Source organism: Ovis aries, chromosome 18, assembly GCF_016772045.2.
Source record: "Ovis aries strain OAR_USU_Benz2616 breed Rambouillet chromosome 18, ARS-UI_Ramb_v3.0, whole genome shotgun sequence".
NCBI lineage: Eukaryota > Metazoa > Chordata > Mammalia > Artiodactyla > Bovidae > Ovis > Ovis aries.
The window spans coordinates 22,923,126-23,210,062 of NC_056071.1; the positions used below are offsets into that span (position 1 = coordinate 22,923,126).

The following is a 286,937-nucleotide window of genomic DNA, read 5'->3' on the forward strand; positions in this document are numbered from 1 at the left end:
AAAAAATATGGAGACAGAGTTTGGGGGAAATAGAAAGTGGCTTTAATTCTCAGTTGGCAAAGAGGGGAACACAGTAGGCTCAAGCTTCAAGAACTGTGCCCCCCATGAGGAGTTTAGGGGCTCATATAAGCGGAGGGCTTGCAGTCAGGAGTCAGTGATGAGGAACAAAGGGGACAGGATCTCAATTTCTTCCTCTTGCATAGTTTCAGCGACAGTCATAAACTGGTGTCAGTAACTCACTGATTGAGTCTGGCAGTTTGGTGGTCTTCTTTCTGATGTAACTACAAGGGGAAGGGTGTTATAAGAATAAACCCCAGATAGGGGATGTATTTGGCATAGAGTCAGATGCTGTACAGACAAATGGGTCGGGGGAACAAAGCAAGATGATTGGCCTGAGGGAAGGCAAAGACCGTGAGAACTATGCCCTTATAAAGGATTTAAACTTCCAAAGGCATGCCTTTCTCTGAGCTCACCCGTGTACCTTTCTGTTGATAGTTTTCTTCTCAATAAACTTTTTACTTTACTTTTTACCTTCTGGCATAGAGCTGCTTAGGATGCAGATTAAAATCAGCTGAGGGCAGAGGTCAAGAGCAAGGTCAGGGGTCCCTCCAGTGTGGACATGCAGAAGCCCAAGCTTGCTTTGCTTCCTGCATGACACGAGGTGTGGAGGCAAGGAGTAGGACTGCATTCTGAGGGCTGGCTGCCAAAGAAGATGGCCAATTAATGTCTCCAAATAACCATTTTGTCAGGGTCTGGATGCCAGGTTCTTTCATGAATTAAAGATGGAGGAGATGAGGAAACAAACTAAAAAGGCCCATTAATCATATCTTACAGAACAACAGCAAGCCTCAGGCAGGGGATGTGTTAATTTCTCCTGAACAAAGGCACTTTATTTTAACAGTCAAGCAGAGGGGCAAGATTCTCTGAGGCGGGCCATTATGTGTGACTATAGTAACAAAATTAACATAGAGCAAGTCAAAGAAACAGTTCCAACATAGAGTCAGAACTGGCTTATTCCTGAACATCCTAAAATGCTGGGTTTATTGAGGCCCTCCCATTGCCCTTCTCCTCCCCCAGTGCCTAGCACCACTCACACACTTCTCTGGGTTTGCCTGTACTGGGTTTACTGAGGCCCTCCCATTGCCCTTCTCCTCCCCCCGTGCCTAGCACCACTCACACACTTCTCTGGGTTTGCCTGTACTGGGTTTATTGAGGCCCTCCCATTGCCCTTCTCCTCCCCCAGTGCCTAGCACCACTCACACACTTCTCTGGGTTTGCCTGTACTGTATGTTTCTTATAAATGGAATCATATAGTTTGTGGTTATTCTGGGCTGAATGTTGGTATCCCTCCAAAATTCACATGGTGAAACCTAACCTCCAAGGTGATGGTGGGAGGAAGGGGGTGCCTTGAGGAGGTGATGCGGTCATAAGAGTAGAGACCCCAGGAATGTGATTAACGTTCTTATAAAAGAGACTCCCAAGGAGCCCCCTCAACCCTTCCTCCATGTGAGGACACAGTGAAGACCCCAGCCCCCAAGAACAGAACTTCACCAGAACCTGACCATCCAGACACTCTCATCTCAGACGTCTGGCCTCCAGAGCTGTAGGAAACTCATTTCTGTTGCTGAAGCCCCAGCCTTCTATTTCACCATGGCTGCCCAATCAGACTAAGACATGCGTCCTTCTGTGTCTGCCTCTGTCTCGAAGCATTGTGTGTTCAAAGAGCATCCACGCTGTAGCCTGTGTCAGAGCCTCACTCCTTTTCATGGCTGTGTCATATTCCACTGTGAGCACGGACCACACATTCTGCTTATCCATTTTCCATCCCATCTCAGCCTCAGCCTCCCCTCTCTCACTCTTATCTCGTCTTTCCCCTCCACCTCATATTTTGTAGAAGAAACAGAGACCAGCACCATGGAGGTGACTACAATAGAGGCTAAAGTTCCAAAGGAACTTCCTCCAAAGATTACACATAGAATTGCCATGTGATCCAGCAATTCCGTTTCTGGACAGACTCCCAAAGGAATTGCAAGCAGGGATCGACTGGATATCTGTACACCACATTCAGAGCAGCAGGATTCACAGGAGTCAAAGGTGGAAGCTGGCAACTTCCCTGGTGGTCCAGTAGCTAAGACTACATTACTGCCAACACAGGGAGCCAGGGTTTGACCCCTGGTCAGAAACAGGCCAGAAACAGAGATGGAAGATCCTGTGTTCCTTGACTAACACCTGGAACAGCCAGGTAGGTGGTGGTGGTTTTACTTGCTCAGTCGTGCCCGACTCATTGGGATCCCATGGAATGTAGCCCACCAGACTTCTCTGTCCATGGGATTCTCCAGGCAAGAATCCTGGAGTGGGTTGCTATTTCCTTCTCCAGCAGATCTTCCTGATCCAGGGATCAAATCCGGTTTCCCACATTGCAGGCGGATTCTTTACCGCTGAGCCACCAGGGAAGCCCCTGGTGCAGCCAAATAAATAAATATTTAAAAAGTAGAATGGTGGTGGCCAGGGGCAGAGGGGGAATAAGGAGCTGTTTAATGGGTGATGGTGGTGGTGGTTTTAGTCGCTCAGTCCTGTCCAACTCTTTTTGACCCCATGGACTGTAGCCTCCTGGACTCCTCCGTCCATGGGATTCTCCAGGCAAGAATCCTGGAGTGAGTTGCCATTTCCTTCTCCAGGGGATCTTCCTGATCCAGGGATGGAACCTGGGTCTCCTCATTGCAGGCGGATTCTTTACTACTGAGCCACCAGGGGAGCCCTGTTTAATGGGTACAGAGTTCCAGTTTGGGAAGATGAAACAGTGCTGGAGCTGAGCTGGAAGGTGGTGATGGCTGCACAACAGGGTGAATATACTAATGCCCTGAACTATGCACTTAAAAATGGTTAAAATGGTAAATTTTATTTTATTTATTTTACCATAATTTAAACAAAGGAAACACATAGACAATACAGAACGGTATCTGATCCAAGATCACCTGTTGCATCTGATTACTATGGCCACTCTCTCTCTTTCAACTTAGAAGATAGTTTTAGAAAATACAGTACTTACTTGTTGAAGACACCTGGTTGGTTGTCCTACAGAATTTCCCACTTTCTGATTTTTGTGCTGTTGCTTCCTTGTGCTGTTGTTCATTTGGTTTCTCATCTCTCTTTATTTCCTGTAAACTGGAATTAATATCTAATGGTTGATGGAGCCACATAAAACATTTTTTGGCTAGCATAAATAATTACCATTGAGCTTGTGTACTTTGTTGTATCACCACTAAAGACACACAATCTCGTTGAAGATTAGCAAACCATTGGCAAAACTCTAATTCCTCAGTATGGTGGTGACAGCTTGATCTCTCCATTGTACAGTTAGAGTGACCCCTTGCATCTAGGATAGTGACCCCCAACCTTTTTGGCACCAGGGACTGGTTTTGTGGAAGATAATTTTTCCATGGTCAGGGGTCAGGAGGATGGTTTTGGGATGATTCAAGTGCATTAACGTTTACTATGCACTTTATTTCTATCCTCATCACATCAGCTCAGCTCAGATCGTCTGGCATAAGATCCTGGAGGTTGGGGACCCTGGTCTAGGAAGTGACCTATGCAGTGTTGCTTTGACCCTGCGTGATCCTTATCGACTAGTTACCAAAGGGTTTAACCTCAATGGATAATCCTGGGATTTGCCAATTTATGCTTTTTCTAATCCTACATTCCCTCCAACCCTATAAAGTAGAGCACTCCCTCATCAACTGGGTCTGTTTGATTACTGGAAACTACAGTTCCTACTGAAAAAGCAGAATAAATGTCTATTTTTTTTTTCATTTTAGTGGAGAGAGGTTTGGAATAACGGTCCCTTCCCGCACAGAGGTGTTCGCATACTATAGGATAAATGGCTTTACCTTTTATCAATAGCTCTATGTATGAGCAACCATCATAATTAATTCAATTTATTTCTGAGATTGCATTGGCTTTTTTTTTTTTTAATGTTTGGTACTTCTGTTTGTTTGCCCCTAAATACTAGATTATAGCAATGCCTTTTTAAAAAATTAATTTTTATTGGAGTACAGTTGCTATACAATGTTGTGTTAGTTTCTGCTGTACAGCAGAGTGAATCAGCTATACGTATGTACGAAGTGGTTTTAGTCACTAAGTCCTGTCCAACTCTTTGCGACCCCTTGGACTGTAGCTGTCAGGCTCCTCTGTCCATGGGATTTCCCAGGCAAGAATACTGGAATGGGTTGCCATTTCCTCTTCCAGGAGATCTTCCAACCCAGGAACCCACATTTCCTGAACTGGCAGGCAGGTTCCTCACCACTGAGCCACCAAGCAAGCCCCCATATGCATACATGTATCTTCTCTCTTTTAGAGTTCTCCTCTCTCCCATTTAAGTAACCACAGAGCATTGAATAGAGCTGTCTGTGCTGTGCAATAGTTGTGTATTTTATATATAGCAGTGTATACATGTCAATCACAGCCCCCAGTTTATCATTTTTAATAATCTTCTTGTATGGTAACAATGAGGCATGGCTTCATGAAACCACCCTCCTGCCACAGAAAAATGGCAGAAACCACAAAGCCACTCAGGGCCTAGAGAGGCCAGCCCGCTCTATAGCTGTGTTTTGTATTCTGATCTTTTCTAGAAAGTAGAAAAAATCGGTTCTCCTGGCAGTAGTTCAGAATTGCCTGCATCAGCCGGTTTCACTGCTGACCACTAGAGGACTGCTTCTATACTTTATTAAAAAATAAAAGTTTATGTGCACAGAATCAGAAATGAAACACAATTCTGAGAGTAGTAAAAACTTTACCAAAAAAAATTATGAGAAAAAAGTTAAATGGAAAATATAAGTCTTGGAACAAGTTAAACTGATCTTATTACTCAGAGAAGACAAAGAAAAAGGACCACTTTTAACTCCTTGGCTAGCTCAGTCAGAGTGTTGAACTCTTAATCCCAGGGTTGTGGCTTTGAGTCCCACTTTGGGTGGTTGTTCTCCCAAACTTTTCAAATTCACTATCAATTCTCATCCTTCATAATAATTGATCTCAATCCAGAGGATCTTATTTTCAAACAGTTCAGTTCAGTTCAGTCGCTCAGTCGTGTCCAACTCTTTGTGACCCCATGAATCGCAGCACGCCAGGCCTCCCTGTCCATCACCATCTCCGGAGTTCACTCAGACTCACGTCCATCGAGTCCATGATGCCATCCAGCCATCTCATCCTCTGTTGTCCCCTTCTCCTCCTGCCCCCAATCCCTCCCAGAGTCAGAGTCTTTTCCAATGAGTCAACTCTTCGCATGAGGTGGCCAAAGTACTGGAGCTTCAGCTTTAGCATCATTCCCTCCAAAGAAATCCCAGGGTTGATCTCCTTCAGAATGGACTGGTTGGACCTCCTTGCAGTCCAAGGGACTCTCAAGAGTCTTCTCCAACACCACAGTTCAAAAGCATCAATTCTTCAGCGCTCAGCCTTCTTCACAGTCCAACTCTCACATCCATACATGACCACAGGAAAAACCATAGCCTTGACTAGACGGACCTTAGTCGGCAAAGTAATGTCTCTGCTTTTGAATATACTATCTAGGTTGGTCATAACTTTTCTTCCAAGGAGTAAGCGTCTTTTAATTTCATGGCTGCAATCACCATCTGTAGTGATTTTGGAGCCCAAAAAATTAAAGTCTGACACTGTTTCCACTGTTTCCCCATCTGTTTCCCATGAAGTGACGGGACCGGATGCCATGATCTTCGTTTTCTGAATGTTGAGCTTTAAGCCAACTTTTTCGCTCTCCTCTTTCATTTTCATCAAGAGGCTTTCTAGCTCCTCTTCACTTTCTGCCATAAGGGTGGTGTCATCTGCATATCTGAGGTTCTTGATATTTCTCCCAGCAATCTTGATTCCAGCTTGTGTTTCTTCCAGTCCAGCATTTCTCATGATGTACTCTGCATGTAAGTTAAATAAGCAGGGTGACAATATACAATATTTTCAAAAAACTCAACATATAACTGACTTCAGTCCAGAGTTTTTTATTTTCACACAATTCAGTGCATTAAAAACTACTACAACTGAACAAGTTAAAAAAGGGAACAAAGAAGCTAGTAAACAATTTCATATGATAAATACACAGTTAAAGATTATCTGTGCAGGAAAATATTTGTTACGGAGTGGTCTATTCCAAGGAGAGCAGAATGCCAAAGACTAGGAGACAGAAGACACGAAAGATGAGTGAAATTGAAAGGGTTCATAAATATTTCTGAAGTGATTTTTGTCAAAATGTTTGAAATGCATAATTTTAACTTTATGCTCTCAATACTAGAAATTAGTTCAGAGATCAACTCTAATTCACAGGGTTTATACAATGCATATGTATTTCATACCCTTGAATTCCTCTAAGTAAATCAATTTACTTTATGCCTTTGGGAAGGGATAGTGACTATTATAGGCTGTTTAAATCACTGTGAGATTATTTCATTGTTTCAGTGATTAATCAGGGACCTATTAAGAGCAGACACAGGGCTTTCTTAATTCTTTTTTTTTCCCCTAAGTTTTTAACCCAAACTGAACATATTTCCAGCAGCAATACTAGAGTCTCAAAGCATATCTCATTCAATATCCTGTGATGAACCATAATGGAAAAAACATAAGAAAGAATATATATATATATATGTATAACTGGATTGCTGTAGAGCAGAAATCAATACATTATAATTCAACTAGGCATATAGATGGGGAAACAGTGGAAACAGTGAGAAACTTTATTTTGGGGGGCTCCAAAATTACTGCAGATGGTGACTGCAGCCATGAAATTAAAAGACGCTTACTCTTTGGAAGGAAAGTTATGACCAACCTAGACAGCATATCAAAAAGCAGAGACATTACTTTGCCGACTAAGGTCCGTCTAGTCAAGGCTATGGTTTTCCAGTAGTCATGTATGGATGTGAGAGTTGGACTATAAGGAAAGCTGAGCGCTGAAGAATTGATGCTTTTGAACTGTGGTGTTGGAGAAGACTCTTGAGAGTCCCTTGGACTGAAAGGAGATCCAATCAGTCCATCCTAAAGGAGATCAGTCCTGGGTGTTCATTGGAAGGACTGATGTTAAAGCTGAAACTCCAATACTTTGGCCACCTGATGTGAAGAGCTGACTCATTTGAAAAGACCCTGATGCTGGGAAAGATTGAGGGCAGAAGGAGAAGGGGATGACAGAGGATGAGATGGTTGGATGGCATCACCAACTCAATGGACATGAGTTTGGGTAGGCTCCAGGAGTTGGTGTTGAACAGGGAGGCCTTCTGCTGCTGCTAAGTTGCTTCAGTCGTGTTCAACTCTGTGCGACCCCACAGACGGCAGCCCACCAGGCTCCCCTGACCGTGGGATTCTCCAGGCAAGAACACTGGAGTGGGTTTCCATTTCCTTCTCCAATGCATGAAAGTGAAAAGTGAAAGTGAAGTTGCTCAGTCATGTCCAACTCTTAGCCACCCCACGGACTGCAGCCAACCAGGCTCCTCTGTCCATGGGATTTTCCAGGCAAGAGTCCTGGAGTAGGGTGCCATCGCCTTCTCCAGCCTGGTGTGCTGTGATTCATGGGATCGCAAAGACGTAACTGAGCAACTGAACTGAACTGAATTGAGACTTCAATTAAAAAAAAACCAAACATATCTCAAAGCATGCTTCCCAGGTGTCTCAGTGGTAAAGAATCTGTCTGCCAATGCAAGAGCCCCAAGAGACTTGGGTATTATTCCTGGTTTTATGTTCAGAACTATAAATCCTTTTCTTATCTGAAATATTTTCTGTCATTCCCAGTAATTATCAAACATTCTCCACAATTATCATGTTATTATCAGCAGTTCAAGATACAATTTTAGACTTTGAAAGAAACACATGGAAAAATTTGCAGTTGAAAATGATGATCCCTAAATACTTCTATTATTACAAAAGAATCCTTCATCTCTAGGTGATGGGAAGTAAGTACAATTTTTCAAAAGGCAAACTGTGTCAAAGAAAAAGCAAACTGGTAAACTGATGAGAAGTCAATGACTATAATATATTACTTTTAAATATACATCTATTTTAAATTGAAGATCAGTGATATGGGTTGAATTTGTGTTCTCCTGATATTCATTCATTGAAGTCCTAACCCCTAATATTTCAGAATGTGACCTCATTTGGCAATAGAGTTGTTGCAGATGTAATAAGATGAAGGCATATCAGAGTAGAATGTACACTTAATCCAATATGACTAGTGTCTTTATAAAAGAGCGGGATGACACAGGCATGCCCCTAGAAATGCACGCTTGGACACACAGGAGAGTGCCATATGAAATGAAGGCAGAGATCAGGGTGATGAGTTTACAAACCAAGACATGATAAAGATTGTTAGCGAAAAACCACAAAAGCTGGAACTTCCCTGGTGGCCCAGTAGCTAAGATTTCTAGTTCCCAACTCAGGGGGCCCAGGGTTCCATTCCTGGCTGGGGAACTAAATGCCAAATGCTGCAACTAAGGATTCTTCAAGCCACAACTAAGATCCAGCACAACAAAAATAACAAATAAATAAATATTTTTTATATTTTATATAAAATATAAAATATTTTATGTTATAAAATAACAAAAATAAATAATTTTTTTTTAAATTAAAAAGCTGAGGGAAAATGCTGGAACAGAGTCTTCCTCAGGGCCTCCTGAAAGAAGCAACCCTACCAACACCTGGCTCTTGAACTTCTATCCTCCAGAAATGTGAGACAATACATGTGTTGTTTAAGCCATCCAGCGTATGCTATTTTGTTACGGCAGCCCCAGGAAGCAAATGCAGTCAGTGTTCTACTGGGGAGGCGATTTTTATTTTAAATTCTTTTAGGCTACCTTACATTAAGTAGTTGTCATCAACTTCAGCTTCCCAGGCGGTTCAGTGATAAAGAATTTGCCTGCCAAGCAGGAGACTCTGGTTCCATCCCTGGGTCAGGAAGATCCCCTGGAAGAGGAAAAGGCAACCCACTCCAGTATTCTTGCCTGTGAAATTGCATGGATAGAGGAGCCTAGAGGGCTATAGGGGTTGAAAAGAGTTGAACAGGACTCAGTATGCACAGGCAAGATCTAATAACTTTAGTAATTTCAAAACAATGGTGATGGTAAATAATATCTCTGAGACATATGCAAGAACTAAAGTGATAATGAGAAAACCTTATTTTTATTGTGATAAAACCACAGGTGCTGCTGATTTTATCATGGTTTGTTACCTTTATTTATAATGAAAGGAAATGCTAAATTTCACCTTGAATTTGATGACAATAAAATGTAATTTTTTTTCCCGTCCAAGTTCATGGACCTTTTGATGGTATCCATGGATTCCTACATGAAGAACTTTCTGTCTAGATTAAAAGGTTTAAGAAATTTAACAGCCAAATTCAATACATTGTCATTTAATAGATCCTGTTTTGAAAAAAAAAAAAAAAAACAAGCAAAGAAACAAAACTTTTTAGGAACAGGTGAGGAAATGCAAAACAGGAATTACCTAATTTCAGGGAATTATGGTTAATTTGGTTGGGTGTGATAATGGTATTGTGGTATGCAGGAGAATGCCTTTCTATTTCAGAGGTACACACTGCAGAAATCAGGCATAATAGGTCCTGATGTCTTTTTACAAACACACAACACACACATACATATATAAAGCAAATATGGGAAGTATGCACAGTTGTTGAATTAAAATGATATGTAATATCTTGTTCTATTTTTCTGTATGTTTGACATTTTCATAATAAAATAAAAAATAAGGTGATTCTTTAAGGTATTTTTATGGTATAAGATAGATGTGGTTTTCCTCTATTTCTTTGCATTGATCGCTGAGGAAGGCTTTCTTATCTCTCCTTGCTATTCTTTGGAACTCTGCATTCAGATGCTTATATTTTTCCTTTTCTCCTTTGCTTTTCGCTTGTCTTTTTTTTCACAGCTATTTGTAAGGCCTCCCCAGACAGCCATTTTGCTTTTTTGCATTTTTTTTTCTTGGGGATAGTCTTGATTCCTGTCTCCTGTACATTGTCAAGAACCTCCGTCCATAGTTCATCAGGTGCTCTATCAGATCTAGTCCCTTAAATCTATTTCTCACTTCCACTGTACAGTCATAAGCAATTTGACTTAGGTCATACCTGAATGGTCTAGTGGTTTTCCCCATTTTCTTCAATTTAAGTCTGAATTTGGCAATAAGGAGTTCATGATCTGAGCCACAGTCAGCTCCTGGTCTTGTTTTTGTTGACTGTATAGAGCTTCTCCATCTTTGGCTGCAAAGAATATAATCAATCTGATTTTGGTGTTGACCATCTGGTGATGTCCATATGTAGAGTCTTCTCTTGTGTTGTTTGAAGAGGGTGTTTGCTATGACCAGTGCGTTCTCTTGGCAGAACTCTATTAGCCTTTGCCCTGCTTCATTCTGTACTCCAAGGCCAAATTTGCCTGTTACTCCAGGTGTTTCTTGAATTCCTACTTTTGCATTCCAATCCCTTATAATGAAAAGGACATCTTTTTGGGGTGTTAGTTCTAGAAGGTCTTGTAGGTCTTCATAGAACTGTTCAACTTCAGCTTCTTCAGCATTACTGGTTGGGGCATAGATTTGGATTACTGTGATATTGAATAGTTTGCCTTGGAAACAAACAGAGATCATTCTGTTGTTTTTGAGATTGCATCCAAGTACTGCATTTCGGACTCTTTTGTTGACTATGATGGCTACTCCATTTCTTCTGAGGGATTCCTGCCCACAGTAGTAGATAAAATGGTCATCTGAGTTAAATTCACCCATTCCAGTCCATTTTAGTTCACTGATGCCTAGAATGTCGACGTTCACTCTTGCCATCTCCTGTTTGACCACTTCCAATTTGCCTTGATTCATGGACCTAACATTCCAGGTTCCTATGCAAGGCAATATTGCTCTTTACAACACTGAACCTTACTTCTATCATCAGTCCCATCTACAACTGGCTTTGGCTCCATCCCTTCATTCTTTCTGGAGTTATTTCTCCATTGATCTCCAGCAGCATATTGGGCACCTACCGACCTGGGGAGTTCATCTTTCAGTGTCCTATCTTTTGCCTTTTCATATGGTTCATGGGGTTCTCAAGGCAAGAATACTGAAGTGGTTTGCCATTCCCTTCTCCAGTGGACAACATTATGTCACATACCAAGGAAACATTTCATGCAGAGATGGGCTCGATAAAGCACAGAAATGTTACGGATCTAATAGAAGGTCCATAAGATATTAAGAAGAGGTGGCAAGAATACACAGAAGAACTGTACAAAAAAGATCTTCATGACCCAGATCATCACAATGGTGTGATCACTCATACTGCCCTAGAGCCAGACATCCTGGGATGTGAAGTCAAGAGGGCCTTAGAAGCATCACTACAAACAAAGCTAGTGGAGGTGATGGAATTCCAGTTGAGCTATTTCAAATCCTGAAAGATGATGCTGTGAAAGTGCTGCACTCAATATGCCAGCACATTTGGAAAACTCAGCAGTAGCCACAGGACTGAAAAAGGTCAGTTTTCATTCCAATCCCAAAGAAAGGCAATGCCAAAGAATGCTCAAACTACCGCACAATTGCAGTCATTTCACATGCTAGTAAAGTAATGCTCAAAATTCTCCAAGTCAGGCTTCAGCAATATGTGAACCATGTACTTCCAGATGTTCAAGCTGGTTTTAGAAAAGGCAGAGGAACCAGAGATCAAACTGCCAATATCCACTGGATCATGGAAAAAGCAAGAGAGTTCCAGAAAGACATCTATTCCTGCTTTATTGACTATGCCAAAGCCTTTGACTGTGTGGATCACAACAAACTGTGGAAAATTCTGAAAGAGATGGGAATACCAGACCACCTGACCTGCCTCTTGAGAAACCTCTATGCAGGTCTGGGAGCAACAGTTAGAACTGGACATGGAACAACAGACTGGTTCCAAATAGGAAAAGGAGTACGTCAAGGCTGTCTATTGTCACCCTGCTTATTTAACTTCTATGCAGAGTACATCATGAGAAACGCTTGGCTGGAGGAAGCACAAGCTGGAATCAAGATTGCTGGGACAATATCAATAACCTCAGATATGCAGATGACACCATCCTTATGGCAGAAAGTGAAGACGAACTAAAGAGCCTCTTAATGAAAGTGAAAGAGGAAATAAAGAAAAAAAGAAAGTGAAAGAGGAGAGTAAAATAGTTGGCTTAAAGCTCAACATTCAGAAAATTAAGATCATGGCATCCAGTCCTATCACTTCATGGCAAATAGATGAGGAAACAGTGGAAACAGTGGCTGGCTTTATTTTGGGGGGCTCCAAAATCACTGTAGATGGTGATTGCAGCCATAAAATTAAAAGATGTTTACTCCTTGGAAGGAAAGTTATGACCAACCTAGAAAGCATATCAAAAAGCAGAGACATTACTTTGTCAACAAAGGTCCGTCTTGTCAAGGCTGTGGTTTTTCCAGTGGTCATGTATGGATGTGAGAGTTGGACCATAAAGAAAGCTGAGCGCCGATGAATTGATACTTTTGAACTGTGGTGTTGGAGAAGACTCTTGAGAGTCCCTTGGACTGAAAGGAGATCCAATCAGTCCATCCTAAAGGAGATCAGTCCTGGGTATACATTGGAAGGACTGATGTTGAAGCTGAAACTCCAATACTTTGGCCACCTGATGTGAAGAGCTGACTCATTTGAAAAGACCCTGATGCTGGGAAAGATTGAGGGCAGAAGAAGGGGATGACAGAGGATGAGATGGTTGGATGGCATCACTGACTCAATGGACATGGGTTTGGGTGAACTCTGGGAGTTGGTGATCAACATGGAGGCCTGGCGTACTGCGGTTCATGGGGTTGCAAAGAGACACGACTGAGCGACTGAAGTGAACTGATAGGTGTCGTATTAGTCAGTAGCACATACTAGTGAGTGTACAACTTGAAAAATTTTACATGTGTAAACACCCATGGAACCACACCAGATTAAGGTCATAGAACATTTCTAGCACCCTGAAGTTCCCTAATACTCCTTTCTAGTCAGTTCCACCTTCCAACCCAGCTAACCACTATCCAGACTTCTAACACCATCATTGAAGTATATTGTCTTTGATGTCTGGCTCCCTGTGCACATGACTTCCTCTTATATTAAAACAAGTTTTGAGAGACAGATAATACCATGTTTGGCAAGGATGTGGGGAATCAGGTCCTTTCTTAAATTGTTGTTTGAAATGTAAGTTGATGAAGACTTTGACAAGTTTAAATTATTTTTTATTATTTATTCATTAAATTTAAGTTTAGGACCCTACATCTAGGGTCCTGAAAGTGTAAAAATAATGGGCACAAAGATTTAGGTTGAAAGGCATACATTTCTAACAGTGAAAAAACTAAAAGCAACAGAACCAAGGTTGGATAAATATGGTCTACTTATACTACATCACAATTAAAAATGTGAGATGGACACATGCAATTTCACTAACTTCCTAGCCATATTATGAAGTTAAAAAAGAAGAAGACAGAGAACTATATATACAGTCCATTTATGGTAAAGAGAAAAAAAAAAAAAAACAGAGAGAAAAATGTCCTTGCAAAATGATGGGGAGGAAAATGAGGAAAAATAAAAGGTTTCTCAAATTTTGCCCTGTATTTTATGTCTCTGAATTGTTGCATTGTGAGAGACTCAAATGGTAAATATTATTTGTATAATTAAAACATAAACATAAAGGCAAAAAAATTAACTTTAAAAAATATGGAGAAAGAAGGCAATGAGGGTGCTAGGATATTAAAGAACTTTTAATAGCTGTACCTTTGTTGGAGGTAGGAACAGATGAGGGACTGAGGTGGGAAAGCGTCTTTTTTCTGTCTTCACTTTATTTTCTTTAAAGCTTCAAGCACAGTACCTGATTTTTAAGCCAACCAGGTATATTTTGCAGAAAAGTAAAGAACATAGGGCTTCCCTGATGGCTCAGATGGTAAAGAATCTACCTGTAATACAGGAAACTTCAGTTCAATCCCTGCAAGAGGTAGATCCCTTGGAGCACAGAAGGGCACCCCACTCCAGTATTCCTACCTGGAGAATTCCATGAACAGAAGAGCCTGGAGCCTAGAGCAATAGCTGACCAGTCCAAAGCCTTGTTTTGTTTTTCTGCTTTTTGTTTGTTTGTTTTTTGGTTACCTATGGTGGCTTGCAGAATCTTATTTCCTTGACTAGAGATGCAGCCTGGGTCCCTTGTACTGGAAGCAGAAACCCAGGACAAGTCTCACTGTCCTCATTTTTATATTAAACGTGTTTTAAATGTTTGAATAATTAAAAAATATTTTGTATTCAAAACGTTAAAACAAGACGTGTACTTCAGAGTTTTGGTGTGGTGGTGGGGTCGCCAGGAGGCCCATGCCCCTTTCTTCGATATTTTCAGGAGTAGTGCAGAGCAGATGCTATACAAACAAATGGAGTGAGGGTTCTTCGTGGGTTTCTGCGGTTAGAGAAGGGGCTGTATTAAGGGAAGGTTGAAGGAGAAACTGGAGTCAGATAAATGGAGAGGGATCTGGAACTCATGGGGTGCAAGTCTGTTCACGGGGCGGGGCAGAATTTAGAAAGGCATGGCGACAAGTATAAAGCCTGGAGGGACGGTTGGGGGCTGTTTGTGCAAGGACTTCAAACGCCAAGGTAAGGACTTTGGGTTGTATCCTCCTTAACTGTATGTTGAGCGCCAGTTCACCATTCAGCCTGTCTGTGCAATTCTCACAGGAAACCCATGGGAAGGTGGCCTTATTCTCCCCATTTTGCAGCTAAGCACACGACAGACTTTTTGAACAGGTGAACCACGGGAGAAAATTCCTTTAAATCCTGTGTATATTCAATAGTTAGTGCTCAGTCTCTGTCTTTGGGACCCCATGGTCTGGAGCCCATCAGGCTCCTCTGTCCGTGGAATTCTCCAGGCAAGAATACTGGGGTGGGTTGCTATTTCCTTCTCCAGGGGATCTTCCCGACTCAGGGATCGAACCTGCGCCTTCCGCGTCTCCTGCACTGCAGGCGGACTCGTGTATATTCAGTAACAGCAACTAACTGTGCCCTAACAACAACTAGGTGACAAAAAATTGCACAAGTAGGGCAGGTGCAGAACCCCGACGTCGGTACGGTGTAGGTGTAGTGTTATTCACGGTCGCCTCTTTCGGCGGCAAGCCGAGCTCCAGCATCTCTAAAAGCCAGAGGTCGACCCCTCAGCCTGCCCCGTGTCGCCCGCTTCGTGCCATTTCCGCAGGTCTCGGGTGGGGAAGGGGAGGCCCAGGACCCAGCTTGCTGAACGAGGAAACATCCAGACGCAGACTCCATGAACTACCCCGTTTCTAGCCAAGATTGCTGGCCCTGAAGCTTCCCTGTGCAGAAACTGCTCAACATGCTACTGAAAAGGGGTTTCAGAGGCCGCCATTTCTCTCTGGCCATTCCCAAGCCCATATCGTTGCGGCCCTATATTGCCCATGGACCTCCGCAACTCAGTCTTTCCCCTTCTTTTGTGCAGGTTAGGCAAAGCCTTGCTGTCCCTCACTCCGACAACAACTTAAAATCAAATCTAGGAAGTAAAAACGCCGCCGCCCCCGGGGATGGGGGTGGGGCAGGGGGTTAGGGGTGGGGGAGGGGAGGAGGCCACCGCCCCGCCCCCGCCCCTCGGCTCCTCCAACGCCTCGGAACTACCAATCCCAGCGTGCCCCGGGGCGGCGCGGGCGCAGGGGCGCGTGCGCGGCGGGCAGCCGTTGGCTGGAGCAGCAGTTGGGCCGGTCGCGGTGCTGGGCGGTCTGCGGGCGCTGGCAAATCGGGCCCAGGATGTAGAGTTGGCGGTGCCTGACGGCGCGTCTGACGCGGAGCTGGGTGGGGTAGAGAGTAGGGGGCGGTAGTCAGGGGTGGTGGGAGAAGGAGGAGGCGGCGGCGGTGAATCTTTTATAAATGGCGCCGAAGCAGGACCCGAAGCCTAAATTCCAGGAGGGTGAGTTTGATCCCCTGGGGACAAAGCATCTAACGGCCCGGAGAGGGAGGCGGTCTCGGGACGGTTGAGATTTGGGGACTGGGGATGGCGAGGGCCGTGTCCCCAGGCGGCGGCGGGCAGGGCTTTGTGCGGAGAAAGCGCATTGCGGCGAGGTTTTTCTGTGCTTCGTGAGGATAAAAACACTTTGGGAGGCGAAAGCGTTAGGCAGGCGTTAGAAGGCGAGAGGGAGCCGTTGCCTCGTGGCACAGCCTTGGTGCTGTGTTTGTTGTCGTTGAGAGGAAGAGGGCGCGGAGAAAGTAGCCTATTGTAGGGAGGCGGCGGGCGCGCCATGGCGGCCGTTAGGGGAAGTGATGTGGCGTGGGGGAGGGGAGGCGGCGGCGGCCGTTTCGGGCTCCCGTCCGCGTGGGCGTCCGAGGGTTGGCGCTCCGCGGCGACCTCCAGCCGCGAGCGGATAGCTCGCGGTGGAGCCGCGGAGCCGCGGCTGGAGGGGGTTGGCTTCGCTTCTCGGGGCGGGAGAACTGCGTTGTAAGATGGCCGCTGCAAGATGGCGGGCCCATCATGGCCGCCGGCGCCTGGATCCACGGCTCGCGGCCGCAGACGCCGCTTTAGGGCAGAGGAGCGCCCCCTTCTTCCCCCGCCGCAGATCGGGAACCGGTTTTTCGGCGCTGGCCCCGGGGATGTGGGTGGGGACAGGAGGGAAAAGCGCGAGCGTTCACTCGGCTTTGTGTCGCCCGAAGGCATCCCTTTGCTCTCGGAAAAGCGGAGTGTTGGTGTCCTATGGGAACGTGAACGCGCTCTGGCTGCGCGGTGGCTTGTAAAGCAGTAATGAAAAACTGCTTTAATGCGGTGTTACTACCTCATTTATGTGAAGTCCCGTTGTCTTGATGTCAGCCTTTTAAGTACGGCAGTGGTTTGGTTAATTGCAATAATTGATTAACAGTGATTTGAAAGTTGAGTTTTTATTGTCTCTGATCAACGTGAAGGCTGACTGTAGAGAGCCTGATTTCCAGAGGAAGACAGCTCTGTAATTTTCACTATTACTGCATCTGTTAATTTATATAGTGGAGGTTTAACAGTAAACTGAAGTGGATATAAAATTATGTAAGGCAAGCAAGAACACTTTAAAATGCTCATTCACATTATTGTGGTTGTACGTGTTAGATACCACGGATGTCGAGACGTCTGCAAAAAATTGTAGGGATGTTCAAACTTTGATATGCGTTAGAATTACTTTGAGTCATACACACAAAATCCAAGCGTATTGTAACAATGGAATATTTAAAAGATTGCCGCGGGTGTTTTCCCTGTAACTGGCTCTTAATACCTGCTTTCTCTCACTCTGAGAAGCTACGTGACGACTACTGTGAATTGCTTGCATTGCTTTTAAAAAATCAGATGTTTTAGAGCAAGGATTCTTGATCTAGGGTGTTTATAATTCAGAACACCCCTTGTACTTGGACAGGAAAGAGTTTTTTTTCGATTTTCTAACTAAAATTAAATCTACAGTTATGACTGTAGATTTCCTCCCCCACAGAAAAGCAAAACAAGACCCTCCCACAGTAGTAGTAGCTGTAATGTTTTCACATCCCAGCATTAAAGTTGCAGAAGATACATTCAGATGTATGCTTTTCGTTGTTTCAGAATTGTGGTAGTTTCCTGGATCAGCAGCTAAATGTTTATTGTATCAATTAAGGAGCTCATATAATACCATAACACATGATGTTTTAAGTGTTTTTATAACTGTCTCAATATAGTTCGTTTCTTTTGTAGTACGGTTTTACATGTTTGTAGAAACATTCTGAGAAAAGGCCCAAAGACTTAACCGGACTGAAGGGTCCACTGCACAAAAAAAATTTATCCTCACTGTAGGACATCAAAGGTAAACGACACAGACTTGGAACAGTTAAGGATGGCTTTCTGGAGGAAGTGCTTTAGTTCTAAACTGGAAAGGATGGTAGAGTGAGGGAGGATCCATATGCTGCTGTAGCAGTGAATTGGAGAAGAGGGCGGCAGAGGATGAGTTGGTTAGATAGCATCACAGAGGTAAGTGGACATGAATTTGCGCAAACTCTGGGAGATAGTGAGATAGTGAAGAACAGGGAAGCCTGACGGTGCTGCAGTCCATGGGGTCGCAAAGAGTCAGACACGACCGAGCGACTGAACAGCAAAAGGAGCCAATGTAGCGCTATGGTTTTGAAAGCTACCTGAGTCTTTGCACTTTGCAGACGTGTTTTCTACTCCTGTGTCAAAGTTGGGTTGTATAACCATCTTTTAAGAAATTATTATTTTGGGGATTCCCAGGTGACCCTAGTGATAGAGAATCCATCTGCCAGTGGAGGAGAAGGGGAGAGCTGAGGGTTCTCTGCGTGGGTAGAGATGCGCCCCTGGAGAAGGAAAGGCTCCACTCCAGTGTGTTTGTGGAAAATCTCCATGGACAGAGGAGCCTGGTGGGTTACAGTCCATGGGATTGCAAAGAGTTGGACAAGACTGAGTTATTTAGAAGAGAATATCTTGTAAGGAGAAAGGAATATTCTGTAGGAACTAGCAGAATTATATTAAAACACTGCAGAAGAATTGAGCTAATGTGACGGTAAAAATACGAATGATGGGAAAGTTTTTTTCCGATTCTCTTTTAAACTTGAAAATTTCTGTTGTTAAATAATGGTGCAGCATATGTTACAAGCATTTTTTCAGCACAGTGACTGTTCTGCACTGCACTTGGTTCTTCCACTTGAAGTGTTAAAGCAAAAAGTAAAGAAAACTATTGGGCATCTAACCCGTGTGGTGGGGGGTAGGGTGGGGAGGGGAAGACCTTTTGGCTTGTCAGGAGGGTGGGTGGCTGATGCTGGAATTTGAGTAGTGTTCCTAGTAAGAAAACCAATGAGAGGATGAGGAATTGGAATCTCATCACTGTTGAATTTGACAGCATTGAGCAAAATTAGCTTTACATTTTGAATACTATTAAGGATTAAGGATGGAAAAGTTCAGAAAAAGTGAGACAGTGGTTTGCTCCTTCCCCAATTAACAGTCTTTCCACTTCCAGGAGAAATTAGGCACTTGTTTTGCTGGGTCATATTCCTCAGCTTAATGTATATTTTTTTCAGCGAGATATTAGGGATAGGTAGCTAGAATGGAGGTCAAAGGGCCTTAGCCTCAGTGTGGTTGTCTTTGGTGGCAGCAACCGAAACGAGGGAGACAGTGGTAAGGCTGTTGTCAGGGAGCCTTTAAAGAAAGACTAAAATTAGGCGCACTGGTCTCCCATCTTTGGTGCTTCGGAGTAGGCTCTATACCTTCTTCCTCTGTCCCTGTGGTCTTATTCTTGTCCACAGTATTCAGCAGTGGCTTTCTCTTGAGCTCCAGATATGTGTACTCAACTGCTTACTAGATGGCTCCAGTTTGGGTGTTCTGTAGCTACTGTAACTTATTCCAGAATTGGTCTGAAACCCCCTGTCTATTTCCTTTTCTGGATAATACTTCCACCATGCTGGAAGTCAAGTTTAAACTGTTTATACTTTGGCTTAGTTGTCCTCACGGTCTTTGATTCATACCTATTTCTGTTCTTATTCCTGACTTTGAGAGAAGTCTCTGGTTTCCCTGTTTCTAGTCTCCGTTCTAGTCTCCGCTTAAGTTCGGCATAGACTTAGCATCAGGCAGTGGTTTGTCACAGTGGACCACTGCACAAGAATTTGTGTTTATCTGTGCTTTTGTATTAATCGTTTTCCTCAGTTGGGCCCTTTCTTTGCTGGGTTGGAAGCATAGAATAGGTAGAGCAGAAGGTTCTAAACTTAAAATTTCTTTAAATCTCAGATGTACATTGAAAAATAAATCAACCCTGCCAGTAGATAGCTATAATAGATTTTACTTGCTTAGCAGGTGATAGATGATTTGATGATTTAAATAGATATATTAATTGTTGTTTCCATCAAATGCTGAGGTGTTTTTTGTTTTGAGATTTGATCTGAAGCGTTGATGTATACATTCCCTTATCCACTTGCTTATTATTTTTTTGAGGAACACCATAGTACAAGGGTGAGGGCTCTCCTAGATGTGAATATTCTTATATATGAAGAGAAATCACAACTAACGCAGTGCTTTTCCCCCGTTTTTTCCTTTTACAGGTGAGAGAGTGCTGTGCTTTCATGGGCCTCTTCTTTATGAAGCAAAGGTACAAAACCTGTTTTATTTAAGAAGTTAGTTGAAACTACTGGTTTGATAGTTGAAACTACTGGTGTGATAATTAGATTTCAGTGATAGGTAGCTTTAGTGAGAGCTACCTTTTTCATAGATTTTCAGGTTCATAGTTTCTCATCTTATCGTTGTCTCACTGCTTGCTCAGTGGTTCACATAAAGCATCCTGCCATTCGTGTTACCCATCTGCTAAAGGCAAGTAGTTGGAAAATGAACGGAAATGTAGAGGTTTGACTATGGAAGCAAAATAGCATTGTTAGGTAATGACTTATGAGAAAATACTGCCAAAGTAAATTTTATTGGCAAATATAATATGCTGAGTAAGCACTGAGTAAAATTACGTTGAGGGTAAAGCTAACATTTCAAATGAGTACATTTAACTTTTATTTGTTAGATTGGCAAAGTTTGAATCCTGGGGCATTTTCTGTGTATCAGTGTTGGCGCGGAGGTTATAAAAACTGATCTTACATTTAACCAAAGATAAATTAGATAATGCATTAACGTTTTTAGTGTTTATTTCTGTTAACTTTTAGCACAAATATTTAAGCCATCTCAACTATTTTGACAATTGTTTTTAAGAAAACAAACGGTAAAGGCAATTTCTATGTATGTTCTTGGTGAATAGTTTTGGTCTGTGAAAAAGTCTTAACAGTTGTGAAGTGTCAGTGTTGCTAACCATTTTACTTATTTTGAATACATAATAGGTGTATGTTTTTAAAGTTCTAAAATGACTAAAATTGGATTTATGGGATGGTCAAGAACTTCATGTATGTGTACATATATCTTAATGGTATAATACCAATACAGTTTATGAATGCATTTTATGTCCCAGTGATCATTTCTGTTGTTGAATGTTGTTTCTGTTGTTACCTAGCTTCTAGCAGGCTCTTCTAAACTGGCAACTTTTTCTGCTCTGGCAGCAGAAACACTCTAGTGTACGATTTCAAATGGCAATTGGAGTAACTTAAACTATTGTGGTTCTCTTGGTTTGCCTCTGGTAAAAATTTTTAAAATCCAAAACCAGATAGTCATCACTTTTTCATGGTTAATGACTTCACTAATCAGTTTTAATGTGTTTGGCTGCTTTTAAGAAGAACACGGGGCTTCCCAGGTACGACTAGTAGTAAAGAAGCTGCCTCCCAATGCAGGAGACATAAGAGATACAGGTTTGATCCCTGGGTTGAGAAGACCCCCTGGAGAAGGGCATGACAACCCACTCCAGTATTCCTCCATGGAGAATCCCATAGACAGAGGAGTCTGGTGGGCTATGATCCCCAGGGTTTGTTTTTTATTTGTCACTTTGTTAGTTGCTGATAATCAGCAGAATAGCTTATTGCCTTATGTAAACTAGTGAGCTTTTAAAATAATGTGGTGTAAATATTTTTCTTGAGCTTAATTTGTGTCTCCAAATGTAGCTTTTGACTAGCTGGACTTGGAGAAAGCACAACTACAACGTTCATTAGTTGTTCTTGGATAGCTATCTAGCCCACTGATTTAAGGTTTAGGGTAACCTCCAGTGCTTATGGTTGTTTAGATTTGTTGGACTAACTCCCAACAAATGACTCTATGACTGTTTGGCAGTATAACTTTGAATACTAGTCTAAAGGCTTAAATAGTGTTCTTTTCAAGAGTTTCATTAGGTTTATTTTGGCCACCAAAGAGCTTCAGTGTTGGATAGTTCAAAATTACCCAGGTAGTCTTTTTCGTTTCCTTCATTATTTCTGAATAAATTTTTCTCTTTTTTATTTCAGTGTGTAAAAGTTGCCATAAAGGATAAACAAGTCAAATATTTCATCCATTACAGTGGTTGGAATAAAAAGTGAGTATTAGATTTTTTTTTTAAAGCAATTTTTATTTATAATTAACAAGTTGGCTTTGTGTCATAAACTGATAGAAGCCTATGCTTTTTAATTCTTGTACAGTTTTATTGTAAGTACATACTGGGGCAGAGGTGAACTTTGTATTATGTTGAAATATAGAAATTAGGGTTTACTGCCATTTTGTTTTACATTCTGTGGCCTATTTCTTGTGTTCTGATATAACGTCTAATAGTCATTAGCCTGATTATTTTCTAGTTTTGGTACATTTTAGTACAGCTTGAGGTTTTTTTCTTATTAACAGACTTAGCGACTACAAATGATATTTCAAGCAGTTACACTCTAAACTAATTGGGGTTTTTCTACTAAGGAAGGGGGAAAAGATTTAAAAATTGCTTTATTTGGTTGGATGTATTGACCAAATCACGTTTTGAACTTTGAAAGCATAATTAAATACTAACAGTGAATTCATGTGGTTCACTTTAAGCATATGGTTTGACACAGGTACAGAAATGTAATTACAGAATCTAGTTTCCCGCTCTGAAGAGCTTTTTTTTTTTTTTTTTTTGCAAAAAAGTGATATATTGATGTTGCTGGGAATGGACAGTGGTTGTAGACTGAAACACATTCTAGAATATTCAGCTTGTGGAGCTCTGTAAGAGATGGGTCTTTCTTCTTGGATCTCACAAATAGCACATCTGACAATTGACTCATTTTTGGTGCTTGTAATCGAATCAGTTCGGTTCAGTTGCTCAGTCGTGTCTGACTCTTTGTGACCCCATGCATCGCAGCATGCCAGGCTTCCCCGTCCACCACCAACTCCCAGAGTTCACTCAGGCTCATGTTTATCGAGTCAGTGATACGATCCAGCCATCTCATCCTCTGTCGTCCCCTTCTTCTCCTGCCCCCAATCCCTCCCAGCATCAGAGTCTTTTCCAGTGAGTCAGCTCTTTGCATGAGGTGGCCAAAATACTGGAGCTTCAGTTTTAGCATCATTCCTTCCAAAGAAATCCAAAGGCTGATCTTCAGAATGGACTGGTCAGATCTCCTTGCAGTCCAAGGGACTCTCAAGAGTCTTCTCCAACACCGCAGTTCAAAAGCATCAATTCTTCGGCATTCAGCCCTCTTCACAGTCCAACTCTTCGCATCCAGACGTGACCACTGGAAAAACCTTGACTAGACAGACTTTTGTTGGCAAAGTAATGTCTCTGCTTTTGAATATGCTATCTAGGTTGGTCATAACTTTTCTCCAAAGAGTAAGTGTCTTTTAATTTCGTGGCTGCAGTCAGCATCTGCAGTGATTTTGGAGCCCCTCAAATAAAGAAAGTGTGACACTGTTTCCACTGTTTTCCCATCTATTTCCCATGAAGTGTTGGGACCAGATGCCATGATCTTAATTTTCTGAATGTTGAGCTTTAAGCCAACATTACTCTTTCACTTTCAACAAGAGGCTCTTTAGTTCCTCTTCACTTTCTGCCATGAGGGCGGTGTCATCTGCATATCTGACTGAGGTTATTGATATTTCTCCCAGCAATCTTGATTCCAGGCTTGTGCTTCATCCAGCCTGGCATTTCACATGATGTACTCTGCATAGAAGTTAAATAAGCAGGGTGACAATAGACAGCCTTGACGTACTCCTTTTCCTATTTGGAACCAGTCTGTTGTTCAATGTCCAGTTCTAACTGTTGCTTCCTGACCTGCATACAGATTTCTCAAGAGGCAGGTCAGGTGGTCTGGTATTTCCATCTCTCTCAGAATTTTCCACAGTTTATTGTGATCCACACAGTCAAAGGCTTTGGCATAGTCAATAAAGCAGAAATAGATGTCTTTCTGGAACTCTCTTTTTCCATGATCCAGCGGATGTTGGCAGTTTGATCTCTGGTTCCTCTGCCTTTTCTAAATCCAGCTTGAACATCAGAAAGTTCACGGTTCATGTATTGCTGAAGCCTGGCTTGGAGGATTTTGAGCATTACTTTACTAGCATGTGAGATGAGTGCAATTGTGTGGTAGTTTGAGCATTCTTTGGCATTGCCTTTCTTTGGGATTGGAATGAAAACTGACCTTTTCCAGTCCTGTGGCCACTGCTGAGTTTTCCAAATGTGCTGGCATATTGAGTGCAGCACTTTCACAGCATCATCTTTCAGGATTTGAAATAGCTCAACTGGAATTCCATCACCTCCACTAGCTTTGTTTGTAGTGATGCTTTCTAAGGCCCACTTGACTTCACATTCCAGGATGTCTGGTTCTAGGTGAGTGATCACACCATCATGATTATCTGGGTCGTGAAGATCTTTTTTGTACAGTTCTTTTGTATATTCTTGCCATTGCTTCTTAATATCTTCTGCTTCTGTTAGGTCCATACCATTTCTGTTCTTTATCGAGCCCATCTTTGTATGAAATGTTCCCTTGGCAGCTCTAATTTTCTTGAAGAGATTTCTATTCTTTCTCATTCTGTTCTTTTCCTCTATTTTTTTGCATTGATCACTGAGGAAGGCTTTCTTATGTCTTCTTGCTGTTCTTCGGAACTCTACATTCAGATGCTTATATCTTTTCTTTTCTCCTTTGCTTTTCGCCTCTCTTCTCTTCCGTTATTTGTAAGGCCTCCCCAGACAGCCATTTTGCTTTTTTGCATTTCTTTTCCATGGGGGTGGTTTTGATCCCTGTCTCCTGTACAGTGTCACGAACCTCATTCCATAGTTCATCAGGCACTCTATCTATCAGATCTAGTCCCTTAAATCTATTTCTCACTTCCACTGTATAATCATAAGGGATTTGACTTAGGTCATACCTGAATGGTCTAGTGGTGTTCCCTACTTTCTTCAATTTAAGTCTGAATTTGGCAATAAGAAGTTCATGATCTGAGCCACAGTCAGCTCCTGGTCTTGTTTTTGTTGACTGTATGTATAGAGCTTCTTCATCTTTGGCTGCAAAGAATGTAATCAATTTGATTTCGGTATTGACCATCTGGTGATATCCATGTGTAGAGTCTTCTCTTGTGTTGTTGGAAGAGGGTGTTTGCTATGACCAGTGCATTTTCTTGGCAAAGCTCTGTTAGTCTTTGCCCTGCTTCATTCTGCATTCCAAGGCCAAATTTGCCAGTTACTCCAGGTGTTTCTTGACTTCCTACTTTTGCATTCCAGTCCCCTATAATGAAAAGGACATCTTTTTGGGGTGTTAGTTCTAAAAGGTCTTGTAGGTCTTCATAGAACCATTCAACTTCAGCTTCTTCAGCGTTACTGGTCGAGGCATAGACTTGGATTACTGTGGTATTGAATGGGTTTGCCTTGGAAATGAACAGAGATCATTCTGTTGTTTTTGAGATTGCATCCAAGTACTGCATTTCGGACTCTTTCGTTGACCATGATGGCTACTCCATTTCTTCTGAGGGATTCCTGCCTGCAGTGGTAGAAATGATGGTCATCTGAAATTGAATAGCTTGTAATATTTACTCTGAGAGCCTTTTAATTTTGCTAATGGTGTTTTGTCCTTCAAGGATAGCACTGCCAAGAAGAGTAGTTCTTGAGTTTTTTTTTTTAACTTTACGTCAGCTCAGCCATGCCATCTGATTTGATGTATACTCTTATTTTGGAAGGTTTTTTTTTTACATTTACTGACTCTGTTTCTGTGATCTTTCACACAGTCCCTTAGCTAGTGACCAACTCAGTTAATTTTATTAGTTAGAAGATTTTTTCACAAGATAGTTCTAGCTAAGAAATAGTATCAGATTTTTTTGTCTTTTCTTCCATTAATATAATTGTAGAAAAGTGAAAATCTAAAATGTATAGAAGCACATTCAATAAGTTGGTTTTTTTCCAGTTAATAATTAAAATATTCCTCATAATGACAGTAATATAGTAACTTAAAGTGACTCTGTGAGCTTTTAATCCCTTGGTCTTACAGAAGTAAACTTGTCTATGATTTTCAATGGAATTTTAGGATTAATACTAAATTGATTCAAATATCCAGGAACATTTATCTTCTGGAGCTCCATTATTTTACAGTTTGCTCTTCCCTTTTAAAAAAAATGTTGAAACTGTGTCTTTCATTGCACTTATGTTTTATATAAAAATACTCTGGTAAAATTGAGAGTGTATTAGATATCATGAAAATCTTAATTCTGTGTAGGAAAGCGAATATTTATGCACATCATGAATGGGAACTTTAAAGGAAATAAAAGAAAAACAAATAGCAGATTCATGGACTAGGTCTGTGCCCCATCCCCAGGTATTTTTAATCCTAAAAGTAATTTAGGATTACATCTTAATAACTGTGAACACAACTTTAGTGCTTAACTCTTTCACGTATAGTATTTTCTGTTAAATTCCATGTAGATGTGTACAACTTCAAGACTGGGTTTTAAGTGACATTTCCAACTTATATTGTGGAAGTACATAAAAAGCTTGTATTTTTTGATAGTATTGCCTGAAAATGTTTTTTCCTGTTATAGTATCTAGTAACACAAATAAATGATAGGCTGCATAGTTTTTTGTATCTTTGTAGAGGATGTGTTTTTTGTAGTTGTCTTGGTATGTAGATAAATTAATGGGATTTGTTATATTGATCCTTAATAACTATTTAGAAGTTGCCTTTAAATCTGTACAGAATGTTTTTTATTTAGTGCTGTGTAAGTTAATGCCATGGATCATTGTGACTTTGGGAATTAAAGACAAGCTACCTTTAGAAAGTTCTGAAATTCTTTTGTTTGAGCTGTATGGAAAAATTTGGATGTTTGGCCTTCAGTTACTACCCCAATAGTGATGTTCCTCAGAGCAAAAGACATCATTTTCCTGTCGGTCAGCAACTGTTTTCAGCGCCTGGCATTTAAAAGAAACTCTGAAATGGACTTTGGTTTTTAGATCAATGTCCTTATTTAGATGCATTTTTTATGAGAAGAAAGGAATTTTCAAGGTTCTTTTGTGGAACTTCCTAGTAAATAAAAGTTTGCTAACTCCCTTTAGAGAGAATTGGAACAGATATAAGTAGTAGTAGGAATAAGATCCTCATTTTGAAAATGGTTTATAAGATACCATACTTTTAGAAAAGACTACAATGGAAGCCCAGTCTTCAAATTGGAATTTTCTTAAACTTCAGTAAATATATCCTTCTTCAAAAGCACAGTAGACTCGATTTGTTGACACAGACATTTAAATATTCCATTTGTAAATAAATCTTAATAAAGCATAAGCAGAATTCTACACCTAGTTACTGAGATTACTTTGTACTATGCTGTCTGTATCAGAAGTGCTGTGAGGCCCAGGCGCTCTGAAAAAACTTTGAAGACACGTGAGGATATTGTAGCCCTTTTTCCTGTTCCTGAAGGAGCTCCCTCAGTACACCACCACCCCTTCCTGACCTCTAGGTAAATGCATGTTTTAAAGTTTTCTCTAGGAAATCATGTTGAGGGTTGCTTTTTATTATTTATTATTCTTTTGGCTACCTTACATAAGAGGTCAAAGGTGGGAAATCATTAAATAAAGACTTTGAGGATACAGCCTAATTGTGTCACTAAAGGAGCTCCATCAGCAGGAGGAAAAAAACTACTTTGCACAAAAAGTTCAGCACTGCCTAGGAAATACCCTGTCTTTTTCTCTTTGGGGAAAAAAGCCACATCAGAAGTATTGTTTTGAACAAGATCCTACTGTATAGCACAGGGAACTATATTCAATATCTCATGATAAACCATAATGGAAAAGATTATGAAAGGAGTGTGTGTGTATAATCTATTATAGAATCAGTTTGCTGTATAGTAATTAACACAATATAAGTCAGTTTAATATCAAAATAAAATTTTTTTTGAATCTTGTTTTGAAGCTTTTCTGACTGCCAGAATGCTTTAGCACCTAGATATTTTTTAAGAGAATGGTTGGTACTACTTTTTGATGTTTAGAAAGCCAAGAAGGTTTTGCCTTAGAAATTGGTAAATTATTTGTGAGTGAGTGATAACCATTGTAACACTTCAGTCTTAAGTGAGTTGATGTAGGTGGTATTGAGTTTTGTAGACCTCCCAGTATGTTTCTCATGGAGCTTGAGTGTTTATCTTCTATGCATCAAAACTCTCAAGTGTTTTATATCTATTATTTAATTCTCTTAACAGTCCTGTGAGATAGATAATGTTTATCCCCATTATACAGGTGAAACTAAGGCACAGTGAGTTGTGAAATTTTGTATCGGAGAGTACCAGCTGGTTTTAGTTCTTTAAGAAGTCATCTTATGGATCCCTGTGCTTTTTTAAAAAAAGTTTTTCAGGTGCCTTTATTCTGCAAGGATAATTACTTAGGGGCTCTTAGGTTATGTGCTATTTTAATATGCTGTACTCTTATGCCATTTTAAACAAACGATTTGGATAATCGTTTGGACTCTGGCACTTTGGATTTGGGGTATTGCTTCTGCAAATGTTTATATTACCATTTTATAAAACATTTTCTCTAGACTTTCAGTCTAGTTGAGAATGGATTTGTAATGCCAGTTCATCACCTTAGTTCAGAGAAGTCCAAACTCTTGCCTCTTGGATTTAAAAGAAAAAATTGTAGAACAGAGTCTGAATACTAATGAAATATTTTTGAATGATATTTTAACTTTTCTCTTTTTCAGTTGGGATGAATGGGTTCCAGAAAGCAGAGTACTCAAGTATGTGGATACCAATTTGCAGAAACAAAGAGAACTTCAGAAAGCCAATCAGTAAGTTTGTTTGCAACATGAATAGGAGACATGCCTGTAAGTTAGTTTATGGGAATGGAATCCACAATAGAAATCATGTTGGCTGCCTGCTTTTAAAATGATTCATAATATCTATCAGCTGCTGTTACGATTTTGATCTCAAGTGATCAGAGAGGCCTTTTGTAGCCTTTTTACTCTTCCTTTCTTAAGTTGATTTTTGTAAATGTGTTCTCTCTTTGTCCAGCTTGTTAATAAAAATTTTGTACCAGAATATGTGTAGCCTTGGAACTTCAATTTGAATATAAATTTCAAAATGGAATCAAGGTATAAATTTATTCTATATAAATATTTTATGATGATATATTTTTGAAATTATTTTTGAAGGGAGCAATATGCAGAGGGGAAGATGCGAGGGGCTGCCCCTGGAAAGAAGACTGCTGGGCTACAACAGAAAAATGTTGAAGTGTAAGAAGCTCTTTGTTTTAATTTTACACACTGTGAAATTCAAGCTTGATACACTTAGAATTTATTGAAAGTGGAAACTGGAACATTGTTGTGATTTGAAAAATGCCAATGAGAACCTCATTGGCGTTGGGTTATTGAAACTATATATTGATTACATATTGACTCCTTAATTTTCCTTAGAAATTTTTTTTTTGCCACTTAACTCATTTTTAAGTGTACAGTTGGGTGGCATTAAGTACATACACAACCCCTCCTTTGTTTAATCTTTACTTTTTTGGCCATACTGGGTGGCAAAACTCCTGCCTTGTGCAGTTGAAGTGCAGAGTCTTAACAAGTGAACCACCGGGGAATTCCCTTACACCCTTACAGTCATTCAAGTTAGAACAGACGTGTGCCTATAATGTGTTTTTCTTTTACAAGCATTAGCATTGGATTCTCAAGACACAAGTTTTGAGATTTGAGGGTTAGATTTGCTTTTTCAGTATCTTTTTCCTTGAGATTAGATTCTATTGCTTTTAGACCTTAACTAGTGTGACTTTACTACCTAAAGATTAAAGACAGTATTGAAGATAACTATGCATTTTGAAATGTTTGCAGTTTTATTTTGGGGGGGTAAGAAGATAATTAGGCAAGGATTAATGGATTTGGTAAGATAATTGATTTGGTTAAGATAATTGATTGATTTGGCAAGGATTACTATTTGAGATTAATTCATAGCTTTATTTGTTAATAAGTAGTAACATATTTCCATGATGTTGATCTTTGGAAAACTTAGAGTAAACACAGGTAGTTAACATTTATAAATATTAAAACTGTAGAAAAGCAAACACATTCAGGTGTAATGTGATGGTCCCTCTAGGCATAATCTATAATCATGGCTTTATAAACTTTTTTCTTTGTGTTCCAGAAATAATTAGATATTATGTCAGGATTAGTAATTCACTGTCGGTGCATACATAAATAGCCATGAGATAAATTACTGTTAGACATAATAGTCTAGACACAGGCTTTGTTCTGTGGATGAGCAGAGTGTTTAGTGTTGTAAAGAAAGGAATGTAGTTTCGAGAAGAAATAAAGTGAAACAGTTTGACCAGTGAGAGCATTGGTGTGAAACATAAGTCTAACGTCAAATTATGCTGGTTCTAAAGTAATTGGGGAAAATATTTTAATCTTTGGAGTTTTTTTGTGTTTGTTGAACTAATAGTCTTATGAAGCAGGTTCTTTTTAATATAATTTACATGCTATAAACTTACTAATAGACATAAATAATAAAACCCTGGGAGAAGATCTTATGATATGGTTTTGATTTTTCTGCTGTCTAGAGGGAGATGTGGATTGAGCCAGCTATCAGTAAAAAAAAGTCCTTGAGTCTTGAGTAATAAATAAGAATATGCAAGAAATAAGATCAGGCAAAGATAGCTGCCTGATCTTACCATTAAGGCAGTATTTCTCTATGGACTCAATCTGGTAGAAGGGAATTTAAACCAGAGACAATAGTGATAATTAGCTTTTTCCTTTTTTCCCTTCAGGAAGACAAAAAAGAACAAACAGAAGAGTAAGTATATTAACTGTCTGAATTAATTAATCTGCCTTTGTAACATTTGCATTTTGAATTCATTGTTAAATTTTAAGTCACGAAGTTTTAGAGTAAGCATATGTTGATGGTCTCATGAGTCACAGCAGTGTTACAGAGTTAGGTACATAGCCGTAGAGAACTGACATTCTACTGTGGAAAAACATAAGCATTTATTCTATTTGTGTTTTTTAATGACTGACCCTGAGATAAAAAATAGATGGTAATATTAAATATTGCTTTGTACTAGATGAGCTGTTCATAAGAGGTATATTTTTGGTAGGAATCTGATTCTTCAATGTAGATTTAAGTAACGTCTGTGTAATGGAAGGGTCAAGGAGTAAAGAGTTACTCATTAAGCCAACAATTTCCCTTCCATACCCCCAAAATTTTACAGCACCTGGAAATGGAGATGGTGGCAGCACTAGTGAGACACCTCAGCCTCCTCGCAAGAAAAGGGCTCGAGTAGACCCTACTGTTGAAAATGTGAGTCTTTCCTTACATTTATGTTAATAATTGCATGTTAGAATTTTTAGTCTGTCCTGTTACAATACGGATAAAATAGTCATGGAACTTTGACTCAGAAGCATTGCTTTCAGTTCAGTCGCTCAGTCGTGTCCGACTCTTTGCAACCCCATAAATCGCAGCACGCCAGGCCTCCGTGTCCATCACCAACTCCTGGAGTTCACTCAGACTCACGTCCATCGAGTCCGTGATGCCATCCAGCCATCTCATCCTCTGTTGTCCCCTTCTCCTCCTGCCCCCAATCCCTCCCAGCATCAGAGTCTTTTCCAATGAGTCAGCTCTTCGCATGAGGTGGCCAAAGTACTGGAGTTTCAGCTTTAGCATCATTCCTTCCAAAGAAATCCCAGGGCTGATCTCCTTCAGAGTGGACTGGTTGGATCTCCTTGCAATCCAAGGGACTCTCAAGAGTCTTCTCCAACACTACAGTTCAAAAGCATCAATTCTTCGGCGCACAGCCTTCTTCACAGTCCAACTCTCACATCCATACATGACCACAGGAAAAACCATAGCCTTGACTAGATGGACCTTAGTCGGCAAAGTAATCTCTGCTTTTGAATATACTATCTAGGTTGGTCATAACTTTCCTTCCAAGGAGTAAGTGTCTTTTAATTTCATGGCTGCAATCACCATCTGCAGTGATTTTGGAGCCCCCCAAAATAAAGTCTGACACTGTTTCCACTGTTTCCCCATCTATTTCCCATGAAGTGATGGGACCAGATGCCATGATCTTCATTTTCTCAATGTTGAGCTTTAAGCCAACTTTTTCACTGTCCTCTTTCACTTTCATCAAGAGGCTTTTTAGTTCCTCTTCACTTTCTGCCATAAGGGTGGTGTCATCTGCATATCTGAGGTTATTGATATTTCTCCCGGCAATCTTGATTCCAGCTTGTGCTTCTTCGAGTCCATTGTTTTTCATGATGTACTCTGCACAGAAGTTAAATAAGCAGGGTTACAATATACGGCCTTGACATACTCCTTTTCCTATTTGGAACCAGTCTGTTGTTCAATGTCCAGTTCTAACTGTTGCTTCCTGACCTGCATACAGATTTCTTTTAATTACTGAAGTGAAAATATTATTTTTTAGATAAAGGATATATTTGTATACATCTTTATTTCATGTGTTGCACTAGGTGTATTCTTTCCAGGTTTTATCCCTAACTCATCATATGTTTGTTTTAAGCCCTGTGTTCTTGTATAAGACTAAATAGTTCTTTGGTATTAAGATTGAATTGACTTAACTAGGTCACATTAAATTGATTTACTGATTTAATAAACCCACAGAAAAATGCTGAGAAAGCATATCAGTTACACGTGTATGTGTGTGGGTATAATAGTTTAGGATTTTTACATAAGTGAATTAAATGTCTAATTTACTATATTTATAACTCAAGTTATGAATTTGAAAAGAAGTTTTAAAAGTATAACTGACCGTTTACATTTCTGAAGCTGAGGTTAAAACACCGGCATGTTCTAAAAATTAGACATTTTTAGGCAGTTACTGACAAATTAGAAGATACATTTAATCTTATAAAGATGTAACTTTAAGAGGGTCGTGTTTGGGCTTCATTGAAGATGTGGCTATTCGAAATGAATAAGTTTTGAAAATACCGAGTTAAAATACATCAAGTTGGAGAGGTCATTTATAGAAGAAGGGAAATTTTGCTTTAAAAAAAAACCCTTCACATGAAAAAGCATCAAGTAGACTATCAAGATTCTTTTCTCCCAGGAGTTAGCTGTATGATCTTAATTCATTTTACTGTTTCCAAGTGACAGTTCCAGCTGTCCGTTTGAGTAAAGAATTTATTCCAAGTGCCTCTAAAGGTTCAGAAAAGCTTTTAGAAAACTCTTAGAGCGGCTCTTCAGCTAGAAAGAACGGTGTTTAGTACTATTCCTTTTTGTTTAGGAAGAAACATTTATGAGCAGAGTTGAAGTTAAAGTCAAGATTCCTGAAGAACTGAAGCCATGGCTTGTTGATGACTGGGACTTAATTACCCGGCAAAAACAGGTAACTTGGTGTTAGATAGATTGTAATCTATATGATAATGGTCTTGCTAGTGTAAAATTTTTTTTCTAAAGGAAAAGGCTGTAGACTTGGACATCGAAGGTATGACTGATGGGAATTTTAATTCAGGGACTAGGCTGAGCACTTTGATTATCAGAAAGGACTGGGAGAGGAATAAGCAAGGTACATGTACAAAAGACTATGCGTTTATAGTTACTTTTACAGAGGTTTAGATAACTGTTGGCAGTGGCTAGGACATGAATACATCATTCTGAAAATGGATTAAAAAAAGAACCATATTATTTCTTGTTTAATATCATTGAAAGTGGGACATCGTCACATATAGTGCTGCGTGGAAATAGGAAGCACACAACTGCTTCTGCAGGTATTTGTGATTTCCAAAAGAACCTGAATCTGATCAAGCTCCTAGGTTTTAATTACAAGTGTACAGGAAAGAGGGACGTTGTGAGGTATGTATGTAACATCACAACGGTACAGCCACCAAAGTCCAGAGTGAGGCACTCTGTAGGACAGAAGACTCAGTTTCTTAAAATAGCACAACCAGGGGTAGGGGAGAAATGAGGACTGTGTGGGATAGGCATCAGTCATAGGCTGTGCAATATGTGGACTTTGAGTCTTGATCTGACTCTGAAGCTAAAGGTTTAGCTCTGTCCTCCCACTTGGCAGCTTTTTGTGTTTTAGTTTTGATGTTTAATGTAACACTGGGACCCAACCTTGATGTGAAGATAAAGAGTGTGTTAAGCTAAGTGTTAGAGGCAGAATGATACATGGTGACTTGATAACACGTCAGAGGTGAATTTATGTGCAGGTGTACTCCACATATAGTGAGAGTATCTGTCCAGTGTGGCAGCCACTATCTACGTTTGGCTGTTGAATTAAATTAAATTTTTAGTTCCTCAGCCACATGATCCATGTTTTAAGTGCTGAACAGTATCCTTTTCTTTTTGGTAATACTATTAGGGGATCTTTCATTGCATTAAAACTTTGCCAGTGTACTTTTTCTTTGAAAAAGAATGTTAGTATTCAAGTGTTTTTTTGTTTTCGAAGCTCTTCTATCTTCCTGCCAAGAAGAATGTGGATTCCATTCTAGAGGATTATGCAAATTACAAGAAATCTCGAGGAAACACAGATAATAAGTAAGAAAATACACACATCTTTGAAGTATACCAAAGACACTTAAAACATTATTTCTGAATAAATTATCTGAAACATGTACTTTAAAACAATACCATCAGAAACTAGCAAAATAGAATTTCATTGCTTAGACATAAGGTTTAGCTGGTAGACATTTATTAAAGGGCCAAGTCAGTAAATGTTCCAGGTGACATTGAAGAAGCTAATCTATGTAACTGTGTGTATAACCATTTAAAACACAACTGTTTGAAAATGTGAAAACTAAAATCCATCCCTAACCTGTGTGTTGTAGTGTGCTCACCAGTGGTTTGTTTTTTCAAATTGATTTCTCACCTCTTATTAAATCTCTCTGTTTAGCAGAGGTTCATTGTCATTGGTTTAGCATTTAATTTCTTACCCTCATGTTTGTTGACTGAATGTTCATCTCTCAATTCATTCAGTGACCTGCTCTGAAGGTATATACTTTTGTTCCCTTGTCAGGGAGTATGCAGTCAATGAGGTTGTGGCCGGGATAAAGGAGTACTTCAATGTGATGCTGGGCACTCAACTGCTCTACAAATTTGAGAGGCCGCAGTACGCTGAGATCCTTGCGGACCACCCTGATGCACCCATGTCCCAGGTGTACGGGGCGCCACATCTCCTGAGACTGTTTGGTAATGATCCCTTTTAGAAAAAAGTTTTACTTTTTCGCCTGGAGCCTTTGATATTTTTGTCTTTCCTGATTTGTATTAAGGGGTATCATAAAATAACATTCTAAAAGACTGTTTAATTCCAATTTGAACTTCTGTTTCATATATATTAAAATCTAAAGTCAGTTTGTAAAATCATATGTCTTAAGGAAATTAGTGATGGTTGCATTTGCTCACATAATTAAGGTATATGCTCATAATGCTACCTTGGGTGTAACTTTGACTTCATTCTTTTTAAATAGTACGAATTGGAGCAATGTTGGCGTATACACCTCTGGATGAGAAGAGTCTTGCTTTATTACTGAATTATCTTCACGATTTCCTAAAGTAAGTCTAAAAATTAATGCTTGAAGTTAAAAACATGAATTTATTTTAGTATACTGCAAATTACTCTCGATAGATTGGCACTGTAGATACTATAATAGAAATAAAGTAAAACAATATATGTTTAGCATAGTTAAAATGTCTCTTGTTATTTTGGGAATGAACTAGGGATGGCTTATATTTTTGGGAAAATGGAAAGTGCAATCCTGATTTTTAGTTTTCTGGAGGGCACTTTGGTAATATATATCAACATTTTAAATGACCAGCAGTTAGGCTTCTGGGAACCTGTCCTATAGAAATACTTTATATGCACAAAGATCTCCAAGCATGTTTATTAAATTGCTATTCATGGATAAAGGTAGGTTTACATATACTGATCAAGAAAGATGTTCAAGGTATGTCAATTTTAAAAAATTAGATTGCAATAGAGTTTGGTATGATCCTCTTTTTTGTAGAGAAGCATTTTCAGTCTTTGGAAAAGATTTGGAAAAATAAGTATTATTCTTAACAGTGAGTTATTTCTTGGACATAGTATTGGGAGAAGTAAAGTTTTTAAATTTTCCTAAAATGGCGCCATGTATTGTATAATAATTTTAAAATCAGTGTGAACTTGGAAGTTACCTAGCTTTTATAGTCTTTACCAGTGATGAATATTCTCTCCCCACAATTTCTTTATGAAAAGAAATTGACATTTCTTGACATTTTGGGGCCCACTTGACATTTTAGGGCCCTTTGATTTTTATGGTGTTACTTTCTAGTTGAGATTTACTTGTCAACTTCTGAATCTGATATTATGGATTTCAAAGAGCTAAAGAAGACACCTTAGCTGTTAACTCTTTCAGGGTATTGGCACCTGTTAAGGGTGGTCCCAAGCACTCAGGTTGGTATTCTAGTGACTCCTGTTTTTTGCTTCTTTGAAATAAGGGGAGTAATTCTAGACTTCGATCTTTTTTATGCATTGTTGTCTGGTATGTAACCCTATTTATCTGAGTTGTAATTAAATGGTTGTGATATGTATTTTAAAGTGCTTTGTGTGGCTTCTGTATGTAATTGATAAGATCAAAATAAGATCAAAATACAATTCTTTTTCATACTTGTAATGAATAACATTTCATTTTTAGATACCTGGCAAAGAACTCTGCAACTTTGTTTAGTGCCAGTGATTATGAAGTGGCTCCCCCTGAGTACCATCGGAAAGCTGTGTGAGGCGCGTGCACCCACCCACGTTTGATCTCTGTAAACACCTTTTTGTTTCTTAGTCCTTCTCTTGTACAATGTACTTTGGAAATGTTCGTGTATAACAAAATTGATGTTTGTTTTCTGTTTGATTTTAAACAGAGAAAATAAAAGGAGTTACAGCTCCTTTTTTCTTTCCTTTTTTTCATTTCAAAGTTGCTACCAGTGTATTCAGTGATGGACAACAGAGAGACATACTGTAGAGCGTTTTATTGCTTAGTTGACAAAGCTGCTTTTGAACGCTGGTGGTTTCTATTCCTTTGACACTACGCACTTTTATAATATGTGTTAATGCTATATGACAGAATGCTCTGATTACTAGTGCCAAAGGTTCAATTCAGTGTATATAACTGAACACTCATACATTTGTGCTCCCCCCTTTTTTTTTATGGTGCTTAAAGTAAAGATCCCATCCTTTGCGAGTCATCCATCCATGTTGTTCCTTAGGCATTTTATCTTTGCTCAGATTGTTGAAGAACGGTGGCTTGTTTCATGGTTTTTGTATTTGTGTCTAATGCACGTTTTAACATGATAGACGCAATGCATTGTGTAGCTACAGTTTTCTGGAAAAGTTAATCTTTTAGAAATTGTTTTTCAGATCTTCAATAAATTTTTTCTTTAAATTTCAAGGAGCAGTGTACTTGTGTGGATGCATTACAGAACCTTTGTGTATTGTGTGTGTCTTCTCATGTTCAGACAGTGATTTTTCTTTGAGGTCAGTGTTTCTTGTTTTCTGTGGGATGAGAAGTTTGGCTTCCTGATCTGTCTTCAGTATCTACCTTCATCTGCCAGAGCAGCTTTGGTTGTCTGCTCTCTTGAGTTCTGGCTGAAAAGTTAGAAGTTTGTATGACTATTTTTCTACTTTTCATAGAATGTAAATTTTGAGCATTGAGGGAGTTTTAGCTGTTTGACAGCTGCTGCTGCTGCTGTTGCTAAGTCGCTTCAGTCGTGTCTGACTCTGCGACCCCAGAGACGGCAGCCCACCAGGCTCCCCTGTCCCTGGGATTCTCCAGGCAGGAACACTGGAGTGGGTTGCCATTTTCTTCTCCAATGCATGAAAGTGAAAAGTGAAAGTGAAGTCGCTCAGTTGTGTCCGATTCTTAGCGACCTCATGGACTGCAGCCTACAGGCTCCTCCGTCCATGGGATTTTCCAGGCAAGAGCACTGGAGTGGGGTGCCATTGCCTTCTCTGTGTGACTGCTAGCCTTTTGCTAATTGTTTGAGGTGTTTACTAACATTATTCAGTGCCTAAAATTTGAGCTCCTTCCCCCAACTTAAATACAGACCTCCTTGAGAGGGTTTGACTTGTGTTTCCTTGACCTCCCTCACCTTTGTTCTGTGGAAGTTCTTGAAATTAAAGTCGTCTCATCTCTGCTTCTAGGAGCATCCCATGATTTCCTTTCTGTTTCCCTGTACAGTCCTTCCTGCCTCAGTGCCCAGGTATTCCTGGGAATGGTTACAAACCATAGAATCTACTGGCCAGAAGCTGGGCTCATGCAGAGAGCTAAGCGCAGAGCTGTTTTTATTTTTCCCCAGCTGTGTGAACGTCACTCACTGTTTGAGGCTCAGTCTGTTTTTGTCTGAGAGATGAGGTTAAAACAACATACCAGACGGTGGTTATGTACTGTTGACAGGTGAGTTGTCATTGTGATGAAGGAGAATGCTGCACTTAGTTGATCACTCATGTTTGACTCTGTGACCTCATGGACTGTAGCCTGCCAAACTTCTCTGTCCATGGATTCTCCAGACAAGAACACTGGAAAGGGCTGCTATGCTCTGCTCGATGAAGAATAGCTCTCATTTTACCCTGGTTGTCCTGGGACAGAATCAGTCAGCTCTGGGATCTTTTTCCCTCTTTGTGGCTTGGCAAAGAGATGGCTCAGCAGATGTGACTTTGCTCAAAGGAAGAACAGGCTGAGACTGGAGGCTGAATTGCAGAGGTTCCCCCACTGCTGACAAGGCCACCTCGTCAGCCTGGAAGCACCACTGTCAACAGAGACGCCTCGAGGTTCCCAGCGCCACCCCATCTACATGGACCCTCTCGGTGCTCACCCTCAGTGTCCCCTAGTGAGTCAGGAAACCTTAGAAGGTTGGCACCTTTGCTTGTTCGAGGTTTTCCTGTCACCTAAGCAGATCAGAGGTGTGTGTGGGTGTCCAGAATGCCTCTGCTTGTGAGCTTTCAACAGTCACTTGCACAGTAACCTCATGCTTTCTTTTACTCATCGGAGACTTCATTGTCCAGGGGAGCGGTGAGATTCTCTGCCAGCAGGCTCAGCATGGGGTTCACAGATCTGTCTTCAAAGTTTTCGCAACTTCTGAAAATTCAATCCCACAAGAAAGTTGCCAGAGTAGTAGATGAGTGCTTCTTGTGTGCTCTCCACTTCTCAGATTTACCTCTTGTCTTTGTCACATTTTTGTGCACACATGCACTCTCCACAGAAAATCACTTTATTTCTCTGAATGATTTGAAAGTAAAAATAATTGCATTTTTAAGTCTCAGTGCAAGATCCTGTGTGAGAAAAGCTGGACTAGAGATTTCATTATACACTAATTTATTGGAGGGGGAGGAGATGGAGAGGGTTAACAATATTCTCTGTCCAGAAATAGGGCACTGTTAGCTTTTGAAAAAGGTAGGCCAGGTCAAGTTGACACTGATCTAGGAGCCACATACTAAACTAATTGGTTGAACTCGAGAGGGTTTTTTTTATTTTTCAGTTTTTTTTATTTTCAAGAGGGTTTTAAATGGCTCATGTGCAGTGAAGAGTATTGGGGAGCCTCCCTTCTCTATTTCTCTGGCAAACCCTCAGAATAAGGAGAGGGGAGCAGGACCTCTTCAGGTGGCTTACAGAAAGGGACAGATAATAGGTCATGTAGACTTCCTAAACAGCTTTGGGGAAAAAACACAAATACAATTCTAAGGGGAAGCTTTATCCATAGAATAGTAAGAGGTGTTGCCAACTGGTATGATCCACTTGGGCAGTTTTGGGAAGAACTGTGCCTCCCTCACCCCTCACTCCCCTGTGACACATGATCATGTCTTTCATATTTGTCTTGATTTGTCCAAAGTGGCAAGAAGGTCATTATTCCAGCTGGCTCTGGCCCTCTCCTAAACCCCTCCATCATGCTCAGGTAGCTCTGAAATCCACCATGTGCCCTGATCTCCTGCACCCCTGCGTTTGTAGTGCAGCCTGGGGGGAAGGCAGGTGGGTAAAGTGCCCCCTTCGCTGTGAGATCTAGCAATAAAGCAGATACTGTATCTTAGTCCCTACAATGCCTTTGCGTATTTCTTAGCTCAACACTGGAATTGGAGAGAGATATAATTAACAGCCCCAGGATTTTAGTTACAAAGATGTATGTGCCTTGTTGAAGGAAAGTTGACCCAGATTAATGGTTTTGATTCTTCTTCACAACCATTCCAAGTTAAATGCTGTTAGCCATGTGGTGCAGGTCCTCCTGTATCTTTTCCTGTGTACAGACAGACACGTTTTCACTGGGGCCAGGGCCAAGGGGACAAATGAGCCCCGAGGGGCCCTGCTGTCCTGTGGTCTCGATAAGCCAGTTGTCAGATGGCCATGCAGAGGGGCTTGCCAGGCTGGGCTGGTCCCAGCACCCTCAGGAGAATCTGGTTTGGGAAAGGTGCAAAAAAACCAAACTGAAATAGTCTTAAGTATTGCTTTATTCATGTTGCAATACTTAAATGTTGAGAATAAATAGAAAAGTAGGAATTGAAAATAAGGAAGAAGAAAGATGGGTGGATGGTCTCATAACAGATGGATGTGCTTTGTCACGCAGCCTTGGGGGAGACTGGAGGGCAGCCAAGCCTGGGGGCATGTCTCCTGCCCCTGGGAGGGGTTGGGGTGGAGGTGGGCCTCAGGGTGTTGGGTCTGGGAGTGATGGAGGTTAGACAAACCTGAGGGCTTGGTGTGTCCTTCATCTGATGTTCTCTAGCATGAAGTTATCCATGAGCAGAGCTGTGGCTCTGATCTGCACTTGTCCAGTGGGTCTGGCAGTGGTGGCATTATGGTGGCATTGATATCCCCACCCCGTCCCACCCCTTTGGTGAGCATACACAGGAAAGACCACATGCTTGCCACCATGTGCACGGGTAGGAGACGACTCTGTGCTTTTATTCAGGGACCAGATCATCCTACCTTTCCTGGTGCCAGAGCTGGAGACCCAAAGATGCCCCTAGGGGCAGGTTGTTCTGGTCCAATCAGAGGTTCCTGGTTGGACCTGTGTAACCAGCTTGGGACATGCTCTTTCATTTTTACTTTCCCAGTGATGCTCAGGCCTTTATGTCCATAAGTGATGAATCTTAACATCAGTGCCTTCCTCTTTGATCACCCATCCCCTAAATGTCAAGAGAATTCCAAAGGTCAGTTTTTCCCAAGCTGGACTGGGACACCACACTAATTGTGGTGATCACAGTGTTGCTGACGAAAGTCCGTTGGCCTGCCTGCGCTCTGGGGACACATGCATAGGGCTGCGGGGCACCCCGCTCTGGGCCCTGGAACTGCTCCCCTTGGCTGTCACTGTTCAGCCTTCCTTCCCTGGAGCAGGACATCTGCCAGGATCCTTGCAGGCTTCTGTCAGCTCTTCCCTTGAACCTCCTGATTCTAATCTGGGCCAGCCACCAGGGTCTCTGCCCTTCTGCGGGGGGCAGAGTGGTGTCCCCTTCATGGTCTTTCCTGCCATGTGCCTGCTTCAGGGCCATCCCAGACTACCCCCATGGCTGTCCCCAATTTCATCCTCTGGTTTCCTGTGCAGACTGGTCCACCCTGCCCCCTGGAATCCAGAGTGGCAGTCTTGGCTGAACCTCACGGTGTCTGCGGAACCTCACACAGTAAACCCCTTTCCCCACCTGGAATAGCTTGCTGCTCTTAATCTCACATAGTCACAGCCAAGGGATTCTCCTGTAATAGTGAACATCCGTTCTCTGTTTCTAGCTTAGACTCAAATTCTCTAAGAATCATAGAAAGTAAATGGTGCTACCCTTCAGATACCCCCTTGTATTAATACCAGCCAGCATCCCTGCACGAGAAAAGGGCCACTCGAGGGGTAGTTGGAGGAGAGTTTACGAAAGGCTTGTCTGCCAAGGAGGGAGGAACTGAGTGGAGTTGGGTGACTGAAGCCCCAGCATGGAGCCTGGCGTGCAGCAGGTGCTTAATAATTACGAGGCACTGATGTGCACAGGTGGAACCTTCACAGTAGTTGGATGTGAGACCTGGCGGGGTGGTTCTTGGCTATCTTCAGAGGCGAAAAGGTGACTTGGTTCTGAATGTAGCTCCCAGACCTGACTTGCACGCTTGAGCAGAGATAACCCTCTTCTGAGCACTAAGGGCCAGATGTGACACTGGCTCCTACAAATGCCACCTGAGTCATGTCACGTACCAACAGACCTGTTCTTAGAGGGAGAGGCCTTGGTTACTTAATGTTGATGGTGGCAAGCGTGGGCCCTGGTGTTCCACAGTTTACTTGTCTTGACGTTTCTAGGTCTTGAGTACACGCAGACATATTTGTCTGAACGTAGCCTACTGCATTCATCAGGGTGGTTTTAGTTGGAAATGATAGTTGTAACTCAGAACTAGCTCAGAGTTCATTGGCTTATGTAACTGACAACTCTGTGGAAAGGCTTCAGGCATTGATCCAGATGCTTAAACTGTGTTCTCTGGAATGCTTCATCTCTTGACCCTGCTTTCCTCTATTTTGGCTTCATTTTCAATTTTGGCATTTTCACATTTCAGCAGAGTGGCCAAACAGGAAGCTGTAAGTTATATCTTAGTAACTTGGTCACCCAGGGAAGAGGCCCCACTCTGCCCTGCCCTCCTTTTTTGGCTTAAAGCACCACACACACATTCATTATTGACAGTTTGGGAAATCACTCTCACTGAAACTAAAATCAGTTTTCAGCAGGCTGCATTCATTCTGGCGGCTCTAGGGAAGAATCCATTTCTAAACCCTCTTGTTTTTTAACTTGAAGTGTAATCGACCTGTATTAGACCAACACTGTGTTAGTTCCAGATGTACAGCAGGCTGCTGTAATATTTTTATATGTTACAAAGTGATCACCAGAAGAGCCTTTTTGATGCTTCCCACAAAATCCCACGTTCACTGCTTCTGACTCACCCATCTTGAGCCCTGTGCGGCTCCCTGGACCAGTCACCATGGCTGGGAGGGTGAAGCCTGTCATTCACAGGCCTAGGTCACATGGTCCTGGAGAGGGGCCGTGGGTGAAGGTAAGTATCCTTCCAGTAAAACCTCAGGGACTCGGGTACAGGAGGGCGTACAGGAGCCTGTCACTGTCCGGGTTTTCCAGATTCACTGGTGTGTTTCCCTCCTCTTATCTCCCAGACTCGACTCCCTGCCACATACAGGCCTCCACACAGCTGTGCCGCCATGCTCTCTGCCCCTACTGAGCCCTTGACATCTTCTGCCCTTTACGTGGAATGCCTTCACTGTTCCTCATTAAAAAAGCCCATTCAGCTCAGCGCAGAACTCTTATCTCTGAAGGGCCTGGTTTCTTGGGTGCAGAGCCAGTGCCTAGCTACATGGGTAGCCGCCTGTGGAAATCCCACACAACACACAACCCTAGACAGGCTTTTCTTAAGGAACAATTCAGGGACTTCCTTGGTGGTCCAGTGGTTAGAACTCTGCACTTCCACTGCAGGGGGCACTGGTTTAATCCCTGGTTGGGGAACTAAGATCCCACATTCCACTTAGTGCAGCAAAAAAAATAATAATAATAATTCACATACTGTAAAATTCACCCTGTAAAAGTATAAAACTCAGTGCATTTAAGTATATTCACTGGGTTGTGCAAGCCACCACCGTCGATAACTGCAGAATATTTTCAAGGCCCCCAAAAGCAAGCCCAGACCCATAAGCAGTGTCTCCGTCCTCCTCCCCAGCGGTCGGCAGTCACCAGTCTGCCTTCTGATTCTGTGGATTTACCAGCTTTGGACATCGTGGGTGGATGGAATCACACAGCCTGGGGTCTTTCACTGACACACTATAGTGTTTCTGAAGTTTATCCCTGTGGTAGCCTGTATCAGAACTTCCTTCCCTTTTATGTCTGAACATTCTGTCATACGCATAGACCACATTTTCTTCATTTCTGTCAGATGATGAATGTGGTTATTTTGACATTTGGGTAATTATGAATACAGCTGCTGTAAATGACACGAAAGCTTTTTTTTTTTTCGCTCTCCAGGCAGCATGTGGGATCTTTGTTCCCCCACCAGGGTTTGAACCCATGACCCTGCAGTGGGAGTGCAGTCTTAACCACTGAACTGGCAGGGAAGTCTAGAAAGCTTTTCTCGTTAGGAAAGTGTGACCTGTAGGAAAAACAGCACCAACTCATGCTGCAGACCCTGCTCCCCAGGGGCCAGAGGCTCCACAGCTACACATTGGGATGGTGGATGTGGCAGGAGGGTCAGGGGAAGGGGCTGGTAAGGGAGACATAGGGGCCATCCCAAGGGGTAGGGCAGGCGAGCTGGGAGCAGGAAGCTGAGCATGGGTAAGCCACGTGGAGAGTAAGGCTTCCTAACGGATGCTGTGGGTTGATGTCACTCTCTGCCAGAGCCTGGTGTATTTCCTCCTCCCTCCCCACATGCTCAAAACATCAAGCAAAATCTGCTCTTTTATCCAGGGTCCTCCACCTGGGAGACAAGCTGCACCAGCACCCTTGCATGCCATCCTTCCAGCCAGAGAGCCAGCCACCCCTGGGTGCCTCCCTCTTAGGAGACGGCCTGGAGACAGACCTAGACCCCAGCCCACAGCACAGACCTGGCTCAGGAGGTGCCCACTGCAGGTTTATTAAAGACCACAGAAGAGAGTGGAGCTTCTCCCCAATGTGAAATGCAGCCCTTCTGGGAAGAAAGAATATTCCTTGTCCACAAGGGGTTGATCAGTGAGAAACCATGTGTGAGGCACGCGGCTGGTGGTGACCTCTGCAGCAGAAGACGTGGGCAGGCTTGTTGCTCCATGGGATTCACCTCCCAGTTTTTTCTGGGTTTCCAGGCTTGGCATGGGGGTGAGGTACAAAGTGCAGGGCCACAGGTTAGGGGTGGTCTCCCAACATGTCCTCCAGGGCAGGATCTTGGGCCCCCGACTGCCTGGTCCTCGCTTTCTCCACTGACCCGTCATTGCCGCTGGGGCTCACACCAGGGGGATAGGGAAGGAGGCACAGGCCGCAAGGCCGCACATGTTCTTCCCGCGCTCGATGAGGAAGTACCTGGGCAGAGGGAGGGGCTGAGCCCTGGCCAAGATCTGACTCCAGGGGCTAGGCCCTCCCATTTATTCACAAAAGAGTAGCGTTGGGTTTACAGGTCTCCAGGAAACCTCTGACTTGGCCACCACATGAACTCTCTCCCATTATTCTGTCCCTGCTTCACTTCTCTCCAGAATCTCCTGAGGGCCCCCTTCTCAGTCTTGCCTAGTTGGCCTCATGCTGGGGACCCCTCCTCAGATGAGGACATCAAGTCTGAGACTTGGAGAGACACAAAGTCACATTGAGATATGTCCCCAGGCCACCTGACTGCAGCCCCTTCTAGAAGGAGGGGCTGTCCACCACCCGTAAACTTGTTCCTTTGGTTTCTCTCCCTCAGGGCCTCCCAGACATGGCCCAGAGCTGGGCCCTGTGTTGTGGACTGTCTCCTAGCGGTGGTCACAGAACCCACTGAACCAAACGGACTCCTGTGCCTGGATACACAGTCATTATAATCTGGGGTCTGAGATGAGAGAGGGGCTGCTGGAGGGTTCTTGAGGGGTGTGAAGGTTACATCCTCAAATTCCCCTCTTTCTGGCCTGGGCTCAGGCTCAGTTGAGCAGCCCCTTCTCGGAAGCCACATTGAGGCAGAGGAGACACACACCCTCCCTCCCACCGAGGGCCCCCCAGACCTGGGCAATCACGCCTCCCTCAGCATTCGGGACCTAGAAGCTGCTTACCCCTTCATTCCCCAGTGGGGGCCCCAAGAGTTCTTAACGATCCAGTAGGGTATCCCTTTCTCTTCTCCGTACCCAACAGCCAGCACTGCGTGGTTTACTTTATCCGGAGTCTTATGACAGGAAGTACTGGAAAAGGAAAATAAATAAAGGCTTGAAAATATGGAAAGGGTGGGATTTCTCTGGTAGTCCAGTAGTTGAGATGCTGTGCTTCCAACGCAAGGGGTGTGGGTTTGATTGCTGATCAGGAACCTAAGATCCCACATGCCACGTGGCCAAAAAAAGGATGAAAGGATAACATGATTCAGTGACACCCAGCAAGTGATTTAGAGCAATGTTTTCCAGAGCGGGGACTGGGAGGCACTGAAGGTGGTGAGTTAACGTTGGTGTAGTCACAGGGAAGGAGAAGTGTTCTCTTCAGCCCCTTGGGTTCTGTTGACCCAAAGGAGTGAGATGTAGCATGGAGCTGGCTGGGCCCTGACACCTGATGCTTTCCAATACTGCTCACATTACAAGGAAGGAGCAGCCCTCGACTGCGCCTTCTGAGGGCAGCACTGTCGGCTAGAGCTTCACATGACACTGCTTTGGTGCCACTGTATTTAGTTTTCACGATTACCCTGTATTTAGGGCAATTATACAGGCTTCTCATTTAAGACAGCGAACTAGTTCTCATGAGGAAATTCTGAGAATTTCAACCAGACGAGCTGCAGTGGCCGTGCGATCATTCAACCGATGTGTAACTGAGCTGTTGGCACGTGTCAGGCCTGGGGCAAGGTGTGGGATACCAGCAGCATGCCCAACTGTGCTCCTGGATTTAGGAAGCTCCGTTTGGCAGGGAGCAGGCAGGCAAAGAGGCTGGTTCTAGACAGTGACAACTAGGGGGCTGACAAGAGCCCAGGGAAGCGGACCCGACCAAGTGGAAACAGAATGGGCAGCGTGTGGGGGCAAGGGAGGCTTCCCTGGGAAGGTGGGTGCTCAGTGGAGTAGCAAATGGCACCTGCTCTGGCATTCTTCCCTGGGAAATTCCATGGGCAGAGGAGCAGGGTGGAACAAGGAGGATGTGGGTGGCTCTGATGGGATTTGAACTTGGAGAAAGAAGGACAGATGATAGAGGCTCCCCAAGCCAAGCTAAGACATGGGACAATGGGGTGTGCGTGGGTGTGTGCAGAAGTGGTGTGGTGAGAAGGGTGTTCAGAAGCTGACTGGCTCCAGGTGGAGGATGGACCATTAGTCGGGGCAAGGAACAAAGCAGTAAGGAGGTGATGGTGAGGAGAGGACATGTTTCTGAGCAGCAATCATGGGGCAGCATCTGATAAGGGGGAGGAGACAGGCAGGATCTGAGGTCCCTGCGGCCATCCAGCTTCATGTGGTGGGGAGGCCCTTGCCTCTCAGGGTCTACTGCTCAAGAGGCCCGCTGGCAGAAGCGGGCCTGGAGACTCAGCAAACAGTTGGCCGTGGAGTTCAAGACATATGTGAGAAGAGGGCAGAGGAGAAAGCCCTGGAACATGCTCGCATTTAGGGCTGGCCAGGCTGCAATCGAGGCCATTGAGGAGATGCTGGGCAGCGACCAGAAGTGGCTGCACTCACTCTCATTGTAAAACAGGCAAGAGGAATGGATGAGAGGAAGCCCACGCCAGAGAACTCAATGACCCTTCAGCACGGGATTCTGGCATCTGGGAGCAGCTGTTTTCCCTTCCCTGTTTCATATCTTCACAGCTTTGAACATGGGTGTTCACCACCAGAGGCAGCTCTTCTGCTGAGCGAGGGGGAGCTCTGGGCTCAAACAGGGGTCCCTGACCTGCTGTGTGACTCCTCTCCTCCTCCCCAACTCGGGGACTGGGGATCCTGACCCTCAGGGCTGCAGGGTGATGTAATAGGCCAGCAAACGTGGCATGGGTGGAGAAATCGTCAGACCCGGAGTGAGACCCGGGCCCGGCCACGGGAAGCCCACCTGCCCCTCCTCCCCTGAGGATGCTGGGGTCCTGCTCACCTGGAGTAGATGCCCTTTCTGTACATCATAAAGTCAGCAGTCACCTCGAAGGCGAAGCTCACGGGGTTGTATAGGGCCACGGCCTCTACCATCGCCTCCTCGTCGTTCTGTGGACAGAAGGGCGGACACGTGGACACGCTGGCCTCTGCCACTTCCCCACCCCATGCGAGAAATGTGGCCCTTTGTTCCAAAGTAGGTAACAGAGGCACAGAGGAGGGAAGAGAAAGGTGTTTTAGACCAAAAAGCTGCCACCAAAGGGGAACTTCCCTTCCTTGTAAGCAGAGCCTGCCCTGGACACTGGGGGCTGGTGTGGGGTCCCCTGCCAGGTGGTGCAGTGGTAAAAAACCTGCCTGCCAATGCAGGAGATGAAAGAGACATGGGTTTGATCTGAGTTGGGAAGATTCCCTGGAGGAGGAATTGGCAACCCACACCAGTACTCTTGTCTGGAAAATCCCATGGACAGAGGAGCCTGGTGGGCTATAGTCCATATGGTTGCAAAGAGTCAGACACGACAGTGATTAAGCACAGCACAGCCCTCTGGTGAGTGAATGGCCAGGATCCTTTGTGTTTTCTATTTGCTTATGGCCCCTTCCCCAAAACCCTGGCTCCCCTATGACCTCCCTGGACCTTGCTGGGCCTCCCTGCTTTGCTCCAAGAGAATCTGCACCCTTTGGTTTTGAGCCCAGGGTGCAGTGGAGACTCATTCACACTCTCACTCACAACCACATGCCACGGCCCTCCCGTGAGGCAGGGTCTCCCAGGGGTGCAGAGGTGAGTGGGACTCCCCTGTTCCCATCCCCAGGACCCCTGCACCCACAAATCTAGTCTAAGGAGCTTTCATTGTTTTTGGTAGAACACCGGGGTTAGAAGTCCGTGAGCAGACAAGGCTCAGATGGTGGTAGAAACAACACCTGGCAAAGGACTGTGTGCCTGAGAAGGACTCAGCCCCGTCAGCTTGGGGTTGGGGTGGGGCAGTGGGAGAAGTCCAGGGCTTCCTAGGGGCTGCAGCTTTGAAGCGGAGCTGCAGACAGCAGCGGCTGGAACCAGCTGTGCTTGTGCTGTCTCAGTCGCGTCGGACTCTGTGCGACCCCATGGACTGTAACCCATGCTGGTGTGGGTAACCATTTCCTCCTCCTCCAGGGGATCTTCCCAACCCAAGGATTGAAACCGAGTCTCCCCCACTGGCAGGGGAATTCTTCACCACTGCACTACCTGGGAAGCCCCTAGAATTACCTGGGGGGCTTTTAAAAAAATCCCAATGGCCAAGCTGCACCCCAGACAATAACGTTAGCATTTCTGGGGTGGGTCCAAGGCAGGAGGATTTCTTAAAGCATCTGTGCTGGGAACCACTGGGTTACCATGAGCTGAGGAGGCCATTCCCCTGGCTAGAGACCTTGGGGAGTTGAAGCAAGGAAGAGCTGAGGCCAGACCTCTGCTGAAGGAGGGGCAGGCTGAAGAGGTCAGGGCACCAGCCTTCCTCAGTCCTCTCTCCCTGGAGAAGGGGCAGAGACCTGGCTGCAAAGGGCAAATGACTGCCTGGAAAGCAAGCTGCTTCCTTCCCTGTGCTCAGCAAAGGCCTTGTCAGGGCCGGTGAGCCCAGGAAGGCCTGCCCACCAAGAGGTGGTGGGCGTCATGGGGCTGGCCATTCCCATGGCCAAGGAGGGCTGGATGCCCATGCTGGCCTGCTCGTCAGGGCCTGCACGTGTCACAGACAAGTTTCTCTCGGGCACCAGGCAAAAGGGATTGGATTGACCCCCAGTGCACCTCTTCAGTTCAGTCGCTCAGTCATGTCCGACTCTTTGCGACCCCATAAATTTCAGCACGCCAGGCCTCCCTGTCCCCAACTCCAGGAGTTCACTCAGACTCACGTCCATCGAGTCCGTGATGCCATCCAGCCATCTCATCCTCTGTCGTCCCCTTCTCCTCCTGCCCCCAATCCCTCCCAGCATCAGAGTCTTTTCCAATGAGTCAGCTCTTCGCATGAGGTGGCTAAAGTACTGGAGTTTCAGCTTTAGCATCATTCCTTCCAAAGAAATCCCTGCGCTGATCTCCTTGCAGTCCAAGGGACTCTCAAGAGTCTTCTCCAACACCACAGTTCAAAAGCATCAATTCTTCAGCGCTCAGCCTTCTTCACAGTCCAACTCTCACATCCATACATGACCACAGGAAAAACCATAGCCTTGACTAGATGGACCTTAGTCGGCAAAGTAATGTCTCTCCTTTTGAATATACTATCTAGGTTGATCATAACTTTTCTTCCAAGGAGTAAGCGTCTTTTAATTTCATGGCTGCAATCACCATCTGCAGTGATTTTGGAGCCCCCCAAAATAAAGTCTGACACTGTTTCCCCATCTATTTCCCATGAAGTGATAGGACCGGATGCCATGATCTTCGTTTTCTGAATGTTGAGCTTTAAGCCAACTTTTTCACTCTTTAGTTTCACTTTCATCAAGAGGCTTTTAGTTCCTCTTCACTTTCTGCCATAAGGGTGGTGTCATCTGCATATCTGAGGTTATTGATATTTCTCCCAGCAAATGGGCCAGAGTGGGTCAGCCCCTGGTGAGTGTGTCTAAGAGAAACCGGCTGTTTTCTCAAGATAAATGTATCATAGTCAGAAACATCCCAATTAAAGGTTCTGGAATGCCATGATCTCTGTTTCAATCCAGCTTACACTTCTAGTTCTGCAGCCCTGGTCAAGTTACTTAACCACTCTGAACCTTTCTTCATCCATAAAATGAAGGCAATAATGAAGGCAAAATCTCCTAAGATTGTCTTGAGTCTAAAGGAGATAACACAAGTTAAGTGGTTAGTACACTCCTTATGGCAGAAAGCAAAGAGGAACTAAAGAGCATCTTGATGAAAGTGAAAGAGGAGACTGAAAAAGCTGGCTTAAAACTCAACATTCAGAAAGTGAAGCTCATGGCATCTGGTCCCATCACTTCATGGCAAATAGATGGGGAAACAGTGGAAACAAGTGACAGGTTTTATTTTCTTGGACTCCAAAGTCACCGCAGATGGTGACTACAGCCATGAAATTAAAAGACACTTGCTCTTTGGAAAAAAAGCTATGACCAATTTGGACAGCATATTCAAAACCAGAGACATAATTTGTCAACAAAGGTCCATCTAGTCAAAGCTGTGGTTTTTCTAGTAGTCATGTAGGGATGTGAGAGTTGGACTATAAAGAAAACTGATTGCTGAAGAATTGATGCTTTTGAACTGTGGTGTTGGAGAAGACTCTTGAGAGTCCCTTGGACTGCAAGGAGATCAAACCAGTCAATACTAAAGGAAATCAACTCTAAATATCCACTGGAAGGACTGATGCTGAGGCCGAAACTCCAATACTTTGGCCACCTGATGTGAAGAATTGACTCATTGGCAAAGACCCTGATGCTGGGAAAGATTGAGGGCAGGAGGAGAAGGGGACAACAGGATGAGATGGCTGGATGGCATCATTGATTCGAAGGACATGAGTTTAAGCAAGCTCCAGGAGCTGGTGACGGACAGGGAAGCCTGGTGTGCTGTAGTCCATAGGGTCGCAGAGTCGTACATGACTGAGCGACTGAACTGAACTGTTGGGACTTCCCTAGTGGCCCAGTGGTTAATCTACCTGCCAATGCAGGGGACATGGGTTCAATCTCTGGTTCAGGAAGATACCACACGTGATGGAGCAATTAAGCCCAATGCACCACAACTAGTGAGTTTGTGTGCTGCAACTACTGAAGCTCATGCACCTGGAGCCTGTGCTCCACACCAAGAGAAGCCACTGCAATGAGAAGCCCGTGCACCACAACGAAGAGTAGCCCCCCTCGCTGAACCTGGAGAAAGCCCGCGCACAGCAATGAAGACGCAGCGCAGCCAAACAAACGAATTTGAAAAAAAAAAAGTGAACCAAACTCATAGCCACAGATTCATGTATATCACTTCACTGTTAAGTAAAGTAATCTTTGCGTGACTGTAATTTAAAGTGTTTAATATTGGGACTTCCTTGGTCATCCAGTAGTTAAGAATCCGCCTTCTAACACAGGGGATACAAGTTCAATCCATGGTCCCAGTGCCATGGAGCAACTAAAACTAAGCCCGAGCACCACAACTGCTGAGTCCACATGTTGCAACTGCTGAAGCCCATGCTCTGCAATAAGAGAAGCCACTGCAACGAGAATCCCACACACTGCAACTAGAGAAAGCCAGTGTGCAGCAATGAAGACCCAGTGCAGCCAAAAATTAAAAACAAGAAAGAATGAACACTTGTGCAGACTTGGGCCAGGACCAGAGCACCTGACCGCTGACCCCTGCTCTATCCCTTCCATCTTACACCCTGCTGCCATCGTGGTGACTGACATTCATTAATAATCAAAACCTTTTCAGTCAAAGGGATGTGCTGCCCAGAAAGGCTGCCATGCCATAACCCTTGGCCATCCGATGGCAGTGGAGGCTGCCTCCTGATCAAAACGTGTTCCCCATTGCAGAGAAGGGTTGGTACTCACCAGTGTGATGTTGGCTACATCCTTGACAAAAGCAATGGCCTTACTGGGCTGGTACTTGCAGTCACCATCCTGTTCAGGGGGCAAAGGTCATGGGATACAGGTTGGGGATGCTTACCCTGCCCTCGCCACCCCGAGCAATTTGATAACATTGATAAAGCAAAAGCTACAGGTACCAGGACTTGGGTGAGGGGGATCACTTAGGAGAGAATCAGAGGCATCCTTGTCCCTGAGGATGTTACAGTTCAGTGGGAGGAGACCATGCTGGCTTTGGCAGAGGTGGGCTCAAGTAGCCCCTGGTGGGAGCACGAGGACGGGGCCTGACCCAGTCCAAGGAGGCTTGCTGAGAAAAGGAACCCAGTAAGAGCCTGCATGGCAGGGGAGGGAGGGCCAGTCTCAGTCCAGGGAAGATGACCAACAAGAGGCAGGACACGTGCAGGGAAGAGCAAGCCCCTCTGAGATGGAGAGACAGTCAGGATGACAACACAGGACCTGAAGTTTAGGAAGCCGCAAGCGGTTGGGCGGGAGCGGAAGGTTTCCAAGGGGAGAGTTAAGTCAAAGACAAGACTGGGCAGACAGATTCGGGCAGAGGGACTTGGAAGGCAGGCCGGAGAGTCTGGAGTTTATCTTGCAAGCCCTGGGGAGCCTCTGAAGAATTCTGAACTGAGTGTACTCAGAGCTTGGTCTGAGAGGCCACTCTGGCAGCCCCTGGGGGAGGGTGGCCCAGGACAGACCACCCTCAGAGATCTAGGATGAAGGGGGACCAAGGGCTGAGTGGGGGAAGGGACACAGGACAGACCAAGGAGCAGAAGCAAGAAGGTCTCTGTAGGGGGAGGGTCTGGGCAGGGGGATTGCCCTGAGAAAGGGACACAAGTAGCCAAGAGGTTTTTGGGAAAGGTGGTGCCTCCCATGGCTGGGAGGGGCAACACCGGAGGAGAGTCCTGGGTTTGGGGGAAAGTCAGGGCGCCCAGCCGTGCACAGGCGGGGCTGAGGTGACAGCAAGGGAGGCCCTGGGCTCAGGAGCACTGTCTGCATGGACACGGAGTGTAGAAGCCACAGATGGCATTCTGGTGCACCCTCGGCAGGAGGTGCGGGCCAGGCCGTGAGCAGAGACGGTGCTGCCATGGACAGGGTGTAGAGGCCCCAGGACAGCTGAGCACTGGGGCTCAGACAAACAGAGGAGGCCAAAGAGTGAACATGAAGAGACAACACAGAATTCAGGAGGGAGTAGGAGTCCTCAAGAGGGTACAGGGGAGGGGTGCGTCCTGAGGCTGGGAGAAGAACAGAAATGGGGGCCCTGCAGACTAAGAAAATGGAGCCCAGGAGGGGAGAACAAAGATGGGAGGAGCCCAGGGGTGCCCTGCGACCAAGAAGATGGAGCCCAGGCGGGGAGAAAAGAGATAGGGGGCTCTGGGGGGCCCTGCAGACCAAGAAGACGGAGCCCAGGCTGGGAGCACAGAGATGGAGCACCCTGCAGACCAAGAAGACAGAGCCCAGGCTGCCCGAGTTACCTCGCCCCTGTAGGGGTAGGTGTCTTCACCCATGATGCCCTTGTTGTACCGGATGTACTCGAAGGCCTGGCTGGGGAGACCCCTGCAAGAAGCACACACAGCTGTGCCCACCTGGGACTGGCCCCGATAGAGGTAGGGCCTGCGGAGGCTGGGGCATGCCAGACGTCTGCCCTGGCGGGGCTGGGGGGCTGTGGTAGTGACTTCAGCCCTGAGTCCTAGGACAAGCTTGAGCGTGGTTCCCTGCAGGAGACTCCTGTGCTGGCTGCCGCTGAAGCAGGACTCGCCCGGGAGAGGGCTGGGCCGCTGGGAAGGGGCGGGAGGTAAGGCTGGGAGCCTGCTCTGGGGGAACACGAGGGGCCTGGCTTTATACCTATGTGCACAGGAAAGGTCTTAGAGCACTGCACGTGAGGAGGAGATGAGGGCTGGAGACACTGGGAACCATGAGTCAATCCCTAACAACCTGTTTGAAGAATAGGCCAGGAGGTAGGTAGACAGACTGGGAGTTTGGGGTTAGCAGATGCAAACTGGTATATCTAGGATGGATAAACAACAAGGTCCTACTGTATAACACAGGGAACTATATTCAATATCCTGTGATAAACCACAATGGAAAAGAATATGAAAAAGAATGTATGTATGTGTATATAACTGTCGCTGTTCAGTCGCTAAGTCATATTTGACTCTGACCCCATGGATTGCAGCACGCTAGGCTACCCTGTCCTTCACTATTTCTCGGAGTTAGTTCAAACTCATGTCCATTGAGTCAATGATGCTATCCAACCATCTCATCCTCTGCTGCCCTCTTCTCCTCCTGCCTTCCGTTTTTTCCAGCATCAGTGTTTTTTTCCAATGAATCAGCTCTTTGCATCAGGTGGCTAGAGTATTGGAGTTTCAGCTTTAGCATCAGTCCTTCCAATGAGTATTTTGGGTTGATTTCCTTTAGGATTGACTGCTTTGATTGCCTTGCTGTCCAAGGAACTCTCAAGAGTCTTCCCCAGCACCACAGTTCAAAGGCATCAATTCTTTGGTGCTAAGGCTTCTTTATGGTCCCACTCTCACACTGGTACATGACTACTGGAAAACTATAGCTTTGGCTATACGGACCTTTGTCAGCAAAGTGATGTCTCTGCTTTTTAATATGTGTATAACTATGGGGTTGCAAAGAGTCGGACACGACTCACCGACTGAACAACAATGACGTGTATAACTGAGTCACTTTGCTTTACGGCAGTAATTAACACAACACTGTAGTTCAACTAGACCTCAATAAACAAATAAATGGGCCAGGAGAGCAGGCCCGGCAAAATACAGTGTTTCCGCCTGAACGTGGCACCTCATCTATAGAAAAGCTCCTTCACACAGCCTGCCAAGCTGGGGCAGCCAAAGCTTCAGAGTAGGGGACCCCAGTCTCTCAGCCACAGACCAGTACCTCCCGTCATCATCAATATTAGATCAGAAATAAAAGCACAATAAATGTACTGTACTTGAATCATCCTGAAACCATCCCCACTCCATCTCTGCCCCCCCACACACCCCCCAGTCCATGGGAAAATTGTCTTCCATGAAACCAGCTCCTGGTGCCAAAAAGGCTGGGGACTGCTGCCCTAGAGAATTCGCAGACAGCCAACCGGACACCTGTGTGTGAACCTTGCTTCTGCAGGACGATGTGCTTCTCATTCTGTGAGTTCTTTTGGCCACTCACCCAGAGGCCCGGGTGGCGGATGAGGCCAAAAGCGCTGAGGGGTGACAGCCAGGTGACAACAGGGAAGGAGGACCGGTTCTGGGAGCAGACAGGCCTGGGCCTGGCTTACAGGTCCGCCCACTCCAGCCGATGGACCTCGGGTATGTGGGGTGACCATCCTCCTCTTTAAGCGGGGCCAATTTTGCTCCCACCCAGGACAGAGTCTCGGCCCATCCTAGACCCAACAGAAGTAACCCCGGGAAATGAGAAGGGGCTCCAGGCCTCCCTACCCCGGTCTGGGACGTACCCTTGGCAGCCATGGTTGTTGAAGTTCTGGGCGCAGTCCACCAGCTGCTGCTCAGCCTGGAGAAGGAACACATACCTGGTGAGCTAGGTGTTCACCAGGAGAGCCCCCAGCTCAGGGGCCCCTGAGCCGACCACACCTGTGGCCCCACCAGCTCTGGGTCAGGAGGATCAGGTTATACTCCCCCAGGGCAAGGTCCATCTCTGCGTCCGAGGGGCCAGCCCAGAGCCAGCGCCTTTTGGGGAAGAGCTCAGTGATGACCTGGCAGCCAAGCCGGCATGTGAGAGGGTGAGGAGGGGCCGGAAGGGTGCACGTAGGTGGGCCCCATGGTGGCATGTGGGAGGGAGGGGATAGGCCTTCCCTACTTCTGGGCCCTGGTGGCCCTTGCCAGTTTAGTCCTCTCTTCCCCCGCTTCCCTATGCAGGATGCCATGGTCCGACAGTCACCCCTTGCTCTGGGGGCTCTGGGGGTCCCTTCCCCCTGCAGGAAGACGACCAGCCTGGGAGGGGGTGCAGCTCCTACAAGACTGCCTCCCAGGCAGGCTCTGCTACCTGAAGGCCCTGGGTTCCCAGACCGAGGGACACCCAGACCCACTCAGGAATGAGCCTCAGTCCTTCCAAACCGTCAGGGAAGGTCTGCATGCCAAATATCCGTAAGGCTGGGACACAAAGCCCAGCTGACATGGCCAGTCTTCTAATGCCCTGAAGAAGCCTGAAGGCCTGGCCTGCCCCACCAAGTCAGGGCTCGGAGCCAAGCTGTGACCCCTGCAGGAGGAGACCCTGACCCCACGCTACCCCACATCCCACCCCGCCTCGTGGCTGGTCACTCACCAGGAAGGGCAACTTCCCTGTTGCTATAGCGACAGCAGACTCCAGGGCCCCGGTGGTGGAGAAGGTCCAGCAACTGCCGCAGCTGCCCTGGAGGCCAGAGTGGAGAAGCGGAGTCAGAACCTGGGCCCCTCAGGCTCCTGAGAACCTCAGTGGACCAAGCCCCAACTCACATCTGTCCGTGCTGATCCTCACAAGCCCCAAGTGGCTGGCATCCTTCTCCCCATGTTACAGATGAGAAGACTGAGGCTTGTAAAAAAGGGGCGGCAGCAGCTGTGCACTCCCCATCCGGCCCCTCGCTGACCAACCCCCACTGTGCTGCCAGGGCTGGAGGAACTCCCGACTCCATTCTGTGCTGTTCTACATGTCCTCCTACTTTTTTTCTTTCCTTGCTGCACCACGAGGCACAGGGGATCTTAATTCCCCAAGCAGGCATCGACCCACGCCCTCTGCAGTGGAAGTTGAGTCTTAACCACTGGACTGCCTGGGAAGTCCCTCTACTTCTGAATCTCCTGCTGGCTTCTCTTCTTCCCACTGCTCTCAACAGAAGGACTCACCAAAGTCCTATTTCCAGAACCTTCTCTCTCACCCTTCCCCCTCCAATATCACCCACAGTCCTGTCAAACTAACAACTTCCCAGACCCCACTTCAGCCCTGACCTCTGCCCAGACCCAGACTACCTGCCTCCCAGAGGACCCCACCTGTATACACCCCAGACACCATAGACCCTGGGTGTCCTGCCCCAGCCATCCATCTCCCCGTCCTCTACCATGATCACGGCCACTGACCAGTCTCCTGACACCTCACTGGGGCCAGGTGTCGGGTGCTGGAGCCTGCCTGCCCACTTCAGATCACAGTCCTGCCTCCACCCACCATGTGAGCTGGCCAAGGGGTGTCTCCTCATCCCCCAGTTTCATCACGTGTACAACAGGAACCACCATGCTTGCCCCACAGAACTGTCAGAAGCACAGATAAGATCCTGCCAGTCATGCAGTTACCCCACGGGTTCAGTAACACCAGCTGCTGTTAGCATCTTTCTCTCATCCCCATCTTTGTCTCTTTTCCACCCTTTGTTGGCTCAACCATCCATAGACTACTTCTGAAACGTCTCCTCAGATCCTTTCCTCACTGTTCTTGTCTACTCCTCACTTGTCTCCTGGAAAGAGCCTTCACTCTCCCCCCATCCCCAGTCTCTTCTCAAATCCTTCCCTTGGCAGCGGGAGGGGAGGGCCTGATCAGAGTATCTCTGGTCAAGGAGTGGGCTTGGCCACTGAGGAAAGAGACAGAGCAGGCCTTGAGCAGAGACCTGCTTGGTTTGCACCTTCAGCCCTTGAGGCTGCTGTGCTAATGTCAGATCCTGTCGTCAGACCTGTAACCATACGGTGGCTATAGTGAGAGCCCATATACACCCACAGGGGTGACCACCTTGTTCCAGCCCCTCTGCTCAGGGGTCTCTCTCCTGCCTGATAGCTAGCTAACAAGAGGACCCAGAACATCCTTGGCAGACCTCTGCTTTCTCCTTGCCCAGAGGGTGAGTGGGTTCAGGCTTCCACATTGAATACTTGTTGGGCTTTGAACTGTCCTTGGATTCTCAGATGGTTAAAAGCCACCTTGGGGTCTTAGGGGAGGGGACTGACTTCACCCTACCCCTCTGCTGGAGCGGAGGCTCGTTTTGGCTTCTGGGTTCTGGCTGAACCGTCTAGTTCACTAGGCAGGCTCTAGGAATCCAGTGAGCCTGGGGGCATCATGGCCGCGTCATGTGGATTTCAGGAAAAGGAGAAAATGTTTCTCATGGCAAGTTTCAGTGGAAAGCCAAGTGCTACCAGGAGGGGAACCTTCACCCTGTGTTTCCTGGGAGCAAGGGGTGGGGATGCTTCTGAAGATGGCCACTGCACTGTCGCTTTCGGGGACAGCAGGGCCCAGGCTCCCAGCAGTGTGTGGGGCCCTCCAGCCAGCCGCTCATCCTTAGCCCTCAGTGCAGGGACCGGCCACCACCTTCCTTGCCTGGCACGCAGTGTTCTGCAGGAGGTGCTCTTCAGAGTACGTCTGCAAAGCTGCGCTCCTTGACCACTTGCAGCTCCCTTGAGGGAGGCAGAGGGCCAGGGAGGGGCTGGGCCTGGTGCCTTGTGGAGTGGATGGAGGACAGGAAGAAAAGACGTGTAGGAATGGGGTCCTGTATCCAGTTACAGAAAGGCATAGATGTTTAGGGTGATTGTAGGAGAGACCTAGGGCCAGCGGGGAGCTTCAGACAGGGCAGTGTGGCAGGAGGGAAGGGGTACACTTCAGCCCAGAGAGGAACTACATCCATAAAAACAATGACCTCCTGGCCTTTTGGAGGAAGGCAGCTGGAAAGATAATGAATGGAGTTGGGCGTATTACTCTTTGTGTTTTGGGATTCTCTTGAGTTTTTCTTCCTAGCATACTGTCTGAGAATGTTGTTGTTTTGGAGGAAAAACTGGGGACCATCATGCATACCTGATTTTTCACTGGTGTGACAAAATTTCCTTTTTCTCGCCAGTCCATGGAGGGTGGGTAGGGACCAGTACCTCGAAGGTAGTTACTTTTGGTGGCTGAGCAATTCTGAAATGACAAATTACAAGTTTTTCAGGGGAAAAAACCCGCATTTCTGATGGAAAAGTATGTAATTAAAAGTCACCACAGGAGAATGTGAAAGATTATGGTTGTCTGAACCATCCTATTGTACTCTATTAGTTCCAAATGCTAAATGACAGGTCCTTTGGGGGGCTCAGGTTGGGGCAGTTAGGACAGGGAGGGCAGATTTAGCAAATAAAAATACAGTTCACCCAGTTAAAGTTGAATTTTAGATCAATGATGAAAAGGTTGTAGTGTACATCCCATGCAATACTTTGGATATTACTTATGCTAAAATATTATTTGCTGGGACTTCTCTGGTGATCCAGTGGTCAAGAATCTGCCTGCCAATGCAGGGAACCCAGGTTTGATCCCTGTTCCAGGAAGATCCCACATGCTCTGGAGCAACTAAGCCCAAGTGCCACAACTACTGAAGCCCGCGTACCTTAGAGCCTGCAACAAGAGAAGCCACTGCAAGGAGAAGGCTGTGAACCACAGCCAGAGAGTAGCACCCACTCAACCCACTCACTGCAACTTAAGACAGTCCTGTCAGCAAACAAAGACCCAGCGCAGCGGAAGAAAAAAAAAAAAGCCAAACAGAAAAGACTCAGATTTGGTCCCAGTGAATAATACCCACCTGAGGCTCTGACCAAAGATACTTGCGTTTTAATTCGGCAAAGCTCATGTCTGAAAATTGATTCAGTCCCACTGAAAAAAGAGAAGGCAGAAGAGGAAACAGTCAAACAAAAAACAAAACAAAACAGAGGTGTTCAGTAGATCACTAATAAAAAAAACAAAAAATAATGAAATCTCACATTCCCTCGTGTCCTATTTATAGGCCCTCAACTTCGCTTCTTTGAATTTTTAAACGGAATGGACACAGTTGAACTGTTTTAAAACAAAATTTTAAATTTATTTTTTACTGAGGTATAGTTGACCTTTGAACAACGTGGTTTGAACTGGGCAGATCCACTTATACGTGGATTTTTTTCCAATAGTGAATACTACAGTGCAACATGATCCCGGGTTGGTGTAATCACGGGATGCAGAACCGTGGATACAGAGAAAGTACACATATGGAGGAAATGCATATATGGAGGGCAGACAATCAGCTATACTCAGATTCTCAACTGTGCAGACAGTTGGTGCCTCTGACCCCACACTGTTCAAGGGTCAACTATAATTTACTACACCAAGGTCACCCTGACTGTGCTTCGAAATTCCCTGGGGAACTTTGCAACAGTACCCGTGTCTGGGCTGCACCCCAGAGATGCGGACGTAGTATGCCTGGGCACTCATGTTTTAGATGCCCCGTTAGTAGGTCTGGTGGACGTCCGGGTACAGGACCACCACACCTGCGCCAAGTGCCTGCCACCTGTTACCTCCTTCAGTCTTCATAGTCTGGCGGGGGGAGCCTTATGATCTCCACTTGACAGTCAAGTGAAACTTCAGAGCTGCCAATGCCCCCCAGGGTTGACACAGCCAATATTGGGCAGAAATGAGGGTCAAACTGAGGTTTCCTTCCACTTCACGCTTCTGCCCATGTTACTCACTCAGTCGACAGTGCCGTCACTTCTGAGTCCTCAGTGTATGTAGCGAGTGTTTCTAGTGAAACGAACCCAGACTGAAGGCAGATGTCCTAAGGAGCTGCTCGTGAGTCCAGAAGCACTGCTCCCCTCGGCAGCCCAGGGGCTCAGCATCTGGGCTGGACCCTCAGAAGGCAGGAACACCACAACCCTTCGGAGGGACACCCTAAAGTTACAACCCCTTGAATCTCAGAGAACAATAGCAGAGCTGGAACGTGAGGTTGGCCCAGCCTAGCTTCAGAGCCTTGGTGGCTGCTCTCCCCCTGCCCCGCTCCCAAGCCCAGTGGACCCTGTATTCATTCATTTCTTTCCAGATCTGAGCTGCTCCCTTCTCCCAGGGATGAGCGGCCTGGAGGCAAGGTGTCCCCACGTACTTTTAAATGTGTGGTTCCTGGCGTTGTGGGCGTTGATCTCCCTCAAGTTGCTGGCAAACACCTGCAGCCTGTGGTGGTACTCCTCTGAGCTGTATTTCTTTTGATGCTGAAACACGTTAGCAATAAGTCACGGAAACAGGACGCTGCTCACCAGAGGGTAACGGTTTTGTCTTCTAAGAGGAGGAATGGAGGTTTTCTTCCTGCCATGATTCTCAGGCCAAAACTGTATTAGAGGTGGGATACTGCCCTGGGTCTCTGCAGAGCATGGGGAAGTTTATATAGGAACCCCCCTGCCTCCAGGGGCCTGTGGCCAGAACAAAGGCTATGCAGCTGCCGTAGAGTCAGTCAAGAGACGGAGAAGGCCTGTCACGTTTAGGTCAGCCCTGGATGCTACAACTGGCACTAGGTCAAGTTCATGGCAGAAATCAACATTTTTCAAAAATATGCACACCAGTGTTTTTCAATTGACTTTGTAGCCAGTTACACAATGTGATTTGAATACAAAAAATGTAAATGAATCTGAAGGTTTCCAAGGCTGCTAGCCAACTTCACCACTGGGGACCAGACCACTGTTTGGAAGGAACTCACTTAACGAAATCTTTTTGCAGTGTTTGACTCATCCCCTTGTGGGAAAAACACAGGGGAGGGGAGCTGGAAATTCCTCATTCATCGTCTCAAATCTAGGACAGTTTGTTCTGATAACAGGAAACAGTGAAGTGAGAAACTTCAGAAAGAAGAAGTTGGAGACTGACCTGCACCATCCATGACTGAAAGTGAAACTTCTCTGCAAAGAGGAAAAAAAAAAAAAAATTAAGTCTGGGTGCCTTGTGGTCATGTCTATAGCCAAGCGGGGCACAAGAGAACTGATTTGCATTTTAATGAACTGGGTTAAACTTAAAGCACCAAAAATGGTGGTATACAATACAGAATTTGAAAAGGAACTAAATTCTTACTGCTTTTGTGCTCCAAATTAATTTTGAAAAAGTACATGCCATTAACCTACAGTATTAAAAATCAGGATAATGGTAATACTTAGTGAGGAGTCAAAGGGGGCTTCTGGGGTGCTGGTAATGTTCTGTGGCTTCATCTGTGTGCCAGTTTCAGGAGTATGCTTAGATGATGAAAGTTCACTGAAATGCATATTTAATGATTTGTGTTCTCTTCTGTGTCATATTTTAAGAAGTTAATTTAAAAACCTAAATGCCAGGACTTCCCTATTGATCCAGTGGTTAACACTGTAGTTCCAGTGCAGGGGGTTTGATCCCTGATTGGGGAACTAACCCCACATGCTGCATGGAGAGGCCAAAAATAAATACATAAAATTTTAAAAAAGTATTGAATTTAACAGAGAGCTTGTTATTCATGATAACACAAATAAATACTTTAAAAACCCTTATATACCGTGTCAGCAATTTTTAAAAAAGGGACAGATGATAAATATTCTAGACTTTGCAATCTCTACAGTCTGTTACAACTACTCAACTCTACCCTCACATGTGAAAATGAAGGGGTGTGACTGTTTCAATAAAACTTTATTTACAAAAACGGGCTGCCTAGTTGTTTGTAGACTCTTACTATATCCACCCTTGTACATTTTTAAATGTAAAACTGCATTTCAAATTTAAATAGCTGCAAAGGATGTACACCAGTTTATTGCAATTAATGACATTTAAAAATACGACTGTTCCATCATCTTCAAAGGATGCTAGCCAAAGAATTCCATATACCATCACGATGTGATACCCACCATCAATAACATGAACAAGCCCTTCTATAAGAGCTGAATAGTTCATATAGTTTCTTTTTCTCCTTGAACCCCCATCTCCATCCACATCTCACAGAATTTTATCCTAAGGGAGCATCTGTTTAATTTATTTTGGGGGGCCACACTGCAGGGCATGTAGGACCTAGTTCCTTGACCAGGGATCAAACCCATGCCCCCTGCATTGGAAGTGCAGAGTCTTAACCACTAGACCACAGTGGAAGTCCCAGGGAGTATCTGTTTATACTTCATTGCTCTAGTATCCTTTTATGCAATGACAAGCATGGAAAGTATAAATTTAAATTACTGTTACTCCTGGTGACCCATATACCTCTGGATATTATAAAAGTTCATTCTGGATTAAGTCATCATCATTATTAAGACTCCAACTGATTAAAAACATGTCAAATATATTATACCTAATGAAAAGCAATTGTTAAACATAAAAAGTAAACTTGCATTGGAGAGGCATCTCTTAATGAGGTAAATTAAACTTAATTAATGCTCTCCTCATGGATTTATATATTCATGAGTGATTATTACCTGTTTTTCTGAATGGGTTAGCATTAATTCTGATCTTTGTCTCAGCCCTTTGAAAGGGCTGAGAAATTCTGCTCAGATAAGCAGGATTGCTTATTGCTTCTGGGAACAGAAGGCTAGTTTTGGAGCAAAGTCACGCAATTCCTCATACTCCTTTGTACACCCCCACATCACATGGCACTCTATTGCTAAACATTGTCTCTAGGACCCTTGGAAGTAAAGGGTGTGGAAATGGATTTACTGTCTGTACTGGTATCACTTGGTACTTTCCTGTGTTCCTCCACTGGTCCACGGGCTTCCCAGGTAGTGCAGTGGTAAAGAATCCGTCTGCCAATGCAGGAGACACAGGCTTGATCCCTGGGTCAGAAAGATCCCTTGGAGGAGGAAATGGCAGCCCACTCCGGTATTCTTGCCTGGAGAATCCCATGGACAGAGGAGCCAGGCGGGCTATCATCCATGGGGTCACAAAGAATTGGACACAACTGACCACACACGTGTGCCACCAATCCACACCCTGCAGCTGGAAGATCACAGTTGTATGGAATTTAGCTCTCCCCTTGTGGGTCATAGATCTATTCCAGAAACCAAGTGACAGCCATTTTTCCTGAGAAAGAAATGCACATTTCTCCAGGATATCCCCTGCGTGCGGTTTGCTGCTGCTGCTGCTAAGTCGTTTTAGTCGTGTCCGACTCTGTGCAACCCAATAGACGGCAGCCCGCCAGGCTCCCCCATCCCTGGGATTCTCCAGGCAAGAATACTGGAGTGGGTTGCCATTTCCTTCTCCAATGCATGAAAGTGAAAAGTGAAGTCACTCAGTCGTGTCCGACTCTTAGCGACCCCATGGACTACAGCCCACTAGGCTCCTCCGTCCATGGGATTTTCCAGGCAAGAGTGCTGGAGTGGGTTGCCATTGGAGGACTGCAAATCTTGGTTAGCCATTATAGCTGATGGCTTCAGAAGTGAAAAAGTGAAGTGAAAGTTGCTCAGTTGTGTCTGACTCTTTGCGACCCCACGCACTGCAGCCTGCCAGGCTCCTGTGTCCATGGATTTCCCAGGCAAGAATACTGGAGTAGGTTGCCATTCCCTTCTCCAGGGGATCTTCCCAACCTAGGGATCAAATCCAGGTCTCTTGTATTAGCAAGCAGACTCTTTACCATCTGAGCCACCAGGGAAGCCTGATGGCTTTAGAGGAAGACAGATCTCAGCGTAGGACCAGGGCTTGAGGCAGATGGAGTTTAGGACAACTGACCAATGTTTGCCTGCAGAGGTTTCAAAAGCTACAAGCAGGCGTGAAAATCCAGCACTACTTCTCATTCGTTGGAGGTCAGAGGGAGAAAAAGCCAGAGGTGATCTTGGGGTGGGGCCAGAAGGACATCTGGTGACCCTTGCACAATAATCTCAGACCCATTTCAGTCCATTGTGACTTTTGGAAGGAAGCACACATCCTTTCTTTATGTGCTGTTTCGGGGAGCACATGGTACTATCTAGAACAGGGGTTAACAAACTCTGACTTGCCATTTGTTTTTGTATGGCCCACGAGCTAAGAATGTTCATGTTTAAAAATGTTTTTTTGAAAACCACATTGTGTAGCACTTTAAAATCATTTGAATTCAAACTTCAGTGTGTCTAAATAAAAGTTTCTGGGAGCACAACTGGCTCATTCATTTACATACCACCTTTGGCTGCTTTCAGCACAGAATTAAGTAGCTGATACGGAGACTGTGTGGTCCACAAACAGCCTAAAGTATTTACTATGTGGCCATTCACAGGAGAAGCATGCCAAACCGTACTCTGGAAGAACAGCTTCCAGCACCAGCCCTCCTCCCCCACGCAGGCCACACGGCCCTGGCTGGCGGGCAGCTGGGTTTCTTCAGGTTGGGACTGAGCTGAGCTGGGCGTAGTCCCAGGTCTGCAAGACTGGGGGGCTTCTTTGTATCATTGGGTCGGGAGGAATGAGGCAAGATTCTAGTGGAAAAGATTCCTCCTCAGGGATCTTTGTCCTATCCCCAGGCTACTCTTTGGCTACAATTCTTTGTCCTCAGGGTGAGGAGGCAGGTGGGCTTGGGAGGTCAGAGCCTGTGGGCGGTGGGTTGAGGCTGAGGGTGGTGGGCAGGGGGCAAGGCAGGAGGACCTTCGGGACAGCCTTTAGCTTGGGTAGGTGGCTGGATTTGCAGCAAGAGAACTAGGGTAAGAGCAGCAGGAAGCTGGACCACTCAGCTTCCTGAGTGGAAGACCTGGGGCGTACAGGGGAGCCCTGGGGCTTGACCTTATACCCTGGGTCCTTGGAACAAACAGCCTCAGTTTTCAGGGGCTAAATCTGCTGTGGCTCCGCACAGTCACTCCTTGAAAGGGCAGGTCCAACCCATTCACAGGCTCTCAAGGCACCCCTGGGGACGTCCCCTGTGCCCAGTTCCTGGCAGCTGCCAGAAAATGCTGGGAAGTCCCTGCTAGCCTCTGGCAGGGGGAGATCCGGGCCCTCTCAGTCTCCAGGTACGGGGTGGAGAGCAGAAGGGGCCTCTGGGGCGTTTCCTGTCAGCGCCCCTGAGCAAGGGGGACCCCCGGGCACCTATCCATCCGCTCCTCGGGTCCCGCAAGACCCTCACCCTCCAAACCTCCCCCTTCTCTAGCCCACACCCCACACCATCACACAGGCTACCCTTCCTGGACTCCGGTCCCGATCCGCAGAGCCCCAGGGCCTCGGGCCTGTGACGTGGGCTGCCCGGCTCCTCCCAAGCGCGGAGTCCGGACCAGCCCAAGTTCTCCAGAGTCTCCGACCTGCCGGCTCCTCTCCGGGAGCGCCCCGTCCCCGTCCCCGGAGTCCCCGTACCTAAAGAGTTCACGGCCAGTTCGGCGGCGCCGCAAGCGGGGGCGCCCAGGAGCCAGGCTCCCGCGCAGAGCAGCGGCAGGACGGCCCACATCGCGGCGGCTGTGACGGCTCGGCCGGCGCACTGGCTTGGAGGGCTGCGGGGCAGGCGGCCAAAATGTGCACGGGACAGCAGGAGGGGCGGGGCCGGGCGGCGGGCGGGGCGAGGGGAAGGGGAGGGAGGGGGATTGGAGGAGGAGACGAAGCGGGGGAGGAGGAGGGGGAAGAGGTGGAGGCAGCAAAACAACCCGGGGAGCCCTTGCGGCTGAAAGACGGTGGCCTTCGACTTCCCTCGGTCTCAGTCGCCTCCTTCTTACCCTCTTCTCATCTTTCACCTCTCCTCCGGGGACCACTCCCCTTCTCTGCAAGGAAAGGCGAGTTGGACCACTCAGTCTGCAGGAGTCCTGCCCATCTGCTTATCTGCCAGACCTGGCCGGATGGGCCAGGGTGGTGCCTGTCCTCAGCCCAGATTCCCCATATCCCGACCTCTCCTGACGCCAGGGCTCCCATCTCCCACCCTCATTATTCACCTTACCCTGATGGGCCCTTCAGACTTGGGATGAACTCAAACTAGAGCAGTTAGATCGCTGTTTTTATGACGTTGTTCCATCCTTGCAAGCACCTCCCCCAAGGAGTTTTAGTCTTTCTGTCGAGAGAGTCATATTAGCAGCTGTAGGGCCATTTTCTCTATTTTGCAAATCTGAAAGAAAAAAAAGAAAAAAAGAATAGGATGTGTAAGAGTCCGGGTGTGAGATAAATAGAACAGGGAACATTTTCAACTAAGGCAGTGTGCTCAGGGATTGCTTCAAGGGAGAGGAGAGGGCAGTTAGACCTGCCTGCAGTAACCTGTCAAGCACCCAGTGGGGCCGAGTTGTTCACTTACATCATCACCTTGCCAAGGGGCAGGTTGTTGCTCTTCCTTTTTACAGATGGGGAAACTGAGGCTCCAAGAATTAATGCTAACGTTCCCAGTAAGTGTGCTTCCCAGTACCACGATTGCTCACTCTGCTCTTCTGGAGTCCTAGGCATTTGGTGTGTCAGATCCTGCTGGCACTGGTCCATCAGACCTGAGCCCTCTCCCTCCCTCAGACAGGAGGAAACCTCCATCTCTGCCTGACTCTGCCTGTGCGGAGCCCCCCAGGGGAGCAGATTCCTGGATTTGACCTGTATGGGTACAGCTTGCGAATTTGCACTTACAGGGCCTCACGGTGGTCGCTCAGTGCCGCTGGGTGGACATTGAATCTGCATGAAGATTAGCAGTGCCATAGGACACTGTCTTTTCAGATAAAGCAGATCTTTATCAATTTATAAATCAGCCCTTGTCTGGATGCCCCTTGGGTACGCTTTGAGGCAACTGTCTGAGGAATGATCCTGCATGGTTGCTGCTACTTGGAAATTTAAGCCCCTGGCCTTGGGATAAACCTGGCCAGCCTCTGCAATGTTCTATCCGCTCCTCTTTCTGCCCATCCAAGCCACCCAGAGAGTGGCAGGACTGAGGGCCTTAACATTAGACCTCAGACCCCAAACTTGTTCTCTGTGCTGGGTCCCCAGTGACCCTCTTTGGTGGTTCATTCAGGAAGGCCCAAACCACGAACGGCACTGGCCTGATCAGTTTTAGAGTAATGTTTGGTTCTGGTCCTGTCACACATTCACTGTATGACCTAAGCTGGTAGTTCTCTCACATGGGGTTTCAGATTCCTCATCCGTGAAATGGGGGTAGGTGCGCTGCCTTCCACAGTGGTTAAATACAGGTTTACATTTTGTGTGTGTGTTAAGTCACTAAGTCATGTCTAATTCTTTGCAATCCCATGGACTGCAGCATACCAGGCTTCCCTGTCCTTCACTCCTCCTGGAGTTTGCTGAAACTCTTGTCCATTGAGTGGGTGATGCCATCTAACCATCTTATCCTCTGTCGCCCTCATCTCCTCCTGCCCTCAGTCTTTCCCAACATCAGGGTCTTTTCCAGTGAGTTTGCTCTTTGCATCAGGTAGCCAAAGTATTGGAGTTTCAGCTTCAGCATCAGTCCTTCCAGTGAATATCAGGGTTAATTTCCTTTAGAATTGACTGGTTTGATCTCCTTGCTGTCCAAGGGATTCTCAAGAGTCTTCTCTAGCACCACAGTTCAAAAGCATCAATTCTTCAGTGCTCAGCCTTTTTACGGACCAACTGTCACATCCGTACACTTTAGTTATAGGTGAAACACTGGCCCCAAGTGTGGCACTGTAATAGTGATTCACCGAGATGTGGGCTCAGTTTTGGGTTCTGTCTCTGTCCTTCGCTGACTGCACCCGCTTGCATGGTGAGTTCATCGGCTCCTCTGGCTCCAGCTGGGCATCACTTCTGCGAGGGCTTCTCTGCAGTCCTGGTCCTCTGTGCTCCTACAGAGGGTGGTTGAGGACTGGTGCTGGCAACAGAGCCCTGAGCCAGGGGTGGCAGGCAGAATTCTAGTTTCCATGCTTTGGTTATTTGATCAAACATGATCTACACAGAGCTGGGAAAGGACTTTGCAGGTGAAATGAAGGCTTCCAATAAGCTGACTTTGAAAGATTATCCTGGATTAGCTGAACAGCCCTGATGTAAGCACAGGGGTCCTTCCAAGCAGCAGAAAAATGCAGAAAGGTCAGAGGAAGGAGGCAGGGGGAGGTTAGAGAACTTTGAACCATGAAAAAAACTCTACTGTGACAAGCTAGAGGAGTGGGAAGGAAGGGGTGGGAGGTAGGAGAGAGGTTCAAGATGGAGGGGACATACACATACCTATGACTAATTCATGTGGATGTATGGCAGAAGCCAACACAATATTGTAAAGCAATTATCCTCTCATTAAAAATAAATAAATTTAAATTAAATTGTTAAAAAAAGAAAGAAAGAAAGACTGTCCCTGCCATTGCTGACTTTGATGGGGGCCATGAGCCAATGAAGGTGATTGGCCTCTAGGAGCTGAGAATGACCCCAATGCACAACCAGTAAGGAAATGGAGACCTTGGTCCAGCAATCACATGGAGCTGAATTCTGCCAATGACCTGAATAAACTTGGAAGCAGATTTATCTCCACCACCTCCACTGGAAAAGAAGGCAGCCGCACTGACCTGTTGCTTTCAACTGTGTGAGACCTGGAGAGGAACTGGCCAAAGTCACGTGGTTGACCTAAAAAAAAAAAAGCACAATATGAAAATTGTGAGTTAAGTTTAATTGGGGTCTGGGAGTCAGCACCTCAGATAGCTCCCAGAAACTGCTCCAAAGAGGCAGCGGGGGGAAGGTCAGTGTAGACATGATTTTGGGGAAGGGGGAGTATGTGCAATCAAGCATATGTTTTTTCGCAGAAGATTTCTGCTAGTCATGGGAAGCAGATATCACCATGAAGGAATTTACTGCTTTTCTAGATATGAGGAGACACATGAATTGAGCTTATCAAAATGGCTCCTGAAAATATTTAACTTTCTAAAGACCTGTCCTGCCAGTTTCCACCCTCCATGCCCAAGTACAGTGTGCCTCGTTTCTGCTCTCCACCCTGAATGCCTTTCCGAGGGTGTGGAAGGTCAGCAGCTGTAGAAACACATGATTTAATCCTTGTAGAGGTGGATGGCAAGTGCCAATTTGTAGCTGACAACGTGGACTTCTCTACATGTGAGGTCATACATTTGCGTTAAATGCCTACATTTGTGGTGATCTCGTGCACGGCAACCGGAAACTAGTACAGCAGGTGACATGCCCAGGCTGCCTGGTGCCTCTGGGGACAGAGGGCTGGGCGTGTGTGGTCTCAGGCTCCGGTGCCAACTTGCTGCATTTCTGGAGTCTGGGCAGGCTGAGAGGGGACAGCAGGTCTCATCCTCCACACCCAGGAGTCATTACCTTGAGAAAGGAAATATTTCCTGCCTTATCAGTAAACAAAGGATATCACAGTCTGGTGTAAGCTGGTGAGCCTTGGGAAGCTCAGGAAGGAAAGAACATGTGCCATCTCGAAGCCAACAGATGGCAGCCCTGGGAAACAGGATGTTCAAACACAGGATGCTGGCCCTAGACAGCTGGGGTGCACAGCAAAGGACGATTTCAGTGAGCCCCGACTCTTGCATCTGCCCATACATGGAAGCTGCTCAATCCCTTAACTTGGGATATCTGGCTTTTCTTTCCTTCTGACTTCTGATTATCTGCCCTTTGTGGAAAAACTTCTGGCTCCCTCCCTTCTTCCTTGGAGCAGTTTCTCGGAGCTCTGAGGTGCTCTCTCAGGCTGCAGTCCTCATTTTACCCAAATAAAGCTTAACTTCCAACTCTCATGTCACATACATTTTTTTCAACAACCTCCTCTAGGGATGTGTTAGACTCAGTGAGTGCACTCTACGTGAATAAACTTTCTTAATTCTCTCTGTTTCCCCTCCCAAGGTCGAGATGAGGTGACAGAGGCGCTTAAGTAGCTATGGCCCCACAGCTAATACCTAAGAGTGCTGCAGTTTGAACTCCTGGCCAGCTGAGTTCAGAGTTCTCCACAAAGTGGGCATCTGGGGCTTCCCAGGTGGCTCAGTGGTAAAGAATCTGCCTGCCGTGGCAGGGGACATGGGTTCAATCCCTAATCAGGGGACTAAGATCCCACATGTCGCATGGTGGGGCCAAAAAAAAAAAAAAAAATGTTGCCTTCTGTTTACTGTTCTAGGGATCACTGCTCAGCCCACCTTCATTTGTCCTTTTTCTTTAAACCAAATCTTCTGGTCACTCCTCTCATCCCCTCAGAATTTTATCCCTTCCACAATTGTTGCTTATGGCTTTAACTGGTTTTCCAGATCACTTGTCAGAGTGAACGTCTTGGCTGGAAAACTGGGCCCCTCACCAGATTTCTTTCTCTCTGTCTCTAGCATCTTACGATAATAATAATTGCCATAATAATATAATAACTACCATGTACATGGATCTTGTTCTTTCATGCTCATAACAACACTATGAAGTTTCTTTGAGAAGACACACACCCACTTTGTAGATGAAGAAATTAGATTTGAAGAGTTAAGTAGGTGTGTTGGTAAGTGATGAGGCTCTTTTCACACCCACATGCTGATTTTGCATAGTAGGTAAGCAGAGGGTTGATTAAGTGGTTTGGGTAGATGATGGTCTATAAGTGTTAGTCACTCAGTCATGCCCGACTCTTCGAGACCCCATGGACTGCAGGGCACCAGGCTCCTGTGTCCATGAGATTTTCCAGGCAAGGATACTGGAGTGGGTTGCCATCTCCTTCTACAGGTTGTCTATAGGGATGCATAAATGGATGAAAGGATAGATGGATGGATATATAGGGAAATGGCTTTATGGTTGAACGACTAAATGGATGCTTGGTTAGCAACAAGGATGAATGGACGGATGGGTGGATGAATGGATGGATGGGTAGATGAATGGATGGATGGGTGGATGGGTAGATGGATGGAGGAGTGGAAGGATGGATCAGCGGATATAGAGATGAGTGACCAGAGAATTTGTAGAGTGAGAAAGGTAATGAATGCAGGAAGTGTATAATTCTGCATCAAAGAGCAACTTCAATTGGATTGTAATATGAACTTGCACCTCTTGCTAGTTCCATTGGTTTTTTTAAAAAATTTTTATTGAATGTAGATGGTGTTATGCCCAAGTTGAGAAATCTCCCAATGACCACCAGGGAGCCAATATCCGATGCAAAAGCAAGAGAGTTTTTATTACCAAGCTCGAGCTGGGGCTCCCACCGTTACTGACGCAGTGGCTAAGGAGACGAGCCCTGAACTCTGGGTTACATTGCTTATATAGGGTATTCTTGAGCGAGAAATTAAAAAAACAGGAGTTTCTGGATTGGGAGACGTCTAATTGGTTACTTTTTGTGGAAGGGTTAGGTGTTGGGTTCTGATTGGTTTTCATTTCCACGGTAAATCATTACTTCCAAGGTAAATCACAAATGTAACTCTTTACTTCCAAGGTAAATCACAAATTCTTGAACTTAAAGTCAAGAGGTTTAACCTAAGGGCTGATTGGCTCGTGCACAGTGGGGCAAGTGTAGGCAATATCCAAAGTCTAAGTCTGTTTGCCTGGTATCTTTACAAAATGGAGTTCTTTTACAAGATGGAATAGCTTAGGCTCTTCAATAGTTGATTTACAATATGGTGTTAATTTCTGCAGTACAGCAAAGTGATTCACTTAATGAAAGTGAAAGTCATTCAGCTGTGTCTGACTCTTTGCGACCCCATGGACTATACAGTCCATGGAATTCTCCAGGTCAGAATACTAGAGTGGGTAGCCTTTCCCTTCTCTAGGGGATCTTCCGAACCCAGGGATCAAACCCAGGTCTCCTGCATTGCAGGCAGATTCTTTACCAGCTGAGCCACATGGGAAGCCCAAGAATACTGGAGTGGGTAGCCTATCCCTTCTCCAGTGGATCTTCCCGACTGGGGAATCAAACCAGGGTCTCCTGCACTGCAGGCGGACTCTTTACCAACTGAGCTATCAGGGAAGCCCGGGTGATTCACTTACACACACTTATACACATATACATTCTTTTTCATGTTTTTTTCCATTATGGCTTATCACAGTGTATTGAATATGATTCCCTGTGCTCTAGAGTAGGACCTTGTTGTTTATCCATCCTACATATAATAGTTTGCCTCTAAATTTTTATTTATTTTTTAAAATTAATCTTTATTGGAGTATAGTTGCTTTACAATGTTGTTAGTTTCTACTGCATAGCAAAGAGAATTAGCTACACACACACACACACACACACACATATATCCCTGGGCTTCCCTGGTAGCTCAGAGGGAAAAGAATCTGCCTGCAACGGCGGAGACCTGGGTTCAATCTCTGGAGAAGGGCATGGCAGCTCATTCCAGTATTCTTTTCTGGAGAAGCCCATGGGCAGAGGAGCCTGGCCAGCTACAGTCCATGGGGTCACAAAGAGTCAGACATGACTGAACAAGACTGAGCACTTTCACTTTCACACAAACATATATACCAAGTTCCATTGTTGACAAGGAGACATCCTGTTTAACCCTCTTGGTTATTTCCCTTGCCCTGAGTCAGAGAAGTGGGCCTGAAAATGTCCTTCAGCTGCTTGAGAAGGCATTGTTTGTCCCCTAAGAAGTCAGGGAACATGGGAACCACCACTGGCTTGGTGAAGTCCTAAAGATGCTGCATTCACATCCAAGAAAGTGCTGGTAGAGAAGCCCCAAAGCTGTAAGTCATCATGGCCAGGATTTGGGAGAATACAGTAAGGCTATGCTGAACGAGTACAGGGTTTGATCCTGTCATTGTTTTCTTTATTAACATGTGATGTTACTCATCAACGATTTTAGCATTAATTTCTGTTATTTTATAATATTGTATTAAAATATTATGTATCTTGATGACTGAGTTTTCTGACATTCCCTTAAAATTTGTGGGCTTCCCTGCTTGTTCAGTGGAAAAGAATCTGCCTGCCAATGCAAGAGATGCAGGTTCAATCCTTGGGTCGGGAAGATCCCCTGGAGGAGGAAATGGCTACCCACTCCAGTATTCTTGCCTGGAGAATCCCATGGACAGAGGAGCCTGGTAGGCTACAGTCCATGGGATTCTAAGAATCAGACAAGAGTTAATGACTGAGCACGCACATCCTAAATTTTGCATCTGGGGTGTATGTCTCACTTCTTTCACCCTTCTCCTGGCCCTGTGAGGGAGCATGTTTCTGGACTTTTCTGTAAGCCACTCCTGTGTGGTGGACACTTATCCTTGTTCAGTTGGCTTCAGTCCTGCCCCTGGAGTGCAGTGGAGCTGGACACTGCAAGTAGAATAGGGATATATCAAAGAAAGCACTTGGGGGCTGGAGCCCAGAGCATGTCAAATTGTCACGATCTGCACTCCTTTATTTTCCGTTAAGACTTTCTTTGATATATCCTTATTCTGCTTGCAGTGTCCAGCTCCACTGCACTCCTCACACCAGTCCATAGCTGAGCTTCTTGTCCTGCCTCAGCCTAACCTCCAACCCCTTCCTCTCGCCTGTGCATGAACTTCCTCTTCCCCAACTCCTGAATTCATCATCTGTATCCACAATGTGATGCGTTAGCCTGTACGACTTTGGAGGGTGCCCTGCAGAACTGGTTGATTTTCAGCCAGTTTGCACCCTCTTGGCCGTTAGTCTTGGTGGTCAGTACTCATGCCATAACTCATGGCAGTTAAATATTTTGAAAATCAGGTTTCCTGTGTCTTGTCCTCCTCGTGAAATGGAGGTTTAAAACACCCAGGAGTTCTTGCTCAGAAACAGAGCCAGACGCACTGCAGGCTGGACAGAGGTGGCAGCAACAGTAGTCATTGTTATTTATTCTGAGTCAGATGATAAAACGCTGGTGGTATTAATGGTGGTGTTTGAGGGGCTTCGGGTCCTGGCTGAGAGAGGCTTGGAGGTTCTATGCTCCTCTCCTGATGAGGCTTTCAGCGGCCGTGAGAGACGTTGTTCTTCAGTCTCTCAGTCGTGTCTGACTCCCTGTGACCCCATGGACTGTGCACGCCAGGCTTCCCAGTCCTTCACTATCTCCCGGAGTTTGCTCAAACTCATATCCATTGAGTCGGTAATGCCATCCAACCATTTGATCCTCTGTCGCCCCCTTCTCTTCCTGCCTTTAATCTTTCTCAGTATTGGGTCTTTTCCAATGAACCGGCTCTTTGAATCAGAAGGCCAAAGTAATCGAGCTTCAGCTTCAGCATCAGTCCTTCCAATGACTATTCAGGATTGATTTCCTTTAGGATTGTTGTGTCAGGCCCCTGGGGAATAACAAGAATGGGAGTAGGGAGTTTATGGGTGGGCATGAAGCTTGGAGGTGCCACTGGGAGGCTCTAGATGTGGAACAGGAGGAGCCGGTTTGCCTGGATTCTGTCCTGTGTGAGCAGGATTTACTTCCCCTCCCAGCAAAGAGAAGTGGACCCTGACTGTTCCTGGGCTGGGAGTCACTTGATCTGAGTTTGGGCAATAATTGCACAGTAAACATACGTTATGGCATATGTGTGATAAGTGCTGATAATGGGCTGATGGACTGAAAATAGAATCAGGCTGGGCCACTTCACCATCAGGCCCTGCATGACCCCCGGCCAGCTGCTCAGGGACGCCGGCAGGCCCCCCACCTGCCCCCTGCCCTCTCCCTGGACATCTCACCAGAACTGTTCAGCCATCACTCAGGCTGTCCCTCATCAGAGACACTCAGGACCCTCTCTTCTCTCAGCCAGAAAACTTGGGGTTTCTAGTTCTTCAAGGCCCAGTTTGGGACACTTGGGAGAAGTGAGAAGCTCTCTCTGACCAGCCCCATTCCCTGTTTTATTTCTTACTGTTTTTTTTTTTTTTCAAATGAAGTGAAATCTATGTAGTATCTATAATTCATCATTTTAAAGCATACAATTCAGAGTTCTCCCATTAACTGATATAACTTCTGATACAATAACTGATATAATTTCACATCAGGGGTACTTTTTAGTGAGCACTGAACTTGGGCAAATTCTGGGAGATGGTGAAGGGCAGGGGGGCCTGGTGTGCTGCAGTCCATGGAGTTGCAGAGTCGGACACGACTGAGAAACTACAGTCAGTGCTTGCTCTGTCTCTTTTTGAGGCACATTTCGCATAACATGAATTGATTGTTTTATTTATTTTTATTTTTTGGTTGCATTGCACAGCATGTGGGATCTTAGTTCTATGAACAGGGATCAAACCCATGCTCCATGCAGTAGAAGCATGGAGTCTTAATCACTGGATAGCCAGGGAAGTGCCATGAATTAACCATTTTAAAGTATAGAATTCAACGGCATTTAGTGCCCTCACAACACTGTGCAAGCACTACCTCTCTCTAGTTTAAGAACTTTTAAAAACCCTCTGTCAAAGAACAGCCCATGTCCTTTAAGTAACCACACTCCTTCCCTCCATCCCCAACTCCTTGGCAACCATTAATCACTTCCTGTCTTTATGAATTTGCCTGCTCTGAACTTAATATGAAACAAATCATGCACTTTGTGATCATTTGTGTCTGGATTCTATAATGTAACATAATGTTTTCAAGGTTCATCCAACGTATGGAATGCACCAGCATTTTGCTCCTTTTAAAAGTTGAATAATATTCCATGGTATGTGTACCATGTTTTGTTTATCCATTTAGTTGTTGATGGGTATTTGGGTTGTTTTTACCTTTTGGCTATTTTGAATAATGCTGCTGTAAACATTCACTTACAAATTTCTGAGTGAACATACATTTTTATTTCTCTTGGGTATACACTAGGAGTGAAATGAGTGGATTATATTGTAATTCTATGTTTTACTTTTTGAGGAAATGCCAGACTATTTCCCACAGTGACTGAGGGGCTGCACCATTTTACATCCCACCAACAATGTGAGAAGATTCCTATTTCTCTTTCGGAGAATTGTTATTTTCCGTTTTGTCTTTGCTTCGTCTTTTATCGTCACCATCTTCGTGGGTGTGAAATAGTATCTCACTGTGGTTTGGATTTGCATCTCTTGAATGGCCAATGTGGGCTTCCCTTGTGGCTCAGCTGGTAAAGAATCCACCTGCAATGTGGGAGACCTAGGTTTGATCCCTGGGTTGGGAATATCCCCTGGAGAAGGGAAAGGCTACCCACTCCAGTATTCTGGCCTGGTGAATTCCATGGACTATATAGTCCATGGGGTTGCAAAGAGTCGGACACAACTGAGCGACTTTCACTCACTCACTCACTCAATGACCAATGTATATCTTTCCTCTTCTCCTTTGCCTTTTGCATTGCTTCTTTTCTCAGCTATTTGTAAGGCCTCCTCAGACAACCATTTTGCCTTTTTGCATATCTTTTTCTTGGGGACGCTCTTGATAACTGCCTTCTGTACAATGTCATGAACTTCCATCCATAGTTCTTCAAGTACTCTGTGTATCAGATCTAATCCCGTGAATCTATCTGTCACTTCCACTGTATAATCATAAGGGATTTGATTTAGGTCATACCTGAATGGTCTAGTGGTTTTCCTACTTTTTTCAATTTAAGTCTGAATTTGGCAATAAGGAGTTCATAATCTGAGCCACAGTCAGCTCCCAGTCTTGTTTTTGCTGCCTGTATAGAGCTTCTCCATCTTTGGCTGCAAAGAATATAATCCATCTGATGTCGGTATTGACCATCTGGTGATGTCCATGTGTAGAGTCTTCTCATGTGTTGTTGGAAGAGGGTGTTTGCTATGACCAGTGCATTCTCTTGGCAAAACTCTGTTAGCCTTTGCCCTACTTCAATTTGTACTCTAAGGCCAAATTTGCTTGATACTTCAGGTATCTCTTGACTTCCTACTTTTACATTTCAGTCCCCTATAGTGAAAAGGACATATTTTTTGGTTGTTAGTTCTAGAAGGTCTTGTAGGTCTTCATAAAACTGTTCAACTTCAGCTTCTTCAGCATTACCGGTCAGGGCACAGACTTGGATTACTGTGATATTGAATGGTTTGCCTTGGAAACAAACAGAGACCATTCTGTTGTTTTTGAGATTGCATCCATATACTCATTTGAATGCAGAGTTTCGAAGAATAGCAAGGAGAGATAAGAAGGCCTTCCTAAGTGATCAATGCAAAGGAACAGAGGAAAATAATAGAATGGGAAAGACTAGAGATCTCTTCAGGAAAATTAGAGATACCAAGGGAATATTTCATGCAAAGATGGGCACAATAAAGGACAGAAATGGTATGGACCTAACAGAAGCAGAAGATATTAAGAAGAGGTGGCAAGAATACACAGAAGAACTGTACAAAGAAAGATCTTCATTACCCAGATAACCACGATGGTGTGATCACTCACCTAGAGCCAGACATCCTGGAATGTGAAGTCAAGTGGGCCTTAGAAAGCATCACTACAAACAAAGCTAGTGGAGGTGATGGAATTCCAGTTGAGTTATTTCAAATCCTAAAAGATGATTTGTTAAAGTGCTGCACTCAATATGCCTGTAAATTTGGAAAACTCAGCAGTGGCCACAGGACTGGAAAAGGTCAGTTTTCATTCCAATCCCAAAGAAGGGCAATGCCAAAGAATGTTCAAACTACCGCACAATTGCACTCATTTTACATGCTAGCAAAGTAATGCTCAAAATCCTCCAAGCCAGGTTTCAACAGTACATGAACCATGAACTTCCAGATGTTTAAGCTGGATTTAGAAAAGGCAGAGGAACCAGAGATCAAATTGCCAACATCTGCTGGATCATCAAAAAAGCAAGAGAGTTCCAGAAAAACATCTACTTCTGCTTTATTGACTACCCCTTCTGCTCTATTGGGGGCTTCCCTAGTGGTTCAGAGGTCAAAGCATCTGCCTGCAATGTGGGAGACCTGGGTTCGATCCCTGGGTCGGGAAGATCCCCTGGAGAAGGAAATGGCAACCCACTCCAGTATTCTTGCCTGGAGAATCCCATGGACGGAGGAGCCTGGTGGGCTACAGTCCATGGGGTCGCAGAGAGTTGGACACGACTGAGCGACTTCACTTTCACTTCACTTTCTGCTTTATTGACTCTGACTGTGTGGATCACAGCAAACTGTGGAAAATTCTTAAGAGATGGGAATAACAGACCACCTGACCTGCATCCTGAGAAATCTGTATTCAGGTCAAGAAGCAACAGTTAGAACTGAACATGGAACAACAGATTGGTTCTAAATTGGAAAAGGAGTGCATCAAGGCTGTATATTGTCACCCTGCTTATTTAACTTATATGCAGAGTACGTCATGAGAAATGCTGAAGCACAAGCTGGAATCAAGATTGCTGGGAGAAATATCAATAAACTCATATATGCACATGACACCACCCTTACGGCAGAAAGTGAAGAACTAAAGAGCCTCTTGATGAAAGTGAAAGAGGAGAGTGAAAAAGTTGGCTTAAAACTCAGCATTCAGAAAACCAAGATCATTGCATCCAGTCCCATCACTTCATGGCAAATAGATGGGGAAACAATGGAAACAGTGAGAGACTTTATTTTTGGGGGGCTCCAAAATCACTGCAGATGGTGATTGCAGCCATGAAATTAAAAGATTCTTGCTCCTTGGAAGAAAAGCTATGACCAACCTAGACAGCATATTAAAAAGCAGAGACATTACTTTGCCAACAAAGGTCCATCTAGTCAAAGCTATGGTTTTTCCAGTGGTCATGTATGGATGTGAGAGTTGGACTATAAAGAAAGTTGAGTGCCGAAGAATTGATGCTTTTGAACTGTGGTGTTGGAGGAGACTCTTGAGAGTCCCTTGGACTGGAAGGAGATCCAGCCAGTCCATCCTAAAGGAAATCAGTCCTGAGTAGAGTATTCATTGGAAGGACAGATGCTGAAGCTCCAATACTTTGGCCACCTGATGCGAACTGACTCAATAGAAAAGACTCTACGCTGGGAAAAATTGAAGGCAGGAGAAGGGGTGACACAGGATGAGATGGTTGGATGGCATCACCTACTTGATGGACATGAATTTGAGTAAACTCCAGGAGTTGATGATGGACAGGGAAGCCTAGCATACTGCAGTCCATGGGGTCTCATAAAGTTGGACACGACTGAGCAACGGAACTGAACTGAACTGAACTTAAAGACCAATGTTGTTTAACATCTTTTCATGTGCCTATAGGCCATTTGCATATCTTCTTTGAAGAAATGTCTATGCAAGTTCTTTGTCCATTCAAAACAAAAAGCAAAACCCCCCACCTATTTATTTATCTATTTGGTTGGCCCAGGTCTTAGTTACAGCATGAGGGATCTAGTGTCCTGACCAGGGATTAAACCTGGGCCGCCTGCATTAGGAGTCTTAGCCACTGTACCCCAGGGAAGTCCCATCTTTGACCATTTTAAAAATTGGTTTGTTTTTTGCTTTTGAGTTGTTAGAGTTCTTTATATATTCTGGATACTAAACTCTTATCCAATATATGATTTGCAGAAAGATTCTCTTTCATTCTGTAGGTGATCTTTTCACTTTCTTGAGAATGTTCTTCGATGTGCAACAGTTTTTAATTTTGATGAGCTTTACTTTATTTTTCCTTTCACTCCCTTTTCCTGGCAGTCCCACTCTCAATCAGACCTGACAAGAGCATCTCTCATGGGCTAGGTGTGGTACTGAGAGCCACATGAGACACAGGCTGAGTCAGACCACCCAGACCATGTGAAATATCACAGGAGGGAAGTGACACAGATCCTTGACATGAGGCAGAGATCAACCTGAGATGGGTACAGATGAAGTACTGATTGGAGAAAATCGGTAAAGGCTTCCGAGAAGGACAGTTAAAGAAAAGTGGAAGTGACTGACATAAAAATAAAAAATTGAGAGCAGTCAGTAGCTTGGTCTAACTGGCATAGAGAGCGGTGCAATTGGAGTAGTGTACTACTTCTGGGGCTGAAATGATGTGTGCTCGGTCAAATACAGTGCTTCTAAAATGGTCACATGCTCCCATATCACTTGGAGAGCTTGTTCAGATTCAAGTTCAAGAAGTCTGAGGTGGGGCGATCCTGCTTTTCTATCAGATTCCCAGGCAATGCTAGTGTTGCTCGTTCGGGGTTCACAGTCTGAAGAGTGAAGATGTGGTTCATTCATTCAACAAACATTCTGTGCAGAATGTCATGACATGCCAGGCTTGGTGCTGAGCAGAACTGGGTGAATGAGCCATGTTTTTGCCTTTGTGCAATTTAACATTTGATAAATGATTTTCTAAAGCAAACATGAAGATTCTGTTAATTTATAATTTATTTAAGTGTTATTGCTATAAATGTTACAGAGACTTTTAAATTCAGTCTTGCGTAGAAAGAAATGTATTAAGGAAAATATGTGAATAAATATTCCCACGAAATACATCTGAATGGTTAAAAAATACTGGAAGAGAGCTATCAGATAGTAAATGTCTTTTTTAAAATATTAAAAATTTCAACAACAACAAAATGCTAGTAAGCACCATTCTGCTTTCTGTCTCTATGAATCTGACTGCTCTAGGGACCTCATACATGTGGAATTGTACAATGTTGGCCTTTTTGTGATTGGTGTATTTCACTTAGCATAATGTCTTCAAGCTTTATCCAAGTGGTAGAGTTGGGGTCACTGGGAGGAGGGCAAGAGGGATTCCATCTTGAAGACTTAAGGCAGGATGTGAACTGAGCCTGAACCCTGTTGCTGCTGCTGCTGGTAAGTTGCTTCAGTCGTGTCTGACTCTGTGCGACCCCAGAGATGGCAGCCCACCAGGCTCCCCCATCCCTGGGATTTTCCAGGCAAGAACACTGGAGTGGGTTGCCATTTCCTTCTCCAATGCATGAAAGTGAAAAGTGAAAGTGAAGCCACTCAGTTGTGTCCAACTCCTAGCGACCCCATGGACTGCAGCTTACCAGGCTCCTCCATCCATGGAATTTTCCAGGCAAGAGTACTGGAGTGGGGTGCCATTGCCTTCTCCATGAACCCTGTTAACCATCGTTAGAGAAAAACCAGGAAACCCCCTTCTCACAGGTGGCAAACAACGACTGGAAGTAAGGGTCAGGTTGTCTCAGATTAACGATAACATCTGCACCTGCATGTTGTAATTGTTAATTCTTCCACGCCTGCATGTTGTAAAACTAATTACTAATGTGTAAGCAGTCATGTAGCAGAGGGTATAAAACCGAGTCCCCCGAAATCATCATAGGCCTTGTTGGGAACCGATTCCCCTTGGACTTGCTGGTGTAATAAACTGTTCTCCATTGTCTTGAGTGTCCTCTGAGGTGTGTTTTGTGACTTCAGATTCTACAACAGTAGTTTGTGTCCTTTTATTCATTTTTATTTTGGGGAGGGCACATGGTGCGGCATATGGGATCTTAGTTCCCCAACCAGGGATTGAACTAACTGAGCCCCCTGCATTGCAAGCTCAGAGTCTTAACCACTGGACCAGCAAGGAAGTCCTAGAATTTCTTTCCTTTTAAAGGTTGAATCCCATTCTGTTGTTTACCACTGGTTGTTTATTCATCTGTTGATGGACACTTGGATTGATTATACCTTTCAGTTATTGTGAATAAGTTACTATGAAAATGAGTGTACAATTATGTCTTTGAGACCTTGTTTTCAATTCTTTTGGGCAAATACTTACAAGTGGGATTGCTGGTGTTACTGCTATTTTTAAATGAATTAATAAATAATTATTTTAAAACTTTGCTGAAGTTTTTCAAATAAAATAACCAGTAATACAATTATACCTACTGATGTAACCCACGAGGGTCCTTGATAGTTTTAGCGAGTATAGAGGGGTCCCTTAGATAAAAAAATTGGGGACTGCTCGTCCAAGGTGGTGGCAGAGGAGACGAAGAGCTGTGGCCAGTGTGGAGAAGTAGTTAGGGGTTAACACCTGGATCAGGTGACCCTTGAAAGTGAGAGTCAGGGTGACCTCTCGGTTTCTAGCTCGTACCACAGGGAGGAGTGTTAAGGAGACCCAGGGGCAGTGGGGGAGTTGATGAGGTCAGGTTGGTCCAGTAGAGTGAGGGGGCCGTAGGGCACCAGGTGGCGGCAGTTTCTATGCAGTTTATTTGGCTGCACTGTCTTTGTTGCTGCGAGCGGCGGCTATTCTCCAGCGGTGATGCACGGGCTTCTCTTTGCAGTGGCTTCTCCTGTTGCAGAGCACAGGCTCTAGGGAGAGCACGGGCTTCAGGAGTTGCAGCTACCAGTCTCTACAGCACAGGTAGTTGTGGCGCATGAGCTTAGTTGCCCCATGGCATGTGGGGTTTTCCCAGATCAGGGACCGAACCCACATCTCCTGCATTGGCAGGCAAATTCTTCACCACTGAGCCACAGGGGAAGCCCTCTAGGTATCTTGTTTTGAGGAGCCTGGAGGAGATGTGAGCTGCAGTTAGGAACATGAGGGTTATTTGCTTTGTGTTTCTTCTCTTTAGCCAGGTCACCAGCTCTAGGAGGTCAAGATCAGGGCAGTCTTATAGTTACTGAGGTATGCATGCCCAGAGGCTAGATATAAATTCTTAGGGGGTGGTGGGTGCACCTGGGTGGTATGGCCATACTCCTGAGACAACTACAACCCACCTCTCCAGACACTCCTTCCCCAGCAGCTGATGCAGGGGGTGCAGGTTCCATCCCTGGTCAGGGAACTTAGATCCTCACCTCACAAAGGACCCCAAGCAAGGACCTCCAGCTGGACTCAGACAACCCATAGAATTGTGCAAAATTGTTTTCAGCCATTAAGTTTTGGAGCTATTTGTTCCTGATACAATAGAAAACTGCAACAGTCCCCCTCATCAGACTATGTTGTTGTTGTTCAGTAGCTTAGTTGTGTTTGACTCTTTGCAACCCCATGGATTGTAGCACACCAGGCTCCTCTTGTCTTCCACTCTTCCCCAGGGTTTGCTCGAATTCATGCTCTTTGACATCAGACTATGAGTTCCCCCAGAAAGCAGGGGTGGGTGCCCTGAACACTCCAGACCTCTGGTCTGAGTGCAGAGCCTGAGAAGGACCAAGTGTTCATCAAAACACTCCTTGAATGAATAAATGAAACCCATCAAAATTCCACTGTTCACCCTGAGATAGAATAGATTTATTAGCAAGAGGTAATCAGGAAACATATATTTTTACAAAAATGGAAATTGTTTTCCAAACAAGCTGTAAGTTGAAATATTATAGGACTTGAAATAGAATTCTCATACCACTAGGTATTGCTTACAGCAAAAGTTGTCTGTTTGTCGGAGTGGAGCATGCCTGCCACTTCAGAGTTGACCTGTGTTTTCTATACTGTACAATGTAAAAAATAGATGGTAGTATTCACAGAATAAGCACTACAGTACTATATTCCTGCTAGAAGGCATTTAGACAGGACTACAGTATATGCAATAAAAACACTTGGTTATTGAGTTTCTAAATCTACAGTGTGGTACTATTTTTCACAAGGCATACAGACTGGGAGCATCTCAACGTAAGCTTTGTAGTGACCATTAGGCGGCTCAGAGGAAAAGTGACATTTTTCATGTGTTCTCGACTTGCAGTGGATGCTGGCCGCCTTTGGCAAAGTCGACGCGACTTGGTGTTGTGATTCTGTTTTCCTCGGGAAGTTCTGGGGCCTTGTCCAGGGTTATGGAGACCTATGGTCATGCCCCCTGGTGCTATTTCCAGAGCCGGGAGCGGCATGGCACCGAGGCGGCGGCCTCGAGGGCTGTCGTGGGGCGTGGTTCTCAGCGGACAGGACCCTCTTCCCTCCGGGTCACTGGGAGGTGCGGAGTTTGGAGACCTGCGATTTGGGCTGGAAAAGCTGCTCTGGAAATCGGCGTCACCATCAGCAGGAAGATTTGTCGATGACCAGACTCTGGGGTATGGTTCCCCCTCCCGCCTCCCCCCACCCCCCACCCCCCACCCCCCACCCAGTTATCACAACTACATGGAACATGCCGGAGGATGTTGCCTGGCCAACTCAGCCCAGGGGCCTGGGCTGGGGACGGACAGAAGCGGGACAGGTGCCTAAGAGTCGTGTACGCGCGGGGTCTGTTTTCCCTTCGGAGAAGAGTAAGGGGCCGGGAAGGACAGACTGAGAGGATGGTTGATGAAAAGAACCAGGCACTGCAGGAGACGAGGGGTGGGGTGGGCAGACCAAGTATTAAACGGTGCAGAAATTCATATTCTGGTTCTATGGGAATCTAAGAACAAGAACGGATTTGTATTCTTGGAGAAGCACATACTAAAGAAGAAAACCCAGAGAAACCAAACGACTATGTACAGTATCATATAGCACGTGTCCATGGGAGCGGCTGGATCTGGGCTGGGGACCGGATTCAGGTGGGGAGTTTTGGTTCTATTCGGAGAGAAGACTCGTAGAGGCTTTCTTCATCCATTACAAAAGACTGGTCCAGTAAATACTGGGTTACCTGAGAAAAGGCAACGAGAAGAAGGAATGCAAGGCGGTGCAATCTCCACAATACACTAGGTGGTCACTGAGTGTCTCCCAGGAATCAGGCAGCATCACGGGGAGAGGGGCATCAGGCTTGCACATGAGGCAGAGATGCATTAAAAACAACGTGTCTCTTTTTTAACGTTTATGATTTTGCTTCTTTATTATTATTATGTTTTGGCTGCACCGCAAGGCATGTGGGATCTTAATTCTTCAACCAGGATTGAACCCGTGTCCCCTGCATTGGAAGGCGGACTCTTAACCACTGGACCACCATTGAAGTCCCTGTTGTGTCTTAATACTATTTTTTAGTATTGTCTTAATTTTTTGTCTTCACAGTAATAGAAAATCACATATGGTCAAAATTACTCTTGACCACCATCCCTATGTGTTAGAAGACATATTTTAGGCTCATATAAAAAGATCGTCTATATCTATGGGACTTGACTGGTGGTCCAGTGGCTAAGACTTCACACCCCCAGTGCAAGGGGCCGGGGTTCCATCCCTGTTGGGGAACTAGATCCCTATATGCTGCAACTAAGAGTCCAGGTGCTGCTGCCAAAGACCCATCATGGTGCAACGAAGACCTGGTGCAGCCAAATAAGCAGATATTTCAAAACATAATCATCTCTATCTATGGGCTTCCCTGGTGGCTCAGCTGGTAAAGAATCCGCCTGCAATGTGGGGGACCTGGGAAGATCCCCTGGAGAAGGGAACGGCTATCCACTCCAGTATTCTGGCCTGGAGAATTCCATGGACTTATGCGCTCTCAAAGAGTTGGACATGAAGGAGCAGCTTTCACATTCACATCTGTATCTATGTATCTAAAGTGTCAATTGTAGCACCTAGGCTGTGCATGTAGGGGTGTTCACAGTTCCTTCGTGTGTGTGTGCTCAGTTGCTTCAGTTGTGTCTGACTCTTTGTGACTGTAGTCCACCAGGCTCCTCTGTCCATGGGATTCTGTAGGCAAGAATACTGGAATGGGTTACCATTTCCTACTCCAGAGACAGTTCTTTCAGTGTTTCCATATGTTGGAAAAATGTTCTTAAACATCAGGATTGTGTAGCATGAGAGAGAATCCCCCAGGAGCCGACCATGGAAGCTGAGGCTGTGTAAGAAAGGAGGCTCCCTATTCTTCCCCTCATGAGGCTCACTCCAGGACAAAATCTCAGAGTGGAAAATCAGGAACAGTCACCACATGGATTAAACTATTCTCCTTCCTCCACGTGCCCCACTTCACCCAGCTCCCGAGTGCTTTGCTGGACTCCTGCGTGTTAAATGTACGATGAGAGATCAAAGCCCGCATCTCACAGTCAGACCCCCACCCTTCATAAAGAATCTCTCCAAGGCTCAGTGGTGGCTCAGATGGTAAAGAATCTGTCTGCAACATGGGAGATCTGGGTTCCATCCCTGGGTCAGAAAGATCCCCTGGAGAAGAGAATGGCAACCCACTCCAGTATTCCTGCCTGGAGAATTCCATGGACAGAGTAGCCTGGCAGGCTACAGTCCATGTGGTCACAAAGAGTCGGACAGGACTGAGCAACTAAACACTTTCACGTTTCCAAGGTTCAGTGACTTGTCAGTTGTTTGGAGCTGAAGGTTCATGTTTTTCCACAGACACTTAGATCAGGAGGAAGAAAACAATTACAGTTCTTAGTATGTGATCGGGAACCTTCTGATAGCTGCTGGAGAAAAATCAGGTCCTGTGAGCTTCTTTGCTAGTTGACCCTCTGCTACTGTGAGAGACAGATCTGGCTGTCTAGGATGCTGACCATTAGTCACCGATGAAAAGGTTACTGTGTCTGAATAATGGCTCTCAATCAGCACCTCCATGAAGATGACCTCAGATTTCACGTCTAGACGAACTCTGATAAAGACGCAGCAATCTTACAGCTATGGGAAGTAGACCAGACTTTTATTTTTTTCTGTCTTTTAAAAAATTATTTTTATTTCTTAGCCATGCCATGTAGCATGTGGGATCTTAGTAGCCCAACCAGGGATTGAACCCATGCCTCCTGAAGTAGAAGGGCAGAGTCTTAACCACTGGACCACCAGGGAAGTCCCAGGTCCAGACTTTTATAGGGGAAGCCTGGTGGGCTGCCGTCTATGGGGTCGCACAGAGTCAGACACGACTGAAGTGACTTAGCAGCAGCAGCAGTAGCTTCATACGAACAGTTCTTTGTAGAGCACAAAATCTCAACCCTCCAAACATTCTGGAAATCAGCAGACTGGTCAGTTTTCTCCATCATGAGCATTTGTTTCCCTAAGAGTGTTGCTTCTGTTGAGACTGGCAGCAAACACCACCACTGCAAAGCTGTTAACAGAAGGAGCCTGAAGGGCATGCTTAGCATCCTTAAGTCTCTTCAGTTGTGTCCCACTCTTTGCGACCCATGGATTGTAGCCCGTCAGGCTCTTCTGTCCATGGGATTTCCCAGGCAAGAATACTGGAGTGGGCTGTCATTTCCTTCTCCAAGTCTAAAGGGCAGTAACATTTATTTGTGTTGCACCTTGGAGCTCAAGGGCAAGTTTAAGAAGGGGGCAAAGGCCTAATACAGTGCCTGGTACCTGGTATGTGCTCAATAAGCACTTGCCAAATGAAAGAATGAGTGAATGACAAGGAAAAAGCGGCACACTTGATTAAGGTTTCTCTTCTCCCTGCGGTGATTAGCTAAAGACAGAGTGAGTTCATGGAACCTGGCAGGAGACAGGGCAAGCCTATCATAAAGGAGTGCATGCATGTTCAGTCGTGTCCGACTCTTTGTGACCTCATGGACTGCAGCCCACCAGACTCCACTGTCCATGGGATTTCCCAGGCAAGAAAACTGGATTGGGTTCCTCCTCCAGGGGATCTTCCCAACCCAGGGACTGAACCCAAATCTCTTACGTCTCCTGCACTGGCCGGCAGATTCTTTACCACTGAGCCTTGTGGGAAGCCTCAAAGAAATATGTGCGTGTGTATGGTCTGCTAACAGAGCAAAAAAAAAAAAGTTTTGCTGTGCTTGCAAACACACACAAAGAATGAGTGATGCAACTGGCATTGGGAGGGGAACTTACTTGGAGGCTGGGGGAATTTCTGCTGGGTGCCCTTTCTAGTTGTGAATTTTGAAACTTGTGAGCATATCGAAAAGATGTGATAAACACGGCCTCTCTTGCCTCAGAGGAGACCAAGCATGATTCTAAGTCATCCTGTGGCAGGTAAAGATCAGACGGGAGCTATGGGATGACCACAAGCTCTGTCTGAAGGAGGGGGAACTCGTGGAGGGTCAGGGGACAGGACACAGGGAGGAGGGCTTCCTGGGAGAGTGGGGCCCAGGGAATTCAAGGCAGAAAATGTTTGGGTTTGGAGGGGAGGGGAAGAGGCAGGAAGAGGTGGGGGGGCCGCCACAGCACTCGTGAGAAATCAGAAGTGACTGCAAATGCTACCAGCTCACCTTTGCTTGGTGCTCAATCTTGTAGGCAGTTTGTTGAAACTGGCGGATCTCTCGGATGATATGGGATATCTGAGGGAAGGAAGGAGAGTTTTAAATATTTATTTTAACCTATATTTATTACTTATTTGGCTGAGACATGTCTTAGTTGCCACATGTGGGATCTAGTTCCCTGACCAGGAATCAAACCTATGTCTCTTGCATTGGGAGCATGGAGTCTTAGCCACTGGGCCACCAGAGAAGTCCCTGGAAGGCGAGTTTTAGAAACAATTTGCTCTTAGTATCACCCCTGGACCCCCTCCCCCTGCAGAACAGAAGGGACATCAATAGCCATCAACTCAGCCTGTAAATTTACCTCCTGGTAGATGCTACTGAAGCATCATGATGTTCCTTATAGCAGCAACCTGCTTCAAAGGCCGATCCTTGGTAAGAATCGATAAATCAATAGGTTGTAAGGAGTAACACAGACTATCTGTCCTTCTCTGACTTATTTCACCAAGCTCAATATCCTCAAGGTCCATCCACGTTCCTGCAAATGGCGGAACCTCACTCAATTTATTTATTTATTGAAGTGTAGGTGATGCACATTATTATATGTTACAGGTGCACAATACAGTGACTTACAGTTTTTAAAGGTTATTCTCCATTTGTAGTTACTATGAAATACTTGTTACATTCCCTGTATTGTACAATATATCCTTATAGCTTATTTTATACATAACATTTTGTACCTCTTAGCACTTCATTCTGCTTTAGGGCTGAATAATATTTCAGTGTGTGTGTGCATGTGTATATATACATATACACACCACATCTTCTTTTGGAGAAGGAAATGGCAACCCACTCCAGAATTCTTGAAAATTCTATGGACAGAGGAGCCTGGTGGGCTATATAGTCCATGGGGTCACAGGAGGCAGAAACGACTTAGTGATTAAACCACCACCACCACCACCACCACCACATCTTCTTTATCCATTCATATATTAAAAAACCTATAAAAAACACTGAATCATTATGTCATATGCATGAAACTATCGCAGTATTGTAAATCCCTATACTTCAGTAAAAAGATGCATATTCTGAAATGTAAAACATACATTCAGTCAGATTACACTAAAGATGATGAAAATTATTTTAAAGACTCACAGGTAATATAGTAAGAGAAAATTACCAATCATTTTCTTTGAGTAGTGAAAATAAATGAGTGATTTTGTTGCTAAAAAAAAAAAAATCCTGATGACCCTGATGCTCGGAAAGATTGAGGGCAGGAAGAGATGGGGGTGGCAGAGGATGAGATGGTTAGATAGCAGCACTGTCTCAATGGACTTGAGTTTGAGTGAACTCCAGGAGATGGTGAAGGACAGGGAAGCCTGGTGTGCTGCAGTCCATGGGGTCAGAAAGAGTCAGACACGACTTATGGACTGAAAAACAACAAAAATTACAGTATGTGACTGAGAGAGAAAGACATCACTTGATCAGTGGTACCAGCTTATCCAACATCCTAAAACAGCTCCCCTCAACTCCAGCAACAGCTAAAGGCCACTTTCCACGTGCCCACGGTGTGCAAGACCACACAAAGCCTCCCCGTCCTGCCACTAGGGCAGTGCTGCCAGCTTGCCCCTGACAGAGAAATCTTACCAATTAAACAAAACCTTAGGAGGAAACCCATGGCACAGAACCAATACAAATGGAGGCTCCCTGGCTGGAGGCCACAGGGTAGAAGGATGGGTATAAACAAGGCTCCCTGCTGGAAGGGGGTCTTCATCTCCCCTCCCAGGTCCTAGATTTCTCTGGGGAAACTGGAAACCTACTTGCTTAGAAATGATTCGGCTGTGGCCACATAAAGCAAGGGCTTATCTAGGACTTCCCTCATGGTCTCAGTGGTTAAGAATCCGCCTGTCCATGCAGGGGACACAGGTTTGATCCCTGGTCCGGAAAGATCCCACATGCCTCGGGGCAAGTATGCCCATGCACCACAACTACTGAGCCTGTGCTTAGAGCCTGTGAGCTTCGACTGCTGAAGCCTGTGTGCCTGAGAACCTGTGCTCTGCAACGAGAGAAGCCGCTGCAATGGCACCGCAACTAGAGAAAACCCATGTGCAGCAATGAAGACCCAACACAGTCAAAAATAAAGAAAATAAAGTTAAAAAAAAAAGTGCTTATCTGAACAACACTGGATGGGCTTGGAATAAAGATACACCTTTTGGAGTCAGAGCTCCAGACCCAGTTTTGCCCTTTACTTAGGGGTGATTTTGGGCTGGTCCTGGATCTCTCCCAGCCTCAGCTTGCTCCCCTGTAAGGTGGACAACCCCACTCCTCAGCCTGTAGGCGTTAGAGGAGGGAATGGAGGTATAGCTGGCTCAGGGCAGGCCAATGCTAATCGCCACTTAAGGGGGTGACTGTTCTTACAGGAGGAGCTGGGCTCAGGCTCCCCCCAGTCGGCCAGGCCTGGAGGCAGAGCTCTGGTGGGCCCGGGCTCGGGTTTTGATGTCCCCCTGCCCCTGCCCCCTCTGCTGCGGGGAACTCACCATTCTCATCTTGGAGAAGTTGACCAGGCCGTCCTCTGTGTAGTTGGGTGTACCCTCTTCGATGAAGGCCAGGTCAGTGAGGTACATTCCCAGGTAAGGGACACAGGGCGGGTCGCAACTTTGAAGCAAACAGCATTGACAGAGGTTTTTCACTTAAAACGCTGGCGCCTCTCCCAAGAACAGACACACCCCTTGGGTTGCTCGCTTTGCTGAACTGGAAGGGGTTTCTATTTGCCAAGAGTTAACAGTAGCACTTGGGCCTGAATTGCCAGCTGGGCGAGAGGGTCAGTCCTCTGGATGGTGGAGGTGACATGGTGCCAGCTGGGGCTTCTCAGTGGACCATCCCCTCCCACCCCAAGCCGGAAGGTCCCCCTCTACCTGGCTGCTCCCCCTCCCAGAGTCTTGGGGCTTGGCCGCCAGCCCCCACCAGGCTCTCCTTTCCTTTCCATCTCTACCCTGAAACTTTCCTTCGCAACCTCGTCCCAGAATCATGTCCTGAGGGTGCCTTGTAGTGCCACCCCCATTCCCGCCAGTCACCCCCAGACACTCTCTCCCCGAGATGTCTCTGCCTTTGTTTCTCGTCCCACTGGGACCTCTGCCCACCCAGGCACTGAGCTACCAGCACAGAAAGCCCTGCTCTCTGAGACCACCGTCCTGGATGTGGTCTGGGTGGGGGTTGGTAGCCTTTGTTGGGGATGGGCCAAGCCTCTCTGATCGGTGGCTCTGAAGCAGGGGTTCCAGTCACTGGTCCTTCACACCCCGTCTGGTGCCTCTTATGGGGTGCTGGGTCTGGGGATGATGCTGTGATGGCTCTGGTGGTCACTCTGCCCCGGGAGAGCTCCTTACAGCTCCCTCGAGGGACTCCCCACAAAGTGCTCTACAGACTCCTCTCAGCTCAGCACACAGCCGCAGCGATCCTCCTTTCTAGCCCATCTCACCTCTGTCTCCTGGTGGCAGCTCTGCCTCTCCAGAGGGGATCAAGACGGGGAGGATGGTAGAGCAAGGATAGAAGCCTGGTCTCAGTTCCCTGTCTGCTTGCTGTGTGACCCTGAGCCATATCTTTCCCTCTGGTCCTCAGGCTCCCCTTGTACAACAGAGCTCATGTTAGCTGAGACAATTCTAGGTGATTTGAGAGTTGATTTTAGGTGGTGCTCGGACACTGTTTAAATAAATTGATTCATATGATGATAAACATTTGATTTTCACGCCCACCACCCAGCATCATGAGTGTCAGCATCATGGTTTTGACACTTCCTAACACTTGCCATTTTCCTCACTCTTTTTTTCTTTTTTTGAACAAATAGTAACAGGACTCACTAAGGATCAGAGCCTTGGCATACATCAGGATCTGGTAAGAATTTAATAACATTGTTCTGTTTTCACTGTATTTATTTTTTATGGTAACCATATATATTTATGGCAAATATGCTGGTTTCCCATTTGCTGTCATGATAGTTTTTCTTCTTTAAATAAAGACAATAAATTTAAATACTTATTTCTGGGAAATAGTTAATTTAAAGGAGACTATTTAAGTACATGCAAATACAGCTGACACATGGGTATAACAAAGTCTTAAAGGAGGTGGATTTTTGGAGTTTGAGAAATAGTGGAGAGGAGAAATATTATTTGAACTGTCAGTCTTGACTCTTTCATGGATGTTAAAATCAATTTGGAGAGCGTTGATCAGATTTTTAAAAATGTTTTAAAAAAGAGAGAATAGGGAAATATCTGAGTTCACTGCATGGTCTAAAATTGCTTTGAGACATTTTTGTCCCTGTTAGGCATATATGCGCTTGTATACAGGGTAACACTGTCAAATATAATTTTATTTTTACTGCAGGTTGTGAAAAAGAGGGGGGGGGGGAGCAAGAATCATGCTGTCACTGGCAGACCTCTCTGAGTCCTTCCAGCCATTAATAGTTCATGATTGTTATCAGGTGGGCCAAAAAGTTTGTTCCGATTTTTAACATCTTATGGAAAAACCAGAATCATCTTTTTGGCCAGCCCAATACATGCCTGGTTTTCCATCAAACTCCAAATCTGAAGCACAGGCTGGTGGATCTGATGGAGAAAAGAGTTCAAAGGTCTTAGAAGACACTCTGGGGCTGGAGGGCTGACTGGTGGGTTCTGGGGGTGCCCCACCCCTCCTGCCCGTGGTGGGCACCAGGCAGCCTAGAGAGCTTGGAGGGCCTCTTATCTTGGACAGAGGCAGGGAAGGCCGAGTGACTGCTCGCTGACTGTGAGAGGCTGAAGGAAGCAGGATGTTCTGAATGCCTCATGGGGTGCGGACCACCCAGACCAGTGAAAAAATATCTGGGGTCCTCGGGCCACTCGGTGATTTCCCTGAATGATTTACTGGGGGGTTATGATCCAGGTGTGGAAAGATGATGGGTGGGCAATTTAGTCACTTGCACGTGGCACCACCAGTCCCGGACTCTATTCTTGTTCATCACCTACATAGTGAGGGGCTTTAGGGAACAGCACACTTCATTCAGTCATGTACACACACCCCAGAGTCCAGAGCCATGTGGGAAATATATGGTGTTGTAAGAGTGGCTAGAGTAAGGGGCGGTGGGGGCAGAGAAGGCTGGAGGAGGGCCCCCGAAGGGCAGTACTGTGTGGACACAGACCGTGCTGAGCATCTGAGTGTACAGGGAAGTACAGTCGGGGATTTGTGTGGGCAAAACACCCAATGTGTGGCTAGCTCTGAACTCTCCATGTGGGCATCTGGCCTGTCGGGTGGGGTTCAGCCTTGCCTTGCATCAGGGCCTGGCCAACAAGGCTGTTATGGACGGAGGCAGAGGCCTCGCATGCCTGTACCTGACGTTCTAGGGAGCAGAAAGAAAGTGCCCACCCCCCAGTCTAAAAGCTGCTTCTGGTTTCCCAGGCAGCACCTAAACATGCATGCCAACACCTGGTGACTCCTGGCACCTGGATCTTATATATGAGCGTTTGGGGCCCCCAAGCCTGATGTTTCTGCCAAGAAATTCCTGATGATGTCAAAGGGGATGAAAGAAGTGAGCTGGCATCAGTGACTGAAAGTAAGATGCAGCTGCCTGATTGGGGTTCTCCACCGAACCCCAGGAAAGGGATGGTGACAAGCAGGGGTCACCCGCTGCTTCGCCCCTCCAACCCCATCCCTGGCTGTGGGCTGGACTGCCCTCTCTTACAAGCTCTGGTCTGGGATCTCCTCTTTCTCAGGGAGGGGATGAGGGCCACCAGGGGCTGGGCTAGAATCCCAGGGGTCAGCACCAACAGTTCTGGTATGTGGTGCAGGGAAATCAGGTCCTCAGATTTTGGGGAAATTTTTTTTTTGGTAATGGATTAGGAGTGGGGTGGGGCTCAGAATCCAACGTTGGTTTTTGCCACGTGGATTCTACCTGCTCTGTAGTTTCATGAGCAAGAGACTAGGCTTCGCTCTGTGGCCACAGGCTGAAAATAAAGATGCAAACAGATATTTGCTCTTGTTGGAGCCCCTGAAACTCCAGGACTGTGGATCATATCCACGTACATAGATGGATGTCCACACCGTAGGAGGTCGTATGAGGTGGCCTGATGCTCGGCCAGCAGACTTGCTCCCCCAGAGCTGTTCCCATCCTCCACTTAGGGGAATAGAGGGGAAGGGCTGTGACAGGAGCAGTGAGAGCCTGGCTCCTGCATGCCCTCCACTGGCATCCTATTCAAAGTAAAGACAGACAGGCATCTGCTGGGTTAAGATTACACAGATGCGCAAAGCTGGAACTGGCCCCTCAAGAGCTTGTGACCAAATTTTACAGCAAAATGTTGTTGAGTGGAGCTGTGGGCAGCTTCTGGTCACTCAGTAGATGATAGGAGGGGACAGTTTTGTGGGTTTCACCAGGGTGTGGTTTGAGGAAGGAGAAGGGGGAGATCACATCCATGTGGGGGCATCAGGGCAGCGGACTGACGGGGTGCACACAGCAAGCCTTGTAGCTGGCCCAGGAGATATTTAAGAGAGTAGCTGGGGACAGGAGGTAGGATTTGGGGGTACAGTCTTGGCTGGTAAAGCTAAAAGGCCACGTGCTGGCCTGGGTGCTGCACAAGGCTGCATATTATGATGATAGACTAAAAAGGACACCCGGGACATCAGAACAGGTCTGAGGACCCATGGACCCACGCAGTGAGGTCCATCATGAGCACCTTGTCTGGGGAACTCACCAACTGTGCCCACCTACCACTTCATGCCCTCTGACCTCTGCCCTGCGCCTGGTGACATGACCCCCAAGTCGTCACATACTGCTGCTTTATGCGTAAATCTTGGTGCTTCCGGAGTAAAGGGGGATAAACACATGTCCCAGTCTGTCCTTCTCCTGCCTGGCCTGGCCTGCATCTCCATACGGCAGGAACCTGGTTTGCATAAAGGTCTCAGTGGCCAGAACGCCTGAAGGCCACCTGTGCCCTGCATGGCTGGGTGAAGAGGCGTCTAGGAGAGGCACTTACACAAGCCCACGGGGAACCTGAAAGAGGGGAGACAGTCAGGATGGGGATGCAGACAGAATGGGGGCCACGGAGGCGGTGAGGCCGTGGCGGCGCTGGGCGAGGAAGCCATGTGAAGGAGGCGGATGGAGCAGCACCTGGGGGCGGACGGACGGACGGACGGACGGACAGGTTGGTGAATGCGGGGGCAGCTCCCCACAAGCACAGTCCACGGGCCCACAAGCACAGTCCACGGGGGCTCGCAGAGCCCGGGCGGAGGAGACACGGCTGGACAGCACAGATGGTTGGAACATCTGTCTGAGGACACAAACAAAGTGAAGATGATGGTCAAGGCGATGGGACACAGAGCCAGCATGAACACCAGGGATGACAGGAGAGAAATGAGAAAGGTGGACGGGGCTGGCAGGGAGGGGGCGTGGGGTGCTGAAGTCACCAGAGGGGCTAGAGGTGCGAAGGGTTCCATCCTCAGGTGCTGGGGGCTTTAGTGGGCTGGTGTGGGCAGTGGTCATGCGGTCCATCTTGGAAAGGAGGGGAGGTGCTCCCGGGCTCCATTGGAGCCAGGGCCCTGGGGTCTCCCAGGCACTGGGAGGTCCAGCAAGTGGCCACCTAGGAACGGAGAGCAAGGGCGAGGGCCAGCCCAATAGGCCATGTGCTCGAGTGCCCGAGAGGAACACGGAGGCAGAGACTAGTGGAGGAACCCCAAGTGAGCATCTAACGAGAGTGACGGCAAACCCATGTTTCAGGTGGGTGCGCAGCCTCGGCATGTGACAAGGGGCTGAGTCACTGCTGCCCGAGGACAGCCGGCCTGGCCTCTCAGGCAAACCACAGGGCACTGGCTTGGGTCAAGACCCGGCTCTATCACCATTTCCCCCAATCCTTTGGCCAGCCACTAGCCCCTCAGTGTCCTCGTTTGGAGAAAAATCATGGGAGATTTTGTCTCACAATGTGGTTCTCAGTGGGGGCAATTATGCCTGAGGGTATCTGGCCACGTCTGGAGACCTTCCTGGTCCTCATAACTTGGTGGGGGCGGGGGGGACGGGGGCACTGGTCCCATGCGTAGAGGCCAGGGATGTTTGCATTCTTTCATGCACAGGACAGCCCTCACCACAAAAACTATCCTGGTCTAGGGACTTTCTTGGTGGTCAAGTGGTTAAGAATCCACGCTTCCACTGCAGGTGGTGTGGGTTTGATTCCTGGTCAGGAAACTAATATTCCACATGCCCCAAGACTGGGGAAAAAAAGTAAAAGAACCTGCCTGTCAATGCAGGAGATGGGGGTTTAGTACCTGGGTCGGGAAGATCCCCTGGAGAAGGAAATGGAAACCCAGTATTCTTGCCTGGGAAATCTCATGAACAGAGGAGACTAGTGGGCTACAGTCCATGGGGTCAAAAAGAGTCAGACATGCCTGAGCGACTTAAAAACAACAAAAGGACAAGAGGACCAAGGCTGAGAAGGTTCACCTCCTGGGCAGTGTTAACGGGGCCAGGGAAGTCACCAACTTTGCAAACTGTAAAGTGTCAATTACTGGTAAAATCGTATTTGTTTGATTCCAAGATGCTGTTATCTGTAAAACGCACTCTTGTTTTGATGACTAATTATCAAGTACAAAAAGAAAATGCAATCATATGAAATAAACGCATTGACTATGAGATGTAGCCTGACATCAGAAATAGTAAAATATAAAATAAAATGTGCATTTTGGAATCAAGGAATCCTGCACCTCTATAATTGCCATCACACCTACCACACTTCTCAAGACTATTCCTGGGTCTCTCTCTGGAAATGCCCCAACACCATGAATTTTCTTTGGGAGATGATGGAAGACAAAGCTGACCTGCCCTGGGGGTCTGGGGATGCGTAGGGATTGGTCTTGTGGGCAGACAGATGGACAGACAGACAGACAGGCCTCCTGCTCCGGCCAGGTGAGGCACATGAAAGCCTCTGCAATGCAGTTCTATGATTTAAAAAAGAATGGTGACAAAATGACACACAACTTACTTTTTAAGAGCTTCTCTCAGATTCTTAAATCTGCCCTCTGATGACACAAGCTTTTGGAGCTTGTCAATCAAAGCTTTAGTCTGGAAGGAATTAGAAGCATTTACTAGCACACAGCACAGGTCAAAGCCCACGGCTCTGGCCCACACTCTGGGGCCTTGTTCCATCTTGAGATGGGGCAGGTGGGTTCGGGGACTTCCTGGGTCTAGCAACTTGACCCTGAACTCGTGAGGAGGTGGACAAGGATCTTTGCTTTGTGTGCCTATGCTCATACATCTTTCAGAAACTGTGGGTGGGGCCAGGAGGGTCCAAACACTGGGGTCCTGAGACCTGGGCTGCTGGGAACGATGTGATGGGTAACTCCAGAGAGTTGGACCCAGAACAGGGCATCACTGATGTTTCACCATCATGACCTTTCTCATCACTGTACCCAAATGATGTGACCATCTCCTCACACCTTCACTTTTATATATCAGGGGCACCACCCAAATTTAATGGGCTTCCCAGGTGGCACTAGTGGTAAAGAACCTGCCTGCCAATGCACGAGACATAAGAAACTTGGGTTCGATCCCCGGGTAGGGAAGATCCCCTGGAGAAGGGCATGGTAACCCACTCCAGTATTCTTGCCTGGAGAATCCCATGGACAGAGGAGCCTGGTGGGCTACAGTCTATAGGGTTGCAAAGAGTCAGATGAGTGAAACAACTTAGCACAAGAATTTAAGAATCAAGAAAAAAAAAGATGGTGAATAAACTTATCATCAAAGAAGAAAAGACCTTGATGGAAAAGAGTAAAGTCTGCAGCAGAGGGTCCTCTCTGCCAAACGACCAAGGCAGGCCCCACCCACACATTAGGTGGAGCCACTCAGGTGGCTGGTGTTTGTCTCAAGGGTCCAGGTGGGTGCTGCGGAGCGTGTCCTGGGTTGGCCTGGCTTTGTGCTGCTTCCCCCGCAGGACCTGGGGAAAGTCCCTCACTTCAGAGCTCCTCAGCGCCCTCATTTATAAAATGATGAGATGAGTAGTGACTTCCTTTCCAGCACCAAGCCTCAAGATCCAGAACATGGTTGAGAAATCGGGCCAGAGACCTGCCATGCACCATAGGATTAATTTTTATATGAGAAACCTACCCACAGAAAACAACAAGCCAAGTCTTCATTTGGATGGAAGAAGAGATCAGTGTGTGCTCTTCAAGGAGAAAGAATGGCAAAACACAGTCCCTCCATGCTGGTCCCTCCATGTCAATTATAAATGTGGTCGCCTGGTTTGGACCAACCCTGCTCAAAGCAAAAATGTATTCTGGGTCTGATGAAAGAGCCACATGCTTCCTAGCATAGGAAGAAGCCCCACCAGGCCAAGGGTGGATGATTCTGCTTTCCAGATGGCTGCTCTCAGATGCCCAGGCCAACCTCCACCCCAGGCTCCCAGCTACCCTCCTCCACTTGGCCTCTTTCCAGAGCTGTGCCCTCACTTCCTCTTCTTTCCCCTCCACCTGCAAAGAAATGAGATGCTGCAGCTGAGGCCAGATGTGGGGACTGAGGGTCAGAGCCCTTGGTGGGCTCTGTTGCCTTCATACTCAATACATCCATAGGCAAGTTCACACTCAGTGCACATCCAGAAAATGGAAGGGTGGGTCCAGATGTTCCTTAAGGGCAATGCTCATTCAGATAGTCTAGAATTGTGGGTGACACAGCAGTTACACACACACATAGCTCCAGGTGAGGCATCACCATGCTCATTTTCATTCTTTTTCAGTTGCTAAGTTGTGTCTGACTCTTTGCAACCCCATGGACTGCAGCATGCCAGGCTCCTGTGTCCTCCACTATCTCCTGGAGTTTCTCACGTCCATTGAGTCATTGATGCTACCTAATCATCTCATCCTCTGCTGCCCCCTTCTCCTGCCCTCAGTCTCTTCCAGCATCAGAGGCTTCTCCAATAAGTGAGCTCTTCACATCAGGTGGCCAAAGTATTGGAACTTCAGCTTCAGCATCAGTCCTCCCAATGAATATTCAGGGTTGATTTCCTTTAGGATTGACTGGTTTGATCTCTTTGCTGTCCAAGGGATTCTCAAGAGTCTTCTCCAGCACCACAATTTGAAAGCATCAGTTTTATGGTGCTCAGCCTTTTTTTGGTGCTAGTGGTAAAGAACGCACCTGCCAAAGCAGGGGATATAAGAGATGCAGGTTTGATCCCTGGGTTGGGAAGATGCCTTGGAAGAGGGCATGGCAACACACTCCAGAATTCTTGCCTGAAGAATTTCATGGACATAGGAGCCTGGTGGGCTACAGTCCATGGGTCTCAAAGAGTCGAACACAATTGAGCACTTACACACACTGGCTGGCCCTAGGTCTTGAATGACATCCTGGAGGCAGGCCAGATCACACACCTTGCCCTCTCACTGCCCTCAAGTTGCACTCTCCTAAGAGAATGGAAGACTTTAGGATGGTCTAGGCAATTCCCTCCCAGCTCTATGACAAGGGTGATGTAGAGAATAGAGCCAAAAAATTCCCAAACCCCCAGTGGGATGGGAAAACAAAACCTGGTCAAAGGGCCTCTGGAAAAGATGACATCATTCTGATGGAACAGGGAAGAAGAAGAAAGATGCTGACCTGAAATAGGTCACTCGGACTCTGCCCATAGCCATGTTTGAACCTTGACAGACTGAACAGCCTAAGTGACCTGCGGGTTCTACGTTAGCCTCACTCAACCTCAGACTCCAAGAATTCACGAGGTCGTGTGCCACACATGGGCTGATGTGGCCTGCTGCCCCGAGCTCCTGCACTGCCAGCCCCTGTGCTTCCACTCGCAAGAGAGGCATCTTCTAGCTTTCGTCCTGAGCCCGGCATCCCTGTGTGCTAAGAAGCAAGTGGCCCAGCCTCACTGGGTGCGGTGCAGATGGTAGGGGTGCTCTGCAGTCCTGCTGTCATCTGGAGGTGGACTGACTGGTTGGCAGTGGAAAGGCAGCAGAGATGTCCCAGGATACCCTGAGTCTGGCTGTTTATCCAAAGAAGAGGGATTTGTGGACCTGCTGCCTCCCTGGGGCATGGAATCATGAGCTGTCATTGGCATGAGAAGAGTAGTGAGGAGCGGGTGATGAACAGAACCGAGAGGGGACACAGCATGCCAGTTCAGAATGGCCCAGATGAAGCAGGCTCCTTGGAGACCCTGGGCCCCACACAGCTCACCTGGCTGTAAGACCAGACACTATATTACTGATGCCTTTGGAGGCATCCCCTGACCCCTGGTGGTCCCTGTCTAGCTTTCAGGGACATCCAGTGCACCCAGGAGGTGGCCCAAATGCCTCCTCTCAGGAGAGCTGTCTCCTCATGACCCCAGGGCATAGAGCTCTATTCCTGAGGAAGACTCTGCCTTATGGCTTTTCAGAATCAGGTTCTGAGTGAATAACTGTTAAGTTCATATATAAGATCAGCAACTGTCTAATGGTAACAGGGACAAGTTAACTCTCTGGGGGCCAGAAGGGCTGCGAAATCAAAGTCTGAGGAGAGGACTTGTAGGATCATCTGATCACCATGTTGGTAACCTGCAGGTTTGGACTGAGATCCCCCAAAAATCACCACTCCTTTGTCCCAACTCAAGGAGAAGAGTGTTGGGAGCAACAATTACTGTCATATGTCCCACTCTGAGGTACTGACTATTCAAGTGGGAATTAAAGTCCCACAGGGTGCTGGTGCCACACTGTGGGCCTGATATCTGGTCTCAGGTGAAACAGGAGAAGAGGTTCTCTAGTTTACCTGAAGTGTTGGCCCTCACCCTATCCTTCATCCACCTATGGATGGTGGCCCTCTGGTCTCCCTGCCCCAGCCCCAGCCCAGCCTAGCTTCCTGCTGGTACCTGCTTAGAGACTTTGAGCCACGTCTTTTTCAGCCGGAAGATTGCGCTCCGGTTCATGGACGAGGTGATCTCCAAAACAGCGTTGTAGTTGTGTAAGCATCGGCATATGTCGGCCACGGCCACCCACTTCTCGATGGTGCTCACCCTCGCGTTGATGTCCTCGTTGCGGACGATTTCTGAAGCGATCAAGTTACTGATCTTTAAGTCCATGCAATAGGACAAGAAAAAAAGGTAAAGGGAATAAGTACTGTAAAGATGATAAATCACCATTATTTGCAGATGAAATGATCATTTGAAAATTCCCAGAAGAACGAATTGGAAAACTGCTAGAATAACCAACAGAGCTCGTCAGCGAAGCTGGTTAAAGATTCAGTATACAAAAATAACTTTTTAAAATGTAGTAGCAATACCAAATTGGGCTCCAAAATCACTGCAGATGGTGACTGCAGTCATGAGATTAATAGATGCTTGCTTCTTGTAAATAAAGCTATGACAAACCTAGACAGCATATTAAAAAGCAGAGATAGCACTTTGCGGACAAAGGTCTGTATAGTCAAAGCTACGGTTTTTCCAGTAGTCATGAGAGTTGGACCATAAAGAAGGCTGAGTGCTGAAGAACTGATGATTTCAAATTGTGCTGGAGAAGACTCTTGAGAGTTCCTTGGACAGAAAGGAGATCAAACCAGTTAATCCCAAAGAAAATCAACCCTGACATTGGAAGGACTGATGCTGAAGCTGAAACTCCAACACTTTGGCCACCTTATGTGAAGAACTGACTTACTAGAAAAGACCCTGATATGTGGAAAAGATTGACAGCAGAAGGAGAAAGGGCCAGCAGAGGATGAGATGTTTGGATGGTATCACTGACACAATGGACATGAGTTTGAGCAAACTCTGGGAGAGTAGAGGTCAGGGAAGCCTGATGTGCAGCAGTCCTTGGGGTCACAGAGAGTTGGACACCACTGAGTGACTGAACATCAGCATCAATTAGAAAATACAATGAAAAAGATATCAACTTCAAAATACCACTGGGAATCTATAAATTACCTGGAAACTTTAATGGGAACTATGCAGGATGCTCCATGAAAAATAAAATCATCAAAGGTAATAAGAGGATTAAGAAAGAAAAGGATTAGAGTTCAAAATGGGAATGTAAATATGTCTTTTTTCAAAACTAACAAGCATGTTCAATGCAATCTAATAAAACATGCAATGGGTGTTATCTTGAAAGTCTGACAAAGTGATTCTAAAGTTTATCTGGAAGAACAGTTAAGAAGAGTGAAGGTCTCAGGGAATCTCCCACCATACAACTGAAGCTTGGAGAAGACAACACTTTGGGGCAACCCTTGTCTCATTCACATATCCAAGGACTCCTCTACCCTGCCTACAAGGCAAATAATCACATATACACAAACTAAATGCGGGCTGGACTTGGAGCAGCCAGGGGTTGGGAGGTAGTGGAAGCTGGAGCTCAAACATCAGAGAACTAGGACTGCAAGGAACTGGGGCAGCAGGAAATACTAGCCTTGCCTGTGCATTTCTTTGCATTTCCTTTGAGTCTACCATCATTTCAGAATAAAAAGTACAAAAACCACGGCTTGTTATTAAAAAATAAAGAGGACACTTACAGATGAGTATAAATTATAGGGCTTTACCACCCAGAAATAGTCTTCTTTAGAAAAATTTTAAAAGGATGTGCATAAAGAAGAATGAGTTATCAAATGATGTAAGAATGGAAAACTACTGACGTGACTCAGGAAGGAATGATAGCACAAAATAGCACACATATTATACGCCTTAATTAAATGGAAATTTTTTCCATAAAGAAAATACTGAATTCAAAACAGTTTTACACATTATATAATTTTTTAAAAAAGGAATAGATTAGTCAAATTTTCCAGAGAAGAGAGAATGAAGGAATACTTGCTAGTTTATTCTATGAAGCTAGTATAATCTTGATACCAACCCCAGATACAGACAATTTTAGAAGAAGGAAAAAGAACACTTTTGTTTAATATAACATGAATATGTTAGATTTGTCCATGGAATGCAAGGATGTTGACTATTAGAGAAAAATCTATAACTGTCATTCATCACATCAATAGATGGAAAGGAGAAAAGCCATATGACCATCTCAATAGATGCAGAAGAAAGTGGATAAAATGCAATACTTATTTATGGTAAAAACCATGATTAGCAAACAAGGAATAAGAAAAAGAATTTCCTTAACTTGATAAACAAACAAATTCTATCCTAAGTGGAGAAATGTTAGAAGCACTCTTTAAGGTGGTTCAGACAGTAAAGAATGTGGCAGACCCGGGTTCAATCCCTGGGTCAGGAAGATCTCCTGGAGAAGGAAATGGCTACCCACTCCAGTATTCTTGCCTGGAGAATTCCGTGGATGGAGGAGCCTGGCGGGCTACAGTCCATGGGGTGGCAAAGAGTTGGACACGACTGGATGACTAACACTGATAGAGATTAAAACCAAGAACAAGATTCACTATCACTATTTCTGTTGAACACTGTGGTCTGGGGGCCAGGTCTAGAGGTACCCAGAGTGCAAGTGCATGCACCTGAAGGTGAGAAGTTCCTTAAATTTGTCCCTGAGCACTTCATTTGACTCACACCAGTTTCAGCCCTGATCCTGGAGATCCCAGCCAGTACCATTCACCAAGACCAAGAAGACTTCCCTGGTGGCCCAGTGGTTGAGAATCTGGCTGCCAATGCAGGGGACACAGGTTTGATCTCTGGTCTGGAAAGAGCCCACATGCCACTGGGCAAAGAAGGCCATGTGCCACAACTACTGAGTCCAAGCTCTAGAGCTGGTGCTCTGCAACAAGAGAAGCCTGCGCACCGCTACAAAGAGTAGCCCTCGTTCTCACTGCAACTAGAGAAAGCCAGGGTGCAGCAACCAGGACCCAGTGAGGCCAAAACAAATAAATCAATTAAAATTTAAAAAATTTAAAGGAAGATTTGTTTTAAAAGGTAAGACAAAGAATTAAAGCCAATAGGGCTGGAACCCAGCAAAGACCAAACCAAACCAAATCCTGTGTCAGGGAGAGATTAAGAAACAGAGTTTCAGGCCATGATTATCACCACCAAAGGGGCGCCCATTCTGTGCACCTGAAAAAAAGGTGAATTTTTAACAGAGATGGCCACACGCCAGGTAGTGATGAGGGCAGTTCTCCGGAGGTGGATTGTGTGGGTTCAAAGTGGGCTCTCCTGCTGATGACTGGGGATGAAATTTAACCTCTTCAAGCCTTGGTTTCTTCATCCATAACAGAGAATAAGAAGATGAGGCTGATGAAACCCTGAGCACAGTCCTGGCACATGGTCAACATGTAATAAATGCTCACTCCATAGTCTCGTCCTTTACTTACTTGAGTCCTGGGCACACAGCGGGGGAGGGTGGGGGGTGGAGAGGGACTTTTTTGCTGCCTCCTGCTGTGGTTAGATTTGTGGGTCAGGTGTGGTCAGACTCAGGCCTCGTGTGTGTTTCCTGAGGGCCCCGCCCACTTCATCACATCCTCTCTCCTGCTGCACATGCTGCTCTCCACTCTGCAGCTGTGTTCCTGACAGGGCTCCTTCTCTGAGCTCCAAAGCCTGCATTGTCTGTTTCCTCCCAGGATGAGGGTCCGCCCCTGGCTGTGGTTGGCGTCATGTGGCTTTGACCAGGCAGTCAGGACAAGTGGAATCATGTGCTCCCACTTCCAGCTATCAAAGGCTCTTGTGTTGATGATTAAATGCAAAGGAATGAAGAAGCTAAGTGCAAACACCCTTGAGGTTGTCACGAGGCCAGGAGTGGACGAGTCCCTGTGGTTGCAAGCGCTGGAACTAGCGCAGATGTGGGGAAATCAGGAAGGGATATTTTCCCCAGAACTGGGGCTTTGCAGTGGAGGAAGGCCATGAGCTACCAGACACGGGTCAGAGACCTCAGGCATTTGCCCTTCAGAGTCTTGGTGTCTTCATATCTAAAGTGCGATGACAACCCCATCTTTTAGAATGGGTGTGAACTTTGAAAGAAATTATTTTGCATATAATTCACAGGCCCAGAGAGGAACCAGGTGCTATGGATCTAGCAGGTGTACAGCCTGTTCTGAGGGTCCCACCAAAGAGAAACCTGCAGAAAAAGGCACTGCATCCCCCACCCCTATACTCACATCATTGAAATGCTTAGTGGTTTTCATGATATAAGGGGTCCTCTCATTCTTTTCCAGTTTCATCCACCCTTGTCCGAAGAACTCCCTGTAGGAAGTAAGGGAGAAACCCAGAGTGGGTGGGGTTAGGTTTGTTCCTACTGACTTCTCTTCTGAGTTCTCTGCTTTTTGAAGTGGTCATTACTGGGGAGTAACTTTCTGCAAAGCCTTTGAGAGGAGGGGACCTGGGGTCAGGTCTATCTGTGCCCTGTACCAGCTGTATGGCTTTGGGTAAGCCCTTGGGGCCTCAGTTTCCTCATCTGTGAAATGGGAACAATGACAATACTCTTCTTACAGGGTCAAGGAGAGGCCGAACTGAGATTTGGTGCTGAGGGCACATCAGGTCTGGTTTTGGATATTGTTTCTGACAGGGAGAATCCTCCATTTTAAAGTCACATTGCAGAAGTTGGTCTGCAGAACAGGAAGGACAGAAGGCCACAGAAAGGGCCAGTCAGATGGATAAAGGTGCCTGCAAGCCATGCCACAGCGTGTTCTGGGAATGGCGACTTCACAGGACCACAGGCTGTCCAGGCCTCCAGGACAAGCTTCTTATTTGACAGTGACCGTGAAAGAGTTCCATGGGCAAGAGTGAGAAGTAACTACTACCCAGAATAACTACTGTCTCTACACCTGGGAGATGTGGCAGCTGTATAAAAGGCTGACACTCCACAACCAGCTGGGGCAGCACCCATGTCAGTGGGGGCCTCCGTGTGTGTCCAGTGGGGCTACCTTTCTAGAAGGCAGAGATCCGGAGTCCTGAGATGATTTATGACCTCAGAATTGGTGACTCCAATTTTAGAAACTATTCTGGGACACTTGTCAGAAACCCAGAGACATATTTAGTTATGAGGAGGCTTTCTGACCCCCACCTGTAAGTATAAAATGAAATCTAAAAAAAAAAAAAAAAAAAGTGAAATCTGAAAACAGCCTCATGGCTTGGTGCACTGCCAGGGAATACAGTGTACTTATTAAAAATGGTGTTCACAGATACCATTTTGGCATAGGGTCAGATGAAGAAAAGGAGATACAAATTATGTAGGTGGTACAGTTATGACTACCTGGGGATGACTGACTACAGGCCAGAGGAGGTATTGATCAGGCCTTGGGGCTTCTTCAAAGGCCAGAGCTGTCCCGAGTCCATTCCTGCACATGCATGCACACATGCACATGCATGTGCACGCATTTGCTCCTATGCACATATGTGCACGCATGTGAACACATACTCTTTCTAGACCTCCAGAGAAGGAGCACAGAGCTAGAGATGCTTCTGGAAAGTTGTGTGTGTATCCATGTGTGTGTGTGCGTGTGTGCATGTGTGTGTGCGTGCACAGGTGCAGCTGGTAGGGAAGGAGGGAGCCTGGGCACAGGAAGGGACAGGAATCCTTCATCATCCCTGCCGGCACATTCACTTCTGCTTCTCTCTGTGGAGCATCAACCATGCAGCTCTGGAAATCTAATGCACATGCTTCAGGAGGGGGACTCAGCTGCGATGGTGCCTGAGGAGGAAGGTGGGGGCTGGAACCCATGCCCACTCACTCATAAGGGATCTTCTTGAAGACGAGGTGGTCCAGCAGGGTCAGTTGCTCCGCAATCTCCAGGGCCGAGTGGTTTTCAAAGGGCTCAGCTTTCACGCCTTCAGCCTGAGAGGAGCAAGGTCCCAGTCAGGCCCTCGAGGGGCCCCTTCTGGCTTTGGGGCCCCTTCCTAGAGGGAACATCCATCTCGATTCTGGTAAGTGGGAGGATGAGGCGTGACTGGGGAGGCCCCCCCACCACCCTGGGAGATTGGCCAGCAAGGGACGGTGGGAGCTGGGAACCATCATCTGCTGTGCCCCGTGTGTGTGTGTGTGTGTGTGTGTGTCTGCAGGCCTGTGCTGCACTTCAGTCACTCATGAGGTCATCCTTACGCCAACACACGGGTGAGACCACAGAGGCGTCTGGAGGTTAATGACTAGCCCAAGGCACTCAGCCAGGTTGATGGGGACAGAGCCCGGGCCGTCTGACTCAGGCTGGAACCTGTTTCTCCCTTCGGGTCCTGCCTTTCCACACCTGCTTCATAGAACTTCCTTTTAAATTTCTTTAGGGGAGGACTCACAGGTGCAATGACCTCCTGTACCTCTGACCCGTGTCTACAACATAGCTGTTTGCCTTCATCCCAGGTTCAAGTCCCTGCCCTAGGGCCACCATGGACACCACATTTAAAGGTGACCAACTCCTCAAGCCCTTGACCGGGGAAATCTTCAGGAAGCACTCTCAGGAAGCAATGTCCCCATGGCTGGGATCAGACAAGAGGAGGCCTGCAGCCCAGAGGCCTCTGGGAAAATCTGGATCCGGAAAGGGTAACACGGATGCCCCTGCTCCCCTCCTGGGTGCTGACTGGGCTGTATAGGAGGAGACAGCTAGCTACCCCACCCAGAGGGCCCAGCCAATTGCACTAATGACAAGGAAAGTGGGGGTGACCCCGTGTCAGGGGAACAAGCCTCCATCCTGGATGGAGTCTTCTCGCCTACTTCTCAGCAAATGGTCATTGAGAACCGCCCAGGCAGATCCTTGTGAATTGAAAAGACCAGAAAACACAGTCCAGGCTTCAGGAGCTCCAGGCACAGGCTCAGAGCAGGCACAGAATGTGGGTAAGTGGAGGAAAGAGCTCCTACTGCAGCCTGTGTGTGGTGTGTGTGATGTTGTATGTATATGCATGTGGTGTGTACGTGTGTGTGCATGGTGTGTGTGGAATGTACATGGTGTGGTGTGTACACGTGTGTGATGTGTATGTGTGCATGGTGTGTGTATGCGTGTGCCACGAGTGCTGTGTACATGTGTGTGGTGTGTACATGTGTGTGTGGCGTGGATGTGTACATATGTGTGTGGGGTGTGTGTGCAGGTGGTGGGCATCCATGTACTGCCCCCAACAGAGTTGCCCTAGGCCAGGCACGGTCTGTGCAGAAGTCCAGATACAGGAGACCGGGTGTGAGGACACAATGCTGTCAGGAATGACAGTTCTCAGGAAGGCAGTGGAGACATGGGGATGAAAGCGGCATGGGCCACCTGCGATGCTCAGGACCCGCATGATGAGGAGCCCGCAGCCTCTGAAGCAGGGGCGACAGGCAGCCAGCACAGCCCACCCTGAAGGCCCAGGCCTGTCCTGGGGTGAGGCCGTGAGCTGGGGTGGGTGCCCAGGGCATGGACACCTGAGGAAGGGGCCTGGCTGGGAGGCGCGCTGCCTAGGAGAAGCTGGCTGGCCCCGGGGAGGGGCGAGGCCTGGAGCAGAGGCCTGTGCGCATCGTCACAAGAAGCCCCTCTGCTCTCTAGAGGGCCCTGGGGCCTCCTCCAGACTAGACGTGCCCCACGCAGGCCCTCAGATTCTGGGAACCATGTCAGGGTTGGGCGGGGAGCTGGGGGCACAGCTGGGTGGGCGGGCAGCCCTTTGTTCTAGAACAGACTTGGCTACACATGAAGTTGGAACGAGGGCCCTCAGGCTCTTGACGGGTGAACGTTCCGGTCAGGCCCCTATTGGGAAACATGAGCAGTGTGGCTGCTGCCCTGAGTGGCCTGGCCGGGATCCCTGGGCAGGTGCCTGGGGCACAGCCCTGCAGCACTGCTCTTGGGGTTGGGGTGCAGGCGGGGCGCCAGCTGCCCCACGGATGGCTGCCCCCACCCCCAGGGCCAGGAGAACCCGCTCTGAGAGTCAGGAGCAGGGACGGGAGGGAAGCAGTGGGTGCAGGACTCAGAGGCCTGAGTCTTCCCACTGGCTACTCTCAACAGGCTGGATATCACTCAGTCTGACGAGTGGGCCTCCACCTCTGGGGAGGTCAAAGGTGGCCCTGAGCTTCCTTGCTCACAGTGATGGGCAACAGGGGCCCAGAAGGGGCCCAACCAGGCCCTGGAAGCACACAGGCCATCATCCCTTCCACTGCAAGGAACCCTGCCTCGAGCTCTGCCCGGGGTCCTCTCACTGCCAGGCAGGTGGCCACCTACCATGACCCAGCTTAGGTCACTCCACCTCCCCCTGCCTCAGTTGCCTCTTCTGGAAGATGGGGATAAAGATACAGATCCATAGCACTGTTGAGAAGAGTCCTTAAGACTCTAGCACACAGTGCGGAGCCTGTCCACCCCAGGCCTGACTTCTTACCCTCCTCCTTCCAGGGACAGTGTGAGCAGAGACAGTAGGGGCTGGTTAGGGGAGATGTGAAAGCAGAAGATGAAGAAAACAGAAGAGTTGATGTTATCAGTTGAATCTCCCTCCCCAAAAGATATGGTAAGTCCCCTACATATGAACCTTCAAGCTGTGAACTTTCAAAGAGGTGAACATGTGTTCGCATGTCCAGTCGTGTGAGTTAGTTCACGTGTCTGGCGTGTACTGTCACGTGCACGCATCCTCTACAAGTGCTTGTGCTGTATTTACCGTACAGTCCTCTATAGAGGATGGCAGTGCAGTGTCTTTATTTCAAGTCCAGGATGTCCAGAAGCAACTGAAAAAGCAGAGGTGAGGAAGCTGGTACTACTGTACTTGTCAAGGTACTGTACTGTAAGATTAAAATGGTTTTCTTTAATTTTGAATTTGTTTTTTAGGTATCATTTGTGTGAAAAGTATTATAAACCTATGACGGTACAGTACTATATAGCTGACTGTGTTAGTTGGGTACCTAGGCTGACTTCGTTGGATTCACGAACAAGTTGGACTTACGAGCATGCTCACAGAACTCGTTTGTATGTAGGGGACATACTGTATGCTGAAGTCCTCAACCCTGGGACCTGTGACTGTGAACTTATTGGATATAAGGCCTTCAGAGATGTACTCAGGTAAGACGGGGTCCCTAGAGTGGGCCCTCATCCAGTATGTTGTTATTGTTGTCGTTCAGTTGCTCAGCCATGTCTGACTCTTTGAAAGTGAAAGTGTAGTCGCTCAGTCCTGTCCGACTCTTTGCCACCCCATGGACGGTAGCCTACCAGGCTCCGCCGTCCATGGGATTTTCCAGACAAGAATACTGGAGTGGGCTGCCATTTCTTTCTCCAGGGGATCTTCCCAAACCAGGGATTGAACCCGGGACTCCTGCATTGCAGACAGACGCTTTACCGTCTGAGCCACCAGGGAAGCCTGACTCTTTAAGACCCCATGAACTGTATGTAGCACACCAGGCTTCCCAGTCTGCTACTATTTCCACGAACTTGAACTTTGCTCAAGTTCATGTCCGTTGAGTTGGTGATGCTATCTAACCATCTCGGTGTCTTTCTAAGAAGGGGAAATTTGGACATAGGGCCAACACACACAGAGGGAAGAGGACGTGGAGATAGCTGGGGAGGAGATGGCCATGCGACAACCGAGGCAGAGACTGGAGATCCTCTGTTACGAGCCAGGGAATGCCCAGGGCCACCTGACGTGGAAGAGGCCCAGGAAGACCCTCCCCTGGAACCTCCGGACGGAGCATGGGCCCAGCAACACCTCAATTCCAGACTTCCAGCCTCCAGAACTATGCGAGATTAAAATCTGCTGTTTTAAGTGCCCCATTCTGGGGCTCTTTGTTAGGGGAGCTCCAGGAACCAATACAGGGGATGACTGAGCTCCACTGGGGGGTCTTGGAGTGGGATCCTGGGAGTCAGGCGGCCAGGGAAGGACAGACTTGGCCAGCGAGCGAGAGGGCAGGCCCGGCTCACCATCTGTGTGATCTCCTCCAGTGTGATCTGGTTGTCACCTGGGTCGTCCTGGGTCAGAGTCCTGGGGGGTGAGAGGGAATGATGAGCCCCGAGCAGCTGGTGACACCCCTTGCCTTCGGGCAGTCCCCTCCCCACCGCCGCACACAACCCACCTTGCTGTCTCTGCTCTGCCATTTCCGGGGCCAGGAGCCCCCTTGCCCCTTTCTTGTCATTGATGTCTTCAATGATTCAGCTCCCTGACCCTCCTGGCTGGATGAGGCCCCCCTGGGGCTCCCTCAGCCCCTAGGCTTCCTGTGGTCTCAGCCCCAGGCTCCCCAGCTGGGAACAGCCATGTCTGTGCCTGGTCTACTCCTCCAGATTCACCAGGAGCCTCTGAAAACAGGCTGATGTCCCTTCTGCCCCTGTAGCTCAGGTACCTGGGGCTGGGCTTGGCATGTGGCCGATGCACCAGCCGGTGGGGCGATGGGACGAATGAGTGGAAGGAGCTTCAGACTGGAGCATCAGAGAGGCCAGAGGTGCTGGGGAGCTTTCCAGACAGGGGGAACAGGGGTAAGCAGCAAGATGGTGGTCAAAGACCCAGAGGTGGGAGACTGTTCACAGCGGCTGAGTAGTGGGTCCTGAGCAGCGGGTCCTAAGCAGTGGTGGGGATGAGGGCAGAGCTCCTGAGTCAGGCCAACATGCTGAGCCCTCATTCTGACAGCGATCGTGAGTCCTGAAGATGGGGCCAAAGAGCCAGACCAGGGCTGGGGGACAGTCCGGAGGCCATAGGGCCTGCCTGAGCCACCCACACTCTCCCTCCAAGGAAGTAGACCCACAGCTGGGGCTCTCTGGGTCCACCATCCACACCAGAGCCCGCTTGACTCCCTGCATCCAGCAGCAGTCTGAACAAGCTCCCTGTCCGAAGGTCATTTGACCTGACTTGACCCATAGGCCTAAGGTCCTGGCATAGTCCTGCATGTCTCCTGGGACGAGGGGGAAGGGCACGGAGGACCTGGGGGCCGACTATGTGTGTGTACGTGTGTGTGTGTGTGTGTGTGTGTGTCTAGGCAGTGGATACACCAGGGAGGGTGGTCTGGAAGCGATGCTAGGATGTGGAGCCTGCAGGAATTATGGGCCTGTAGCCCAGGCCTCAGGAAAGCAAATTGGATGGTCTGGCTGGAGGAAGCCTGGAGACTGGGTTGTCGGCCAGAAAGTAGATGCAAGTCTGCGTCAGAGACTGTGACCACGGGGCAGAGAGGGAAAGCTGAAGCTGGACAGGAAGTGAGGTCGGGTGGTCTGACCCTGAGTCCAGGCACCTGGGCAGGGCCAGAGGGCAGCCTTGAGTCAGCAGGGGTGAGCGGTGGGTGGACCAGGGCCTGCATCTGACACCCCTGAGACCTGTAGTGGTGATCTCACCACAGCCCTGGAAGTGGGTGTTGTTCACCCATTTTACAGAGGAGGAAAAACGAGGTTCACAGACAGGACTTGCCCGAGGTCACACAGAGCATCACTCAGCCAGCAGGGCTTGGATATGTGCCACCTGACCTCTGCCCTCTGCCAGGAGAGGCCCAGTCTGGGACAGGAGGAAATAGGATAGGTCTGGGGACAATTTAATTCAATTCGACCATATTCCCTGGAGCACCTGGAGACAGGCTCGCCAGTGCAAGTGGACAAAGCCCTCCTCCGTGACAGTAATGTTCTTTTAAAAAAAATTTGTATTTTAGATTTTTTTTAATTTAAAAATTTTTATTGGGATACAGTTATGTTACTTTCTGCTGTACAGCAAACTGAATCTGCTATATGCACACATATATCCCCCCGTTTTTGGATTTACTTCCCATTTAGTGGAATCTGGAATGTTCTTTAAGCTGCCCCCTGTGGAGGCACCAGCTCCCTGTGGCTCATGTGACTCAGGAACTAGAGTTTAAATTGTATTTAATCTTAAATATTTACTTTTATTTATTTGGCTGAGCCAGGTCTTAGTTGAGGCATGTGGGATCTTTAGTTTTGGCATGTGGGATCTAGTTCCCCGACCAGGGATCAAACTTGGGCCCCCTGCATTGGCCACCCCCCAGTCTTAGCCACTGGACCACCACGGAAGTCCCTATTTAATTAATTTAGATTAAACACCCATACATCATAAGTGGCTATCACACAGGTCGGCGTGGAGTAAATGGGTATCAGCAGTGGGTGTGGATGGGGAACCAGGCACCCTTTTTGTCTCTAGGTTTGAGGTGGGCAGGTGGAGAGAAGGACACACATGGACAAGCCACTCCAGATCCTGGTTGAAGAGGTGTTGACCAGCCCCCAGGCTGCCCAGGGCTCTGAGATCCTCCCAGAGCAACCGCCTGAGGCGGTCCTCTGGTCTGGGGAGGGCCCTCGTCCAGCAGGCCTTCCCCAGCCCCCACCTGATGATGTTGGCCGCAGCCTTCCGCTCCTGGGTCAGGAGCTCTGGGTCATGCATGACCTCCTCCAGGAAGCTGATGACCTTGCATTTGAGCTCGTCGTTGGTCTCAAAGTCCTGCAGGGAAGACAGGAGGGTGGCTCTGGCTACTGTTCCAGCTGCCCTGAGGTGCTGGGCAGGAGGATGCAGGCTCTGCCCACTCAGGCTTCCTGCCTCATCTCCCTCTTCCCCAGCTGCCTGCCAGGCACCAGTGGAGCCAACTGACCTGGAGGTAAAAGGTGCTGCAAGGTCAAGGAGCATCCCTTGATGGCTGCAGCCCTAGGCCAGGCCCTGGGAGGTAGCCTTGATGTAGACAGAGGTGGAGAACAGAGGCCCCTTATCCCCTAGAATGTCCTAGATCCCCTTATAGGGGATCTGAGCGGGCCCTCCTGAGACTATCAGGGCAGCTAGTTCCTGGGTCAGTGATCTTGGGTCCCCAGCAGCTCGCCTGGATTGCGGGGCGTCCCTGGGGGTCCCACCTACCTGAGAATGCTTGGACACCCAGTGTCGGAGCACGTTCAGGACGCGGTTGGTGGCTGCCCTGCGAATCACAAATTCTTTGTCTCCATTCCTCTGGTCAGGGGGGAAGCCTGGCACACAGGTGACAGAGAGGGGAAAGGGTAGTGAGGATAAGAAACCCCAGATCTGGGGGAGCCAGGGGAAGGACGGGGGTGCTCTGGGTGGGGGATGAGAAAATATCTGACAACCAGCCCAGGTTCTGACCAAGGAGTCCGGATGGCTCAACTTCCTGTGGACACAGTCCTCACAGGCCCGCTTCTCCCGGACCTCTGCAGTTTTCAGGGGCTGCTGGAGGATTCTGGTGGCCTCTACTCCACCATAAAAGTGGGAGGCAGAGCAGGTGGCCAAGCATCCGTCAGGCAGTGGGCTTGACTCCAAGCAGAGGTCTGCCAAGTTGCAGAGCAGGTGGGTGGGGAGGAAGGGGCCCCCAGGCAGGAGGCTCAGCACTGCCAGGGCCGGGGCAGCAGGCACTCCATATCAGAAGGGGGACAAGCCCCTGGGGTGGTGCTGTCATCAAGCTGGTGAGCCAACCCGGTACCTGCACTGGCCAAGGACATCCTCCGGTACTTCTCCTTGTTCGGGGTGCCCTCGTTGGCACCTGCAGTGGCTATCGCGAAGGCAGAGGCTGCTGACAGGGCGCTGCGGTTACTGTCCAGTTCGCGGCAGGAGGTCATGACCACTCCATTATTGTAGGAGAAGAGGGGGAACTCTGTGGGGAGCAGGGGATCAAGCCTCAGCCTTCGCTGGTCCAGCCCTCGGCTCAGGAAACCATGGGTCTCAAGGCTAGAAAGGCCTCTGGACAGGCAGGCTGCATTCACTGCAACCAGGGCTGGTCAGGCGGCGGGCATAAGGTCCGGTCTCCTGCTGTGGTCCCCGGGGAGGGACACACCCATGCCACCCTGTGTCACCCCAGGGCTGCCTCAGGGCAGAGAAAGCCTCTGTCTGCCTCTTTCTGCTTCTCCTGCTGAGATGAGAAGGTCCCACCAGCCCTCCTGCTTCTGGAGAAAGTCCAGCCACCCTTTGCATCTCTTTGCAGCCCCAAACCTTTTACCTTGTAGGCCGCGCTGGGCCAAGGTCTACTTAGGGACAGCTTCGTGTATTTTCTCACCCTTTTCATCTATTTGGAATGAACACATAACCTGTGCAAAGTCTGATGTGGATAACTCACACTGACGGGCTCCCTGGCATCATGGTGGGGGCGGAAAGAGCACCGCAGTCCAAGTCCTCATCCCACTTACTAGCTGTGTAGCCTTGGGCAAATTACCTAACCTCTCTGAATCTATGTAATCTTGGGATAATACCTGCTTCAAAAGGTGGATGTAAAGATTAAAGGAGTTAACACAGATGAAAGTATTTAGTATTGTGTGAAAAGATATATATATATATATGTGAAAAGATATATATATATGTGAAAAGATACATATATATATATATATATATATATATGTATATGCCCATAGACTTCCCTGTTGGCTCAGTGGTAAACAATCTGCCTGCCAATGTAGGAGACGCAAGTTTGATCCCTGGGTCAGGAAGATGTCCTGGAGGAGGAAATGGTAACCCACTCCAATATTCTTGCCTGGGAAATCCCAGGGACAGAGGAGCCCAGTGGGCTACAGTCCATGGGTCGCAAAGAGTCAGGCAAGACTTAGTGACTGAACAACAACACATATATGCCATGGAATATCAATGCAATTACAATCATTATTTTTTTAGCAATAATATTAGTAGAATCTCACTCCAGAAACCTTTAGCTTCATCTTGGAGAAATCTCTGGAGAGCAATCCATTCTTAGGACAAAGTACTAGTCCTTATGCATTGAGGAGCAAATGATTGATTTTAAAACTCAAGGCTTATTTCTGGAACTTGGCTGTCTGTGAGTTCTGCTTCCGTGTGATATCCTGGCAGTCTCTCTCTGCTGGTGGGTGACCCTGAGACTTACTGGGTCTCCTGGGAAATTGGGGAGTTTGGGGTTCAGGCTGTGCTTTACATGTGGGAGCAGGGGACTCGAGGAGACAGCTGGAGACATAAGGAGCTTCTTTGAGCTCATGCCTCACCTCTGGGTTCCTCAGAGCCCCCCCCCCCCCGCCACCCCTCATGTGTGGGGAGGTGCTTTACGGGAACCAGAGACCCAGATGGCCCCCTGAGAGCCCTCCTGGATCTTGAGTCTGAGACTTGGGCCCGGCATCATCACAACCTCCCAGAGACTCTACCCTTAAATGACAAACAAGAAGGACCTGGCCCCGTTGCAAGGTGTCACATGATTAAAGAGCCAACACAGAGCCTGACGTGTAGCAGCAGCTCAAGAAACACCTTCTGGGTCTTCCCTGGTGTCCAGTTGGTTAGGACTTCACCGTCCAGTGCAGGGGGTGCTGGTTTGATCCTTGGTCAGAGAGCTAAGATCCCACATGCCTCAGGGCCAAAAAACCAAAACATAGAAGAAATATTGCAACAAATTTAATGAGGGAATGAGTGAGAGTCGCTCAGTCGTGTCTGACTCTTTACAACCCCGTGGACTGCAACCTGTCAGGCTCCTCTGTCCATGGAATTCTCTCCAGGCGAGAATACTGGAGTGGGTAGCCATTCCCTTCTCCAGGGGATCTTCCTGACCCAGGGATTGAACCCAGGTCTCTTGCATTGCAGGAGGATTCTTTACCATCTTGAGTCACCAGGGAAACCAGGAACTTCCATAAATGAAGCCAAAAGACAGGCCTTCCTGCCCACCTGGGCGGGGTGGGTTACACAGCCTTGTCTGAGGTCAGTGGAGGGACTCCGAGAGGAAGAGCAGGATTTCCTAGCCAGCGCTGCAGCCCCCAGAGTTGCCCCTGGGCTGGGAAGTGCAGCCGGGTTCCTGCACTGAGGAGTCCCTCATGAAACACAAGGCGTGACATCCACTGGTCTCCCTTAGCCTCACCTGCCGCCCTCCCCCACCTGCATCTCACACAACATCTGGAATCTATTTGCAGTTCTGGGCTGGTGAGCCGTACCTGAGGAGTTTTTGCTTTTGACTGATTTTGGTGTTGTTGGAGATTTGGTAGGGGATGTCTCAGTGTCACCATCGTCACTCTGATCATTGTCTGACTCTTCCCTCATGGAGACTTCTGAGCCTGGAAGGAAAGAAGGAAACAATTTGATATTTCTCAAATAATCACTGACTTTTTAAAAAAGATTTAATATTTTTGACCTCACCATGTGGCACTCGAGGTCCTAGTTTCCCAACCAGGGATCAAAACCAGGTCCTCTGCATTGGAAGCACAGAGTCTTAATCCCTGGACCTCTAGGGAAGTCCCTAGTCATTTTTTCCAGCTAAAATCCATGCTTTATTCAGATCTCCTTAGTTTCTACCCAATGTCCCCTTTGTATTCTGGGATTCCACCTGGGAAACCAAATGACGTTTACTTGCCGTGTTTCCTGGCTAGGACTCTGCCCTTTGCTCCTGCAGGATGGCCTCTGGGGCTCTGTGGTAGGCTGTCCTTTTGGTAACTGACTTTCAGCCGTGTGCATCCCGTTTACTGCATGTGCCACAGTAAATGTCACCTGGTATGAAGGTCCTGGGGGCTTCACCCCTTCCCAGCCATGCCCTCTGTTGGCGGTTCCCCTGCCTCCCCCGCTTCTCAACTCAGAGGAGAGAAATTCCAGCCATCTTAAGTTTTTTTCCCAGGCCTGCTCCTTGAAGGCTGGGGCTTCTGTCCAGCCCAGGGTTGAGTACGTGCGCGTGTGCGCATGTGCAGGCATATGTATGCAAGGCTGGTGTCACCCAGGATGTGGGCTGACCTAACCCCAGACAGAGCCAGACAACCCTCCAAAGGGACACCGTCCTGGGATGGTGGGGTTTCTGAGAGCAGGGAGGGCCAGCCTGGCCGCCATCACCTGTAGCTGTCGTCTCCACACCCAGCGTCGCAGGTGTGCTGCGCTTCACACTGTTCCCTGAACACGTGACACCCCTCCTCGCCCCTTAGTCTCGCCCACTCCATTCCGCTGGTCTAGAATGTTCTCCCTTCCTCTAGACACATCTAGGTCTGACAGGCCCTCCAGGAGGCCTTCTCTGACTCTCCCCAGGGTCTCTTGAGCATCCCTCCAACACAACACGTATCAGGAGTCCTGTTTCCGTGTCTAGCCCTGCTCCTCAGCCACACTGTGAATCCTGGGGGCGGGAGCCAGGTCTGCTGCCCTCTTTTCTCGCAGGCCCTGACCGAGGCCCCGCTCAGGGCATTTCTGCTGCAGAGGTGGACAGATACAAGGATACAGGAGGGAGCGGTTACCAGGGCGATGGCACACCTGACGATGGGGGGGACAGTCAGCCACCTTCCTCGGTGTCTCTGTCTGCCTCTCCCCAACCCAGCTTTTGCATGACCACCGTAATCTGGATGGACCCCCTCAGCCTGCCCCTCCTGTTCCGAGGGAGCCTGGCGGGGCTGGCCAGCCTCCATGGCCGTTGAGCTGGGGGGCATCCACTCACTCTGCTTGCTGAGGGCGGAGGGCTCTTCGGACTTCTCGGTGGCAGTGTCGGCCTCATCTGGGATCTTATTGGCAAAGCTGCTGGACACGTAGAGCTTGCTGGTGTCCAGTGTGGCTTTGCCGAAGGGCGACATGGCTGAGTACATGCTGGTGTAGCCGTTGGAGCTGCAGCTGAGCGCGGCCAGGTCAAGGGCCTTGCCACCCGTGATGATGGGGATGTTCAGGGAGAGCTTCCGCCGGCGGCTGGGCGATGACGTCTTGGTGATGGACAGGGGTGGCGGCGAGGAGAACTTGCGGGTGGCACGCGGGGACTTGGGGGGGTCCCCGTACAGGAGCTTGTTGTTCTGGCCGCTGGCAAACAAGAGCTCCAGTGACCTGCAGGGGTGGGGTGGGGTGGGGGATGAAAACAGACGGTCAGCTCAGTGGAGCCTGCCTGTCTGCCCAGGCCGCAGAAGTCCTCTGTCTCTGGTGGGGCTCAACAGGGCAGTGGTGGCTCCTTCATCTTCATGATCCTTGATTCTGGGCGGGTCCTCTGAGCAGGCAGGTCTGAGAGGAGGCCATGCCAGAGGGGCCATGTGGTTCAATGGCCAGCAGCCAGGTTTCTATGGGCCCAAGTGTCCCGTCCTGGGGGTGGGGCATGGGCTTTGGTGGGGCAGAGGGTCTGCCTGAAGCTCCCTCTTCACCTCCCTCTGGTCAGCAGCAGCAGCTGACCTGACATCCTGTGGATCCCCCTGACCTGCAGGCGTCTAAGAAAGTTCCCTTTGTCCCCTGCAGGGGCCTGGTGTCACCTACACGCTCTGAACTCACCCAGGTCCACACAGTTTATGGACAAGGAAGCTGGGGCTCAGAGACAAGAAATGACTCCTCTGATGTCTTCTGACTCTAAACCCAGTGTCCTTTCCATCCACTTGGGCGCTTGCCCTCCAAAGGCGGAACCACCCCAAGTGTGCAAAAAGGGGCTACAGCCTCTCTTTACAGCAAGATGCTGTAGGTCTAAGCAGAAAAGGGATAAGATTCTGCCTTTCTCGGACTTTCCTCCCACCCTCCCCCCTTCTTTCCTTGAGTCCACCCTTTGTTTTTTTTCCTTTCTTCAGTGGGGAAGGTGGGGAGAAGGGAGGGCCCTAGGGTTCAAGGAGGTGGCCAAGGGGCGAGGTTAGGGAGGATTCGACATGGTGACCCCCAAACTCTACCCCACCTCTGGAGCTCAGAGGGCAGGAGGAGAAAGCTGGGGCCGAGCAGCAGCGTCAGGCAGGCCAGCCCTCTCCCATGTCTTTGCAGAGGGCAGGCTCATTCCTGGGACAGTGCTCATATCTGCCCCTCAGGTTCCAGCCTGAGGCTGAGCTCAGTTTCCCCCCGGGGCCCAGGAGGTCTGTGGATCAGCCTGAGGTGGGGGGGGGTCAGGTGGGGGGTGCGGAGGAGCCTGCCCACCTGGCGGGGATGGCACTGATGGGCTTTCTGTAGATGGTGATGAGCTTGTCCAGGACCACAACGGCGGTGGTGAAGACGCGGTAAGAGTGCAGGAAGGTGTTGAGGAAGTCGATGCTCAGGAAGCGCAGGTCAGTCAGTCGCTCCAGTAGCCGCTCCACGCTGGCGTACCGGATCTGCAGCACTTTGCAGGAGTTCATGGTTTTGCTGAAGCGAATGTCCACGTCGTCGCAATACAAGGAAGCGTCAGACCTGAGGAGGGAGGAGAGAGGAGGGACTTGGGTCTGAAGGTGCCTGAGTCCATGGCTGTCTCCCCAGCCAGGCCACGCACTCCCTGAGGGCTGGGCCACAGCCCACCCATCACTGTCTCCCCAACATACCAGTAATCAAGGATGCAGTGGCTTATGATGAGAACAAGGAAAGCTTTGGAAGACTGAAGTTGTGAAAGAATGGGCTACAACTTCTTTTTCCCAATCATGCCTGATGACCTGACATTATAAAACTCCTAGAAGCACTAGATAAAATGCAAAAACTTAAAAATAATATACTGCTTGCACTTTCCTGGTGGTCCAGTGGTTAAGGATCTGTGCGCCAATGCAGGGGACACAGGTTTGATCCCTGGTCTGGGAAGATCCTCCATGCCATGGGGCAACTAAGCCTGTGCGCCACAACTGCTGACCCCATGAGTACCTAGAGTCTGTGCTTTGCAACAAGAGAAGCCATCGCAATGAGACGCTTGCACACCCCAACTAGAGAGTAGCCCCTGCTCGCTGCAACTAGAAAAAGCCGGAGTGCAGCAGTGAAGGCCCAGTGTAGCCAAAATGAAATATAAATAAATAAATTAATGAATAATGTGCTGCCAAGTTCAAAAGAAGAAAATCTGTTCACAAAGCAGATTTGGACACAAATATTCAAAGCAACATTACTCATAATTGTGGAAAAGTGGAAACAACCCAAATGTCCATCAACTGATGAAAGGATGCACAGAATGCGGTTTGTCCATACAATGGAATATTATTCAGCCATAAAAAGGAATGAGATGCTGCTCTACACTGCAACATGGATGACTTCTGAAGACATGCCAGGTGAAAGAACCCTGTCAAAAAAGTCCACATGTTGCAAGATTTCATTTCTATGAGCTGTCCAGACAGAAAGTAGGTTAGTGGTTGCTAGGGGATAGAAACAGGGGGGAACTGGAATGACTACAAATACCCATGGGGTTTCTTTTGGGGATGATGGGAATATTCTGGAATTAGCAGTGACAGCAGCATGACACTGTGAATACACTGAAACCCACTGGGGTGGGGAGAACTCCTCATAAAGTCATCCAGATGCTTAGAACACCTGGTGTACACCACACTGCCTCGGCTAGCCCCCAGCTGCTGGCACGCTCGCTCCATCAGGCCTGCCGTGGAAACTGGGTATGTGGGGGGCCCTTTCACACACTTGCTCCACAACGGTCTGCAGCTCCCCAGAGTGTATACTTCAAGAGGCAAAGAGGCAGTGGGTCCCCGATGTTTGCTTTGGGCAGGACAATGTCCCCGGGGTGGGTCAGCTGGCTCCTGGTGTCTGTAAGGCAGACAGAGCAGGTTGGGGATTCAGAGATTCAGATGGAGGTGAGAGGGCCAGCAGGCCACCCGTGGTGGGGCAAGCCATGTGGGGGTCAGGTGAGCAGACGCTGGAGGAGAAGCAGGCCTGGTGCAGGTTAGGGCTGCACTGCCCAGCGGGGCTCAGGAAGCTGAGTTCAGCAGGAGGACACCCCCTTGTCCCTCCTCCCTGGGGTGCTCAAACCAAAGAAAAATAGCTATTTAAAAAATAGGGAACTTGATGCATGGCAGAAGCCAACATAATATTGTGAAGCAATTTTCCTTCAATTAAAAAATAAAGAAGTTTGGGGGAAAAATTAAAATGATAAAAAAATAAGGACTTCCTTGGTGGTCCTGTGGCTAAGACTCTTCACTTCCAATGCAGGGGGCCTGGGTTCAATCCCTAGTCAGGGAACTAGATTCCACATGCCACAACTAAGACCCGGTGCAGCCAAATTAAAAAAAAAAAAATTAAAGAAAAAAGCCATCTCATAAAAAAAAACAAAAAAAGAATGCATAAAGTGTCATTCCTGATATTCTATTTTAAACAGCCTAATTGAATGTTAGAGTTGAACTATAAAGAAGGCTGAGCGCCAAAGAATTGATGTTTTTGAATTGTGGTGCTAGAGAAGACTCTTGAGAGTCCCTTGGACTGCAAGGAGATCAACCTTACATATTCATTGGAAGGACTGATGCTGAAGCTGCAATACTTTGGCAAGGTGATGTGAAGAACCGACTCATTAGAAAAGACCCTGATGCTGGGAAGGATTGGAGGCAGGAGGAGAAGAGGGTGACAGAGGATCAGATAGTTGGATGGCATTGCTGACACGAGTTTGAGCAAACCTGGGGAGATGGTGAAGGACAGGGAAGCTTGCTGTGCTGCGGTCCATAAGGGTTGCAAAGAGTTGGATGACTGAACAACAATACAAAAATACACATTTTTAAGACAAAAACAACTACAAAAACTAGACCAAAGCCATCAACCAAATAGACGTAAACTCAGAACGAACACACGCCTAGAGCACCCCAGAGGTGCCACTCAGCATCTCCTGAGCCCCCTGAGGTCACCATGTGACCTTCGGTCTCTGGAGCTCGGCCCAGATCACGTGGGGCTCGGGCACTTACTTGATCATCTGTGGCACCGTGACCTTGGAGTTCTCCTCAAAGGCGTTCATCATCAGCCCGTTGCACCGGATGTTATCCACACACTGGAGTCAGAGAGAGGGCTCTCGGTCAGAGCCTCAGTCTCCATGATGAGACCCAGGCCTGGCAGGGGCTCTGCTCAGTGAGGGTTCATATGCCCCCACCTGACACAGGGTCGAAGGGCACCATCCAGGCAAGGGCAGGGTCAACACAGAGCATCCTGTGGATTCTGGCCAGAAGTCAAGTCCCCAGCTCAGTGACTTTTGGGGACTTTACTTGACCTACTTGGGCCTCAGTCTCCCTATCTACAAAATGGGGAAAATGATTCCTACACCCACTCCCCCGGGGTGTTTGTGAAAGTGAAAGTGTCTCAGTCTGGCCATTCTCAGGGTGACCTCTGAGGTCCAACTTCAAGGATAGGATCAGATCACAGTGATCTGGGTTCTCTCTCCCTAAAGGCCAGCTCCGTGGGGCCTCCAGCCTCCTCTGTCCTCTGCCCACTGCAGGGCTCTTGTGTAGGTTCCAGGCCTTGTACCAGAGACGTGAATGTAGTAAATGCAGGGAACCAACAGGGAGCCCAGGAACCTGGGGTTCTCAAACCTGCGCTATGGATGTTCTGGATGCAAGGGGCCCCCACACTGACAGGAGGCCTAGAGGCCTAGGGGGAGTAGACAGCTAGCAGGGCTCAGCCTTGGATGGGGCTGTCCCTGTTGATACCTGCGTCTTTCCCATTAGGACCCTGCAGCTGCCCCTTCCTCCAAACAGCGCAGGCATGAAGGAAGGGACCACCTGCCTCAGGCAGAGGTGATACCGCTCACCTGGCTGATGTCACTAGTCCACGCCGCCTTCTCCTGTCTGGACGAGGCCACGAGGATGACCGTGAAGGGTGGTGAATCCTTTGGCTCCACCCCGATCTTGAAATCCAAGTGGTCTACATCTTGGCTGGACCCTTTGGCTTCCAGTTTCAAAACAGAGTTAGCAGGATGAGTGCGGGCCTTTTTTGAGTTGGAAAACAACTGCATGATGCCTGCCTCACCTGGTGGTGAAGGCATGGCATCGCTAGGGCATCAGGCTCTTGCTAGCTTCAGAACTATATTTTTGTCTTTTCTGGATTCATGCCTTGGTATCTTTTTATTTTTTCCCAAACTTCAAGCTTTTTACTTTGTATTGGAGTATAGCCGATGAACAACAGGTGACTAGCAAAGGGACTCAGCCATCCATATACATATATCCATTTTCCCCCAAACTCCCCTCCCATCCAGGCTGCCACATAACATTGAGCAGAGTTCCCTGTGCTATACAGGAAGTCCTTGTTGGTTATTCATTTAAATATAACAGTGTGTACATGACCTTCCCAAAGTCCATAACAATCCTGTTCCTCCCAGAAACCGTAAGTTCATATTCTAAGTCAGAACTCTTTTTTTCTTTTTTAAGGTGAGGAATCCCCATTTCAAAGATGGTAGGACTGAGACCTAGAGTACAGAGTAGCTTCCAGCCACACAGGGACAGCTCTGATTCCGTGTCAGAATAGCTTTTAGGATTCCCCAGTTGACTCTGCTCTCCTAACCCCAGTGAGGGGCTGAGGTCCCCAGGGAGGACTTTCGTAAGACAACCCCACCCCACTTCTGGGCAGGAGTTAAGCCGGGCCCTTCTGCTCTGCATCCTGGGCTTCCCTTGTGGCTCAGCTGGAAAAGAATCTGTCTGCAAAGCGGGAGACCTGGGTTCCATCCCTGGGTTAGGAAGATCCCCCGGAGAAGGGAAAGGCTACCCACTCCAGTATTCTGGCCTGGAGAATTCCATGGACTGTATAGTCCATGGGGTCGCAAAGAGTCGGACACGACTGAGTGACTTTCACTTCACTTCACTTCCTGCTCTGCCAAGGTGATCCAGGGGCCAGGTGGAGAACCTTAGATCTTGAGCTGTTAGGGACTGGGCTGGACATTTATCTCAGCTGACAGGTTCGCAAAGCCAAAGTAAATCCTGGGTATTTTTATTTCTGCTCTTAATCTGTAGGGCTCCTTGAACTCTCTTTATTTGGAAAGACTAAGATCACAGTTCAGGGACTCCTTCCAATGCCTCTGCATTCACTGGCCTGAGTGTTACGGAGGGCCTGCTACAGCTCTGGGCTCTACTTGCCACTCCATGTGGTGACCTGGGGATGTGATGGGTTCAGCTGCTCGGAAGTGGGGTGTCTGCATGTCAAGTTCTTGGGGCTGTGTCTCTACCTTTCCTGGACTTGGAGGGAAAAGGGCTTGGGGACTGATGTTTCCACTGGGGTCTGGACTGGCTGTGGCCAAGACTGAAGACGATCATGCTGGTAAGAGCCTCGGGTGAACTGCTATAGGTTTATTCTTGCCTTGCGGGGGCTGCTTGGCTCTGCCCTGGGTGGAGTGTCATGAAGGGTGCAGAGATCAGCTCCCTGGGGCTGACCAGGGCATGCGTGTGTGTATGTGTGTGTGGATGAGGCTCCCAGCTCCCAGCAAACCCTGAGCCTAAGACCAAGCCAGGACTAGAATCTGAGGTCCTCAGACACAGCCCCGCCCATGGAGCCCCGATCTGGAGAAGGGCAGAGATGGCCCATCCAGCTGGTGTACCGACAGGGCAGGGATCCGGAGCCTCGCTGGGGAGTCACGAAGCAGGGAGACGAGGAGCAACTTGGGTCCAATCGAGAGAGAGCAGTGACCCCACCCCTTAACCCTTTATAACAGGCCCACCCCCCAATTCTGATTCCCCGGGAGACAGAAATCCACAGACAGCCCCATGCCAAGGCTTTCCAGGCACTTGGGGCCCCCCTACCTGGCCCTTCTGGTGTGCTGAGGTCCCTCTCACATGCTCCCTTCTCCCTGAGTCTTGTTTCCCATCCTGGGTCCTGGTGCCTCCAGCCTCACTGCAGGGGATGGTCCCCTACGCCCCCTCTGGTGGGAGCACGTGTGTCCCTGAACACCCCACCTGTTTGCACTGGAGGACAGGGCTGGGCCTGGCACCTCCCTGGCATCTTCTGGCTGTCCAATGAGCAACGGTGCATGCAGCATATGGATGCATTAATGAGGGATGCTCTCTGACACGTGGGACCCCCAAACCCAAGGGCACCAAGTCCAGGGACCCAAGGAGCTTGGAAGGAACCAGGAAGGGGGTGGAGGTGGTCACCCACTGGGCCAGGGAGCTCCTTCTCTAAAGACCCAGACTAGCCTCTCCAGATCCAGGACAATGACCCCCGAACTTCAGCACCCTCCTCTCCTCCCATAGCCTGGGCTCTACCTCTGGGGGTGAGAGTGTGTGATCTGTGTGTGGACACACTGGCCTGCAGGCAGCCTCACACTCACCTTCTTCCTCCGTGCTCTCCGGCTCCTCCAGCAAGGTGCAGTCAATGAGGGATATGACTCCGTTCTGAAAAGAGCGGGGCCACCTTGAATGGGGGGGGGAGAGGCTCTAGGTTCAGAGTTCCAGAATGTCAGTGTGAGGAGGGACTCTAAAAGCGACAGACACGCGACACGTGTATGTGCACATCATAGCCACGTGGGTTTTCTGGTTTTAAAGTTGAAGAATTTTATCTTCATATAAGGAGCCCAGGGACTTCTCTGGTGGTCCAGTGGTTAAGACTTCACCTTCCAATGCAGGGGGTATGGGTTCAATCCCTGGTCGGAGAGCTAAGATCCCACATGTCTCTTGGCCAAAAAACCAAAACACAAGTGTCACTAATGGTAAAGAACCCGCCTGCCAATGCAGGAGTCATAAGAGACACAGGTTCAAACCCGGGGTTGGGAAGATCCCTTGGAGAAGGAAATGGCAACCCACTCCAGTGGTCTTGCCTGGAGAATCCCCACAAACAGAGGAACCTGGCAGGCTACAGTTCATGGGGTCATAACCAGTTGGACATAACTGAAGTGACTTAGTACATGACAGAAGCAATACTGTAACAAATTCAGTAAAGATTTTAAAAATGGTCCACATAAAAAAAAATCTTAAAAGAAAATTAAATGTTAAAAAGAAGCCCAATGAAGTAGCTCAATTGGGATTGGCTCAGAGATGCCTTCCCTGAAGAAGGGTAAAGGTTGGGCTGGGGATGGAGAGCTTCCATGTTCACTTCTTGTCTCACAGCAGCTCCGAGGCACGACCTGGTAGTCCCAAGTCTGCAGAAGTTTGAAATCCCTCATCCTAGGCTAATAAACGTCCATCTAGTCAAAACTATGGTTTTTCCAATAGTCATGCAGGGATGTGAGAGTTGGACATGAAGAAGGCTGAGCGCCAAAGAACTGATGCTTTCAAACTGTGGTGCTGGAGAAGACTCTTGAAAGTCACTTGGACAGCAAGGAGATCAAACAAGTTAATCCTAAAGGAAATCAACTCTGACTATTCATTGGAAGGACAGATGCTGAAGCTGAAGTTCCAATATTTTGGCCACCTGATGCGAAGAGCCAACTCATTGGAAAAGACCACGATGTTGGGAAGGACTGAGGGCAGGAGGAGAAGGGGGCAACAGAGGATGAGATGGTTGGATGGCATCACCAACTCAATGGACAGGAGTTTGAGCAAACTCCAGGAGATAGTGAAAGACAGGGAAGCCTGGTATGCTGCAGTCCATGGGGTTACAAAGAATTAGACATGACTTAGTGACTGAGTATGCACGCAAACTGGGGCTTAGTAAGGTCACCCACGGGTAAGGAGCAGGGCTAGAATTTGAGTAGTGCTCAGATTCCACCTTTACCAGTATGCTAAGAGACTTTTAAAACTCAAACAAATAAATAAACAACCCCTCAAACCAAAATAAGAGAAAATGAACAAACACAAAGGCATGTGCTTTCATACGGAAAAGCTGCCTTCAAGTCTCCGGTCCAAACCACCCCTACTGACTCCCACCTGCTGGAGGAACCATTCCTCCAGTCTGGACAGAGATCTTCCTAAAAGAAATTCCAGAGCTAATAAATAATGAATGCTTTCCTCGACACACAATTTGGTTGAAACTGGAGTATTCTATGTTTGTAAATTAATTTCCCCCCATGCAGCCGACCAACTAATTTGTCGACATGTTAACATAAGCAGTAGGTTCCCTGAAGCCGTTGCTTGATCTATTAGCGCTGTAGGAGGCTACAGGCCAGGCGTCCAGGGTCTGGAAGAATGGTTTCCCTGATGTTCTACTTTAATTAAGGGCTCCTTCTGGCCCTCTCCAGGCCACAGCGTGTTCAGACTTGAAATCTGCTGAAGCGAGCCTTCATGGGGATGAACACAGTTTGGGGAGGCTGTCGCTACAGAGGCAGGGGCATCACAGCTCCCAGAGCAGGTCTGTGGGCACCTCCCTGCATCTGTGCATGCCTCTGGTGAGGACAGCCACCCTTATTTCAAAGCAGATGAGGAAGTGAGGTATGGACCGGCACGGGAAGTGTCTGGGCTCACACAGTGTAAGAGACAGAAGTGGGATCAAATTCTGAGCTCTCAGCAGTGGGATAGCCATGTGCCGTGTTGGGGAGTGGTAGCTTCTGTCTGGGGTGCTGGTGGGGGGTGGTGAGTGCCCAAAGGCATTAGGAACGGCTGTCTGAACTCCTTTTTGGTTGGAAATGAGAAAAAGGCTCTGGGTGCTGCTCTGCCTCAGCCAGATGTGACCATCCTCCACTGGCCCCTCACATACACACATGGGACTTTTAAGGGCTTATCTGGGGACTTTCCTGGTAGTCCAGTGGTAAAGAATCCTGCCTGCCAATGCAGGAGACACGGGTTCAATCCCCGGTCCAGGAAGATCGTATGTGCTTCAGAGCAATAAAGCCCGTGCACCACAGCTACTAAGCCTGTGCTCTAGACCCCAGAAGTCACAACTGCTGAGCCCATATGCTGCAGTTACTGAAGCCTGTGGGCCCTGGAGTCTGTGCTCTGCAGCAGGAGAAACCCAGGCACTGCAACCAGAGAGCAGCCCCAACTTACCAAAACTAGAGAAAAGCCCATTCTCAACAACGAAGACCCAGCACAGTCAAAAATACATAAATTAAAAATAAAGAAATAAAAATTTAAGAAAGAGCTTCTCTGAACCCCCTGGCTCCGCTGTCCCAGCTCCCAGCTCTGGGGGCGCCTTTGGGCATCTTCGAACTCACTTTCCCATTTCCCATGACTTCTCCAGTAGAAAACCCATGAATGGTTCGCTCATTCCAAGCTTTCAGTTGGACCAGTCAGCGTGTGTGTGTGTACACTCGAGCGTCTCTGACACCCCTGCCCACTGTCTGGGCCCTGGTCGGGGTCGGTCAGCGCCCCCCGGTCAGTGCAGTGTCCGATCTCCAGCCCCGGCAGCTCCCCAGCCCTGGGCATCCCTACCTTGGTCAGGTGAAGCTTTCCGCCAGAGCCTCTGGTGCAGATGATCAGGTGCTTAGAAAACAGGAAGCACTGCCTCTCGCCCTCCTTCTTCAGGGACAGGGACCCCAGGCGCCCCCTGGTGATCTTGCCCTTCTCAGACATGGGCACCTGGATGAGGGACCCTGCGGACGGAGGAGAGGCCCAGAGTCCGTCTCCCAGGACGACCTGCGCCCCTGAGCCATTGAAGCTGCACGTGGGCGGCGATGCCAGTGTCCACGGCAGTGGGACAGGGTGACCCTGGCTCTGGGCAGCAGGCAGCTGACTCAGACAGCCCTCCCCGGGGCCACGTGGTGGGGTTCGGGGGGCGGGGGGTGACGAGAGAGGCTCCGTGCCAGAACTTTGACCCACCCAGCCAGGGCCAGGGCCTTAGAAAGAAAAGGAACCCTGAAGGACATGGCCCCTAGGAGGAGAATGCAGCGCTAGGCTGGGGCCTGGGGGTGGCAGGAGACTGAGGAAGTGGGGAGCTGGCTGTGGCCTAGAGAGACTGATAAGACTAAGTCCCTGCTGCCGCATGCAGCCGCTGCAGACGTGACCAACTGATCTCAGCGTCTTCTGCTGCAGAGTCCAGTCCCACCTCCTCCGGAAGCCCTCCCGGACTCTCCCTAGTCCCGCTCTGGGCCACCACTCTGCCTCCTGCCTACATTCATCACTGCAAGGACCCCCTTCCTTGTATCCTCAGCCCCTTTCCTTTGCACATTCAGCTCTGGAGGGAGGGGCAGGTTCTACTCTCTGGGCATCCCTGGAGACCTGAGTTGGACTGGCATGAATAGGGCCGGCATCCACGGGGGTGGTGAGACAGAATAAATAAGAGAGGGCTTGCTAGGCTTCCCGTCTGGTCTCCAGGTCCAGCCCAGCCCCTCAATTTGGGCACAGCACAGCTCAGGGGAGTGGGTCACAGGCTAGGCTGGCTCTGGGCTCAGCAGGTCCCAGTGTGGACCCAGGGGCTCAGAACAAACTCCCAGTAGAGGGGGTTCAGGCCAAGGGCAGCAGGGACCAGTGACAGCTGCTCAGGCCAGCCTTTCATGTAGTCAGAGACCTCCAGGACTAGATGGAAGGAAGGAAGGAAGGAAGGAAGGCTGAGGTCCATCCTGAGGCATCACCTCTGGGCATGAGAGCAGATACTGAATTTCCCACACGCCGTCGAATCTGAACTAGCTGACCTTAAAGGCATTGTGGCTTTAACATCCTCAAGTTGGAAGTCAGTCCCTTGGGCCCCAGAGAGCTTCACCCCTCCTTCTCACTAGGGCTGAGCCTCTCAACAGTGTTCCCACGGTCAGCTGAAGCCCAAGAGTGAGGGGACCACACCCAGAACCACTGTGATCACGGCCTCCCCAAGAGGCCGAGGAGGCCAAGCACAGGACAGAGGGACTGACCCTCGCCGATGCCACCTCGACACTGCAACTGCTTGTGACTCACGGGGCCAGTCAGAGCCTGGCCTCATCCTCCAGCCGCTATTCTCTCCCTCAAAGGACATGTCGGTGTTTACGATGGTATACAGTAGACAAACCAAGGCCATCTGGGAAAAATTGTGTTTACACCTGGAGACAAGGAAACTGTGGAAACTGACAATATCAGCATCTATATGTATAGACACCGCCATCTACATATAGCTGTCGCATTTCCCCCGGCAGGCCAGGAAAACGCCGCAGTCATGCCGGCAGGCTTTAGCACATGGCAGCCGAGCCCACTGATGGTGTCCCCGAGTGTGGCCTGCCTCCCGCTGCTGGGGCCCACCTGGCCGGGGATGGGTGGGGGACGCAGGGTGCAGAGGCCATACCTTGTCTCACAAAGGTCTGGCTGGTATCCAGGAGGATCTCGCAGCCTTCAATGATCATGCGTTCAATGGCCAGGTTTTTCCGGATGTTCTCGGTCTCACTGACTTCATCGTGCATTATCCTGTGAGGATGAACAGTCAGAGACCAGCGGCCCCCACCTCCCAGGGAGGATGCAATGCCGGGTCTCTGGCTGGACCTGGGAAGAGATTCTTGGGTAGAACTTGTGGTCACCAAAGGTGAGAGAGCCTACACACACGGAGAGCCCGCTGTGTGTGTGCACTTTACAGGCGCGGGCTCCTCTAACTCTCCGACAGCTCTGGGAGGCTGAGAAGATGGTCTGACCCACATGGAGAAGAGTCAGCAGAGCTCCTGCCTCGGGGAAATGCGCTTGTTTCTCCCCTCTGCACGTTCTTTTAAAAAGATTAATTAAAATTTGAAGTTGGAGTACGGTCGCTTTAGCGATATAATAATCTGAATCAGCTATTTGTCGTTGTTGTTCAGTTGCTCAGTTGTATGTGACTCTTTGAGATTCCATGGACTGCAGAACACCAGGCTTCCCTGTCCTCCTCTATCTCCCAGAGTTTGCTCAAACTCATGTTCATTGAGTCGATGATGCCATCCAACTGTCTCATCCTCTGTTGCCCCCTTCTTCTCCTGCCCTCAATCTTTTCAGCATCAGGGTCTTTTCCAATGAGTCATGCCAAATAGAAGGGGGAAAATGTGGAAACAGTGACAGACTATTTTCTTGGGCTCCAAAATCACTGCAGACAGTGACTGCAGCCATGAAATGAAAAGACACTTGCTCCTTGCAAGGAAAGCTACGGCCAACCTAAACAGCATATGAAAAAGCAAAGACATCACTTTGCTGACAAAGGTCTGGATAGTCAAAGCTATGGTTTTTCCAGTAGTAATATTCGGATGAATCAGCTATACACATACATATATGTCCCTTCCCTCTAGATCCTCTCTCCCACTGCCCCAGCCCACACTCTAGATTATCACAGAGCGCTGAGCTAAGCTCCCCGTGCTATTCAGCAGCTTCCCACTAGCTATCTGACGTGCTAGTGTGTATATGGCAACGCTACTATCTCAGCTTGTCACACCTCCTTCTCCCCCTTGCACACTCTTTATATGGTGGTTTCCTTAATGTTTGGGTTCCAGAATGACTTATTTTTGGAGCACCTGGCAATCCAGTTGGCTCAAGGAAAGACTGACTGCAGTTTATTTCTATAGGCTCCAGCACGACTAGGAGGTTTAAGCAAGACAGTTTGCCCTTCATCTAAGAACACTTGCAACTTTCTGTTCTGGTTCTGACTGCTGCAACACTGCTCCTCTCCACGAGGTGGTAGTACTTAACTGCTTCTTAAAAATAGCATTGGTGGGAAAAGGTAGGATTGAGTTAACAACTTTGCTAAGACCCTCCATGTGTTTCCAGGAGTCTTAGGAAAGTAGTGAATATATATATATATATATATTATATATATATATATATATATATTTTGAAGGAGGTCTGGAAAAAGTACCTCACCTACTCTAAGGAAAGTACAAAGCCTCTTCTTTTGTTTGTTGATGCCTGAAATTCCACAAGTAAAACTACTCAGAGAGCTGACGAGTATTCAGTGATTAACAGAGTTCTCTCGTAGACATGATCCAATTCAAACCCCATAACAATGAGAGATGATATGGGTGGAGCTGGAGCTGTGAACTGGGAATCAGTGTGATTGATACTGAATGCATTACTCAACTCCTCGAATACTTAGCTTCCTATTTGTAACTGTTGGGGTGAGGACGGAAAATAATGCACTGCATGGGCTGACCTCATGCAACGACAGGTGCTTGAATTATCAGGGCTGCAAAAATGTTATTGTGAAAAAAAGGTGATATATGATAAAAACTCGTCATTTTTGCCGGCTATCAGACTGGGGCATCGAGATGGGGTCTCTGCCTTAGAAACTTTGGTTTTCTACCCATCCCACCCCTACCTTCCCAGCAACGCCCTTCTCTTTCCAGGCCTTAGCCTTCTTCAGAAAAACACATGGGCATGGGCCAGGGAGGGACCTTTCAGGAAGTTCTGTGGATGGAAGTAGCCATCCTTCCTCCAGCCTCTAAAAGTACTTCACTTTTGGAAGCAGCCCAAGGCAATCAGAACCCTCTCTTGCAGAGGGTGGGGGATTGGCTGAAGAGGCTAGAGGTGCTCAAAGTGAGGGGGTGGACTCCCTGGCGGTCCCGTGGCTGAAACTTCACAATCCAATGCAGGGGATGCAGGTTTGATCCCTGATCAGGAAGCTAAGATCCCAGGTGCCGCCAGACTCAGCACAAAAAACCCAAACATAAAACAGAAGCAATAGTGTAACAAATTCAATAAAGACTTTAAAAAATGGTCCACATTAAAAAAAAATCTTTGTTGTTTAGTTGACAAGTCGTGTCCGACTCTTTGGGACCCCGTGAACTGTAGCAAGCCAGCCTCCTGTGTCCATGAAATTCTCCAGGTAAGAATACTGCAGTCGGTTGCCATTTTCTCATCCAAGGGGTCTTCTGGACCCAGGGATCGAACTTGGGTCTCCTAAGTCTCTGGCCCTGGCAGGCGGGCTGTTTTACCCCTGAGCCACCTGGGGATGGCTGTTAGACGTGTATAAATTGCAGCAGCTCAGGGTAAATGGCAGACTCAGGCTGCAGTCCGGAGAAGGCAATGGCACCCCACTCCAGTACTCCTGCCTGGGAAATCCCATGGACGGAAGAGCCTGGTAGCTTGCAGTCCATGGGATCGCTAAGAGTCAGACACGACTGAGCGACTTCCCTTTCACTTTTCACTTTCATGCATTGGAGAAGGAAATGGCAACCCACTCCAGTGTTCTTGCCTGGAGAATCCCAGGGACGGGGGAGCCTGGTGGGCTGCTGTCTGTGGGGTCGCACAGAGTCGGACATGACTGAAGTGACTTAGCAGTAGCAGCAGCAGCAGGCTGCAGTCTGTGATGGGGGTGCCTAGGTTAGGGAAGATGGTGGACTCTGGGAAGGCGGCCTAGGGTTTCCAGGGCCTGTAGCTCCTGGGGGAACTGGAAGTGATGAGCTGGGTTATCCTGGAGCCTAGGAGTGAGGGGGTTCAGGAGAGGAAGTGGGACAATGGCCCCCAGAGGTGAGGGGTGCAGGGCTCTGAGGCTGGCCAGGGAGAGGCTGGTTATCTTCCAGCTTCTAGTCAGGCTGCAGCTTTCCTCAGGCCCCAGGGAAGGTGGGAGGAGGATGAAAGGGCTGCTCTCACTTGGGAAAACCCTCTTCTGTGCTGCTCAGGCTGGGCTCAGGACCAGGTGCAGGTGAAGGGTGGGGGGACAAAGGAAGAGCAGTCAGTACACCCAGCACCAGGGGGGAGAGGGGACCGGGGTCTTGGGCCAAGTTCCCTGGCACCCACGTGCCTCCTGTACCCCTGCCTGCACTGGGCCAGGGCATCCCGCAGGGTCCAGGAAGTCACAGGGCGGGAGGTACACATCTTCTCCCCGGGGAAGAGTACACTGTACTGACTCCCTGGGGCCCGAGAGAACTGGGGTCCACACCCCACAACGGTTCTGTTAGTCTGCAGTCACGCCCTGCTTACACCTTCTCCCGAATTCTTCACTGTGGGGTCTGTGCCCTGCCCAGTCCAGACTGGTCCTCCCTCTGCCCAGCTGCCCAACAAGTTCCACTTGTTGAACTCGGGAAGCTGTTTAGGGCTCTGGGTGGTAGGCGGGGCTCCAGCGGGGCTGGTGGCTGAGCCCTACACCCTGCAGACCCATCCGTCTCTGACTATAAGGCCCCTCCTCACCTCTTGGCCTCCACTGGTGGATGCCCCAGGGCTCAGCCTTTGGTTCATACCTCATTCCTGCTTAAACACACTCCCTTGGTGATCTCATCAATCTTGTGACTTTTTAAAAAAATTTTGGCTGCACCACCTGGTATGCAGGATCTTAGTTCCTTGACTAGGGATTGAACCCACACCTCCTGCAGTGGAAGTGCAGAGTCTTAATCTCTGGACCGCCAGGGAAGTCCCAGCTGGTGACTTTAAATACCATGTCTGAGCTGATGACCTGTTCCATCTTGCCTCCCTAAACTCCAGACTCAAACACCGACTCTCCCTCCTTGTCATCTCCACTGCTGTCGTCCATCTCAGGCCCAACACCCCCCAAATAAAGCTCCCATGAAGCGAGGCAGACCCCTTCAACCCTGCCCCTCCAGAGGCTTCTACACCTTGCATCGTGGCAGTGCCATCCTTTAGGCTGCTCAGGCTCAGACTCCCTTTCGACTCCCATTTTCTCTCTCTGTCCTCTTACCTCATCCATCAGAAACTCTAGTGGGTTCCCTCTTCAGGAAACTAGAGTCTGAAGCTCCTCCCCTCCATGCCGCCCCACCCCCACAGATGGGGAATCCCTCCCCCACCGCCTGGGTGTGGCATCCCTCCTCCCTGGTCCCTCTGCTCCTGTCTGGGCAGAGACTGCACTCCAGGGACTGAGGGAGAGCAGGGGAGGCCCTGACTATGGGGCTTCGGCCTGTGACAATGACCCAACCATGGCCTGTCCATCCACGGACATTGCCTGCTGCTGAACAGAGCCTGGGATACATGAAGGCCCAACACTCGGGACCCCATGGAGCTCCTAAAGCCACAAGCATTGACATATTGATGCTGGAGAACCAAGGAAATGGGCAGAGAGTGTCTGCGAGTCCCGGAGATGGGCCCACTGACCGCCCAGGCCCTTGCTGGGCCCCACCTGTGCCAGGGACAGCAAGCCACCCATCCCATCTCGCCGGTGCCCACCTGGACTGGAGCTGTAAACCCCTCAGACTGCTCCTGGGGATTCTGCCTCCAGGTGGGACAGGCTGTAGGTCCCAACCCCTCGAAATCTTAAGCAGAAACGTGAGTTTTGGCCATTTGGGCTCAGTGAACTCCTGGTGGGGGCACCCTCAAGCCTGGGTCTGCCCTATGATAGGGGGACCTGGGTTCCCTGGTGTGGGGACCCGCTGCAGGGTTTACCTGGACAGCTCCTCCAGTTTGGACTTGGCATAGTCCAGGCTGTTGCGTTCCACGTGCTCATGAGGGGTGTGCGCCAGGAGCTCGTGCAGCGTCAGGATGTACCTGGGGATCTGCGGGGGGAGGGAGGCAAGGCAGGAGAGAGGTGGCGATGAAATGAGAGACAGGGGAGAGACAGAGCCCCTGAGAGGGATGGGGGAGCAGAGACAGGGGTTCTCAGCACCAAGGACCTCCACTGCACTTCTGATCTCAGACTCTTCTGATCTCAGACTTGGAGCCAGGGTCTTGGGTGGGATGAGCCCCTCCACCCCAACCCTTGGCCTGCCCTGCAGGCCTGGCTCTCTGCGGGTCGCACCCCTCCTGATCCCACCGCCCAGCCACCCACGTGCGCATGCACCCTGGTAGGGCGGCAGGCAGGGTGGCGCACCTGGAACATGGGATAGGTGAGGAAGGTCTCCAGCGTCCTCTCCTCGCAATCGGGCTTGGCCTCGTAGTGCTTGAGCAGCTTGTCAAAGTCACGGTTTTGCTTGCAGTGCGCCAGGATCTGCAGGCTGTACTGGTGGTTGCGCACGAACTCCTGGTAGATGTTGAGCATGGGCAGCAGGATGTCGAACAGGTCGGCTGCAAGGAGGCGGGGCTCAGCGGGCAGCGGGGGCACCCTCGGTGTGGGGTGAGGGGCTGACGCCCTCCCCCAGGCCCTTGGCCTCCCCAGCCCCGCCCGGGAGGTCCCAGAGAAACCCCCTGCCTTTGGAGCCGACCCTGGCCCCACCGCCCTCTCCTAGGAGAGACAGGCGGGCTCAGGCACTGGGATCAATCACATCAGAACCACAGGGTTTAGAGCCCTATCTAGTCTGACACCTAGAGGGCCAGAGAAAGCAGGTGTGGAGGGTGCTGTGGGGTGCCCCCTGGGCACCTTTTAGGACACAGGTGCTTCTTCCCTGGTTGTCACTAGTCCCAGTGGCTGTCAGCTGGGTCCTCCCTGCGTGGGAACTGCTCTCCACTGTAGGAAGCTGCCCTGCACAAGCTGGGCCCACGACAGTACGGGAAGGCGGTATGAAGGCCAGCCCCTGCCTTGACTGGGGACGTCTCTGAGGGGCCACCTGGGTCCCAGAGCGCCTGTGGGGTTGCCTTGGCCTCTGTTGTAATTACATCCCCCCAGTGCCCTCCTTCCTCCAGGTGGCCTCCCTCCCAGAGTGTCCCATCTGTGACTGGGACCTGTCAGAGGCCACAGGGTGAGTCAGCAGCTGGCTTGGAACCAGGTTTCCCAACTCCCTTGTTCCAGGGCTTTCCACCCCATGACATGCTTTCCTGAGTCTCTGTCCCCTCACCTGTGGGTCCCCTGTCCCTGCCCTCCCAGCTCTGCAGCCCCTGCTGGCCCATCAGTCTCAACCTCCTGGGTGTCTTAGCATCGTCCTTCCAGCTCTCAAAAGCCCAAACCTGCCCTTCAACACTTGATAGGATGGGATGGAACCTTCAAAACAGGGGTCCCCCAACCTCCGGGTCAGCACCTCCTATCATATCAGTAGCAGTTTTAGATTAGAAATAAAGTGCACAATAAATGTACTGTGTTTGAAACATCTTGAAATCATTCCTCCAGTCCTGGTCCGTGGAAAAACTGTCTTCTATGAAATCAGTCCCTGGTACCCAAAAGGTTGGGGACCATTGCTCTAAAACATCAGCTTGCTGCTGCTGCTGCTAAGTTGCTTCAGTCGTGTCCGACTCTATACGACCCACCAGGTTCCCCCGTCCCTAGGATTCTCCAGGCAAGAACACTGAAGTGGGTTGCCATTTCCTTCTCTAGTGCATGAAAGTGAAAAGTGAAAGTGAATTTGCTCAGTTGTGTCCGACTCCTAGCAACCCCATGGACTGCTGCCCACCAGGCTCCTCCGTCCATGGGATTTTCCAGGCAAGAGTACTGGAGTGGGGTGCCATTGCCTTCTCCAAACATCAGCTTACTAACCCCATTAAAGAGAAAGACCATGCAGCTAGTGATGATTATACTAAGTGAAGTAAGTCAGACAGAGAAAGACAAACTCCATATGATATCACGTATATGTGGAATCTAAATATGACACGAACTTATATACAAAACAGAAACAGACTCACAGACTTAGGGAACAGATTTGTGGTTGCCAAGGGGGAGGGGGATGGGGGATGAATGGAGTGTGAGCTTGGGTTTAGCATTTGTAAGTTTTTATGTGTAGAACGGGTAAACGAGAAGGTCGTACTGTATAGCACAGGGCTTCCCTGGTGGCTCAGTGGTAAACAAGCTGCCTGCCAAGGCAGGAGACACAGGAGACTCAGGTTTGATCCTTGAGTAGGGAAGATCTCCTGGAGGAGGAAATGGGTACCCACTCCAGTATTCTTCTTGGGAAAATCCCATGGACACAGGAGCCTGGAGGGCTACAGTCCATGGGGTTGCCAAGAGTCTGAGCATGCACACATCCAGTGTATAGCACGAGGAACTATATTCAATAACCCGTAATAACCATAATGGAAAAGAATATTACAAAAATAACATATTATAGGTATAACTGAATCACTTTGCTATACAATTGAAATGAAGACAATATTGTAAGTCAACTATACTTCAATAAAAGGAAAAAATTTCCTTGTAACAAACTCTAAGTGGGAGCTCTCATGCCAGGCATCCACCTGTCCAGTGGATCACCTCATCAATCCTTACGAGGACAGAAAGCACAGCCTTTTTCTTCTTTCTAGTGTGTGTGTGTATGTTTGCTTAGTCGTTAAGTCGTGTCCAACTCTTTGTGACCCTATGGGCTGTAGCCTGCCAGGCTCCTCTGTCCATGGAGTTTTTCAGGCAAGAATATAGGAGCAGGTTGCCATTTCCTCTTCCAGGGGATCTTCCTGACCCAAGGATCAAACCATGGCTCTTGTGTCTCCTGCATTGGCAGGCCTGTTCTTTACCACTGAGTCACCTGCTTCTTCTTTTGACCTTGGAGAAAATGGGTCTATTTGACCTGAGAAAAATAGAAATAGTGTTCACTCCCCATGGAAGTCTCCTGGCCTGTGGGCAGGGAAGCCTCTCCTGTCTCAGTGGTCCCTTCACCTTCCTGAGCCTTTTCCCTCGACTCCACAGCAGAAGTGACACAACACTCACCTTTTCCTGTTGAATTAGGTGGAAGGAAAATGCTACCCAGGGTGGGAGAGACAAGATGCGAGAGGCACTCCTAAACCTCACTCTCAGGAGTGAGGACTTGGAGAGAAATGTGACGGTAGGTGCAGAGTGGGGCGTCCACCACCCTTGTTTCAGCCATTCAGCCTCTGGACACCTATCTCAGGGAACTGCTCTCTAATATGGAGACCACCTCACACGCAGACACGATTGTTTCTAGTAACAGCAGAAAGGCAGAGCATCTTTAAGGGCCAAGAAGGGGGAGATGTCTGAGTAGACGGTGGCAGATTCACAGGGCCCTGGAGCACTACACAGTCATCAAAAAGTGTTCTTCAGCTTGAGAAAGTGCTTATGCAATAAGTTAAGTAGAAAAAAAAACCCCACAGTAAGATTCAAATTCTATATTCAGTATGTTTGCAATTATGTAAAATGGGAAAAAAACACACCAAGATCTATGCATAGAAAAAAGAATTGGAAGGAAACAAACCCAAGTGTTTACAGTAGTTATCTTTGGGAAGCAGAACTATGGCTGATATTTTTAACCATTTCCTTCTTTTCTGGATTCTCGAATTTTCTCAAACGGGTACATATATTTTATTTTTAAAAAGGAAAAACAGATAAACTAAAAATATATCACTTCCTCCCAGAAATGTAGCTTTTGCCAATTTGTTTTTCCTCCTCTGAGCCCTCTGAGGGTTTCTGGGAGTTTTTAAAGGGCCCCTGTGGTACATTCTGCAAGGACAAAAGTGTTGCCAGCTGGGATTGGAGCGGGGTGGCCACTGTAGATGGACTTCCCAGGTAGGGTGGGAATGGAGGGGCAGAGGACCCCTGCCAGGGCTGCTACTCACCCAAGACCAGCGTGGGCCAGCTGGAGATGCGGGCCTTCAGGCCTTGGTAAAAGATCTGGTGCAAAAACATGATGGTCTCGCTGCAAGAAAAAGCACAGGGTTAAGCTCAGGCCAGGACATCCTGTCCCTCCAAGCGTCCTCTCCCACAAGTTAAGGAAATCTTCTCAGGTGACTTAACCTGAAAACCAGTTCAGTGGGATGGACTATGTAATTTGTGGGGACTAATGCAAAACAAATAAGCGAGCCCCTTGTTAACAAAATGGTTAAAAATTTCAGGATGGGGCTTCCCTGAGGGTCCAGTGGTTAAGAATTCGCCTTGCAATGCAAGGGACACCGGCTGGATCCCAGGTCGGGGAAGATCCCACATGCCACGGAGCACCACGACTGCTGAGCCTGTGCTCTAGAGCCTGTGAGTCGCAACTACTGAAGCCTGCATGCCACACAGCCCGTGCTGCGCAACAATAGAAGCCACTGCAATGAGAAGCCCGTGACCCTCAGTGAAGAGCAGCCCTCACTCATCGCAACTAGAGAAAGCCTGTGTACAGCAACGAAGACCCACCACAGCTGAAAAAACAAAAAATTAAGAAAAAAATGGTCTCCAAAAAAATAAAGTGTATTTCAGGATGGTGACAGCAGAGCGTACAATTCAGAAGGGCTCTTCTCAGCATGCAATCAAATGCGGGTCAAGCTGGCTGAGAAGGGTAGTGCTCTGGCTGCTGGCTTCCCTAGCTCCCTCAAGTCCCTGCTGGCTGAGGGTGCCCCTGAGGGATCCTAGAGGAAGCTAGGGCTTTGAAGAACTCAGAGGAAAAGCCACTCAGAAGAAAAGTCCTCATGTTATGAGGACATGACAGGAGCTAGGGCTTGAGACCCACAGATGGAGGCTCGATCTGCTGCCTTTTGCCCCTTCCCACCAGTGTGACCCTGAGCAAGATGCCTAGCATCTCTGAACCACAGGTCCTTCCACGGAAAACACGGAGGTGAAATGTGGTTCTTCTGAAAGTACTGTGCATCTACTGGAGCAGAGTGATGCTCAGCAAATGCTAGTTCTCCACCAGCACCTTTTTGAATAAACATTAGAAAAGGGCAAAAAAAAAAAAAAAAAAAAAAAAAAGAGGAAAGGACAGAAACCCAGAGTCTCTAAAGTGCCTGCCTTGTCATCACCTGGAATGCTGGGGGTGCGCATAGTCTCATTAGGCCTCAGAGCATTCCCCAGACAGCCACATTTGCCATGGCCCCACTCCCGTACCCCCCTTCTCTGCCCACTGCTCCCCAACTGGCTGGTTCCAGAGAACAGCCAATCTGTGAGAACACAGAGAACCCAAGAGATGGGCCAATTTCTGCTCCATCCTGCAGGGCCCCCCTCCTCCTGTTCTTCCCTTGCTCCTGCTCATCACCCTGGCTCCTACACCCTGAAGACCTGGGGGTCTCCCCAGCATGTCTGGGCTTGCCTTGAATCACAGGGCAAGGCAAAAGAACCAAATATGCCAAAGTGTAGGGACTTGTCCCTGGTGGTCCAGTGGTTAAGATTCCGTACTTCCAAAGCAGGGGGCATGGGGTTCAATCCTGGGTCAGGGAACTAGATCCCACCTGTGGTGCAGCCAAAAAAAATTCTTTTTTTTTTTTTTTAACGTGCACTCCACTCATGGAAAGGGAAAATGAGTCCCAGAGAGGAAGCGTGAGCTCCTAGGAGTTGGGCCTCTGGGCCCTGTCTTCCCCTCTCCCTGGAACATTCTCTGTCTTTCTCTGCCGTATCACCACCCCTCCATGGCTACACTCTCTGCTCCCTCCCCAGGCTCTCCCAGTGCCCTGGGTGGTCACTGAGGCCCTGGTGTTTTCCAGCTTGGAGTGCTGTCACTGGGTGCTGTCCTTTCTCTCAGCAGTTTGTGCCCTGAAGGCAACCCCCACCACCGTGAGGTCTCATTCTTAGGACAAGAGCAAAGGATGGAAGGCGCTGGGGGGTCGCCCCTGGGCTGTGAGGCACAGGAGGCCAGTGAGGGGCCTGGACCTCATGTGCACGGAAGGCCTGAGCAGCATGGGGCTCCTGGACCCCAGATGGGTTTGGAATGCCCTGAGCACCCCCACTCTGCAGGGAAAACACACTGTCTGAAGAGGGAAAGAAAAGATGGAAAGACTGCAAGAGAAAAAGGGGTTGAGGGAGCTGAGAGGAGGGTGGTGGTGGTAAGAGAACAGAACACAGCGCCTGGGCTCTGCAGAGCAGTCTGTACTGATCACACCCCCAGGACGTTCAGAAGGGAGGGCTGGGGCCAGGGGGCCTTTAACAGGTGTCACTGGAAAAGATCCTGATGCTGGGGAAGATTGAAGGCAAAAGTAGAATGATAGAGGATGAGATGGTTGGATGGTATCACTGACTCAGTGGACATGAGTTTGAGCAAGTTCCTGGAGATAGTAGAGGGTAGGGAGGCCTGGCCTACTGCAGTACATGGGGGTCGCAAAGAGTGGGACACAACCGAGCTACTGAACAACAAGGTAGTGGAAACATTCTGAGTTCTCATTCCTGAGTGTGGTCCAGTCGTTACCGTGAAGTAACTATCATTTCCCTGAAGTCCCAAGAGAACAGGCCCCTAGGGGTGGTGACACAGTGATTTCTGGACTGGGGGCCCCAATTTGATGGCTGAAGTCATCTTCAGTTTTCAGGCAGCGGGTCTGCAACAGATGCACCTGTGACCAGGATAACTCTGCCTGTCCATGGCCCCTGAACTAGTTATTGAACAGATAAACAGGCACCATGCCAATCTGAAGAGGTTTAGTCATCCACATGGGAAGATCCTTTGGAAAATTCAAATGATACGGGTCTGGGGTGCATGGCAGTGCACAGAGGGGTGAATGTGGGCCCTGAGGTGGGGGAGGGTAGAGGTAGAAAGACTATCAGGGCTTCCTGAGGAGCCAGGCGGTGATGAATGACCCCAAGCACTGACAGCAAGACTCAGGGCCCCACTGCTAGGGAGCCCCCTTATACAGCTGCAGGAAACACCAGGGAGGAAACCCACCCTCTTAGATTCCAACAGGGCAAGGACTGGTAGAGTAGCACAGTAGGAATATGATAAACTGGGACTATAAAAATACAGTTGATGAAGGCTCCATTTTTCCTTTGTATTGGCCATTTGAACATCTTCTTTTGAGAACTGCCAAGTCCTGTCCATTTACTATTTTCAGTTTTATTAATTTAAACTAACTCTTCATGTTAAGTGTAAAATTGGACATCTACATTGCAGACTTTTTTTGTTTTCTCAGCTGTTTTCCACTGATTTTGTGTTTAGTGTCTTTTAAAGTTTTTCAGCCATGAAATTTAAAGATACTTACTCCTTGGAAGAAAAGTTATGACCAACCTGCTACTGCTGCTAAGTAGATTCAGTCGTAGCATATTAAAAAGCAGAGACATTACTTTGCCAACTAAGGTCCGTCTAGTCAAGGCTATGGTTTTTCCAGTAGTCATGTATGGATGTGAGAGTTAGACTGTGAAGAAGGCAGAGCACTGAAGAATTGATGCTTTTGAACTGTGGTGTTGGAGAAGACTCTTGAGAGTCCCTTGGACTGCAAGGAGATCCAACCAGTCCATTCTGAAGGAGATCAACCCTGGGATTTCTTTGGAAGGAATAATGCTAAAGCTGAAACACCTCATGCAGAGTTGACTCATTGGAAAAGACTGTGATGCTGGGAGGGATTGGGGGCAGGAGTAGAAGGGGACGACAGAGGATGAGATGGCTGGATGGCATCACTGTCTCGATGGATGTGAGTCTGAGTGAACTCTGGGAGTTGGTGATGGACAGGGAGGCCTGGCGTGCTGCAATTCATGGGGTCATAAAGAGTCGAACAGGACTGAGCGACTGAACTGAACTGAACTGAAAGTTTTTCTACTTTGCCATGAGGTATACCATTTTCTATCTTTTTTTTTTTTCCTGCTTTGAGCACGTCTTTTCCCACTCCTAGACTGCATACACACTCGTCTGTATTTTATTTTTTACATATAAACACTTAACTAGGGGACTTCCTTCATGGTCCAGTGGTTAAGAATCTACCTGCCATGCAGGGGACACAGGTTAGATCCTTGGTCTGGAGGATTCCACATGCTTCAGAGCAATTAAGCCCATGTGCCACAACTACTGAGCCTGTGCTCTAGAGCCCAGGAGCCTCAACAAGAGAAGCCACCACAAGAGAAGCCTGAGCACCACAGCTAGAGAGCAGCCCCTGCTCGCTGCAACTAGAGAAAGCCCACGCAGCAACGAAGACCTCAGTTCAGTTCAGTCCAGTCGCTCAGTTGTGTCCGACTCTTTGCGACCCCATGGATCGCAGCACGCCAGGCCTCCCTGTCCATCACCATCTCCCAGAGTTCACTCAGACTCACGTCCATCGAGTCCGTGATGCCATCCAGCCATCTCATCACCTAGCACAGCCAAAATAAATAAATAAATGATTTTAAAAATACTTAACTCCAGTTTACTTTGGTGTAGCGTGGGAATAAAAGATATAAATGTAATCTTTCTCTCAGTTTGGTTAACCAACTGCCCCATTTTATTTATCCAGTACTCCAGCTGTTTACCCTGCTTTTCAAAGCTGACTTTATTGTTACTAAATTCTCAAACATGTGTAAGTCTGTTTCTGAACTTTCTATTTCACTTTGATGGTCTATTGGCCTGTTCTGGCAATAGTGTCAGGCTGTTTTTGTTACTTTTAATATATTTATAAGCCTATACTATATTTTAATTAATGTAGGAAATGTTACTTTCATTGTTCCTTTTTCAGAACATGATTATCAATTTACATGTATTTATTCCTTCAGATGGACTTTAAAATCACTCTGTGAGGCTGAACTTCAATTGCAATTATATTAACTTTATAGCATGTCTTGGGTGAAATGACATATTTATGACATGGAATCTTGCCATCCAGAATGCTGGCCCATTTTTTGTTTTTGTACAGCCTGCACGTTTAGAAGGACTTTTATAATTTTAAATGGTTGAAAAAAAATCAAAAGTGTGTTTTATGGTAAGTAAAAATTCTATAGAATTACCATTTTAGCGTCCATCAATAAAGGTTTACTGTAACATAGCCACACCCATTCAACCGATCATTAAGATTGCCTAAGTCCACATGCTTCGGACAGAGACCATCTGACCCGCAAGGTCTGAAATATTTACCATCTGGCCCTTGACAGAAGAACTCTGCTGAGACCTAGTTTATGCGAATGCTGTCCCTGAATTGTGCAGTGCACAGTGAGGGCAACTGTATTCTATGGCCGTATCCCTCCCCACAGCTTATTTAGAGTGCAGCAGGGAATCTAACACAAAAGAAATCATTATTTAAGTGTGATGAATGCTACAAAAGAGGGCCCTGGAAACACACAACCAGGGAAGAGAAGCCGATGGGAACAAGGGGCATGGGGTGGTCGGAGACATCCAAGAAAAACATGAAGGAAGAGTAGGAGAGAGCTGTTATAAGGAAAACAAGGAGGACAGTAGGGTGGGGAGAATTTGAGGGAGAGGAAGCGACCTGTCTACTTGGGAAGCACTCATTTTTCCTGGTTCCCTTCTTGAGCCCAGAAAGGAGTGTGACTCACCCAAGCCGTTCTCAGATCCACAGGGCTGGGCTGAGGAGGAGGGCAGAACCAGGCCTCTTCACTCTTGCCCTGCCCTCTGCCCGTCCCTCCTCACTCCCCAGCCCATGCAGACATGACAAATGGATGGCAGCATACTCCCCCATGGAGCCTCACCATCCTTCTCAGCCTGGGACTCCCAGCCACCGCCGATCAATCAGAGTGGCATCAAGGTACCAACCATCTGTCACCCGGGCGGGATGTTCCCATCACGGGGCCATGCCTGTGGTTCCCAGCACATGTTGCTGGGCAATGTTTTTATTAAAGGGAAACAGTCCAAGTCTCTGTGCTCATTGTCTTGGGTAAACAAAACCTGCTGCAGGTGTTTACTTCAAAGATTGCTCCTCCCCTCTCCTCCACCCTCCGCTATTGTAGAAGCACACAATTAACCCCCTCCCCTGTTCCGTAGCACCCTCCAGGAATCTACCAGCCTGGAGAGAGGCCTCTTTCTTCTCAAGGACTTCTTTTAAGGAGCTCCGGCAAATGAAATCACCGAAGTAGCATCAGGTTTCTAGTGTGGCTGAATCACTGAATTCATTTTGGCCTGAAAGCAAACCCAGGGGGAAGTCACGTGTAGAAACGCCTTCTAGTGAGTGGGCTGGCAGCCTCTGCCCTTGGCCTGTGGCACACAGGGACCTCTGTGCTGTGGTCCAAGGCAGGGAGACCCCAGAGATTCACAGCACTTACGCAGCAAGAGGGGAGGCTGGGCTCACACGCAACAGAAAGTTCTCAATAGCGCAGAAGTGGGTGGGGGCGGTGCTTGCCAAGACCTGGGTTGTGATGAGCACGCGTTGGGGAAAAGGAGGATGGGGGTAAGCAAAGATCCAGCCCATCATTTAATAGGGCAGCAGGGGCAAGCAGAGGCCTTGATGTAAAACGGAACTGAATTAAAGTCACAGCCCACTGGAACCCTGAGCACATCCTATCCATCACCTCTCTGGGCTCTGATGCCAGCCTGATGGGGCATCTCCCAGGATCGGAAATCACTCGGGCCAAGTGCTCAGAGAGCCTGGCATGAAGCCGGCCCTGCAAAGCTTAATGTGGTGAGGGCAGTCCAGAACATTCAGTCATGCACAGAAGCTGTGAAGTGCTGCTATTTTTTAATGAAAAAATCAATCACACTGGTCTCTGCTCACACAAAGCAAAGTGGTTAAGACAGTGACACTTATACTGTCCTATGCACACAGTGGATCATGCAGTGAAGTGTGAACGATAAGAAGGCAGTCATGTTCAGGACTTCCCAACTGGTCCAGCGGCTAAGACTCTGTGCTTGCAATTCAGGGGCCCAGGTTCGATCCCTGGTTGGGGAACTAGAGCCCACATGCTGCAGCTAAGGGCCTGAATGTCACGAGGAAGATCCCACGTACTGCAGCTAAGACCCGGCACAGCCGAGCAAATACATTAAAATAAAGCAACTTTGTAAGGCCCAGTGATTCAGTTTCTACAAGGTTTTCTGAGGCTAGAAGCCGCTCCCCTCCTTCTGCTCCCACCTCCACTGTGCCCCTGTACTCTGACATCTCCACATTCATGAGGTCAGCCTGGTCCTTCTCCCAGCCACCTTCAGCATCTCAGCTCAACCTCTTAGAATCAGACCCGCATCCACTGGCTTCCCCATCTCCTCCCGGGTGACACACAAGTCCTTAAACTTGCTACAGCACCCTGGCAGGTAAAGGGGCAGAGCAGGGCCTAGGGGAGGTGACCCTGGGTCCCAAACACCTCTGCAGAACACTAGCTGGAACTAGTGAAGTGACTGAACGATGACTATGCTAAAGGAAGTGCAGCCGAACGAATAACCCGGAGCACATATAATTTACTTTAATTCCTAGATGAGAATCGTTTGTAAATAGCACTCTTGATGTTTTTATGTTTGTTGCTTTTACCTAGTTTACGCCATTTTATTGGCTACCACAAAGCTCCTTTAAGCCACTTCCTAAGACTGCCCTTTTCAAAAGAGGTGGACAGCAGAAGGGCAACTGTCAGCTCGGCCTTTTGAGGCACTACCAACCTCACACAAACACCCAAGGTCACCATTTGGGAAAGTAACCCTGCTTATTTAACTTATATGCAGAGTACATCATGAGAAACGCTGGACTGGGAGAAACACAAGCTGGAATCAAGATTGCCAGGAGAAATATCAATAACCTCAGATATGCAGATGACATCACCCTTATGTCAGAAAGTGAAGAGGAACTAAAAAGCCTCTTGATGAAAGTGAAAGAGGAGAGTGAAAACGTTGGCCGAAAGCTCAACATTCAGAAAACGAAGATCATGGCATCTGGTCCCATCAGTTCATGGGAAATAGATGGGGAAAGAGTGGAAACAGTGCCAGACTTTATTTTTTGGGGCTCCAAAATCACTGCAGATGGTGATTCCACCCATGAAATTAAAAGACCAAAAGTTATGACCAACCTAGATAGCATATTCAAAAGCAGAGACATTACTTTGCCGACTAAGGTCCATCTAGTCAAGGCTATGGTTTTTTCTGTGGTCATGTATGGATGTGAGAGTTGGACTGTGAAGAAGGCTGAGCACAGAAGAATTGATGCTTTTGAATTGTGGTGTTGGAGAAGACTCTTGAGAGTCCCTTGGACTGCAAGGAGATCCAACCAGTCCATTCTGAAGGAGATCAGCCCTGGGATTTCTTTGGAAGGAATGATGCTAAAGCTGAAACTCCAGTACTTTGGCCACCTCATGCAAAGAGTTGACTCACTGGAAAAGACTCTGATGCTGGGAGGGATTGGGGGCAGGAGGAGAAGGGGATGACAGAGGATGAGATGGCTGGATGGCATCACTGACTCGATGGATGTGAATCTGAGTGAACTCCGGGAGTTGGTGATGGACAGGGAGGCCTAGCGTGCTGTGATTCGTGGGGTCCCAAAGAGTTGGACACAACTGAGTGACTGAACTGAACTGAACTGAACCACTTTTATATGGTATGTGGGTAACGTGGTACAAAGCTGAACTCTAATGAGCCTGAGAATTCTAAAAATTTAGACCTGTTTCTTGATCATTATGACGATGCTATTAAGATAGAGGAATGGAACACGCTTGGTTTTTTTGTAGCTTGATTTATAACTTGCAAACATTTAATTAAACTCCTGTCCCATGTGGTGCCAGTGGTAATGAACCCATCTCTCAATACAGGAAACATTTAATCCAGGGTTTCTTAACCTTGGCTTGATTATTTTTATTGATTGATTTTTTTTCTGGCGCATAGGATCTTAGCTCCCTGAGCGGGGATCAAACCTGCACCCCCTGCAGTGGGAGCTCGGCATCTTAACCACTGGACCACCAGGGTATTGGCACGATTATTTCTGGTGGAATAATTCTTTGCTGGGGTCGGGGGAGTGGGGAACTGCTCTGTGCACTGTAGGATGTTGAGCATCATCTCTGACCTCTACCCACTAGATGCTACTTGCAAACTCCTCCCACAACCCCCTCACCAAGTTCTGACAATCAAAAACGTCTCCCGATATTGCCCCAGCTGAACCCCTGAGTTTAGACATCTACTCTGTGGGCCTCTGTCTGTATCCTGCCGGTAAGGATCAGAACACTGGCTTCTAGGCCCGAGACCTCGGGTGGCCTCCTTCCTCTCTGGGCTGTTTCCTCCTCCGCACTTGACAGGAACTAGAGGAGAGCTTGCAGTGAAGTTCATTGCTAGCCAAGCTCCCCCCTCCTGCCTTGGCCAAGTGCTCCGAGGCAGTGGTGGTGGTGGTGGTGGTAGGGATGTGTGCGGGCAGGGACTGAGGTTCAGGTGCTCACCTGTTCAGGAAGATGCTGCTGACATCGTCGTGCGTGATGGGGGGCTTCTTGGAGCTGGCGGCCATCCGCAGCGGGCGCAGGAAGTTGTTCACCAGGATGTGCAGCTGCTGCACGTACTCGGCCTCAGCCTCCAGCATGCTGAACACCACCTGGTTCCTCTTGCGCATGCTGTCTGCGTGCGGCGACCGGATGTAGTCCTGGATGATGGTCTTCCACTTGCGCCGGCATAGCCAGCCCCGCAGGAAGCTCTGCACCTGGGTGCCGAGACCGGGGGAGAGCCGCCCATCAGCCTCCGCTGCCTGGGTCCTTCCAGGACCAAGGCTCTGTCATCCCCTGCGCTTAGGGAAAGAGCTCAGGAAAAGGTAGGCCTGGTGCCCCTGCCTGCGTGGTGCTGGGCGTGACCTCGGGGCCCTCTAAGTCCACTTTCCATCTGTGCCCTGAAGCTAAGGAGATGATGGCCTGACTCAAAGTGTGGTCCCCAGACAGGCAGCTTCAGCATCTCTTGAGATTCTGTTAGAAATGCTGACCCCAGGCCCCACCCCAGACCTCTGTGTTCAAACCAGGTCCCCCAGGTTGCTCTGGTAGCATCCCCAGAGGGAGGGAAAATGTGGCTCCAAGTCCCCATCATGGGAGGGGCCTCGAGACGAGAGAGCTGCCACGCTGTGCCAGGTGGAGCTCACACTTCTCATCTAATGACTGGCCTGAGAACCCTGAAGTTTCAGTTTAAGCTTGTCTGGACAGAGGGCGATTATCACATTGAACTGAATATGGCAGATGAGTTCATCTCATGCTTGGACCTCATCAGCAGGCGCCAGAGGCTCTCTTCTGCCTCTGCGGGGAGAAATGAACATGGTGACTTGAGTTGGGCTGCTTGGCTTGGCCTCGTTTTGGCGAGAACTTGGGAAGGGCCTTGATTCCCAGACTCAGAGGCCTGTGTGAAGATCTGTATGCTTCCAGTCAAGGCTCCTCACCATTCCTGCTGCAGAGTTGTGGGCAAGCTCAGGGGTTGCATGGGGAGGGCCCAGGGCCCCAGGAACAAAGGTGCTGCATGATGCTGGGTCGGAGAGGGGATCCTGGGGATCCAGGGGCTGCCTGTTGAGGTGTTCATCAAAATCCTCTCAGCTGAAAAGGGCCCTGGCCATGAACAGCAAGTGCGGCCTTCTGAGTGCAGACCTGTGGCCAGGGCCGTCTGCCCTGGGCAGTCCTGCATGTAGATCATAGGTGGGGAGGAGCGGCTTGACCTCGCCACAACAGCTCTCTCTGAAGATAGGAAGCCTCTCTGGATAAAGTGGGAGGGGCTTGCTCAGAGGCCCCAGAAAGGTGACAATAAAAGGAGGACAGTGCATTTCAGCTGGACTTAACAAAATGTTCCCACCAGAATGGCTGTCAAAATGGGGCAGGAAGTCCAGTGGGGCCACGGAAGAGAAGGCAGGCCAATGCATCCCTGTGTGGGTAGGGCTTGGTTCAGATCCCTGGTGGCACTGGTGGCAAGTCCCAATGTCCATAGGGTACCAGGGGGTCCTATGGATCATAGGTGGGCAGGCACCTGGCCTAGAGCCAGCAAACACTGTGGGCAGGAGGCAGGCCTGGGGCTGTGAGACCTCCTGCTTTTCCAAGAGATGGTCTGTCCCAGTGACCGAAGATGAGGGCTCTGGAGCTCAGTGGCCGGGGTTTAAATGTCGCTTTGCTAATACCTGGGTGTGTCACCTGAGCAAGTCACTTTGCCCTTATGGGCTTCTGTACCCTCATCTGTGAAATGCAGACAATAATCAAACTCCAGAGGGCTCTCAGTTCGGAAGAGATTAATCTGCATACATCTCCTAGAATAGTGTCTGGCACATGGAAAGTGCGTAAGGGATGTTAGCTCTTTCTATTTCTGAGTAACCAGAAATACAGACTTTTTTTTTTTAATGTGAAATGTTTAGCGTTTATAGCACCGGCAACACATTAAAAAGGGGGGAAAAACACCGTATGGGCTAAAAACCCCAAACACGCTGGGAGGCTGAACTTGGCCTGTGGGAAGCCAGTTTGCAGCTTCTGGTCTGTATGGTGCTGGGGTCCTTTTATGCTCTTGACAAGGAGGGTTTTCTGGTTTCACTTGTTTTTCTTAGAGTGAGTCAGGCTCCCCTGCTTCAAGTCTGGCCAGCTGCAAACACAGACCATGTTCTTCCCCTGCACAGGGTGGGCCATGGTGCTGGTCAGTATCCCTGCCACTGGGCAACTTTCTGGTACCCCCTGAGATGTCCACCCCTCCTGGACTCCAACAGAGTAAAACCAGCTGGACCAACCCTGGTGCGTCACAGAGGTCGGTTCCCCATGCTGACCTCTGCTGGGGACTGAAGGGTACAGTTGGGAGAGGCAGTGTTTGCAGGACAGTGGCTGGGGTGAGGCGGGACAGGCAGGCACGCAAGGTTTGGAGGATGGAAGAGTGGCCTGGGGTCTCACTGAGGCTGCCCAGGGTCGCGAGGAAAGCTCGCAGCTATGAGTCTCACAGCCTGGGCTCCTGCCCTGGCTCAATCCACTCTTTCATCTTTTGGGGCCTGGGTTTTCCTATCTATCAAATGGGCTGAACGACCCTACCTCACAGAGACAGCCTGAAGGAAAGGCTTGAGGAGGTGCCGGTCGGAGGTGAGGGCTATTGGTTCTGCCTTTGGAGTGGAAGTGGAAGGCCACACTGGGAGCAGGGGGACAGCAGGTGGACACGGGGCTGTGCCGGGGGTGGGGCTCTCTAAAGAGGACCGGGGCAGCTTCGCCAACCCTGAGGGACGGTACAGACCTTCTTGATTTTTTTGATGTCACTGTCTTCGTCGTTGGGGGTGACGGTCTGGGTGGACTGGATGCGCTCATTGTCCTTGAGCAGAGATGCGATCTGCAACAGAAACATGGGTCAGCTTCTGGGGGTGGGGGGGCTGCGGCAGCGGGCGGAAGTCCCACCCCTCCAGGTACCACCAGGCGCAGCGTGTTGGGCAGGTGCCCGCCCACGCACTCCATGAGGCCAGAGGTACTGCAGCTCCTGTCCGCCCGAGGTTACAAGACAGACATCTGTGAGTGAGTAAGCGCTGGACCTGGTGCCCGTCCACCAGGGTCCAGGGCAGCCGGGATCTGACTCTGAGTGACCCTGGGCGGGGCACCCTCAGGGCTGCAGGCAATCCCTTTGTAATCTGGGAGCTTTGGTCCAAATCTGTGATCATCTTCCTTACTTCCTAAACCTTCAGTTCCTTTATCTTCAAATTTCTATTGTGGTAAAATAGATGTAACATAAAATTTACTGTTTTAACCGGTTTTAAGTGCACAGCTCAGTAGCATCAAGTTCATTCACACTGCTGTGCAACCATCTGCTCCATCTGTCTCCAGAACTTTCTCATCCTCCCCAACTCTGTCCCCATTTAAACACTAACTCCTCAGCCCCTGGCACCCACCGTTCTACTTTCTGTGAATCTGATGTCTCTAGGTGCCTTGCCTAAGTGGAATTGGACGGTATTTGTCTACCTGTGTCTGCCTTATTTCACCAGCATAAGGTTCCCCTATGTCAGACCAGGTGTCAGTCTTCCCTTCCTTTGTAAGGCTGAGTAATATCCACTGTATTGTTGTTTAGTTGCTCAGTAGTGTCTGACTCTTTGCAACTCCATGGACCATAGTCTGCCAGGCTCCTCTATCCATGGGATTTTCTAGGCAAGAATACTGGAGTGGGTTGCCATTTCCTTCTCCAGGGGATCTTTCTGACCCAGGGATCCAACTGTTCTCAAGCACTGACAGGCGGATTTTTTACTGCTGAGCCACCAGGGAAGACATCCATTGTATGTACAAACCCTATTTTGCGATCCATTCATCCATCAATGGACACTTGGGTAGTCCCTTTGTTTTTTCAAACAAAACTGTCCTGGAACCCCAGCAAGACTTCAGTTGGAAGCACTGCTGGCTTGCCTGTCCCCTCCCGGGACAACCCTGAAGGACTTCTCTGACTTGGAGCTCTCTTTGGAACACAGCCTGGGAACTGCTGGCCTAGAAAAATGGAACAGCCCTTTAAACGAGCGTTGGAGCTGATCTAAGAATCTATATTTGCCAGATTTGGGATCAGACAGGTCTGCCCAGCTGCAAGAATAAAGCCAACACGGTGTCGCCCAGGAGAAGAGGTGCCTTAAGCCACACTGTGGCCGGGGGCCTCAGGCACTCCTCAGGTGGACAGGCTAGCTGTGCAGCCTCCCTGGTGGGGCTCCTTCACGCCATCCCAGAGTCCGCAAGTTTCTGTTGGGGATCCCTCACTAGGGTTCCCAGGGCTTCGAACTTTCCCGTGAAAATGCTGGCATGCATGCATACTAAGTCAGTTCAGTCATATCCAACTCTTTGCAACTCTATGGATTGTAGCCCGCCAAGCTCCTCTGTCAATGGGATTCTCCAGGCAAGAATACTGGAGTGGGTTGCCATTTCCTTCTCCAGGGAATCTTCCCGACCCAGGGATTGAACCCGTGTCTCTTGGTCTCCTGCAGTGGCAGGCGGATTCTTTACCACTAGTGCCACGTGGGAAGCCCAAAAATGCTGATACTGCCTGTGTATTCCATCATGACTATGGTATCTGTGGGGGAAGGACCACACCATTTCATTCATTCGTGGGTTCCGGGTGCCTAGCGTGGGGTTGGTGGCTGACAGATATTCATTGGTGACAGAAATAAGTCAATTAGAGAAGGGTCAGAACCACAGCAGCGACAAAAACCTCAATCACAGGAAAACGCCACAGTCACTGAGACCCACACAGCCCAGGGGACTCCACAAACACCGCCACAAAGCCTCCGCTCCTCTTCAGAGCACGTGGCTTTGTCCCCTCAAGGCCACTTGCTGAACTGCAGAATGAATGGGCTCTCACAATTGAGCGAACTGAGCACTCTGAAAGCAAAATGGAACAGTTACCCGCTCTCCACTCGCGGGTTGCTAAAATTACCCCAGTCTATGCTTGAAGAGCGGCTGAAAATATCTAACTGAGACATATTCAGCGCCGACACAGGCTTTTCTTCTTTCTCCCCAACCCCCCACCTTTTCTTTCGATGCTCTGGGAACATCTGCACAGTGAAATAAAGGCTGGTTCTTTGATCTGTATTTTAAAGGGCTGAGGAACACATGTGAACACGCACACGCACAGGCAGGCTCTTAGAGAGCCGAGAGATGCAGGAATGCCCAGTCAATCCCCACATTTGACCTGATTATTATCACCTTCCGCTTTCTTTGCCACTTTTGAGCTTTGCATGTGGAACCATTTTTTTTTTTCTTTAGCATGGGGGATTGTGTGTGTGCGTGTGCTGTGTGTGTGTGTGTGTGTGTCTGTCCTGTATTTAAACCTGGCACTTATCTCAGAAAGAGGCATTCCAGGACATGCACTCAGCAGGGACCAGGGCAAAAAATAGATGCAATTAGGTCAGGCGCTATGCTGCATGCACAGCACCCCTGGCAGCCGCGGAGCCTCTGTTCAAGGATCATCAGGTCCGGGGTGGGGGGCAGAGCTCTAGTGCGGGAGTTGCAAGCCTGGGACCCCACACAAGTCCTGGGCTGTGGCCCATCTCTGCCTGGAGCGAGGGTCAGGTGAGCCCATGGAGGCAGCCTTTCTCTGCCTCTGGCGGGTCTCCTCTGGAGATGGTTCTGCTTTGGACCTCGGTTTGCTTGCTAGATGTCCAGGGTCTGCTCAGTTGACCCTTGTAGATGAAGGCCACGCAGAGTGGGGACTTTGGCTCATGCCCACCTCACCGACTAGAGTCTAGCTTCGGCTGCCTGACCAGGCTCAAAGCCAGGTGTCTCTGCTGGACCCTGCCCACTCGCCACCAGTGGTCTGGCTTCCTTGATCCATCAGAGGAAAACCCCGCTTGCCACCCCAACTTTGAGACACAGTGCATCAGCTTCTGCCCCATCCTGCTCCCTTCTCAAGAGGCAGTGTCTTTAGTCCAGAATCCATTTAGTCAGAGCAGTCATTCATGGTGGAATTATCCCAGGTGTTTTCCTCTTTGTTACCTGCCAAGGTTTTACTAAGACCTTTGTAATTCCTTGTTTTTCAGATAGCTGCCACACAGCTCAGTTCTTCCTCCCTTTTTTTTTTTTTTCCTTAAGTTTTTTGATCTTGTCTAGAGACATGTGGGATCTAGTTCCCTGTGCATGTGCGCTTAGTCACTCAGTCTTGTCCGACTCTATGGGGCCCTCTGGACTGTAGCCTACAAGGGTCCGTATAGTCAAAGCTATGATTTTTTCCAGTAGTCATATTTGGATGTGAGAGCTGGATAATAAAAAAGGCTGAGCACTGAAGAATTGATGCTCCTGCATTTTGGGGGGCTTCCCTGGTGGCTCAGAAGGTAATGAATCTGCCCACAATGTGGGAGACCAGGGTTTGATCCCTGGGTCAGGAGGATCCCCTGGAGAAAGGAATGGCAACCCACTCCAGTATTCTTGCCCAGAGAATCCCATGGACAGAGAAGCCTGGTGGGCTACAGTCCATGGGGGTCACAAAGAGCAATACATGACTGAGCAATTAACACACACATTGTGACCTCCTGGTGAGATGAGGCCGTGAGAGGCGATCAGATCATCGTGTGGAGGTGTGAACAGCTGGTGAGGGGCATCTAAGGGCTGAGAGTCAGCATCTCTCAGGTAAATGAGAATTGCGGGGATGCTGTTAAAGTGCAGGTTCTGACTCGGGATATGGGTGGGACCCAGGTTCTCCATTTCTGATGGGCCATATCACACTTTGAGTAGTGAAGATCTAGAAGACTTAACCTAGCAAGACTAGAAGACTAGAAGTTTTAGAAGACTTAATCAGCCTCCAGACGGCCATGGCAGGCAGAAGGAAGGGATTGTCTTGGAGCTGAGCCTGAGCCCACGCTCTGAGGACTTACCAGCCACGCTCTGGCCCCACACCCACCCCCTTAGTCCATGTGGTTGTCAGCAGAGTAACCAGGAGCTTGCCAATCAGTGACATCACTTGATCTTCACAACTTTGTCAGCTAGTGATAAAAAGCCTATTCTTCAGAAAGAAGGTTGAGCGCCGAAGAATTGATGCTTTCGAACTGTGGTGCTGGAGAAGACTCTTGAGAGTCTCTTGGGCAGCAAGGAGATCAAACCAGTCAATCCTAAAAGAAATCAACCCTGAATATTCATTGGAAGGACTGATGCTGAAGCTGAAACTCCAATACTTTGGCCACCTGATGTAAAGAGCTGACTCACTGGAAAAGGTCCTGATGCTGGGAAAGATTTAAGGTGGAGGTGGGAAAGATTTAAGAGGTGGAGGACAGAGGATGAGATGGTTGGATGGCAACATTGTCTCAAAGGACATGAGTTTGAGCAAACTCCGGGAGATAGTGAAGGACCAGGAAGCCTGGTATGCTGCAGTCCACGGGATCACAAAGAGCTGGACATGACTTAGCAACTAAACAACAACACAGACAAAGGTGCAGAGAGACTGCGGGACTTGCTTCAGGTTGCAGCTGTTATGCTGCAGAGGTGGGCTTTGAACCCAGATCTGACCACCCGACCTTTCCACTGGGCCAGCATCACTGATTTTAAGTTTGGGGCTGGCACAGCTATTGCTGGGAGCGGGTCCCTCCTGCCCACCCTGTGTCTCCCTGAACCTGGGGAGGATGGATGTGAGGCTGGAGGCCGGGATCCCTGGCCAGCCTCCTCTGTTTCTGGGGTTGCAGTCACCTCTGCCTTCAGTCGCTCGATCTCCACCTCCCCGTCCTCGATCTGCTGCCGCAGCTGCTTGGCCACCGTCTTCTCGGTCTCCACGATCTGCAGCAGGTGCAGGTATTTTTGCATCAGCGCCTCGTGCTCCGTGGCCAGGGTCCGGTAGCTGCGGACAGAGGGAGAGGGCAGGTAGGGCACTGCACCCACAGGAGCCGGCTGCCTCTCTGGGGTCACCAGTGACCTCCCACTTAAATTGAGGGTACACTGTTCAGTCTTAAATCTACTGACATGACCTACCAGGTTCCCAGGATGCAGCTGGTTAGTGGTGTGCCTGCTTAGAGACAGTGGCTTTTGTCACAAACTCAGAAGCCACTTCACACAAGTTCTTTAAGTCCCTGAGAACTTATGGGGGAGACCCTCATGGCAAAATGGGACAATAATTGCTTCCCTACAAGCCCCCAGGATGGAGATGAGGATCCCAGGAGGCTGAGGGCAGGGAAACAGCTTTGCTCTAGGAGAGGGGCTATGTAACGGAGGCGGTGGGCAATGGAGACTGGTCCCTTGATGGTGTCAGAGGAGGAGGCTCTGCCCAGCGGTGCTCTGAAGGGGCGGGGAGGGGTGGCGGGAAAAGCTGGCAGCTTCTCCTCAGGGGGGTGGCAGGGGCAGAGGGTGGGCAGAGGACCTGGAGCCCGTGCCTAGAGGAAAACACCTGATCCTCAAATCAAAGCTCCATGCTTGCTCCCCCATCCCCTTCTAGAGGTAAGTGACAAGCTACAAGAGAGAACTCTTTGGTTAAAATAAGGCTTTGGTACATCTCTTATAATGAATTTAAACTAGAATATCAGGTGTTAATGTTTTCCCAACTTCCCAAGAGGCTTAATTATCTTGACTTGCAAAGGAAATGCAGTTGAGAACAGGAAGGGCTCCGTTTTCACACCGCTGGTCTCTCCTCCTTGCTCTACCAGTGTGAAAATTCAGAGCCTTCATCAGTTTGTTCTTAGTGGCACTTCAGAACTGGGATCTGGAGTCTTACTGGCAGGACGGTTTGGTCTGTTTTTGCCTCCCTTTCTTCCCTTCCCCTGTCTTCACTGCCTGCCTCCCTTGCCTCCTCCTCCTCCAGTTTTCTGTTTAAAAAAAATGTTTTATTGGAGTATAGCTGCTTTACCGTGTTGTGTTAGTTCCTGCTGTACAGCAAAGTGATTCATCCATACGTATACATATATCCCCTCTTTTTGGAGTTCCTTCCCTTTTAGGTCACCGCAGAGCACTGAGTCGAGTTCCCTGTGCTGTCCAGCAGGTTCTCGTTAGTCATCTGTTTCATACATAGTAGTGTATACATGTCTATCCCAATCGCCCAGTTCCTCCCCCTGCTCCTGCCCCTTTGGTGTCCATAAGTTTGCTCTCTATATCTGTGACTCTATTTCTGCCTTGCAAATAAGTTCATTAGTACCATTTTTCCAGATTCCACATATAAGTGATATTATATGAAATTTGTTTTTCTCTTTCTGACTTCCTTGACTCTGTATGACACAGTCTAGGTCTATCTGCACTTCTGTGCAGCACCGTCTTTATAGACTCACAGATTCTCAGAGCTGGGAGGAAACTCAGGAATCACGAAAGGCCAACTGTCTCATTTTATAAACAAAGAAACTGAGGGCCAGAGAGGGGAAGTGACTTGCCCCCCTGATTGACAGTTAGTCACTGAGCATCGAAGCTGGAGCTGGAATCGCACCAAGTTCCTGAAGAGTCGGGTCTGCGTTCTCCACGTGGCCGTCTGGTTTCCATCTAGTTCTCCTTACTGAGCTCCAGACCACAAGCCACACTTGGTGTTGCATTTTATACATTGCTGTACAGACACATAGCCCAGAGGCATCCCATAATACTAGACTACTATGCATACAGTGGCAGAGGACATTGTGGCTGTCCCTGTTCCTATACTATGTGCTTACTTTTGTACATACCTTGTTTCTACCACGTTGTGTCAAAGTGAAAGTGTTAGTCGCTCAGTCCTCTCCGACTCTTTTGTGGTCTCACGGACTGTAGCCCTCCAGGCCACCACGGAAACCCCAGGGCCAGGCAACCTGGTCCACAAATTAAAGATGCCTCTGCAAACGCATCTAGACCTGCACGCTCGGTGCCAGACTGGACCCTGCTGGCTTCTCTCAGCCCTTCAGTCTGTGCTATGGTTGTCCATCCGCATAGCATCTGACTTGAAGAGCTTCTGGGTCGACACCAGCCAGGGACAGCTCACTGTCTCTCTGCAGGTATCTCATGGGCCAAAATGACCACATCTCTTAGACAACCTAACTGTAGCCTCAGCGGCTAGTTTTTATCTTCCCCTTAAATGTGCTGGCCCAAAGCAAAAAAGCCCGTGTCTGAGTCCAGTGTGGCCTTGGCAAGAATGGAGGAGTCAGCATTGGTTTGGGACTTCTGGTCTCTCCTTTTTCTTCTTCCAACCTCTCTTCCCATTCTCTTTGAAAATGAAACTTTCCCTCAGAAAAGGGTCAGACGGTGCTTCTCTGCGAATGTGTTGCTCACTCAGTTGTGTCCAACCCTTTGCAACCCCATGAACTATAGCCTGCCAGGTTCCTCCATCCATGGGATTCTCCAGGCAAGAATACTGGAGTGGGTTGCCATTTCCTTCTCCAGGGGATCTTCCCGACCCAGGGATCTAAACATGCCTCCCGTACTGGCAGGCAGATTCTTTACCAGTGAGTCACCTGGGACACCCACTCTTTGGCATAGCTGACCTTAAGATAGGGAGATTCTCTAGGTGGGCCTTACCTAATCACATGAGCCTTTATTTTATTTATTCATCTAATTTATGCAATATTTATTTGGCTGCACTGGGTCTTAGTTGCAGCCCTGAGGCATGTCAGATCTTAGCTCCCCGACCAGGAATCAAACCCACATCCCTTGCGGTAGAAGGCAGTGTCTTAACCAATGGACCACTGGAGAAGGCCCCACATGAACCTCTTAAAATGGAGAGCTTCCTCTGGCTGGTCACAGAAGGAGTGGTCAGAGATGTGGGGCTGGAGAATGATTTGGTGAATCACTGTTGGCTCAAGGATGGAGGGGACCACATGGCACGGAATGCCAGACTGCTGTGCTACAGGATGGAGCTGAGAGCCTTCCCTGCCCACCAGCCAGCAGGGATGTGCTCCTATAAGAAACTGACACTTGCCAACAATAGGAGTGAGCTTGGAAACAGAGACATCTCCAGAACTTTGAGGTCAGAAGTTTGACTCCTTGATTTCAGCCCATGACCTCTGTGCAGAGACCACAGCCAAGTCTCAGTCCAGACTTCTGACCATAGAACTGAGAGAAACGGCTACGATTTTAAGCTGCAAGTTTGTGGTCATTTGTTCTGCAGCAGTCGAGAACTAAAACACGCTAATAGACATAATTTGTTTTACAAATTTGAGGGGAATTTGGGAATGGGAAGCACAGACCGTAAATGTACAGTTTGATTGAGGTGGATAAACGCATATGCCCTGATTGAGATAAAGAAAATCCCTAACACCCCAGAATTCCCCCATGCCCCTCCTCATCAGTCCACACCCCAGAAGTAGCTGCTGTCTGGATTTCTGTCACCACAGCTTAGTTCTGCCTGTGTTATTAGAATTTCAGGTAACAGGAATCAGACAGCGTGTACTGTCTTGTGTCTGGCTCTTTCACTCCACATCCTGGCTATCTGTTTTGTTACACATATTTGCAGTGGGTTCCTTTTTATTGTTGAGCGGTATTCCATCACAAGGATGTATCAAGGTTCTTTCCTACATCTGCCTGTTGATAGACACCTCAGCTATTTCTAGTTTGGGGGCTATTGTGCATAAAGCTGCTAAGGAAATTTGCATGCAAGACTTTCTGTGAATGTTTTTTATTTCTCTCGAGATAAATACTAGGAAGTGGAACTGCCGGGTCACAGAGTAGGTATATGTTTCACTTTTAAAGGAACTGCCTAACAATTTTTCAAAGTGGTTGAACCACTTTTATGCTCCCACCAGCATCATGTGATTTATTGTTACCCTATCCCCTCTCCAATGCGGGAGACCTGGGTTCGATTCCTGGGTCGGGAAGATTCCCTGGAGAAGGAAATGGCAATCTACTCCAGCACTCTTGCCTGGAAAATCCCATGGACAGAGGAGCCTGACAGGCTACAGTCCATGGGGTCGCAAAGAGTCAGACACGACTGAGCGACTTCACTTTCACTTTCACATCCGTTCTCCATTTGCTACTGTCTTTTTTTTTTTTTTTTTTAATTTCTTTGGCTGTGTCAGGTCTTAGTTGTGGCAGGAGGAATCTTCGCTGGGTCATTTGGGATCTTTCACTGTGGCACACAGACTCTCTAGTTTGGCTCGCAGGCTTAGTTGCCCCTCTGTGTGTGAGATCTTAGTTCCCCAACTGGGGATCAAACCCATGTCCCCTGCATTTCAAGGTAGATTCTTAACCACCAAACCACCAGGGAAGTCCCCTTTATGTATACTTCTAACACTTATCTGGGCTTCCCTGGTGGCTCAGCTGGTAAAGAATCTACCTACAATGTGGGAGGCCTGGGTTCGTTCCCTGGGTTGGGAAAATCCTCTAGAGAAGGGAACAGCTATCCACTCTAGTATTCTGGCCTGGAGAATTCCATAGAGTCTCAAAGAGTCAGACACGACTTTTTGAAAGTAAAAGTGAGCGACTTTCACTTTCACCACTTATCCATCTTTCATTTATTATTCATTTATCTACTTATCCATCATTTACCACCCACACATACACTCAACATCCAACTTCCGTCCATCCATCCTTGCATTCTTGCACTCGACATTTGCTGAGCTCTTGTCTATATAAGGCCTTTGGTCCCTGCTCCCAAGAGGAGCCAGAAAGGTCTGCTGCTTGAAAGGGTGAGTCTGGGTGTCCATCCTCCCTGAGAGTACTCAGCCCTGCTGGGGATTGTTAGCTCTGGGGCCACACCCCAGCCCCCAAGCCCATCATCTTCCCCAAACCTAGGAAGAGTCCGTTCAGTTTGAAGCCCCCATTTTCTCTGTTGCATGCACTCTCTTTCTGCTCTTCTACCCGCCTGGCCCAGTGAATCCCTCCAGAGAGGGGCACACATGGATGGAAAGGAGGGAAAGAGCCAGCTAAGAATCTGCACATCCAAGCACAGACAATTTCAGTCTATAGAGAAAACCAAGGCCCAGAGAAAAGACAGGACCAGCACATTCCTGCAGCATCCGGTTTAGAACTCAGGTGGTCTTAGCTTTTGGTGACCATAAAACCTTGTGCTTAGTCACTCAGTTGTGTCTGACTCTTTGCGACCCCATGGTCTATAGCCCACCAGGCTTCTCTGTGCATGGGATTCTCCAGGCAAGAATACTGGAGTGGGTAGCCATTCCTTTCTCCAGGGGATCTTCCCGAACCAGGGATGAACCCGGGTCTCCAGCACTGTGGGTGGCTTCTTTACCGTCTGAGCCACCTGGGAAGTCCTGTAATAAAACCCTAAATCCAATCAAATTGGACTCAGTTCTCCTGGGATAATAAAAGAAGCTCATCTGGTTGGAGGCAGGAGGGCATCCTCCTGTTCCTCTGGGGCGCTTGGTTCCTTGTGCATCCCCAAGAGGCACATCAGAGCCCTGGGTCTATAAGGGTGGACCTGTCAAGATGCCCTTCTTATAGCTTCATGTTCCCTCCATGTGCTCCCTCTCCATGTCTTCCCCTCCCAGGGTTTGAGTTTTCCCAGGACGGGGCCCAGTCTCCCGCCTGGACCTTGGGGTGGCTGAGGTGTACCTGGCGTGAGCGATGGCTGCCACCCACTCGTCGCAGTCCTTGGCGTCCTCTGTCCTCAGCTCCAAGGCTTTCTGGTTCTCGTGGCTGAAGTTAACCGTGAAATAGTGCTGCCCAAAGAAAAAGAAGACAGCCCTGATTACCAGGGTGATGGGCAGGGAACCAGCAGCATCTCCTGTCATCCATCTGGCTGCTTTGCAAAACACTCTGCTGCCACATCTGCCAGGCATGCACTCATTATCTGTGATCATCTGAATGCCATTCTATTCGGCAGTTTCCAACTCTGATTAAGGCAGGCTTTGTACAGTGTAACAGAACCTATGCTTAGGTTATTGTAAGAAGGAAGCAAAACCCACAAAGCCCTCTTTGCCAACAGACTGCACAAAAGCCAGTTTTAAACCACCAGGTATGCTGGGAGAAAGGCAGAGGAAACACACCAAGAGAGCATCCCCTCTGGCAACTGGGTACCCACTCAACGCAGCATTCATTTCATTCACTCCATGAAAATATTCTGTGTATTCTACTATGTCTTGGCCGTAGAGCAAGAAACAGACAGACCCTAGCAGAGCTCACCAGAAGCCAGCTCTATGTTGGGAGCTGGTGGCCGACTTAGAGCTGGGTCACACAGGGGGCCTGCTCTCCAAGCTGCCAGGGCAGCAGGGACGCCAACAATAGACACACAAGTGTAATATTCTATGAACGAATGCCTGTAAAGCTGTTAGAATGCCGGAAATCTAGTAAGCCCACATGTTTTATATCATTAATGCGGTGCAATGATCATTACCCTCATGGAGGTAAGGAAAAAGGGTCCAGGGAAAGTCACCTGCTGATTCAGCCCAGGGAAAGCAGGAGGCCTTCCCAGAGGATGAGGTGTTTGTCCAGGTTTTACTTCAGTCGATGGAAGAACATGGAGGGAGCATGGACATCTAGAGTGCACGACATGTTCCAGGGGTGGGAATATGGCATGCCAGAGCTGAGGCTGGGTGGGAGGAGGGGCCTGCACGGTGGAACTGAGCGGAAGGACTACTCCCAGGTCTCCGGCTTGAGCACCTTAGGAGGGTGGGATGCCAGAGACTGGAGAGGCATCGGCAGGATAAAGGGCAGGTGTCAGGGAGTCAAGGGTGGGAGTGGACATGCAGACTGTGTGTGCCTGGAGGATCATGTCTTTCTGGCTGCAGACAGGAGTCTAGGGTGCCAGCTTCAGGGTGGAGAGGGAAGCTGGGAGCAGACTCGGTCAGAGAGAAGGTGCAAAGCAACGAATCGGGACCCCACCTGCAGAGGCCACCTGGGTCTGGCCCTCCAGGATAGAGGCTGCGAGGTGCAGAGGGGGCACCCCCAAACCTGCCTGTTCAGAAGATGCCCCGCAGGCCACGATGTGGTCTTGTGTCAAGGAGTGCTGTCCCCGTCCCTCCCTCCCCTGCAGCCCGGGCAGCAGGGAGCAACAGCACAAGGGCATAAACTTATTTTTTTGCTTCCGCTGACATTACTGTCTTTCTGTTCATTGTCATTCTTGGTGGCAGCCAGGGGTGTGTGTGTGTGCATGTGCGTGTGCGCTGCACAGTCAATGTCTCTCACTCGTTTCCTAGGAAACAGATCTGGCTGTAGAATGAAATGTCAGCTGCAGCCACACATTACTGAATTGGGAAGGCTCCGGTGGGCACTCTGCGCTCCTTGGAGAAGGGAGCGGGTGGCACATGCAGCTGCAGGCGACAAGCCAGCATGCTGCCCATATCCCCAGGGTGGAGAGCTCACACACGCCTGACTTAACTTCACTCTGTATAATAGGCTCCAGGTTCGAGATCTGGCTATATGATGAAATGCCAGTGGAGGGGGTGGAACGGGCTGCGGAAGCGGCCTCTGGCAACCCTGTGATCTTGTGTATTCCCAAGTGCACCAAGTGGAACAGGTCTTGTGATCTGTTGACCACAGATGAATGTGAGGTGCAGAAAAGTCAGGCCACTTGCCCAAGGTCCCATAGCTGGAAAGGAAGGGGGCCAGAAAAACACCTTCCCCGGGCACCTACCATCCACTCAGATCTTGGGCTTGATGCTGGGGTGAAGGATGGAAAAGGCAGGGTCCCTACCTGAAGGCACTTCTGGCCGGGGAGGCTCAGGGTCCTAACTCAGAAACAAGGCCCTCTCAGCTCCACACGGGCTCAGCAGGGCTGCCAGGTCCCCAGAGAATCCCCAGGGGAACTCAGCATGGTCAGAGCTGGCTGGACTCATCCGTGGTGCTGGCCAATTCCCAGGGCAGGCGTAGTTTCCTTCGCCCCGAAGCCATGGGGGGACCCGGAGCTGCTCGCCCTGGGCAGGAGCCAGCTGGGCTTGGTGGAGGCCCCCGAGTCTGGCTACTCAGAGCTGCAGCAGGTGGTGGGCTTGGCTGAGGCCCCTCCCTCCCAGCAGAAGCTTATTTCTAGTTGTGGTACATGTACACAGGGGAATATCACTCAGCCATAAAAAGGAACACACACAAGTCAGTTCTACTGAAGTGAATGAACCTAGAGCCTGTTATACAGAGTGAAGACAGAAAGCGGAAAACAAATATCGTATGTTAATGCATATATATGGGATCTAGAAAGACGGTGCTGATGAACCTCTCTGCAGGTCAGCAGTGGAGACGCACACCTGGAGAACAGACTGTGGACACGAGGAGGGAAAGGAGAGGGTGGGGAAGTTTGAGAGAGTAGCACCGGAACATGTGCATCACCGTACGCAGAACAGATAGTTGGTGGGAATTTGCTGTATGACGCAGGGAGCTCAACCCAGTGCTCTGTGACAAGCTAGAGGGCTGGGATGGGGTGGGGCTGGGAGGGAGGTGCAAGAGGGAGGGGACATATGTATACCTATGGCTGATTCATGTTGATGTATGGCAGAAACCAACACAATATTGTAAAGCAATTATCCTCCACATAATAATAAATACTTACCTTCTTTCTAACCCATCTTGCTTCACGGATAAGCAGATGGCTACCTGCCACCCTGTGTGCTGTAAGCCCCTGCCACCTCACCTTGGCTGGACAGCTGACCGTGAGGAAGGAAGCTGGGAAGGCCGCCTCCCTTCTCCTCCCCAGCCCCAGCTTGAGTCTGGCCTTCAGAAACATCTGGCTTTGTTTTTCTTTTTTTAAAAAAAAACATCTAAAATGTTATTTATTATTGGAATATAATTGCTTTACAATGTTGTGCTAGTTTCTGTTGTACAACAACATGAATCGGCTATCTGTACACATATGTCCCCTCCCTCTTGGGCCTCCCTCCCACCCCGCCCCATCCCACCCCCTAGGTCATCACAGAGCACAGAGTTGAGGTCCCTGTGCTATGCAGCGGCTTCCCACTAGCTGCCTGTTTTACACATGTAGGGTATACATGTCAGGGCTACTCTCTCAATTCATCGCAACCTGTCCGTCCCTTCCTGTGTCCACAAGCCCATTCTCTGTGTCCGCCTATTTCTGCCCTGCAAATAGCTTCATTAGTACCATTTTTCTAGATTCCACATATATGCGTTAAGATATGATATTTGTTTTTCTCTTCCTGACTTACTTCACTCCATAGGACAGTCTTTATGAGAGTCCTCTGGCTTTCGACAGCTGCTGATACTCAGTTCTTGGTCCCTCAGACCAGAGACAGGGCTCCCAGAGGCCCCTTCCCCAGCTCCTCACACCCCCTCCACCTCGAGCTGCCAGTTCACCCCTCTGTCATCCCACTACTGTGTGGCCTGGCATCTGTCCTCATTGTTGCTGTTCTAGTTCAGGTCCAGGGACCTTTCTCCCACAAGCATCCTGCATCTCTCTTCCTTAGAGATAGCACCTAGACCCTGAATAACTGACCGGCTAGAATACAGGTGAAGTGGCCCGCTGGCTGGAGGGACGTGCATATGGCCATAACTGCAGGCAAGACCCACTACATCTCCTAGGAAGCTGGCTACAGATGCCATGGTGAGCTCTGGAGAATTTGCAGAGCATCTTCAGGGCAGAAACCAAAGGGCCTGCAGTGCTGGCAGCTGGGGGTGGTGGTGGCGCTTGGCTGTAGATAAAGGGGAAATTGGAAACCCTGGGCATCAGGCCAGGTTCTCAGCACACATTATCACCTCAACCTCAGGTGTGAAATGGATCACCTCCACTTACTGGAGGAAGTGGAGGCAAGCACTGTGGTTTGCCCAAGGTCACCAGCCAGGAAACGGCCCAGCTGAGCCAGGACTGGGGGCTGCCCCGGGCTGGAATGTAAGTGCTTCGGATGACTGGAGCATTCCCTCTGTGCTTGTAAACCTCTCCGCTGACAGCTGGCCTGTACAACCACGTTGCCTGACTGACTAGTAGAAAGTGTTCACTAAGGGAAAGTAAAACTTCCACCTGGCAATTCTGAGTCATCACCCCACCTGACTTCAGGCAGCCAAATAAATGAGATTTTGCTGGACGCTGGACTTGGGAGATGAGGGAAGAGGGACTATACACAGAAACGGAGACAAAGGACAGGGAGAGTGGAGGGAAGCACACAGAGACAGAAGGAAAAGCACACAGGGACATAGAGCCTGAGAAAGGAAGTGCAATTGGCTGTGAAAGAACAAAACCCACACGCAGGGAGAGAATGGGTGAGCCAGAGGCTCCAGGAAGATGCTAAGAAAAAAGGCTGTTTTAGATGCTTTGTTGTGTTAGTTGTTCAGTTGTATCCAACTCTTTGTAAGCCCATGGACTGTAGTTTACTACAAGCTCCTCTGTTCATAGGATTCTCCAGGCAAGAATACTGAAGTGGGTTGCCATTCCCTTCTCCAGGGGGATCTTCCCAATCCAGTGATCGAACCTAGGTCTCCTGCATTGTAGGCAGATTCTTTACCATCTGAGCAACCAGAGAAGGCCAGATACTAAACAATTTATTTATTTGACTGTGCCAAATCTTCCTTATAGCACAACAGTATTTTTTTTCCAGCTGTGGCATGTGAGATCTAGTTCCCTAAATGAGGGATGGAACTCAGGCCCCTTGCATTGGGAGCATGGAGTCTTAACCACTGGACCACCAAAGCAGTTCCCAAAATAGGTGATTTCTTGGCCTGTATGGGTTGCTGTGGACTTTGGAGCAAAAATGTGATGACTGTCCAGCCCTGAGCCACTTCAGCAGCTCAGGGAAACATCAAAGGAACAACTGCCCATCTTGTAGGTAGATGCACTGCCGCATAGCAAGAAACAGGCTGGTTCCTCCTCAAAGGATGCTCAGGACTGACCTCCCATCCTCTGCTGGTTGCCATCACCCCACTCCACCCCCATCCCTGGATGGCAACGCTTGGGCTGGGCTGCCCACAGGTGTGCATGAGAGACAGGATGCCAGGTTGAGAGTGGCTGGCCTGGTATGCCTGAGCCTGAAGCTCTGCCCTGATGATGGCCCTCAGGATCCAGGGTGAGGCTGTTTCCCATCACTGTATCCTCAATGGGGAGTGGGGCTGCCTCTGGCTTGGCTGATCCGAGGAGCTTACCTCTCGATTCTTGGAGTAGGAAAAATACCATCTCCCCTTCTCTCTGGTTCTTTGATCTTGTTCTTTTTTTTTTCTTTCAGCTGCACTATGGCTCAGCGATAAAGAACCTGCCTGCCAATGCCAGAGATGCAGGAGTCTCTAGTTCAGTCCCTGGGTTGGGAAAATCTCCTGGAGGAGGAAATGGCAACCCACTCCAGTATTCTTGTCTGGGAAATCCCATGGACAGAGGAGCCTGGGGGGCTACAGTCCATGAGGTCATAAGAGTCAGATATGACTTAGCAACTGAATTATCACGAGGCAGTAGGATCTTAATTCCCTAACCAGGGATGGAGCCCATGCCCTCTACACTGGAGGGCAAAGTCTTAACCACTGGACCACCAAGGAAGTCACCTAATCTTGTTATTTCCATTGTTTTCTGTCTCTTGTCTCCTTTTGAACCTCTGCACCTCTCTGTCCCTTTCTCCCTGTGTCTCTCTTGCTGCCTCTCTCCTCTCTACCCCTCCAAGTCCCTCTGCCCCTTCTCCCAGCCTCTGTCCACATGGCAAGTGAGATCATCTGGCCACAGCTACATCACCAGCTGCAGAAACCAGCCCACATATGGAGCCCCTGTCTTCCCTGAGTTGCTCACGCTCCTCTTGCTCAGGCTGGTGACTGGCTGCTTCCAGGATTAGGGGCTCCTCTTTCTTTCTCTACCCTGCCCAGGAAGCCCAGACACACGTCCTCGGGCCCTGACACACTCTCCCCTCCCTAAACTCCTTTCTGCTTGGTTTGGGTGTTTTAGGGACAGACTTTCTTGATGCCAGAGAATTATGACCTGCTACAGGGGTCTAGGCTTAGGCAGAAATGGGGGACCCACTGGCCTGCTTTGGTTCCAGATCTTGGGGTCAAGGCCTTGTTTGGGCCAGCCAAGCTCCCTGGAGCTCTGTAACCACCATAGAGAACCAGAGAGTGCTCCACCGCCAGTGACCACCTGAGGATCTCACAGGCTTATAGTCCAGAAGGCAGATGGGGTGTCTCTGGGCATTCTGGGTAAATGCTATCAATATCCATGTTTTCTAGGGATGACCAGTGACCCTGGTTCTGCTTAGCCTCCCCCTTACCTCCTGCCTATCCTAACTGGCTGGGAGGGCTTCTGTACCTCCACAGGATGTAGAACATGGGGAAACCACTGACAGGTGCAATGACCAAACATCCTAGTTGAGCTGGGACTATAGATCACAACAAACTGTGGAAAATTCTTCAAGAGATGGGAAAACCAGACCACCTTACCAGGCTCCTGAGAAATCTGTATGCAGGTCAAGAAGAAACAGTTAGAACCGGACAGGGAACAACAGACTGGTTCCAAATTGGGACGAGTACGTCAAGGCTGTATATTGTTACCTTGCTTATTTAACTTATATGCAGAGTACATCATGTGAAATGCTGGGCTGGATGAAGCACAAGCTGGAATTAGGATTGCTAGGAGAAATATCAATAACTTCAGATACGCAGATGATACCACTCTTATTGCTGAAAGTGAAGAGGAACTAAAGAGCCTCTTGATGAAAGAAGAGAGTGAAGAAACTGGCTTAAAACTCAACATTAAAAAAACTAAGATCATGGCATCCGGTCCCATCACTTCACGGCAAATACAGGGTGAAACAATGGAAACAGTGACAGACTTTACTTTCTTGGGTTCCAAAATCACTGCAGATGGTGATTGCAGCCATGAAATTAAAAGACACTTGCTCTTTGAAAGAAAAGCTATGACCAACCTAGACAGCATATTAAAAAGCAGAGATATTACTTTGCCAACAAAGGTCCGTCTAGTCAAAGCTATGGTTTTTCCAGCAGTCATGTATGGATGTGAGAGTTGGACTATAAAGAAAGCTGAGCACCAAAGAACTGATGCTTTTGAACTGTGGTGTTGGAGAAGACTCTTGAGAATCCCTTGGACTGTATGTAAGGAAATCAAAGTAGTCCATCCTAAAAGAAATTAGTCCTGAATATTCATTGGAAGGACTGATGCCGAGGCTGAAACTCCAATACTCTGGCCACCTGATGAGAAGAACTGACTCATTGGAAAAGACTCTGATGCTGGGAAAGCAGGAGGAGAAGGGGACAACAGAGGATGAGTTGGTTGGATGGCATCACCGACTCAATGGATATGAATTTGAGCAAGCTCTGGGAGCTGCTGATGGACAGGGAAGTCTGGTGTGCTGCAGTCCATGGGGTCACAGAGAGTTGGACACGACTGAGTGACTGAACTGAACTGAACTGAGGCGCTTCTGCAAGCAGCGCACTCTGGAGCTAAAACCAAGGCAGTCCTGAGCACACCAGGACCCCTGGTCATCCTCCAAAAGGTGGGGCAGGTGGAAGTCTCAACAGTGGGGTCCATGCTTGGCTGTGCAGCTCAGAACCAGGGACTCTGGGCAGCCTCTGCCTCTCCCCCTGGCAAGTGGAAAGTGAAAGTGTTAGTTGCTCAGTCGGGTCCAACTCTGTGACCCCATGGACTGTAGGCCCACCAGGTTCCTTTACCCATGGAATTCTCCAGGCAAGAATACTGGACTGGGTTGCCATTCCCTTGTCCAGAGGATCTTCCTGACCCAGGGATTGAACCTGGGCCTCCTGCATTGCAGGCGGATTCTTTACCATCTGAGCCAGCTGGGAAGCTTCCTGGCAAGTGGGCATGACACTGACACCTGCCTTGGTCAACTATGCATGAATGGTCTCAATCATGCAAAATCAAGGTCTCTCCACCTTCAACTCTCTACCTGAGTGATTTCTCATTTGTGAATTCAGCCTGTATTTTTCGTCCCCACTGTAAACCCAGACACTGTCCATCTCATGGTAGTAATCAGTGACAAACATGGAAGCCCGCAATGCCTAGTGCTTTCTGTAAGGTGTGGGCACTTCTCACACTCAGGTCTTAAAGGATCTCTTTCCTGCTCCCTCTGGACTGTCAGGTGTGCCAGGCTCTATGCTTCTCCATCAAAGCCGTTATCCTCTTGTAATGACTTTTTATTGTCTTTCCTATCACAGTAAGTCCCCTACATACAAACAAGTCCTGTTCCAAGAGCACGATCATAAGTTCAATTTGTTCACAAGTCCAACAAAATTAGTCTAAGTACCCAACTCACATGATCGGCTACATAGTACTGTACTGTAATAGGTGTAGAATAATTTTCCCACAAGCAATACACAAAAAACAAACACAAAAATTAAAGAAAACAGTTTGAGTCTTAACAATGCAGTACCTTGAAAAGCAGAGTAGTACCAGCTACATCACCACTGCTTTTACGCTTGCTTCCAGACATCCTGGGCTTGCAGAAAAGACACTGCACTACTGTACCCTACATAGTACTGGACAGTAAAGTGCACACAAGCACAACCGTTTGGAGAGGATGCACGTACATGACAAGGTACGCCCGATACGTGAACTAACTCATTGACTGGACATGCGAACACACGTTTACATCTTTGAAAGTTCACAACTTGACAGTTGGCATGTAGGGGACTTGCTGTACAGCACAGAGTCCTGACCTGGGCCTCCCAATAGAGATACCTGAGAACCCAAGCCGACACGGATGCTCGAACCCTGTTTTTAGGCACATTAAACCAGAACGTGGGAGCAAGGAACAGGGAGGGGATAGGCTTCAGGCACCGATATTTTTCAAAGCCCTCCTGTTGGTCCCAGCGAACCCCTAATAGGGAGCAGTGTCTGCAGATGAAGCACCTCTTTCCCCTACTCATCCTCCTACGTTCTCCTGGGGCCCCTCACCCTGGAGCAACCATAGTTGCATGCCATCCATCCAGGAATTTTCAGTTATTTGGAACAATGACAGGGAGAAACCAAATTAATGAGCAGTGTGTGTTGAACTCGAAGTACCAACAACAAAGGAGGAGGCAGAGCTGCCTCAGAGAGAAGTGGAGATGGGAGAGCATGAAACTAGAGTGGGGGCGGGGGAGGACAGGGCAAAGAGAGATGGTTCTGGTCCAGGCCTTGGAGACCAGGACACAGGTTTGCTCCGTGGGTTCCATTAGTTACCACAGTAACCATTCCAAGAGCAGTCCTTTTTTGCTTAAGCTGCTTTGAATGGGCTCCTGCTCCTTTCAAACAAATGATTCCTGACCAAGAATGTCCCCAGAGCCTGGCACCGTGTCCCTGCCTGGGTTTGGAATGGTCTGGAATGGCCTTCGTTTGCTGAATGGGTGGCTGAATGCATGTGTCAGCACGGCATGGGAGCCCAGATCACTAATTAATCGATGCACAGCAAATGCCCCAAAGCAGGTGGCATTGCATTTACTTCTCAGGTGGGCGAGTTATCTGGAAGGGTGTGGGCCATGGCTTTCCATTAATGAGGCTTATCTCTCTTTAGGGAGAGGAGGCCCAGTCACTTCATAAAGGCACTGAGCAGTCGTGCAATGAAGGGACTTCTCTTAAATATGTTTAATGATGCATGTTGTTTAAAAATATTTATTTATTTGGCTGCATCAGTTCTTAGTTGTGGCATGCGGGATAGAGTTCCCTGACCAGGGGTTGAAATCCAGGCTCCTGCATTGGAGGTGTAGCGTCTTAGCCACTGGAGCACCAGGGAAGTCCCTGAAGGAACTTCTTCCAGAACTTATCCCACCATGGAACACTTTTCATTTTTTGGAAGATCAACATTCCATGAAACTAGTGTTCCAGGACTCTGGAGCTGTGGCACATGCTAGGCTTTAGAGTCACCTGGGTTTAAATTTATTATATATTATTTATCCTTGGTGTCTTCAATATATCTCTTCATTTCTGTGGACCTGTTTTCTCTTTCACAAAAAGGGGAGGATATCACAAATCTCACAGGGCTGTGCAAAACATATGATGCTGTGAAAGCTCCTGGTTCATAGAAATGCTTGATAATGGTCTTAAAACCACTCGAATCATTTGCCAGGTCCAAGTGATGGGTCTAAACAACCTGTGTGCTCAGTCACTCGGTTATGTCTGACTCTTTCTGACCCCACGGACAGTAGCCCGCCAGGCTCCTCTGTCCACGGGATTTCTCAGGCAAGAATACTGGGGGCGGGGGGGGCGGGGAGTTGCCATTTTCTCCTCCAGGGGATCTTCCTGACCTATGGAAGAGTTTTCTGCATTGGCAGGAAGAATTTTTACCACTGAGCCACATGGGAAGCCCCATCAAAACAACTAGTTAGTGGCCAACTACTGGAAAAACCACACCTTGTGCATACACACGCTGGGCACAAATCGTGCCCTCCTAACATTCATGTCTATCAGAATTTGTGACCAAGAACTTATTTGCGAATATGTGTTATGTAAAAAAAATGGTACAAAGGAACGGATGGACAAAACAGAAGTAGAGTCACAGATGTAGAAAACAAACTTACGGTTGCAACAGGGGAAGGTGAGGGAGGGATAAATTGGGGGTTTGGGATTGATATATACTCACTACTCTGTCTAAAATAGATGACTAAAGAGAGCCTGCTGTATAGCACAGGGAACCCTACTCAGTACTCTGTAATGGCCTATGTGGGAAAATAATCTCAAAAAGGGGATATATGTATATGTACGGCTGATTCACTTTGCTGTACATCTGAAACGAACGTAATATTGCAAATCAACTCTACTCCAATAAATTTTTTTTTTTTTAAAAAGACCTTATTTGTAGTAGGATCTTTACAGATATAAGCAAGGGAAGATGAAGTCATAACAAGAGGAGGCTTTAATAAAAAGAGAGAAATCTGGACAGACATACAGGGAAGGAAGTCATGTGAAGAGGGAGGCAGAGACTGGAGAGACGAATCTACACATCAAGGACCACCAAGGATTGCTGGCAGCCATCAGGAGCCAGCAGAAGAAAGGAAAGGCTCTTCCCCAGAGACTGCAGAGGGACCATGGCCCCGCAGGCATCTTGGTCTCAGACCTCTAGCCTCTGGAGCTATGAGGGAATACACTGCTGTTGTTGTAAACTAACCCTCTTCAAATAAGCAAGGCATATGCACACATACACACACAAGAGGCATGGGAGAGGCTTAGAAACTGAAGCGTCAGAGTTGGACTAAGATCAAAGGATTACTCTCAATCAGCCATTTGAGGCATTGTTTCCAACACCCTCAGCTCCTGTTTCTTCCTCATTTCTGATACTCAATGGGTCACCAAGTTCTCCGCCTTGGATATCTCTGGAACTGTGCATTCTCCCATCCTTACCTCTGTGCCTGCTTCCAAGGTTCCTCATCTACCAGCTTGTAAACCATTCCCTCTGGTCTCTCTGCCCCTGGTCTTATCCCCTCTGATTCATGTTCCTTGATCAGAAACCAGACCTGTTGTCCTGTCTGGGCCTCTGCTCGCTATCTCCTCCAAGAGGGAGGTGGGCTGCAGTCAGCGGCAGGATGGAGGCCATCACTCCTGGTCAGCCCCACCCCTTCCTCTTGGTAGGTCCACTCCAGTGGTCTGGCTAGGTACGGTCAGCTTCTCCCCCACGGGCCCTGGCTCCTCCCTCTTGGTCCATCTTTGGGACCATGGTCCCAGTTGGTCCTGTGCCTCAGTCAGCTCTTTCTGCCTGATGCTGCGGAGGTCCCAGTGCAAACAGAACTGTGTTAGAGTGGACCTGAAGGGGCCTCATCAGCGTGTGTGTGTGTGCAGTGCTCTGGCTGAAGACCACCTCTCCTTCAATAAGGGGCCACCCACTCAGGCTCCCCATCATCTGAGGTCCCTTTCCACCTCTCACCACTGAGATCCCAGGGCAAGTCCGTCTGCTCCCTGGCTTTCGCAGAAGAGGTCCTGCTGACTCCGGCCAGGCCCCCTCCGGGCTTGCACACTGCCCTGTCTCACCATGTCTGTGGCACAGTGAATGGCTCTTCAGGCTGCTTCCTCCCTGCCCCGGCTGTACCACCCTTGTGTCTGGGGCATACAGAGGGGTGTCCCTAGGTACAGTGTGTTCCAAATGGTCCTACTCAATAGAAGTACTGGCCTTGACCAGCCCCACTGGTGCTCTCACACCAACCCAGAAAGGACCCTGCCTACTCACACCCTCTACCTCACTTGACATGACGCCACTTGGAGGCTGGAAGCCACTTCATGACCTTCTCCCTACCTGCCCTCCCACATACCCTGCTCTAAGTAACCTCATTTCACTGACCTCTGTCTCTGAGTTCTCAAGTCATGGTCCTCCTAGGGCCTGGTTACCACACCAGGAAGATTATATACACAAAGATATATAGATACATGGCCATATATATGCATGTATGTATAATTATACAAAGGGTGACATACTGCAAACACTATTCTACATGTGTTTTTCTGACTGTATTGTGGAGATAGTTCTCTATATTTACTGTCCTCACCTTTTTTATACCTGCATAGTATTCCACTGTGTGGATGTGCTGCAGTTTATTTAGCTAATCTTCTCTTGAGGGACTTTTGGACAATTTATAGTCTTTTTTTCTTACAAACAGACCTGAAATTAGTAAACACCCTTGTGCATAGGTCATTTCTAACTGGGTTTTTGACAGAAGGTGAAAGACAGACCTCTCCAGACTGGAGTTTTTTCCTTCTTTCAGCAAAGCAAAAATTCCTTCTATGCAGCTGTAAAAAAGGATGAAGACGATCAATACAGAGAACTATCTCCATAATATATTGAAAAAAATGTGTAGAATAGTGCTTACAGTATGTTGCCATTTGTATAATTATACAGACATGCATATATATGGCCATACATCTATATACCTTTGCATATATTTGCATGTATAATCTCTCTGGAAGAACGCATAAGCAACCGGTAACATTAAAATCCTCTGTGGAGGAGAACTGGATTGCCAGGGTTAGCAGTGGGAAGCAGCATTGTCACTGTTTACGTCTTTGTAACTTCTAAATGTCAAGAATATATTACCAATTCTAAAATTTTAAAATAAAAGTCAGTGGCTGTTTGAGAGTGCCTAACTGACCATCCACTTTCCAGGTTCTCCAAGCTGACCTCTGCATTGTCTAGTCACCAGGACACTATCTTTTGGACCTCAGCATTGTAGCCTCATGGACTGTGATCTTCAGTGAGCATGCCCAGCCTGCCCTGAGAGCCAGTGGGAGCCACTGAAGTGGGGTGAACCTCTGTTTCTGCAGTGATTCTGCCCCTGAGGTCCTCATCACTCCCCAGTAGTCTCCCATATGCAAGCCCCTGGGAGTATACAAGTGCTCCTACTGGATGAATTGCACTGTGACTTTCTGGGAGGCAATGGGTGTTCCATAATTGGCTGGTTTCCCTTTGTGCCCAGGCTACCAGGAAGCTCTCAGACGTAATTACACGCCTGCCTCTCCTCACCTGTGCCCACACTGTATGGGCTCTCCATCCAGATCACCAGTCTTCCCCCAAGCTCCCCAAAGCCTGTGGATCTGACAGAGAGGTGAGGGGAGTCCAGGCGACCACCAGTGTAGCTGGAGGGCAGGGAAGACCCACTGTGGGAGAAAGGGTAGATGGGCAGCAGCAGGCTAGGGGTAAGGTTAACAGGCACGCAGAGGATGCTGCATGATTGACTAGTGCTTCCAAGCTATTTCACTAACTCCTTGAGTTTGGCTAATAGTCTAAGAGGCAATTCCACAAAGCTGGTTATATTTCACTTATATAGTCCGACAGAGGAAAAGTCAATCAAGTCTGTCTGAATTTCCAGGCGTGTTTTTGGAATGCCAGCTACAGCGGCTAAAAATTCATTCATTCACACTTCTAAAATTAATTTCATTTTAAGGTCTCAGTTAGATTTTTCAATTTGAAAAATAAATAAAAATTCAACTGGGAATTATCTTCTTGAAAATAATTCTCTCTCTCTCTTTTTCAGGGGAAAGAAACTGCAATAGCCTTGCTCGTTTAGTAAGACATGGTCTCTAAGTATAAATTGCTGAATTTAACAACAGAGGCCTAGATGTCCTCTGATCTTAACAACCCAGAACCAGGAGGCCTGACATTTATTAGCAGCGAGGGCTCGGGGTCTTGCACGACACAGACACTCAGGTGTTTGTGGAGAGATGAGCTCCATCTATCTGAGCTTCATCCAAGCAAGGATGAGCTCTTCCCCACATACAACTGCAGGAACAGCAGGGTTACCTTGGTGTTGTACGAAATGCTAGGCATGGAAAGGACTTTGTAAGCCGTCAGCTGCAAAGGTGCTCTATCTGAGCGGTGGCTGAAGGAGAAGGTATGGAGACCACCTGGAGCTTTCACGGGCTCACTACCGAGCCTGGGAGGTAGGAAGATCCAGAGGTTGTGCAGGCCAGGGCATGTGGGAGCCAGGGATGGTTTCAGGGGCACAGTGCAGGGTGACGCATAATAGAGAGGGTGGAATCTTCAGTGTTCTCACACTCCCCAAATTCAGGCCTTCGTGACCGCTCCGTTCGACAGCCTTCTCCGACCTGACCTCCTGCCTCCCGATGGGTTTTCCTCCTGTCTCTCCTCCCCCTGCCTCGATCTCTGCAGCCTGGAGCTGACAGCAGCCCGTTCTATCATTGAGACCTGTGCCAGCCCCTCACTGTGCTCTGTAACCTGCACATGGGCTTTAGAGGCCAGCTCTGCCTCCCCTGCAAGCTGCATTCACTGTCCTACTTGCCCCTTTCTGGGTGGAGTCTCCCCGACGCCCCCAGGCTGGGAAGAGATGCTCCTGCAGGTGTGAGCACACATTGCTGGGCACAACCTCTGCTTCCTGTCATTACACCCATCACGATGGGGCTTCTGCTTTTCTCTCAGCTACTCGTGTGTGTGTGTGTGTGTGTGTGTGTGTGTGTGTGTGTGTGTGACAACTAGATCTGCGTTTTGGAAAGTGCTTTGGCTGCAGAGAGGCACATAAGTGGCGGGATGCAGTGAATGTACGGAGACGGTTCTCCCAACACCTCTAGAGCCCTGCTTTCATGGTAGGTCTGCATGTCCCTGCCACCTCTGAACTGAAGCCACCTGACCTGCCTTGTCACCCTGAACTGTGGCCAGAGCAGTCCACTTCTGGGTGTGGGGGGGAAGCTTTAAGAGCCAGGGAGAGATTGGCCACATACCCGCCCTCAGTGGAGGTGACCGTGGAGGCAGGTGTCAGGATGAATCTATGTCAGGCTGTGTCCCTGAGCAGTCATAGCGAGCAGTGCCCTCCTGCCAACCATATGGGACCTAAAGTCTGAGCAGGAAATAAGTCTCTGTTGTGTTCTTGGAAATTGGGGGCTTGTTTGTTACTGCAGCATGACATCACCCATGCTGACTAGTACACTCGTTAGGAGGCCCGCACCTAAGTCCAGATAGGATGATGGTGGCCTGGACTAGAGCCTTGGAGGAAGAGAGGGACCAGAGAGGATGGTCTGGGAGAGATTTAGGAGGTGAAATCCACAGGGCTGGGTGATGGTGTGGCCACCATGGATGAAGGAGGCTTCTGCAGCCACTTTCCCTCTTTCAGGGGCATGCTCACTCAGACCTTCTCAGAAACCCATAGGTTCTCTGAGTTAAGATTTACCATCCTATTTTTATATCCAGGGTCAAGGGTCTGTGTTGGTTCACTTTAAACCTTCCAGAGACGCAGGAGATCCGGGTCCTTGCTTTGTGGAGGAAGTGCCTGTCATAACCATGAAAGGTGAAGCCACAATGAAAGCAAAAGTGTTAGTCGCTCAGTCGTGACTGACTCTTTGTGACCCCATGGACTGTAGCCCATCAGGGTCCTCTGTCCATGGGCTTCTCCAGGCAGGAATACTGGAGTGGGTTGCCATTTCCTTCTGCAAGGGGGTCTTCCCAACCCAGGGATTGAACCTGGGTCTCCTGTGTTGCAGGCAGATTCTTTATGGTCTGAGCCACCAGAGAAGCCACAACAGTTATAATGTATTGATTGGACCTACTGTGCTATTGGCGGGGGTGGGGGTGGACTTCTCGGAGACTCAGTGGTAAGGAATCCATCTGCAATGCAGGAGACCTGGGTTCAATCCCTGGATAAGGAAGATTCCCTGCAGAAGGAAATGGCAACCCACTCCAGCACCTTTGTCTGAGAAATCCCATAGACACAGGAGCCTGGTGGGCTACAGTCCACGGGGCTGCAAAGAGTCAGACATGATTGAGCAACCAAACAACAACAGCAACTGTACTATGCGAGGGCTTTACAAACAGCACCCACTATGACACTCAGAACAAGTGGCGGGGCAGGCTGAGTTACAGACTCCATGTCACTGATGGGGACGCTGAGGCTCAGAGAGCTTGCAGACCTTCCCAAGCTGGGAGCTGGCAGAGCCAGAATCCAAAGTCAGTCCATGTGGCTTTTACCCAATTCCATGTCACTGCTGGGGGTGGACAAACCCCTCAGTGAATGAGCTGGGAATTGAAGCCATGTGCTTGGGGGCTGTGCCTTCCTCTCTGAGCTGGGGAGGGGATGGGCAGCGGGGGTGTCCGAGGCTCGCAGCTGCTCCCAGCACGACAGGTGCCCTCCCAGAGGCGTCTAGGCGTTGGCAGTGTTCTGGGCCCCCCTCAAGTGCACGCGTCACCGACTCTCCTGCATAAACACCAGGGGGCTGAGTCCTGTTCTTGGCTCTGTGCATACACATGCTGGCTCCAGGCTCCCACAGATGCCAGGGAGCCCATGGGGTATGGATGCCTGCCTTGGGGGGCTTATTCCCAACTACTGGGACTTGAGGTGCAAGTCTCCCACCCCGACAGAAACAAAAGCTGCTTCCCAGATGTCACCAGAAAGACAGCACCATCCTTTTGCTTGCTGTTAATTCTCTCTCTCTCTCTCTCTCTCTCTCTCTCTCTCTCTCGTTCTTTATTTCTCTTGGCGGAGGATGCTAAACTCAAGCAGTCCCTCAGCCCCAGTCTCTGTGCTGTGCTTGTGGTTGGAAAGCGCAGGTTTTAGAGTCACATGGACCTGCGTTTGGGCTTCCCCGGTGGCTCAGCTGTAAAGAATCCACCTGCAATGCAGGAGACTTGGGTTCAATTCCTGATTGGCAAGATCCCTTGGAGGAGGGCATGGCAACTCAGTCCAGTATTCTTGCCTGAGAAATCCAATGGACAGAGGAATCTGGTGGGCTACAGTGCATGGGGTCACAAAGAATTGGACACAACTGCACGCATGCATGGACTTGGGTTCACAGGCTAGCTTTGCCAAGTATGCGCTCTGTAATCTTGGACAAGTTACTGACCATCTCTGAGCCTCAGTTTTGTTACCTCAAAAATAGTTTTCAGGGATAACCTCATGGGGTGTCAGGATGATGAGGGGAAGAGACTGGATATAAGACATGCCCTCCAGCCTTTACATTCTATAGGGAGAAGGAAGACCCTTCACAAACCACCAGCTAAATACATCAAGTAAGCCTAGCCTGATAAGCCATGTGGATGAAGGACAGAGGGCTGTGCAAGCCTGTGATGGGGAAACTGGGGCTCCTCTAGCTCCCACAGGGTGGGGGTGGGGGGGCTCAGGAGATGACTTTTAGGCTAAGACCTAAAAGGAGATCTTTGAAGGAGGAGAAGTTGGTCACTAAACCTGGGGGTGGGGGGGATCATTCCAAGCATAGGGAGCAGCTTCTGCAGAGGCCTTGAGGTGGGCAAGAGAAGGCAGGGTCAGGTGAGGAACGAGGGGCAGGGGAGGGTCGGGCAGGGCTGGCAGGGCAGGTGGAGGCTGGAGCCTGCTGGGTGCTTTGGGTGATGCTGGAGAGCCTGCATTTTTTTCCCAAAGGCAATGAAAGACAGTGACATGCTCAGGGACCTAGAACATGGTCAGGTTTACCTTCTAGAAGCTCAGTCCCAAGGACTGCCATGTGGCCAGGGACTGGTGTGGGGCAAGGAGGGACCATGTGAGCAAGTCTAACATATCAAGCCTGACACTGTGAGCTCCTGACCCAAGGCAGGCGTGGGAAGAGTCTGGACTTCTGAGTATGAAGAATTCTGGCACTTGGTGTTTACGGTGCACTCTACTCCATGGTGAGCTTTAAAGACAGAGAATCAATTTCATTTTTTTCTGTATTCACAGGACTGGGTATCAGCCTGACACTGAGAGCCAAATTGTGTACTGCACAAATAAATATCTCAACTACAGTGTCACTAGGGCTTCCCCACTGGCTAAACTCGTAAAGAACCCGCCTGCCAGTGCCAGAGGTGCAGGAGACTCAGCTTCGATCCCTGGGTCAGGAAGATTCCTGGAGGAGGAAACGGCAACCCACTCCAGATTCTTGCCTGGTAAATCTCATGGACAGGGAAGACTGGTGGGCTGTAATCCATGGGGTTGCAAAGAGTTGGACACAACCGAATACACACACACATACACACAAAAGGTGTAATTATTGAGGCTCTTCAACCTCGTGTCAGTGCTAGAAATATTTGGGGGCTAGGGTGGGGACATGAGTCCCCTCCACAGTGAACTCTGGTGCCCCACATCTCCTGGCCCAGCCCTGGTCTGGAACCAGAGAAGGGCACAGCCCTGCTGGTCCTTCCAGAGGTGCAAGTATGGCAGGCTGAGCTGCCGGCCCCACGTGTGTGTGAGCGTGCAGTAACGTCCCTCTGTCTGAGGGGTGTTGCTTTTAGAGTATGCAGTATTTCCCTGCATCCAGGTTTGTGCTTTTCTGATTGGCCAAGAGGCAGGATGAGCTACAGCAATTGGAGGGCAGGCTTTGTGGTGAGGACAGCGCCGCTGCAGAGAAAGCCAGAGAGCATTTCAGCCACTACCTTGCTCGGTGGTGCGGATGAGATTGCATGCTCATGGGCTAACGGCTATCTTTAACATGGAGATACCAGGCCACCCAGAAATGAGGACCAGGAGAGGGCCTTCATCTGGTCTCCAGGGAAAGGCACCCACGGGTGGACAACAGGTACTGTGGGCCCCCAGCTTCTGGACCCTCTACCTACATCAGTGTTGAGGTTCTGGATGAAGGGATCAGGAAGAACCTGGGGTCTACATTTTGACCCTCCCTGGCTGGGTGATAAGGGAGTCCTGGGGTTGGTTTGGTCAAGCCCATACCTGAGAAGTTGGGGTTGGAAGCTCTGTTTCAGAGAGCTGGGAATGACAGTAGAAAAAGCCAGTGTGGGGTGACTCCATGCCAAAGCAGAGCAACAACACCCGGGGTTGGGACTTCCCAGGTGGTCCAGTGGTTAAGACTTCACCTTCCAATGCAAAGAGTATGGTTTCGATCCCTGGTTGGGGAACTAAGATTCCCACATGCCTTGTGGCCATAAGACCAAAACATAAAATAGAAGCAGTATTGGAACAAATTCAATGAAGACTTTAAAAATGGTCCACATAAAAAAAAAAAAACCTTAAAAAAGGAACACTCAGGGTCAATTTCTGAACCCAAATTTTACGTTCAGAGCCTCTTGGTCTTCTGTGTTGTGGGCCACAGGGTCAGAGGCGAGGGGAGTCAGGACTGAGCAAGCAGGGCTCAGGCCAATGTGTAGGGAGGGCTTGCAATTGCCGGTCAGCAGGGGAGCATGGCTAAGCCCCTGTGACTTTATGAGGCTTTGGGATCCCAAGTCAGGGCTCCAAGACGTTGGGGCTGCACCAGAGGCAGTGAGACCAGTGCAGAAGCAGCCAGAGGACAGTGTATCATGTTAGGCTGGCCTGGACTCCCAGAGCCCCTGCATATCCTACTGGAGCATCTTCACAGCCTATACAGCTCTAACACATCTTTATCTGTGTTCATCTTCCTGGGGGGTTGGGGACTATGACATCCACGCTTCCTGGGCCTACAGCACAGCTCAGGGCCTGGACTGCTGTACAGTCAGTCTTGAAGCATGGAGTGTGGAATTAACAAGGATACACCAATAAGTTCAGCATCATAAGCACCTTTTGAGCACCTACTGTGTGCTTCATTCCTCACGCATCCCTGCCACTGGGGTAGTTTCCAGCCATGACTTGGTTTTTATTTCTAGAGAAACTAACCCTGATCCTCCCAGGTGGACGTGCTGGCTGCTTGCTGCTATTGCTGCTAAGTCGTGTCTGACTCTGTGGGACCCCACAGAAGGCAGCCCACCAGGCTCCTCTGTCCCTGAGATTCTCTAGGAAAGAATATTGGAGTGGGTTGCCAATTCCTGCTCCAATGTATGAAAGTGAAAAGTGAAAGTGAAGTCTCTCAGTCGTGTCCAACTCTTCGAGATGCCATGTACTGTAGCCTACCAGGCCCCTCCGTCCATGGGATTTTCCAGGCAACAGTACTGGAGTGGGTTGCCATGTCCTTCTCTGCTGCCTGCTTAGACCTGGATAAAAATGACATTCTGCTAAAATCGAGCCTTCACTAGATACTGGCCAGTCCAGTCAAACTGATAGCCTTTTTGTGGTCCCTCACATGTGGGTTCTCTGCCACATGCCCAGCTGGTTTTGAATTAAGGTTTCCTGTGGTTTGCAAGGCAACTCTAGTCACAGAATGGCTTGGAGCTGGGCCTCTCATGCTGGTGCACTGTAGGTGTCACAGGGACTACAATTCAAGGAGAAACACTGATTTGCTGCTGGCACCATCAATTTTACTCACAGATTTAGAAAACAAAAAGCTATAAATTTTTATAGACACATGCAGTGCAAAGGAGCAGCCAAACTTGGCCTGGAGTCAAATGGACCATCTATAGAAGTGTATAAGACAAAGCACACGTCTTTAACAGAAATCTGCACCTGAGCTGGACAGTACCAGATGGCCACCTACTATTCTCAACCCCCTTCTGGTTCTCCTGTGCCAGGAAGGCTACTCTCACGACCATACTGGAGGATCTCTTGACCATTGCTCTTCTGGGAAATGGCTTGGACCACGCAAGGACACCACCAATTGGCTTTGCACTCCTATCCCTCCCATAATCCACTGCTAGCACGATTCAACACCTGAGCCCAAAGGTGAATGATTTAGAATCAATGTAAGAGGGCATTTTTAGGAATTCTTAGACACTGGATGAATTCTAGGTCTTAATTCTGCCACTGAATCTGAATCAGGTAGATAATTCTCTTCCCAATCTGCTCTCCAAGTTTCCCTGTCTGTAAAACAGGAGGAGTGGGTCGTACGATCTTTCCAAGGGTTCCTTTCAGCTTCAACATTTTATGTTAGGCCTCTACTCCCTGGCCAGGTAGGTATCATTCAGATTCAAACTAAAACATCAACTAAAATGGACCATGAGCATCCTTGCATACACATTATACATGTTCTCGAAACCCCAGAAAGATAGGTGTTATTACCTCCAGTTTGTAGATTACAAAACAGAGGCTCAGAGAAGTTTAGTGTGTTAACTGAGGTCACACAGACGGGAAGTTGCAGAGCTGTGAATCATCTCAGGCCTGTTTCTGGTCCAAGGGGCTGAGAGCAGACACTATGAGCCCAATAGCAGCTCAGTTTCCTCCAGCCCTTTCTCTCTGCCTGCCTGGGAGCTCAGCTCTGTGCTCTGGTATAAGAGGTTGAGGATGGGCGCCAGTTGGGACTCCAGGCCATGGGTGGACTTTGGCCGGCAAATGTTGGTACTGTTCTGGAAGGCCAGGCCGGCAAAGAGCAGGTTGTCAAGGGCTGAGACAGCATCTCTGGCCCAGGCTGGGTTTGCCTCTCCCAGGGGAGTCTTCCAGGCCCCATTTTTGCCTTGAGCTTAAGGAGCTGCCCGTTCTTTGCATCACTTTGCCATTTGAGGGCCTCTACCTGCCAGGTGGCACATCATTCTCAGAGATCTATCCTCAAATATTCGTGTCCACCTTTCCCAGCCTCCCAATTCATCTCCCAACACCTATGGGCTGTGGGCAGGAGAGGAAGAGACATGCTGCAGGGTCTGAGCTCAGAGCTCTGTCTTGGACCATCAGGAGGGCGACTTCAAGGATGCTTTTATTTAATTCAATTCAATCACTGCCAGTTTGCCTGCAGTAATGGCTTTCGAGCCCTTAGTTTTCTTCTCAGAACCTTAAGGTGGCCTTAACTCCTGAGATGACACTGGGCAAGCAAATATCTCTCTTTTGGCCTCCAGTCTTCATCCAGGCAGTAACCAGCTGGTTAGTTCCGTCGGATCGCAGGTCCCTCGCAGCGGTGACATTTTAGCACCCGCTATCTTTGACTTTACCTTCCCAGAGGCATCGGGATGGATGCCTTTGGAGAGCGCAGCAAGCATAAAAATCGCTCTCTGGCTGTCTGCGGCTTTCACTTGGCGGCCGCAGGTCCTACTCCATCCCCCCACGCCAAAGGCTCACCTCCACGGCGCCCCGATCCCCGGTCCATCCAGGCCTGGGCTTTCAGCCTCGCAACTCCGGAAACCCCAGGGCAGCGCTAGAGGCGCGACTGCGGCGGCGGCGGCGGCGGCTGCGGAGGCGCAGGGGGCGGGGGTGAGAGATGCGCCCACTTGTCCCGCGGCCTCCGCAGCGGCCCCGGCCCCAGATTCGGCCCCAGATCCGGCCCCAGCGCGTCAGAAGGGTCCCCGGAACCCTTCGGTTTGTTGCTTGGGCTTGGAGACGGCTGGGAGTTCACCACCGGTCGATGGCACCGAATCGACCCCTGCGCGCAGTCCCTAACTTGGCTCGTCTTCGCTCCCGCCGCGGTGAGGTAGGGGCCGCGGCGAGCGGACGCCTCGGTCTCACCCTTTCCGTGCCTAAGCGCGGGGAAATTCAGCTACCTGGTCCGGGGCTCTCCGGGGCGGGAGCACCATTTTTGGCTGGATGTGCTTCTACATTCATTGTTTCTGTCTGTCCTGAGGCACCCATCTCTCTCCAAACCGCGTCTCCCTCAGCATCTCCGCGTCTCGCCCGCTCTGTGCCCGCCTCCTGCCGAGCTCGCCGGGTGCAGGACAGCCGCAGCCCACACCCGCTCCCTGCCTGCAGTCCGGGGCCCCTCCGGCCACCGCGGGTTACAGCCCGCTTAGGCCAACCCTCCCATCTCTCCGAGGGCGCCGAAAGTAGAGGGACTAAAGTTCGGGCGCCTTCGGCCGGCGAAAGGCCCGGAGCCCCAAGGGCCGCGGCCCCGGCGCTGGCCTCACCTGTTTCTCCAGCGGCTCCTTGGCCGAGAGCGTAGGCTTGGGGGAGGGCGCGCGGTCGCAGACGCAGCCCTCCAGCAGGTAGAGCCCCGAGGGCCGCGAGCTCGAGTCGCTCTCGAAGTAGAAGAGCAGGTTCTGCAGCAGCGCGAACCACTTGGTTTGCCATTTTGTGGTGTCCGAACTCCGCTTGCTCAGGTAGCCTTTGCGCGTTCCGTCCTTGCGCGCCAGCAGCCCCAGGGACGCGACGTGGCCATCGTTCAGCCGGATCCCCTTCTGCATGGTGCTCGGAGGCCAGCTCGACTCCACGCGCTTACATCTTCTCCGCGCGGAACCCGGCAGCCCCGGTCCGTGCGCGCTGTGCTCCGCTTCTCTCCGGCGCTCGCTCCTTCGCGCTCTCCCCTCCCCCTCCCCAATCTCTACAGTCCAGGATCTGGCGCTGAGCCGCGGCTGCTGGAATCCAGATGTACCATTCCCCTCCAGAACCTCTTCTCAACTCTGCAGAGCCCCCGGGCCCTGGAAATGCCTCCCGACCCTCCCCCGGCGCCGGGCAAACGGAGGGACTGGAGAGCTGCGCGCTGGCGAGGGGCAGGCGGAGTCATGTGACGCTGATCCCTCGAAGAGCCCGTTTCAGCAGCGCGGACAGGGACACACGCACGCAGCCCGCCGAGGCGCAGAGCCGCGCGCAGGCTGCACCTTGGCACCTCCTCCTTCTCCCCGGACACACGCGCACACGCACAAACACAAATCCTGTCCTCCCTCCCCCGATCTCCTCTTCTCCTCTTTGGGTGTTAACAAATCAGATCAATTTTCGTTTAACCCAAGGAACACCAGAGGCTCGCCATCCTGGGAGCTGGCGTCTTTGCGCCCCGCCGCAGCGCACTGTAGACCTGGGGTTAAGTACCATTTGTCATTTTCTCCTCCAGAGGCTTCCTCCTGGTACTTTATTTTTCTTTTCCGAGGTGGATGGAGGAAGGTGGATGGCGAAATGGATCTGAAAGAGCTTTCAGTTCTAATATTTGCGTAATCGACCAGGTCACATCATTCAGCATCCAATCCTACTTCTGGTGGCTTCCCCAGCGACCTGAGGACAATACAGGCGGAGATATGGAGGGGGGACGTGAGCATTTATTTTAATTTATTTTGAGTGTTGCCATAATTACTGGCGCCACCCCTGCGCCCCGAGGTCTGGCTAGCGAGCCGCTGCTGGCAGTTTTCTGCAAATACCCTCCAAAGCCTGAAGGCGGGCTTCAAACGCAGGCGCCAGGGACCATGGGAGCCTTCAAATAGCTGCGCTGGCGCAATGATACCTTAATGATAGATTTTCCGTTCTTATTTTTAGCTCGTATTCGCCTACACAGTTACACGGCATTTATCCGGGAACGTCACAGCGCCCGCCTGCTGCACCGGGAGGGCGCGCCGGCCGCCGGGCAGCCGGGGCGCTGGAGCTGGAATCGCGCACCGTCGTCTGCCGCAGAGGGTACGGGCCGGGCTAGGGCCGGGGGCGGCGCCCCTCAGCCCGGCCTGGCCTGTTTGCAGCGGGGACAGGCGGGAGCGCAGCCTTCGGGAGGAAGGAAGAAAGGGCACCATTTTTCAGTATAGAATCTGCTGGCACCCCACCTCCCTCCCTTGCACGCGCAAAACACAGACACATCCACATACCACACACACACACACACACACACACACACACACACACCACACCCACTCACTCTGGTCTGGCGAGAGGGAAGGTCCTGGGAATAAGCTCTGGGAAGGCCCCGGGAAATCCACGGAGAGACACCCGGCCGTACCTAAATTGGAACAGCCCCGGTCCTGGGCACAATGGCGAGAGCCTGCCTTTTTAAGATGGGGACCATTCCGAGGGAGGAACTGACCGAGTTAGCCTTACTCTTGCCTTTCAGTTCCCACGCTCGGGCTTGGGAACTCGAAGGATTTTTCCTCACGAATAATGAAAGCAAAGAAGGGTGATGGCTAAAACTCTTCCTTTAGTCTCGATTTTTCCAAGAAGGTCCCTGCACTGTGACCACCTTTACTTCTCTTCTGCCTTCTTTGTGAAAGCAGAGTTTCCAGAAGTGAGTTTCTTAATCCAGTCTCTCTTCCTCTAAACTCTTCTCTTAGGAAGCCTGATACAGAGGCCAAGGGAACTTGAGGGAAGGGGCACTGTTCTAAGTGCTTCAGACTGACTAAGTCATTTAACTGTCACGCAGCTCTAGGAGTAGTGTCCATCCCCTTCCCTCTCCCCTCATCAGCTCCGTGGTACAGAAGAGGGAAATGGAGGCCTGGGGTAGTTGAGTGACTTGTTCAGAGTCACTCAGCTGGATAGTGGCAGGGGCAGGATTTGAACTTGGTGGTCTCTCCCCACTGGCTATGTAAAGCTGAATGACTGGTTGCTGTGTTGCAGAGTGTTTGGCCTTTATCCTAAAAGGGGGCCTCTCTCATGTGGGCCAGAGCCAAGATTGGGTCTGCTTGACATGCGGAGACAGTGGGGGAAGGGGAGGGGGGATTAACTGGGAGACTGGAATTGACATATATACGCTACTGTGTGTAAAACAGATAGCTAGAGGGAAGCTGCTGTACAGGGCGGGGAACTCAGCTCGGTGCTCTGTGATGATCAAGAGGGGTGGGATGGGAAGGGGACAGAAAGGAGGTTCAAGGAGGAGGGGATATATGTATACCTATACCTATGGCTGATTCACTTTGTGGTACAGCCACAAAGTGAAACTAACGTTGAAACTTTGAACTAACACAACATTCAAAAACAAGTGTACTCTGATTAAAAAAAAAAAAAAAAAAAGATTGGGTCTGCTTAGAGGCTGCTGTGGCCAGAGAGACCTATGGTACCTGAGTTCCAAACCTGGACGGCACACTGGAAGGCTGGATGTGGCTCAAAGTATTCATGTGGGAGAGAGGAGGTGACCGCAGCCCTAGCACTTTAATTATGTCCATTTGAGCTGCAAACACACTGCTTTCTCTCTAATCTCCATTGGCAGAAACCTGAGCAGAGCCTGTAAAGAGGCCCTCTGGTCATCCTCCTGGTCTCCAGCCAGAGTTCAGGACCATTGGAAGGCACTCAGGGGAGCTGCTTAAGGAGACATTGGCTGCAGTTTGGGTTGGGGTGGGGGTGCCAGGGAGCAGGTAGGCATGTCCTGCCATAGCAGGCAGAGATGAGCATGTCTAGCTATGGTGCGTGCTGTCTACCAGGCCAGAGACCAACTCTTCCCCATAGGTGGAAAAGATGGCCACAAGACCTCACAAGTGCATCTGGGCTTTGCCTTGTTTCATTCCATCCTCTCCATAAGGCTTTTGGACAAGGGTTAATAACCCCATTTCACAGATGGAGAAACTGAGTCTGGAGAGTGGAAGCAACATTTGCAAAGAATCTCGTAGGGCGACGCTATGATGGGGATCCTGACTGCTCAGCTACAGCTCATTGCAGAGGACTTGCTCTCTGGGTCTCCCAACTTCCAGCTCTCTGGGCTGAGGTCTCTGCAGATAAGGAAACAATAAGGAGGATTAAGGAGTATTTTGGTGGGTTTGAGATCTGCACTTAGAAATGACTAGCTAGTGACATGGACCTTGCTTAGTCCAAAATCCTAGTAAGTCTTCATGGGGAGATTTCTGCGGGGCTTCAGAAGAGTGCTCAGCTTGGGCATTTGTTGACCTGGGAGTTGTGTGGGTCTGACCTGCCTTTAGGCCCTGGGAAGAGGGAGTCTTTGGGGGGTGTGTGTGTAAGTGTGGTGTGATGTACACATGAGAGGTATGTGTGGTGTGTAGGTGTAACATTTAGAGAAACCTTGGTCTTTTGGCAACATACTCCGAAAGAAAAATGTACTTTTCACATCACCTAAAAAAATGAAGAATTTAATATGTTGAGTCAGAGGAGTTTTGGAAATAGAGGCTTTGCCAATGGGGATTCATTCCTCCAACTTTGGGCTTGGTTGTTAGCTTTGCTTCAGGATCCACATGTAGATGTGAGGGGTTTATACCTTTACTTTCTAACCAGTGAGAATAGCTTTATTATACTATTGGACTATAAATGTAATGCAGGCGTTTTGTAAAGTATTAAGGCAATATAGAAAGTAAAGAGATTACTCCTCCATTGATTTTCTTCTTTTCTATTTAATGTCCTTGACTTTCCTCGTTGCTAACATATTTACCAAAATGGGATTCTGAAACACATGCTATTTTATCATCTCTCTTTACTTAACAGCATGTGAGGACATATTTTCATATCATTATGGACTAGGGTTCTTGGCCTTCTTAATCAATAGAAATTGATTAGAGGCCAGACAAGCAATTTAGGCGAGGCTTTATCGAGGTCCCTGCTGCAGTGGGAGAGAGCAGGGTGAGAACAAACAACAGGTTCCCTTGCTTGCTCCTTGGCATGGGTTGGGGGACAAGCTGGTTCCTTATATGGGGTGAGGGTAGGGCTGTGTCCAGGACTGGGCTGGAGGGGTGGCTTAGGTGGTTTGCCCACCGCTTAGGTGGTGCTATGTACAGGGGGCATATGCAGTATCCTGCTTGTGCTCCAGGCTCGTCAAAAGTGGTAGTTGGGGGTTTTGGTTTCTTTTGGTCCAGAATTTGCCCCAACTACACATGCATGCAGTTATTTTTAGTTCCATACAGTTTCTTTGTATTTTGTTGCTGGAGGAGAGGTGTGTCCAGGTGCAAGCACTGCAGCAAAGGGTTCCAGGTTTGTCTCAATATTACTGCAAATTTTAATCAAATATTAGTACAGATTTTAATCAACAGATACTTTGATTTGGCATTTGGGTTGTCTTCAAGTCACAGCTTTTGGAATGCCGTGCCGTGCCATTCTGTGCCAAGTCACTTCAGTTGTGTCTGACTCTTTTGCAATCCCGTGGTCTGTAACCCTCCAGGCTCCTCTATCCTTGGGATTCTCCAGGCAAGAATACTGAAGTGGATTGCCATGCCCTTCTCTAAGCTTTTGGAATAATGATGTAATTAGTATCTTTGTAGATACATTTCCCTCTCTTAACCTAAAAACTGAAATTTCTAGGTTAATGAAACATCCATTTGAAACATTAATACCTATTAATAGATTTCCAAGGTAAGCTTTTATTCTTGACATGGCTGTCCACAGAGATGAGAGTATCCATTTCTCCATCTATTTGTCAGTCCTGGATATTGATACTAACCATCAGTTTTAATCTGTGTTGCAAATAACCTCCACAGTTTGTTGCTTGTCTTTAATGCTATGTATCTATATATTGCAGAGATTTCCCCAGTAGCTCAGTGGTAAGAATCTGCCTGCAATGCAGGAGATGTGGGTTTGGAAGATCCCCTGGAGGAGAGCATGGCAATACACTTCCCTTGAGTCTGGAAGATCCCCTGGAGGAGAGCATGGCAACACACTCCAGTATTCTTGCCTGGAGAATCCTATGGACAGAGGAGTCTGGGGGTTATAGTCCATGGGGTCACAAAGAGTCCAGACACAACTGAAGTGACTGAGCATCCATTCACAACTATATATTTTATATGTCTTTATTTGGGTTGTAAGAAATTTTAAAACTTGGGTGCAGATAAATATATCTTTTTCTTTATGGTTTCTGATTTTAGATTTCCTGCCCTCTTGTGCCAGTTCCTTCAAGACTGAAACATATGTGCCCATATTTTCTCCTTCATTTTTTCAATTTTATTTTTTCTATTTATGCTTTTAATTCATTAAGAGTGAGGTTGGGGGCCTTGCTTATTATTAATTTTTCCAAAAGAGCTGGCAAATTGTCCCAATACCCTTGATTGAATAATCCAAATTCTACCACTGATGAGGAGTAGCATCTTTATCAGGGATCAAATTCTTGTCAATACTTAGGACTACTTCAAGATGCTGCTTTTTGTCCTATTGTTCTGTCGTTATTTTTTAAAAGTTGTGATATAGTTGCTTTACAATATAGTATTAGTTCTGCTGTACAGCAAAGTGCATCAGTTGTATGTATGTATGTCCCCTCCTTTTTGGACATCCTTTCCTTGCCTCCTGCCCCAACCCTCTAGGTCATCACAGAGCACAGAGCTGAGCTCCTTGTGCTATACAGCAGCTTCCCACTAACCATCCATTTTACACAGGGTAGTGTATGTGGGTCATTCAGTTCAGTTCAGTTCAGTCGCTCAGTCGTGTCCAACTCTTTGCGACCCCATGAATAGCAGCACGCCAGGCCTCCCTGTCCATCACCAGCTCCCGGAGTTCACTCAGACTCACGTCCATCGAGTCAGTGATGCCATCCAGCCATCTCTTCCTCTGTCGTCCCCTTCTCCTCCTGCCCCCAATCCCTCCCAGCATCAGAGTCTTTTCCAATGAGTCAACTCTTTGCATGAAGTACCTCTCAATTCATTCCACCCTCCCCTGTCTGTTCTTATCCCAGTGATTTCTGTTTCTTACTGCTTTACCAACTATTTTGAAATCTGGCCTCATCATCACACCCTGCATGTGGTCAATTAGGTGACTGTTCTGAGGCTTCTGGGAAAGAAGATACATGCTCTGCTCACAGTGTATGGAGTTTGACAAACATCTAGCAACTCGATAAATTTTGTGACATACAGAGGGCTAGGATTTACTCATGACCATAGAGGAATAAGAAAGTGTGAAAAGGTAATGTGAAAGTGCTGGTTTCTCAGTCGTGTCCCACTCTTTGAGACCGCATGGACTGTATCCTGCCAAGTATCTCTATCCACGAAATTCTCTAGGCAAGAATACTGGAGTGGGTAGCCATTCCTTTCTAATATTCCACAGGGGATATTCCCAGCCCAAGAATCGAACCCAAGTCTCCTGCATTGCATGCAGTTTCTTTACTATCTGAGCTACCAGGTCAGGAAGATACCCTGGAGAAGGGAATGGTGGACCCACTCCAGCATTCTTCCCTGGAGAATTCCATGGACAGTGGAGGAATAGGAACAGTAAGTCAAAGATTTCCCACCCTCTTCATTGGAATCAGGCCCAGCTAATCTGATCTTTTGAATCACTTTAGGGGAGTGGGAGGGGAAGAGGCATATGTGCTCTGCTTCTCATTTTGATTCCATTTTCCTTCAGTATTCTTTTTTTTTTTAATCTGAATTTTCTACTTTTTGTAATAAAAAAGTTACTCTACTAAAGAAATAAGACAGGGACATGCAAAGAAGTTTGAGAGATGGCTTCAGTCAAAGCCATGTGGTGCTTAAAAGAGGAGACAAATCTTCAGCAACTTAGAGAGTTTATCTATTTGTGTGGCACAGTTCTAGAATGTTCTGGAGGAGAGATTATACTGAGTTATTAGATGAAGAATTGTTGTCCCAAGATTCCGTATAGATTTTTTGGGGGTCTCTTTGTGCAGAGTCTAAAATAAGAGAGTGTTATGCCCAGTGTCCGAGTCCCCAAAACTGAGAGACGTCCACAGCAATACGAAAGCATAAAGGGGTTTATTGCTAGCTCGAGCTAGGGCTCAAGTCTCATCCAGTGCAGTGGAGTCTTGACGAGAGCCCCGAGCTCTGAATCACAGCTGCTTATATACAGGTGGTCTTTTGTCTCAACAATAGTGTAGTTGGCGTTCGGTGATTGACGCAACCTTGGGTCATCGTGGTGATTGACTTAACCTTGGTGTCATCGGGGACCTTGGTGGGGCTTCCTAGAATTATGACTCATGCTTACAAGAACCTGAGGCCTAGGCCCAGTGTGGCCTGTCGAGCCTGTCATGGCTCAGGTCAGGTCCCAACGTTCCCCCCATCTTTTGATCATATAGAGGAATCTTCCTCTATCTGAGGGTCCAGGGTGATTCGCCTGAGTCCTGTCGACGGGTGAGCTTCATCTTTAAAGGGTTGGGGATGTGATGTCACCTTCCATTCTCTCTGGGCCTTTTCCTGTTTTTCTGGAGTGGCATAGCGCATGTGGTTACAGTGCACCCAAGGTCCAATGCTGTCAACCAACAAGGTGTCCACAGAGCCAGCCGCCTTCCCAGCACGATGCCGGACCTCGGCCTTATGCCAGCTAGGTTTAATCCCCTTACAGAGCCAGCTGCCTTCCCAGCACGATGCTGGGCCTCGGCCTTATGCCGGCTAGGTCGACCTCTTTCAGGCTAAGGAACCCCTTCTGCTGGGAGGGTGTTATTCCCCTCAGTTAAAAGGAATCCCGGACGAGCCCCCAGATGTTATGCCCAGTATCTGAGTCCCCAAAACTGAGAGAATAAGACGTCCACAGCAATGCAAAAGCATAAAGGGTTTATTGCTAGCTCGAGCTAGGGCTCAAGTCTCATCCAGTGCAGTGGAGTCTTGACGAGAGCCCCGAGCTCTGAATCACTGCTGCTTATATACAGGTGGTCTTTTGTCTCAGCAATAGTGTAGTTGGCATGTGGTGATTGACTCAACCTTGGGTCATCGTGGTGATTGACTTAACCTTGGCATCATCGGGGACCTTGGTGTCTTCAGGGACCTTGGTGGGGCTTCCTAGAATTATGACTCATGCTTACAAGAACCTGAGGCCTAGGCCCAGTGTGGCCCGTCGAGCCTGTCATGGCTCAGGTCAGGTCCCAACAGAGGATTTTAAGACGTGGAATTCAGATGGATCTAAAAATCAATCTAGTATCATCAGACTCTTTTCTGTATTTTAAATAAAGAAAGAAAAACCAAGGAAGGAATTTCTCATTATAGCTGAGGCGACCAAATTGGATAATCACCTGATAACTTTTTAGGATGTCTCCACCCTTCCAAATCTTACACTTTTAAGAAATATTTTTAAAATTAATTTTTATTGGAGTATAGTTGCTTCACAATGTTGCGTTAGTTTCTGCTGCACAGCAAAGTGAATCAGCTATACATGTATATGTATATCCCCTCTCTTTTGGACTTTCTTCCCATTTAGTTCACCCCAGTGCACTGAGTAGATCATTGAGCATTCCCTGTGCTCTATAGTAGGCTATTATTAGTCATCTATTTTTTTAAAAAATATTTTATTTATTTTGACAGCACTGAGTCTTAGTTGCAGCATGCAGGATCTTTTAGTTGTGGCACGTGGGATCTAGTTCCTTGACCAAGGACTGAACCCAGGGATTGAACCAATGTGTTGCATTAGCAACACAGAGTCTTAGCCACTGGACCACAAGGGAAGTCCCAAGTTATCTGTTTTACACAGAGTAGTGTATATATCAAACCTTACACTTTGTACAATTCCTAGAATACATGGGCAAGAAGGAGGAGCCTTTTTTCATGGCCCAGAGCCTGAAAATGAATCCCCAGGTCAGCTGCAGAGTCTAAGTTGGTATAGAATGAGCTCTATCACAAATGAATCTAAAAGATTATGGCTAGAACACAGTAGACATTTGTCTTCCATTTCCAGAGTTGTTTCAGTACCAGGGATGTGAACAGAATGGCTTTGCCTTCTGTATGTGCCATGTGTGGCTCAAACTGGAGCCATCCCTGGGGACTTGCCTAGTGGTCTAGCAGCTAAGACTCCGAGCTCCCAATGCAGGGGGCCTGGGTTCAACTCCTGGTTAGGGATCTAGATCCTGCATGCCTCGACTAAGATATGGCACAGCCAAGTAGATAAATTTTAAAAATTAGAAATAAGTATTTTAAAAGCTGAAACCATCCCTTGTTGATGATGCAGGGTTTCTTGGAAATCCCTCTTCCTGCCAGCCTTACTCGACAGGTAAAGAAATGAGGGCTTAGAAAGGGGAACTGACTGCCTGGAATGACATGCCAGTGTGTGGCAGGTAACATCCAAACACAGCAACTTCAGGGTTTCCACAGAGCTTCTGCGGTAGGTGCTGATTGCTGCCCTGCTATGTCCCTCCCTCACATCCAGTGGGTGTGACATATTGTGAAAAAACACTCTTGGTCCCTGGGACAGGATTTCTGAGGCTCACAGAGGGATGTTCTGTCTGCCCTGGATGACAGATATGACGGAGGTACACAAAAGGCCATTTTGTGCATGAACCTGAGAGCAGAACCCAGAGTCATATCACAACAAAGTCTGAGCTTTGGGGCTATTCATATTTTTTTCTGGGTCACTGGTTGCTATCTGCCATCTGTCAGGGAAGAAGGTTGAATCTAGTGGTGAGGAGTTTTTTCTTAGCCATGGTTGGTTGATGTTTGCCTACGACTTGGGACCTCTTGGTCTTCAACCAGCTAGTTCATTGGTCACAGGTCCATGTGGGAAATAAGAGACTTTTGCTTCAGACTATCCAAACCTTCCAATTCTATTGATGTTTCCTGGTGTGAATTTGGTACATGGCTTTCTAAATAAAAGCATGGACTTTCTCTTGCAGGAGACTGAATTACAGCAATTCTGAGCACTGAGGAGCAGAGGGGAGCTTTGTGCTTCTTCTTAGAACCAACACTTTCCTCCAAGCTCTATGGACACCGGGACTCAAATCCAAAATGACACTGGGTTTTTATGTCCAGAATGTAAAGATCTTCCCACCGCCCATCTTGTCTTTAGCAGAGCGTTTACCCTTCCCCATGGTCACCAAGAGGGTCAAAGGATTCTGACATCTCAAAATCAAACTCTCTGGGTTTCTTTATTGACAATTCTCCAATAGGTGGGCGAGTCATAAAGGCAAATATACATTAAAATGAGTGCTTTTTGGGTACTGGTTGATATTAAAATGTGAATTTTTCATGATTTTTCTCCTTGGCATGTTAATATGATGGATTATTGATATGATAGGTTGTTAATATGGTTGATTGACTTTCAAATACTGAATCTACCTTGCGTCAGAGAATAAACTCTTTATTATTTTTGTATATTGGCCAAGAGGCATGTGGGATCTTAGCTCCCCAACCAGGGATCAAACCCGCACCCCCTGCATTGGAAGATGAAGTCTTAATCACTGGACCACCAGGGAAGTGGCAGAACTGGCAGTAACTCTTATTTGAACAATTCAACATAGTACTGGAAGTCCTACATAGCTCAAAGGCAAGAAAAGGAAATAGAATGGATATATGTCAGAAAGGTAAAAACAAAACTATACCTATTTGCAGATGACTTGATGGTCTCATGGACTATCCCAAGGAATCTACAAAGAGAAAAAAATCTTAGAACTAATAAATGAGTACATCAAGGTCACAGGTTACAAGATCAATATACAAAAATCAATTGCATTTCTATAAAATTGCAGTAAATACATGAAAAACAAGATTAAAACTAGCATCATTTACTATTGCAAAAAAAAAAAAAAGAGAGAGAGAGAGAGAGAAAGGCTTAGTGTATTAGTCTGCAGAACCAAGAAAGCTGGTGGTAGAATTTAGTCTGAATTCAAACCCTGAGGACCAATGGAGTCAACAGTGTAAGACCCTGTCTGATTCTGAAGGCCTAAGAACCAATATGCAAGGGCAGAGAAGATAGATGTCCAAGCTCAGACAGAGGGAAAATTCATCTTTCCTCTACCTTTCTGTTCTATTCATGACCTCCACAGATGGATGATACCTACCAGCATTTCTGAGGGCAATCTATGCTCTTTGCTCAGTCTACTGATTGAAATGCTAATCTCTTCCAGAAACATCATCTCAGACACACCCAGGCCACCTGAGCATCCCTTAGCCCAGTTGAGTAGACAGGTCACACTTAGGTGTGTGTACACACACACACACACACACACACACCTCTGTGCTCAGTTGTGTCCAACTCTTTGCGGCACTTTGGACTGAAGCCAGCCAAGCTCCTCTGTCATGGGATTTTCCAGGCAAGAATCCTGGATTGGGTTGCCATTTCCTGCTCCAGGGGAATCTTCCCGGCCCAGGGGTCAAACCTGCATCTCCTGCGTTGCTGACAGATTCTTTCTTTTTAATGCGGCGGGAGGGCGGGGAGCGACAGCTCCAGCAGCCCCCAGTTGCGGCCCGCGCACGCGCGCGCACACTCCCTGCTAAGCCATTTGCTGACAGATTCTTTACCCACGGAGCCATCAGGGAAGCCCATACACTTAGATATAAGTCTAACAAAATATTTCGTTGTTCTTCAGTCACTCAGTCGTGTCTGACTCTGAAACCCCATGGACAACAGCACACCAGGCTTCCCTGTCCTTAACTATCTCCCAGAGTCTGCTGAAACTCATATCCATTGAGTCGGTGATACCATCCAACCATCTTATCCTGTTGACCCCTTCCCCTCCTACCCTCAATCTTTGCCAGCACCAGGGTCTTTTCCAGTGTGTCAGCCCTTCGCATAAGGTGGTCAAAGGATTGGAGCTTCAGTGTCAGCCATCAGTCTTTCCAATGAATATTAAGGGTTGATTTCCTTTAGGATTGACTGGTTTGATCTCCTTGCTGTCCAAGGGACTCAAGAATCTTCTCTAGCATCACAGTTCAAAAGCATCAATTCTTTGGTGCTCAGCCTCCTTTCTGCTCCAACTCTCACATCTGTACATGCCTAGAGCCTTAGTCTTGAAAAATTAAAAGCCTCTCCCCATTGCTCGAGGGCAGACCTCAAAGACAGCCCTGCTGGCTCTTGGGAGAGGAGAAAGGGGAGATTCCTCTCATACTACTTTATGAGGTTTTCTCTTTCAAATGAATCTGCAGTATCATGGTGCTCAATCACTTCAGTTGTATCTGACTCTGCGACCCTTTGGACTGTGGTCGGCCAGGGTCCTCCATCCATGGGTTTCTCCAGGCAAGAATACTAGGGTGGATTGCCATTCCCTTCTCCAGGGAATCTTCCCAACCCAGGTGTTGAGCCTGCATTGTAGGTGGATTCTTTACCTTCTGAATCACCAGGGAAGCCCTGCAGTATTATAAAGTACCACTGATTTGCTCATTTTTGAAATTCTGCCACATTCAAAGTCCCCTCCACCCTCTCCCACCCTCCCTGCAGTGCCTGGCACTGTGCTCTGACCTCAGCAGGGTTACAAGACAGTGCATGGAAGGAAGTTCAGCACTCACTACTCACAGTCAACTGGGTCATGCCCTTGACCCCCTCCACCCCACCCCCTGCGATACTCACTCTTCCAGGGGCCCAGCACCCCCCACGCCCGACACCTCACCCCCACTGTGCTGCATCTCTGCCCTGACCTCTCGACTACTGTGACTCTTTATGTAACCCAAGTACTAAATGTTCCATCTGGGAGGCTGGCTCCAAGGAATTTCTCGTTTTCAGATATTTATGCCTTAAACTGAAGACCAAATACTGCTGGTTCCTGCCTCCTGTCTCTTCGCAGCATCATTAGTCGTTTTCAAGAGCTGCATTCTGTAAGTGAATCTGCCAGCTTGTCACTGGTGAGTTCTAAGTTACCGGTGACACTTGAAGAAATGCCCAGAATAACCTCAGCCAGTCAGCAATGCAGAACCAGGGAGACAGAAGCTCCAACATATGAGTTTATGGAGAACAGTGGGGATCTCATCTATAAAATCCCAGTAATAGCTTGGATCCTTCTCCAAGGAGATAAGAAAACTGTTGTTACTTCCAACCATCTCCTTAGCGCTCCTGTCAGGAGGACAGAAGCAGAAGTTGGTGCTTCCCTGTTGCATGGGTACCCCGATACAGAGAATGTTATTAAAACTTATAGAAAGTTAACTAAGATACAGATGAGAGTTTCTTAAGTGAATATTTAAAAAGGGAAGTAGTGAAGTTGGGAGAGTGAATCATTTATTTATCCACTCATTTTTTTTCATGCAATCATTAATTCAGCAAGCTTCCATGAGCCCCTGTGTGCCAGGCTTTTTGCCAAGAGGGGGAACAATACAAAGATTAATGAAACAGAACTCCCCTCTCAAGCCCTCATTCTGGTAAAAGAAACAGACTCTTAAGCAAATAACTTCAGTGTTCTGTGTGCAGGACTGCCGTCTACAGTTGTTCAGATGCTTCACTGCACAAATATGCTCAGCTGAGAGGGCAAGCAGGACCTGAAATCTGGTCCTTGGTCTGGTTGCTGGGCCTTTGCCTTGTGAGGAGCTAAGTCTGCCTGAAGAAGGGGTACTTTTTTTAGATGGTGAAAAATCTATCTAGGTGAGTCCCAGTCTGGCCATAGTGCTCTAGCCCCACATTTTTATGGCATTAGCTTCTGTAAACCATTCCAGTTGCTAATCACAAATAGATGTCCTGATAATCGATAGCTGCCGCCTGATTTGGGTGCTAGATTTTACTCTGGGTCAAGGAGACCCTGTGCTTTCTCTTCTTTCTGGGCCTAGGTCTCCTCTCTGCAGTGTAGGAGTGGGCAAGATGGGTAAAGACCATTCTTCCATTAGTAATCTAGGTGAGTATTGTTTCTTGCAGAGCGATGGTTTCTGCCTTTATATTTGGAGGCTGGATATCGACAGAGAAACATCAGTAAAGGCAGGATCCTCTCAAGGGGACCTCTGGTAACAGAATTCTGGGACTTTAAACAAGACAGAAAGGTTTCCTGAGCTCCAGGGTCCAAACAGTGGAGTGGTCCATGCCCCAGTGCTGGACGCCATCCTTGTGGCAGGGGTGATTGGAAGCACAGGTCAGTTAGAAGGCTTGAGGGATGGTAACTGGCTGATGGAGATCAACAGGTAGCCTGGGGAAGACTCTGCTGTATGTCCCAGATGCTTTCTGATTTTTTTTTAGCAGGGCAAAGGTCAGACTAAGAAGTAGACATCAAGGTGGGGACCCAGTCAACACAGACTCAGGGCCCCTGGGAACACTTGGTGCATTGTTCCCTGAGTCTGTTTAACAATGATGCGTCTCAAAGGGGTCAGGGCTTCCCTGGTAGCTCAACTGGTAAAGAATCTGCCTGTAACGCAGGAGCCCCTGATATGATTCCTGGGTCGGGAAGATCTCCTGGAGAAGGGATAGGCTACCTACTCCAGTACTCTTGGGCTTTCCTGGTGGTTCAGATGGTAAACAATCTGCCTGCAATGCAGAAGATGCCGGTTTGATCTCTAGGTTGGGAAGATCCCCTGGAAAACGGAATGGCAGTGGAAAGAACACTCCAGTATTCTTGCCTGGAGAATTCCATAGACAGAGGAGCCTGGCAGGCTACAGTCCATGAGGTTGCAAAGAGTTGGACATGACTGAGTGACTTTCACTTTAACCAGCTGTGCCTGCCAGAACCCAGGGAGGCCAGGGACAGGAGGCAGGGATGAGAAATGTCCGTGACTGAGGTGGAGACAGTATGGTGTTGTGAGCAGAGCTTGGGGCGGGCACTCTGCAGCTGAGTGATTTTGTACAAACTATTAACCCTCTCTGCAGCTTCCATTTCCTCATTCACAAAAGGGACACAACAATCTCAGCTTCGCAGAGTGGCTTCGAGCTCTGGCAGTGTTGGATGCGCCGTCCTAACACTTTTTAAAAAATTACTTCCTTGGCTGCATCAGGTCCTAGTTGCAGCACGAAGGGTCTTCGTTGTGGTTCTTCTAGAATGTGTGGGCTCAGTAGTTGCAGTGAGTGGGCCTAGTTGCTCTGCCCCTTGTGGGATCTTAGTTCCCTGACCAGGGATTGAACCTATGTCCCCTGCACTGGAAGGTGGACTCCCAAGCACTGGACCACCAGGGAAATCCCTGAGTAGATTTTTCTTAAATGATGGCTCCCATTAATCTGAGCAAAATATGCTGGAGTGCAGTACAGGTGCGAGTAGCAAACAGCTTTCTGCATGGCAAAGGGGGGCATTCCACCCATCCCCCAGTTTATTATCATGCCTCCTTCTGCCAGCACACACCTGGATGGAGGGGCTCAACATCTAGCTTCTGAGACTCCTTCCTTTACCAGAGAGAACTTGAAGCGAGCCCATCACTACCTGTGTCTTCTAAAGACAGTGAAAAGCTGTATCCAGGGTAGCTGGATTGGAGTTTCTATTTTGGTTGTCGACAGGATCAAACGGATAACTCTCACTGGTCTGTCAGGTTGGAATTGAACAGAGAGGACAACAGAGCAGAGCTTAGGCAGGAATCTCATAGAGCTGTGAGGTGCACGTTCTAAACACCGGTGCCCACCAGTGTGTCCATGGGGCAATGAAACAGTCAGGTGCTGGGACTTCCAGGAAGATAGGGACTGTAATGACGAGAGAGAGCCCGCGGCTATCATGGCGAAGGAACCGAGGAAGGAATGGAGCACAGACTCCTACCCTGGACCGTGTAATAAGCCTGTCGCATTTGATTCTCCTGCCAATCCTGTGGGAGAGGTGTTGCCCCCATTCTGCAGACAGACAAACTGAAGCTCAGAGAGGATGATGATGGACAAGTCAGGGCAGTACAGTGAGGAAGGGGTGACACCAAAACCTGAACCCACACCTGTTCTGCAGTGAGTATTCAACCTGGAAGGCAGATTTTGGCAGTAGGACACCCAGGGGGACTCTGACCCTCTGGATTGACACAGGTGGCTGAGTGCACAGGGGAGGCCTCCAGGGAAGCCGCCCCTGGAGGTGGGAAAGAAGCCTAGGGCTGCCTCAACAGAGTGACTAGAGGTAACAAACAACACACCCTCGTATTATACATCCAGAAGTAAAAGAGCTTTCAGGTTAATGTTGTTTTTCATTGTTCAGTTGCTAAGTCTTGTCTTACTCTTTGCAACACCATGGACTGCAGCATACCAGGCTTCCTTGTCCTTCACCATCTCCTGGAATTTGCTCAAACTCATGTCCATTGAGCTGGTGATGCCATCCAACCATCTCATTCTCTGTTGCCCCTTCTCCTCCTGCCTTCAGTCTTTCCCAGTATCAGGGTCTTTAGCAGTGAGTTGGTTCCTTGCATCAGGTGGCCAAAGTATTGGAGTTTCAGCTTCAGCATCAGTTCTTCCAATGAATATTCAGGATTGATTTCCTTCAGGATTGACTAACTGGATCTCCTTGCTATCCAAGAGACTCTCAAGAGTCTTCTCTAGTACTACAGTTCAAAAGCATCAATTCTTCGGTGCTCAGCCTTCCTTTTTATGGTACAACTCTCACATCCATACATGACTACTGGAAAAAACATAGCTTTGCTATACACACCTTTGTCGACAAAGTGATGGCTTTGCTATTTAATATACTGCCTAGGTTTGTCATAGCTTTCCTTCCAAGGAGAAAGTGTTTTTTAATTTCACGGTTGCAGTCACCATCTGCGGTGATTCAAGAGCCTAACAAAAGAAAATCTGTCACCATTTCCACTATTTTCCCATCTATTTGCCATGATGTGATGGGACTGGATGCCATGGTCTTAGTTTTTTTAATGTTGAGTTATAAGCCAGCCTTGTCACTCTCCTCTTTCACCCTCATCAAAGGCTCTTTAGTTCCTCTTTGCTTTCTGCCCTTTGAGTGATATCATCTGCATATCTGAGGTTGTTGATACTTCTCCTGGCAAAAGTTAAATAAGCAGAGTGACAATATACACCCTTGATGTACTTCTTTCCCAATTTTGAACCAGTCCATTGTGGCAAATAGATGGGGAAATAATGGAAACAACAAGAGACTATTTTTTTGGGCTCTAAAATCACTGCAGATGGTGACTGCAGCCATGAAATTATGGCTATGATCAACCTAGACAGCATATTAAAAATCAGAGACATTACTTTGCCAACAAAAGTCCATCTAGTCAAAACTATGGTTTTTCCAGTAGTCATGTATGGATGTGAGAGTTGAACTATAAAGAAAGCTGAGTGCAGAAAAATTCATGCTTTTGAACTGTGGTGTTGGCAAAGACTCTTGAGAGTCCCTTGGAGAGCAAGGAGATCCAGCCAGACCATCTTAAAGGAAATCAGTCCTTAATATTCATTGGAAGGACAGATGCTGGAGCTGAAACTCCAATACTTTGGTCACCTGATGAGAAGAACTGACTCACTGGAAAAGACCCTGATGCTGGGAAACATTGAAGGTGGGAGAAGGTGACAACGGAGTGTGAGATGGTTGGATGACATCACTGACTCAATGGACATGAATTTGAGCAAGTTTTCGGAGTTGGTGATGGACAGGGAAGCCTGGCATGCTGCAGTCCATGAGGTCGCAAAGAGTCGGACATGACTTGTGACAGAACTGAACTGAACTGAACTGATTGGTAACGTGTGGTAAAGAACTCGCCTGCCAATGTAGGAGACATAAGAGATAAGAGACAGGTTCCATCCCCGGGTTGGGAGAAGGGCATGACAACCCACTCCAGTATCCTTGCCTGGAGAATCCCATGGACAGAAGAGCCTGGTGGACTCCGAGTCCATAAGGCTGCAAAGAGTCGGACATGACTGAAGCGACTTAGCATTGTTCCATGTCTGGTTTTAAGTGTTGCTTCTTCACCTGAGTATAGGTTTCTCAGGAGGCAGGTAAGGTCTTTCACTTCCAGGTTAATAGGACTCAGTAATATAATCATATTATCAAGGTTCCTCCTATCTCTCTGCCTCAGCTTCCTCTAGTCATTGTTGACCCTCATAATTCTGAGATGCTGGCAGCAAGAAGCTCCACAAATCAGCCAGGCCGGCCATCCGTCATTAGTAGAGATAAGCCAAAGCTTCCAGGGTCTCCTTTCCAGAAGGAGCAAAGAATCCTTTCCCAGAACCTCCTGAGCAGACCTGCCCTCATATCTCATTGGCCAGAATTGAGTCACATGTTCACTTCTACACCAGTCACTAGCAAGAGACCCGGAACTCTGTGGCTGGCTTAGACTCACCACTTCTGGTTGTGTGTATGGGCGCAGTGGTGTGATGAAGCAGACGAAGCTAAGCCACGAAGCATAGTGACCCAAGCTCCAGACCTTGAGGTGGAGGGACGTTTATGCAAGGTTGAGCAGCGACCCCTCCATGGGGCTCGGGGAAGGGCTTTCTCCAAGAGAACCACGGTCGCATTAGAGGAGAAGCTAGCACCGGGATGGTTCCAAAGGCTTCCCGCGTTGGTCCCAAGTGCTACATTAGCTGCTGGCAGAGGGAGGTCCTGGTGGTGCTGGAGGCTTGATGGTTTCGCAGTCTGGGCATCGCGGGGGCAGGTGTGGCTGAGGCCTGGTCTGTAGGAGGGAGGCCGTGAGGGCATGGGAAACTGCACAGCCTGTTTCAAACACTCAGCCCACACACCACACACGCGCGTACCAGTACACGCATACAGCCTTACCCGTTTACAATTGTGAGCTCTTCCGATTGCACAACGCAGCTTTTAAGCCAAAGTGCCAGGCAAGGTCCTGGTTCTTCAGAGAAATACAAAAGTGTTAATTCTGTCTTACTGTCCTTTTGACATTTTCAACTGGATATCTCAGAAGCTCCCAGTACCCACCCCCTGGAAATAACTGGGAACTGGCCGGGCCCCTCTTTTTCCAGGCCAGTTTTTCCAGCAGGGTGGCAGGGCTTTTACATGACAGCTGTCTTCCAAAAGGGCAAAAAAGTAGAAGCTACAGGCTTTTTAAGGTCTGGGCTCAGAGGTCCTGGAATATCACTTTTTTCCCCCTCCAGGTAAAGCAAGTCATAGGGCCAGCCTAGAATCAAGGAGAGGAGAGACAGACTTCATCTCTTAATGAGAGGAATGGTGTGTGGACACAGGGATGAGAAGCCTTGTTGGTGGCCCTCTTGGAGAAGGAAAGCACTCTGTACAGAATTGGTGAGCAGGGGTGCGGGGGCTTACACCCATGCCTGTCTGATACCAAGTCCACACCTCTACTTCACTGATCACATTGCAGACTTTTCCAGCTGGAAATGAGATCACACAGTGGTCCACAACCCTCAGTGCCTTAACCTGGAATTTCCAAGAAGCAGATCCTGAGGCCCCACTGGAGTATCAGTGGCTTATTTGGGTGGAAGCCCTGATAGATAAGTGGAGAAGCAAAACAAGATGGGAACTATTAAATGAACAGATGACACTGTGGCAACCAGAGCTCAGTCTTGCCAGGGACTTCTGGGAGGTGACGTGGCGCTCTCCTGAAGGGGCTAGGAAGCTGGTATATTCATCCTCCCATTTCCTACTCTCCTGCCTAGATCCCATCGCAGACTCATGGAACTGGTGACTGAGTTCCTTGGGGGGCTTGTTCAGCCACAAGGGGGCTTGTTGACAGCCACATGCCACAACCTGGCTGAGCTCTTTAGCAGCTGATAGAACTCTAGACTTTTCTAGAATGACAAACAGTACCCTCTGTTTGTACCTGTAGGCTGTCCTGCCTGGCTGTAAGAGCTGTAATTAGAACTTGTGGTAGACTGGTGCTTTGGTGACTGCCAAAGATCTATGCCTCCTAGTATAGTAAGTCCCCTAAATATCAAACAGCTTCCAGTCCTAGAGCATCTTCACAAGTCCAATTTGTTCCTAAGTCCAACAAAGTTAACCTGGGTGCCCAAATAACTGGCTATATAGTACTGTACTATAATAGGGTTATAATATTTTTCACATATTGTTCAGTCACTAAGTCATGTCTGACTGTTTGCAACCCCGTGGACTACAGCATGCCAGGCTCCTCTGTCCTCTAGCATCTCTCGGAGTTTGCTCAAACTCAGGTCCATTGAGTTGGTGATGCCATCCAACCATCTCATCCTCTTTTGCTCCCTTCTCCTTTTGCCTTCAGTCTTTCCTAGCATCAAGGTCTTTTCCAGTGAGTTGGCTCTTCATACCAGATGGCCAGAGTATTGGAGTTTCAGCTGCAGCATCAGTCCTTCCATTGAATATTCAGGGATTATTTGCTTTAGGGTTGACTGGTTTGATCTCCTTGCATTTTTCACATAAATAATATGTAAGAATCAAACACAGAAAATAAATAAAACATTTTTAATCTTACAGTACAACTTTGAAAAGTAAAATAGCATAGTATAACAACTGGCACATAGGGGATGGCATGGAGTGAACAGGCAAGAAGAGTTACTGATGGAGGAGATGGGAGTTGGTAGAGCTGAAGGATCATCAGCAATAGAAGACAGAGGACAAGTTGAGGTGTCACTCATGCCTGATGTTGATGGCACAGATTCTGGTTCCTTATTGGAGACAATTCTCTCTATCCCCTTGAAAAAATGATTCAGTGATGTCTGGGTGGTAGCTCTTTTTTTTTTTTTTTCTCATCATAGATGGCACGGTAGTGCTGGATTGCATTCTGAACAGCTGCTGCAAACTTCATGTACTGTTCCACATTTGGGTCTAGTGTCTCAAAAGCTAACAGTGCCTCCTCAAGTAAAGAAAACCCCCCTGCCATGTCCTGTGTCGTGAATCTCTTCAGTTTTTCAGCTGCTTCTTCCTCTTGTCTCTCTTTGTCCTTTCTCTGGGTGCATTTGCATCCTTGAAAACCTGCAACTTGAAGGTTCCTATGTAGGGGACTTACTGTACTCGTATCTTGGTGTGGTCTCTTCTCACATTGATTCTGAGCTTGGTTCCATGACTTGCTTTAGCCAATGGGACACTAGCAAGCATGATGCAGAGGCTTGATAATAAATGCTTTTGTCTCCCACTTTTTCTTACCCAGTTGCAGTGCCATACGGAAGTCTAAGCCATCCTCTGGAGAGAGGTCAGATGAAGAAACCAACACATGGAGAGGGAGACAAACCACCTGGACGGGGGAGTGAGGCCTTTTGGACCTTCCTATTCAGCCCTGTCACCCATGCCAGGATGGTCCCTGAGCAGAAGGACTTGTGCTCTGTCTGAATTCTTGACCCTCAGAACCTCAAGCAAACAAAAATGGTTGTCATTTGAAGCCACTAAGTTGTGGGGAGTCACACCTCAATAGGTAACTGAAGTAGCATTTCAGACCTTGCACACTCACTTGCCATATGCATCTTTGCAACTCCTGAAATGTACTGACTCTGTAAGTCGAGGGGGTGCTTACCTAGAGACACTCAGCTGCTAGTTGGAGGAAGTGGGGCATTAGGGCAGCCACCACTGCCTGTCTGAGAAGTAAGTACATCCCCTCTGGAAGGGCGTCCTCCTGCTGAAAGGCCCCCCAGGCCTTCTAGCAGCAGGTCTGATGGTGTGGCCTTGCAGCGCTGCCCAGAGATGCCACAGAAGGACTCAGCAGGCGCTGTGGTCATTACCCACCAGGGTTCTTGGCCTTCCCCAATCAATAGAGATTGACAGAGGTCAGACAAAAGAGTCAGGAGAGGAGACTCTACTGGGGTCCCTGCTGCAGCAGAGGGGAGCGAGAACAAACAGTAGGTTCCTTTGCTCACTCCCTGAGGGGCCGGTGAGCATGTTCCTTATATGGAGTGAGGGTAAGGGTGGGTCCAGGGGTTGGGCCAAAGGGGTGGCTTAGGTGCTTTGCCCACCCTGCTTTTGCCCCAGGCTCTTCAATCCCTGGGTCTCGAAGATCCCCCTGGAGGAGGGCATGGCAATCCACTCCAGTATTCTTGCCTGGAGAATCCTATGTACAGAGGAGTCTGGTGGGCTACACTCCATGTTGTCACAAAGAGTCGGACACAACTGAAGTGACTTTATACATGCTTCAAAAGTGACAGTCAGGTCTTTTGGTCTCTTTGTATCTTTAGGTCCAGAGTCTGCCCCAATTGCTCATGCACACAGTTATTTTTAGTCCAATATAATTTCTTTGTGTTTACAAGCATTGCAGTGAAGGGTCCCAGGTCCCAGCCTGTTCATGGTGAATTCCCTGCCTCACTCTGGACTATTGACCTCTCACCACAGGGCGAGAATGGGATGCCCAATTCTGAGGGCCTGGCCTAGAGAGACCACAGGGAGCCTTGAGTCTTAGGCCAGTTCAAGATCTTTTCCCAAACCCATCTGAGCTAGAGGCCTCACCTCTTCAGGAGGCACAGTATTAGGGCTCATTGTTCTGTAGGATTGCTCCATGGGTTCCATTGCTGTGAAAGTGAAAGTGTTAGTCTCTCAGTGATGTCCAACTCTTAGTGATCCCATGGACTGTAGCTCGCCAGGCTCCTCTGTCCATGGAATTTTCCAGGCAAAAATGCTGGAGTGGATTGCCATTCCCTTCTCCAGGGGATCTTCCCAATCCGGGGATCGAACCCGGGTCTCCTGTATTGCAGGTGGATTCTTTATGGTGTGAGCCACCAGGGAAATTCAGGTTCCATTGCTACTGGCATGCAAAAATCACCACCAAACACAAATATCATGTCTGAGCAACAGGTTTTGCATCCAGTGGTGAAGGCATGCCCACAGTACACGGAAAAAAAAATCTTAATTCCCATAAAAGTGAGCAAAGTTACTAATGAAAATCTCTCCCCATCCAAATTAAGATCATCAACAAAATAAATCCCCCTAACTGATGAATGTACCCAGTTCATATTTTATTAATAAAACCTATTTTCCCAGTTTTATGGATTAAATTCCAAAGTTATTTATTCCCACCACCTTTTCTTCTTGAATCACAAAATAAATGTCAATTTCAAAAGTTAGATGGTGAATATTCATCTCTCTCCCTAGAATAGTGTGGGTGGGAAGCTTTTTTCCTGATTTAGAAGGGGGAAAAGCACAATTTAAATATGAAGTACACATAAAGGAAAAAGAAATGGGAAAATTATTATAAAATAGTCTTTTTTTCCTTTTACCCCCTTTTTATTCCATCTCCACTCTTATTACCTTCTTCCCCACAGAAGATCATTCTAATATATTTAATGTGTATTGGTTTATATGTATGTGTTCCTGTAAATGTGCACTGTTTGGTAGATATGCTTTTTTAAACCAGATACAGAACAATTTTTAAAATATTTATGTATTTGGCTGCATTGGGTCTTAGCTGCAACATGAGAGCTCTCTTGAGGGCTTCTCTAGTTGCTCCATGGAATATGGAGTCTTAGTTCCCCAACCAGGGATTGAACCTGCATCCCCTGCATTGGAAGGCAGATTCTTAACCACTGGGCCACCAAGGAAGTCCCAGTAGATATATATTTTTAAGTGTTGTTATTGGTGTTATGTTATAAATCCCATTGTTCCTTGCTTATTTTCACTCGGCACTATGTTTCTAAGATCTATTTATATAGTTATATGAACCACTAATCTTTTGATTGTAACTGCTGCAGAATCCCAGGGATGGGGGAGCCTGGTGGGCTGCCATCTATGGGGTCGCACAGAGTCGGACACGACTGAAGTGACTTAGCATAGCACATTCCATGATGTTCATTTGCCCCTACCACCTTTTAATTCTGCCAGGGATGGATGCCTTGATGCTCTCCAACCCCTGGTCACTTGAAACAACACTGTATTAAACATTTGGGGCTTCCTTGGTGGCTAGAAGGTAAAGAATCTGCCTGTTAATGCAGGAGATGCTGGTTGGATCCCTGGGTTAGGAAGATTCCCTGAAGAAGGAAATGGCAACCCACTCCAACATTCTTGTCTGATAAGCTCCATGGACAGAGGAGCCTGGCAGGCTACAGTCTTTGGGGGTCAAAAAGAGTCAGACATGACTGAGCAAAGAGCATGCACACACATACTAAACATCTTTGTTCATGTCCCCTAAAGACTTGATAAAACAACTGTCCATGCATTTTATTCACAAACTGAAGTATGTGTTGACATGCCTTTAATTTAGGTACAAAAAGAATCCAGTAAACACACACATCTATAAAGCTAAATTTAGATTTCTTAAAATCTTTATTTTATAATGGAAATGTTCAAATGGCCATTAACATTGTGACTTTGAAAGCACAAAGAATCTATTTATTTATTTAAAATTTTTTTTGCTCATGCCATATGGCTTGTGGAATCTTAGTTTCATGACCAGGGACTGATCCCTCACCCAGGCAGTGAAACATGCTGAGTCATAACCACTGGACCACCAGGGAATTTCCACAAAGAATCACTTTAAAAACAAATGATTTCCTAATCAGTAATATCCTGTGAAATATATATATATGTATATATATATATATATGTATATAAATCAAATCTGTTGTATTCATTTAAAGCAAGCACAAACACAGTAAAATCTTGCAAGCTACTGTATCCTGTCAGAGTTCTACAGATGGTGGCAGAAGACACAAATCTCCTGGGTCAGAGAAAGGACTTGGGGACTAATGGTATTAGCAATAGCCAAGAGAGACAGTGGGGGCTTTTGTTTGTTTGGTTTTGGGTGGGTTTTTTTTTTTTTTTTGGCTTCCATAGGATGATGTAAAAAGTTCAAGGTGACAGAAAGTAACGCCCGCATTTATGGACAGGAACCCTGAACTTAGGGAACCTGAGCATCTTTTAATGGTCAGTAAACATGCCTGCCCTTTGCTCCAGACAGAAACACAGTCTCTATCTTCTAAGGCTGTTCACTTTGTAGACGTTGAAAAACAACCATCTGGAACAAGCAGAGAGGTCTTAGCTGGTAAGACAGCCAGACATGTCAAAGTCCCACACAAAACTATCTGTCAACAACAAACTAGCACTAACTTCCCTGGCTTCAGGGCCATTGCTCTATGTAACGATCCTGAGAACATCCCTGTGCAGAGGCAGGTCAGGGTAAACAATGACAAAGCCGCAAAGTGGATGGCAGCAACTTGCCCCAGGGCTGGGGAGGAGTTTGGGAAGATATTGAGGTTTTAAATATTAATTACCTTATTTATTTGGCTGTGCCAGGTCTTAGTTGTGGCACATGGGATCTTTCAGTTGCGGCATGCGAATTCTTAGTTGCAGCACATGGGATCTAGTTCCCTGACCAGGGATCAAACCCAGGCCCCCTGCATTGGGAGCTCAGAGTCTTAGCCACTGGAGCATGTGGCAAGTACCAAGATACTGAGTTTTGGTGTTGTAACCATTCATCAATCAGATTCTTATGAATAAAAGAAAGGAACATAGAAGTGACTTATAATGTAAGCTTTATTTCATAAATGCATCAGACCTTAAGTATCTTAGCCTGACTTCCTCCCAAAGCTTGCATGAAGATGATCTATTTGGATAAATCTTGGGCAGTCCTTCATAGCTCTTATTATGTGATGTCTTAGTCTTCACTGAGACCCTAAATTCACATAGTTAAACTCCTATCATGTTCTTCCTTCAGCCTTCAGTTGCTGCAAGAATTCCTTTAGTGTTCATTCAGCCACTTTTTATCGAAGATTTGTGTGCCCAGCCCTCCTCTAAGGCCAGTAGTAAATGAAACCGACAAAGTCCCCATCCTCGTGAAGCACCCACTTATGCCATTGGTTTTCTCCCTTTTTTTTCATCCATCTCTTTCTCTCTCTAGGCAGCGTGAACCTAAAATTACCAACAATACTGATTCTATTCTTTCTCCTAACTTTGAGATCAGCCACTCCCTCCTCCAGGGAAACAAGTTTCTTCTCGAAATTTCCTCTCACATCAGTATGCCAGCTCCTCCCATTTTGAGAGCAAGACCCTGGATTCTGTTCCTCACTCAGCTACCAACTCTGTGACTTTGGACCTGTCTCTTTCGCCTTCATAAACCCTCATGTCCTCAGGGGAAATGGGCACAATGCTGAGTTGCTGAGGGATTGGAATGATTGTTGCAGAAAGAGGGACCCCTTCCAGGGCCCAAGAGTGGGCTCTTGCCTTTTATTCAGAAATGAATTGTCCAAGGATTTGGAATTCCTGGCACTTGCTGACAAAGCAAGAGACTTTACTGGGAAGGGGCGCCTGGGTGGAGGGCAGCAGGTAAGGGGACCCAGGAGGACTGCTCTGCCATGTGGCTCACAGTCTTGGCTTTTATGGTGATTGGGTGAGTTTCTGGGTTGTCTCTGGCCAGTCACTCTGACTCAGGGTCCTTCCTGGTGGTACATGCGTCGCTCAGCCAAAATGGCTCCCAGCAAGGAGGATTCTATGAGGACATATGGACTGGTGTCTCCTTTCTCCTTTTGATCTTTCCCAAATTCTTCCGGGTGGTGGTAGGTAGCTTGTCAATTCCTCATTTGTAACCAGGACCTCCTGTTGTAAGATAACTCGTGCAAGTAGTTACTATGGCACCTGGCTGGGGCGGGCAGTTTCAGTCAGTGGTACCCCTAACACAATTACTATGTTTCTGTGTAGGCATCACTCTCCTCATCCCAACCCAAGTCCAGTCCTTAGCAAGGGCTGGTTGGAGAGATGGAAACCAAAGCCTTCTGCTTTCCAAGGCTTCTTTCATTTCTGACTCAGGGCTGCTCAGATCTCATGTTATGTCTGCTCCAGTTTCCACCCTGACTTCTATACTGTCCGCTCAGCCTATTCCTGCCCATTAGATGGTGCAAAAACTAACAACTCCACACACAGAACATGGCTTCCTGCACTGAGAAGCAGCTCCAGACGATTCATCATCAAGTAGATGAGAATAACACTAACTTTTGCTGCCATGGCAACTGCTGTTGTGCCATCACTGACTTTCGAAGTTGCTTAAAAATGCGCAAACCATTCTGCATAAAGTGACTTAACACCACCAAGAGTGTGGCTTTCCTTTCCTCTTGAGATTCTTCTTTAAGAAATTAAGATTTTCCCCCCTTAGAAGCATTTCACAATTTAGTTTTAAAAGAATCATTTGAAAAATGTTGTCAGGGTATAATTGTTTTATAATGTTATGTTAGTTTCAGGTTTTCAACAAAGTGAATCAGTTACACACATACATATATCCACTCTTTTCTTAGCTTCTTTTTCCATATAGGCCAGTAAAGAATATTTTTTCCTTTTTTTAAAGCATATTTTAAAAGTTTTTTTTTGGACGTAGTACAACATTGCTTCTGTTTTATGTTTTTTTTTTTTTTTTTTCTTTGGCTGTGAGGCATGTGAGATCTCAGCGTCCTGATCAGGGATCAAACCAACACCCCCTGCATTGGAAGGCGAAGTTTTCGCCACTGTTCTGCCAGGGAAGTCCCATTGGAGAGTGATGAGTAGAGTTCCCTGTGCTATACAGTAAGTCCTTATTAGCTATCTATTTTATATATAGTAGTGTGTATATGTCAATCCCAATGTTCCAGTTTATCCTCCCTCCCTTAATGCCCCCTCCATAACCATAAGTTTATTTGTTGCATCTATAACTCTGTTTCTGTTTTGTGGATAAATTCCTTTGTACCTTTTTTTTTTTTAAATTCCACATATAGAGACATAAAAGAACCATTTTAAACCAAAGTTTTGCCAGCTGCTTCCTTCTGTGCTTGTAAAGGTAAATACAAATGAAAAATAAGAGGCTTACTCCTTTCTGTTGAAAACAAGAGGAGACTTTCCCCTTCTCTTTTCTTAGGGCACTGACTTCGTCAACGTGTAATTGTCAGTTGTTCCTCTGTCTCTTTGAAATATATGCAAATCTTTTTAAAAGCTAAATAAGCCTCTTGCCAGCTTTATGACCAGGAGTGTCTTTCTCGAGGACCCCGGAACTATCTCTTTGAATCATCAGCCTTGAGAAAGATGGAGCCTTTATCTGCCTGTTTCTCTGGGAGGGCAGGAGCCTCTAAGCTGCAAAACTGCCTCCAATCCTAAAGGTACAAGAAGTTGATTTTTCCTTTGGATGAAGCCAGTTAACTAACACGAGTGATTATCCCTACTACCAAGTGAATGTGTCTTAAATTAAGATGAATTACATGTGACCAACGGTTCTTCCAAGACTTTTTACTTGTGGATTAGTCATGGTTTACCTTGAGACCATTGATGTAATTGGTTGTATCTTCTCTGCTGTATAAAAGCAGGAGATGCCTTTCTGCCTTTGCCATCTCCTAGTGGATTGCCTGAGAGGTGCATCATATTCTGGTTTCATGCTTATTCAATAATAAAATTGTTTCCTTTCTTTGCTACCTTGGTGGAGAGGTTTTCTGGGTTGGGAGGAGATTTGTTTTTAATTGTATTTCCCCAATGCCCACCAGAACCAAACATTTTAAAACCGCGCTCATGGAGGATATCATTATGAAGTTTTGATAAAAGCTCTGGAGGATGGTGCTGGGGAATTATAGAAGGAGGAGGAAACCGTATCCAGCTTTTTCCCTTCATTTACTCTGCCCGGGGAGGACGAGGCGTCTGCTTAGAGCCAACCCTGGAAGTGGTCCTCCGACATCAGCCTCAGGAGAAGCTGGCATTCTGGGCCAGATGATAACGGAGGGTCTTTTCTTGTGCCTTTTTAGAAAAATGATGCACACTTTTATTCTGGTTGCACCGGGTCTTTGTTGCTGTGCACAGGCTTCTCTAGTTGTGCGGAGCATGAGCTCCAGAGCACACGGGCTCAATACTTGCCACGCAGCGCAGACTTAGTTACCCTGAAGCATGCGGAAATCTTAGTTCCCTGACCAGGGATAGAACCCACGTCCCCTGTATTGAAAGGTGGACTTTTCACCACTGGGCCATCATGGAAGTCCCTCTTTTACCTTTTTAGAGAAACAAAGAATCTACTAGTATTTCTGGCTCCACCTAGACCTGAGATGCTTATTCCTGCAACACATTACTTGAGTTAGGGAACATTTGGTACCTGTCACAACTCCAGGGGGTGCTGTTCACATTGTGGCCTGTGACACCCTCGGCATTCTGCAGCACCAACCTGCATCTCTGTGTATTGTGGCTGAGTCCCTTAAAGAGGTTACTTCAGAAAACCTGTGTTCAGTTCGCCTACAGCAGCCTACTGCTTGAGACAGATCCAGGGATAAGTCCAGACAGAAAGCTCTCGGATATCCCAAGAATCCATTCTGCTTCTTTTATCACCAGCTGATATTTCCCCTCTCTTCTTTCCTTCCTTTCTGTTCCTAACCTCTCTCTATTGGAATGCAAGGTCTTTAAGAGCAGCGGCGTCATCTTCCTGTTTGCTCCTGGACCCCCAGCAGTGCTTGGGACATGGTAGACTCTTCGCAAGGGAGACCAGTGCATGTGTTTGCTTGTTTCCTTGGTCACCATTCAGCACTACCTTCTCAATATTTTCAAGGTGTGCATGCATGCTCAGTCGCTCAGTCACGTCCAACTCTCTGCGACCCCATGAACTGTAGCCCGCCAGGCTCCTGTCTGTGGGATTCTCCAGGCAAGAATGCTGGAGTGGGTTTCCATTTCCTCTTCCAGGGGATCTTCCAGACCCAGGGATTGAACCCGTTTCTCCTGTACTGGTAGGTGGATTTTTTACCACTGAGCCCAAAGTTTTCAAAGAGACTTCTGTGTTCCTGAGCTCAAGCTTCCTTGCCTAGGCTCCAGGCCCCTCAGATATTTCAGCTAGAGTCTTTGCATGTTGAGCTGTTGGTCCATTCTGACTTTTATAAGTACTGAATAGAATTACATTAAATCTTTGAACAAAATCTAATCTAACATAATCTCAGATTTCACGGTTTCAGATTTCTCAAGTTGCCAGCTTTCCAGAGGTCTCCTGGTAGAAGCATCTTTTCTGAAGCTTTGGGAAACTTGGTGTTCTGTGACATGGGACCAGAAACTTAAGCCAGTGAGGCTTTTCTAAGGGAGGTACTGAGAACTGAGTTGCCCTGAAAGGAAAAGTGTTAGTTGCTTAGTGGTGTCTGACTCTGCGACCCAACTGTAGCCTGCCAGGCTCCTCTGTCCATGGGATTCTCCAGGCAAGAACACTGGAGTGGGTAGCTATTCCCTTCTCCAAGGGATCTTCCTGACTCAGGGATTGAACCCAGGTCTCCTGCATGGCAAGCAGATTTTTTATTGTCTGAGAGCCACCAGGAGCTTCCCTGAGATGTTGGCATTTAGACAAAAAGCAGAGAAGAAATGGCAAGGAGATTTCAGAAGCTGGGTTGTGCAATGACCTAATGTCAGATCATGGCCCAGACCCCAAGTCACAGGCCTACCCAGAGACTGGAGAGAGCAGGTTGAAATGTTCTGAACATAAAGGATTGCATTCCAAATGTATCCTCAAGTAGAAGTAAGTTGCCAGAAGCTCATGTTAAGAAGCAAAGGAACTTCAAAGAGCTATAATACTGTGGGGGAATTTTAAACAGTCACATTTCCTGAGCTAGTCTTTCTTCTGAGAAATGTCTTGTCTTTCAGAACCATATGGCAGTAGCACACTCGATGTATAATAAAATCCTTGGTTTTGGTAATTATGATGAAGCTGTTGCCGTGTTAAATGATGCCACCTGATGGATTGTGAGCACACAAGTGCCACACTCAGCATAGCTGGGAGTTTATTATTTTTAACAATCTCTGAAGGCCCGAGAGGGAATGAAGCAAGTGCCAACGGTTGCTCTTGGCCAGCTTATGGCTCAGAGAAGAAAGAGGGAATGAGGAGGAGGATGAGGAGGAGGAGGAACAGGATAAAGAGAAGAAAATGAGATGGAGAGGGGGCAGAATAGAATCTATTTTTTTCTTTTGATAAAAGTCATTATACCGTCAACAGAAGCTACTTAAAGTAGAGACTCGATTTTTCATGGAGCAGAGACAATCTGCATGAAGACGGTCAGCTGTTAAGAGTGCCACCTCCTGGTATCATCTCTTTTCAGAGCTGAGGTGTCAACACCAAGCTCATGGGGAGCAGAGGAGGAGCAGGGGTGCGGAGGGAGGATGAGGCTTCAGTGGGCGAACATCTTTGTTTACAGGAGCTGATCCTCCTTTTCCCACCCCCAGACTGTATACACGCACCCAGGAGTCTGTCCTTCAGGGGAAAAGAAATACACCAGAGGGGCCGACCCCTTCTTTTGTCTTACCCACTTCTCTTTTGCAGTGTATCTGATACATTTTGCTTTCTACCTTTCCTTCTGACTTCGCAAATTCTTTTACCACTTGCATCGCCAGCCCCATTGCCACACTCCAGGGCATTTTGGTGGCACATGGGAGGCATCTCTCTCCTCTCTCTTCCCTTTCTGATCTGTCTTCCAACACAGAGCACAAAGCCCTTCTCTGCTCCCCCCACCATTTCTTGGATTACAGGGAACAGCCCTCATTCAGCCTCTATGACCTTCTCTGAGTTCCACTGGGCAGATTCAAGCAGTTGTTAATCAGGGAAGAGAGGGGATGCAAGACCAGGGAGAAACAGTCAAGAGAGACAGTAGTGCAGCCGTGGGGCAAGGTCCTGGTTTCCCATCAAAGGATACACACAACAATATCTTTGAGCTGTTTTGCAGATACTGAAACCCCTCCAGGTGGGAGAAGTTAACAGTTAGTGATGGTATGCTGCCCACAAGCATGTAGACCCCAGACCTGAAGGTTGATGATTCTGACTCCTTCTTACTTCACCACCAACCCATCAGAAGAATGTCCACGAGCCAGTTTTGCCCTCTTTGGACAATTACTATAAAACTTCTCACTATCTTCTCCAAGTTGGGACACAGTTTTTTGAGGCAGGAGCCCACTGTGTCCCCCTTTGTCTGGCAGAGTAATAAAGCTATTCTTTTTTACTTCACCCAAAGCTATTCTTTTCTATTTCTATCTCTGAGATTCGATTCTGTACCAATGCACAGAGAAGCTGAGCTTTTGGTATCAGTTGGCCTACAGACTCAGGGCAATTAAAGGTCCCTGGTCGAGGCTACTCCTCAGCGGGACCCGAAGGTTTCTGGGATGGGACTCAACTCACTGTTGCCCTAACATACATTGTGGAGATGATCTTTCCTCATCTTCAACACTGCCGATGGTCTGAGATCCCTGGAGGTGGGGATTGTACACCCTGGCAGAAGTGACTTTTGGCAGATCTGAAACCTGGTTGAACACCCACTGACCATCCCTGACTGATCAGGTGGCTATGTCCTTTGGCCCTAACCTTGGGGCTGCTCGCTTCCATGCCAGTCAGCAGCGGCAATGTATCCTGGCTGATTCCAGGCGTGCCGTGAGATCCCTTTTCCCTCTCCATTCTCTCTTGAGGACAGTCCACACAGATCTGCCAACATCTCCAGCTACTTTAAATGAATTGCCACAAAACTGACTTTATTCCATCAAGCTATGAATGATGACAAAACAAGGATTCCAACCTCTGGAACCAATATACTCTTGACCAGGCCTCCTAAAATTTCTATTCACACACACTCCCTTAGTTCTATTGTTGATTAGCAAACTGGGATCCCACATCACCCCTTCTCAGCATAAGGAAGCCCAAGGTGATGTCCTCATGAGATGTCGATGATTTGACTTTGCTGATCTCTCAGGGAAGAAATGTGGGATGTAACAATAGAACAGCCATCTTAGGCTGGGGAGGTCCTTTCAAGATAAGACAATCACACCCTTCCCTAATGGAAAATTACCAGCAGTCAGAAGTAGTCAGCATTCCAGGAAGATTGAACAGCAACACGCCCAGCCCTAACCACCATATGGATGGAACGTTAACCCAGGCATGACCAGAATGGGCCATTAAAGAAGCCCAGTTTCTCTCCCCTGAGAGCAGACCTCCTCTTGGTCTCTCCCACTGCTCCCTTGCCATGTACTCAAGAAATCTCACTTTCTACCATAAAAAAAGAAAATATACTGGAGGACTGTCTCTGAAGAAACTGGCCCTGAGCCAAGAACATCCCATCTGGCATGTAGGAGTCACAGTTGTAGATCACCAGCTGGTTCCCTGCTTGTTACCCTAAGCTAACAAGGCCACCAGGACGCACAGAGAACTCTCTCTCTCTCAGCTTTCTTACTATTTCATCTTTGCACATGAAGGAAAAACAGGTACCATCATGCATTTGAAGAAATCATCCAGCATGAAAGAGACAGACCAAATAAACAGAAAAAATTATGCTGGAAAAAATAGATTAATTTGGGGGTGGGGGTGGGCAAAAGAGAACTTAAAGAAAAAAAAGACCCACACACCTTGAATTAGTGTCTGTAGAGACTCTAGAAGATATATTCATTAATCAAGAACAGGATCCCATGAAAAAGTAATGGCTAGGGAAAAAGAAAGCACTTAGAAATTAAGAATGACATTGCCAAAATAAAGTTCAAAAGAAGAATGGAAGATAAATATGAAGAAATACTTTAGAAAGTTGAATAAAAAGACAAATAGAAAAAAAATGAGAGAATCGATTGAGGAGGGTCATTATCTGAAATACTGAAATTCTAGGAAGCTAGAACAGAGAAAAGAGACAGAAATAATAAAAAGTAATGCAGAATTATTTCCCTGAGCTGAGGGCACAAATATTTTAATTAGAGAGACCAGCGAGTGGTAAGAACAAGGAAAAAAGGCCACTAGCTAGCCACACTGTTTCGACACATCAAGCCACTAAGAAGAGCTTAAAACCTCCGGAAATAATGCATGTTATCTCAAGAAAAACAAGAGTTAGATTCACAGTGGCTTTCTCCTCTGCAGCACTGGATTCTGGACAAATGGAACACTGCCTTCCAAGTTTTGAGGGTAAATTATTATTAAATTTTTTAAATGTATTAATTCACTTAAGAATAAAGAAGATGCTGTACATATATACACAATGGAATATTACTCAGCCATAAAAGGGAATGAAAGTAGGACATTTGTAGAGATGTGGATGGACCTAGAGTTTGTCACACAGAGTGAAGTAAGTCAGAAAGAGAAAAACAAATATCATATATTAATGCGTTTATGTGGAATTTGGAAAGATGGTACTGATGAATGTGTTTGCAGGGCAGGAGCAGAGACACAGATGCAGAGAATGGACATTCGGACAGAGGAGGAGGGAGCGGGCAAGATGAACTGAGAGCGTAGCATTGACATGTGTACACCACCGTGAATAAGACAGCTAGCTAGTGGGAAGTTGCCCTGTAACACAGGGAGCTCAGATTGGTGCCCTGTCTTGATCTAGAGGGTGGGATGGGGGCTGAGGTGGGAGGGGGGCTCAAGAGGGAGGGGATATAGATATACATATAGCTGATTCACTTTGGGTTGTACAGCAGAAACAACACAACACTGTAAAGCAATTATACACGAATAAAAATGTGTTAATCCATTTAAAATAATAAACCCATTATATGTTCACAGAAATAACATTTTCATAAAAAATAACATTTTGGAAAATCTTTATAAGGACTAGTTTGGTAGAAGATAGCTGGAGTCTCATATGAGCTTCTGCATTCAGCCTGTGATTTCTTGTTTTGGCTGAAGGAAAAAAAAAAATTTAACCTAAAATTGTATAGCCAGCCAAACTGAAATTAGAATATAGGATTAAGATATTTTCAGACAATCAGAGACCCTGAACTGTTACCTTCTACACCACTTTTTTGTGGGGAAAGTTATTTGAGAATGTGGAGTAAACCAAAGAAAGCAAAAGCCTGGGGTTCAGTAAACTTAGGAAATCGACCCAGAAAAGCAGTGAAGAAAAAGCCAGGGGGTGGTTGTGCAGACTGTTCTGTGAATGAGGTTCCTGGGGAAAAGGGTGGTTTAATAGGTGATATTATGGAGCCTGTGGGGGAAAAATGGAAATATTGGTAATAGAGACTAGAGAAATAATATAAACTTATAAACTTCAGGAGAAGCAAATAGATGTGAAAGAGTGAGCAATAATTCTCACTCAGCAGTGAATGACAGTCCCAGAACCACAAGTATACAAACACTGCTTACTGAATGTCAGCGTTTAGTTGCATCCTACAGACAAGCAAAGACAACTTAATTTTTGTTTCCAAGCGGGATGCTCCAGAAAACAGTATTAAAATGAAAATAGAAATACAGAGGGAGGGGAAAGTAGCTGAAGGCAAGCAAGGGTTACTGTGCCTCTCCTCTTGGAAAGGGAAAAGGACTTGATGGAATAGGAAATACAGCATTAATTTGTTGCTCACATTTACAAAAGTCACCAAAAGAGGAGCTGTTGGGATAGGAAATGGCAACCCACTCCAGTATACTAGCTGGGATAGTTTCATAGACAGAGAAGCCTGGCAGGTTGCAGTTCATGAGGTCACAAAGAGTCCAACACAATTGAGTGCGACTGCACAGAACTAGCGTGATGATTATCTCAGGATGTTGGGGGAAGGTGAAGGGAAGGGAGAGATTTCAGACAGCCACATCCTCGTCTAATATAACAAAGATTGAACCATGCAATAAACGGATCAATCAAGAAATAGTGGTGAAAATCTATTATATTGTAATATGGAGGTAAACGCCAGATCAGCTAAAAATATGGAGATGAAAAGAGGAAAGACAGGAGATTGCTGTCTTTGTTAACTGTGTTTTCAAATTAGGGTGGGATGAATTGAGGGCTTCCCTGATGGCTCAGGTGGTAAAGAACCTGCCTGCAATGCAGGAGACCCAGGTTTGAACCCTGGGTTGGGAAGCTCCCCTGGAGACGGAAAATGGCAACCTACTCCAGTATTCTTGCCTGGGAAATCCCATGGACAGAGACCCTGGCAGGCTACAGTGCACGGGGTCGCAAGAATTGGACACAACTTAGCAACTAAACCACCACCACATATATATATGTATAACTGATTCACTTTGCTGCACAGCAGGAAATCACACTGTAAATAAAGCAATTGTACTTCAAAAAGAATTAATTAAAAAATAAAAGTAATTTAAGGGCAAAAGAAAAATAAATAAGTAGATTTGTGTGGCCCAGGCCCGATCTACATGATCAAATGTACAACTTCGTTCATCCTCATCTTGCATTTGCGATATTGAGGTAGGGCAAGGTAGAAATTAGAATCTGGTCTGTTCTTGCTCAACCTACTTATCAAACTTGGATTAGAATGCTCCAGAAGAACCTTCAGGGCTCATGGTATGCAAATGAAGACCCACTGTTTTCCAAATCACATCATTCTTTCATATTGAATACTGTCTCTGTAGGAGGATGGACAAATGTTACCTATTATCAACCTAACTTAATCTACTTCAGGGGAGGGCTGTGGAGGTGCCAGTAGTCAGGGGTGGGATGGGGTAAAAGACAGTGGTCCCTCTTACAGTGGCTTCTGTTGTGACCGTGGCTCCCAAGGAGAGACGTCTTGATCTGTCACCTGCCACCATACAGGTGAATGCATTGAAAGACCTGTCCATATGCTGAAGAAAAGCCAGTTCATCAAATGAAGTTCTGGAATCAAAACTGAGATTTAGCTGCAGCTCCTGGTATTCATAAGGGTTTGGGGGGAAGGCACAAAGAAAGCAGCCTTTAAGGGACCCCCCCCCTCTAACCAGAGGAGGTCAATCCAAAGTCAGGTGACCAACCACATTAAGAATAACCAACCTGGATTTCCCTGGTTGTCCAGTGCTTCAGAATGTGCCTTGCTATGAAGGGGACGTGGGTTCCGTCCCTGGCAGTGGAACCAAGATCCCACATGCTGCAGAGCAACTAAGCCCTCGTGCCTTAACTATTGAGCCCATGCACCACAACTGGAGAAGATTCACTTCTGTGCACCACAGTGAAGATTCTGTGTGCCACAACAAGACTTGATGCAGCCAAATTGATCAATTAAAAAAAATAACCAACCTGGTGTACCAAATGTAAATGGAGGCCTGAATGCCAAAAATGTTTCAAATTCTCTGCCTGGAAGAGATGTCTCATTGTCTTGTAAAGAGCAGAGACTCGTTCTAAGCAAAACCTGTTCATCGTGGAGTCCATTCAATAGTGGTTTATTCACAGTCAACTTAATAAGATTTGGGGGAAGAAGGAAGAGTGATTTCTTGGTCTCAATTTTTTTTATCCTTGAGATACCCTATAGGCCTCTTAGAGTTGATCTCTATAGCTCTTGTTGTTGTTCAGTCCCTAAGTTGTATCCAACTCTTTGTGACTCCATGGATGGCAGCATGCCAGGCCTCCTGTCCCTCGCTGTCTCCCAGAGTTTGCCCAAGTTCATGTCCGTTGAATCAGTGATGCCGCCCAACCGTCTCATCCTCTGTCTCCATATACTCCTTTTGCATTCAGTCTTTCCCAGCATCAGGGCCTTTCCCATGACTGCTCACATCAGGTGGCCAAAGTATTGAAGCTTCAGCTTTAGCATCAGTCCTTCCAATAGATACAGAATTTTGGCAGCTATCCATTTAAATTTCCAGATGTGTTTATCTTGGCTAAAAAGGCATTTGGATGATTGTAGTGGGCATTGACCATATTCTATGATTCTATGGATGCTTCCAACCTTCTGAGCCATTTTGCTACATTCAGAGGATTTCCAGGCTTACAGGTCCCATCTTCTTTCCTAAAGGAGAACATTGAAAACTTATTTCCCCGGCTTGCTTGCTGTCTGACACACACACATGACCTCATATATATTAATCAGGCTCATCTGCATGCATGCATGCTAAGTTGCTTCACTGTAGCCTGCCAGGCTCCTCTGTCCATGGGATTCTCCAGGCAAGAATACAGAGTGGGTTGCCATGCCCTTTTGCAGGGGATCTTCCCAATCCAGGGATTGAACTTGCATCTCCTGTGTCTTCTGCATTGGCAGGTGGATTCTTTGCCACTAGTGCCACCTGGGAAGCCCTATCGGGCTCATTTACTTGAGGCTTTAATTCAAAAGAGAGGAAGGTGAGGAGGAGGCTCTGGGTGGAAGCCGTTTTAGTGCAGGTGCTGCTGTCTGGCTTTTGAAGGTGGGGTGACTGCAAAGTGGAGTGTCCACCTGGGACAGTGGAGGTGGCAGCCGTGAGGGAGGCTTCATCAACAGGACAGTTGTGTGGTGTGGTTTTCATCCCTGATCTAAAATTTTTTGACTCTGGGCTCAGCTTTCCCTACAGTGCAGAGAGCAATGCTTTGTTCACCTTGATGAACTCTTGCTGTTTCATCAGCTACGCACAGTCTCTGTGCTTGCAGCCAGGAACCCTGATCAATATGGCTATCTGTGCTGATCAAAAGAACCAGATAACTGCCAGACCTCTCTGTCAAATGAGAGTAGATCCACCCAACAGAAAGATGGTTAATTTAGGTACTCAGGAACATGTTTATTTTGGACAGACACCCAAATGTGATTAAGGGTGGGTGGGGAAATTTGTCTCTCTCTTTTAAAAATTTTATTTATTTTTTGGCTATGCTGGGTCTTTGCTGCTGCGCAGGCTCTTTTCTAGTTGCACTCTATAGCAGCGATGCGTGAACTTCTCATTGCAGTGGCTCCTCTTGTTGCAGAGCAAGGGCTCTAGGGTGCACAGGCTTCAGTAGTTGCAGTATGTGGGCTCGAGAACATAGGCTCAGTAGTTGTGGCGCACGGGCTCAGTTGCTGTAGGGCATGTGGGATCTTCCCAGATCAGGGATGGAACCCGAGTCTCCTGAAATGGCAATCTTACCACGGAGCCACCAGTGAAGCCTGGAAATTGGTCTCTTATACTCATGAGTGAAGTTTGAATTCCATTTTTACAGAGTACCCCAAGGTTTAATATGATGACATTTTATTTGGTTTTCAAACGGAGTGCCAGCTAACTTTGAATTATTATGGCAGGAATGGCTGACAGTATAATTATGGTTGTGCCTCTCAGTCATCTTATATTGTACGAAAAGTAGATCTTTATTCTCCATTGAACTTCTGGAGAGTGGGTGGGTATTTCTGCTTCCATGTGATTATGACGGAGTTAAGGTTTGGATATCTTAGAAAATGTTTTCATTGTGTTATTTTCAAGTATACTTAAATCAAGTTGTTCTTTAAAAATTTCGGGAGAAATTCAGATTCAACATGAGAATGCAACAAAAGTCTACTTACCAAAAGTTGTATCGGTCCAGATTTTCTGGAAAGATTATTTTTAAGTGGCAGATGTGAAAAGAGAGGGATTCAGATTCAAAGACCACAGCTTGGCAGGATTTCTATTGTGGAAATTCCAGCTCAAAGGAGACTCCAGGAAACAATTTTTTCTGGCTGAAGATCAGAATTTTAAAGGCATTTGTATGATTTAATACCCCCACACTGGTGGAGTGGATCTATCATGGCTTAAACCCAAAGGAAACTCCTAGGACCCCTTAGTCATTCATCAGGAAATAGGCTTCTGGGGCTATGTATTCTTCAGAAAGGAAATCTCTCCCCAGCCCCTGATGTCATGAGAATAATAGACAGGAGAGATTTTCTCAGTGGGCAAAATTTGGGGCACCCATAGTGAGAGACCAAGAAACTCACCCCATGGCCAGACATCAGAGCCCTTGTAATCCTCTATAGAGGTTGTGGCTGGCCCAGTTGATTAGAGACTGAGCTGCTTCTTTTTTAATTAATTTAATTTTGGCTGCACGGGGTCTTCGTTGCTGCACGGGCTTTCTCCAGTTGCGGCGAGCGGGGGCTGCTCTCCAGGTGCAGTGCCCCGGCTTTTCCCTGTGGTGGTTTCTCTCACTGCGGAGCACAGGCTTCAGTAGTTCAGCATGTAGGCTCAGTGAGTGTGGCTCGCAGGCTCTAGACCGTGGGCTTTAGTAGCTGTGGCACATGCTTAGCTACCCTGGGGCAGGTTGGATCTTCTTGGACCAAGAACTGAACCCGTGTTCCCTGCATTGGTAGGTGAATTCTTTACTCCTGAGCCACCAAGGACTGTGCTTCTTGTTTTTCCTTTTCTCAACAGGTGTGTGTGTGTGTGTGTGTGTGCGTGTGTGTACTACTATTCCTCCACCACTATATACTGTGTTTAGGGTGGTTCCCTGTATCATTTAACTGTAGGTTGTGTGACCATTAGGAGCCACATCCATGTGTGACTGAGAGAAATGCACAGGTGTTTACATATATTTGATGTATGTAGGATAGTTGTGTCGTATTAGGGAGGCATTTAAAGATTACTTGCCTGGGAAGACATGTGTGTATATGTGCACATGAATGTGTACACATGCTGGGAACTCCAGGGTGGAAGGTAATAGACTGTCTGCTTGAATTTCTGATGACTCAGCATAGTTTTCCACATTCTATTTCTCCTAAAGGGCTTCCTTGGTGGCTTAGAGGTAAAGAATCTGCCTGCCATGCAGGGGACCCAGGTTCAATCCCTGGGTCAGGAAGGTGCCCTGGAGAAGGGAATGGAAACCCACTCCAGTATTCTTGCCTGGAGAATTCCATGGACAGAGGAGCCTGGCGGGGCTTCCCTGGTAGCTCAGATGATGAAGAATCAGCCTGCAATGCAGGAAACCCTGGTTCAATTCCTGGGTCAGGAATATCCACTGGAGAAAGGATAGGCTCCCCACTCCAGTATTCTTGGGCTTCCCTGATGGCATCAGAGGGCAGACACATTGAAACCATACTCACAGAAAACTAGTCAATCTAATCACACTAGGACCACAGCCTTGTCTAACTCAATGAAACCAAGCCATGCCCACGGGGCAACCCAAGACGGGCGGGTCATGGTGGAGAGGTCTGACAGAATGTGGTCCATTGGGGAAGGGAATGGCAAACCCCTTCAGTATTCTTGCCTTGAGAACCCCATGAACAATATGAAAAGGCAAAATGATAGGATACCAAAGAGGAACTCCCTAGGTCAGTAGGTGCCCAACACACTACCGGAGATCAGTGGAGAAATAACTCCAGAAAGAATGAAGGGATGGAGCTCAAGCAAAAACAATACCCAGCTGTGGATGTAACTGGTGATAGAAGCAAGGTCCAATGCTGTAAAGAGCAATATTGCATAGGAACCTGGAATGTCAGGTCCATGAATCAAGGCAAATTGGAAGTGGTCAAACAGGAGATGGCAAGAGTGAACATCGACATTCTAGGAATCAGCGAACTAAAATGGACTGGAATGGGTGAATTTAACTCAGATGGCCATTAAATCTACTACTGCGGGCAGGAATCCCTCAGAAGAAATGGAGTAGCCATCATGGTCAACAAAAGAGTCCGAAATGCAGTGCTTGGATGCAATCTCAAAAACAACAGAATGATCTCTGTTCGTCTCCAAGGAAAACCATTCAATATCACAGTTATCCAAGTCTATGCCCCAACGAGTAACGCTGAAGAAACTGAAGTTGAACGGTTCTATGAAGACCTATAAGACCTTTTAGAGCTAACACGCCAAAAAGATGTCCTTTTCATTACAGGGGACTGGAATGCAGAAGTAGGAAGTCAAGAAACACCTGGAGTAACAGGCAAATTTGGCCTTCGAATGCAGAATGAAGCAGGACAAAGACTAATAGAGTTTTGCCAAGAAAATGCACTGGTCATAGCAAACACCCTCTTCCAACAACACAAGAGAAGACTCTACACATAGACATCACCAGATGGTCAACACCGAAATCAGATTGATTATATTCTTTGCAGCCAAAGATGGAGAAGCTCTATACAGTCAACAAAAACAAGACTAGAAGCTGACTGTGGCTCAGATCATGAACTCCTTATTGCCAAATTCAGACTCAAATTGAAGAAAATAGGGAAAACCACTAGACCATTCAGGTATGACCTAAATCAAATCCCTTATGATTATACAGTGGAAGTGAGAAATAGATTTAAGGGCCTAGATCTGATAGATAGAGTGCCTGATGAACTATGGAATGAGGTTCGTGACATTGTACAGGAGACAGGGATCAAGACTATCCCCATGGAAAAGAAATGCAAAATGGCTGTCTGGGGAGGCCTTACAAATAGCTGTGAAAAGAAGAGAGGCGAAAAGCAAAGGAGAAAAGGAAAGATATAAGCATCTGAATGCAGAGTTCCAAAGAATAGCAAGAAGAGATAAGAAAGCCTTCTTCAGTGATCAGTGCAAAGAAATAGAGGAAGAGAACAGAATGGGAAAGGCTAGAGATCTCTTCAAGAAAATTAGAGATACCAAGGGAACATTTCATGCAAAGATGGGCTCGATAAAGGACAGAAATGGTCTGGACCTAACAGAAGCAGAAGATATTAAGAAGAGCTGGCAAGAATAAACAGAAGAACTGTACAAAAAAGATCTTCACCAAGATAATCATGATGGTGTGATCACTCATCTAGAGCCAGACATCCTGGAATGTGAAGTCAAGTGGGCCTTAGAAAGCATCACCATGAACAAAGCTAGTGGAGGTGATGGAATTCCAGTTGAGCTATTTCAAATCCTGAAAGATGATGCTGTGAAAGTGCTGCACACAATATGCCAGCAAATTTGGAAAACTCAGCAGTGGCCACAGGACTGGAACAGGTCAGTTTTCATTCCAATCCCAAAGAAAGGCAATGCCAAAGAATGCTCAAACTACTGCACAATTGCACTCATCTCACATGCTAGTAAAGTAATGCTCAAAATTCTCCAAGCCAGGCTTCAGCAATACGTGAACCGTGAACTTCCAGGTGTTCAAGCTGGTTTTAGAAAAGGCAGAGGAACCAGAGATCAAATTGCCAACATCCGCTGGATCATGGAAAAAGCAACAGAGTTCCAGAAAAACATCTATTTCTGCTTCTTGACTATGCCAAAGCCTTTGACTGTGTGGATCACAATAAACCATGGAAAATTCTGAAAGAGATGGGAATACCAGACCACCTGACCTGCCTCTTGAGAAACCTGTATACAGGTCAGGAAGCAATAGTTAGAACTGGACATGGAACAACAGACTGGTTCCAAATAGGAAGGAGTACGTCAAGGCTGTATATTGTCACCCTGCTTATTTAACTTCTATGCAGAGTACATCATGAGAAACGCTGGACTGGAAGAAACACAAGCTGGAATCAAGATTGCCAGGAGAAATATCAAGACATCAGATATCAGATATGCAGATGACACCACCCTTTTGGCAGAAAGTGAAGAACTGAAGAGCCTTTTGATGAAAGTGAAAGAGGAGGGTGAAAAAGTTGGCTTAAAGCTCAACATTCAGAAAATGAAGATCATGGCATCTGGTCCCATCACTTCATGGGAAATAGATGGGAAAACAGTGGAAACAGTGACAGACTTTATTTTTTGGGGGGCTCCAAAATCACTGCAGATGGTGATTGCAGCCATGAAATTAAAAGACTCTTACTTCTTGGAAGGAAAGTTATGACCAACCTAGACAGCATATTTAAAAGCAGAGACATTACTTTGTTAACAAAGGTCCATCTAGTCAAGGCTATAGTTTTTCCAGTGGTCATGTATGGATGTGAGAGTTGGACTATAAAGAAAGCTGAGGGCTGAAGAATTGATGCTTTTGAACTGTGGTGTTGGAGAAGACTCTTGAGAGTCCCTTGGACTGCAAGGAGATCCAACAAGTCCATCCTAAAGGAGATTAGTCCTGGGTGTTCATTGGAAGGACTGATGTTGAAGCTGAAACTCCAATACTTTGGCCACCTGATGCAAAGAGCTGACTCATTGGAAAAGACCCTGATGCTGAGAAAGACTGAGGGCAGGAGGAGAAGCGGATGACAGAGGATGAGATGGCTGGATGGCATCACTGACTCAATGGACACGAGTTTGGGTGAACTCTGGGAGTTGGTGATGGACAGGGAGGCCTGGCGTGCTGTGGTTCATTGGATTGCAAAGAATCGGACATGACTGAGCGACTAAACTGAACTGAACTAACAGTAGTGCATGAATTTGTTACAATAGTGTGTCTGTTTCATATATATATATATATATATATATATACACATATATATATATATTAGGCCCTGAGGCATGTAGGCTCTTAGCTCCCCAGGCAGGAATCAAACTCACATCCCCTGCATTAGAAGGCAAAGTCTTAACCACCGGATCACCAGAAAAGTCCCAAGACGTTCATTAATGTGTCACTTACATTCATGGTGGAATAAGGGTTCATGTTCAAGAAGTCTGACTTTGTAGCTTGAGCCTTTAGCTGCTACACTATTAATACATTGTTATGCTATACTTCATGGCTAAGATGAGCAGAGAAATGCTGAACAGAGAGAAAGAGAACTGGGAGAGGGAGAAGGCAGAAGAACCCTGATGATATAATTTGAGGAAGCCAGGACAAAGAGAACGAAAAAAGGGAGAGAAATGAAGCAGTAAATCCAGCGGTATTGAAGCCAGCTATACTTCAGGGCTATGCAGGTACCGAGCTCATGTTTTCTCTTTAGGGCTTTCTATGAGTGTGAGTTGGGTTTTTGTCACTTGCAACTGGAGGTGTTTGAACCTGTAAAAGTATATAGTACATTCTACAGTCTTGGTATCCAGTAGAAGGAATTGTTTACTTCTGGGGTATCTGATACATGAGCCACTAGCCACTTGTGGCTACTGAACTGTTAAAATGTGCCTCATGCACTGGGAACTGAAGTTTTCCTTTTATATCATCTTAACGAATTACAATTTAAATAGCTATTAAGTACTGCATTGAACAGCATTGATCTGGAGGCTACAGCTACAGTTGTTCTCAGGGTCGTGTGTGTGTGTGTGTGTGTGTGTGTGTGTGTGTGTGTGTGTGTGTGTGCGCTAAGTCACTTCAGTCATGTCCAACCCTGTGCAACCCTATGGACTGTAGCCTGCCAGGCTCCTCCGTCCATAGGATTCTCCAGGCAGGAATACTGGAGTGGGTTGCCATTTCCTACTCCAAGGGACCTTCCCAACCCAGGGATCGAACCTGAGTCTGTTATGTCTCCTGCATCGGCACGTGGATTCATTACCTCTGTCTGGGGAGCTGATTCTCAGGGTACTCTATTCCTAAACATAAAAGGGTGAGACTTAGTTATTACAATCTAAGAAGTTGGAAAAATAATGAAAAAACAAATGTACGGAAAAAAATGAAAGACTTGTAATAATGAAGACTAATTATTGGCTCAGAAAATAGTACACTAGAATGTAAATCCAAGAGCTTGAAAAATTGAAATACAAAAAATATACATATAATGAAATAGGGAGATTATTAGCTAACCTACACAAGACAAAAAAGGAGAAAACACCAATATATAAATTTAGAAATAAGAACGGAAAAGTAATCACAGATATGGAAGAAATTAAATAAATTTTAAGAAAATGCTTTGCTTATATTTATGTAAGCAAATGTGAAAAAAACTGGATTATTTTCTAGGAAAGTGAAAATTTCCAAAATTGATTATATTGGGTTGGCCAAAAGTCCATTCAGGTTTTTCCATAATAGTTTATGGTCAACCCAATAAAATCAATTTTGGAAATTGTCCATCTTTTTGGTCAACTCAGTATTATCAATGGAACTGAAGCCAACCAGCGGGTTGTCAGGGAACAAGGTGAGAAACTTGCTGAAATGGGCCATCCCCTCCCCAGTCTGCCCAGCTGAGACAAATAGCCTCATAGCATTATAGACAAAGAAATTTAAGCATTCTCCATTTCTGGACATTTATGATTTGTAAAAAGTCTTTTTCAAGCAAAGTTTGAGGACTGCAAAAGAAACAGTCCAGATTTTTATTTAAACCAGAATGATACAGATTTCAAATCCCAAGAAGCATAAAAAGAATAACAGAGATGAACTTAACTTATGAATAACAATAGAAAATCCTAATCAAATAATAGCAAATGGAAATAATGAAAACAAAGACATTTCCTTTATTAGCATGTTAAAAGAAAGACAGAACCACAACCAAGTGGGGCTCACTCTGGGAGTTAAAGATAATTCAGTATTTCAGTGTTTTCTTGTGCTTCATTTATTATCACTCTGATTTTTAAAAAAAATATTTAATGAAATAGGAATTGGGGAAACTCTTAACAATGCAGATATTTCCTTAATCAAACAAAAATATATCTCATGCCAAAGTTAGCATTATTCGTAATGATGGAACCCCCCGCCCCTGCTTTTTTTTTAGTTTGGCCACATTGCACAGCATGTAGGATCTTAATTCCCTAGCCAGGGATCACACCTGGACTCTGGTAGTGAAAACAGAGTCTTAACCACTGGACTCCCAGGGAATTCCCCGATGGAAACACACTAAAATGATTAAAGTCAGGCTGCCCACTCTCAGTACTGTTTTCTGGTAGTTTCTCCAGCTTATGAACCAATAAGAAAAGAAAGAAGACTATAAAAATTGTAAGGGAAGAGACAAAATTGTTATCATTCTCAAATGCTATGGTCATGTAACTGTGAAAGCCAAGAAATCAACTGAAGAAAAAACTGGAAGCGGTAAGCGGATTCAGTGAGGTTGTTGATTCCCAAATCAAAATACAAAAATCATTAACTTTCCTAAATAAAACAACACTTTACTAGTTAATATAATGGCACGGAAAATGTGAAAATATGTACAATCTCATTCCTATTTTTTTTAACTTTTTATGTTGTATTGGATATAACTGATCAGTAACATTGTGATAATTTTACCTGAACAGTGAAGTGACTCAGCCATACAGATACATGTATCCATTCTCTCCCAAACTTCCCTCACATCCAGGCTGCCATATAATACTGAGCAGAGTTTCATGTGTTGAAATCAAATGAAAACAAGAACTTTTTCACTTATCAGATTCATAAGGATATTAATAAAAAGGGATAGTATTTAAAAGTATAGGGAATTAGACATTCTTATAAAATGTTGGTGAGACTGTAAAATTGGTACAGCTTATTTGATGGGCAATTAAACATTACCTAGCATCCTAAAAAATATATGCACCCTTTGACCCAGCTATTCCACATCTAGGAATTTATCCAACAGATAACATTCATATACGCATTTGCACAAATACATATATACAAGGGTGTCTATTGTAGCATGGGTTGAGATGCCAAAAGATTTGTAAGGTCAGACATTTCCAGGAACAGGGCAGTGTTTAAATATATTTGGAATAGAACACTATATGGCTGTTTAAAAGAATAAAGTAAATTTGTATGTATGGAAGGGCTTCCCTAGTGGCTCAGCAGTAAAGAATCTGCCTGCAATGCAGGAGCTGCAGGAGATTCAGGTTTGATCCATGGGTCCGGAAGATCCCCTGGAGGAAGGCATGGCAACCCACTCCAGTATTGTTGCTTGGAGAATCCCATGGACAGAGAAGCCTGGCAGTTTGCAGTCCATGGGGTCGCAAAAAGTCGGACATGACTGAAGTGACATGCATATGTACAAATATGGAACGATCTCTAATACATATTTTAAGATAAAAAATCCATGAGATATTGGCCCATAGTATCCTCCCACTTGCGTCAAGAAAAAATAATACATATTAACAGTAATTTCTTGGAGAATAAAAAAAAATCCATGAGATATTGGCCGATAGTATCCTCCCACTTGTGTCAAGAAAAAATAATATATATTAACAGTAATTTCTTGGAGGATAAAATAAAATAAGTAAAATCTTATAAACAGGTGATCAGAAGCTTGGACATGAAGGAAAATTTGCTTTTTCATAAGGTTTAATGTTTTGCCATGGGTATGGGTTATTTTATTTTATTTTTTACTAATTTTTTAAAGTTTTTTTTTTATGTGGACCATTTTTAAGTCTTTATTGAAGTTGTTACAATATTGCTTCTGTTTTATGTTTTGGGATTTTTTTGGCCAAGAGGTATATGTGATCTTAGCTCCCCGACCAGGGATCAAACCTGCACTCGCTGCCTTGGAAGGTGGGGTCTTAACCACTGGACCACCAGGGAAGTCCCTTACTTTTCAATTAAAATGGTCAGTATCAAAATGTGAATGAATCCAATGTTCATCTCTTCATCCATCTGTTCATTCATAGAGCTTGTGCTGAGCCTTCTGCTCCTTCCCCTCCCCACTTGGGTACCAGGTACCAAGCTAGATCCAGAGGGAAGAGACAGCAAGGGACAGGCATGCTTGTTCTGGTTTCCTCCTTTGTAAAGGTTTAACCGTCTTGACCAGGGTTTTGCTACTCAAAGTGTGGTCCATCGACCAAGAGTATTGGCATCATCTGGGAGCTTGTTAGAAATGCAGCGTCTTGGAGCACATCCCAGACCCGCCTTTGAGTCAGACTCAGCATTTTAACACAGTCCCCAGGGGATGCTTAATATGGTTTGAAAGCGCTGTTCTAGGGATCATCCCCAAATCCTGTATCCTCACTTGGTAGTGTATGATTTCTGGACTAGAAGAGAGAGGGCATAGTGACAGCTGCTGGGAATACGCTGACTGTGCTCATAGGAGTCGGGGTGGGTGGTGAGAGGTTAAATACCCACAGTGCAAATTGTACTATAACTGCATTAATGTTGGTCCTGTCTTTTCTCTCAGGAGTTAACAACAAAATAGCTTTGCTGTGCTGTTGCTATGGCAACAGGGTCTAATAGCGCTAGTATTTTTTTCCCACAGCAGTAGCCTCCTGGCTCCTCTCTCTGCCTCCAACCAAGCCTGTTTTCTGTTAATCAAAGTTGAAATCAAGCACGTGGCACTAGGGACAATTGCAGTCCCTGTGTGACATGGCAGGTGCAGTTACTGCCTGACTCTGCATTAATTTAGGACCTTTCAGGATCATGCTCAGCCTCCCCTTCCTACAGAGAGAAAAAGAGTTTCTTTGCCAATCATGTATTTTCCATTTTTAAATTTCTATAGTATTTTTTCCCAAAGATAATAAAAAATTAGAAAATGCAGATGAGTAAAGAAATACACAATCTCTCCAAATTCATACACATATCTCCTTGTTAGCGACTGTGCATCACTCCATGGTGGGGTGAAATGAAATGGTGTGTGTGAAGCACTTGGTGCTCAGCCTGGTGCACAGTGAGCCTATGAATCGTGGGTATCTTCATCCTTTTCCCCCAGGCGATGAGGCAGGTCCAGGGCACACACCTTCCCTTGCAGTTCTAATGCCTACCTTCATCTCTAGCGTTAGAGTCTTTCCGAAGAGCTTTCCTAGGCATTTCTGGTGTAGACACACAGACTCACAATTGTCCTTGTCTGAAGGACAGTGCCTGAGAAGGCAAGCATCCTCTGAAGGAAGCACCGACTCTGTGGCCTGGATCACACCTCAATTCTTAAAAAACCTTCTCTGTAGCTGCTGCCTCTTTTTTCTTGCCTGTTTTGAAACAAATATTTAGGGAACTAGGGGACAAGGAGGCCAAGTGGACCAGTTCCTGCATCTCTACCAAGGCTTACACACTTCATGAATGTGGCAACTGTGCTCCAAAGAAGTAACATGATGTCATACACTCAACTGATGGCAGAGGAGCACTAGATAGCTTTTCTGGTTCTTCCATCACATTAGAAAAATTTCAGTGTTTTATCAGATGATAGCGTATTGCAGTAAAGCGTCTCCATCTTACATGCACAGCTCAGTGACGTTTCTCATATGTGACCACCACCTCCATCGCAACATAGAACATGGTACCCCAGGATGCTCCCTCATGCCCCTCTCAATTGGTACCCCACCAAAGAGAAATGCTATCAGCCCAGATGAGTTTTACCTACAACTTGCGGTTCTGAGGGTCAGAGGAGCAGGTGTTGCCACCACCATTTTATGTCACAGAACCTTGTGATCACCTTAAGTAACACCTGACGGCTCAGAGAGAAGAATCTACTTGTAATGTAGGAGACCAGAGTTCAGTCTCTGGATGGGGAAGATGCCCTGGAGAAAGAAATGGCTACCCACTTCAGTATTCCTGCCTGGAGACTTCCATGGACAGAGGAGCCTGGTGGGCTGCAATCCATAGGGTTGCAAAGAGTGGGACACAACTGAGTGACTAACACTTTCACTTTAAGTGATAACAATGACTAATATGTACTGATTGCTTCCTCTGTGCCAGGCACTGGATGTATGAATATCTCATTTAATGCTCACAACTCTGTGAGGCAAACACAGTTGCCACCTGGCATCTGTTGACATTCATTTATTTACCTGTCTCTCTCTATATCTATCCAGCTATTATCTATCATCTATATCTTTTATCCATCCATCATCTATCATCTATGTATCTATTATCTGCCCATGCATGCATCCATCCATCTATGTTACACTGCTGCCCTTTGCTGGTTAAGCAGTCCTTTAAAAGGCTGTTTATTTGCCTCGGATGCGGGACTGGCTGGATCCTCTAAGCACAAACTGGAACAAGGTGACCAAGTCCCTGTTTTTGAGGGACTGAGAGGGTTCCCAAGAGGTGAGACTTGTACTTTGTAAATTGGGAAATTCCCAGGCAAGCCAGGAGGAGGTGGTCAGTCTCACTGGAAGCCAGGGGACAGACTGAACACTGTGTCTCTTCTTGCTACCTCCAAACCTTGATGGCATGGGTGTCCCAGAGAAGAAGAAAGTACCCTCTTCTGCAGCTGGACACAGAGACCTGACCTGGAAGTTATAGGAGCTGGTGGGAGGGGGCGTCCAGGGGACGGTAGGACACTTGCAGGCCCCACAGCAAAGAAATGAGCAGACAGATTAGCAAGAAGAAACTGATGAGAGAGTGGGATTGACAAACAAACACTGCTATGTGTAAAATAGGGAACTGAAGAGAACAGTAGTCATGACGGATGTGAGAGGTGGACCATAAAGAAGGCTGAGTGCTGGAAAATTGATGCTTTTGAACTGTGGTGCTGGAGAAGACTCTTGAGAGTCCCTTGGACAGCAAGGAGATCAAACCAGTCAATCCTAAAGGAAATCAACCCTGAATATTCATTGGAAGGATTGATGCTGAAGCTGAAGTTCCAACATTTTGGCCACCTGACGAGAACAGCCAACTCATTGGAAATGACCCTGATGCTGGGAAAGACTGAGAACAAGAGGAGAAGCGGCTGACAGAGGATGAGATGGTTGGATGACATCACCTACTCAATGGACATGAATTTGAGCTAACTCCGGGAGATAGTGAAAGACAGGGAAGCCCCGAGTGCTGCAGTCCATGGGGGTCACAAAGAGTCGGACATGTCTGAGAGACTGAGCAACAGCAATGAGAACCTGCTGGACACCACAGGGAACTCTTCTTAGTGCTCTGTGGTGACCTGAATGGGAAGGAAATCCAAAAAAGGGGATATATGTATATATATAGCTGATTCACTTTGCTGTGCAGCAGAAACTAACACAATGGCTGCCAGCTTCACGCTCGCCTCTAAAGCTCACCCTGGACCTTGTCCCGTGGGCACCAACCAGAAGGACACAGGGAGGAGAGCCCTGGAAGGTGCAGTTCAGCCTGGCCAAGCTGGCTCACCAGAGAACTGCCCTCGCTTACACATGGGAAGTGAGCCTCAGAGACGCTGGTTCACATGCCCAGGCCCACACAGCCAGTAAGGCTCACTCAGTGTGGCTCCTGAGCCTCCTCCTAACCCAGGCTCCAGCTTGCAGGCTGTGGGAACTCAGCTATAACAAGAGCTGGGCAGAGCTCCAACTTCAGCACCTGGGACTCAGGGAATGTCCCTGTGCAGAGAAACGTGTGGTGTGGAGGAGAAGCCCTTCAGAGTGGGGGTCTTCAGGACTTCCCTGCTGGTCCAGTGGTTAAGATGCCATGCTTCCAACACAGGGGATGCAGGTTTGATCCCTGATCAGGGAACTAAGATCCCACATGTCACATGGCCCCCAAAAAAGAGAGAGTGGGAGTCTGGTATTGTCCTGACCCACTTGTATAGTATCAACTAAGTTAATTAACCACAACAAACCTCAGTTTTCCAACCTGCAAAATGGGCTCCTCATAGTACCTCCCTCCCAGGGTTTGGGAAAGGATTAAGGGAGACGATCCGAGGACTTGGGAGGCCAGTTATAATCAGTTTTTCAGGAGCCATGCACACATGCAGGCTTCTGCATTGTAGGTAAAGTTTTGGGGCTGAATTGTAGGGTAGGAGTCACCCTTTCTCAGCCTCAGGACCTCTCCCCAGTCCCAGAAAGACTGAGATGGAGGCGGGTGGGTGCCCCATCTTACACAGGGCCAGTGGGTATTAGGCTCAACTCAGACCCGGGGGGTGGTGGCATTAGGGACCCTGCAGGGTCAAGACAGTGTGGGGCTATGGAGGAGTGGTACCTGTCAGGCCTTGGAAATGAGCTCCTGAAGGATCTTACCTGCCCCCACTTCCCTCCCCCAGCAGAACAGCAGGCATTCAGAGGAGGGTCTTTGAGGCACAGTCTGCCCCTCTGGCAGCCCATGATGAGTCCTGGGTCTCAGGACAACCCGGCCGGAGAGGGAGAAATGGAGCAGCACCCTCCCAGCAACCCCCACCCCCATGCCGCGGGCAGCGGAGGCCAGCTCACCAGGTGCCCAGAGTTCGGTGCTAAATTTAGAATCCAACTTCTTAGCAAGCTCAGTCTTTGTTTAGTCGGAGGTGAAATTCAGGGCTGATGAAACTCACCTGCCTGTAACTGCCTGACTGGCAGGTGCCACCGCCCTGGGAGGAGGCACAGAATGCTGATCAAGCCCGTCGTCCCTGGCCACTGCCTGGCCACTTCCTGTCTGTCCCCAGACCTCAGTTGTTCGACCGCCACAGCAGGTCTGTCACCCTAGGTGTGTGGTCTAGGAGCCTGATACAGCACTGCTGCCTCGAGCCCACTCTGTGTCCTCTGGGGTGGGAGTGAGTCCAGCTTTTCATCCAGGAGCTTCTGCTGTTTTCTGGATTTAACACCAGGAAAGTTGGTCTCAGCACTGGGGCTGTTGGGCCCCAGGGACCCTGTCTACTGGTTTCAAGGATCAGTTTTTTCCCAAGGCCAGCTCAGAGCACTGACTCAGTGGAAGTCAGGCTGGGAGCTGATGGAGCACATACTTCCCAGGTTGCTCTCTGGTAAAGAATCTGCCTACCAATGCAGGAGACGTGGGTTTGATCCCTGGGTCAGGAAGATTCCCTGGAGGAAGGAATGGCTACCCACTTCAGTATTCTTGCCTGGAGAATTCCGTGGACCAAGAGGAGCCTGGCAAGCTACAGTCCATGTGGTCACGAAGAGTCAGACACAACTAAGCAACTAACACCCAGGAATGCAGAGCCGATACATGCTCAGGGCACTGCATGAGATGCTCAGTGGATGGTGGGAGCTACTTACAGAGTTATAAGTGCTGAGAGGGATCCGGAGAGATGTAAGGGGGTGACTCTTGCGGGGTTGGCAGAGGCTTTGCGGAAGAGATGATAACAGAACAGAAATGAGAAGCTGAGTAGAGCAAGGGAAGGACAGTGCAGGGAAAGACAGTCTGGGATAGAGACCATCGTCTCCCAAGATGGGACACCAAAGCATATTTTCTGGGAGCAGCAAGGATTGTCTGGATGGCTGCAGTGTAGGCTCCTAGCTGGGCTGTGGCAGGAGATGAGCCTGCATGGTGCTGTGGGGCCCTTTGAGTGATGGTCCCAGAATTTGAGCTGGGGAGGTTGAGTGCCTTCCTGGGGGCACACCCGGGGGAGGGATGTGAGCAGATTGGCCTTGAGACTTAGCTCCTCATTCTGGGATGCTTTTTTCCATGATTAGTGTTTATAAAAATCTCTCTTCTTGCAATTCCCTAGTGGTCCAATGGGTAAGAATCTGCCTGCTGATGCAGGGTACACGGGTTTGATCCCTGATGTGGGAAGATCCCGCATACCTTGGGGCAATTAAGCCCGTGTGCTGCAAGTACTGAGCCTGCGCTCTAGTGTTTGGGAGCTCCAACAAGGGGCCCATGTGCCACCGACTACTGAAGCCCATGGGCCCCAGAGCCCATCCTCTGCAATAAGAAAAGCCACCACAAGGAGAAGCCTGTGCACCTCAACTAGACAGTAGCCCCCGCTAACAGCAACTAGAGACAGCCCACATGCAGCAACAGAAACACAGTGCAGCCAGTAAGTAAATAAAATTATATAAAAATCTCTCTTCTAGAATCTTAGAGTACCCCCAAGCCAACAGCCAGCAAAAGGCCAGGGCACCCAGTCATACAGCTGCAAAGAAATGGATTCTGCTAATAATCAGCATGAACTTGGAGTTGGATTCTTCCCCAGTCAAGCCTCCAGACGAGAAGGCAGCCCAGTCAGCACCTTGATTGCAGCCTCGTGAGACCATGAACTGAAGACCCAGCTAAGCTTTGCCTGGACTCCTGACCCAACGAACCATGAGGTGATAAATTGTGTTGTTCAAGCTGCTATATTGGTGGTCACTGGTCATATAGCATAGAAAACCAGTAGAATATCTGTTCCTATGCTCTAAGCCACTACATACTAATCAAAGTTTTTATCCTTTCAGTGTATTTTTTATTCCAATTCTTAAAAAAGTTTTATTTATTTTATTAAAAAAATTTTTTTGGCCATGTGGGTCTTGGTTGCTGTGCAGGCTTTTCTCTAGTTGTGGCGAGCAGGGCTATTCTCTAGTTGTGGTGAGTGGGCTTCTCATTGCAGTGGCTTCTCTCATTGCAGAGCAGAGGCTCTAGGTAAGTGAGCTTCAGTTGTTGTGGTGCATGGGCTTAGTTGCTGAGGCACATGGGATCTTCCTGCACTAGCGATGGGACCTGTGTCTCCTATCTCGGCAGGCAGATTCTTTACCACTGGACCACCAGGGAAGTCCACAGTTTTGTATTATATCCAATGTATTAATAGTTAGTAAATTAACATGGTGAATTGCAAACCTATAAAAGAGCTATAGTAAATGGTCTTCCTTTGCTTCCCTGTTCCCAATTACTCTGTCTCCTCCCCCAGGGACAGTCTGTGTCGCCAGTTTCTTGCTCATTCTTCAAGGGAAGTTCTGCATATCTACGTGCAAATGCCACTACATGCATATTTGAATTTTGCATGAACGGCATTCTACCGTATATGCTGTTTTGCACCTTGTTTTTCAGTAAATGTGTCTTGGAGATTATTCTGTATCAGCACAATCAAAGTTCTTTCTTTTTACATAGATGTATCATCACTCATACAGCATATTAAACCTAGACAGCTTGTTAAAAAGCAGAGACATCACTTTACTAACAAACCTCCATATAGTCAAAGCTATGGTTTTTCCAGTAGTCATGTACGAATGTGAGAGTTGGATCATAAATAATGCTGAGTGCTGAAGAATTGATGCCTCTGAATTGTGGTGCTGGAGAAGACTCTTGAGAGTCCCTTGGACAGCAAGGAGATCCAACCAGTCAATCCTAGAGGAAATCAGTTCTGACGATTCACTGGAATGACTGATGCTGAAGCTGAAGCTCCAATACTTTGGCCACCTGATGCAAACAGCCAACTCACTAGTAAAAACCCTGATGCAGGGAAAGATTGAAGGCAAAAGGAGAAGAGGATGGCAGAGGATGAGATGGTTAGATAGCATCACTGACTCAATGGACATGAGTTTGAGCAAACTCCATGAGATAGTGAAGGACGGGACAGCCTGACGTGCTGCAGCCCATGGGGTTGCAAAGAGTCAGAGACAACTTAGTGACTAAACAACAAATCAGCACTTAATAGCTTATTGACAAAGCAGAAATAGAGTCACAGATGTAGGAAAAATCTTATGGTTACTGGGGGAGGGAGAGAGGTGGGGAAGGGATGAATTGGGAGACTGGGATTGACATACACACGCACATATACATAAAATAGATAACTAATAAGAACCTGCTGAATAGCACAAGGAACTCTCCTCAATACTCTGTAATGGCCTATATTGGAAAAGAATCTAAGAGTGGATATATGTGTTTGTCTAACTGTGCTTTATACCTGAAACTAACACAACATTTTAAATCAACTGTACATCAATAAAATTAAAAAAAAAACAGTCTCTAATTGGTGGACTTCTAGGAAGCATTCCATCTATTGTTCTTACAAACAATACTGTAACACGACTTTGTACATTTGTAATTTGATGCATGTGTAAGTATCTCTGCAGGAGAAATTTCTAGAAGTGGAAGTTTAGGGTGAAATTGTGCATAGCTTTATACCAGCGATGAATATTGCCTCTCTTCCAGAATTCATTACAGTTCATTCTTCTGCCGACAATTTATGACAGCTCCTGTTTCTCTTACCCTCTCCAAGACAGTATCAATCATTTTGCTTCTTGGCAAACCATCTCTGTGGTTAAAAAAATAGTTTATCTGGTACATTTAATTTGAGGTTTAGTATATTTTTATAGGTTCAAGAAGCATGTGTGTTTTCTTTTCTGTTTATATCCTTTGTCCACTTTCTTCTTTGTTTGCTGGTCCTTTTTAAATCCCAGGTTGATTTGTAGAGCTCTTGATCCATTAAGATAATTAGCCCTTTGTCTGTGATACAAATTGCAAATACTATATTTTCCCTAGATTGCATTTTGATTTTGTTTATGGTGATTTTTGCAATGATTGCTTCTACAGAGTCCAATTTGTTAGACTTTTCATCCCTGGCTTTCCCTTCCCTCCCTGGCTTTCCCTTCCCTCCCTCCTCCTCTCCTTCCCAGCTTCTGAGTTTATTATACTTGGGAAGTCCTTCCCTATTCTGAGACAAAAACAAAAACCACCCATTATTGTGCTTCAGAAATGGCAGGTTCATATGGCACAAGGAAGTCAGTTTCTTTGAAACTGACCAATAAAAGGACCTCTGGTATGAACGACAGAGGAAAGAGAAACTTCAGTCTTTAAAGCTGGAACGTGGAGGCAGGTGCAGTCTGGGCAAAGACTGAACGCATCAGTCCAGGAGATCCCAGCCCAGGTTAGCCTTACTCCCTCAGTTTGGGTACTCAGATTTTGCCCCAATTTTAGGCTCTGTCACCCTGGGAACCTGAGGTCTATGTTGCCAACAAGTGCCAGCATCTTTACCTGTAAAATAGGAAAGCCATTATCTGTCCCACCTTGCCTGCCTTGCTGGGTGGCTGTGAGGAACATGTGAGACCAGTGAGTGTGAAAAGGCCTTCATGACTACCCAGTCTGGGGCTTCCTTGATTATTCAGTGGTTAAGACTCCACCCTTCTAATGTAGGGAGCGTGGATTCGATCCCTGGTTGGGGAACAGAAATCCCATGTGACTTGAGGTTTGACCAAAAAATATTTTTTTTAAATAAATAAAACTGTCCAGGCCTTTGTGCAAGCACACTGACCTCCTTAATTATCTGGGATACAAACATCCAGCTGAATCAACACCAATGGCTCCACCATCATCAGAGGCATCTGGCTAGAGAACTCCAGGTTTTCTTGCCCTCTCTTTTCCCACATCCAAGGAGTTGCCCAGGCTCATGGATTCTAACTGCTAAAAATTCTCTTGCCTGTGTCTCCTCTTGTCTACTTTAACCATCATTGCCATTGTTCTGCATTCATGATTTCATGGTTGAACCATTGCAATAATGGTTCTCAGTGTCTGCTGGTCACTGGTCCTTTTATCTCTCCCACACTTCTGCTCCCAGAGTTGGGCCCTGGCTTGTCCTTGGAGGGGCACTGGCCACACCTGGTCGGAGTCAATTAAATATGAATATAGAGGCAGACCAGGGGATTGTGTCCCAGTAGCCGCCCCCTGTTCACCTGCCCACAGACACCAGTTTAGTGCAGTAGCTGGTGAACAGGGCTCTGCTGCATCCCAGGGGTGTGCCTCTTTGCTATTTTAAGCCAATCATGGTGATGATGATTCCATACCCTTTGTCACTGATTGGCTTAGGAATGGTGTGGGACACAATTCTGGCCAATGAGATGCGATGGAAGGACTGCCAGGGGAATTCTGGGAAAGGTTTTCTTGCTCTGAAAAGGTGAGAGCTAAGAAGTCCTTTTCTGCAGCTGCTTGTTGATGGTCGCTGTGCAATGCCTGGAGCTGAGATAGACGTTTGGAGACTGGAACGAGCGGGAGATGAGCCACCTCAAGCTGTCAATGGCAGAAAGGAAAGAGAAAATGAATCTGGGTGCATAACAATGTGGAACTGCTAAAGTCATCACGGTTCAATCGCCTTACCTCTGGGCAGCTTCTGTGAGATAGTAGCTGTGTGCACGGTTCTGTACTGGATTTCTGTGACTTGTAGCCATGAGTAGTCTCACTGCTAAAAACACACCACGATGACATCTATTGCTATAACAGGTGGCCTGGCTGGGACAGAGCTGCCATGCGGCTACCTCGTCACTGGGAAAACCTTGTTCGCCAGGGGTCTGTTTGCTGGTGTTTGTATGTGTGGGGCTTGTTGGCTTAGAAGAGGAGGGAGGGTTTGGGTACGAGCAGTGGTGGTAGGGATGGGGAAATGAAGAGAATGGGGGCATAGTGATTGTCCTCTTTCTTCCCTCCCCCCACTGCTTGCCCTGGGGCTGCTCTAGGAATCAGCTATGTGCCTTTTTAGAGAGAGTGTGGGGCCAGGACATGAAAGTCATGCTCAGGAAGGGTGTTGAGAGGCCCTGAGCACAAGCTGCTTCAGGGCCCAGCAGGAAGGAATAAGTGGTTACTAGGGCTGGGTTAGGAAGCTCTGCAGGAGTCCAGCTGGGGAGCAGAAATAGGCCCGGCCCAGGAAAGTGGCCAGGGGGCGAGGAGGGGGCTGGCTAGCCCTCCCTATGGGAAGGGAACAGGAGAGAAGAGCCCACCCAGGGCTTCTCGGGTGAATGACTGCAGAGCCTGGACCCCACACCTGGCAAGCTGGGAGTGACGCATCCTGACATGCCCTTTGGCTTCTTGGAGATGTCATGGTGCTGGGGCCAGAGTGGGTCACAGGAGATGTTACATGGGGGGATGTCCTGGGGAGCAGGAAAGAGTCCTGACTCCCTCCCTTGGTCTGGAGGTGGACATGGGAACAAGTCACAGATCTGGGCAATGGGCCTCAGGTCTATGGCAGGTGGTGTCAGGCAGAAGCAAGGGTAATGGCAGGTGGTGGGAGGAGCCTGGCATAAGTGTCTTGCCTGCATATTTAAAAACATTTTATTTGACTCGATGGACGTGAATCTGAGTGAACTCTGGGAGTTGGTGATGGACGGGGGGCCTGGCGTGCTGCGATTCATGGGGTCGCAAAGAGTCAGACACGACTGAGTGACTGAACTGGACTGAACTGATATCAGTTATTAATAACAATGTTGTGATAGTTTCAGGTGAACAGCTAAGGGACTCATCCATAAATATAGGTGTATCCATTCTCCTCGAGGCTCAGATGGTAACGAATCTGCCTGCAATGCAGGAGACCCCAGTTCGATCCCTGGGTCAAGAAGATCCCTTGGAGAAGGGAATGGCTACCTACTCTAGTATTCTTGCCTGGAGAGTCCTATGGACAGAGGGGCCTCGTGGGGATACAGTCCATGGTGTCACGAAGAGTTGGACACGACTGAGTGACTAACACACTTTTCATTTGTTTTCCCCCAAACTCCCCTCCCATCCAGGCTGGCACAAAACATTGAGCAGAGTTCTCTGTGCTATACAGTAGGTCCTTGTTGGTTACCCATGTTAAATATAGCCATGTGTACTTGCATTTTGAACCCACCAGTGCAGATTGGTAGAGGAGTGAGGGTACCACCTTGTGTTCACAGAGGCCCCCTGCCACCAGGAGAGGGCAGCATTGCAGCTTTGTGCAGGGGCCTGGGCGTCTAGCAGGGCAGGTCCACAGATCTGCAGCCTGGACTTGCTTCCCGACTGCCACCTGGATTTTCTTAAGACTACACAAGACCTTTCTGTATTTGTTCCCTCCTTCCCCACTCTGACAGGCATGCTCAGATGCAGTGCAAGTCTGGCCCTCATGTTGGTGACAGGTGGGCACCTGTAGCTGGATTCTGTTGCCATAGCGACCAAGTAGGGAAAACTTCCCCAAACCCCAGAGACTGATGAGAGCCCAGAGCCAGCCCACTTTGCTCCATCATTGCATTTTCCCAGGCACTATTGCATGAATGTGTCCAGGATGATACAGGGATTTTCTGAGAGGAAACTGACGTGGAGGTTTGACCGAAAAATATCATCTCCCTTCCCTTCCTCATATATAGCTGCCACGACTAGCCACAATATGCAACTTCTTGTCTGCTTGTCAACTGGCAGCCAGCACCAGAAAACACCTCCACTTTCTGGTTGACACACAGGGTCATGGAGGATAAGGTATTCCTGTTTCAGAGCATTATTCAGAGTGGTCCGAAAAATTTATGGATGCTCCCCCATGTGACCTGGCACTGGGCTGGAGAATGTCTTAGTCATCTCAGGCTGTCAGAACAAAATACTGCACCACATACTGGGTGGCTTAAGAGGTAAATGTTTCCTTCTCTGGAGACTGGAAAGTCCAAACTCGAGGTGTGGACTGATTCAGTGTCTCGAGAGGACTCTGTTTCTGGCTTGTCGATGACCACCTACTTGCTATGTGCACACCTGGCTTTTCCTCGGTGTGCATGCAGAGAGAGAGAGAGCAAGCTGGCTGGTGTCTCTCCTTTTCAGAGTGCTAGTCCTGCCACGAGGGTTCTATCATCACGATCTCGACTAACTGAAATTACCTCCCAGCAGCCACAGCTCGAAATGCTGATACTATCACATTTGGGTTTAGAGCTCCGACACATGAATTTGGGTGGATAAGCGTTCACTCTGTAACATGGGCTTGCACAAATTGAAAGTGACCCTACAAAAGCTATCAGGAGGGGCATCCCTGGTGGTACAGCGGATGAGATTCTGTCTGCCAATGCAGGGGGCACGGGTTTGATCCCTGATCCAGAAAGATACCTCCTGCCCCAGAGCAACTAAGCCTGTGGGCTGCAACTGTTGAGCCCATGAACTGCAACTACTGAAGCCCACACACCCTAGAGCCCGTTCTCCCCAGTGAGAAGCCTGTGCGCCGCAACTAGAGAGTAGCCCCCGCTCATCAGAACTAAAGAAAAGACCAGGCAGCAACAAAGACCCAGCACAGCCAAAACTAAATAAATAATTTTTAAAAACCTGTCAGGAAAGATTTATTTCTTTGTTCATCCATCCATCTGTTCATTCATTCATTCAGTAATTCTACTGAGTGCCAGACAGTGTTCAGTGTCCTAACAGAGAGAAACTCCTGTGCTACGAAGCTTACCTTTTAGAGGCAAAAGGTGGGGAAATTAATAAGTAAGCAAGTAATTATAGACTCAGTGGGTAACAAGTGCAATCAAAGAAGCCTAAGGGGTGGGGGAGAATTGTGGGGATGATAGAGGAAGATTTTCTCTGTTTATGGAGTGATCAGGAAGACCTGGTGGAAAGAGGCCTTGAAACAGAGGTTTAATGGCAGCTATAGAATAAGTCTTGCAGATTTTCTACCAGAGAGAACGTTCCTGACTGAGGGCCACATTTAACCAAGCTTTAAAATCCACTGCTGCATTCGTATGAAGCTTACATCTTCCACAGCTGCTTCCTGTCAACGACTGACCTCTCCTGGGAGCCTGGGACCCTTTGCCAACAAACTGGCTCAGAGATTTTGCTGAAACTTCTTGAGACAACACCAAACTCCAGGGCCCTTCCATTCCGCATTTTTTCTTCTTTTCTTCCCTTGGGGTCAGGCTTGTGTCACTGTCAGGCCTCAACCCCCTGCTCCATCCTTATTTCCTGTCATAAAGGCATTTCCCTCCATAAGAACCAGGCATGATTAACCTCATCTCAGCATCTGCTTCTTAGAGGACCAGGAGTCACATAGGCTTGAAGGAAGTTAGAGAGAAAGCCATATGATGGTTAAGGGAAGAGTGTTCCAAGCTGAAGGAACAGAGGTGCAGGGGTCCTGAGGCAAGAGCTGGCCTGGGTTGTGTTAGATGCAGGATGTGATTGGACCCTATGTACATGCTCACAGATCAGCAGTAAAGGACCCATCTGCCAATGCAGGAGACACAGGTTTGATCCCTGGGTTGGGAAGATTCCCTGAAGGAGGAAATGGCAGCCCACTTCAGTATCCTTACCTGGGAAATCGCATGGATAGAGGAGCCTGGCGGGCTACAGTCCATGGGGTCACAAAGAGTCAGCGACACACATGCATGCCCTGCTCCTAACTTAATGCTCATAAGCTCAGAGATGCTAACAGAAGATGCCTGGGTCAGAGACAAAGGACTACAGCACTTTGTCTAAAGTACTAAACCAGCAACACATTCCGTTGGTTGAGACTGGCCAATAGGACAGTCCAGATTCAAGGGGATGGGACAGGAACTCCTCCTCCTGATGGGAGGAGCTGCAAAATCAGTTAAAAGAGGCCTGGGTACCAGGAGGGCAATAACTGCAGCCAGTTTTGCAGACAGCTGCCATAGTGATGAGAGGAAGCAGGTGACTCAGCAGGTTGAGGTCCAAAATTCCCCAGCGAATCAACCCAGGCCTCCCGGGAGTCTTTAGTCTTTAGCCTTGACTACGTCTCACTCAGATCTGACCACCCACTCTGCCAAGGCAAGGGCCAGCTGCTGCCCCATTGTGGGTCTTGAACAGAGCACAGCCTTGACCTTCCCTCCAGGCCTGTGGTGTGTGTTCTCAGTAAATTAGTCCTGTCCGACTGTCTGCAATCCCATGGATTGTAAGCCTGCCAGCCTTCTGCATCCATGGGATTTTCCAGGCAAGAATACTGAGTGGGTTGCCCTTTTCTTCTCCAGTACATTATTATGGTAGCATATATACGACTTAACAACTGAACAACAGCATTAGCAATATATACTATGGTGGTGTGTGCATGTTCAGTCACTAAGTTGTGTCTGACTTTGTGAACCCATGAATTGTAGCCCTCAAGGCTCCTCTGTCCATGGGATTTCTTAAACAAGAATACTGGAGTGGGTTTCCATGCCCTCCTCCAGGAGATCTTCCTGCCCAGGGGAAAGCAGAGCTGAAACAGATCATGTGAGCCTGTGGTTTTTCACATGCTGTTTGGGTGATGGAGGGAGGGAGTTGGATGGGGACAGCTGGGAACAACATGCCCTGCCCACCCTGATCCCCCACTGTAATTACTCTCCCTTCGCCCCCAACACTTGCCATGCCGCCGGGGTCCAGCTCACAGCCGAATTAGGAAAGCAATTTGTTCGTGCGGAATGTGTCTCTGTTGGAAGTTTCTCTCTCATCATTAACTAATTTGCTGTGCTTCGCCTTGGCCCTTGTTATCTATAACCATGGCAACAATGCATAGAGCTCTACACAAATTTATTTTGGACTCTGGGAGTCCAACGATAGTCTATTTCTGGCTCTTGGCTTCGGAGAGGCTGGGTGGGTCTGAAGGCCTGGGGCTGGGGTCGGGGGTCCAACCCTTGATCCTGTGCAGGTCACTGTGTGACCTTTAGCCCAAACTCCTCCTCTGGGGCTTCAGCTTCTGTGTCTGTGAATGTGTGGGGGTTGGAGTTGGGGGTCTCTGAGCATCCTGTGTGCATTTGGGATCCAGAGGGAGAGTTCCCCAGCCCACCTGGGAGGCTGTGAACTGACGAGTGTGGGGATGTAGGCAGTGGTGTGTGGCTGCTGCAGCTGATGCTCTCCTCTCTCTCTCTGCTAATTTTATGTCCTCACTATGTAATTATACTGTGAAATTCCCTGACTGAAGACAACTTCTAAAATATCCTTCCCCGACTCCCACCACTCACTGTCCAGATTCGTGAATGGGGAAAGTGGGTGTTTGTAGCTTTTGGCGGAAAACAAGAGATGTTATGCAACCTGCCCATCCTTCTCTGAATTTCCCCAGTGCCGCCCCCAAACTGGGATCCAGGAGAGGGGAACGGGGCTTTTTAGGATGGGAAGGTGTGGATCTTAACCTCGCTGGGCCTCAGTTTTCTCATCTGTCAAGTGGGAAGAAAAGTATCTTCCTATAGGGTAATGTGCAAAGACGGTGCCTTCTGGCCAGAGAGACTGTGATGGGAATGTGGGCTGAACCCACAGGGAGAGGCTGGGACCCGGGACCCTACCCTGCAGTGCTTGCACCTGGACTCACCTCTTCTCCAGCAACAAAACACAAAGAAACTGTGCAGGACTGGAAATAACTGCGCACATGTGCTGCTGCTGCTGCTGCATGCATGTGCAGCTGGGGCAAATTCTGGACCAAAAGATACAAGAGATCGAAAAATCCAGTTGCCACTTTAGAGGAGCCTGGAGCAAAAGCAGGGCACTGCGCATGCCCCCTGTATACAGCACCACCTAAGGGATGCGGAAACCACCTAGGCCACCCCTCCAGCCCCACCCCAGACATACCCCTACCCTCACCCCATATAAGCAACAAGTTCACCCCCATCTCGGGGAGCGAGCAGCAGGGGAATCATTATTCTCATTCCCCTTTGTGCTGAAACAGAGACCCCAATAAAGCTTCTCCTGAATTTCTTGCTTCGTCTCTAGTCAATTGATTAAGGAGGACAAGAATCCATGTTTGTGACACCTTTTCATTCGACCTTAGGCTGGTGCCTTCGCTCCTCTGACCCTCAGTTTTCCCATCTCTAAATGGGCGCAATCTTACAGGATGGGGGTTGTGAGGGTTAAAAGAAATCCTGCCTCAAAATGTGTGGCGTGGAGTCCACACTTAGCCGCTCATATTTACGGTGATCGTCAGCGTAGGTATGATGTCCTCTTACGCCCTGCAGGATCCTCACAGACCCGGGGGTGTCTTCCCACTCGCAGGCTGTGGGCTGGGTCGCCAGCCTAGAATACGTGGCCGGGGCCAGCCCCTAATGGACCTGTCAGCTTGATTCCGAGCACATCTTGGAGCTCCCCGCAGGCGGGTGCCGGTGCCACATCGATGAGCCGTGTTCCTCTGATGCGCGCCTGACATTTCCTGCCTGCCTGCTTCCCCGCCCACCCTGGGTCAGCGGTCAGGCTGAGTCACCGCCACTCCTGGCAGGTCCCAGGCGCCCACTGCCCCGGGGCACAGGGCGGAGGAAGCTGGACAGTCGATCTGCTGGTAGGCGGCTCTTTCTCTATATTTATATTCTATTTTTTAAAATTAAAATATAGTTGCTTTACGATGTGTTAGTTTCTGCTGTACAATAAAGTAAATCAGCTCTATGTATACATATATGCCCTCCCTCGGGTGCCTTCCTCCTGCCCCCATCCCACCCCTCTAGGTCATCACAGAGCCCTGAGCTGAGCTCCCTGTGCCATACAGCAGCTTCCCACCAGCTAGCTGTTTTACACATGGTAATGTATGTGTGGGGTTTCCCAGGTGGCTCAAGTGGTAAAGAGTTCACCTGTAATGCAGGAGACCTGGGTTCGATCCCTGCATGGAGCAGATCCCCCGGAAAAGGAAATGGCAACCCACTCTAGTATTCTCACCTGGAAAGTCCCGTGGACAGAGGAGCCTGGCAAGCTAGAGTCTGTGGGTTCGCAAAGAGTTGGACATGACTGAAGTGACTTAGCACGCTCGCATGCAGTGTAGTATGTCTATGTCAATGCTACTCCCAGTTTGTCCTCCGCTCCCCTGTTATAGTTATACTCTGAAGCTTTAGAATATGTTTTGTTTTTAACATGGGTGCTTGTTGTTATTCTAAGAGACAGCAGATACTTAGAATGGTTTGGCCATGACTGATCTACTGCACATGTCAACACATGTTGATTTAAACACAGAAGGAGTTCTGGAAAGAACCAGCAAAAGTGTAAGCATTGTGACCTCTGGGGCAGTGACTGGAGGTGGCCTTCATAGACAGAAGGAAGGGGTGGGGCTAGCAGAAGATATTAACTACCATGGTTTGAGTGAGTGCTCTTCTGTATATCTTATGTTTAAAATTTTTAATTTATAAGATTAAAAACATAAAATGATATGGAGAACTTTGTATTAAAAATTTGAAAACTTAGATTAAAAAGGAAAAGTTTGCATAAAAATATAATTGACCAAAACTTGCTTAAGAGGAATTAAAAATATGAGACTATACCCATTAAAAATCATTTAAAAAAATCTTCCCACACAAATAAAGCAGGCTGGAAAAGTTTTTTCAAATGGTAAAAGAAAAAATAATTAGACATATATGCAAACTTGTCTAGTGCACAGAAAAGAAGGACATTCCCTAAATCAGTTTGTTGGGCTAGCACAATCTGGCGAGTTCAAATTAACAATGACAATATAAAAAAATAATATGATGGAGCCAGTCTCCTTCATGCAATTAGTTCCAAGAAATCCTAAATAAAATAGGGGCAGGGCTGCCCCGGTGGCTCAGTGGTAAGGAATCCGCCTGCAATGCAGTAGACACAGTTTCAATCCTGGGTCAGGAAGATCCCCTGGAGAAGGAATGGCAACCCACTCCAGTATTCTTGACTGGGAAACCCCATGGACACAGAAGCCTGGTGGACTAACAGTCCATGGGGTCGCAAAGAGTCAGACATTATTGGAGCGGGTTTCCATGTCCTCCTCCAAGGGATCTTTCCCACCCCACATTATTACAGGGCAGGGGGCAGGGTGCTGTGGGCTCTGACCCTAACTCTGCTACTTACCTGCTGGATGACCTGCGGTGGGTTGCTTGCCCTCTCTGGGCCCCAGAGCTGAGCATCTCCGTGGAAGTTGCCCACATCCACTGTGTTTTGAGGTATTTCTTTCCAGGTCCATCCCTATAGACCCTCCTTTCCTTGTGCAGGAGGGCCATTGTGTCTGAGTTGGTGGGAGGGTGCAGCCCTTACCTGTCTGTCCCCAGCTTCCTTGCCTCCAGCCTGCTGCGTTTCTGAGCCAACCCAGCACAAGACAGCCCTTGGCCCGCTGCCCTGCCTGTGGCTGCCCCAGACCTGAGATGTTCCTGGGCTCACACTGGCTTCAGAACCCCAGGTCCCATGTGAACCAGCTCACATGGCCTGGGGCTTGGCTTTCAGCTTCCCCGTTTCAGTTGGGTCCATCACTCTGCCTGGCTCTTCTGGTATTTTACCCTTCTCTGAACCCAAGTGCCCCACCTCCTTCTGCCAGCCAGCTGCCTCGTGGGTTCCTGAGGATACCAGCTGTCTCTTCTGAGGCTGGGCACACATGATTGTGCTTCCTTGGACATCATGCTGGGCTGGAGGTGACCCCCCTCCTGGGATCACCTTGGAGGGGTTCACTGTTCCTTTTCTGAAAATCAGTCTCCACTGCCCCTCCTTTCCATCCCTGGTCTCTGGCTGGGGGTTGCTGTGGGCCTGCACGCACTTCTCAGCATTTGAGAAGCCCTCAACTTGGGGTGAATTCCACACTCCCTTGATTCAGATGGGTTAGAAATGATGGCAACTGGGACTTCACACAGGGTCCCAGATTAGATGGTCTCATTCAAGGCCATCACTGATCCTACCTGTCCTGTGATCAGACCCGATCGTTTCAGTACCCCCCCCCACCCTCAAGTTGGAGAGGCCCCTCCTGGCTGATCACCCAAGCGTGACTCCCCCTCCATGATCCAGGGAAATTAATCTTCAATTATCAGGAAATTTGTTGTGAATAACCCTCTTCCTACACCTTCCCGTGGGGCAGGGATAGAAGCTCCTGGGCTGAGCATGTCTGATTTCATGGCTCAGAGAGCAGGAGATTGCATTTCCTGAAGGACACACCAGCCCTCTCCCCTGTTCCTTCCCAGTCCAGCACCTGGAAGGGGCAGCTGTCATGCTGGGAGTTTTCTCCAGGGGTCCCACTTGAGCTGAATCATGTGTCTTTGCCCCTAAGCCTCAGATAACTTGGAATATGTGGGCCAAATGGTCTCAGTGTACATGACTGCTGTCCACCATTTAATTCTCTCTCTCTTTCTTAAAGATTTTATTTTTATAGTTTTGCTTATTTACTGGCTGTTCTGGGTCTTTGTTGCTCCTTGGGCTTTTCTCTAGCTGTGTTGCACGGGCTTCTCACTGCGTAGGCATCTCTTGTAGCAGAGCACGGGCTCGAGGGCTCGAGGGCTTCAGTAGTTGCAGCAATGGGCTCAGTCGTTGCAACACGTGGGCTCTGTTGCTTCCTGCTATGTGGGATCTCCTCGGATCAGGGATGGAACCCAGGTCTCCTGCATTGGCAGGTGGATTCTTTACCACTGAGCCACCTGGGAAGCCCCACCAACCGTTTCTTTAACGCTGAGAACTTACTCCTTGTGTGACCACAGTGGTTTCTAGTAGGCGACACCTTCCTGGCGTTAGCAGAAAGCCAGGGGTCAGGATATTTTTGTTGATGGAGACTGCACAGTGTTCTGACCTGAAGGTGGAGAGCACTGGGGGTGGGGGTGGGGGTGGGGGATGGGAAGGACATGGTTAACGGTGGCCCCAGAGAGTGGGTGATGCCCATCACCTCCCACAACAGTCCCAAGGCAAGGGGTCCCATGACAGCTCACAGGACTGTCTAGACGGCGCTGGGCCTAGCGCTTATCACCCGGGAGGATGACTCATGGCGTCTGGGCCTTGTTAACCTGTTCACATGAGTCATCTGAGCCCCCACGGGCCTCAGATCCCTCAACTGTAAAATAGGAGTGATGGCAATCACCCTGGCTGCCTCCCAGGGATGTGAGGGCTGAATCTGAGAGCCAAAGGTGGACCGTACAGCACCCGCCCCCGGTACCACCGTGTCGCTTTGTGCAGCCAACAGGTTCTCGCCTCCATGGAGCCATCGCCCTTGAGAACAGCACTGCCCATGTGGGGGTCGCTCACAGTGCCTAAACTGGAAATCCCTGGGAACCATTCTAAAATCCTGGTGTCAAACAGCGGCTATCCGGGCATTCGCCTGGTGGTCCACTGGGGGTTTAAGACTCCGTGCTTTCAGTCTGGGGGGTGCAGGTTCTATCCCTGGTAAGGGAACTAAGATCCTATATGCTGCTCAGCACAGCCATAAAGTTTAAATTAAAAAAAGAGTGGTTAACTTCAAGTCTTCATGTCTGTGGCATTAGAGGAGCCACCTGATATATTCCCATCAGGATGGGTCTCCCAGCCCTGCACTCTAGTTGGGCTGCTGAGGGGGCTGGCACAATGGCCAGGGGGAAATTCCTGGAAGCCTCCTACACGGTGACAGCCCACAGTGACTTCGCATCAGCTCGACAGTGAACCTCAATAGACATATTTTTTAAGATTTGGAAGAGGAACTCAAACACTGAGACAAGATGCAAAAGTTTATTGAAAAAGTTGAGAAGGCTCAAATATACCATTTTAACTATAGTTTGAAAAGACATTTTTGAATGTTTCCATAAAACAAATAAGAAATCACAGACTCCCAATTTGGACATATATGAAGGTATCCTTTTATTGACATCATTCAGTTAGTTAATTAAGAAACTGAGAGAATATTCAAATAAAAATAAACAGACCAAAAGCTCTAAAGATGAGCAACAGAATTAACAGAAATTATTCTACTAACACTGACTCAATGGACATGAGTTTGAGCAAACTCAGGGAGATATGAAGGACAGGGAGGTCTGGCATACTGCAGTCCACGGGTTCGCAAAGAGTCAGACATGACTTAGGGACTTAACAACAGCAACAATTGAGGAGTGCATTAAAGTATATAATTCATTAAAAGGAAGAGATAAATTTTCAACACAGGCAATCAGTTCATTCTTGGATGGTTTGATCATCTAATCAATGAAGAGGAGGAATCATATGAACATATTTAGAAAAGAAAATTTCTTGCTGATTTGGAATAAATACTGACATTGACAAAGATAACTTGAACTTTATAACATGTACTACCAATATCTATCAGTAACAAAATGGCCATCAATTTAAAGAGAATTTAAGATAAACCTTTGCAAAAGAAAACTGAAATGCCTTGAAATATTAGTTTATATGTGAACTATCCTTGATAGAGCTTTTCTCAAATAGGTAACAATCCTAAAAATTTATTTAACTTTGCAAACAATAAATTGTGACATTATCAAAACAATAAAATTTTTTCTTCTTATCCAGCAGGCCCGAGGAAAGGCTGATTTATTTTTATATTCTCTCTAGCAAAAGCAATTGCTCTTACCCACTTCTATCATATGCAGAGGCTATCAGAAATTATGCAGACGAAAGTATTTGAGAGATGTCAGGCACTCTTTTAACAAAATATTATGTTCTATTTATTTACAAAACAGAAACAGACTCACAAACTTAAAGAATGAACTTATGGTTAGCAGAGGGGAAGGATGAAGGGAAGGGATCGTTAGGGAGTTTGGGATAAACATGCACACACTGCTCTATTTAAAATGAATAATCAACAAGGACCTCCTGTATAGCGTAGGAAATTCTGCTCAGTGTTATGTGGCAGGCAGCCTGGATGAGAGGGGAGTTTGAGGGAAAATGGATACATGTATATGTATGACTGAGTTCCTGAGACTATCACAACATTGTTAATCAGCTATACTCCAATATAAAATAAAAAGTTAAAAAAGGACCAAATAAAAAACTGCAAAAATTACAAAACGATGTAATATAAGTAACACTTCACTAAAAAGATAGAATGTAGTAAAATATTTTATGTTACACTTAACCCTCTAGTTATTATATATTATATATATACAATTATTATTGTAATAATAACTAGAGATTTAAATTAGGTTTTTAGTGGTGAAAACCTAAAAAAGCCTAAATTAGGTTTGTGTGCTGAAGACTTAAAAAAAAATATGTTCTGATTTTTTGTGAAATTGGTAAGATTTTCCAGCTTTAAAAAAATCATACTTTGTTGTGATTTCTTTTCTCATTCTAAATCAATACTATATTTTGTATTCAAATTTGGTTTTGTATTCTACTTAAGAGGCTTACCACTCCCGCCCACTCACCCCACTGGCCAGGAACACACACACACCCACCCACCCACCCACACCCACACACACACACACACACACACACACACACACACACAACCCTATGATCTTCCCGTGAAAACCAGAGGCACCTGACTTAATCTTTCCTGAACCTGGGCCAATTTCGGGCAGCCTCTCGGCCTTCCGCGAGTCCCTAGGAGAGGAAAAGACCTCTGTTCTGGGTCCCCACGGGACCACAGAGGAGCCTCTATCACTGCCTGTCAGCTGGTGTAGTATTTATATGCTCCTGCCTTCCCCAAGGGCAACAGAGGCATCTCATAGCGTTTCTAGCCCCACCCAGCCCAGGGCCTGGCCCTGAGCAGAGCCTCTGTACCCATGCCCCTTCAGGAGGGACCCCTCTGACCTTCCAGGGACTTTGGTATCATTTTTCTCTTCTCATCTTGTTCCCTGGAAGATTGGCTACTCATTCACTTCAGGATTCCACTATCTGACATCTTACTTTAGATTAAAGTGTGTGCCGTTCCAGCAATTTTAGCCCCAAGGATGGACACTCTTGGTGGTTACCTTGCAGGCATGGTGAGTTGGGAAGGGGTTTGGGGTCTTAGTAGCTTTCTTCCTGATTTAGGAATTTAGCTTCTGGGAGTCTGTGTCTGTTGACTGATGTCAGAAAGAGCACATGGCTGCGGATGGCCAGGTAGAAGGGAGGGAAGGAAGAACTGAGCCTGTGTGGAGGGGTGGAGGGACATCCCCAAGGGGCAGGGCAGTGACTGGATCACAGGTGTAAGCCTGGGGGTGGGAGGTGGTTTGGAAGTACCTCCACTGCTTTTGCCTTTCATATCAAGTTTCTCCAGAGAAACTGGGAGTCCCTGAGTATAGCTGGCTTATATGTTTCTCTCTTAAACAGATCATCTGAGCCTCAGTTTCCTCATCTGTAAAATGGGGTGGTAACTCTTACAGTGCTGAACACTCGGAGAAGAGGATTAAACAACAAATGTGACCATGTGACCACAGTGACAAGCCCTGGGGCAAAGCAGGTGCTCACCTAACATGCGTTGCTGATGCTGTTGACCCAGCACTGGCCTGAGGTCAGGACACCTGTCTGGTTTGAGTTCCAGCTCTGGCCCTGCTGTCTGGGAGCCTCCCCAGAATTTCTCCAGGTTATCAAAGGACTATGTGCTTTCACCAGTTTGGAAACTATAAAGGGTGTGATGCTACACAGATTCTTTTTTATATATTTTATTTATTTATTTATTTATTGGTTGCTCTGGGTCTTCGTTGCTGTGCGTGGGCTTTCTCTTGTTGCAAAGCACAGTCTCTAGGCTCACGGGCTTCAGATGCAGATCAAGAGGGGTAGGTCTTTGGAGCACCTTTAATTTTCCAGGATGTTTGTTAACTTCAGCCTAACACGTGGTGCAGGCGCCACCTAGTGGTGAAAAAGGGCTGTGGCAGTTGAGAGATGCTCAGCTATTAGTATTTCCCCACGCGTAGGAGGCAGAATGGGAAAGACTAGGGATCTCTTCAAGAAAATCAGAGATACCAAGGGAACATTTCATGCAAAGATGGGCTCGATAAAGGACAGAAATTGTATGGACCTAACAGAAGCAGAAGATATTAAGAAGAGGTGGCAAGAATACACAGAACTGTACAAAAAGATCTTCACAACCAAGATAATCTCGATGGTGTGATCACTCACCTAGAGCCAGACATCCTGGAATGTGAAGTCAAGTGGGCCTTAGAAAGCATCGTTATGAACAAAGCTAGTGGAGGTGATGGAATTCCAGTTGAGCTATTTCAAATCCTGAAAGATGATGCTTTGAAAGTGCTGCACTCAATATGGCAGCAAATTTGGAAAACTCAGCAGTGGCCAAGGCACTGGAAAAGGTCAGTTTCATTCCAATCCCAAAGAAAGGCAATGCCAAAGAATGCTCAAACTACCGCACAATTGCACTCAACTCACATGCTAGTAAAGTAATGCTCAAAATTCTCCAAGCCAGGCTTCAGCAATACGTGAACCATGAACTTCCAGGTGTTCAAGCTGGTTTTAGAAAAGGCAGAGGAACCAGAGATCAAATTGCCAACATCTGCTGGATCATGGAAAGAGCAAGAGAGTTCCAGCAAAACATCTATTTCTGCTTTATTGACTATGCCAAAGCCTTTGACTGTGTGGATCACAATAAACTGTGGAAAATTCTGAAAGAGATGGGAATACCAACCTCCTGACCTGCCTCTTGAGAAATCTGTATGCAGGTCAGGAAGCAACAGTTAGAACTGGACATGGAACAACAGACTGGTTCCAAATAGGAAAAGGAGTATGTCAAGGCTGTATATTGTCACCATGCTTATTTAACTTCTATGCAGAGTACATCATGAGAAATGCTGGGCTGGAAGAAGCACAAGCTGGAATCAAGATTGCCAGGAGAAATATCAGTAACCTCAGATGTGCAGATGACACCACCCTTATGGCAGAAAGTGAAGAGGAACTAAAAGCCTCTTGATGAAAATGAAAGAGGAGAGCGAAAAAGTTGGCTTAAAGCTCAACATTCAGAAAACGAAGATCATGGCATCCGGTCCCATCACTTCATGGGAAATAGATGGGGAAACAGTGGAAACAGTGTCAGACTTTATCTTTTTGGGGCTCCAAAATCACTGCAGATGGTGACTGCAGCCATGAAATTAAGAGACGCTTACTTTGTTGGCCATGCATCATGGTATATGGGATCTTAGGTCCCCAACCAGGGATTGAATTTGCACTCTCTGCACTGGAAGTGTAGAGTCTTAACCACTGGACCACCAGGGAAAGTCCCATTGTTGTTGTTGTTGTTGTTTTTTGTTTGTTTGTTTTTTAATAAAGCAGCAGATGGAATGGCTTTGTTTTATTCATTTATTTATTTTGGCTGCACTGCACGGCGTGCAAAAATTTTAGTTCCCTGACTGACTGGGGATCGAACCCGTGCTGTCTGCAGTAAAAGTGCGGATTCCTAATCACTGGACTGCCAGGAAAGTCCTGGCTGGGGTCTTAATCACATCCTGCAGTCAGCATAGGCTGGGCCTTTAGAACTGATGTGGAGGGGAGTTCCTGAAGGTGGCTCAGGCTTCACTCAGAGCCAGGATGCTGCAGGTGCTGAGGAGCAGTGAGATTGAGGCCCTGGCCCAGCTCCCAAGCCGGCCTTCTTGCCAACCCATCAGCCTAAAACTTCCTGCTGACTCTGCTGGGAGGGGTCATTTCCTGGGGTGGGGATGGTGACTCAGTATCTGACCCAGACATCCCGCAGACCGCACCCTGTTCTGCTCTGTTGCTGGTTTGAGAGTCCACCTGCCCAGAAGTTCACACCGCCTCTTTGCTGCCCCAGGGCCTCAGACTGCCCCTGCCTGCATCAGGGCACACCCGCCTGCCATCTGCCCTCTCCGTGCTCCCAATCCCACGGGCAGTGACAGCCACCACCACTCACCTGGCTCACTCTCCCAAGCCAGCCTTCTGCACCTGCCAGTTTCCTGGGCACTACAGAAAACCGCCAAACTTTTGGACATCCTGCTTCTCTTTAGAGACAAAGCCTGAGGGACCCAGTGGCATGTGGACACCCTGCTTTCCTGTCTAGAACAGGGCCTCCCTGAAGGCCTTCCACCTCTTCAACAAAAACTGCCTGTCCCTGCCCCCACTTCCCCCTCCCACCTATTGATTTAGTGATGAAGAGACTCATTTAGTGATGGTTGGAGCCCAAGCAATTTGCCCAAGATAACTAGCTGGTCAGTGGTGCAGCTGGGAGTTGATCCCAAGGAGATTCATTTCAGAGACCTCTGTGCTCAGTCATAGAAAGACTGGATTATAGGTTCCAAGTGATGTCTGCTTGGGCTTCCCTGATAGCTCAGTCAGTAAAGAATCTGCCTGCAACGCAGGAGACCCCGGTTCAATTCCTAGGTCAGGAAGATCCCGTGGAGAAGGGAAATGCTACCCACTGCAGTATTCTGGCCTGGAGAATTCCATGGACTGTATAGTCCATGGGGCTGTGAAGAGTCAGACATGATTGAACGTATTTGTCATCAATAGTCAAATTGGTTTCCAGCCCACCTGGAAGGATGTACATCACATGTGTGTTGGCTGTGGGGGTGTCTGTGTTGGGGTTCATGATGGATGTGTCAAGGGCTACAAAAGTCACAGGATAAACATTATGCAGTCCTAAAGCATCAGTATAATTTGAGGATCCGGGAAAACATTTTATACCAAAATAAGGATATATTGTGCGTGCACACGTGTGTGTGTGTGTGTGTGCGCGTGTGTGTGTGTGCACGCACACTCGATCATGTCCAACTCTTTGTGACCCCATGAACTGAAGCCAGCCATGCTCCTCTATTCATGGGATTTCCCAGGCAAGAATACTGGACTGGGTTGCCAGCTCCTCCTCCAGGGGATCTTCTCAACCCAAGGACTTAACCTGCTTCTCTTGCATCTTCTGCTTTGGCAGGTGGATTCTTTACCACTGTGCCACCTGGGAAGCTCTCCAAACGTGCATAAATATTTAAAACAACAGATTTCAATATAAATATTCTCCAGGGAGGTTGGGGCTCTTCTGAATATCTCTCTTACATCCCCTGGAGAGTACAAATTCTTTTCCTCCCCATATGCTTCCAGTAGAAAGGTCTGGAGCCACTGAATGCACTCAAAAATGTTATTACACAGTCACTCCTCACTGTCCCCAGGATAAATATGAACAACAACACTGGTGTCCAGAGCCCTGGTTTACTTCATATGAGCCTGTATATTCATGCTAAGTCGCTTCAGTCGTGTCCAACTCTTTGTGACCCCGTGGACTGTAGCCTGCCCACCAGGCTTCTCTGTCCATGGGATTCTCCAGGCAGGAATACTGGAGTGGGTTGCTGTGTCCTCTTCCAGGGAATCTTCCTGACCCAGGGACTGAGCCTGTGCATCCTACATCTCCTGCATTGGCAGGTGGGTTCTTTCCCACTAGCACCACCCTGGAAGCCCTTATGAGCCTGTGCTCTTGTCCAAGTCAGAGGCTCATGGATCCTGACTTCACTGTCCAGCTTGTTCAGAACTGCACTCAGCTTCATGGTGTTTGCAGATTACATCGCAGTGCCTTCCACCTCCTCCCCAAGTCGTGGCTGAAGTCTGGTGAGTGGCTCTGACCGCCTTTCAGATGACATCTGCCTGTCATCATTGGTCTTTGGTTAGAGTCATCAAACTGGTTTCCAGCCCACCTGGAAGGATCTACATCACCCCCAACATCTTGGTAAGGTTGTTGCATTACGTGTCTCCCTGAATTCTGGATGAAAAGCATCTCCAGCAAATTTCCAACTGTGAAGCCTATGAAATAAAGGAAAGAAATCAAGTCTGGAATAATCTCTTTACCGTAAGATCCTTTTCGTCGTTGGAATTTTCTCCTGGCTTCCAGTTCACTTGCTCCACACTCCATGTCCTTCCCTTGGATTGTAGCTGGTGGGCTACAGTCTATGGGGTTGTAAAGACTGGGATACACGGAGTGACTGGAAAGCAAGAACAACAGCAGCAACTCGTCTTGCTCTAACTAGAGCAAGAGGTTTACAGAACCAGACAGAGGTTTACAACTATATAATTTTATACTCAATTCCCTGGGGAGAACGCCCCAAGCCAAGCAGTGCTGCCCAGAGGAGGCATGGGTTTGTTCACAAGGCAGAGGGAGAGACAGGAGCCGAGGGCAAGCACCTTGATCCTGGTCTCCTTGGGAAGGAGCGAGCGGGCCAGCCAGGGGGCATGAGCTTGGAGTTGGCTCTGCTTGAAAATGGTGCCCCTGAGTTCATGTTTGCTGCGGGGTTTGGGCCCATGTGTAAAACAGAGAGCTAGTGGGGAGCTGCTGCACAGCATAGGGAGCTCAGCTCGGTGCTCTGTGATGACCTAGAGGGCGGGATGTGGGGTGGGGAGAGGTCCAGGAGGGAGGAGGTATGTGTGCACTTATAGCTGATTTACTCATTGCACAGCAGAAACTAACACCACCTTGTAAAGCAACTACTCCCTCAATTTAAAAAATAAATTTAAAAAAGGCAAGAGAAAGTCTCCAGATATTTTAGGGTGAAGCAGGGTTTACTTTATAGATGTGGCCACTTTATAGATGTTAAAGATCAATTTACAGAGACTGAAAGTCTAGTTCACACACCCTTCAATGCCGGGAACCTGCCAAGACAAAGCCCAAATCTCATGGTCTTCCTTTTGAGTCATTTGGGATTTGGTCCTTCCTATGTGATGATCAAGGAAGAGACGGTCTTCAACTAGGACAAGGAATTCAAACACATCTGTGTTGATTCTACTGGCTCGCTAGACCACGGGGCTGGGGGGAAGTGGGGGTGGAGGCCTCCCTCTTTGAGGCGGGACTGCCCCTTCCCACGGCCAGGCTCTGAGCTGCCTGTCCACTGAGGAGATGTGGACCGAGCCCTGGTTTCCTAACGGTGTTGGCAGCACACGTTTGTGAATTGGGGGGGAGGGGATGGTAGAACCCTGATTCCTAACCCAGTCCCTTGATCACACAGGTGAGGGCTAATGTTTACAAGTGCATCAGAGTTCCCTCTGGCAGGAAGCAAGAGGGGGGCCTGCAATGGGTGACGACAGAGCAGGTGATCTGCATTTTCATCATCGTTTAAGGATGTGGGGAGGGCATAGCTTTCTTCGAGTAATATGTTCTGAAGGGAGAGGCCGCTTTGAAGCTGCTGCTGAGAATGGGCAGTGATTATGAAAAGCAGCGGCGGGCTAAACCAGTGTGTTTGATGTTAATTTGCTCTTCATTAGGACAGGGGCCCTGACCTCCGGGAGCTGGGAGATGAGGGACTGAGTCTCCCTGGCAACGGTACCCTGATTGGAAGGCGGGAACCTGGGGCAGATGGAGAAGGCAAAGCTGTGGATCTTTCTCCATCTTTCCCACCCTGAGCCTGGGGAGGGAAGCCTGTGGTGTGATGTCACAGAGCCCACCTGGGAGGGCTCCGAGCAACCCCCCTTATCAGTGTCCTCCTGCCATCGGCTGGTGGAGTTCTAGCATCCCTAGGACAGAGTCCCTGTAGCCTTGAAGACTGGGCATCAGAGAAACACAGTCCGAGATGGCTCTGGCTCTAGGAAGAGAGTTAAAGTAAGTTTTCCAACCCAGGTTGAGTTAACTAGGTGTGAAAAAGTGAAAGTGTCAGTTGCTCAGTCATGTCCGACTCTTGCGGCTCTTTAGTCTACCAGGCTCCTCTGTCCACGGGATTCTCCCGGCAAGAATGCTGGAGTTGGTTGCCATTTCCTGTTCCAGGGAATCTTCCTGATCCATGGATTAAACCCAGGGCTCCTGCATTGCAGGCAGATTCTTTACCATTTGAGCCACCAGGAAAGCCCTAACTAGATATGGAACCCCTGAAGTTAGTCCGTTTGACTCCCACAATAACTAGATATTTCCAGTCCCTTATTTTTAAATTTCAGGTGACTCTGTTTGCATTTCTTTTTGTGAATAGAAACATATACTCTATTTATAAGTTTAATGGCAATTTAATCATTCTGGGAGAAAAAACAAATTTGAGCATGCTTTGTCTCTACTTGGGGTCAACATACTTTTTCTGCAAAGGGCTGGATGGTAACTATTTTAGGCTTTGTGGGTTGTAGAATCTCTGTTGCAACTGAACTCTGCCTTTGCAGTGTGGAATCAGCCCTAGACGGAGCTTACACGAGTGGGCCTGGTGAGTCTGGCCGGCACCAGCATGTTCTTGGAATCACAGCACGTGTCAGGTGGCCATCACCAAGGGTGACCAGCAGAAGTCGCCACTTGGATCCCTGGCCCAGGATGGGAGGGTGGCAGGTGCGGGCTACGTGTTTGCAGATCTAGGGGGCAGCGTGGCTGGGGAGACCGGGAGAGATTATGAAGAACATAGGCTTCAAGGCTGTGGAGTGTGGGGAGCAGGAGAGGAGGCGTGTTTATGATGCTGCTGCTGCTAAGACACTTCAGCTGTGTCCGACTTTGTGCGACCCCATAGATGGCAGCCCACCAGGCTCCCCCTTCCCTGGGATTCTCCAGGCAAGAACACTGGAATGGGTTGCCATTTCCTTCTCCGATGCATGAAAGTGAAAAGTGAAAGTGAAGTCACTCAGTCAAATACGACTCTTAGCGACCCCATGGACTGCAGCCCACCAAGCTCCTCCACCCACAGGATTTTCCAGGCAAGAGTATTGGAGTGGGGGTGCCATTGCCTTCTCCATGTTTATGATAATATGCACCCCTAATTTCCCAGATGGTGCGGGAATCCATCTAGACCTTCTGATGAAACTTTACTAGACATTCGGGATCAAGTTACACTTACAGAGAGCTGGGATTTCATAAAACAGCCCCCCCACCACCACCACCCATCTCTCAGCCTGCCTCATGCAGTGGGGCCCCCTTAGGTCTCTCTGAGAGGGCTATGGGCCTGCCTGCACTCCCAGGAACCTGGTCCCAGGCTGATGACAGCAGAAGTGTTCACTCCCAGGAGGTGGAATGAATTGGGAGACTGGGATGGACGTATATACACTACTGTGTGTAAAACGATAATTAATGAGAACTACTGTAGACACAGGGAACTCTACTCAGTGCTCTGCGGTGACCTAAAAGGGAAGGAAATCCAAAACAGAGGGGATATGCATACAGCTGATTCACTTTGCTGTGCAGCAGAAATTAACCCAACATTGTAAATCAACTACACTCCAATAAAAGTTAATTTAAAATAAAAAGAAAGGAAGAAAGAACAAAAGAATCTTACCATCTAGGAATATCTGTTGTCAGTGGGTTAGCATGTTTCTTTTCCTCTTTCTGCGTTATGTTAAAAAAAATTCAGTCCCAATTATATGCCTAATTTGTATCTTTTTGGGCTAAATTTAGTATCTTCCATATATTAAAATTCAATTTAAGTCTGAATTTGGCAATCAGGAGTTCATAATCTGAGCCACAGTCAGCTCCTGGTCTTGTTTTTGTTGATTGTATAGAGCTTCTGCATCTTTGGCTGCAGCCATGAAATTAAAAGATGCTTACTCCTTGGAAGAAAAGTTATGACCAACCTAGATAGCATGTTGAAAAGCAGAGACATCACTTTGCCAACAAAGGTCCATCTAGTCAAGGCTATGGTTTTTCCAGTGGTCATGTATGGATGTGAGAGTTGGACTGTAAAGAAACCTGGGCATGGAAGAATTGATGCTTTTGAACTGTGGTGTTGGAGAAGACTCTTGAGAGTCCCTTGGACTGCAAAGGAGATCCAACCAGTCCATTCTGAAGGAGATCAGCCCTGGGTGTTCTTTGGAAGGAATGATGCTAAAGCTGAAACTCCAGTACTTTGGCCACCTCATGCGAAGAGTTGACTCATTGGAAAAAACTCTGATGCTGGGAGGGATTGGGGGCAGGAGGAGAAGGGGATGACAGAGGATGAGATGGCTGGATGGCATCACCGACTCGATGGATATGAGTTTGAGTTAACTCCGGGAGATGGTGATGGACAGGGAGGCCTGGCATACTGCTATTCATGGGGTCGCAAAGAGTCGGACATGACTGAGCGACTGAACTGAGCTGATTTTTAAAAGTTCTTTGTGAACAGCATTTTTCCAGAAGCAAATAAAAGTATATGGAGATACACTATATATAAAAAAAGAGAGAGCAATTTTCACTCCCTGCAGCAGAAACCCCACCTAGTCTCAGCTTCTCTCAACACCTCTCCTGACCCCAATAGGCAGATGACATCAGAACACAGCAGTGCAGGGTCCCCACACTTCCACACCTTGTAAGGGTCTTAGTTCTGTATAGTTTTCTATGCAGAATGCTCGACTGGATACTCCAGCTTGAATTTCCCCACATCAGGCCTTACTTGCCTATTTATAGAGGTGCCTCTAACAGAGAGCAAAGGTGCTGTTTGCCACTGCATTTCAGCTTCAGAACTCCTGATATCCAATCTTCACAGACACACACACACACAGCTTCTCAAGAATTGGCAACTGCATGCAAGCTCAGGGCAGTAGAAATCCATGGCCAAAAACAGGCTCATGGGAAGAACCATGTGTGCAGAGCAGATGCTGACCCAACCATGAAACCACCTGCAGTCTTCTCTTACAGAATGCTCGGCTGCTTCACTGAAAGCAGTGGTTTTCCACTGGGGCTGCGCCATACACTCCCCTGGGGAGCTTTGCAAACTATGGTTGCCTGTGAGTTGCTGTGCAGAGCAATACAGTCAGAGGCTCTCAGAGGGCCCTGGGAGCTCACATTTCTCCAGAGTTCCCAGGTGATTTTTGTTATTTTTATTTTTTAAGATGTTTTTTGTTTCTTTGCTATGGATCATTTTTAAAGTCTTTATTGAATTTGTTACAATATTGCTTCTGTGGTATGTTTTGTTTTTTTGCCCTCTAGGCATGCAGCATCTTAGCTTCCTGACCAGGGATTGAACACCCACCCGCTTCCTTGGAAGGCAAAGTCTTAACCACTGTGCCACTAGGGAGGTCCCCCCAGATTATTCTGATGTGTAGAATTAGAGAATTCTAATGTGAGAACCACCGCTTTGAAATGCTGACATCTCCTTCTCCCTCCAGGAGATGCTGGGTCATCCTACAGTAACTGATGAATCCCAGTATTTTAGTGGCTTATCGTGACAAAGTTTGGTTTTTTAATCACACTGCATGTCCAGTAAAGGTTGGTGGGGGACCTTCCCCCATGCAGGACAGAAGTAGGTGGAAGCACCCTGATTTGCAAGGACACTATCTTAAACAGTTGTTTTCCTTGGTTGCCACGACAACTGACAGGTTGTGGGGTGGAGTTCTTCTCTGGGACTGGAAATAGCATGTCATTTCCTCTTGAAGCCCATTGGCCAGAGTTGTTCACATGATCCCACAGCAGCAAGGACCCTGGCAGAGGGGCCACAGAGCTAGGGGATGTTTGATGAGCAGCTTGTTGGATTTTTTTTTTTTTTAATTCCACCTTCCAACACTGACGTGGTTCTTGCTTTACTGAGGGATCATTCAAGAAGCCATACCAGAAGGAAACAAACAAGCAGCCCTAAAACAGTGGTCAGTTTCGTGTTTCCATCACTTGGAGACATAAAGCTGCATGTCATTTGGGGAGTTTTCTGGCTTCCACATCCCACTGAAGTTTAATAGAAAATCATAGTTTTACTTTGGTCACTTGTATGTACACTCAGCCATTTCAGAACTTCCCATGGGTTTGTCATTTCTTGCCGCTGTGGTACACTGTATTAAATATTGAAGCTTTGCAGGGGATATTGACACTTTGCTGGATCAATTCTGTCTCCCTGCTTTCCTTTTTCAGAATTATCTCATTTTTTTCCCATGTGTTTATTGTTTTAGAAAGTTTTTAAATAAAAAAACTTTTATAAGATTTGTTTATGATTTTTATTGGGACTGAGTATCTTTATAAATGCTATCCCTGTTTCCCAGGTGGCTGAGGGTACATCTGCCTGCCAATGCAGGAGATGCAGGTTCAATTCCGGGGTCACGAAGATCCCATGGAAGAGGATGTGGCAACCCACTGTGGTATTCTTGCCTGGGAAATCCCACAGACAGAGCTGTAGTCCACGGGGTCGCAAAGAGTAGGACACGACTGAAGTGACTGAGTGCGCACACATTCACTGGCTCAAGAAAATGCTCTGTGATTCTGTTAGTCTTCTATATGCTTCTCAATGAATGTTAGCTCTTTTTATCATAGGTCTTATATATTTCTTATTAAGTTCCATTTCCAATATGCATACATGTACATGCATATATATGTATATATTATATATATCAATATATTTAGAATGTGTAGAGGATCTTTTTCCCATCATATTTTCTAACTGCAGTATTTCTCTATTAAGGTTAATATTGATTGCTATTTTGGGATAGATATTTTATTATATTAAGAAAGTATTTTAGGACTTCCCTGGTGGTTCAGTGGCTAAAACTCCATGCTTCCAATGCAGGGGGCCCAGGTTTGATCCCTGGTCAGGGAACTAGATCCCACATGCCACAACTAAGAGTTTGCTGTAACTAAAGATTCTTTGTGCCACAACTAAGACCCAGTGCAGCCAAATATATATATTTAGTTATTTACATATATAGGGGCGACAGAGGATGAGATGGTTGGATGGTATCACCAACTCCATGGACATGAGTTTGCGCAAACTCTGGGAGACAGTGAAGGACAGGGAAACCTGGCGTGCTGCAGTCCATGGGGTCGCAAAAAGTTGGACACAACTTAGCGACTGAACAACAATATATGTATGTATATGTCTATGTATATATATCATATATTAGCCATGATTGTTGGTTGAATGAATGAATGTCATGGCCTCATTTTTTCTTTAAATAAGAGGAAATCTCCTTACCTGCCTTCTCAGAGCACACACCCTCTGCGGCTTTGCTGGTGGCCACTGGCCATGCTGCTCAGCCACCTGGCACCAGGAGTCGTGGGCCCTGAGAGCGATGGGGACAGGGACCCTGGAGGGGACGCCTGCAGGAAGCCCGCTGCTTCAGGACCACTGGGAAATGCACAGCGTGGGCTTGGCTCCCGCCAAAGATGAGAGGGAGAGTGTGGAAGGCAGGCCCTTCCACAGAAAGGAGAACAGAAAGGACAAGAGGGAGGGCCGGGAGGAGGAGGGAGGGGCAGGCCGGCCCTCCTGCCCTCACAGGGCTGTTTCGAGGGTGCTAACTTCTTGGCTATCTGGGGAAGCTTTGCCCGCAGATTCACTACCTCAGCCGTCTGGGGCCTCAGCAGCCTGTGACTGTAGAACGAGGTCACGTGCCTCCTCATTGCTCAGATTAAAATCAGGTTGAGACCCCCAGCCTTTGGTGTCAGGACAAACCCAGGGGACCTGTTTCTGAGAGCTCCCCTGGCTGTGCCAAGGGCATGGTTGGTCAAGGCCCAGTCCCCTCTGTCCTCTGCCCTTTGCTGCCTCTGACGCCCATGACCTTGGGTGGGCTCCCTCCTTGGGGCTCGGTCATTCCAGTGATTCTCCTCTTCCAGTGCCCTGCTCTTAGGGGACAGGGCCTCAACTCCCCCTTGGCTCCTCAGGCCCTTCCCTCAGTTTTCTACGACACAGTGGACCCTTGGCCCTAGTCTTTAATGAAGCTTTACTGAGAGTTGAGAGTGAATGAATGAGAAGCCCAGACCAGTAGGAGCTTGTAAAGATGCCTCTCTTTAGGGCCTTCCTTTTTTTAAAAGATATTTTTCATGTGGACCATTTAAAAAGTCTTTACTGAACTTGTTACAATATTGCTTGTGTTTTATGGTTTGGTTTGTATGTTTTGGGGGTTTTTGGCTGCAGGGCAAGTGAGATCTTTGCTCCCCAACCAGGGATTGAACCGTCACCCCCTGCATTGGAAGGCATAGTCTTAACCATTGGACAACCAGGCACATCCCTGTGTGACCTTTTCTATCCCAGCCTGGAAGCCACTTAGGATCTCTTCCATCTCATTTTCTTCCTTGAGGAAGCCAGGATCACCGCCCTGCCCACTCACCACCCCACACCCCAGGGGCGGGCCACGGACTCTACTGCTTAGTAGGGCAAATGTCAGAGAATTTGAGGACTTGTTTTAGAACCATGACACTCTCCAGCCAATTGGACTGATAATACCATTTCATATAGAATGGATGGGCCCTAGTTTATTTAACCAAACTTTTCCTAGTGGTTATTTTCATTATTCTGTATTTTTTCTGGCTGCAATCTGCATCTCTATGCATGTTGTTGCTGTTGTTTAGTCATTCAATTGTGTCTGAGTCTTTGGAACCCTATGGACTATAGTCTGCCAGGCTCCTCTGTCCATGGAATTCTCCAGGCAAGAATACTGGAGTAGGTTGCCATTTCCTTCTCGAGGGGATCTTCCAGACCCAGCGATTGAACCAGAGTCTTCTGCACTGGCGGGTAGATTCTTTACCACAGCCATCTGGGAAGCCCGTCTCTGTGCATCGTCTACAGTTTTCTGGGGGGAGGGGGTGCCAAGAAGGGAGCTTGAAGGATCCAATGGTAGGGAAATTTTAATCCACTTTGAATTTTTCACTTTAAAATGTGTTGTTTATAGAAATCATCTGATAAAAATTAAAATAATTTGTCTACAATATATTTGAAGACATCCTGAGAAGCAAGGAAAACAAAAATACATTGTCTTAATAGAATACATTGTTTTGTTTTTTAAAGCTCTTTGAAGACATGAGCAGACTCCCACTTTCCACACCTGGGTCGTGTGTGTGTGTGTCTATGGGCCGGGGGATATTTTGGGGTTTCCTTACACTCCACCTTCATGATGCATAATGCAGACGCTTTTGCTGAAATGCTGATAGCTTCACAGCTCTGAAAACAGCTCTTGCACTCTGCAGGAGCAGGCCACCCCTGTGAAAGCCTGATGTGCGCTCACCAGTGTGGCCAGGACAAAGCAGACAGCACAGGAGGTGACCCAGCTAAACTGATAATTTTGGAAATTAGAGATCCGAACTCACTCTGAGTAGTGTTTCACTGCCTTTTAGAAACATAAGCCCATGTCCCCATGCCAGTCTTTCTCTCTTTTTAAAAAATATTTTAAAACTTATTTGGCTGGTTCCAGGTCTTAGTTGTGGCATGTGGGATCTAGTTCCCTGACCAGGGATCAAATCCAGGCCACCTGCTTTGGGGGGTGCTGAGTGTTAGTCACTGGACCACTGAGGAAGTCCCCACCATGCCAGTCTTCCTTAATGATCTTCTGGATGTCCTAGCAGCTTCATTATCTTGTGCAGTATATTATGGAAAATGTATAAGCATTTGAATAATATTTTTGAGCTCCATCTTGGTTGAGCCTGAGAGTTCTCCACTAATAAGCCCTGGGTCTCCTTGAGCAAGACCAAGAAGAGGTCTGGAGATCTGGCTATTTTTGAAGGATTGTCATTAACAAACTGTTGCTGGGCCTATGCAGTGTCTAGATCATTGCTTCTCCAGCTGACTTCTCTTTGCCATGTAGACCTGTGTGCTTGGAAAGGGCAAGGTACTTTCTCTTTTAAGTTTTTGCAAGGTTCATGAGAGAAGAGTAGGAATGTCAGAACTTATTTTTCTTCAGCTGTGAACTTAGCCAGTGACCTGGGAGGGACTTACCACTTGGTTAAACCCTTTCACAGCAACACAGCTTAGCAGACCCAGCCCTCAACTTGAGAGTTGCAAGACCTGAGTCTAGGTTCCAGTTCTGTCCTTAATATGGTGAGTGACTTCAAGCAATTGGTGTCTCCTTGGAGGTCTCTGATGGCCAACTTGAGCAGTAGGGAGCTGAACTTGGCCAATTCCTCTAGACATCACAGTTTTAAAATATGATGATGTGTGACTGCTGTCCCTGAGGGTCCTACTTTGTTTTAGATTTTTTCATCTTTCTTCTGCTGGTTTCTGGATAGAAATGAAGGTTTGGGCTTGGAAGAGAAGCACTTATTATATTTTTGGCAGAAGGGGTTTAAAAGGAGATGGTCTCAGGCTGGGATCTTCCAAAGCACACTCTTAGACAAAGACTTGAGTGTTAAGTGGTTTATTTAGGAGGCTGAGTGGGGAGTGGTGAGACCAGAAGGGGAAGGAGAGCAATTGAGAGTGTGTGAGCAGGTTACCACCATGTATAATTGGAGAGATGTATGCTTCATGCAAGAAGTCCCGCTGGAGATCCCTGGGATAATGTCTCTCAGAGTGGTCCAGCAGAGGGCAGGATCACTGGGCTATCTTCCCCGCAGAGGTGTTAACTACCCAGAATATCCAGTTGGCCCCTGACACAAACCAAGAAACATGCCTCAGATAGAGCATGGAAGATGTTTGAAGCTACAGGCAGGTAACAGGAATGGCTAAGCCAAGAGGGTACCGGTGGTGTGTTGACCACATTTGCTCCTGCTGATGCTGCCTGAAACTTTCTTCTGATTTTTCTTGGCTGTTCATTGTTTTCAAGCACGTAAGAACTATATCTTGTGAGGGATTCCGTATGTAGTTACCCAAGTTTTGGAGCCTTTTTTTTTTTTGGCTGGGCCGCCCAGCATGTTGAATCCTTGTTCCTGACCCCTGCAGGGGAAGTGCAGAGTCTTAACCATTGGACAATAAGGGAAGTCTCAAGTTTTGGAGCCTTCTGATGTTCCATTGTGTTTGGTAGACAGAGACTGCACTGAACTAGAATGAAATAAATGTCTCATTTGATAAGAAGCTGGAGACATGGGCTTGACACATGTGGGTGTGACTGATGACTGTGTTGAGATCACATGATGTTGGTTGAACTTCTGGAATGTGGGAGAAGCTTATGGCCAGAACAGTGATTGAGACCAGACAAAGAAGAAGTTCAAGGGTGGAAATAAGGACACACGTGGAACTTAGATGCCCAAGAGTATGGTGTAAAGGAGGATGACATGATGGGTATTCACAGACAAGCTCCCAGAAGGTGCCAATTAATTGAAGGTTCATGAATTCACTTTTCTCCCTCATTCTGTCTGTACCATTGCTGTGGGGAAGGAAATCTGGGAAGGTGCAACACTATCCACTTTGATATGTTTTTGCGAGCATCCACTTTGGCAGATAGGACACTCGACATTCAGGGCAAGTCAAGAGAAGATACAGTGAGTGGGACCAAGAGGCAGGGAAATAAAAACCAGGAGAGAAGGAGTTCCCTGGTGGGCCAGCGGTTAAGAGTCTGCACTCCCAATGCAGGGGGCATGGGTTTGACCCCTGGTGAGGGAACTGGATCTCACATACCACAACTAAGGGTTTGCATGCTGCCACTAAATATCCCACATGCCACAAATAAGACCCAACGAAGCCAGATAAATAAATAAAACCTGGGAGAGAGATGAGAGTGCTTGGCTGGACCAGAACAGAGCAGAGGGTCTTCCTCCCAACCGTCAAGACCAGACAGACCTCTCAGAGGCATCTGGGCTTTCAATTTGGGTAGAAAAGGCAATGTGCATGAAGAAAACCATGATGGACAAAGGTGTGAAAAAGGGCAGGTTGAGAACCTGTCTGTGTTTCATGGGCTGGTCTGATGTGGCTGAGACATAGACTTCATGCAAGAAAATCTTGGACAAATATCATGGTGGGGGCCAGTGTGTACAGAGACCCGAATGCCAGGCAGAAGAGACAGGAGCTGGCTGTGTGGGCAATGGTAGCTGCTGAGGCTCCCCAAGGTGGGATGTGTCTCCATGGTCTTTATAGAACACGTGTATGAGTGTTACCCACAATTGAGAAGCACCCAGTTGAAAAAGAGCGTAGAAGCTTGTTGAGGATGGTTGGTGGGCCAGCAGTGACATGGCCTCTTGAGCAGGGAGGTTTCCGAAAAGCAGGCTCTACTTTTAGTTTTCATCCTAAAGGACATCAACCCTGAATATTCATTGCAAGGACTGATGCTGAAGCTGAAGCTCCAATACTTTGGCCACCTGATACGAAGAGCTGACTCATTGAAAAAGACTCTGATGCTGGGAAAGATTGAAGGCAAAAGGAAAAGAGGAAATTGTTGGATGGCATCACTGAGTCAATGTACATGAATCTGAGCAAACTCCAGGAGATGGTGAAGGGAAGCCTGGTGTGCTGCAGTCCATGGGGTTGCAAAGAGTCAGACACAACTGAATGACTGAACAACAGCTCCCATAGAGCAAGACACAGATCTGGGACTTGAACCCTAGTCTTCTAACAGCCCCAACAATTGCCTCCCTCCAACACATTTGTTTTGTAAAAAAGGGTGTTGGCCTCAGAACCAGTATTATTAAAAATTTAGTATTATTACTAAATTCCTCAATAGTCCCTCTCCCAGGAAATCATTTTTCTGTGCATTGATTCATTCCCCAAACATTTAATTAAGCATCTACTATCTGCCAGACTGTTCTAGGCATGGTGGAAGCAGCAAGGAACAAAATAGAAAAATTGCCCTGTCTTCCTGGTGGTTATGTTTGAGTCAGGGAGAGAGAAACTAAACAAAGAATGAACAAGTGTGTGAGATGCAATTTCACATCCTCTCTCAGCAACTCACGCCTTCCAGTCAGAGGCCATTTTCCTTTGCTTGACCTTCTAGACACTTCCACTTGACCTTCTGTGCTAGGCCACTTTGCCAACTACCTCCACCCACCCTCCAAGATCCAGCTCACGTGCTCTGTCCAGTCACCTCCACTTGGACACAATTTCCTTCCCTGGATCTGAGTTTTGTTCCACTATAAAGCTGACAACTAAGAATTTCCCTGGTGGCCCAGTGGCTAAGACTCTGAGCTCCTAATGCAGGGAGCCTGGGTTCAATCCCTGGTCAGGAAACTAGATCCCACTTGCAGTAACTAAGAATTTGAATGCTGCAACTAAAGGTCCCATATGCCGCAACTAAGACCTGGGTAACCAAAATAAATAAATAAAATTAAAAAGTTGACAACCCAAGTTTTCTGGAACCATTCCAAGATAAAATTTCTTTCTTGTCTTATATACTTAAGCTCCCAGTTGGGACAAAATTGTAAGCAGATCCCAAATCTGATTTGGTAGTGTTGGCCCCATTTCCACACCCACTTCTCTCTTAGGTCACATCTGCCCAACCCCCAGACTGGAAGCTCAGGTTCAGCTGCGGCCCAGGACCCCGGCTCAGAGCCCAGCACACAGTCAGTGCTTCTAGACCAGCGTTCAGACCCCACGTGGGCTTCAGAGAGCAGATGCTCCTGGGGCTGCCAAGCCAGCAGTAGTCAGGGAGGAAAGGAACCGACGGCGGAGCTGGAAGGGACTTCAAAGCCTTGTGCCTCCTCTGGCTCCCAGGGTGGGGCCCGTGCCATCTCTGCAGGCCAGGCTGGATGGATGTTTACTATGCTTCACGACATATTAAACGCAGGTGCTGACCCCTGTTCTGGGCGTCGGTCGCTTGTTGCTGCTGGACGTTCTCTGAAGACTGGGTGGAGCAAGCCTGCAGGCGGATGAGCAGAGCCTGGGGCACGTTTCGGCTCAAAGGGGCCAAAGCAAACATGGATGTCTCAACCGAGCACATTCCTGAGCACATTAAACTGGGTGCAGTGAGCCCAACCGGATGGATGGAGTCGGGGAGGGGACAGGTCGTAGCCCTGCACGCAGCCGGGCGGGGCAGTCGGCTCTCGGAGGGGCCCAGCGCTCAGCCTTCTTCCCTCCTCTGTTCCTTCCGTGGGCTGTTAGAAACCCGCCCCCGGCCCCCCGCAACCACGGGGCAAGTGTGTCTGTCCAGGCTTGCGGGGAGGGGGTTGGCTGATTGAGGGTCCCCATCAGCACTGCCCGTAAGGAACGTACTAACGGACGGGCAGACAGGCTGCGGTGGAGCCAGCCAGCCGGCAGGAAAGGATTATGTGAGACGCAAAACGGTTGTGACAGACTGCCCGGCCGGAGACCTGGGGGATGGGGGTTTCGTAAGTCGACGCAGGCCCAGAGGAGTTACAGGAAGCACCAGGTGGGATCTGCAGGGGAACGTTTTGGACCCGGTGCCCGTGAAAGACGGTCAGGGTGCGGTCCATCACCTCAGCAATTATTCCACTTCATCTTCAAGCCTGCCTCCTTGACCAGGACTGGCCTTCAGTTTCTGGCCTAATGAACAGTAACTTGTTTTGAAAGGCATGCTTGACTTGGGATGTCTGTGAGAAGGGTTGATGGTGATGCCCACTCACTTGTTTGTGCACTTAGAAAGGGAGGGTGATGTAGGAGGGGCCTACAGAGACAGAAATATCCGGAATTTAATGCTGACAAGCTGTGGCGCCTCCGACAAGTTGCTTAACCTCTCTGAATCTGTTTTTTATTCTATCAAAAGAAAATGGCTGTGCTTTGAGTAGAACTAATCCCTAAGAAAATTTCTTGTATTGGAGGTGGCAAAACTCGAATCAAATACATACGTAAAAGTATATTTTAGAGGTTATGTATTTAGATTGCTCATGATAGTTCCAGAAGTGGTTTCAGTATGTGTTTTGGTAAAAAAAAAAAGTCATAAAAAGACAACCAAGGAGGAGAGGGAGCCTGGAGAGTGTTTTGGTTCTGGGATCATAGAGTGAGCGGGCCAGGGGCCAACCTGTGCTTGACTGTGTGGGTCAGAGGGCTCAGCGGCAATGACTGTGCAGGCAGTCCCACCAGATTGGCTATGGGCCCCCCTCCACGTGTTGGTGCATTTTAGTAATGAATACTACGGAGAAGGAAACGGCAAACCACTCCAATATTCTTGCCGGGAAAATCCCATGGACAGAAGAGCCTGTAGGATACAGTCCGTAGGGTCACAAAGAGTCGGATATGACTGAAGTGATGAGCATGCACGCACACACACACCATGTGCTGATGAAGTCCTAACTGAGGTGGAGTAGTACATGGTATTATGACTGAGCCAGGGACGATGGACTGGAGTGAGTTCTTGGAGTGGAGGGGACTAGGTTGATGGAGGAGGGCTTGGGTGGGCTGTCATAGGTCTGCACTGAGCTTGCGGCCTGTCCTGTCCTGTCCTGCATATGGCACATGCCTGGGGTTCTGCCTTCTGGCATGAATAATCCAAGGGGGACTTCCTTGGTGGTTCAGTGGTTAACAGTCTGCTTGGCAATTCTGGAGACATGGGTTCAATCCCTGGTCAGGGAGCTAAGTTCCCACATGATTTAGAGCCAGTAAGTCTGGGCGCTGCAACTACAGTCCATGAGCCACAATGAAAGATCCTACATGATACAACAAAGATCGCTCATGCCACAACTAAGACCAGAGGCAGCCAGATAAGTAAATAAGTATATAATCTAAAATAATAATAATAATAATAATAAAAATAATAATCATCCTTGGATTATTATGATTATTATCCAAGGGTTGCCCTGAATTCCCAGATGGCTCATTGGTAAAGAATCTGTCTGCGGTACAGGAGGCTCGGGTTCAATCCCTGGGTTGAAAAGATCCCCTGGAGGAGGAAATGGCAACCCACTCCTGTATTCTTGCCTGGAGAATTTCGTAGACAGAGGAAGCCTAGTGGACTACAGTCCATGGGGTCTCAAAGAGTTGGACACACTGAGCACTCATGCACAAGGGTTGTCCCTGTGATTGCTTCCTCTCTTCCATTTGGTGGCCTTGCCATCCGGAAGGGACCCTGGGATAGAGTTCATTCTCCTGGGAGGGTTTTCGGTGTTTGACATTCTGTTGCCTTGATCTCTTCCTGTGACCCTTGCTGACCCCAGGAAGGGCTGAGCCCACCCCAGGTACACGCTGTTCAGGGTTGTTGAGGATGAAATAAAATACTACATGAAGATGAGCTGAGCCCGGCAGCACCTGCGTACTGCAGATGTTATCCAAATATAAGCATCATTCTTTGCATGATTTAGTTATTTAAAGAATGTGTTAAGTTTAAAATTAAAGGGCACCATCTTGACCGCCACTGCATTAATGCAAACTCTGACTGCTTCTCAGCCACATGAAGCAGCTGCTGCCTGGTTGGCTCCTCTGCAGTTCTTCTCCTTCCATATCTTTTGCCCTTATTTCCTTGAATCAGGTGTGACTGTCCTCAGAACTCCAGAACTAGCTGGCCAGGGAGAACCCAAACTAAGAAGCCTGACATTCCGGGTGTTGTGGTTGACCCTGATCTTACACCTCCAGCCTCATTTTACACCATCAGTTCACAGTGGTTTCTAAAGCCCTTCTCTATAGTACACAGTTGGAACCAAAGCTCACCCACAGGTCTTGACTGGCCTGACCCTGGAGAAAATATTCAAGTGGCTGAAGCAATGCATCTTTTGGACATCAGTTGGAATAGCTGCCACCTGGTGGGCATCTCCTGTGTCAAGGTCACTGTCAGTGCTCTTGTTATCTTGTTAATGCTATCAGCTGCACTGCTGTTGACATCTCTGTGCTTAGAGCTTTTTATAGCTCACCTCACTTCACCTTTACTACAGCCCTGGGAGGTAGGAGTGTCAGATTGTCACAGCCATCTTGCAGATGTGGACAGTGATGCTCTGAGAGGCTGAGTGACTTACCCAGAGCCAGTAACTGATAAAATCAGGATTTAAATCCAGGCCACTTAACTACAAAGGCCATGCTCTTAACCTTGTATTGCATGTCTGTTGTAATCCTCAGAACAACCCTTTGAGGTAGCTATTAGATTCCCCACTTTGCAAAAGAAGAAGCTAAAATTTTGAGAGTTTAAGAGACCTGCTGAAACCTACGTAATCAGGAACCACCTGACCTGAGTGTTGAACCTAGGTTTAAGCATAAACATTTTCCATTCCTTTTCTTATTTAATTCTCACAGCAGCCCTGGGAGTTAGGCGGTACCATCTGCTATCTGCTTTTCAATTGTGGTGCTGGAGAAGACTCCTGAGAGTCCCTTGGACAGCAAGGAGATCAAACCAGTCAATCCTAAAGGAAATAGACCCTGAATATTCACTGGACAGACTGATGCTGAAGCTGAAGCTCCAATACTTTGGCTACTTCATCAAGAGCTGACTCATTGGAAAAGACCCTGATTCTGGGAAAGATTGAAGGCAAGAGGACAAGAGGGTGACAGAGGATGAGATGGTTGATGGCATCACCAACTCGATGGACATGAGTTTGAGCAAGCTCCAGGAGTTGGTGATGAACAGGGAAGCCTGGCATGCAATAGTTCATGGTATCGAAAACAGTCGGACTTGACTTAGCAACTGAACAACAATGATAACAACAAATCTGTTTTATAGATCAGGTACCAAGGCTCAGAGATTCAGCCATTTGCTCAAGATCACAGAACCAGGAAGTGAGTGGCAGGCTGATGGGAGTTGAGACCCACACTGATGAACTTTGCCCAGTACGATGCTTCCTATGACATAGTACTCTGTAGAAACCCATTCCTGACAGTTGGCTGTCATTCTCCATTTCATCCTGACCTAGAGAGACATTTTAAGGTCTCCGCAATTGAAGCCATGCCAGTAGTGTTGATTTTCAAAGACTGTGTGTATAGATCAGTGTGGATGGCCAACCGTCCAGAGGGAAGACCCTGACATGATAGCACAGTGAGCTAGGATGCAGGAGAACTCATCCTTAGGACCGGACTCCACCCCAGCCCAATCCCACCAGGGCCACACGGCACAGTGGATATACACATCCAGCTTGAGCAGATCTGCAGCTGATGGGTCCTGGCCTGGGGCCAGCACCTCTGGAGGACCAATCCCTGCAGGAGGAGGAGACTCGGGGTAGGGACTTTATGAATGGCATGTGGGTGTGGACTTAGCCACAGAGCCCGGGAGGAGAAGAACGCACGGGTGCCCTGCCTCAGAACTGTGGGATCTGTTGGGTAAAGACTTTGCTAACTTTGGTTTATTTATTCATTTTGAAATTTAAATTCATTTTAACATTTAATTAATTATTTTTAAATGCAAAGAATCCATGACTTTCTATAGTGATCCAGGGCTGTATATCTCAATTTGTGTATGCAGAAAGGGAGAAGGCTTGCCAGATGTCAGAAGGAGAGACTTGGAGAGAAGCTGGAGCAGAGCAGGAGGGCAGGGAGAAGGTTTGGGGGCACAGAGGGGAGTCCCAGAGAAGGTCAGGTGGGCGTTTTGACCTGAAAATCAAATGTCAGTTTTCCTCTTGTCCCTCGAGTCTTCATCAAAAACGTCGTCGCTGGCCAGTCACATCCCCTTATCACTTTTCCAGCCAGCTTTGTGACTCTAACTGTTGGACGGAGAACTGATAAGGGTAGGTGATTGACACTCACAGCTTCCGGAAGCCCTGAGGGTCACCTGTGTTTGTGTGTGTCTGGGGGGAATCCTGGTGCTCCTGCTTGGATGCGAGACCTGAGAAAGAGGACCGTGTGGGCATGGGGGGTGGAGAGGGCAAAGGGGGACCCTACGCTGTGCTCCCTGCTGAGGGCATTGGAGCAGCCCTGGGGTTTTGTGCTCAGGGAGGTCTTCCCTTGGCTTATTCAAAACGTACTTCCTGTGACTGCGTTGAGAGTCTCCCCCATGAGAACAGTGGATGAGTGGTTGGGGCACTTCTTCCCAAAGTTTCTTCATAATAGTTGGGAGGCAACAAAGAGGTTGAAAGGCTTCAGAATTTTAGGCAATCTTACTTAAAAACAAAACAAAACAGGAGCAGGAATTTCCATCTGATAGCATGAAAGTCCCATCCCAGACATTTTTCTCAGACAACAACAAATACCCAGTAAACTCAATTTATAAGGACCATATGTCAAGACAGGACATTTCATGGCAAAAATGTGTGTGTTTTTTTTGTTATGTTGTTGATTCAGAATGATCCTTTAAACTTTGCTGATACTAAAGCAAACAGTAAATTTCTGTTGAACTGGAAAATGATTTAATCCAGTGACATGCAAGCAAGTCTAACGACATCTACTTGAAGGACAAAATGCAGGTTAATAGTCCCATAACTTCAAGCGCTCCTATTTCCTGGACTGTGAAAACAGAAGCACATGCATCGGGTTGCGTCTCAACTAAACAGGTACTCATTTTGGTTGCAGTTAAGTATTATGATTTTCCTTAAAGAGTAGATAGAGTTTTAAACTTAAATGGAGATGCTACATTAAAGGGCTTCCCAAGTGGCTCAGTGGTAAAGAATCCACCTGCCAATGCAGGAGAGGTAGGTTCGATCCCTGGATAGGGAAGATCCCCTGGAGGAAGAAATGGCAACCCACTCCAGTATTCTTGCCTGGAACATTCCATGGACTGAGGAGCCTGAAGCGCTACAGTCCTTGAGGTCACAAAGAGGCAGCACGCATGCGTGCTACATTAAAACAGTGGTTTTCGAACTTAGCTGCATGTTGGAATCACCTGGGAGTTTTGAATGATCCTAGCATGCTACCAGTTGCATCAGAATCCCCAGCACACAGTTTGGGCGTGAGCACATGGTGGACCACGGCCCTTAGTGTTCACGTGAGGGTCTCCCAGCTCTGTTGCAGTGATGTATCGTCTTGGATGCCAAACACTTAAGCCTGAGTCCCACCTCCAGAGATGCTGATGTAATCAGTCCAGGCATGGCATCGTGGCTGTGCCCAGGTGACCCCAGTGCAGAGCTGTAACCTGGGCATTCGATAGCCTGTCTTCTAGCCCTGAGTCCTCACCTCCTGTTATGACTAGCTTCATGTGTAACCTTTAGTATGTCTCAGTTTCCTTTCAAGCTCAATAGAACCTGGGTCAGTGTCAGAGTGAACGTCTCCTTCTGGCCCTTCCTGATTTAAGATGTGGCCAAGGCCCCCTCTTTCACTGAAGGTGACTCAGCACCTGGAGTTCTCTGTGTCCAGGAGGTTGTGGGGTGGATGGGCAGAAGTTGCTGAGAGGAACAGAGAGCACAGCTCAGAGACTCAAAGACTTCCTTTGGACAGAAAGAGGCCAGTGAGGGGCTGGCCAGCCAGTGAAGGGGCCGTGTGCACAAGGGGCTGAGACCCCCCTCCTCCTGTCTGGCATGTGATGCCGGAAGCACCTGCTGGTCATCTGGAGAGACACCCTTGAGCGCAGAACGACAACACGAACTGAGCATCTAGCTTTGCTGTCGATTCTCCAAAGGTTTTGGGTTGTTTCCACAGTTCCTCATAATTGTCTATCCTTGTGTAGTGTGAGAACTTCCAATTTATTTTTCTTTTTTGGACCTGGCTAAAGACATACATGTGGAAAGATAGAAAAATACCTCATGTTTCTTAGCCTTTAGATGATAAGAATATTAATAATCAAAAGTATAGCTGCCATTTCTTTAGGGCTGACTGGGAACAGGTCTGTGCAAAGCCCTTCACTTTTACATTTTGATCGATTTTAAGTTGACCTCTGATTTACATCACTGAATTATCACAGCCGCAGTCTGAGCTAGGTACCACTGTTAGTGTTAACAGTTGGGAATCCGGGGATCCCTGGAGGCTAAGTACCACGGGGCAGGACATACAGCAAGTGACAGCATCAGCATTAGAGTCCAGTACCGTCAGACCCTGAGGGCAGCCCGCACGCACTGCCGGGAATAGGCCTGGAAGTCCAGCAGAGTCAGACCTCAATTTACAGACGCGGCAACAGGTGAGAGAAGGGTAGACCTTTTCCCTTATAATATCAGTTCATCCCTCCAAAGAGTCCTGAGAGGCAGGTTTTAGGGTCACACACTGTTTACAGACGAAGACACTGCTGTCCAAAAAACCACCTGCCTGAAGACACACAGTGCCATTAAGTGTAAGGGGTTGGGGTGAGTCCATCTCCTCCAGATCTGAAGCCCACTCACCTTTTACCCCTTGTGCTACTGAACTGGCGGGCTTTTTGACCCTACTCCCCCTGAATCCCAGCATGAGGCTTGCATGAAACTCAGCCCATGGGTGAGCTCACAATAAACCTTTTACTGAAGAAAAGCCTCTCAGACCTGCCATGCAGAGGCAACATCCACCCACACAGCCCCCACCCTCCCCTCAATGCAACCTTTAGCAATTCAAACTTGTGCATCACTTCCCTGAGCAGAGGTGCAGAGTGCCTTTGGTGGACATGTCCCCACCTTTGGACGCACTCTCTTGAGCTTGTTCACCTTCTGCACCCAGAAACTGAGTCAGGGACCACATGACATACAGATCCTGGCAAGTACCAAAGATGTGCTCAGCCACAAGATGGTGGGCGGGGGTCTGGTTCGGGGGGGTAGGGGGTGGGGGGAATCCTCCCAGTGGTGATTTGGGAAATCTGTCCAGGATCCAGAGTCCTGGTTTCTGGGTTTTGGGTCCTGGGTCCTGGCCAGCCTCAGTTTCCTCTTTTCAGATGCAGATGAATTTTCTGCCTGGATGCTTCCCCCTAGGGGTCAGGGAGAGGGGAGGCCCCTTGCATTGCACTGTCTGCAGAGACCCGGTGGGGCTTAGGGCATGCAGCCCTCCTCCCTTCTCTGCTCCAGGCTGCTGCCTGATTGCCCATGAAAAGAAGGCTTACTTGTGGCTGGAAAGCCCTGAGGCAGCGGATTTTGGTGTGAGTAAGCGATTCCGGAGGCATTAAAGGGAATGTGGTCCTGTCTGGAGCCCACAAAGCCGCCAGGGTTAGATTCAAAAGGAGGAGGAAGCCTGGGCTTTCTCAGCGGCCAGGCATGCAGCCTCGAAATTAAATCCCTGCAAAGGAATGTCTTCATCTTTATGGATGCAGGAAGAGTCCAGTGCTTCATAAAAGGAACGAGGACAGCAAAGCCAGCTTCAGGAAATTCCCTTCATCCTGGATGCAGATCTAAACAGCTCAGATCCCAGCCCCTCCTGCCTGGAGCCCTCACCCCTGCCACAACCTCTAGGTGAACTCTCATGATTTGAATTTGGGTGGAGGAGCCCCTCCCGTGTCTGTCATCATTGATATTCATGGCTGGGAAAGAGTAGAGGAGGAAGCAACATCTATTTACCAGTCACACATCGCTTGCATGTTATTTTGCTTAATTCACTGTTTAAAGTCTTTACAGATGAGGAAACTAAAGCTTACAGAGGTCTCAGTTCCTGGCCTAGATCACACAGCTAGTGAGAGGCACAGCCGGCCCCCAGTTAAATATGATGGCCCTGCTAGGAAACCGGAGAAGGCGATGGCACCCCAGTCCAGTACTCTTGCCTGGAAAATCCCATGGACAGAGGAGCCTGGTAGGCTGCAGTCCATGGGGTCGCGAAGAGTCAGACACGACTGAACGACTTCCTTTTCCCTTTTCACTTTTATGCATTGGAGAAGGAAATGGCAACCCACTCAGTGTTCTTGCCTGGAGAATCCCAGGGACAGGGGAGCCTGGTGGGCTGCCATCTATGGGGTCGCACAAAGTCAGACACGACTGAAGTGACTTAGCAGCAGCAGCAGCAGCAGCTAGGAGACCTCTTGCCTTACTACATCTTCTCTGTGCTTGCATGCTAAGTCACTTCAGTTTCGCTTCAGTTGTGTCTGATTCTTTGTGACCCCACAGGCTATAGCCCTCCAGGCTCCTCTGTCCATGGGATTCTCCAAGCAAGAATATTGGAGTGGGTAGCCATTCCCTTCTCCAGAGGCTCTTCCTGACCCAGGGATTGAACCTGAGTCTCCTGCATTAGGGAGATTCTTTACAGTCTGAGCCACCAGGGAAGCCCATGGTTAGAGGCATGGGCAGGTGAGTTCTTTACCTCTAGCGCCACCTACATCTCCTGCAACTAACCCTAACTCTCCTCTCCTGTATTATCAGGTGTTTATCTGTCTGCTATAAATAGGAGAAAGTGAGCTTCTGGGGTCGGGGCCTCCAACTTAGCTCCATGTAGACTTAAAAAAGTCATGACCTAAAAGTTGAGGGTTTCATTTTATTCAGAGGAAATTTTTAGGGCTTAAGCCCAGGAGGCATCATCTCAAGTAACCCTGAGAAAACTAAATGCTCCAAGGAGGTGAGGAAGGAGCCAGGTTATATAAAAGTTTTGCAACAAAGGGCAGGTAGTCTGAAGCCAAAAGATTATTGTTAACTAAAGAACACCAAATTTCCCAGGTTAAGGAATTTAGTCTTCTCTATGTATGGGAAGATGCAAGAGTCTGGGCTTGCTGGAATCATTCCTTTCATAGGCATCTCAGCTATCTGGGGCCAGTAACCTGTGCTTTCACATCCTGAGTTTCCTCGGGGCTCACTGTACAGAGTGGATACAGTCTGATGGCTGCTAGACAGCGGATATTCTTCTTCCTGAGTGTCCTCAGGGCTCACTGGCTCACATTGGAGGGCTGCAATTGCTGATGACTGTGACATCATTTGTTTACTGGTATGGCAGGAAATATTCTGTTTCTCCTCCATATATTTGGCTTTTAGTACAAAGCCAGCCACAGGGCAGGCTAACAGTTAATGTCACTGGATGGATTCTATCCTCTTTCTGTGTCTCCACGAGTCAGGGATTCTGATGACCAGAAGAAGAATCACCATGACAGCAGCCAACATTTGCATCTCGCTTGTCAGCACGTTGGCACCAGAGGCACATTTGATTCTTACAACAACACAAATGCCGCGATCATCACGTCCGTTAGGTGGCCGGAAGACCAAGCTCAGGGAGATCACAGGGCCTGCTTTGGCTCCTCAGTGAAAAAAGCTGGAACAAACTTGTCCCCCAACTCTTCCAATTCCAAACCCTACAGGACCACAGACAGTGCTTTATTTTATCTCATGCTCAGTTACTCAGCTGAGTCTGACTCTTTGCGACTCCATGGGCCATAGTCCACCAGGCTCCTCTGTCCATGGGATTCTCCAGGCAAGAATACTGGAGTGGGTAGCCTATCCCTTCTCCAGGGGATCTTCCTGACCCAGGGATCGAATCCGAGTCTCCTGCATTGGCAGGCGGATTCTTTACCACTGAGTCACCTAGGAAACCCTTGTAAACAGAGTGGCAAACATTAACTTATTTAATCCTTAAAAATGACACAGTGAGGAATGTGCTATTAGAATAGTCTCCATTTTACCTCTGAAGAAACTGAGGCAAAGAGATGTTTGGGAATGTGGCTTACGTTGTACAGCTGGTAAGGGGCCGAACAGGGATGTTCCAGGCAGTCTGAGCTCTCACCACTTGGCTACACTGCCTCTCCCTCAAAGTGACTGTTCATAAGCCTCTTTTCTGTGCCAGGTACTGGGTCTCACTTCCTTTAATCCTTATGGCTGTGCCTGGAGCAACTCTAAGCATCCCCAGCAGAGACTCACAGTGATGTAGACGGTGAGTGATGGAGAGGCATTGGGACCAGGCTATTTGATTCCAGAGTCTGGGGTCTGAGCTGGCTTCTCGCTCATTTTGCTGTGATCCAGGAGGCTGTGTGCACAACCACACCGTTGACTATGACTCAGATGTGCTGTGGTGAAGATGGGGTTGGGGGCTGGAATCTCTGTGAAGTTAAAGTTGCTAAATTAGTAGAATTAAAACAGACTGACTCCTGGGACTTCCCCGGGGGTCCAGTGGTTAAGACTTCACCTTTTAATGTGGGGGGCATGGGTTCCGTTCCTGGTCAGAGAGCTAAGATCCCACATGCCTCGTGGCCAAAAAACCAAAACATAAAACACAAGCAATACTGTGAGTGCATGCTCAGTTGCTTCAGTCTTGTCTGACTCTTTGCGACCCCCCAACAAGCTCCCCTGTCCATGGAATTCTCCAGGCAAGAATATTGGAGTGGGTTGCCATGCCCTCCTCCAGGGACTCTTCCTCACCCAGGGATTGAACCTGGGTCTCCTGCATTGCAAGTGGATTCTTTACCCCTGAGCCACTGGGGAAGCTCAAGCAATACTGTTAACAGATTCAATACAAACCTTTTTAAATGGTCCATATTTAAAAAACAAAAAGGATGTTAAAAACCCCTAATTTGGGGTCACAGCTTGGGGCTTTGGGAGTGGCTGGGGTCAACGCCTGCAGTGAGGGCTCTAGTGCCAGGAGGTTGGGAGCACTCCATTTGAGTGGGGTGAAACTTAAGTGGAGACATTATTTCCCTGAGCTCATAACCCTTAGGAGGAGGGCTGGCTCCACAGCCCTGCCCTAGGAATGGCCCCATGCTTCATTAAGCCCTCTGCTGCCCCAACTTGACATTCTTAAGTATTAACAAGGAGCCCTGCATTTTCATTTTTTTCTGGGCCCTGCAATTTACACAGCCAGTGTCTCCTCCAAGGGAAGCCTGTCACCGGCTCTGTCTTATGTTTAGGTTCCTGGCATCAAGCACACTTGTTGACCCCAGGTGGGCTGCACTTGGTGGAGGCACCCAGCGGGTGGTGGGTGAGAGCGCTGTGGGGAGGTCTTGGAGCCCATGAGAGTGGAAGGTGGGGAAGGAACTGGGGCTTCAGTTCTAAGCCATCTCTGAGGCCCTGCAGCCAAGCCCTGCAGGGAGCTGGTGGTGGAAAAGCCACA

General features: G+C 47.7%; 3 protein-coding genes, 2 long non-coding RNA genes and 1 other non-coding gene across 12 annotated transcripts; 4 read left to right on the plus strand and 2 right to left on the minus strand.

The window, feature by feature from the left end:
• The first annotated feature begins 15,836 nt into the window (after positions 1-15,836).
• Positions 15,837-37,204, plus strand: MORF4L1 (mortality factor 4 like 1). 2 transcript variants are annotated; one of them, XM_027957120.3, is made up of 13 exons: positions 15,837-15,944; positions 20,063-20,109; positions 21,884-21,951; positions 27,189-27,308; positions 28,541-28,627; positions 28,991-29,071; positions 30,601-30,626; positions 31,042-31,130; positions 33,073-33,174; positions 34,240-34,328; positions 34,807-34,979; positions 35,258-35,342; positions 36,461-37,204. In XM_027957120.3, the coding sequence occupies exons 1-13, from the start codon at positions 15,905-15,907 to the stop codon at positions 36,543-36,545; spliced, it is 1,092 nt and encodes a 363-aa protein (XP_027812921.1). In that variant the 5' UTR covers positions 15,837-15,904; the 3' UTR covers positions 36,546-37,204. The 2 variants fall into 2 exon arrangements, with proteins under 2 accessions (XP_027812921.1, XP_027812922.1); XM_027957121.3 differs by lacking the exon at positions 27,189-27,308.
• Positions 37,205-44,365: 7,161 nt separating this feature from the next.
• Positions 44,366-66,124, minus strand: CTSH (cathepsin H). The gene is made up of 12 exons (XM_012099136.4): positions 65,997-66,124; positions 61,620-61,651; positions 60,868-60,973; positions 59,545-59,615; positions 58,791-58,895; positions 56,319-56,405; positions 55,492-55,547; positions 53,504-53,585; positions 51,996-52,064; positions 47,509-47,615; positions 45,522-45,647; positions 44,366-44,808 (listed from the first exon to the last, which is right to left on the minus strand). Exons 1-12 carry the CDS (start codon positions 66,085-66,087, stop codon positions 44,733-44,735), a joined length of 1,008 nt encoding a protein of 335 aa, XP_011954526.3. The 5' UTR covers positions 66,088-66,124; the 3' UTR covers positions 44,366-44,732.
• A 17,373-nt stretch (positions 66,125-83,497) lies between these two features.
• On the minus strand, positions 83,498-186,400 carry RASGRF1 (Ras protein specific guanine nucleotide releasing factor 1). 5 transcript variants are annotated; one of them, XM_027957122.3, is made up of 27 exons: positions 185,739-186,400; positions 162,400-162,506; positions 156,646-156,793; positions 151,748-151,840; positions 148,972-149,225; positions 139,599-139,678; positions 136,042-136,235; positions 135,618-135,727; positions 130,624-130,742; positions 128,808-128,968; positions 125,834-125,897; positions 123,329-123,465; positions 122,493-122,575; positions 119,785-120,033; positions 118,358-118,731; positions 116,886-117,005; positions 114,437-114,607; positions 113,863-113,969; positions 113,345-113,457; positions 110,958-111,018; positions 106,845-106,948; positions 105,273-105,357; positions 101,113-101,310; positions 97,270-97,349; positions 90,817-90,934; positions 88,292-88,360; positions 84,336-84,837 (listed from the first exon to the last, which is right to left on the minus strand). In XM_027957122.3, exons 1-27 carry the CDS (start codon positions 186,012-186,014, stop codon positions 84,745-84,747), a joined length of 3,768 nt encoding a protein of 1,255 aa, XP_027812923.2. In that variant the 5' UTR covers positions 186,015-186,400; the 3' UTR covers positions 84,336-84,744. The 5 variants fall into 5 exon arrangements, with proteins under 5 accessions (XP_042091070.1, XP_027812923.2, XP_027812925.2 ...); XM_027957124.3 differs by lacking the exon at positions 90,817-90,934; XM_042235136.2 differs by lacking the exons at positions 90,817-90,934; positions 97,270-97,349 and having other exon boundaries at positions 83,498-84,837.
• On the plus strand, positions 87,932-90,510 carry LOC132658078 (uncharacterized). The gene is made up of 2 exons (XR_009597084.1): positions 87,932-88,055; positions 90,197-90,510. It is a non-coding gene; the product is annotated as an uncharacterized LOC132658078 (long non-coding RNA).
• Positions 107,895-112,882, plus strand: LOC132658079 (uncharacterized). Of its 2 annotated transcripts, XR_009597086.1 has the most exons (3): positions 107,895-107,935; positions 109,449-109,560; positions 110,021-111,198. It is a non-coding gene; the product is annotated as an uncharacterized LOC132658079 (long non-coding RNA). The 2 variants fall into 2 exon arrangements; XR_009597085.1 differs by having other exon boundaries at positions 109,449-112,882.
• An 81,726-nt stretch (positions 186,401-268,126) lies between the features above and the next one.
• On the plus strand, positions 268,127-268,199 carry TRNAW-CCA (transfer RNA tryptophan (anticodon CCA)). Its single transcript has one exon. It is a non-coding gene; the product is annotated as a tRNA-Trp (tRNA).
• The last annotated feature ends 18,738 nt before the right edge of the window (positions 268,200-286,937 follow it).

Bases quoted from the DNA above. Each gene is read 5' to 3' on its own strand.
- MORF4L1 (XM_027957120.3), top strand. From the start codon at position 15,905: ATGGCGCCGAAGCAGGACCCGAAGCCTAAATTCCAGGAGG. The intron at 15,945-20,062 runs GTGAGTTTGATC...TTCCTTTTACAG, and splicing joins GAAGCCTAAATTCCAGGAGG to GTGAGAGAGTGCTGTGCTTT. The intron at 27,309-28,540 runs GTAAATGCATGT...TCTCTTTTTCAG, and splicing joins CACCCCTTCCTGACCTCTAG to TTGGGATGAATGGGTTCCAG.
- RASGRF1 (XM_027957122.3), bottom strand. From the start codon at position 186,014: ATGCAGAAGGGGATCCGGCTGAACGATGGCCACGTCGCGTCCCTGGGG. The intron at 136,236-139,598 runs GTGAGTAGCAGC...GCCTCCTTGCAG, and splicing joins CTGGCCCACGCTGGTCTTGG to CCGACCTGTTCGACATCCTG. The intron at 111,019-113,344 runs GTGGGGGCTGGG...CTCACCCCCCAG, and splicing joins GCTGCGGCCAACATCATCAG to GACTCTGACCCAGGACGACC.
- CTSH (XM_012099136.4), bottom strand. From the start codon at position 66,087: ATGTGGGCCGTCCTGCCGCTGCTCTGCGCGGGAGCCTGGCTCCTGGGC. The intron at 61,652-65,996 runs GTACGGGGACTC...TCCTCTTTGCAG, and splicing joins ACTGGCCGTGAACTCTTTAG to AGAAGTTTCACTTTCAGTCA. The intron at 60,974-61,619 runs GTCAGTCTCCAA...AACGTGTTTCAG, and splicing joins TTCAGTCATGGATGGTGCAG to CATCAAAAGAAATACAGCTC.